At 32.7% G+C, this 288,358-nt stretch overlaps 13 protein-coding genes and 1 long non-coding RNA gene across 18 annotated transcripts; 6 read left to right on the forward strand and 8 right to left on the reverse strand.

Annotated features, from left to right (window-relative positions):
• The first annotated feature begins 239 nt into the window (after nucleotides 1-239).
• LOC139519343 (complement C1q tumor necrosis factor-related protein 3-like) lies at nucleotides 240-9,450 on the forward strand. Its single transcript, XM_071311341.1, has 3 exons — nucleotides 240-376; nucleotides 3,801-3,869; nucleotides 8,956-9,450. Exons 1-3 carry the CDS (start codon nucleotides 307-309, stop codon nucleotides 9,357-9,359), a joined length of 543 nt encoding a protein of 180 aa, XP_071167442.1. The 5' UTR covers nucleotides 240-306; the 3' UTR covers nucleotides 9,360-9,450.
• Nucleotides 9,451-11,955: 2,505 nt separating this feature from the next.
• Nucleotides 11,956-17,272, forward strand: LOC139519345 (complement C1q-like protein 4). Its single transcript, XM_071311344.1, has 2 exons — nucleotides 11,956-12,295; nucleotides 16,761-17,272. Exons 1-2 carry the CDS (start codon nucleotides 12,010-12,012, stop codon nucleotides 17,168-17,170), a joined length of 696 nt encoding a protein of 231 aa, XP_071167445.1. The 5' UTR covers nucleotides 11,956-12,009; the 3' UTR covers nucleotides 17,171-17,272.
• A 2,338-nt stretch (nucleotides 17,273-19,610) lies between these two features.
• Nucleotides 19,611-55,552, reverse strand: LOC139519344 (E3 SUMO-protein ligase ZBED1-like). Of its 2 annotated transcripts, XM_071311343.1 has the most exons (3): nucleotides 55,485-55,547; nucleotides 54,808-55,024; nucleotides 19,611-22,251 (listed from the first exon to the last, which is right to left on the reverse strand). In XM_071311343.1, exon 3 carries the CDS (start codon nucleotides 21,687-21,689, stop codon nucleotides 19,749-19,751), a length of 1,941 nt encoding a protein of 646 aa, XP_071167444.1. In that variant the 5' UTR covers nucleotides 21,690-22,251; nucleotides 54,808-55,024; nucleotides 55,485-55,547; the 3' UTR covers nucleotides 19,611-19,748. The 2 variants fall into 2 exon arrangements, with proteins under 2 accessions (XP_071167444.1, XP_071167443.1); XM_071311342.1 differs by lacking the exon at nucleotides 54,808-55,024 and having other exon boundaries at nucleotides 19,611-22,163; nucleotides 55,485-55,552.
• On the reverse strand, nucleotides 38,933-54,540 carry LOC139519340 (uncharacterized). Its single transcript, XR_011663570.1, has 3 exons — nucleotides 54,337-54,540; nucleotides 53,109-53,216; nucleotides 38,933-39,091 (listed from the first exon to the last, which is right to left on the reverse strand). It is a non-coding gene; the product is annotated as an uncharacterized lncRNA (long non-coding RNA).
• Nucleotides 55,553-60,933: 5,381 nt separating the features above from the next.
• Nucleotides 60,934-85,980, reverse strand: LOC139519346 (nuclear cap-binding protein subunit 1-like). Its single transcript, XM_071311345.1, has 23 exons — nucleotides 85,828-85,980; nucleotides 84,186-84,277; nucleotides 83,533-83,633; nucleotides 80,725-80,809; nucleotides 79,618-79,689; nucleotides 79,187-79,294; nucleotides 78,623-78,670; nucleotides 78,311-78,384; nucleotides 77,453-77,522; nucleotides 75,982-76,197; nucleotides 74,253-74,350; nucleotides 70,843-70,906; nucleotides 68,552-68,662; nucleotides 68,000-68,064; nucleotides 67,457-67,594; nucleotides 66,817-67,043; nucleotides 66,462-66,561; nucleotides 65,790-65,883; nucleotides 65,088-65,191; nucleotides 64,396-64,510; nucleotides 63,897-64,022; nucleotides 63,255-63,368; nucleotides 60,934-62,181 (listed from the first exon to the last, which is right to left on the reverse strand). The coding sequence occupies exons 1-23, from the start codon at nucleotides 85,871-85,873 to the stop codon at nucleotides 62,068-62,070; spliced, it is 2,382 nt and encodes a 793-aa protein (XP_071167446.1). The 5' UTR covers nucleotides 85,874-85,980; the 3' UTR covers nucleotides 60,934-62,067.
• An 8,127-nt stretch (nucleotides 85,981-94,107) lies between these two features.
• Nucleotides 94,108-98,294, reverse strand: LOC139521828 (polyubiquitin-C). The gene is made up of 2 exons (XM_071315472.1): nucleotides 98,162-98,294; nucleotides 94,108-96,026 (listed from the first exon to the last, which is right to left on the reverse strand). The coding sequence occupies exon 2, from the start codon at nucleotides 96,021-96,023 to the stop codon at nucleotides 94,194-94,196; it is 1,830 nt and encodes a 609-aa protein (XP_071171573.1). The 5' UTR covers nucleotides 96,024-96,026; nucleotides 98,162-98,294; the 3' UTR covers nucleotides 94,108-94,193.
• Nucleotides 98,295-108,559: 10,265 nt separating this feature from the next.
• Nucleotides 108,560-126,133, forward strand: LOC139519347 (mortality factor 4-like protein 1). The gene is made up of 13 exons (XM_071311346.1): nucleotides 108,560-108,674; nucleotides 110,561-110,607; nucleotides 112,349-112,416; nucleotides 112,819-112,905; nucleotides 114,231-114,550; nucleotides 115,016-115,128; nucleotides 118,227-118,331; nucleotides 119,057-119,158; nucleotides 120,343-120,428; nucleotides 120,767-120,866; nucleotides 122,338-122,407; nucleotides 123,760-123,844; nucleotides 124,751-126,133. The coding sequence occupies exons 1-13, from the start codon at nucleotides 108,647-108,649 to the stop codon at nucleotides 124,839-124,841; spliced, it is 1,302 nt and encodes a 433-aa protein (XP_071167447.1). The 5' UTR covers nucleotides 108,560-108,646; the 3' UTR covers nucleotides 124,842-126,133.
• Nucleotides 126,134-130,228: 4,095 nt separating this feature from the next.
• On the forward strand, nucleotides 130,229-156,170 carry LOC139519368 (F-box only protein 33-like). The gene is made up of 4 exons (XM_071311379.1): nucleotides 130,229-130,650; nucleotides 142,711-143,399; nucleotides 143,735-143,892; nucleotides 148,150-156,170. Exons 1-4 carry the CDS (start codon nucleotides 130,265-130,267, stop codon nucleotides 148,279-148,281), a joined length of 1,365 nt encoding a protein of 454 aa, XP_071167480.1. The 5' UTR covers nucleotides 130,229-130,264; the 3' UTR covers nucleotides 148,282-156,170.
• A 6,347-nt stretch (nucleotides 156,171-162,517) lies between these two features.
• Nucleotides 162,518-179,349, reverse strand: LOC139519370 (electron transfer flavoprotein subunit alpha, mitochondrial-like). The gene is made up of 10 exons (XM_071311382.1): nucleotides 179,227-179,349; nucleotides 174,214-174,363; nucleotides 172,994-173,075; nucleotides 170,702-170,784; nucleotides 168,560-168,659; nucleotides 168,069-168,179; nucleotides 166,956-167,060; nucleotides 166,222-166,373; nucleotides 164,915-165,061; nucleotides 162,518-162,744 (listed from the first exon to the last, which is right to left on the reverse strand). Exons 1-10 carry the CDS (start codon nucleotides 179,266-179,268, stop codon nucleotides 162,706-162,708), a joined length of 1,011 nt encoding a protein of 336 aa, XP_071167483.1. The 5' UTR covers nucleotides 179,269-179,349; the 3' UTR covers nucleotides 162,518-162,705.
• Nucleotides 179,326-207,521, forward strand: LOC139519369 (non-lysosomal glucosylceramidase-like). Of its 2 annotated transcripts, XM_071311380.1 has the most exons (18): nucleotides 179,326-179,586; nucleotides 180,709-180,797; nucleotides 181,987-182,102; nucleotides 182,917-183,135; nucleotides 184,103-184,342; nucleotides 186,964-187,066; nucleotides 187,983-188,093; nucleotides 191,811-191,964; nucleotides 192,586-192,711; nucleotides 195,884-196,056; nucleotides 196,230-196,334; nucleotides 197,470-197,577; nucleotides 198,622-198,773; nucleotides 200,198-200,304; nucleotides 202,544-202,686; nucleotides 203,107-203,219; nucleotides 204,776-204,967; nucleotides 206,241-207,521. In XM_071311380.1, the coding sequence occupies exons 1-18, from the start codon at nucleotides 179,327-179,329 to the stop codon at nucleotides 206,436-206,438; spliced, it is 2,709 nt and encodes a 902-aa protein (XP_071167481.1). In that variant the 5' UTR covers nucleotide 179,326; the 3' UTR covers nucleotides 206,439-207,521. The 2 variants fall into 2 exon arrangements, with proteins under 2 accessions (XP_071167481.1, XP_071167482.1); XM_071311381.1 differs by lacking the exon at nucleotides 187,983-188,093 and having other exon boundaries at nucleotides 179,337-179,586; nucleotides 206,241-206,567.
• A 30,458-nt stretch (nucleotides 207,522-237,979) lies between these two features.
• Nucleotides 237,980-239,916, reverse strand: LOC139519348 (uncharacterized). The gene is made up of 2 exons (XM_071311347.1): nucleotides 239,797-239,916; nucleotides 237,980-239,352 (listed from the first exon to the last, which is right to left on the reverse strand). The coding sequence occupies exons 1-2, from the start codon at nucleotides 239,845-239,847 to the stop codon at nucleotides 238,672-238,674; spliced, it is 732 nt and encodes a 243-aa protein (XP_071167448.1). The 5' UTR covers nucleotides 239,848-239,916; the 3' UTR covers nucleotides 237,980-238,671.
• An 8,133-nt stretch (nucleotides 239,917-248,049) lies between these two features.
• LOC139519350 (uncharacterized) lies at nucleotides 248,050-262,202 on the reverse strand. Of its 2 annotated transcripts, XM_071311348.1 has the most exons (4): nucleotides 261,376-262,202; nucleotides 257,531-257,612; nucleotides 251,403-251,477; nucleotides 248,050-248,759 (listed from the first exon to the last, which is right to left on the reverse strand). In XM_071311348.1, the coding sequence occupies exons 3-4, from the start codon at nucleotides 251,460-251,462 to the stop codon at nucleotides 248,094-248,096; spliced, it is 726 nt and encodes a 241-aa protein (XP_071167449.1). In that variant the 5' UTR covers nucleotides 251,463-251,477; nucleotides 257,531-257,612; nucleotides 261,376-262,202; the 3' UTR covers nucleotides 248,050-248,093. The 2 variants fall into 2 exon arrangements, with proteins under 2 accessions (XP_071167449.1, XP_071167450.1); XM_071311349.1 differs by lacking the exon at nucleotides 261,376-262,202 and having other exon boundaries at nucleotides 257,531-257,826.
• LOC139521329 (SCAN domain-containing protein 3-like) lies at nucleotides 252,482-253,633 on the forward strand. Its single transcript, XM_071314808.1, has one exon. The coding sequence runs from the start codon at nucleotides 252,482-252,484 to the stop codon at nucleotides 253,631-253,633; it is 1,152 nt and encodes a 383-aa protein (XP_071170909.1).
• Nucleotides 262,203-267,345: 5,143 nt separating the features above from the next.
• Nucleotides 267,346-287,681, reverse strand: LOC139519352 (uncharacterized). Of its 2 annotated transcripts, XM_071311354.1 has the most exons (5): nucleotides 287,630-287,681; nucleotides 281,684-281,774; nucleotides 279,127-279,284; nucleotides 274,724-274,798; nucleotides 267,346-274,267 (listed from the first exon to the last, which is right to left on the reverse strand). In XM_071311354.1, exons 2-5 carry the CDS (start codon nucleotides 281,706-281,708, stop codon nucleotides 273,563-273,565), a joined length of 963 nt encoding a protein of 320 aa, XP_071167455.1. In that variant the 5' UTR covers nucleotides 281,709-281,774; nucleotides 287,630-287,681; the 3' UTR covers nucleotides 267,346-273,562. The 2 variants fall into 2 exon arrangements, with proteins under 2 accessions (XP_071167455.1, XP_071167456.1); XM_071311355.1 differs by lacking the exons at nucleotides 281,684-281,774; nucleotides 287,630-287,681 and adding an exon at nucleotides 275,908-276,000 and having other exon boundaries at nucleotides 279,127-279,263.
• Nucleotides 287,682-288,358: the final 677 nt, after the last annotated feature.

Below are 288,358 nucleotides of genomic sequence, written 5' to 3' on the forward strand. Positions count from 1 at the left end.
ATGATTGTAAGTTGAATATGACTGTCTGACAATTTTCATAACTATTAAGGGCCGATTCAAGCTGTGATGTACATTGATGTATTATCGGAAATTGTAATTCTAATATGAGATAAAAAATAAAAAAAAAGTTACTTTAACATGCATATGCACGTGCATACGCTTATAACTGGATCAATATGATTATCATTTCGATTTGTATTGGCAAATAGTGATCTAACTACGCACATATTATACATATTCATTCAGGAAGTACAAGGTTATAGCCTACCATGGTTTACATAAATTAAGTAGTCTCATAAGGTCACAATGAATATTTTACACTCTACAGTATTTGTTAATCTAGTTTTTGCATGTGCAAATTTTTCTGTGACTTACGGTAAGTCAGTCTTTAATTATTGCATTTATTTACTGGTAGAGTAAATACTTTGTTTATGTATTTTAGGGGGGAAAAGGGGGGGTTGTTCTGTTGGGCGTATGATATTTGCGCCGATTTTTAAAATTGTCAATCTTTTATTTGCGCCGATTTCATTTTTTCATTTGCGCCGATTTTATATTTGCTATTTATTGCACAGTTTGATACAGGTGAGTAAATACCTGTACATGTACTATACCTCTAGTCCTATAATATATGACTTTGGAGTTTCATATCATTTACAAACAATTTAATTTATCATAATTTTTTTTTGCTATCAGGGTTTCAACATTGACAGTAAAAACAACTCCAAAGTCATATTATAGGACTAACTATACCTCATACCACATCTTCTTATATCTACTTAAAAGTATATTTGTAAAATCTGGTTATAAACGGTGATCTATGGAACGCCGTAGCTGCCTTATGTATACTTGTTTTTAGATACGCTTATACTTTTCAATATATGCACATAGTTTTTCTATATATGCACATACTTTTTCTCTATATGCACATAGTTTACTTTATATGCACATAGTTTACTTTATATGCACATACTTTTTCTATATATGCACATAGTTTTTCTATATATGCACATAGTTTTACTATATATGCACATACTTTTTCTCTATACGCACATACTTGTTCTCTATATGCACATAGTTTACTTTATATTCACATAGTTTTTCTCTATATGCACATCTGTTACTTATTCGTTTTTAATGCGCGGAGTATACGGTTGCACTTTGAATTAAATCGTTTTTCAATTGTGTTCATGTCTCTGGTGGTAACAATGAGTTCTTACAGATGAAATGACCCTATAAGCGCGATTGCAACCGTTCCAGTGCTCGGTTAATACCCTGTTACTTATTCACTTATAATACGTTTGTTGTACGTTGCACCTTTTAAAAAAAAAATTCAATTGTGCCCATGTCTCTTGGTGTAACAATGTGTTCTTAGAGATGAAATGACCCTATTAGCGCGCATGTACCCGTTCCAGCGCTCGGTAATTAACCTGTTACCTATTCGTTACATATTCACTGATAATGCGTTTGTTGTACGTTGCACCTTTTAGAAAAGGATTTTCAATTATGTCCGTGTCTTTGATGGTAACAATGTGTTTTAAAAAATGAAATTACCCTATTAGCGCGCATGTACCCGTTCCATCGCTCGGTTAATACCCTGTTACCTATTCACTTATAATACGTTTGTTGTACGTAGAACCTTTTAGAAAAGGATTTTCAATTAAGTTCATATCTCTGGTGGTAATAATGTTTTCTAAGAGATGAAATGACCCTATTAGCGCGCATGCACCAGTTCCAGCGCTCTGTTAATACCATGTTACTTATTCACTTTTAATACGTTTGTTGTACGTTGCACCTTTTAGAAAAGAATTTTCAATTTTGTCCATGTCTCTTGTGGTAACAATGTGTTCTTAGAGATGGAATTACCCTATTAGCACGCATGTACCCGTTCCAGCGCTCGGTAAATAACCTGTTACCTGTTATATAAAATTAAAATATTTACATGTTTCTGCTTTTGCACATATTTTCCTCGGAGAACCCTGACAAATATGGTTGAAAATCAAATATGACGAATAAAAGATAAAAATTTGGTCTTCTTAATGAACATTTATCATTGTCATAGAAAATTGTAGATTAAAGCAATGTCCCTATTTTTTGGTGGCAGCTTTGTGACAAGTACAGCTTTCTCTTAAATGTTAAATTTACTATTCTAATAAATTCAAACTCTGAATGTTTACACTGCCATTACACATGGAATATTTAAACAAAATCATCCAAAACGTACAAACAAAAATAAGTCTGAACAAACTACACTACACATAAAAAGTATTACAAACGTATTATAAGCGAATAAGTAACGAATAGGTAACAGGGTATTAACCGAGCGCTGGAACATACGCAGTAATAGGGTTATTTCATCTCTAAGAACACATTGTTACCACCTGAGACATGGACATAATTGAAAACGGGTACATACGCGCTAATAGGGTCATTCAATCTCTATGATCACATTGTTACCACCAGAGACATGAACACAATTGAAAATCCTTTTCTAAAAGGTGCAACGTACAACAAACGTATTATAAGTGATTAGGTAACGAATAGGTAACAAATAGGTAACAGGGTATTAACCGAGCGCTGGAACGGGTACATAAGCAGTAATAGGGTTATTTCATCTCTAAGAACACATTGTTACCACCTGAGACATGGACATAATTGAAAATCCTTTTCTAAAAGGTGCAATGTACAACAAACGTATTATAAGTGAATAGGTAACGAATAGATAACAGGGTGTCAACCGAGCGCTGGAACGGGTACATGCGCGCTAATAGGGTCATTTCATCTCTAAGAACACATTGTTACACCAAGAGACATGGGCACAATTGATTTTTTTTAAAAGGTGCAACGTACAACAAACGTATTATAAGTGAATAAGTAACAGGGTATTAACCGAGCACTGGAACGGTTGCAATCGCGCTTATAGGGTCATTTCATCTGTAAGAACACATTGTTACCACCAGAGACATGAACACAATTGAAAAACGATTTAATTCAAAGTGCAACCGTATACTCCGCGCATTAAAAACGAATAAGTAACAGATGTGCATATAGAGAAAAACTATGTGCATATAAAGTAAACTATGTGCATATAGAGAACAAGTATGTGCGTATAGAGAAAAAGTATGTGCATATATAGTAAAACTATGTGCATATATAGAAAAACTATGTGCATATATAGAAAAACTATGTGCATATAAAGTAAACTATGTGCATATAAAGTAAACTATGTGCATATAGAGAAAAAGTATGTGCATATATAGAAAAACTATGTGCATATATTGAAAAGTATATGCGTATCTAAAAACAAGTACACATAAGGCAGCTACGGCGTTCCATAGTGATCACTTATGTTTAATTTTATTGTACACTGAAACGAGCCGAGGAGTCAGTTCTTTGATCATCGATGGCCATACATATCGGAAGGTCAGTGTCAAAATCGGCGAAAATGAAATGCTTATCGGTGCAAATGCTAAACACCGGTTCTGTTGAGTTTAGGGTTTTTTGGCGGGGGAGGGGGGATTTAAACAAGATTATAGTTTAGCATGTCGTTTGTCAGGCAGAAAAGCTACTTCCGAGAAAAGGACTTGCTTTATGTAGATATTTTTCTCTCATTGAATTGAGGTATTGTCATCTTCCATTTCTTAAATTGTGTAGTTCTTGGTTTATTTGATTGATATGATACATGGATGAATAGACCGTTTCGAGTCTCAGGCCCTGTCTACTTGTTCATAGTGCATAGACTTTAAATTAATTAGCAATTCTGATATCAACTGAATATAATTCATTTCATTTTCAATAAATAGGAAAGCTGGTATCGATCCAAGATGATGTTCTTCGTGCATTATTGGTGATGAATAGGTCATGTGACACTGGTAATTATTCATATCTAACTTATTGTTTAATAGCAAACAAATCAGACAGACACAAAAAATGATACAACAAAAACGAAAGTGAAAAACATTACAGTAAAAATAGTTTTCGTCTTGTAAATGAGGAGAAATCGGTCTCATTTTAAAGATATTTAATACCTTACAAATTCCAATCATACACTTTTAAAATGATAGATATTATTAGTTACATATATATATATATAGTGTGCTAGTGACCTAATACGGCGGATATCATTGGTATGGGGTCAGTAAATTTCATATGGGGTGAGAGTGATGCCCATCAAAGTGAACAAGTCTACAATATCATTAGTATTAAGAACAATCACAACTTGTTAGTTTCAGGCCGTATGAATGTATTTATCGTTCATCATCAATTTCTTCGTCTGTACCTTTAAGACTCCCCCCTTCCTTTAAGATTTTCCTCAACACCGTGTTGTTTTCATATTAAAATAAACACCAACTACTAACCTAATGTGGAATCCTACTAACCTAATTGGAATAAATACGATCTCCACGCTATGGTTTTTTTTGGAAAAAAAAGTTTGTTTCTTTTGGAGAAAAAAATCTGCCACTATCTGTAATGTTAAAATTGAAAGAAAAATTTGTTTTCGACTTGTCGTGAAAAAAATAGATTGTTTTTCGCCGCAGGGGGAAAAAATGTGTCCAGAAAAAGCCCCCCCCCCCCCCCCAGAAAATCAAATGGTTGCTGCCTTATGGTCCGAGATTCTCTGACGTCTTTTATATGAACTTGCAGTTGTTTGGGCCGTTCTAAATATGAGTTAAAATCAATGGCAATCGTTCTGTATCAGCCATTAGTGATATATAATAACGGGTATATTATATGACTTTTTCAATATCACACAGCTCTTTTTTATATTGGTGTCTTTTGATTTGATTTTTCTAATTTCGCCGTGGCATTGTCAGTTTGTTTTTGGTTTCTGTGTTTGAATATCTATTTGATATCTCTCGACTCTCTTTAGATATGGTTGATATATGAAAAGGCCATATCATATTTTCTTTTTTTATATCTGATAAATTTGAGTTTTTTGGGGGGCGGGAATTATAAAAACAAAGAACATTTGTATAAATCGGTAATTCAATGTCGGACACATTTTATTCCACTTTTTTTAATCTATTCTTATAATGAATAATTTCATAAGACAGATTAATATTTTTTGTACATCTTATTTCTCATATGATCAAAGATATTAACTTTATTCATACTATATAAAGCATTGATATAAACGTTTTGTTAAAACCATTTTTAAAAGATGCTCATAACAGAATTAAAGTTACAAAAATCAAAGGGAGAAAAAAAAAACCTGCATAAAAACCGTCCGTCGTCTTGTAATTTAATCAAAGAACTGAAGTACAGATAATCGGTTGACCGCAAGTTCTGGTGGGTCACAATCAATTATTTTAATGAATATTTGTTGATGAAATTAATATATATTACAAGCGATAAGGAATTATGTTATTTTGCAATCGATAATATCCGCGTAGTTAGCTAAACTGTCTGTGGCAACATAACACCGGAATAACTCTTGAATGGTCATCCGCTGTAAAAAGAAGATGTTTGAATCCATACACAATTGGAGATTACGAGTTGTTACGAGAGAAATATTATGAATCTAATTTTTTGTATGGCTGAGTTTTTTCCTTTTAAGTTCATGTTTGTGTAAAACTTTTAATAGATAACAGATTAATAATCTATATGCTGTTACATGTATAGAAAAATCGAAGTATCTTCAATTCAAGTTTCCGGTTATATCAAAAAAAATATCTTTTGTATGAAAGACAATACGGAAAGAAGTCTTGTCATTTTTACCGGTTACTGATTTTTATATTTAATTAAGGCTACCTGAGGGCATATAGCACATACATGCTATGAATATAAACATATGCAAAAGAAAATATACATTCAATCTAGAGAAAAGACATAAAATGAAAAAAATAAACAGCTGCGCCACAAGCACATGATACGCACGTCGTCTTAAACTAAAAAAAACATTGATTGTTAATTATTCACTTGCAAGTGGATAATTCGACCTCATTGAATCTGTATTCATGTGAACCCAGTGTTTCGCCTACTTTTGCTGTTATTCGAAGGCTTGAAACAAAAATGAGGAAAAAAATCAATAAAAATATTTCTTTTGATTGTAAAAAGCTTCTGTCCAATTTCGTTAAAAATCCAGGATATTTTATGAATCTAAAATAAATGTTCTAACTGTAGATTGTGTGTAATAGTAAATGGAAGAAAAACTAAGTCCATTTATAAGTAAAATACAGATACACAGGTACAAAATTTAAACACAATTTTCTTCTGGATACTAGCTTTTGTCAATTTTGAAACAAAACCAGTATAATTTAGAAAAGTAATTTTAAAATTCAGAAACTTTAACCACAGAGTGAATATTTGTGGACGCCGCCGCCGCCGACGACGACGACGGAATGTAGGATCGCTATGTCTCGCTTTTTCGACTAAATTCGAAGGTTCGACAAAAATGATATAATGTTGACATTGCTGAAGAATCTTACTCGCTCACTGTACTGCTTTATATTCATTGAATATCAAGATTAGTGTGTAGGGTGGTTGAACAGTTGGCTATTTGAAGTCCAGTGGCGCATAACGGTGCACATTCAGGACGAGAACATGCCAATGTGGTATCATAATAAACTGTTTATGTAAATATTAAACGACTCATTGATTTATTTACGTGCTAGTTCAAAAGGTTAACAGGAAGACAAATTCAATATGTCACACTATTAGGACATCTCATTGTGACTCCGAGCCGACCCGTCTTTGCTCATACTCATAAATCATTTGTCGTGTGCTTTTTTACCAATTTGTATAAGTCTTTGTTTTGAACGGATAGTGATCGAACACACAGCCTCCGTACTTGACTTTGAGGATAGCACTTGGTGGTTGAGCGGTTAGTACACTATAGCAGTAAATAGTGGTGTTATGTCCCTTTATAAAAACAATACGACGTTGAAGCAAAATTTGAATCGTTTTGCCCGAACAACAGATGAAGAAATTGAACAATTGAAATAAATGCAACAGTTTACAAGTTGTTATTGCTGGTGATCGTTTTGTATAGACAGATGGATGTAGGTCCTTTTGTGTTGAAGACTTGATCACTTTGACAGGCCACTAGTCTTAGGCAGCAACCATTTGATTTTCTGCGGGGGGGGGGGGGGGCTATGGTTTTTTTTCTGTGCAAACTTTTTTTTTCGCCTGCGGCGAAAAACAATCTATTTTTTTCGCGACAAGTCGAAAACAATTTTTTTCTTTCAATTTCAGCATTACATATAGTGGCAGCTGAGGGTGAAACAAACAATTTTTTTTTCTCAGAATCAAAAACAAATTATTTTTTTCTCAAAAAACTGGAAACAAACAAAAAACAAAAAAAAACATAGCCCCCCCCCCCCCCCCACAGAAAATCAAATGGTTGCTGCCTTAATGCCACATGTTAAGATAGTCGGTAAGATAAATTCGTTACACAATGCGCTAGCGATCTAATATGATAGAATCATTTACATAACAAAGTGGACAAGCCCATTTCTTAGCGCGCTCCGGTTATCAATTGACTGGGTCAGCTTTGGTGCATGAACGTTTGTTCTGATTTAAATGTTCAATACTTTTAAAAACTTCCTTTTTTTTTCTTGTACACTTGCATGTACTTTACTCTTTTATTCTATTAACCTCCCATCTGGAAGACCTCCGACACTGAGTGAGCGAAAATCTATGTTATCGATAGCAGATGACAAACAAGTTTACAACATAACTATGATCAACTATTGCGGATGTCCACGCTGTTATAACAATGATTCTATATATGGAGTCAGTTAATATTAATATTGCTAATGGGGTCATGATTTGCTCTCACCAAACATTATGGAATATGCTGATACCCATAAATATCGTATAAGGCCGCTCGAACCTCATTTAAAATTTACTGACCCCATATACATCGTGTTATGTCGCTCGAACCCATTCTGCAATTTACTGACCCATATATCGTATATGAGATCGCTCGAACCCCATTATAAATTTTCTGATCCCATTTATATCGTATGAGGTCGCTCGAACCCCATATGCAATTTACTGACACCATATACATCGTGTTAGGTCGCTCGAATCCATATTCAATTTACTGACCCATATATACCCTATATGAGGTCGCTCGAACCCATGTATAAATTTTCTGACCCCATTTATATCGTATGAGGTCGCTCGAACCCCATATGCAATTTACTGACTCCATATATATCGTATTTTGGTCGCTCGAACCCTAAATGCAATTTACTGATCCAATAATATCGTATTAGGTCGCTCGAACCCCATATGCAATTTACTGACCCCATATACATCGTGTTAGGTCGCTCGAATCCATATTCAATTTACTGACTCATATATACCCTATATGAGGTCGCTCGTATCCCAGTTTAAATTTTCTGACCCCATTTATATCATATGAGGTTGCTCGAACCCCATATGCAATTTACTGACCCCATATATATCGTATTTTGGTCAATCGAACCCTAAATGTAATTTACTGACCCCATATATATCGTATTAAGTCGCTCGAACACCATATGCAATTTCCCGACCCCATATATATCGTATTAGGTCGCTCGAACCCCATCTACAATTAATGGCCCCATACATATCACATTTGGTCACTAGCACAATCTGTGCTGACTAATAGTATTGTTAGTTTTGTTAGTATTCTTCATTGAGCTCTGAATATCGAAGATCATAATTCATATGATAACAAAGTTGAGTCAGTTCCTTCAACAAGCATAGTAAAACAATGGATTTTATCAGACGGTTAATAAATTCAGTCAAAATTAGGTAAAAAATGCACCGTAGTGTTAAGTATGTTGAAATTTTTATCTTTCAGTCATCTTCGCTAGCCAAGGGTTCCGATCCACTTCCCTCTAATCCTTGGCTAGCGCAGATGTCTTTAAGTCTAAACAATGACAAAAAAATATCGAATTCCTAAATCCAATCTCTTGTTAACATTACAAATGTCACAAATTATTTATCAATGAATATTTTCAGGAGCCAGTAGTTCTCATTATGCATTTTATGCGTATTTGTCACATGACTTACCAGAGCCTGGAGGGAATCGTCATTTCATTTACGACGCTGTCAAGACAAATATTGGAAACGCATATAACAACATCACAGGAACATTTACAGTCCCTCGTAATGGAATCTACTCTTTTACCTGGTCCACCCGAGTCGAGTGTTCCAAGGCACATACAACAGAGCTTGTTCTCAATACGAGAGTTCTTGGGAGTACTTATATCTGGTGTGGTTATAATACAGTGACTGGTCATGTCGTCACTTATGCTTCACAAGGCGAGGCTGTGTTTGTTCGAACCCACTCTTCGCCAGGTAAAGGGGCAATAAAGAGTAATAACTCAGGCCGGTCTGCATTTTCAGGATTTTTGATTGGGTAATTTTTTACCCTAAATTTCGATTAGCGATATATTTTTTTTATACATATTATATATATTATTCATTTCAAATAAACGAATGCACACGTCGAAATATCTCTCCTGCTTTACTTATCATGATTAAATTTGTGTTGAAATTTTGTAATATAAAGTTTTACACTAATTTTCAAAAAGAATTAGAATTATCAATTATCATTGTAAATGAGGTCAGGGTCTATTAGTCTTAGACCCCGACTGACAAACATGTACACCTTACACCAAATATAGGTTGCTTATGGTATCCCAGAAACATACCAAAATTAAACATTGATCAATGAACCATAAAACTGAAGCCAATGTCAGATGAACCCTGCCAGACAACATATACACCATGCAATCATTCCATAACCAAATAAGCTGACCTATTGCTTACAGTATCCGGAGAAAAAACACCAGACATAACCGTGAAAGTTTACATTCACTAATGAATCATGAAAATGAGATCAGGGTCAGATTAACCCTGTCAGTCTGACAAGTACACATCACAATCGTTCCAAATACCAAATATTTTTGAAATATTGCGTATAACAAGGATGTGTATAGTACTATACAAATCCTTGCTTATAGTATTTATATAGTAAATAGACAAAACCACGAAAACAAAACATAGACCAATGAATCATGAAAATGATATTAGGGTCAGATTAACACTGTCAGGCTGACAAGTACACATCACAATCGTTCCATACATCAAACCTATTTGAAATATTGCTGATAGTTTTTGGTAAATTACAGAAAAAAACATAAAATCATTACGTAGACCAATGAACCATGAAATGAGATCAAGGTTAGATGAATCCTGCAAGACGGACAAATGTACACATTGCTTCAAAATAGACCAAACAATAGTCGGTTTTACACAAGTATTTCTTATGAAGTTAAATACAGAAAGGTGCTTTGGTCGCAATTGCATTATAGTGTTGTTTTCACAATTTTAATCAGAATTCAGTAAAGTGACTGTTTATAAAATAAGCATTGGAATATTCATATACATATATTGTCCCATTACTCTGAAACATCAGTCCAGACTGATATTGCAAAATCGAAAGGGAGCCAACATTCACCAATTCAAACAACAGTGTAAAGTTTGTAGTTGTTTAGACAAACTCAATGAAATTACTGATCCGACGAATATTATATTATGTAGAGATCAAAGGCTATGTGTCGCTGGTAAGTTGAAACAGACTTATCGTGACTGTCAACCAATTCGTGATGGTAACACTTTTGTAGTGTCGATATAAGCCGACCTTCCTCGTAAATATGTTGGAGCAGTTTTCGTTTAGATAGCACACCGCTTTGTTTAATAAAGTATATCAATAATACCCAACTCCAAGAAAAATTAAAAAGGTGAAATTTATAAAAAGAAAATGACAAAATTAAACGCTTTAAATAAAAAATAAACTGACATATTCATGCCTTGGAGCAGAAAATATGAAGTTTGTATAGTTTTAATAACGCGATCGCAATGTATCAAAAAAGATATGTTGGCGCAAAACGAAGGGGCAGATGGTTCATCCAAACATACTGGAGCTATTTTACTTGACGTGTGATTTATAAAAAAAAACATAAATCTTAAATTTGAAGGTTAAAGTCCTATAACTCTGGAATAAAATAAATTCCAATGAGCTAGTAAAGTTTAGAGAAAACTTATAGTATGCATACTCTAAAAAAGTGCAATACGCGAAAACTAGTCTTACAGAATAGAATAGAATAGATTCTGAATATTGTTATTTCCCGAAATTGCAGGGCCCACGAAGGGCATACATAAATCAGTTACAATTAAAAACATCACAGTATACATCAGGGCTACATATATGACGGCTAACGTCGCATTACTCTGGAACGGTATTCAAAATAAGTTTTAGAAAATCAAGATAGTGTCTATCAACCCCAACAAATAGCACACAGTCTAAGTAAATAGATCAGAGCAAACACACGTTAGTTTGGGATCTGAGAAAAAAATCGTCTTTCTTATCTATTAACACAATTTTCAAAATCGAATGGGAACTTTCTTCTGTCAACCGTCCAAAGATAATTGTTGACAACTAAAGCCAATGATAAATAGAAAATGAAACAATTCATAAAAAAATTTAGTCACTTCAACCTATGTTTACAAAACTTTCAAAAAAAATCTGTTCGTAAATTTTACATTTAACATAATATAGAATACTTATCTTTGAGACACTTGAGGAAAATTAAGTTTTAATTTTAACTATTGTTTCCCTATATAATGTATATATAGGCTCCATCCACCACTCAAGGGTGTAATTTGTTGCTGTTTTATATATTTGTTTTTCGTTCATTATTTTGTATATTAGTTAGGCCGTTAGTTCTCTTGTTTGAATGGTTTTACATTTGACATTTCAGGGCCTTTTATTGGCTGTGCTCATTGTTGAAGGCCACCTTACGGTGACCTATAATTGTTAAATTCTGTGTCATTAGGTATCCTGTGAAGAGTTTTCTAAGTGGTGATCATAATTTGAAATACAATTGCAAGATCCCATATGAAGCTTGGATGTTTTCCAATCTCGAGTCGAAGATAAGATTTGTCAAATATTACGTGTTTTATCTTGAATGCACTAAGAATCTTACATATTCAAAACTATCTATAGAAATGGACACTTCGTATGTGTATTATAAGCTTTTTCTTCTAACTTTGATATTACATGCGACTTACTCAGACACCATAGTGGCTAGGCTGCAGAAACTAGAACAATATGCAGTTTCTCAAAACGAAAAGACCACTTCATTGGAAAATATCATCAGACACCTAGGAAATACCGTCAGACACCTTGAAAAAGAAAACAGTGAATTGCAGTCGGTCCAAAACACGCACCTATTAACTAAAAGAAGGGCTCGGGATCAGTTAAATGTGAAAGATGCACGGAGACTCTTGTTAGGTAAGTTGGAATTCTCTGTCGGTGATATAATAGAAAAGTGAGAATACAACTTAAATTTCATGACATTTAATAACACATAAACACTAAAACATAAACAAAAAAACACAAAATATTGAAAACCGGTACAAACAAAATTAACGCTATTATTGTAACAAGAAGAGGATATACACCAGGATCAGTTCGACGTTAAACGCGCAGACTCTTGTAATGCAATATTCCGCTTTAATTATTTATACACCCCAAAAGAAAAAGACGACGTGCAGATCTGAGAGTACTCGTAGCTACTGACAGCTAGCACACGCAAAAAAAAAATACTAATATGCACGGCCGACACTCGGCTAACCGAGAGATTGGTCGGTTAATCTATATTGAGTATGCGGCTATATGGGAGATTGGTCTGTTAATCGGGTTGGCTATACGTCTGTTAAGAGTAAAACGCACAATTTAATGTTAATTTCTATCAAATATACAGATTTTTGGCATATTATAAGAATCAAATCAAAAAAAGAAAAGTGTCTGACAAAATGATATCTATCATAGAACATTTTCCACCTTTAAAAACATTTCATAGTCTACGCAGTTTTTAGTAAAAGTAAAAGGCGTCGCGCAAGTATGTAGTATTAATGACTACACGCATAGCAATTTTTTTGATAAAAGGCGAAACAAACAATTTTAGATATCATTTAAAAGACACAAACTACTACTTTGGTTCTTGCATATAAATTGACATTAGTAAATATTTCATAATTGTAATATAACGTGAGTAATACCACGTTTTAGTGAAAATTATGGGTTATAAAGTCTGTTAATGGGTTGGACAATTGAAATTGTGTCAGTTAAGAGTTATTTAGCCACGAAAATAGTTTTGCTACCTTTATATTTTCTCATTGAAAAAGTTAAGAATGAGAGATTCTTGAGTAAAAAAAAATGATAACACGGTGCAGCACTATCCTTCCAGTAAACGCATTTTTGTTTTGACTTTCTTTGAATTTTATTGAAGAGTGTGTCACTTCAATATAGCGTGATCTGGGTTGGCCGCTGGAATATGCATGAATTTATTATTAACGATTTCAATCAGCCTTAATTTTTGTGTCTGCAAAAAGTAGCATGTTCTCAAATCCGACTGAACGTGTCTTCCTAATACAACACAGGGTACTTATAACGTGTTGTCGTTCTCATATGCACATGCTATTTGTCACTGGACGTTTAACCCAAATTCGTCAGTATCATCCAATATTGGTTCTTTTCTTCTATTACTTAATCATCTGTTGTTTATAAATCATTCTAAAGAAGTAAATGGAAAGGAGCGAATGCAGCTACATTTGGTTGTATTAAGTTTAAATTCATGTTATTCCGTTTAGTTCCTTTTCAACATATGTGCAGTGGAGAACTGCAGTTGTCCACATGTAAACTTCAAGCATTTGTTACCAATATGAGTACATCGCAATCCGTTACTGTTTCAACACCCAGGGTGGTTTTATGTCTTTATTCTTAAACAATTATTGTTTTTTTTTCTCTCTTTTTTAGCAATGCATCACTCTCTACTGTCCTTATCTTTTATTTATATTCTGTATCTCCATCCAGATTCTCGTGTATACAAGGTTGGGTGGTAAATACCACCCCCGGTATTTACCAGTGGTATTTACCGGTATTTACCGCCCCGGACAATACTCCCCAAGTGGTCAATACTGGCAAATACTGGTCAATTGAAATTTTTATGGTTGTTTTTACTATTAATTGAAGTAAAAACTTGACAAAAAGTAAAATATACTTCAACTTTAATCTTTATGAATGTGTCAGCTTAAAAAATTAATGAATTTGATGTTTTATTCATTTAAAACACTTGTTCCTACTGATTTAAAATTTAGTTATTATGAATTATGATATTGCATACTTCAGATATATATATAAAATTACATTTTATTTCAACATTTATAAATCAATATATTTTTTATTCAAAATGTATGATTTTACAGGTAGTTAGAATTAAAGGTAAATAAAACGAATGTAGGACAGAAAGTCACAGGACAAAAAGTCACAGACAAAAAGTCACGGACAAAAAGTCACAGGACAAAAAGTCACAATTCATTTTTTCTGATTATTTTCTTTGAATAAAAAACGCTTATTTCTACAAAAATATTTTTGTATTTATCTTAAACTATTGTATATAAACCAACTTTTTAAACAAAATGTATCCAAAAAATATCAAAGATTATCAAATAATTGTTAAAAAAAACAAAATGTCAAAGTGACTTGGCACTTAAATGGCTTCATGGTGCCAAGAAAAACATCTTATGCATGATTAAAATTAAATAAATCTTCATTTTTCAAGTATACTGACACTTTTCCTAAACTTTAATATGAATATATGTATTTAAACGTAAATATTTCAAGATTTATTCTTATATATTAAAATAATGGTCAATAAATTATTTGTGACTTTTTGTCCTATCAAATTTGTGACTTTATGTCCTGTGACTTTTTGTCCTGTGACTTTCTGTCCGTTTACCAATAAAACTACAGGTAAATGAAGTTACATGGGTCTTTTTACCCATCACCTGGCATTGCTAGGTGTGAAAATTTAATTACTAAAACAACAGCCCCCAATAAAAGTTGACAGTACATGGGTTGAAAGTAATAAAATTGATACATGAAGACTCCCTTAAACAATAAATTATTTCCTGTCTATTTAGCTGTGAGATAAAAACCTTCTTCATGCTGGAAATGGAAATATTGAAGCAGGGACAAAAAGTTTTGATCTTTTACTATAATATTATATACACATTAATCAATGTAGATCCATGTTTGAATTTACAATAGAAATTGAAATGAAAGCATTAAAAATGATTTGAACACTTTCTAGATAAATTAATTATTAATAGTAATTATAATTGACCAAGAAGATAGTGGTTTTTATAGGAATGACCACTAAAAAATTCAATCGACCAGTATTTGCCGGTATTTGCCAGTATTTCCCGGTATTTACCGGTATTTACCACTGGCATGGTCTAGACCACTTTTTTGCCAACCATGCGTGTATACCATGAGGGTCCGGATTGGGGTGTTGATTATTTCTGTATTCTTTAAATTGTTATGTTACTTTTCTATACATTTTATTTATCTTACTCATTAATTATTCTTTCTCTATTCTATATATTTAGGCATCCCAATATATTTTACTTACTTATGTTTAGTTACATTACGACGTTAATCTCTGATTTATATACTAGTCACCAATGTAGATGACAAATTGGTGTCATTCATGACAATAAAACAGAATCCACACAATATATGCGACCATTCTCGGATAAAATTAATTTTACTCTAATTTAATACTTTTTGAAACCACTTTTATCAATTTTCAATATTCATTGCCTAAATTGTTAATTGTTCATGTGTTTTGTTTCCGTATATTTTATATTCCATTGCTCATGTTTTGTTTCCGTATATATTTTATGTTCCATTGCTCAAGTGTTGTTTCCGTATATTTTAGCCGCTCGTCTTGAGCCTACCAAATTAACACCCTATATAGTAATAAAATTATACTTTTATTGTCATTCATAACTCTTAACAGACCAATTAACAGACCGGGTTTTATACATCCGACCCATTAACAGACCAGGTTTTAAAAAAAGATTGATTTATGTCACCAAAATACGGATTTTCGTGTAGATTTTTCACACAATGATATCAATTTGGTTAACACACATAATGCCTGTCTTTTTTTCGATGTTCAAAATATTGCATGCAAGTAAATTCAACACAGGTGTCATTTTGTGTACATTTTGTGTGTGTAAAATGTGTATAAATTTATTGATGAGTAACTTGCCTTTTCATTTTATAGGTCGTACATAGAAGCTAGAAAAATAATAATTACACCACTGGATTCAGTACATTGAATATTTTTGTTAGACATAAATATTTTTTATGATAAACATATATTTAAAAGGTTATACAATGAAACATGCTGAGTTTTCAATGATTTTCTCGATAACACCTGATTAACAGACTTTAGCCAACCCGATTAACAGACCAACCGCCGATATAGCCGCATACTCAATATAGATTAACCGACCAATCTCTCGGTTAGCCGAGTGTCGGCCGTGATATGTAAAGCATGCATCTAAGACTTATTCATACAACAAACTATTGATTCAGCGTAATCAATGACCCTTTATGCTTTTTTTCCCTCTGATAGATTGGTACAGAAACTATCTTGTAAAATCATAACAAAATTTCAAATGAGTTACAGAAAAATTATGAATTTCCAAAGAAAAATAATAAATGTAGTAATGGTAAGATAAAGCAGTGAAAGCACTGTGCTTTAGGGTTTCTGTGCAATTTTGAAATTTTATGTGTCATGAATTATCCCGTATTCTAGCTTTCCGTTAAAAAGTTCAAGATATTTTAACATTCGAACAGACATTTGACTCACTTGTATCTATTTACTTTTTATATGTTGCAGATGGACAATCAAATGGACAGTATGCTTTCTATGCGTTTATGTCACGTGACGAACCGGAACCTGGAGGACACCATCTTCTCGTATACGACACTGTCAAGACTAATGTAGGAAATGCGTATAACAATTTTACTGGTATATTCACAGTTCCTCGTTCAGGTCTCTACTCGTTTACCTGGTCTACTAGAGTCGCATGTCATAAGGCACACACAACTGAATTAGTTATCAACACGAGGATTCTTGGCAGTACATACGTTTACTGTGGCTACAATACCGTGACTGGACATGCAGTCATCTCTGCTACCCAAGGTGAAGCTGTTTTCATTCGGACTCATCTGACTTCACCTGGACAAGGTGCGATAAAAAGTGATGAATTCGGTAGATCAGCATTTTCTGGATTTATGATTGTCTAAAGAAGCTAAGACATTTCAATAACTAACTTTATCCTGTATAGTTACGATAAAATGGAAGAAAGGGTGTAAACTTATTCGGGAAAAATAAAGTATTAAAATGTATATATTTTTTTTTTTATCTTTTGTATACAATTCCTAGAAGAATAATGGAAACAAATTACCTATATGCCAGCCCAATCTTTGTGAGCCAAATTAATAACATATTTTAAAGGAGCGCAAGTGATACCCATAAAAATGCCTAGAGGAAAAAACAAAATGTAAAGGAGCTGTTCTAATTTGGACGTCACAGTGATACCTTCAATACCAAACATATTATCTTACCTCATTGTGTGTTCAAGACGGCCCCAGCACTGTGCGGGACTATTTGACAAATATTAGGATACAACTGTGAATTCCAGTTCACAGATCACTGCGTGTTAATTGGTATTATTTTCATGGTTTGATTTGCTGTTTTTCTGATACTATAAAATGTACGTCAACAATCTGTGTGTTTCTTCTTTGTATCGAGCATCTAATGAGCTAAGCCCTTTTCGACTGATTTTTATAGTTTGTTCTTATGGTGTACTGCTAAACCACTGTTCCAGGTTAGGGGAGGGTAGGCGCCTTCAAATTATTTTAACCCCATCACAATCTATGTGTGCCTGTTCAAATAAGGAGTCTGTAGTTGGATGGTTGTCGAGTTTTTGCTGTTTCTAATATTTGTTTTTCTTTTATTGTTCTGCATAGTTTGTTTTTATGTTGAACCGTTACACCACTGTTCCAGATAATATGGAGGTTTTCGAGCCACCACATTCGGTTTGCCACTGTCCCAAGTCAGGGGCCTGTAATTCAATAGTTGTCGTTTGTTGCCGTGTAACCTATTTGTTTTTCGATCATTATTTTGAACATAGATTGGGCCATTAGTTTTCTTGAATTGTCACAAGTTTAACATTGGTCATTACAGGGTCCTTTCATCTTTGTAGCCCATATCATAACTGTATGATATGGGCTTTGCTCATTGTTGAATGCTGTATGGTGACCTACAGTTGTTAATGTCTGTGTCATTTTGGTCTCTTGTGGACAGTTGTCTCATTGGCAATCATACCACATCTTCTTTTTTATATATAGTTGAAAATTTCTGTGTCATTTGGTCTCTTGTGGAGAGTTGTCTCATTGGTAATTATACCACATCTTATTATTATTGTATGTCTGGTGTATTGACTTATACAAGCAAGTCGTGGCAGCTTTTTTTTAAATAGCGAGATATTGAAAGCAGCAAAATTAATTGACAAGATAGATCTATACAAATAAGTCAAAATTGTTTAACTTAAAACGCTAGTACTAAACGGGTGAAATAACAATTTTAGGTATAGGTCAATATTTACTGCAAAGATTCGACTAACAATTTTTATCATGTTGATTGTTTGCAGATGCCTCGATCTACATGATCTAGTATAGTTTTTTTAAAAGAAATCATTTGATTCTTTGTAGATGCAAGAAAATACCAATCAACAAAAATATTTCTAACCTTGTAATTCAAAGGCAATAACTCCTTTCAGAATTCGTTTGACAATCTTGATTACCGTTATGTTGACTTGTGTGCTGCTTACCGTTTCCCATATTATGCATATCAATTCTTCGTTTCAACATTATTCCCTCCTCGCAATGAAATTGGTAAATTTCTTTATTCAGTGACGATAGCTACTATCATGACTATAAGAGTCGACTGAACATTTTGGTCGTCGTAGATCGTTTCTTGATGATATTTGTCTTTCTTTTTTTTTTTATAGTTTCCTCCTATCTTTGATAATCAAACAAAATTAGATTAACCTTTATCAGGGAAGCTCAAACCACAACATTTGAAAGCCATGAATATAATATAAAACTAAAACACATGCGCTATATAACCTAAAGGGACCATAATAAAGCCAATTTATCCAAGGTAAACAAAAATGAAAACAACACGTTAAAGTCTAAACATCGGCGTTTAGAAGCAACAATGAGTCGTCCGATACTAATTATGTAGTTAGATCTCGACATTCGGATCATAGTGTTATCTTCTATGGTTTCCAATTCATAAGCCTAATACATGTTATCCATATGAACTATTTTTAGCCATGGGGCCATTTTGTTTGCTTTAAGTGCAGGAACAAAAATCAAAAACATTTTATTTCAAATATCTGAATACTCATCCCGTTCAAGTTTAACTTAAATTTGTCCATTGGTTCCCGAGATATTAGAGAAAAGAATTTATGACGGACGATGACGACAGACACCAAATAATGTCAATAGCTCACCTGGTCCTTAAAAATTATTTTCGACCGAGCAACACTTATATATACATTGTATTACCGGACACGTATGTATTTCTTGACATGAAATAATCTGATTAGATTTATACACAATTAAATTATGTTCGAACACTACATGCATTTTGACATGGGAAAATTCAACATAAATGTGTGATTCTTAGATTTTTTTTTATAACGTGAATAATAAATGCATAATCAACATATAACAATTCAAACTCATAAACCGAACCCAAACGTTGCGTACTGAGAGTCAAATTCAACTGCTGTAAGGAACTTCTTAAACATGATTACCGGCCGTAATAATTGTGATGGAGAAACAATAGTTTATCGACCGTTTCTGGAGATAATTTGGCATTTTTTACTGTATTGTTTTCACTAACACTGAAATTGTTCATGCAGAGATAACGTCGGGCTAAGCGGGATAATGTTGGATATAAATTTTCTCTGCTTGACCACCACTGTAGAGGAGTTGTAGAGACTTGTTGTGTGGATATGTAATGGTCTATTTCAACCAAAACTTTCTCTTCTTTGTCGCTGCCTTTCTCTGCCGGATTGTCTTTGCAGACGACATCAGCTAGCCAATCATCTGTTCCATTCCTGATTTCCTGATGGTCCAGCTTTTGCCTCTTTTCCATCGGTTCGATCCGGATCACATCACCAGATTCTTCCACGACGATGATTTCGCCGTCATAAGAACCATTTGTCCGATTTCTTTCGCGATACATTTCTGTTGCTACCGTGCCGAGTAGCTCTCTTGCCTGTGTCTTCTCAGTTGTTTCTACAAATTGTAAGTCCTTATAGCGGGGATCTAACAAAGAGCTAATAAGGAGGAATTTTCTGACAGCTGTCGAATTAAAAGGTGTTGAAACAGATGACCACGTTGCTTTCTTTAAAACTTTGATGAACTCTGAATCTGATTTCTTTGAAGCAAGTGCCATTTCTAACTTTCTTAATATTGGTAAGATCATTGAAGATATAACGCTCGAATTGTCACTAAGCAAGTTGTATGCTTTCTGTATCGGCAACAAAACGGCTTCCATGTCAGAAATCTCTTGCCACCTCTCATCTGTAAGGTTCAATTTTGAGTCCATATCTGTTGTCTTAAACGATTGTTTATTTTCGATGATGCATGATATTACGGAATTAAATGCTGTCCAAGAGAAGGTTTTTGCTTCAATTTCCTTATAATCCTTGATTATCTCGAACATTTTCCCATACAAATCAGCGGGAGATTTATCTTGTAAAATTTGACCTATTATCAAGATAACCTGCTCGATGACAGATTTGGTCACGGTTTGGTTTTTCATTAAATTTTCACCAGCTGTTAGGAGACCAGTAGTACAACTCGGCATGTTGACCAGACGTAACGATGTAATAGCTTTCTGTATTACGTTTGACCCATCATTTAGTAATGTTGTGGAACTTTTAATCTCCCATTCCTCACACGTAGCCTTAAATAGTCTCAGAAACACATCTTCGTTAATGACACTGTTCAATGAGACTGTTTTCAAAAGGAAAGTTTTCATTTGCCATTGCGTGTTAATGAGTTGAACTGATATCGAGACAAACTTCTCACCGGTAATCGATTCCCAGACTTCTGCTACCGTAATCACTTCATTCCCTGATATTTCCGAGGCGATCGATTTCTTTGTTTCAATGTAAAACTGATGAATTAAATTGCCAAATAAATATTCCTTATCTGGGACCACATACATTGGATCTGCTACTGCTATCATGGAATAAAATGAAGTGCTTTCTACCACCGAGAGAGGCAATAAATGTTCAATAAAAAAGTTAACAATGGTATCATTTAGTTGTTGATGTTTTGATCGCTGACCTGATTTATTATCATCGGTAGTACTAGAAGTAGTTTGAATATTACCTGCAGCTTTAATATCCTCCACAGTAGACTGAACAACGGAATCCACATACTTAAATTTAAAGTCTGGTGAAGCGTGCATCCAACTTTCATCTAAATCTTCAAATAATCCAGTATTTTCACGACGATGTTTGGTTAAATGACAATGAAGGTTCGTTGTATTACCTGAGTATCTGATCCCCTGTCGACATATTTTACATACGGCTCGAGATTTATCTAATTCTCCGTCACTGCCTTTCTGAAATCCAAAATGATTCCACACTGAGCTTTTGGATCGTCCAGGAAACTTATATATTTGTGGATCTAATGTCAGGATATCGACTTCTTGTTCTTGTTTCATCGACATCATTCTTTGAAAATGGCATGAACATGCGCAGATGACGATATATCGGAAATACACGTCTGCACAAACAAACCCTTATCGATTCGCCTGTATGACTTATCTCACAACAAACACGCTTTGCACTGAAAGTAGATCGGCATTTAATCACACAGTTCGATATGTGTACGATTACCTGAGGCTTATTGTGTCATTGATTTATCACATGTGTACATGACCTTTATATTATCAACAAGTGTGTATGAAGAAAGCCGATTACAAAATGATAGTAATCGCCCTAAATCAAGTTGACATTTTAAAATTATTTTTGTTGTATAAAAGTTTTGTTAAAAACACCTGCGCGTCTTTCTTCAATGATCGATTAGACGTGAATAGGTAAACTACATGTAAATGATAGGTATCGACTTTTTTGTTATTTTTCTTCGACCAACTTTCCAAACGATCTTCTGACTGTCAAAATGTCTGTAGGGCGTTGTATTATACCTATAAATATCAAGGTTATAATATAACTTTCTGTAACAAAATCAAGCACTAATCGGTAAATTAGCTTTCGATGATCTTTGTTATTGCTCTTCATTCATAGATGGTAGGCACTTAAAGTTAACCATCGAGGGACGTTAACTACCGAGGGTAGTAATGAATATTCATCTTTACCGGATGATTGACAGCGATGTAAATAAAAACATGAGAGTGATTACCGTGTGTCAACGTCAAATTAATTCAATTTAATTGTTAGAAATACTGTTTTCGGCTGAAAATTAAAAAATAAATAAAATTGAATGGAATGGAATGGAATTGAGCTATGTACAATACAGTAAATATTAGCAATTAGAATTAGACGGTAGACAAGCATATTTTGCCTATTGATTCTTTTTTGCATGCCTATTTGGTTATATTATAATGCACTAATTGTTTTGATACTGTTTAATGTTTAAATAAGACCCATATGTGAACCATTTATGCACTTTTAATATAAAGATCAGATTCACACAGGATCATACATGATACAGTTCGAGCTAACTATTTTATGTACGAGAGCTATTACTAATGTAACGGTGATGCTGAGATAATCTCCCTTTGCTAGAATATGGGATGACGCAAAATGAACTATATCACTGTGCAAGAACGGAATAGCAAAGTGAATATATAAATCAAACTGTATTGGGATGATTTGGTAAACGTTTATCCAACTTACTGGATATTTTATGAAAGATTTTGCCATTTGTATAGAGGAATTATACCTTTTCAAATAAACTTGGGAGAATAATACAATAATTATAGAATTTTTGGCAACTTAAACTAACAAATCTTGTCAAATATACATCAAATTCATAGTCTTAGAATGTAAATTTGTTGCGTGCAATTGTTAAATATTAAATGCGATGAGTGTCATTATAGCCTGAAATGAGATTTTGATTACAACGATTAAGAAAAAATGCCGATTAATTCAAACGCAATACTTCAAAATGCGAGTCTTAATTATTGTCGCAATAATAAAAACCTCGCATTAATTTCTGAATTTACAGACATCTGTACCGTCAGCGTACCGTGATCTGTTAAAGGTTTTTTTTTAATAGTTAATTCCGGTGTCACTTTGTCTCTTTTAGAGAGTTGTCTCATTGGCAATCATGCCATATCTTCTTTTTTTATATAATAAAACAAAAACCTGAACGACTTTTCATTATAAATTAAAATGCATCCTAGTCGTGATGAAAACAGAGTCAAATGAACAAATGGACTAGATGAAACTGAACGAAAAAAAGAAAGAAAACACCAATTTGATCTGATAGGGGTGAATTCTATTCTTTATTCAAACTCGAGTTTGGTTTGGAACCGCATCTATTGCGATTATTACTCAAGGACAGATATTACATATCTAAACTTCGATGCTCGAATTTGAAGTTACCTATTGAGACGGGTAGATGGGCGGGAATCGCGAGGGAAAATAGAATATGTACATTATGTAATGAGGGATGAAGGAATAGGAGATGAGTTTCATATATTGTTTACCTGTAAAAGTGCTGATGTTTCTGCTCTTAGATCAAAGTTTGTACCAAATTACTATGTAATGAATCCAAGCAAGAAGAAATTCACTGGCTTGTCTATGTGTAACGTACAAGTTCAAAGGAAATTATCCATTTTCGTGAAGAAAATCATAAAATACTTAATCTAATTATACCAATTGTCTTTTAAAATATACTATGTATTTGTGTTTCGTTTGTCCTGTCTCGCTATGTATTATCTTAATATGGTTGTATATATTATTGTCCTCTTGTACACAAGTATGTGTCTAAGGTTATGAATAAAATCTTGAAATCTTGATACGAGAAAAGATTATATTTGCTTCGGCTTTTTCCATTTGCGCCAATCTGCACTTAATTAGCGCCTATTTTTTTTTTATTTCTTTGCGCCAAATTTATTTTCTTCATTTGCACAAATTAACAGGTAAACACAAGTCATGAGGCATATAAGATGTATAGAATTTATTTATATAATAACAAAAATATTCCTTCTGGCCTTTTGTCACCTGCCACTTGCTCACACGTGACGGGGAGGAGGAGGGGGATTGAAAGCAGGATAAGTTTATTGCAAGTGTACATCACACTTGAAGTAGCACTTTATAAAATAAGACTGTAACAGTTTGACATAAAAAGCACATTTGCATATGCACAAATCTTTTTTAACTGAGTATTGTCATGCAACACTTCTGTTGAACTGCAACCTTGTGATATCTTCCCTACAATAAAGCATCCCCTTTTTTATCAAAATTTTTATAAGTTAATAATAAAAGCCTGTTTTTTTCTTTATGGCATCGGTTCCATATATGAAAGTAAATGTTCGGGTACCGGAAGTGTGATTAAATGATGATACCCATGAGCTCAACATGTGTCTATACACACATTTATCTATATTGTAGCTTGTGTTCATTGAATTGCTGCGTTTGGTTAAACAAGTTTAATTTTATCATCTAAATTTATCAGACCTAACCTTTCGAATCAATTTTGCGCAAATGAAAAAAAATATGCTTTTTCAAAATTGGCGTAATTGTCATACGTACATTCACCGATCACATATTACTGGTTAGATTAAAAAATAATATATTATTTAGATTAAGAAGTACTTTAAGAAATTGATTGATTGTTGTTTGCCATCAGTACAGCCGCAAATATTTCAGACAAGTTCAGAGAGAAAACTAAATAATGAATACAATAGGGAATGTTACTGTTCAAATAAATGTCATCGGTCATTCAGAGTGAAGTATAGATACGAAACTTTGGACTGTCGATTGAAAATAGTTTGTTTTGATAACAACCGCCGGTAGGTATAGACAAATACGGTTGATAGACGGTATATAGGAGCACTAAATTCTATGTTAACCACCGACAGTAGGTATAAAGAAATACTATTGAAAGACGGTATATAAAGGAGCACTATATTTTACGTTAACCACCGACGGTAGGTATAAAGAAATACTGTTAATAGACGGTATATAGGAGCACTATATTGTATGTTAACCACCGACGGTAGGTAAATTCAGATACTTTTGACAGACGGTATATATGAGCACTATATACGGACTATATAATATGTTATATTGACCATCGACGGTAGGTATAACTGAAAACTGTTGATAGACGGTTTATAGGAGCACTTTATTGTATGTTAACCACCGACAGTATGTATAGACACATAATTTTAATAGATAGCACTATATTTTACGTTAACCACCGACGGTAGGTATAGACAAATACTTTTGATATACGGTATATAGGAGTACTGTATTGTTTGTTAACCACCAATGGTAGGTATAAACAGGTACTGTTGATATACGGTATATAGGAGTACTATATGTCATGTTAACCACCGACGGTAGGTATAGACTAAATACTGTTGATAGACAGTATATAGGAGGACTATATTGCATGTTAACCACCGACGATAGGTATAGACAATGTCTATACCTATCGTCGGTGGTTAGTCACAAATACTGTTGATATACGGTATATAGGTGCACTGTATTGCATGTTAACCACCGACGGTGGGTATAGAAACAGGTTAGAAACATAGTGTTGATAGACGGTATATAGGAGCACTATATTGCATGTTAACCACAGATGGTAGGTTTAGAAAAATACTGATAATAGACGGTATAGAGGTGCACTGTATTATATGTTAACCACCGACGGTAGGTAGAGAAAAATAGTATTGATAGACGGTATATAGGAGTACTGTAATGCTTGTTAACCACCGATGGTAGGTATAGACAGGTACTGTTGATATACGGTATATAGGAGTACTGTATGGCATGTTAACCACCGACGGTAGGTACAGACAAATACGGTTGATAGACGATATATAGGAGAACTGTATGGCATGTTAACCACCAACGGTAGGTATAAACAAATACTGTTGATAGACAGTATATAGGAGGACTATGTTGCATGTTAACCACCGACGGTAGGTATAGACAAATACTGTTGATAGACGGTATCTAGGAGCTCTATATTGTATGTTAACTACCAACAGTAGGTATAAACTAAAACTCTTGATAGACTATATATAGGAGCACTATATTGTATGTTAACTACCAACAGTAGGTATAGACTAAAACTCTTGATAGACGGTATATAGGAGCACTATATTGTATGTTAACCACCGACGGTAGGTATAGACAAATACTGTTGATAGACGGTATATACACATGTAGGAGCACTATATTGTATGTTAACTACCGACAGTAGGTATAGACAAATACTGTTGATAGAAGGTATATAGGAGCACTAAATTGTGTGATAACTACCAACAGTAGGTAAAGACTAAAACTCTTGATAGACGGTATATGTAATAGCACTATATCGTATGATAATCACCGACGGTAGGTATAGACAAATACTGGTGATAGACGGTATATAGGAGCACTATATTGAATGTTAACTACCGACAGTAGGTATAGACAAATACTGGTGATAGACGGTATATAGGAGCACTATATTGTATGTTAACCACCGACGGTAGGTATAGACAAATACTGCTGATAGACGGTATATAGGAGCACTATATTGTATGTTAACCACCGACGGTAGGTATAGACAAATACTGTTGATAGACGGTATATAGGGCACTATATTGTATGTTACCTTCCGACAGTAGGTATAGACAAATACTGTTGATAGACGGTATATAGGAACACTATATTGTATGTTAACTACCGACAGTAGGTATAGACAAATACTGGTGATAGACAGTATATAGGAGCACTATATTGTATGTTAACTACCGACACAAGGTATAGACAAATACTGTTAATAGACTGTATATAAGAGCACTATATTGTACGTTAACTACCGACAGTAGGTATCGACAAATACTGTTGATAGACGGTATATAGGAGCACTATATTGTATGTTAACCACCGACGGTAGGTATAGACAAATACTGTTGATAGACGGTATATAGGAGCACTATATTGTATGTTAACTACAGACAGTAGGTATAGACTAATACTGTTGATAGACGGTATATAGGAGCACTAAATTGTACGTTAACTACCAACAGTAGGTATAGACTAAAACTCTTGATAAACGGTATATAGGAGCACTATATTGTATGTTAACCACCGACGGTAGGTATAAACAAATACTGTTGATATACGGTATATAGGAGCACTATATTGTACGTTAACTACCGACAGTAGGTATAGACACATACTGTTGATAGACGGTATATAGGAGCACTATATTGTATGTTAACTACCAACAGTAGGTATAGACTAAAACTCTTGATAGACGGTATATGTAATAGCACTATATCGTATGTTAATCATCGACGGTAGGTATAGACAAATACTGTTGATAGACGGTATATAGGAGCACTATATCGCATGTTAACTACCGACGGTAGGTTTAGAAAAAAAACATAATAATAGACGGTATATAGGAGCATTTTATTGCATGTTAATCACCGACGGTAGGTATAGATAGATTATGTTGATAGACGGTATATAGGAGCACTACATTGCATGTTAATCATCGACGGTAGGTATAGACAACTGTCAATAGACTGTGTAATGGAGCACTGTATTGTATGTTAACCACCGACGGTAGGCACATACAAATACTGTTGATATACGGTGTATAGGAGCACTATACTGTATGTTAACTACCGACAGTAGGTATAGACAAATACTGTTGATAGACGGTATATAGGAGCTCTATATTGTATGTTAACTACCGACGGTAGGTATAGACACATACTGTTGATAGACGGTATATAGGAGCACTGTATTGTATGTTAACTACCAACAGTAGGTATTAGACTAATACTGTTGATAGACGGTATATAGGAGCACTATATTGTATGTTAATTACCGACAGTAGGTATAGACAAATACTGCTGATAGACGGTATATAGGAGCACTATATTGTATGTTAACCACCGACGGTAGGTATAGCCAAATACTGTTGATAGACGGTATATAGGAGCACTATATTGTATGTTAACTACCAACAGTAGGTAAAGACTAAAACTCTTGATAGACGGTATATGTAATAGCACTATATCGTAGGTTAATCACCGACGGTAGGTATAGACAAATACTGGTGATAGACGGTATATAGGAGCACTATATTGTATGTTAACTACCGACAGTAGGTATTAGACAAATACTGTTGATAGACGGTATATAGGAGCACTATATTGTATGTTAACTACCGACAGTAGGTATAGACAAATACTGTTGATAGACGGTATATAGGAGCACTATATTGTATGTTAACCACCGACGGTAGGTATAGCCAAATACTGTTGATATACGGTAAATAGGAGTACTGTATTGCATGTTAACCACCGACGGTAAGTATAGATAAATACTGTTGGTAGACGGTATATAGGAGCACTATATCGCATGTTAACTACCGACGGTAGGTTTAGAAAGATACTGTTAATAGACGGTATATAGGAGCATTATATTGCATGTTAACCACCAACGGTAGGTATAGACAAATACTGTTGATAGACGGTGTACAGGAGTACTAATTCGTATGTTAACCACCGACGGTAGGTATAGACAAATACTGTTGATATACGGTGAATAGGAGTACTGTATTGCATGTTAACCACCGACGGTAGGTATAAATAGAATGAAATTCAAAACAGTGTGGCTGTGGCCATTGATTGACACATTAAATTCATCCATTGACTGGGACAATATACATGAACGTTTGTCTGTAACGACCACTGTTCACGACGTACCTACGATAGACATTTAAACTGTGGGGTCACCAAAGGTTTCTTAACGCCTTTAATTATAAAATAATTCAAAGAATTAATCAGGAATAACCTTTATGTTTTGATTTATATAATTGATATAAATCAAAACATCGTGTTATTTCTGATTAGTTTTTCGAATTACTTTATTAAGTTGTTGAGAACCTTTGGTGACCCCATAGTTTAAAAGTCTTTAAAAAGTACATAGTGAGCAGTGGTAGTTACATACAAACGTTCACCTTAATTGTCCCAGTCAATGGCTGAATTTAATGTGTCAATCAATGGCCACAGCCACACTATTTTGAATTTCATTATAAATACTGTTGGTAGACGGTATATAGGAGCACTATATCGCATGTTAACTACCGACAGTAGGTTTAGAAAAATACTGATAATAGACGGTATATAGGAGCATTATATTGCATGTTAACTACCGACAGTAGGTATAGACAAATAATGTTGATAGACGGTATATAGGAGCACTATATTGTATGTTAACTACCAACAGTAGGTATAGATTAAACTCTTGATAGACGGTATATATAATAGCACTATATCGTATGTTAATCACCGACGGTAGGTATAGACAAATACTGGTGATAGACGGTATATAGGAGCACTATATTGTATGTTAACCACCGACGGTAGGTACAGACAAATACTGTTGATATACGGTGTATAGGAGCACTATACTGTATGTTAACTACCGACAGTAGGTATAGACAAATACTGTTGATAGACGGTATATAGGAGCACTATATTGTATGTTAACCACCGACGGTAGGTATAGACAAATACTGTTGATATACGGTAAATTGGAGTACTGTATTGCATGTTAACCACCGACGGTAGGTATAGATAAATACTGTTGGTAGACGATATATAGGAGCACTGTATTGTTATTGGTTGCTGTCTTTGATATTGATTTTACGTTTATCGTTTCAGCATTAATCGGGCTGTTAGTTTTCGTTTTTCGTCACATCTAGTCAGGAATGGGTTTTAATAGCATTTTACATGAATACATATGTGTAACTCATGGCTGATTCACATTCGTTTGTCTTTGGTGGATAAGTTTCCCATTGGCAATATTACCACATATCTTCTGAATTTTCATTGCATCATCTAAACATGTAAAATTCGTATATAGAAAATATATACGTATAGATAATATATATATAATATAAAAAAGTAGATGTTGTATGATTGCCAATGAGACAACAGTAGTGTTTGTGGGACAGAATGACCCCCATTAAGGTGGACGTCGGACGCTGACGCCATATTCGAAAGTTGGCGCAGACGCCGACGCCATATTTAGGCCTTAAAGCGGACGCCATAGTCGACCCTGAAATCAAGACGCAAACATCGGGTTGGACCATGTTACTCGGACATCGAGACGCCGACGCCATATTTGGGCTTAAATCCTGGACGCTATATCTTAATGGTTGACCAGGCTACCCTCCAGGGTGGATACTTTTAGTGACCCTAGAAAGAGTTTTTCAAGACTTGAGACCTGCTATACATCCATGTAGGTGTTTTAAGATTTTTTTTTCTTTTCTTCTGTTTTTTTTTCTTTCTTTTTTCATTATTTTTTTTTTGTATCATTATTTTTCATTTAACCAAATAAAACTACGAGTTTACTGTCATTCTGAATCGTGTCAGTGGATGAAAAGTTGTTGATAATGTCCTTCATCTCGAGTCCCGACATCTCAATTTGACGTAATAAATGCAATACAGGCCACATGTATCTGAATCATTGGGTTGGATTTGATTGCAAACCACACAGTATTTCGGTCCATTGACGATGAGTACATTTCTGAAATAGCGTTGGTACTTTTCCGGTTATCGTCCTAAGGAGTCGAAAAATTCTGATGGACCCGATGCGGGGAAATGAAATGCAACCCAATGACTCCCCTTTTGATCACAGTTGTCCCTATTGACCACAAACCTTCTACGCCTGTCGCTCACATATCTAGGCAAGTCTTCTGCACAGCAAACGGTCACGGGCAATCCACTCAAAGCATCCTCTACATCTGTCCCGGTCATCGTTAAGGGCATTGCCGTTTTTATTTTATTCATCTTCTGACGAACTATGTGTTGTCTCGTCGGCAATATCTTCGTCTGATGAGACCGAACTATCGTCTTCAAAAGTATTCGAGAGACGGTCGTCATCCCTCTGTCCGTCTGGTGTCTCTCCTTGACCGACCTGTAAGACCTCTGTGTGCAATCTGGAGGCTTCTGGGGTTCTAGCTTTTAGGTCAACAAGAAAGTACCCGAAAGGTGTCCTCTTTGCCTCTTCAAATTTCCGGAGAAAGAAGTCCCCTCGAGAAGGATACATCTGTCGGCCAAGAGTCACGATGGGCTGTCGATCAATGGGGTTATTAAAGAGAATGAGATAATGACAGTTTCGTCTCTGGGTGGGGTCTTTGCCAAAGTATAAATTCTGATGAAAAACGACGACCGACAAATTCCTATGGTGACACCCTACCGTAAACAAATCATTTATTCTGGAGTCTTTGTCCGATGTCGACATGAGGTCATCTAATAGGATCATGTTTCGAATGTTGGGATCGAAAAAATCGTCCCTTTCGAGATCAAAAGGAATTCCACGAATGAATTCAACGCGTGGAAGCACTGCATGTTCGTTGTATTTCCTCGTAAAGAGGTTGCCACCTTTTATACAACCAAACGATCCTGTCTGGACTAGGACTTCACAGTTTTTTTATGTGTTGGAACAAATAAAATAAAATAAGTTTATCGCAGGAGGTTGGACCGGACACAATCATGGTGAAAGGGTGTCTAAACACGAAAGCCTTCTGCTGCTGCTTTTGCTGCTGCTGCTTCTTTTTCTGCTGCTGCTGTTGCTGCTTTTGCTGCTGCTAGGTAACACCTGGGTGGTATAGTGGCTCATCGGAAGAATGCTTACTTCTTATATGTCTTTGAAGATCGTGCGGCCACACATACACTTAACAGCAAATATTGCAATTAAACATACTCGTAATTTCCTAAATGACAGTGAGTAGTTTCCTCTTATAGATTTACTTCACTTCCTTCGAAAATATAGCAAGAGAAATACATCGTCATCTTTTAGACGACATATTTGAAGATGATCGTATCTCAAAACAAATTCGATGTGATACAATTCATTCCTGGTTACCGTGAAATAGACTGGTTTCCCAAACGTCACGTCCGGGATATCTTCATTTAATCGTATCGACTGGAGAATATGGAGAGATTTTCCCTAACGTACGACTGGTGCACGAAATCGGAACAGAAGTACATACGTCTCGTTTAGGCTTCTAATTCCTGTATGAACGACACCTTCAATGAACATTCCCACGATCCATCCAACGTATAGCGTTTTGCAAGGCGCACTTTGAAATTGCCACGTACGTTATTTTCAAACGATGGATGAAAGCGAGTTTTCGCTATTAATAAATAAACAAAACTCGTCCATAGTGTTAATCCAGTGAAACCTTTAGTATCTCTCTTACAGCTTTGTTATACTCAAAGCCGTATTTAAGGAAATAAACGGAAATAGTAATTGATTGCTTAACGTCCAGTGGCAAATCATTCATGAATGTTTAGAACACGTTACCATAAATACAATAGGTATGGGTCTTGTAAAAGAGGCCACCCCGCGGGATAAAGGGTATATTGGATAGGAACATAAATTTTGCCTTGCAATAGGCTAAAATGTGTTGTGTATAACTATATAAGTACAGTAGACTAATTTATCTTCTATACGGTTGAAATAATTATTATAGTCAATACAATTTTTTGTGTTTCTGTTCTGGTATTGAACTTTTAACTCTTGAAAATTCCGATATACAGTTTCTTTTATCTACAAGTTTTTCAAATATAGAACAACAACTGTAAAATATTTTGGTTTCTTCGTTCCATATGTCTTTGATATATTTTATGTTACTTTTTAGAAAGGAAGAAAAAAACAATGGTTTATTTTGAAAAGAAATTTTTGAATTACCAAATAGTCTCATATTAAGAACCTCGTTCTTAGTTTTGGGATTATCTCCCATTTTTAGAAAATTAGACCATGTATAAATCATTTTCTGACAGTAACATTTATATTCCTTTTTCTTAATTTAAAGTCTTCTTAGACAGGCGATTTCCTTCGTGTGTATCGCCAATTAATATATTTTACACAGAAGCAAAAGAATTAGTTTCGGCAACATGGTTAATCGAAGTGTAAAACCTAAGATTTTCATCCCTAGGTTTACATTTCTATAAACCAGGTTGGCGAAACTATTTCCGTTGCATCTGTGTAAAATGTATCCAGGTACACACACTAATGATATTCACCGCTTAAAAAAACTTTGGTAGAAACTAAAAAATAAAAATATTTCGGTCAAGAAATATGAGAATTAGACATATTTCCCCCCGGAGAGTTTCGGTGTGTAAACTGGGTCGCTGGCTAATAAACCCACCCATTTACATGACAAAAATTTCTAGGTATAGTGTAAAATGCGTTAAAACTAAATTGATTGCGGTCAAGTTTGTTTCACTTTGTCAAAAAGGTTTTAATGAAGAAGATTTTTGTAAAAGTAATAAACAGCGATGGGTGCAGAGTGAGGAAGAAAGCTCTCTTAATTCTGTGTGCCATGTGAGCTAAAAATCTGTGATAATGAATTTTAATCTGAAATTACCAATTACAATAAAAACTGTGATAACGAATTCCACAAATTCGTTATCACAAATTTAATCAGTTTAAACAAATTCTACAATTCGTTATAACGATAAAATCGTTATAACGAATTTATCGTTATCACAAATTACAAAAAATTGTGATAAGGAATTTAATTCTTAATAACGAATTACAAGATCTGTTATAACGATTTTCACCAATTCATTATCACAAATTTAATCTGTTAAAACGAATTATAAAATTCGAGATAACAATTTAAATTCGTGATTTCGAATTCAAATAATTTTATACTTTTGGGAGGTCCTAAATGGGCTTCCGTAGAAAGCAATAATACTGAATGTTTCACGATTGTCATGTTAATAAGATAAGAAATCCAAAAATTAAAAAGATAAAGACAAATATTTTATGTATTGATATCAAACATTTTAATCCAATTCTCTTTACACGGGAATAGTTCCGCCTACTGCATTGATTGACAGTTTTTCTGATTAATATAAATAGTATTTCTTGGAGAATTCTTACAGTTGTTATAAACATGTATCAGTAGTTAATTATTTAAGAGGTAGAAGATTCTTTTCAGAATTATCACAGACTTATTACCTAGGGGTTGGGTAAGCGTTTATCAAAGACAAATTCTCGTCCATTTTCGAGAATATACCGTCCACTTTTAAGGGTATGACTTCACTTTAAAGGGTAGTCTGATGCAACATTAAGGTATAGCGTCCAAGTTTAAAGCCCAAATATGGCGTCGGTGTCTCGATGTCCGAATCATACGGTCCAACCTCAAATTCGCGTCCCGATTTCATGGTCGACCATGGCGTCCGCGTTAAGGCCCAAATATGGCGTCGGCATTCACACCCAGGTCCAAATATAGCGTCAGCGTCCGACGTCCACCTTTATGGGTTCATTCTGTCCCACAAACACTACTGATAACTCTCCACAAGAGACCAAAATGGCACAGAAATTAACAACTATAGGTCACCGTACGGCCTTCAACAATGAGCACAGCCCATACCGCATAGTCACCTATAACAAGTCCCGAAATGACAATGTGAAACAATTTAAACGAAAAATCTAACGACCTAATTTATATACAAAAAATGAACGAAAAACAAATATGTAACATATAAACAAACGACAACCACTGAATTACAGTCTCCTAACTTGGGACAGGCACATACATAGAGAATGTGGCGGGGTTAAACATGTTAGCGGGATCCCAAACCTCCAATAACCTGGGACTTTGGTGTAACAGTACAACATAAGAACGAACTATAAAAATCAGTTGAAAATGGCTTACTCATCAGATGGAAAAAAATACAAATATATAAGATCCATACAATACATACAGACCATATATCGAAACCAATATATACTAAGCATTCAGCCAATCAAACAAAATGCATCTTAGAACCAAAGATCATTTTCACACTGTATATGGGTTAGAGATCTTAAAACAGAGTTTTTTTGGACACTGTATATGGGTCAGAGATACAGTTTGTATACAGACTGTATCTAAAAATTAGACCCATAGATAAAGCATACAGAAAATGCATACAGACTGTATATAAGAGCCACAGGCAGTGCACACACTTTATCTTGCAGTAACAGGCAAAACATACAGACTTTTATTTCAACTTGGAACAACTTACAATGCATACATACTGTGTCTCTGATCCATAGACAGTGTTAACCGACTAAATCTAAGATATACCGACAATAGAAGTATCTTAGACTCATAGTCAAAGCATATAAACAATGTATAAAGACTAAGAACGACGTACAATACATAAATTTAATTTAAAACAAAGAAAATGCATACAGACTGTATCTGGGAAGCACAGACAATGCATTGACTGTGTGTAATCAAAGAACCTTTGTGAGCACGCTCACATACTTCACAGCCCGACATTGTCACTAAGCAAACAAAATTTCAACAGATTATTTAGTTCAAACACGCATGAAATTCTGTTGTGTAATTTCAGAAGAGAAGTACATTTAGGCCGAAATTCTAAGTTCAGAAGGCATAGTTCCTAATTCCTAACAAGAGTACACACGTTGAAATTTCTCGCCTTATTTATGTTGATAGACCTAAATATAAAGTTTTACTACAATTATCACATAAACTTATTAATAACATGACCAAAGAAAATGAGATCAAGGTCATATGACCAAAATGAGGAATACATTTACACCTTACAATCATTCAATACAAATCAGGTCAAGGTCAGATGACACTTGGCACAAAAACTAAACACTGAACAATGAACCTCGAAAATGAGGTCAAGGTCAAATGAGACTTGCGAGACTGACATCATAAGATATTTCCAGACACCAAATAAAGTTGACCTATTGCATATAGTATTAGAAAAAACGAACAAAACTCAAAAGCTTAACTTTGACCATTGAACCAAGGAAATGAGGTCAAGATCAGATGACACCTGCCAGTTGGACATGTACACCTTACAATCCTTCCATACACCAAATATACGTATACAAGACATATTTCATATAGTTTCTGAGATATAGACTTGACCACCAAAAACTTAACCCTTTTCACTGATCCATGAAATGATGGCGAGGTCAAGTGAAAACTGTCTGATGGGCATGCTGACCAAGGTACGCAAATACTAAACATAGTTACCCATAATATGAGAGAAATTACAAAAACTCTTAACTTTTTTTCAAGTAGTCACTGAACCATGAAAATGAGTTCAAGGACAATGGACATGTGACAGACGGAAACTTCCAAACTTAAGGCATCTGTATTTAAAGTATGGAGCATCGAGGTCGTTCGCCGTCTAAAATATCAAGCTTTTAAGAAGTGAACTAACGCTGTCGCCGTCGCCGCCGGATCACCATTTCTATGTCGAGCTTTCTGCGACAAAAGTCGCAGGCTCGACAAAAACAAGAATGTGTCCATCGTACACCGTTCCCCACTTGCCCTATCATTTTCTTTGTTCAGTGGACCGTGAAATAGGGGGGAAAAAAACCTTCTTTGGCATTAAGCTTAGAAAAAAACATATTATTGGAAACATATGTACTAAGTTTCAAGTTTATTGGACCTGCCTTCAACAAAAACTACCTTGACCAAAACATTTAACCTGAAGCGAGAAAACGGACGAAGGAGCAGACGCATAGACCGGAAAACTAATGCCCATTTACTATCGTAGGTGGGGCATAAAAAAATTAATCATGATTTTCTGCCAATATGCACATTTACATAGCATGTCCTAACTATCTAAAAAATTCATGAAACTCTGTTGTGGTCTTTAGACAGATTTTATGACAAACTGTTGTAGGAGTATATAGAAAATCAATGAATTGAAAATTTCATAATTTCCTCATTATCTACAAAGATTTATAAAACTCTGTTATGTGGTTTCAGAGGAGTTGCAATAACGAGAACAGGACTGACAGACCGATGGATCAAAAACATTGTACCATAAAGAACTTTGTTTGGTTTGGTATAATAAAGGCTCTGCTAAATAATGTAAGGCTGAGATAAATTAGTCATTTGGTCACACCAGTTTTTTGGCGAGGTTCGTTTTGTTCAGTCTGTGATGTTCTTTGTTGTGTTTTGCATTCTGTTGTTTGTTTTTTAATCTTTTTCTTTTTTTTTGCCGTGGTTTTGTCAGTTTATTATTGACTTATGTGTTTGAATAAGCCTTTAGTATCTTTCGCCTCTCTCTTCGGTCAATTTGATTATGTGGGACATACAGATTTAGACCCAAACTTGTCTCTGATTGTTTCGTGATTATTGCAGATGTAAATCATACTATAAAATTGAGTATGTAAATGGGGAATGTGTCAAGGAGACAACAACCCGACCATAGAGCAGACAATAGCCGAAGGCCACCGATAGATCTTCAATGTAGCGAGAAACTCCCACACACGGAGGTGTCCGTCAGCTGGCCCCTAAACAAATATGTATACTAGTTCAGTGATAATGGACGTCATACTAAGCTCCGAATTATACACAAGAAACTAAAATTATAAATCATACAAGACTAACAAAGGTCAGAGGCTCCTAACTTGGGACAGGCGCAAAATTGCGGCGGGATTAAACATGTTTTTGAGATCTCAACCCTCCCCTATACCTGTAGCCAATGTAGAAAAAACAAACGCGAAACAATACGCACAGTAAAACTCAGTTTAAGAGAACTCCGAGTCCGATGTCAGAATATGAAACAAAAGAAAATAAACAAAATGACAATAATACATAAATAACAACAGACAGTTATTGACATGCCAGAACCAGACCTTAATTAAACTGATTGAAAGATTATGTCTTCATCATATGAATATCAGGCACAATCCCTCCTGTTAGGAGTTTAGTATTATACCGTCATGAAATATACAACCCTCTTATTTACAATATCATTTGGTCAACACCTATTTACAAGGGTCTATTTGATATGATTTTTCTCATTGTTGAAGGCTGTATGGTTGCATATAACTGCTTACGTCCACTTTATTTGAACTTGAGTGGATACATGTAGGTGTCTCATTGGCAATCATACCACATCTCCGTATTTTTACAGTATTATATCAGTACTGTTACCTAATAACAGGACAAAACAAGACAGCAATTTGACAAAACTAAAGACATACATACTTGATTTTACTTCTCTAAAGATATAAACAAAATTTTCATAGTTCGTATCTGAACATGTACACAGCCATGGGAATTTTAAGGGACTATATTTCAGTGTGCATATATTTAGTAGCTAATCTGTGACAATATATCCAATCTTTTCATAAACCAAAGACTAACGTCACTAGGAGCAGCAGTTAGTTGTCATAGATACTCTAGATAGAAAGATAATCTGACACTTTTATAAAAGGGACTACACATAGTTTTTGAAAGAGTATAATCGGTTTGTGCCGAAATTACTCTCTTTAGTCCAGAAACTCATTTGTGCTAAATGGTAATCTCCACCCACATTTAGGACTGGCAGTTATTTGTAGTTTTTATCAACAGCTTGCACTTTTTCTAAATTATATTTGCTTCTTTTAAGACTGACCAAAACTGTTTTTTTACCATTGTGGTTTGATTAAGGTAGTGTATATCAAACAGCTGTTGGAAATATTTTGGACAACCCTCTTATTTACAATATCATTTGATCAACACCTAGTGGTCTTTGGTGGTATCTCGCATAACATTAATAAGGTCTTTTTTAAAAGTCAACTTGAAATTATTGGTCCCATATTTATGTGCTATAGCAAATGTATGGGCTGCTGATCTGCATATATGATAGCAATATATTCTTATGTTTTGAATGACCCCTTATTTCTTCACTCCACTTTATAAGATAGAAATAAATGTTATTCCATATTTTATTGGTTTTTTTAAAGGTATCATAATTTAGACATAAAGACAAAACTAAGCACAGTGAAAAAAGTCTACTCTGTCCTGTAAAGTTTGAGATGTTTTTGTTGTTCAATCTTTGTCACTTGTATGGAAACACTAAATCTTGATAACCTACAACAGAAATATTATCACTTTTATTTCAATTCAATTGTTGCAGTTATCATGCATGTAATAGAGAAAATGATAAATTAGACCAGATCTCCACATTAATAATATCAAAACTAGAGGCTTCAATGAGCCTGTGTCACTCACATGATACTTTTATTTACAATTGATGCATGATACAGAAATTGTCCATACCAACCGTCAGTGTTTACCATACAATACAGTACTTCTATACACTGTCTGTATACAGTATTTGTCGGATTTTGTCCATACCTATCGTCGATGTTTGACATAAAATACAATACTCCTATATACCGTATATCAACAGTATTTGTCTATACCTACCGTCGGTGGTTAACATACAATACAGTCCTCCTATATACCGTCTATCAACAGTATTTGTCTATACCTACCGTCAGTGGTTAACATACGATATAGTACTCCTTTGCACCATCCATCAACAGTATTTGTCTATACCTACCGTCGGTGGTTAACATGCAATAAAGTGCTCCTATATACCGTCTATCAACAGTATTTGTCTATACCTACCGTCGGTGGTTAACATACAATATAGTGCTCCCATAAACCGTCTATCAACAGTATTTGTCTATACCTACTGTCGGAAGTTAACATACAATATAGTGCTCCTATATACCGTCTATCAACAGTATGTGTCTATACCTACTGTCGGTGGTTAACATACAATATAGTGCTCCTATATACTGTCTATCAACAGTATTTGTCTATACCTACCGTCTGTAGTTAACATACAATATAGTGCTCCTATATACCATCTATCAACAGTATTTGTCTATACCTACCGTCGGTGGTTAACATACAATATAGTGCTCCTATATACCGTCTATCAACAGTATTTGTCTATACCTACTGTCGGTAGTTAACATACAATATAGTGCTCCTATATACCGTTTATCAACAGTATTTGTCTATACCTACCGTCGCTGGTTAACATACAATATAGTGCTCTTTGATACCGTCTATCAACAGTATCTGTCTATACCTACTGTCGGTAGTTGCTCCTATATACCGTCTATCACCAGTATTTGTCTATACCTACTGTCGGTAGTTAACATACAATATAGTGCTCCTATATACCGTCTATCACCAGTATTTGTCTATACCTACTGTCGGTAGTTAACATACAATATAGTGCTCCTATATACCGTTTATCAACAGTATTTGTCTATACCTACCGTCGCTGGTTAACATACAATATAGTGCTCTTTGATACCGTCTATCAACAGTATTTGTCTATACCTACTGTCGGTAGTTAACATACAATATAGTGCTTCTAAATACCGTCTATCAACAGTATTTGTCTATACCTACCGTCAGTGGTTAACATACAATAAAGTGCTCCTATATACCGTCTATCAACAGTATATGTCTATACCTACCGTCGGTGGTTAACATACAATATAGTGCTCCCATAAACCGTCTATCAACAGTATTTGTCTATACCTAATGTCGGTAGTTAACATACAATATAGTGCTTCTATATACCGTCTATCAACAGTATTAGTATTTGTCTATACCTGCCGTCGGTTGTTAACATACAATATAGTGCTCCTATATACCGTCTATCAACAGTATTTGTCTATACCTACCATCGGTGGTTAACATACAATATAGTGCTCCCATAAACCGTCTATCAACAGTATTTGTCTATACCTACTGTCGGAAGTTAACATACAATATAGTACTTCTATACACTGTCTGTATACAGTATTTGTCGGATTTTGTCCATACCTATCGTCGATGTTTGACATAAAATACAATACTCCTATATACCGTATATCAACAGTATTTGTCTATACCTACCGTCGGTGGTTAACATACAATACAGTCCTCCTATATACCGTCTATCAATAGTATTTGTCTATACCTACCGTCAGTGGTTAACATACGATATAGTACTCCTTTGCACCATCCATCAACAGTATTTGTCTATACCTACCGTCGGTGGTTAACATGCAATAAAGTGCTCCTATATACCGTCTATCAACAGTATTTGTCTATACCTACCGTCGGTGGTTAACATACAATATAGTGCTCCTATATACCGTCTATCAACAGTATTTGTCTATACCTACCGTCGGTGGTTAACATACAATATAGTGCTCCCATAAACCGTCTATCAACAGTATTTGTCTATACCTACTGTCGGAAGTTAACATACAATATAGTGCTCCTATATACCATCTATCAACAGTATATGTCTATACCTACCGTCGGTGGTTAACATACAATATAGTGCTTCCATATACCGTCTATCAACAGTATTTGTCTATACCTACCGTCGGTAGTTAACATACAATATAGTGCTCCTATATACCGTGTATCAACAGTATGTGTCTATAGCTACTGTCGGTGGTTAACATACAATATAGTGCTCCTATATACTGTCTATCAACAGTATTTGTCTATACCTACCGTCTGTAGTTAACATACAATATAGTGCTCCTATATACGGTACCACGATTTCCCGAGAACTACGAGAACAACATAATATCCCGAAAACAAGATTATATATCCCGAGAACAAGATTTTTAATTGTGTTATAGGTGTTTTTATTGTGTTTTTACTACTTTTTACAATAATAAAGAATATTAATAAGAGATAATACTCGTTTTTATTCAATAAAAATGCAATTTCAGGTCAAAAAATCATTTTCTATGTCTTGTATGCAAAATCCTTGTTGACACAATATGGCGGACATTCTAAAGGTAGACAACTTAAGAAAATCAAAGTATTAGAAGATCTTAGAAGAACTGACAGAAAAGAAAAGTATCAAATGTACTGAAAGAATAGATTTTATTAAAAAAAAATGTTAAACATTCATATAAAACTGATTGTTGTTAATTAATTATATGTCTCTATTGTTAATAAATTTTATTTATATCGTTATTGTTATTGTTAATAAAATGAAATAAATTATGATTCGTCAAAGTTTTTACTAAAATAACATGTTTTCAAAATGATCCAAAATCTTAGTAATTATATTGTTTTCTTATTAAATGCTGTAATTACTGGACAATTTTCTCCAAATATCTCCTTTTAAACTAAAGCTTGGTGTTGTTTTAATACAAAGTACAAAAATTTCAATTTTCTCAAATTTTGTTCATCAAAGAAATATGAAGACAACGGCTTGGTATTATTTTAGTAACATTTTGCATATAAAAAGTAATTTACGATTTTGGTGCTTATTCTTCCAAAATGTCAGAGGAAATGAAATATCCGTGTATAAAATGTACTGAATGTACTGATGATTGTGTCATTGATGCAATTCAGTGCACTGGCTGTGAGAAATGGGTCCATACCAAATGTGTACCCATGAGTGATGTATTGTTAAAGAAATGGTCTGATGCTAACCTGTCTTTTCTATGTGAGAATTGTTGTTTCACTAATGAAGAGTTCGACGGGGTAAAATCATTGAAAAGGTAGGCATTTTTTTTTTACATATATTTCGATAATGGCATTTAATGTGTCCTTTGTGTTATTGGTGCTGATTTGTATCTATTTTAGGAGTAATATTTTATGTGTAAGTAATCTGTGATATATTTATTATGACCTATGATCTTTCCAATTAACAACGATTACAGGCACGTGTCCACCAACTTTTACAATAACTTGTTAATTAGTATATCCACTTATGACATGTATATTCAAAACCTAGAGATAAGATTATTAATTTATTACCAATTCAGGTCTATAACATTTTAATACTATTAGTTACAGTCGGCATTACAAAAAATCACAAGACATGAGTTTCAAGGTTCAAGCAAAGACAAAAAAATAAATTTATAAATATACATTAATCAAACAGTAAATACAACGCTACACAGTGCAATACATTAAACAAACAAACGCTACACAATGCAATACAATTCTACTTTTTATTACCCAACAATAATAATAATTAAACTCTTACGATATAAATAAATAATACAAAAAAATTAAAAGCGTATTTACAGCATATATAACATATTCACATCCTACTGACTGTCATTTGAACGTCGCTTTAAAAAGATCAATCAATTCGCTTACTAACACGGTTAATAAACCAACTGAGTGATTTTTTCAGAGCGAGAAGAAAGGCCCGGTACCCTTTCTCCGTGAAGTGCACTCCGTCTAACGCCTCGTACTCCTTTCGATATACATTAACCGGTTTGAAATAGAAAACTAAAGGATTTTGAACAGCTTTGTTCAACATCATTCGATTAACTACGTCTCTTCTGGCATTGTATATTTCGGGAGTGAGTCGGACGCGAAATCTAGACCGCTGCAAAACGGACATGAATACAATTGCAACTCCCCTCGAAAGGCAAGCTCCAATAAAAGTATTTAAGTCCTTTTCGAAAGCAGTCTCATCAAATTGTAAATTACTGCAATCGTTTGAGCCAATTTGACATATGACAACATGAGGCGCATAATGTACAAATAAGCCTGATTCAATTTCAGTAATTAACCTTTTGATAGTAGCACCCGGATAGCCATGCATCTGCACCGAAACTTTTCCACGAGCATTGGAAGGGTATTCCCACTTGTGGGGTTTCCCTTTATCCTCGCACAAACGCCTCAAATGTTCAACATAGCTATGACCGAGTACTAAAACGTTCAACATATTAGCGGATATGAAGAACTTAATATATTTTTGCTCAATTTACTGACAATTAAATAAAATAAAATATATATTTTTAAAGAGGAATTTGAAATATAGTTGTTTAAAAAATTTATCTGAACTATTTCATAAAATGTAAAATATAATCTCTATAAAATGGTAATTTGTAATTCAATTAAACACTTCAAAAAAAGAATGAAACAAAAATAATTTTCAAAAACGGAACTCACTTATTCAAATATATACTTATATATTTTTTTTCTCAAATAGATGTAAATAAATTTATAAATATCGATACTTTCTTTCCAAAACGGCAACTGAACTCTTTTAGGGTATTATAAAAAAAATTACAAAAATTTACGAAATTGCTTCCAAAATTCAACTATTTAAGATAAGCGACCGAAGACCATAAATAGTTGAATGACACTCTTAGGTTTTACAGTCATTTATATACGCATCAGAGAGTATTGCAAGCTGACTTTGACACATGTTTATTTGAAATTGTCTAATGGTTTATGACACTGATTATAGGGCACACTTCCATAATCATTTGAGATTAATTCAGATTTATTGTAATCCCGGTTTAATTAATTACAGTTAGTAGATAGATTAGTTAATAATGTTTTGATGAATGATAAACATCTGAACAGTATTTACAATTCATAAATTAATTGTAAATTTTACAAATAGTATAAATAGAGTCCGAACTAGTTACAATGTTATTGACCGAGATTTCTTCAGAAGTACAAAACGTTTAGAAATACAAACCAAGAATGATTACTTACGTAAAAGGGAAAACAGACGTTCTATCCAATTTCTACCCTGTTCTCTTGAATAATAATGGTATAACTTTCAAATCTGCCGAACATATGTACCAAAGTCAAAAAGCCATTTTCCATGAAGAATACGAGTTAAATGCTAAAATCATAATAGCACATAACGCCCAAAATGCAAAAAAACTGTCAAAATCTATTAAAACATGTGTTGAATGGGAACAAATGAAGCCAATTGTCCAAGCCGAAATTTTGAAAATAAAGTTTGTACAGTTTGAAGAATTCCGTGATATACTAATGGCATCGGAAGGTTACATTGCGCATAATGTTTGTGATACTTTCTGGGGCACAGGTTTCGATGGGAAAGGACATAATGTATTTGGACTACTTTTAGCTGCATTAAGGCTTGGTGTTAAATAAATATTAAAATGTATTATGTATACTTTGTGATAATTAAATATGTGTATTAACAACATAATGTCATACTTACGTGCCATCATATTATATATGAGTGTATATAAAAAAGAATTTCACACTTCCATCACAAAAAACATGTATGAACAGTGATTTATCTATTGTGTATTTACTTGTTATAGATGCTCTCAATTATAAAATTCACCTCCATTCACTGATTGTTGTATAATAAAAAAAAAAAGACATGGAACGATAGTTTAGAGTTATTCAGTTATTAAAAAAAAGTTACGCCAAAATTGTCCAAAAAAGTAAGATATTTATATAGGTATATATATTCATATCTGGGTATTTATATATATATTTAATACTTGTAGGTTACAAGCAGTAGTTGGTCAGCCCCACCGCATTACCCGCAATGTAACAAAGTCTGAAGCACTACTACTTCAAACATATTCTATAGAAGTTCCGACAGCAAATGAAACGCAGATTGAACACACTGCTGATCGTGTATCCTCGTCCATATTAGCCAAATTTCATCCGGCAATATTGTCTGAATTCTACCCTGCTGAAACATATGGTGACGGGAATTGTCTATATAGAGCTGTCTCCCGGGCGATCACTGGGTCGGAAAGTATGTACATTGTCTTAAGAGTCTTGACACTCATTGAAATACTTTCATATCCCATGTTTTACGATCCCAATCACACCAGATTTACTGACCTAATACAGGATACATATCTCCAATTAGCAAAAGATGTCGGAATGCTTGGAACATATGCAGATATGATGCACATGTTTGCCCTCAGTGCTGTTCTAAAGATACCCATAAGATCATACTTCCCACCACAAATGAACATGGAATTTGTATCAGAGCCATATTCGAGAAAGGTCTGCGGTCGAAACGTCAACATTTCTGAGGCTCCAGCTTGTACAATCATGTGGACCTCAGCTGTTATACCTACGGGACATACCCTTATTACAAATCACTTTGTTCCATTGTTTAAGAGGAAAAGAACGGAGACTTTAGAAACAGTTTACACCATCGACGAAGATGACCATGATAGAAAGATCGAGATGTTATTTTGGACTCAATCTTTGGAAACTCAGGACTTTTAACCGCTGATGATGTAATTTGCTTTGAAGCCAAAAGTGATGAAATAAGTAAGAAGACCATGGAATCAACAAACACCTTCAACAGATACTTTGAAAACCGGTTAAAAAATAACATTCAACAGCTATGGGAGACCGATCTCCCAGAAGGACACTTTGATAAGCCATGGACCAACAACAATAGTGAGTCGTTAAACCATGTCCTCAAAAGGTCCATAGCATGGGAATCTAAACCACTCTTAGACTTAGTACAGATCATTGAGGATGCTATTAAAACACAATATAAGGACCTTCTCCGATCAATTGTCAGCACAGGGCAGTACAGATTGGCTAGTACACACCAACATTTTACCATTTCCAAAACTATTTGGATTAACAAAACAAGCGAGGAGCGCCAACGACTGTTCAACAGATTTAGGAGGTTTGTCCCTAAAGACAACAAAGTGTCAATTTCCAGCGATGGGAAAATGACAGTAATTAAACCCAGGTCACTTGGAAAGAAAATTGGTCAGAGAAAACGAAAGATCAATGAAAGAACAACATCATTCAAAAGAACAAAGACCAGTTCAGAACCATAAGAACAATTTTGATTATTTAAATATGTATCTGTATTGTCATAAACTTTATACCATGTATTAGCTTACTGATTTTGTTTCCTTGTCAGAAAAATAACTTAATGGGAATAGAAAATAACCTAATGGGAATAGAACAACCTCATTTTTTTCTATAACTGCATCAGGTTTTTTCTTAAATAAAATAAATTATTTTCGCGGACTTCATAAGGTATGCCCGTGCCTTGTGCAGGGTACCTTTAAAGTTTTAAAATTTCTTAAATAAAATGAATAATTGTCGCGGACTTCATAAGGTATGCCCGTGCCTTGTGCAGGGTACCTTTGTAGTTTTAACATTTTCTTAAATAAAATAAATAATTTTCGCGGACTTCATACGGTATGCCCGTGCCTTGTGCAGGGTACCTTTGTAGTTTTAACATTTTCTTAAATAAAATAAATAATTTTCGCGGACTTCATACGGTATGCCCGTGCCTTGTGCAGGGTACCTTTGTAGTTTTAACATTTTCTTAAATAAAATAAAATATTTTCGCGGACTTCATAAGGTATGCCCGTGCCTTGTGCAGGGTACCTTTAAAGTTTTAAAATTTCTTAAATAAAATAAATAATTGTCGCGGACTTCATAAGGTATGCCCGTGCCTTGTGCAGGGTACCTTTGTAGTTTTAACATTTTCTTAAATAAAATAAATAATTTTCGCGGACTTCATACGGTATGCCCGTGCCTTGTGCAGGGTACCTTTGTAGTTTTAACATTTTCTTAAATAAAATAAATTATTTTCGCGGACTTCATAAGGTATGCCCGTGCCTTGTGCAGGGTACCTTTAAAGTTTTAAAATTTCTTAAATAAAATGAATAATTGTCGCGGACTTCATAAGGTATGCCCGTGCCTTGTGCAGGGTACCTTTGTAGTTTTAACATTTTCTTAAATAAAATAAATAATTTTCGCGGACTTCATACGGTATGCCCGTGCCTTGTGCAGGGTACCTTTGTAGTTTTAACATTTTCTTAAATAAAATAAATAATTTTCGCGGACTTCATACGGTATGCCCGTGCCTTGTGCAGGGTACCTTTGTAGTTTTAACATTTTCTTAAATAAAATAAAATATTTTCGCGGACTTCATAAGGTATGCCCGTGCCTTGTGCAGGGTACCTTTAAAGTTTTAAAATTTCTTAAATAAAATAAATAATTGTCGCGGACTTCATAAGGTATGCCCGTGCCTTGTGCAGGGTACCTTTGTAGTTTTAACATTTTCTTAAATAAAATAAATAATTTTCGCGGACTTCATACGGTATGCCCGTGCCTTGTGCAGGGTACCTTTGTAGTTTTAACATTTTCTTAAATAAAATAAAATATTTTCGCGGACTTCATCAGGTATGCCCGTGCCTTGTGCAGGGTACCTTTAAAGTTTTAAAATTTCTTAAATAAAATAAATAATTGTCGCGGACTTCATAAGGTATGCCCGTGCCTTGTGCAGGGTACCTTTGTAGTTTTAACATTTTCTTAAATAAAATAAATTATTTTCGCAAAAGATAGGAATCAAACTCATGGATGTAAATAATTCTATATTTAAAATAAAAGTATAACACAATTATATAATAAATACATTTATAATATATTATAATGTTAAAGAGTTGCGTATTACATCATAATACAATATTGTTATTTAGATTTAGATATATTCAGTTGGATGTGTATAATACAGCCCTAAAATAAAAGATAATACACACGATTATAAGAATACACAAGACTTTTATTTCCTTCTGTACATAGACATACTTTTCAGTTCTTTAACATTCTTTGTAAATAACATTATTGTTTATATTTATGGAATCCATATATATAAGAACACTTTGTATTGAGATTTCTATTTATTAACGAATCAAACATGTTTTACTAGTATACAAATGTAGGTTGGCTGACCAGAGGTAACAAAAACCTTTTTTTTTTCTCTTTTGACAATTATAAGAAAACAAAACTACTGGTTTCTATTGTATATATTTCTGAAGACTATGTACAGTACTGCTATGTAATATTTATATATGTTTATGTTTATTATACAGAAAGGTGCTGATATTTAGGGAAAAAATAATAGAGAACACATATAAAATTTTAAGAAAAAAAAATAAAATGGCAAATTTTGAATATCTTATTTTGGAATTTTGATAATTGAATGGTTTGTTTGATATGTTACTTTTATAATTTCAAGATTTCTTAAACAAATTATGTTACTATGATTGAAAAGACCATGTAATTATATGTTGTACCACTTTTTTTTTAAACATTAAATTTCTTGTATTTTATACCATTGTATACATTGGATTTGTACTTCAAATAAATAATCTGATCTCTATATTTCTTATTTTATATATCCAAAGAGAAGCATACGTTATTTATTGTGTTACTATGTCAATGAGTCAATCATAAATTCATTCATTAGAATTAATGAAATAGCATCAACACAGTTCAAATGCAGAATGATCACAATTAGATATTGCAAATGCACCAGATCACAAATAACGAAATTCTACAACACAAAATCCTCAGTGAGCAAACAGTACTACAGTACTTTGCTTTCAAGTCGAGTTATCTACCTTACAAAATATAACGTCCGCCATATTGTTTTCAACAAGGAATTTGCATATAAGTAACAAGACATAAAAATCTATTTTCTGAAGATTGCGTGTACTTTTATTAATTATGAACGCCATAAACCTTAATTATTGTATGCTGTTACACTTATTTAAGCAAAAAAACACATATAAAACCATAAAAAATCTTGTTCTCGGGATATATAATCTTGTTTTCGGGATATTATGTTGTTCTCGTAGTTCTCGGGAAATCGTGGTACCCCTCCTATATACCATCTATCAACAGTATTTGTCTATACCTACCGCCGGTGGTTAACATACAATATAGTGTTCCTATATACCGTCTATCAACAGTATTTCTCTATACCTACTGTCGGTGGTTAACATACAATATAGTGCTCCTATATACCGTTTATCAACAGTATTTGTCTATACCTACCGTCGCTGGTTAACATACAATATAGTGCTCTTTGATACCGTCTATCAACAGTATCTGTCTATACCTACTGTCTGTAGTTGCTCCTATATACCGTCTATCACCAGTATTTGTCTATACCTACCGTCGGTGGTAAACATACAATATAGTGCTCCTACATACCGTCTATCAACAGTATTAGTCTATACCTACCGTCAGTGGTTAACATACAATATAGTGCTCCTATATACCGTCTATCACCAGTATTTGTCTATACCTACCGTCGGTGGTTAACATACAATATAGTGCTCCCATATACCGTATATCAACAGTATTTGTCTATACCTACTGTCGGTAGTTAACATACAATATAGTGCTCCTATATACCGTCTATCAACAGTTTGTCTATACCTACCGTCGGTAGTTATCATACAATATAGTGCTCCTATATACCGTTTATCAACAGTATTTGTCTATACCTACCGTCGCTGGTTAACATACAATATAGTGCTCTTTGATACCGTCTACCAATAGTATCTGTCTATACCTACTGTCGGTAGTTGCTCCTATATACCGTCTATCACCAGTATTTGTCTATACCTACCGTCGGTGGTTAACATAAGATATAGTGCTCCTATTTACCGTCTATAAAAAGTATTTGGCTATACCTACCGTCAGTTGTTAACATACAATATAGTGCTCCTATATACCGTCTATCACCAGTATTTGTCTATACCTACCGTCGGTGGTTAACATACAATATAGTGCTCCCATATACCGTCTATCAACAGTATTTGTCTATACCTACCGTCGGTGGTTAACATACAATATAGTGCTCCCATATACCGTCTATCAACAGTACTTGTCTATACCTACTGTCGGTAGTTAACATACAATATAGTGCTTCTATATACCGTCTATCAACAGTATTTGTCTATACCTACCGTCGGTGGTTAACATACAATATAGTGCTCCTACAATGTATATACCGTCTATCAACAGTATTTGTCTATACCTACCGTCGGTGGTTAACATAAAATATAGTGCTCCCATATACCGTCTATCAACAGTATTTGTCTATACCTACTGTCGGTAGTTAACATACAATATAGTGCTCCTATATACCATCTATCAACAGTATATGTCTATACCTACCGTCGGTGGTTAACATACAATATAATGCTCCCATATACCGTCTATCAACAGTATTTGTCTATACCTACCGTCGGTAGTTAATATACAATATAGTGCTCCTATATACCGTCTATCAACAGTATTTGTCTATACCTACCGTTGGTAGTTAACATACAATATAGTGCTCCTATATACCGTCTATCAACAGTATTTGTCTATACCTAACGTTGGTGGTTAACATACAATATAGTGCTCCTATATACCGTCTATCAACAGTATTTGTCTATACCTACCGTCGGTGGTTAACATACAATATAGTGCTCCCATAAACCGTTGATGTCTATCAACAGTATTTGTCTATACCTACTGTCGGTAGTTAACATACAATATAGTGCTCCTATATACCATCTATCAACAGTATATGTCTATACCTACCGTCGGTGGTTAACATACAATATAGTGCTCCCATATACCGTCTATCAACAGTATTTGTCTATACCTACCGTCGGTGGTTAACATACAATATAGTGCTCCTATATACCGTCTATCAACAGTATGTGTCTATACCTACTGTCGGTAGTTAACATACAATATAGTGCTCCTATATACCGTCTATCAACAGTATTTGTCTATACCTACCGTCGGTAGTTAACATACAATATAGTGCTCCTATATACCATCTATCAACAGTATTTGTCTATACCTACCGTCGGTGGTTAACATACAATATAGTGCTCCTTTTTACCATCTAGCAACAGTATTTGTCTATACCTACCGTAGGTTGTTAACATACAATATAGTGCTCCTATATACCATCTATCAACAGTATTTGTCTATACCTACCGTCGGTGGTTAACATACAATATAGTGCTCCTATATACCGTCTATCAACAGTATCTGTCTATACCTACTGTCGGTAGTTAACATACAATATAGTGCTTCTATATACCGTCTATGAACAGTATTTGTCTATACCTACTGTCGGTAGTTAACATACAATATAGTGCTCCTATATATATACCGTCTATCAACAGTATTTGTCTATACCTACCGTCGGTGGTTAAGATAAGATATAGTGCTCCTATATACCGTCTATCAACAGTATTTGTCTATACCTACCGTCGGTGGTTAACATACAATATAGTGCTCCTATATACCGTCTATCAACAGTATCTGTCTATACCTACCGTCGGTGGTTAACATGGAATATAGTGCTTCTATATACCGTCTATCAACAGTATTTGTTTATACCTACTGTCGGAGGTTAACATAGAATATAGTGCTCCTATATACCAAGAGGGATAACGGATCTGCATCTAGAATTTATCATGCTGCCCTTTTTTTGGATTTTTAAAATTCTTGTTATCCCTCAATTTTTACATTCATCCTAAATAATACAACAGTAGTCAATTAGGGGCAGAACACCCATTGTATTATGTTTTCTTGCAGATATAAAAAAAAATGTATTTAAGAAAGATGGTATATTCTGGATGATATATTAGCACAACCTTGGTCAATTTGATTTCTCCAGTTACTTAGTGGGCTGTCAATTTTGAAACTAATATTTTTTCACATGAAGAATTTTGTAATACTTTAATTTATTATCAAGTTTGGTTGAAAAGTCTGAATAGTTTCTGCTTTGTTCCAGTAATCAAAAATTTTGTTTCATTTGCATCTATGAACATGTTATTCATTTTACACCACTCTTCAACCCTGTATAAATCTTCTTGAACATCATCATTTATATTTTCTAGATGTTTCCCCCTGATTTATGAATAGTGGTGTCATCAGCATATACAACGATATAGGTCTGTTTCACAATTTTTAATGCATAAGGGAAGGTCATTTATAAATAGCACAAACAATAGAGGACAAGGTATAGAACATTGGGGAACACCAAATTTTACATGTTGTTGTTCAGAGTTAACATTACAGATGTATACCTTTTGTTATTCAGGTACGACTTAAACTAAAAAAACTTAGACAGTAGTCTCACTAAATCCATACATGTCGAGCTTTAAACAAAGAAAGTCATATTCTACCAAATCAAAAGCTTTTTTTTAAATCTTAATAAAATTGCTAGGTTTAAATTACCATCTTTCATTTCTTGCAACCATGTGTCAATGATATTAAATAAATATCAAGCTCAATCCAGTATATATTCCAAGTTATGGACAAATGATAATGCTATTAAAAATACCAAATCATAACCGGTGCTTTTCTCTTTTCCTATTTACAGTATATGACTAGGTAATAATGATTACTTTTTTCAACTATTTTCATACTTTTTTGTTTCCTCTGCTTTTGTATCAAGGGCATAATTGTTTATGGCAACTAAGCATCTGCATAATCAAAACTATTCCTAACTATACTCTACCTCAAATTCTGGAAACTGCAGAATTTTTGTCATAGCAGTCTTATGGTAGCTGAACTATTTCTATTTTTTGTAAATCTGGATTAATAAGTCTTTTGTCACATTCTGGGGCTATAGAAAAAAAAACATTACAGAATTATCAAAATTATGTGTGTATAATGTTTGTGTACAGTCATTCAACTAAAAAAGGACAAAAATTATTTTTTTGTGTATAAATAAATAATTGTGATTTTAATGTCTTAATATTATAAAAAAAAATTCAAAAGATTAAATTTAAATTATAATCTAAACATGAAAGAGCACATATAAATCAACCTTTTACTCAGGTTTATATCTAAAACCAGTTATAACTAGCTATAATATCTTTGACTTCACAAATATCATCATCTAATTTTACAACTCAGTATTTATTTGGTGGCACTTCCTGCACACTAAGTATGTTATGCCTTAGGTTTAATTTTGATGCAATCACATTTCAGAAGGTGCATGTCTTGAACTGTTTTAATGAATAAATTACAGTTTTAAAATCAGTTTAGGCTGACCTGAGGTCAATAGTCTTAAACAATGTCATCAAACTATCAGTTTTACTGTAATATATTGATATTGTGACATTTATGGGAAAGAGCATATGAGTTAGTCATATTGGTCAATACAATGGAAAGTTTATAGCTGAGACTACTATAACACTATGTGTTATACTAGTAGTCTCAGTTTATAACTATGTTAATGTTAATTATATACATGACATAATAATTAAATCATTTAAAAAACTATTCCAAAGATTTCTCTCAAATCATGTTTACATTTTTTTTAGAGAAGAGTCTGTCTGAAATATATTCAGGGGTAGTCCAAATAATTATGACTTCTTAAAAAGCTATATTATGGGGAAAAAGGGGGGGGGTCTATTATGTTTTTTTCATACAGGAGGAAGACGTCAAAGCAAAAAAAAAACCCAACAAAACAAAATAAAATAATAGCCTGTCAAGACGTCCTTATATCATAATAATTTGGTCTAATTTTGGGATAATACATTTAACTTCCTTTGATGTCGGGGAGGGGATAAGTTTTGACGATTAATTATTCTTGAAACTAACAATAATTATTTCTTATTGTTACTTTGTTAAGCGAGCGCGATGTGTGGTTCTTTAAATTAAAAAACAAAAGGGGGGGGGGGGGTTGTTACTATATCAAATTTACCCAGTTTGGAGACAATAAATATTTAAAATCTAACCATAAACTCCAATGTTCCTGCTTTTTTTAGCAGAACAAACACGATGGCATTCTCGTCTCTGTTATAATCAATAGTTAACTCATTTCTTCTTCCAGGTTATTTCTTAATCAATTATGATTATCAGCTGTCTATCTATTTACCATGTTTATGTTAAACTGGTCCGTAATTCCATCGTAGTGTATCGATAAGTGAACACAACAGTGATCCAGTTTATTAAACGTATGAAACCGAGGTATATAATATACAAGGTTCCTGAGTCAGTAACCGTAACTATCCCCGTGCTTTGTGCGCATGCGCAAGAAACACCAACAATAAGGATAAAACAGGGTACACAGTTCCGTAATTTCGTATATTTTTCTTATCTTCATACTAAAGAGCTCCAAAAGTAGGCGTGCTTAGGTGCACTGGGCGGGTGCTAAAAACCGACTCTCGGTGGTTAACGTCTCTCGATGGTTAACTTTAAGTGCCTACCTTCATAGATGCTCATAGATGAGCGTTATAAATACTATTTTAAATATTTACGTTAGTTGTATATGTCTCTGTTTTGGACATGATAGATGATATCTTTGTTAGAACATCAATAGTTATAACCATGGTATAGACAATTACACATGGATTTAAAATATATAATACTGATATATCATACTCAGTCTGAAACAACCATCATGATCAATCACGGTATAATTTCCTAAAAAAAAAACCAAACACATTAATTAAATAGATGAATTTATACAATAATATTACACTAATACTTTATTATTAAAAGCTTTTACTGAAGCCAAATTTTATGCAATTATCCCTCTATTTGATAAAAATAGACAACCAGAAAATACAGCAACAAAAAGCAAATATACAACGATATTCATCATATTTGCATCCCAGGAGAAAATCGGCTAAAATGGCGCCCAATGAGAGTCTGAGATGACAACAATTTTTATAAAATATATTAGTATTCAAAATCGTGAAAATGAATGGCTAAAATGATTCCCAAATGACGAACAGGATTTTCGAAAATATGTAACAAACCTTTTTTTAGGTCAGTTTCTATTTATTTTTGCTACAAAGGATTCCCCCGTCTGAACATGAGATGCGGGGGTTATAAAAAAGTGTTTTTTTTAACAAATAAATAACCAAAAACTGATACTTACTGAACTAAACTTTGTGAACATCTTCTTGATGTTGTTCGTTAAAAAAACACGATGACGTCATCGGATTGACCACGACGTTTCGCGGAAAAAATGCAAAATATAGTGTCCTGTTTGTGGATAGTTTGCGCATCTATATATATGTGCCTATTTATACAGGGACGTATATATAGTGATCCATGCATACCGTCTGTCTGTCCAAGTAACCCGATATCTATTACCACAGGAACATCAATCCCTTTTTTTTCTTTTTTTCGGGGGGGGGGGGGGGGGGCATCGTTTATATGCGTATGTTGTCTTGTTGATGAGTCTCTTTTTCAAAATCATATCTTGAGTATAGTTCCACATATTTTAGATTGACAAGGAGTTGTGTTGACAACCAACTTGAAATTATTGCACTATCTGTAAGACACAAATGATGTCCCCACCCTGACCATAGGAAATCATAAATTAAATACTATGAAACCCTCTGCATTTTTTCGTTTGTTGATGTGGTTCATATGTTTCTCATTTTTTATATAGGCTAGCTCGTTGGTTTTCCCATTTGACTGGTTTAACACTAGCCATTTTAGGAGCCCTTTATAGCTTGATGTTCGGTGACCGTGTGAGCCGTGTTGAAGACCCTACTTTGACCTATAATGATTTCTTTTACAAATTGTGATTTGGATGGAGAGTTGTCTCATTGACACTCGTACAATATCTTCTTATATCTATGATGTGGTAACTGTAGGAGGAGATAGCCAGACAAATCATATAAATCTCTTTAAGCAGCGAGAACCAAAAAAGTAATGACCAAGTCCAACTAACTGCTATTTTCTGAATATTTGAAAACAAGAATGTGTCCCAAGTACACAGACGGCCTACTCGCACTATCATTGTCTATACTCAATTTTTTGCTTTTGTGCAATACACTGCTGTTGCGAAATCCCCCCCCCCCCCTGACCGAAAAATAACAAAAAACTACACCCCACTTTTAATTTTTGTTCCCTACCCGAAAAAAGAAAATTGTATCCCCCTTTGTTTTGCAAAAAAAAAAATATATGAAGAAATTGTCTTTTTAATTTCTGGAAAAAAATCTTTTATATTTTTTTACTTTGACGCCTTACGCAGGAAGGCGTAAGGCGTCAATGCAAAAATTTAAAATAGCCTTCCAAGATATCATATAGTAATTTGGACTATAACTCGCTCCACTCCAAATTGACCAACTTTAAAAAAAAATCACCCCACTCATAATAAAGGGTTAAAATTTAACCGGTTAACCGTTTGAACGACCGAATAATCGGACTTTTTTTCAATTTTGATAGACTTGATAATCATTAAATAGTTAGGTTTTCTTTACAAATTGTCGTCGTGGTAATTACTCAAAAGTTGTGAAATGCAAACCAATGTATATTGATAGTATTGTCATAGAGTAAATATATGTAAATAAAGGGTATGTAATACAAAGTTTCCCATCGAAACAGGAAGATGGAGAAAATTTACCACGAAATGAGAGAATTTGTCCACTTTGTAAAGCTGGTCTTGGGGACGTATACCACTATATATGTAAATGTACCAATTGTGAAGTTAAGGATTTAAGTGGGAAGTTCATACCTCCATATTATTTAAAATATCCAAATGTTAAAAAAGCACTGGGCATGCTTAAATATTGTAATAGTTACAGTGGTGGATCCAGGGTTGGAACCCCCCTTTTTTGGACGATCAATGCATTTGAATGGGGACATGTAGTTAGAAGCCCCCTTTGTTCTGGGTTAGGAACCCCCTTTTTAAAATGGCTGGATCCGCCACTGAGTTATGTGCTGTCTAAGCTGTCAATTTTTATTCAAAAGGTAGAAAAGATGCTTGTCGGATTAAATTGCAATAAACAAAGATTTATTTCTGAAGATGTATAATTTAAAAATGTATACTGTATGTATTATGAATAATGTATACTGTATGTATTATGAACTATGTATACTGTATATATTATGAACTATGGATACTGTATGTATTATGAACTATGTTGTAATTTATATTGTGTATAATATGCTCCTATTACGCAGTCTTCTTCGCCTGAGTTTTCTTTAATACACTATGAAACTATAGTACGAGTAACAGGCTTAATTATTTCAATTTGAAACACTCCACATTATTTTTGGAGACAACAAGAGAAAATGAAAAAAATGGTTTCAGATATATTAAATTCTACGAGATCAAGGAGGTTTTTTTTTCAATCTGAAGTTAGTACAAACGCCATAGCTGATACGGTGTATTTGATTATTAAAAGTCAAATTTCGCAAGGAATCTTCCACAGGCACTTGTCTCAATTGTTTCCCCCTATATACCTATAAGTGATATATTAAGGTATATAGGAATTTTTTTTTTGAGACAAGTGCCTGTGGAATCTTCACAGACAAGCCTTATAATACTAAAAGACACACTTCAATTCATCGTATCATAAAAACGTAAATGTAAGACTTGGATGGAAGGTTGTCACATTGACACTCATACCACATCTTCTTATATCTATATGTAGGGTACTATAGTAAGGCATTCCAATCAATTTAAACTACCGGTTAACCGGTTAATCGGTCGAACGATTATCCGAGTAACCGGTTAGGCAAAAGTGTACGATTTGACAACACTAATTTAAACACAAGTTTTGCCTGAAAACTAGAAAAATGCCTTTTTGGGCCTCTTTTTTGTCCCTTATTCCTAAACTGTTAGAACCATAACCAGTGGCGGATCCAGTGGTTGGAACTCCCCCTTTTTTGAACGATCAATGCATTTGAAAGGGGACATGTAGTTGCAACACCCCCCCCCCCCCCCCCTTTTGTCCTAGGTTAAGGAAACCCCCTTTTTAAAATGGCTGGATCAGCCCCGATAACCCCCAAAATTAATCCCAACCTTCCTTTTGTGGTTTATATAAACCTTGTATTTAAATTTCATACATTTCTATTTACTTATACTAAAGTTATTTCCCGGAAACAAACTGTCTTCTCACGACACAGACGACGTCGACATGATACCAATATACGACCACAATTTTTTATGCGGTCGTATAAAAACTTAACTATGACTACTGAGCCATGAAAAGTAGGTCACGGACAGATGAAGCCTGCCAGATGGACATGACTTGTACCCCTCATAATCATTCCATACTTCAAATATAGTAAACCTATTGTGTATAGTATCTTAGATATAGGCTTAACCAAAAAACTTAACCTTATTCACTGATCCATGAATTGAGGTCAAAGTCAAGTGAAAACTGTATTACTAGCACGAAGACCTAGCACGAAGCTTATTTCAGCATTTCAATTTGGTGTTGGTGATGTGTTTGTAGATCTCACTTTACTGAAAAATCTTGCTGCTTACAATTATCTCCATCTGTAATGAAATTGGCCCAGAATGTGACAGTGGAAAATATTTTCTATAAATTTACAAAAATTTCAAAAATTTATGAAAATTGTAAAAAAATGACTATAAAGGGCAATTACTCCTCAAGGGGTCAATAGACCACTTGGTCATGTTGACTTATTTGTAGCTCTTACTTTGCTGTACATTATTTCTGTTTAAAGTTTATCTCTATCTATGATAATGTTCAAGATAATAACCAAAAGCTGCGAAATTTTCTTAAAATTTTATCAACACCATCTGCTTTAAATGCTTTGGTTTTAGAGAAATGAGCCAAAAACTGCATTTTATCCTATGGACTATTTTTAGCCATGTCGGCCGTCTTGATTCGCGAGCTGGGTCATCAGACAAATTTTTTAAACTAGATTGTGGACAAGTTTGGATAAATTTGTCTTTGTAGTTTCAGAGGAGAAGATTTTTTTAGAAGATAACAGAAATTTACAAAAAATCGTTAAACATTGACCATAAAGGGCAATTACTCCTTAAGGGGTCAACTGACAATTTTGGTCATGTTGACTTATTTGTATATCTTACTTTGCTGAACTTAAATGCTGTTTACAGTTTATCTCTATCTATAATAATATTCAAGATAATAAACACAAATGGCAAAATTTCCTTAAAATTACCAATTTAGGGGCAGCAACCCAACAACGGGTTCTCCGATTCATCTGAAAATTGCAGGTCAAATAGATCTTGACCTAATAAACAATTGTACTACATGTCAGATTTGCTCTAAATGCTTTGGTTTCAGAGATATAAGCCAAAATCTACATTTTACCCCTATGTTCTATTTTTAAACATGGCGGCCATCTTGGTTGGTTGGCCGGGTCACCAGACTCATTTTTTGAACTAGAAACACCAATAATGATTGTGGCCAAGTTTGGTTTAATTTGGCCCAGTAGTTTCAGAAGAGAAGATTTTAGTAAAAGTTAACGACGACGGACGACCGATTCCAAGTAATGAGAAAAGCTCACTTAATTCGCCAATGCAGCTTTGCAGTAGAGGCAGTTGCTGCGTTCTCCATATGAACTTGACGCCCAACTCGCCTACGTGGCATTAAGTCTATTTCAATGGCTAAACAATCTCCATGTAAATGAGATGTGCCAATGCTTATACAACTGCATACCAAATACCATCATGACCATTGACTTATCATAAGTTGTTCCCATATCTAAATACAAACATTAACTAGTAAACTATAGAAAAGTTTCAAAGTCAATAAGAAGGGTTGGGGCTATATAATCTCCATAGAAACGATACTTGCAAACGCCAATAAATTTGCATACCAAATATCATTGACTTAACATTAGCAGTTCATTTTAAACTGATCTAATCACAAACTAATACATGTAAACTAAGATAAGTTTCAGTCATTAGACTGTGACTGAGGGGTGAGGTTAAAAATTCTCCATGGAAATGAGATGTGCCAATGCTTATACAAATGAATACCAATTAACATTGGCCTACCACTAATGGATCCCCTTGAATTGACCTAATCACTAACTAATACATGATAACTCAGAAAAATTTTTGAAGTCAATAGACCATGACTAAGGGGGCGGAGCTAAATTATCTCCATGGAAATGAGGTATGCCGATGCTTACACAATTGCATACCAAATATGATTGACCTACCACTTGTGGTTCACCATAAACTAGACCTAATCACAAACTAATACATTGTTGACTCCGCCGTCGCCGACAACAGCATACCTATGATGACTAAAATGCTAGGTGACTTTGACTTCTGTGCCATTAGATCTATGAGATTCTATATAATAACATGAGGATTATTATATATCCCAATCTCTTATTGCCATGAGAAGACAAACAGATAGAAAGGCGGACCTTTATTTCTATAAATGCTAAAACCAAGAATTAAAGCTTATCTCATGTCACCCATTGTTCATAGCTATATGGTATATCCCATTTTTTTTTCTAGTTTAGAGAAGACACTATACACACATTTCAATAAGGAGGATATTCCTTAAGAATAATAGAACATTTCATATCACCTATCTAAAACAATGTCCTCACAGTGTTGACAAATTAACACAAAATTCACATTTGATATTTTAATTTACAATTTTATCAAATTCAGTAACAATGAAATGGTGTACAAACTGAATATTCTTCATAAAAAATAGTTTTTTGAAAGTATACATAACTTGAAGTTGCATGGATTCAATAAATGAGCACTGCAACTTTCTGAATCACTTAATATCTTTGATATATTATGCTTCAGAAATAAGGTAGTTGTTTTACTTACTTTTCATTCAGAATGTTTTAATACTAAACCAGATGCTCCCCAGGGCACAGCTTAATACGACCGCAGAGGTCAAACCCTGAACAGTTGGGGCAAGTATGGACACAACATTCAAGCTTGATACAGCTCTGAATTTGGATTGTGATTAAATAGTTGACACAGAATAGGTTTCTGACACAGAATGAATGTTGATTTATACTTATACTACAGTTATTATCTGGAAATCATTCCGTCTTTGGACAAGGCTGACGATGACGACGACGTGATACCAATTTACAACCAAATTCTTTTTTAATTTTGCAGTCGTATAAAAAGCTCTCAGTAAAATTAAAATATATTTGACAATTGGTACTTGCGAGAAAATCAGTAAAATGTTGAAGCCATATGAATCTAGTTCTAATTTTCCTTATGTTTTGCCTATCTTCTATATCTGTGACTATAACCATTAGCAAGGTAACATCAATGACTACATACATACTGTAAACCAACTTATTTTCGTGGGTACTTTATCTTGCATTTAGCTCTATCTAGCCCAATTTGTGGCGATTTAATTTTGCACCTCAAAAACTAACGTGATGGAGATAAAAAGGGAAAAATCTAAGTTTTACATATATGTGACGGTTTATATTTGCGCTATTTTTTCTGATCGTGAAATTCGTGAAAATAAATTGTTTGCGAAAATAAGTTGTTATACAGTAACTGTATCTTTGCATTCCCTATTTAAAAAAAAAAGATTTTTTTTCTAAATGAAATATGTACAGTCTTCATACTATTTCATTTGTTCTCATAATAACATGGTCATACATTTATTTCATCATGTATTACAACAACACATTACCTCAAGTTTAAACAAAATTAATGATGACAGAAAAAAATTCTATGACTCAATGACTTGTCTATAACAATGATGATAATGAGAACATAAATTTCAGGATCGTAATGCACAGAACTGTTGGAATATTTCCAAGATATGGAAATCAATGTCACTTGTGAATAACAATGTCTCTAATGTACTGATGTATCTGTATACCAATTCATGGTGCTGAAATAGAACAAAATAATGCTAATTATAGACAGAAAAAATATGTTGCATAAATTTTAGTATAAACCAACCAATGATATATCTACATATAAAAAATAAACATTGACTTTCTTGAAACAGTGAATTAATTCCATTTTGTGGATTAAAATAAAAAAAATCTTTGAATCGTAAAAATTGATAAACATTTCTTAAGCCACATTAAGCTGTATAAACAAATAAAAGTTTAATATATATATATATATGCCATTAGCCACATTATGGGTGTCACTGTAGAAACAGAACTTGTTTACCCTTCACAAAAAATAACCCTCAGTTTGCAGTGGTGGATCCAGAACTTTTCCTAAGGGGGGGGGCTCCAGTCATGCTTCAATGATTCCCTATATAATCAACCAAATTTTTCCCATAAAAGGGGCCCCCCTGGATTCGCCTATGGTTTGAGTGGAGTTTGTTAAGTTAAATTGCTAGTTTTCATTGGAAATTTTGACAGTTAATATTTGTCTTTTTTTTGGTCAAGGAAACAACAATGTGTATGGTTTGTTTCACATATTTTCTTCTCATCTTTTTCACAATACCAAGATATAGCATGACTGTCAAGAAAACAATGGTAAATCTCAATTCCCCTTCAGCCGTGGCAGCTGCAGCATAAAAATATGATTTTCTACTGGTAAATAGTAATAGATCAGTATGGTTTTATTAACAATTGGCATATCATTTCAGGTTATTACAAGGTTACCTATCTGGCACATATATATGGCATGACCTTGAAAGAAACTATATATGACCTTAGAGATAATTTCCTAATGCATGCAGAGCAAAACTTTGGTTAACTTGCTTGCTTTGTTTGTATATTTTACTTTTGTAATTGAGATAAATGTCCAATCAAATTTAATTATAATAAATACAGGTTTAACTATGCCTATATATATTATTTGAAGATGTCAATCTTAATTACAAAGCATGAGTAAACATTTATACAAACAAATCAAGCAAGCCAACCACAATTTTACTCTACAAGCATTAGGAAATTATCTCTAGCAGTACAAGTCATATGATCATTGATTTTAATGACTTACTAAAAGGAATATTTGCTGTAATCTTTCTATACACCATTTATACCAGGGTGTGCTGTAATCAATGCCATTCGATTCACAGTTGGCAAGATGGTCAGATAAAACCATAATAAATCTCTGCAACATAAAAAGTCATAGTTGGCAATGTTATCATATATATAAATAAAGGATAACCCTGTTATGAAAATTATAGCTGGCCAAAAAGTTGGAAAAAATATTAAACCTCAATTCACAAATATATATGTTAAAATCAACTGCCCACCTACACGGTGCTACACCTCTTAGAAAACTCAACATATCTAAGAACCAAATATATAATCTTACATGACTTTGATTTATATAAATTAAGTTACCGTAGATTAACTATGCATTCATTACATTTATAGTCGAAAAATGAAAATGATGTTTGTGTATTCATACATATTTTGGAAACATGATTTGCTGGGGTATCAATGGGGTAAAATGAATGAACTTTACACCCAAACAATATTTAAACTTATGAAGAGCATTTTGGTTCAGTTTATTACGATATTGATATGATATGGACAAACAATACATCTTTACAATTAAACCAATGGTGTTCAGATATTATTGTCAGACAAATTATAACTGGACTTAGGAAGGACAAACCTTCATAGACATTACCTGAAATATGATAAGAAAAAGTCTCTTTTGTTGATTTTGTGCCAGATCTAATCTTTCCTCCATTCTCTCTATCAGAGATTCTGTGGGTACTTCGTCATCATCATCATCTTCTAAGCCATCATTTATCTACAAATACAAGTTACATACCAATTAACGGGGGAGGTATATAGTCATTCAGTTTATTGTTGTAATACTTTAAACCTCAACACCCATATACTTCAGCAATTTCTGTGTGCATTTATTATTGATTATCAATGGATGAAAGTGAGATTAATTCTTACAATTTCAGGAAATACTGAATAAAATAATGATATCGAAATATAAAATATGTGATTTATTCTTAAATCATAATTGTTCCCTCTAATTTACAGTAATCCTAGTCACATATCATTCAGCAACAGCAGACATATTGACAATTCAATATTTACAGGCTAAAGTATCCCATTTGTAGTCCTTTAACTGAAGAAAAAATATTATTATATGCCTTAAAACAACCTACCCTTCTTTTGTAAGCATCCAATTTGTCTTTAGCGTCATCGACTTCTTTCTGTAGTTTATCAACGTGTTTACTCATCTTTGTTATTGTACTGTGCATTATCTCCCAAACATAAAATCTGTAAACAAATTGTTTATTTTATTTACAACTTATTATTGTCTTCCATTAGTAGTCAATTCTATTTATAGTTTTATGAAATAGCAGATGCTGAAATTAAAACTGGTTGATCTATGTCCGTCACAGTTAAAGACCAGTATAATTTAGATATTATAAACAGAGTAGAATATGTGAAAAGAGCTGTAGGATATCCTTTCAACATATATTACAATACCAGCAGTGTATCTTATATGCTCAATGAATTAATTGGGACAACTTTAAAGGAATTGATACATCAAATGTTCAATAAATAATACATCAAGAAATTTCCATACCAACACAAGACACACTTACTAAAAGCCAGTTGAAAACATGATCAACAAATATATGTTACAGTTTAGTGTAATGAAATTTATGTAAATATGGAATGCCTACATTTTTTTACAATCTCACACAAACATCAGCCAGAAAGTAGTAGTCTAAAACTTGACTGATTTCCCCCTACCAAGTGAAGTTAGATGAACACATACCAATTACAACAAAACATCAAAATGCCACATACAAATGCCCTGAGACTAGGTTATTTCCCAAGTACTTACTTAGTAAATTCTGGTTGCATTTCACTTGAGAACAACCAGTTAGCCACAGCTGATGGTTCAATGATTTGTGTCTTTAATAATTTATCCACTAAAACTACCATCATCTGAAATAAATAAAACTGCATGTCATTCAAACTCACAAAATATGTTTCAAATTATTCACTTTTTTCCCTCTGTTAAAAGTAGTTAGACCATGCAGAGAGATGAAAATACTTTAAAAGTCTTCTGACAAGAGATTTTATGTTTAAAATTATGCATTGTAGAAATTTTGAATATGAAATATATATTAAGAGATATACAATCGAATCTGATTAAAGTACGAGTCCTGTGTTCAAGCTTTGCTTACAGGGATTTGAAAACGCTGAGTTCCACTTTCTGTTTTGAAAGACCTTACAGGATCCTCTGGTTTTATCAAATTAATTTACACCTTCAAAAATTAGATGGCTGAAATTTCATTGGCTGATTACCTTAACAGAAAGTATATCAAAGTATTGTGAGATCTTTCATCATCTTTGTAAGCAAAGCTTGGACACAAGATCTGCTGCATCTAAATCAGATTTTATACAACCAAGCACATAGTTCCAAGCCTTTTAAAGCATCCTATATTTACTAGGAGACATGTTTAACTAGAATTAAAATAATCTGAAATATTTATCCCTAACATCCAATTTATCTTTACTTCTAAATCTGACAGTTGCTTACTTGTTGGTGAGATCTCCAAACTTCAAACATTGTCCGTAACACCCAAATCTGTCCTTCTTCTGTGTCTGCTAGTAACTTTAAAATGTGGTGGAATCTATAAACAAAATTGATTAATTTGAGTTATTTAAGCCTGTAAATTCATCAACAAAATTTCAAAAACCCTTATGATGTATTTCCTGAGAAAGATGTGACGTAAAATATTCATAGGACAGACAACCAGAGGTAAAACAGTATAACCCCATCTTTTTAAAGCAGGGATATAAATATTATCACTTCATTATTTAATCTTCTCAGCTAAGACAATCACCAATTCTGGTGTAAAATTGAAACTATTTATCAAAATACTTATAACCAGATGTTCTGCAGGGCGCAGCTTTATACAACTGCAGAGGTCGAACCCTGAACAGTTGGGGCAAGTATGGACACAACATTCAAGCTTGATACAGCTCTGAAATTGGATTGTGATTAAATAGTTGACACAGCAAAGGTTTCCGACACAGAATGAATGTGGTCTAATGAACTTAATTTGTTTTTGCTTTTGAGCAATACACTAGTTTACTGACTATGTTATACATGTACATTTATGTGAAATTGTCCGCACCAGAGATCTTAATACACACATGGCTATTAACAGGGTAAATCTTTCATGGCAATTAACAGAATAATACATACTTGGCAATAGCTGCAAAAGAGTGACTGAATGATTTATTTCCTAAATGTAGCAATGTAGACACAAAGACATCAATTCTCAAAGGATGGTATGTTGGATCAGCTGAAAAAAGATGTTACATAAATTTTAAATAAAACATGAGCTTATTGTTTTCAAATCTTTCTTCCTCTTTTGTATGGGTTAAAAATACATTTGGTCTTGATAAAATAAAACAGATGAGTTATAACAAATACAACATTTATCATTGACAAAAATGTTTGAAAAAAGGATTGTATTGACTGTCAGAACAAAAGATATATAGAAGAATACCGTTAATAAACCTTGGGATAGGATAAGCTGACAACACATTATACTTACTTTCATCATCTTCTTTCAGGGGGTTGGGTAAATCTTTTAATATCCCCATGGTTTCCTCTGGAGTACATTTTGATTTGATGGCTTGGATCAGCTGATGAGCTGTCATAGTCCCTGGTAATGACCCTGACCCTTCCTTCTCATATTTAAAATGAGACAGTGGTTTCTCTGGTATCAATGGTGCAAAATCTTCAGTACAAGTCTCCACAATTCTTTGATGGTAGGATAACCTGAAATTGTACAGTATAATAACAACTTGTATTTTATAACAACATCAAACAATAGGGTGGGGTTTTTGTTGCTCAGTTTTTAGTTTTCTATGTTGTGTTTCGTGTACTGCTATTTGTTATCTTTTAAGTATAATGGCATTGTCAGTATCTTTAGCCGCTCTTTCATATCTGTTCAGTCTTAAATATAAAGGTGTTGTACATGTATTTCTAAAATTCCAAGAACATTTCTTTTCAAACATCATCACGTTTGAGTTGTTCTTTTCATATTCCTTCATTATATATACACTTGAAATTACCTTCAATAAATTCTGTTTTGTTATAACATAACCTTTTAATTCCAAAATTAAGGGCTGGTCGATTTCACTATTAACCTGGAAAGAAGTTGATAACAATAAATTTATTTGTATACATACCTCATACATTTGATGAGAACTTCTTTAATAAACTTTGGTTTGGGTAATTCTGGATCCATTTGTAAACATGAACTCCAATCATCCCAACTCCATCGAAACTGGAAATTACTCAAGTGATAGGCAAACCAGTTGGTTAATCTGTGTTACAAAAAAACAATGCAATATTATGGTAAATCTGTATAACAAATGTGTAACAAGCGAAAACACATAGAATCATACAAAATTAAATTCTTTACTTTAACGCCATTTGTAATATTTAAAATTTAGAATTGTTTTCTCATGAGAAATAATTTCCTGATACAATTTATATATACCTACATAGAGAAGATATGATTAAATGCTGTTTTTTTTAACTAGAAACATTGTTTAACAGTCTAAATGAATACTATATAATTCCCATGAAACATTTATCTAACACAAAAAACTGAATACAATGAAGCATTGTGCAATCCTAATCTGTGGCTAAACTATTTCTTCTTTCACATACAAAAACCAAATAGTAATTTAACTTGAGCTATTTTTTTCATATTGTTTACTTCTTACCTTTCAATACAGGAAAGATTCATTGAATCAAGTCTTTCAAATAAAAGTTCTGTGGCTTGAGCTAACTGATCAATGTTAAGGTTCAATAAAAAGTACAAATACAGCTACTATTCAATACATTAAAAACAAAGCCAACAACTAAAGAAGCTATGGGTATTTGATACATATGTTATAATTTAGAAGAAATATCAATTTAATTTTAACTCAAAGAAATTATGACTTTTTACCTTATTTCTTGAGATCTTAGTGTATATGAAGAGTTTATTTGCTAAATGAGCATTCTAGACCTACTGCTTTACTTTCCCCCTAGTTACTCAATTATAACAAGTTTTCTTTATATAAAAATGAGAGGACATGGTATGATTGCCAAATAGAGAACTCTCTACCAGAAATAAAAGGACCTAGAAGTTACCAATTTTAAGAAGCTATAAATTGAATATTTTCATTTTTTAAATAGCCTTTTATAATCATATCATAATGCCAGACAAAAAGGACTGGCATAAAATATCAGGCTTAAAAACATGATGATGATCATCGAGACAATAAGGATACAACTTGGGGCATTGATCCAGGCTGTAATTTACATAACTCTATAAATGTAGAACCATAATAGATCTCTAGTCTCGGACACCGTGGTAACAAAAACAACTCTCCAAACATCACCTGAAATGTACAATGTTAGTAATTAAAGAACCTTAGTGAGCACGCTCACATACCCCACGTCCCCACATTGTCATTGGAGAAATTAAATAAGTGTAAGAAAAAAAAATCGTATAAGAAAAAATATTGAATAATAATTTCCTGTCAATATGCACATCAACATAGTATGTCCTTATTATCTACAAAATTTCATGAAATTATGTTGTGTGGTTTCAGAGGAGTTGAGATGACAAACTGTTGCAGAAGTACATTGAAGCAAATAAGTTCAAAGGGGCGTAACTCCTAGAAAAAAAAATTGAATCGTAATTTCCTGTCGATATGCACATCTACATAGTATGTCCTTATTATCTACGAATGTTCATGAAATTCTGTTGTGTGGTTTCAGAGGAGTTGAGATGACAAACTGTTGAAGTAGTACCTTAAAGCAAATAAGTTCAAAGAGATGTAACTCCTAGAAAAAAAACTGAATCGTAATTTCCTGTCGATATGCACATCTACATCGTATGTCCTTATTATCTAAAAAGGTTTCGTGAAATTCTGTTGTGTAGTTTCAGAGGAGTTGCGATGACAAACTGTTGCAGTAGTACATTAAGCAAATAAGTTCAAAGGGGCGCAACTCTTATAAAAAAAATTTAATCACAATTTCTTGTCGATATGCACAACTACATAGTATGTTCTTTTCATCTGAAAAGGTTTCGTGAAATTCTGTTGTGTGGTTTGAGAGGAGTTGCGATGACAAGAAACAGGACTGACGGACGGACGGACTGACGGACGGACGGACTGACAAACAGACGGGTCAAAACATTATACCCTCCGCAACTTCGTTGCATGGGGTATAATAAAATAATGAAAATAAACATCATTTAAAGTGGTAGGGATAGGTTATAAAATATAATTCCAAGTTTAAAATTATCCTTCAATACATCTCTTTAAATACTGCTTTCAGGTTTTTCATTCAAATAATTCAAGGGTGATTCTGGACTCATCACTTTATTCAGTGGGAAATCCTGGCTGATTCTTGTAAGTCCTTAATACATTTACTAGTAATATTCTAATTTAAATTCTCTAATGGCTTTTAATTCCTTACTCAAATGCAGTTATCATAGACTGTAAAATTTAGCTACTAAGATTCATCAGGTTAATAGTCTGTCAGACCAATACAGGGTCTAGATCTGCTTTCTTGTGCATCATTGAAATCGTAAACCATTCCCAAACAGGAGGGAAGATCTTAAAATTACTTTCAAGCTTCAACTAAACATTATCAAGCTGCAGATCAAATATAAAATTATTCCTTTTTATAGAAGCCAAGAAAACTTTGGCAAACGTTTTCTACCAAAGGTCAATCAGATGGATGGTGTCAAGGAGTGACATTTGCGATACAAGTACAGTAGTTACACATAAAACAGTAAATCTTTTGAACACCTCCTAATTTAAAGTCAAAACTGAATATGATCAGTAAAATTCCAACTAATGGTTACATGAGAAACAAATGCTTGATCATTATTTTTTTTCAATTGTAATGTTTTTTGGACATTTGATATGTCAGAATATGTAGAGAGAAGAAGGGAATAAATTAATGAGGTAGTATTCCAACAACACAAAAAAATAAAAAAAATGGCATGCCAACATAGTCTTCTTCAATAGTGTGCCTATACATTATGTCATGTTCTCTATTGACTTGTATTATACCCATCACATCACGGTCACATGACAATATTTTGTCCAGGAGCTCATTAACAAAATTCTTTCAGCCAACCAGAAGACATGTCACATTCAAAATTTATTTTTTTAAACAGAGATCTGACATACCACTACTTTTATAATCAAAGATGTAACAAGCGCATAACATAGTAATAAGTTTTAAACAAAAGAACACAGTAATAAGTTTAAAACACAAGAACTTTGTAATAAGTTGAAATACAAGACATAGTAAAAACACAAGAACATAGCAATAATTACAAGGAACATAGTAATAAGCACAAGAACATAGTAATAAGTTTAAAACAAAATAACACAGTAATAAATTAAAAACACAAGAACTTAGTAATAAGTTGAAATACAAGACATAGTAAAACAAGAATGTGTCCATAGTACACAGATGCCCCACTCGCACTATCATTTTCCATAATCACAAGAATATAGTAATAAGCACAAGAACATAGTGATTTATATATTACACTAACCTCTACAATCATATAATTGAGTGGCACTTTGTTCTTCATTGGATAACTCAGTAATGAAGCAGCACTGTAATAAGAGCATCAAACATTTACTTTAAAAATCAACCCTTGATGTCTCACTATTCAATAATATTGATATTGTGCTTTGAGGAATAGTATCTACATGTAAGGGCCCCTTGTGTATAAATCACTGGGTTATACAAGGTAAATTATATTCAAGTGATTTTCAGTAAAAGTATTTCAGGTCTTTATATCACTGATTACAATTGACTATAGTCGCAGTCACGTAAAATTGGCACCATGATTTTAGTCAATTTAAAAAATAATATCAGTAGCATTCACTAGAGATGATGTTTTTTTCAAATAGCAGAAGAAAATCCATTCCAAAAATCCACAAATGTCCTCCCTTTTATTGTGTTTGCACTATATAATCCTGACCTTCACATAATTCAAGATTAGTTTGAATGGCGGAATTCGACATTGTTATTACCGAAAGTGTTGCGTTGGAGTTCCATGTGCCGTCTATTTTCTCGTGTCTCTCGGAGCTGTTCATCTTCTTCACGCAAAAAAGCGCAGGAAAATGTATAATCAATGACAAGGATATTACCGGAGAGTAACGAATGTTATGAAATAAGAGATCCTCATAGAAACCAAGATGGTGGTTTTACAATGTAAATAATCTTGAAAAATGTGAAGGTCAGGATTATACAGTGCAAACACAATAAAAGGTAGGACAGTAGTGGATATTTGGATAGGATTTTTTTTCCACTAATTGAAAAACATTATCTCGAGTAAATGCAACTGATAGTAAATTTTTTTTTTGGTGCCAATTTTACGTGGCCGCGACTATAATTCTAAATTTTTTGGATCAAAATCCACAAAGTACAAAAATAAAAATGAGTTTCCACTACCGATTATTCTAAAATCAAATTGAGTATTTTATAACTTGGTTCTCAATAGTCATGTTTGCTGTGTATCCTTTTAACTGTGTGTGAAGTGTTTGTTCATGACATAATTTTTCATTGTAGAATAGAATAGTAAATACTATTTCTTCATATTTCATTTTACGCAACTTTATTTTTATGTAAATAGTAGTCCATCCATTCAAATTTCCAATTGAAACACTTTTTTGGTCTCAAGACGGTATGCTTGTCTCTAGAACAGTGGATCATAAGCTAAATCCACAGCAAGGTTAATCCAAAGACTTTAAAATCCAGTCAGTCATTTACCAAGTAGGGTTAATATTTAGATCATATTAACATGTTCTCAGGCCACAATTAAAAATATTTCAGTTTGCCCAAACCCGACCCATGATGACTGGGTGTGGGTAGGTAGGTAGGCAAATTTTTTTTTTTTTTTATCCGAATTTGCATGAAAATATTAAAAGATCTTAAAACAGTATATCTTTTTTTTCTCTGTCAAACCTTTGTAGAGACAACCAAAAGCCATGAATTTAAAACCTCTATAAATAAATTAGTCTACTATATGATTTGTATCCTGAGATGTTTATAACCCTGACAATTGCTAACTGTGTGAAAGGGCTGTTGGATTTGTGAAGTGATTTTCAACAGTTCCATCAACACGATGTTTGTGTAAAAAAATATCAGCTGATTATGTAATGATTAAATTTGTTTGCAGTTTTTAAATCCTATTTCTATTAAAATAGATTAAATGTCCTAAAATATTTATATGAATTATTATCTACCATCCTTAGTTTGTGTCTTTTTTATGTTTTGAAAACAAATTTATATTTTACATTATCACACAGGTAAACTAATTTGGCTATAAATAGCATGTTCTGTAGAATCTCCAAACTAAAAACGTATTTGTTATAATTTTATTTCTTTAAATAATCAAGTTTAAATTTTGAAAATAATCATTATTGATCAAATGTAATTGCATAAATTTAACGTTTTCTGAAGACTTTATTTTTAGGTCATGGTTCTAGGGGCTTCCTTAAACTGGTCCGCCGTTCTATCTATAGCTTCGCACCGAAGGAACGGGTTGGAGCTATTGTCACATTGGCATTAATTGGACGAGTCGTACAAATTCAACGATTCGCTAATAAAATTGGCCAATTAAAGTGATAGGAAATTGACCTCAAATGTTACTACTGCCATGCCGCAAAATAAACAAGTATCTGTTAATTAACCCCATGGTGGTACTCGCAGATAAATGACCAACGAGCGTGTTAACATGTTCTTGACAAACTGAGCCGGTATCTTTCATTCCCTAAAGAACTCAGTAGGGTTATAAATGTGCTAATTTCTCTTTGATTTGCTATCAGTACAATACATAATCAAACATAGCACATGATGTACTAGTCTCGTCAAATTATTAAATCCCGTGGTCAGAATTCTGACCACGGGATTTAGGCCATACCTGTTGTCAGTGTAGCGATAAGTGAACACAACAGGGGTCCAATTTAGGGGCTTCCTTACAAATTGTATAAAAATCCAATATGGCGTCCATAACATGTTTTTACTTTTGCACATGTGAAAAAATATTTCTGACAAAAGTCAGATTTCTCTTGTCAAAAGGGATTTATATTTATATTGCGATAAATTATTCAGAAGGAGTTACATTCAGTTAAGATTATATTTCTGATTCTGTGAGCAATTATAGTTTTATCAAATTCTCCCAAACAGCAACGTACTGACTGTCTAATGAGACTTGTAAATTTGAACAATTTGAATAAAAGGGCATCTAATTTACATGATAAAGGAAGATTATAATTAAAGACAACAATTTATCAAGAAATAATTCCTTTTTATTCAGTAAAAACAAAATCTTCTTGCAAGATTGTAAATTCGCAACTTCCGGATCCATTTCCTGTCAGAATAACATTGAAAATATTCGATTGCACATGGTTTTGAAAAAATCTACCTGAATATTCTTATCAGATATTCGAAAACACGATGAAATTAACATTGAGCATATAGGTAAGGGTTTGGTAGTACAAACAACTACAGCGTAAAAAAACTGTGCCACTTCACTTGTTTTACTTCTTTACTTTCGTTAAATCAGAAGATAAAAACAGAGAACATCAAATATCGATTAACTGCGTCTCTTATACGCTTTCTTTTAATCTTATTCACAATTACTTTCAAACGCAAAGACGACAAACATTAAGTTTTGTACGATGACGGAGCGGACCCAAAATAAATCAAAAAAAAAAAATTCTTCCAAAAAACGTCAAAAAAAGAATTTGAGTCGGCGGGTTTATTTTGGGTCGGTCGCGTTTGGGCAAACATACAATCTTTTTATTTTGGCCTCATCCTAAAATATCAACTTTCAAAAAAAGAAAACAATATGAATGTCAAAGAGCGGGACAGCAACTCAGTAACAGTGAAATATCTGTCTTCAATATTGAAAGCTTATTTCAGTCAATAACTTCTATGTAAATTACATACCAGTCTTTACGATCAAATGCATGTTTGAATATGATTCTTCTCAGTTGTTCTTCTATAAGGTATCTTTCAATTGCATGACTTCCTGGTAAAACTGGTCCCTAAAATCAGTAAATCTTTCTGTAACAACTTCAGTTTAAATGACTGTGTATTCTAAAATTCCCTTGTCAACTTTAGAATTTAGGGTCTTAACTTTAAATACTTGATTTGTCTGTTAAATCATGAGTTGTAGTCTCTGAATTTATTCATGTCTTTTCACACTCGGAGCAATTTTTAATTTAACTTCAAATGCATTGTATATTGACCTTTAACTTGTTGATTTGCTGTCCCATTGATGCTAAATCCACATCTCCTTTTACTTATCTATTACAAGTTTTGTTACCGATAAAAAAAATCTTCAGAACAAGAGGCTGTCAAAACGACAGCAAACCGGATTTATTAACATTTATTTCTGTCCTGGCAATATCACAAGAACCATAACTGATGAAAGGTGAAAGTGAAAATCTTCAATATCGAATTTGACCTACATTTTGTCATCAGTATCAACATATTAAAATTTGAAAAGCTTAGATTGAATGGTTAATAAGTAAATGCAACAACATGAAAGGAAACGCCATTTTTCGATCATTCAAGAACCATAACTCCTAAACAGTAAAAGTAAAAATCGACATTATTGAACTTGACCTCCATTTTGTCATCCGTAACAACATATTAAAATTTGAAAAGCTTTAGTTGAACAGTTCATGAGTAAATGCACGGACACGAATGGAAATGCCATTTTTCAATCTTTCAAGAACCATAACTCCTGAACGGTAAAAGTCAAAATCGTCATTATTCAACTTCACCTCCATTTTGTCATCAGTAACAACATATTAAAATTTGGAAAGCTTTGGTCGAACAGTTCATGTGTAAATGCATGGACACGACTGGAAACACCATTTTTCAATTTTTCAAGAACCATAACTCCTGAACGGTCAAAATCTTCATTATTAAACTTGACCTTTATTTTGTTGTCAGTAACAACATATTAAAATTTTAAAAGCTTTGGTTGAACGGTTCATGAGTAAATGAACGGACATCATTTGGTTGCCGCCCATCTGACCGACCGCCCGACTGCCCAGTCGCCCGCCGTACATCCCCAAATCAATAACCAACATTTTTGTCACAAAAATCCGGTTAAAAATATATATATTTCAACTACAATAATAGAATGTGTCACTTGATTGGTAGCAGATCTTGAAGTGTACACCAACTTTACTTGTGAGCTAACATTCAATACTTAAAACTCAGCTTCGTTTGTCTGTATATTACTGGGATATTATCTCATTTACATTTATTCCTCTTTACAAATATTTTAAGTGACAACTATATTCAAGTATGTAAAATACTTTCTTAACAACTTTTATAGAGATGATGAACAAAAACCGCTTGAATCTTGTTCTGAGGAATTAAGATATTTTACACCACTTTCTGTTGTCAATCTATGATGAATCATTATAAGATTTATCGTTAAGAAAAAACTATTAAGTAATATTGAAGTATTACATTTACATCATTTGGTCTTTGGTAAATAGTTGACACATTAACATTTAAACCAAATCTTCTTAGTGTTATATTAAAACAAAAATCCTATTTCATTTCCTTTGTATACAAAATTAAATTTTGCCATTAAATCTTTTTGAGTTAATCTTTGAGTTCAGCTGTTTGACTATATCTGTTATAAATCACATACCTCTGGTACATCAGTATAATCAAACATTCTAAAAATAACTCTTGGCAATGGATAGCTCATTTCATCATTGTGTGATGGTGGTATAATCTGTGGTAAGGTATGTTGTAATGCTTCACATAAAACACCATCAAAAGCCAGGTAGGGTCTCGTTATCTGTTTCTCTGCCCATTTATTGGCTCGGAGATTCTTTATCTGTGACCACAAACAGTCCAAATACTGAAAATATTTTATGATTGAAAATATAAAATATCTGTAACAAAACCAATAACGATATTCATAAGAATCAGACATTATGTGAATTAAAACATTTCATATTCAGTAAAATATGCGTGAAATTACAACATGTTTGTAAGAAGTTTCCATGGGCGGGTTAATTATTTTTTCTTTCAAAAAAAGTCTTTATTTAAAAGAATAAAGTTTTAGGTTATCTCCCCATGAAAACTTATCAATAACATATTGTTATTTCACACATATTTTACTGAATATATGATGTTTTAATTCAAATGATATCTGATTCTTATGAATATAGAAGACTTATCAAAAGAAAAACTGTATGAAAGCTTAGTTAGGACATTTTTATAGCAATTCAAAATTACAACAGTTCACCCTTAGCATGACAATGACTATTAAATATCTATACAAACTGTTAGACTGAATTTCATGTAAAAGTGGACGAAAATCATATAGGATTGTAGGTATGTTTTATTTTATACCACCTTGCACTTTCCCATTTTGATTCAACAGTTTGTTTAAAATTCTGACCAGTTGAACAGTTTGGTTTGATTAAACAAATTGCAATACGGTCAGAATTTTGAATGGTTTGCAATAGTTGGAGAGCAACACTAACAGTCAAGTCACATGTATTAATCAAAGTTGTACAAAATTGAACATGTAAAATGTTGTTTAAAGTCATTCGAGCATTGCAGTCAAAGTGTACAGTAGCATTTTGCCAAATAAATAATATTATTAATTATATTATTTATTTTCAGATTTGTGGACCACAAGTATAAAGAAACCAGTACAAGCTGCTTAATACCTGTGTATTTATATAAACTTTCCACAATATTATACTCATATTTATAATAAAATGTGCGCTTGTCTCTGCAAGTGGCGTCTCCCATGTAAGAGTTTGTGGTTATTTGATAAATATTTTATGTTCGTTTGAGTTTAAGAATTAGAATTTAATGTTAATTAACTTCAGTAATAATTCTAGGTTATATTAATTTATTGTAATACTTTAAATACAGAAAAAATACCATCAAGATATAAAAAAAATATCAAAGTGAGAATAGTAATCAATTTTCATTATGAATGATTAAAACTTTTTGAAGCTTCATTAAAAAAAAAGCCCATTTACTAAATTTCATGTTATGCAAAAACACATATTAAATCTAGATCTGCTTTTTGTTGATGCATTAACATTTTTTAGCAACCTTTGTTGCTATCTGCATTCTGAGATGAAAGCTATTACCTCTTCTTGTGGATGAGGATCATCTGAAGTCCATACTCTCAGTGTAGGGGCATGAATTTTCTGTCTCTTGCTACAAAGATAACATTCAAATTATTATAAGTATTTAAAAAAAATTCAAGTAACATAAAAAAAAAATTCAAACATGAATCTTCTAATTTGAATTAAACAATAAATTTTCAAAATAGGACTGTTGGCACAGAGATATGTCTCGTCTATATGTTATTTTGATAGTAAAATGCCAATTCTAGATTCTGAGATGACAATAATTCAAATGAAACCTATGCAAAACATTAAAAGGTAATTAGCCATGACAGAAGGAATTAGACCAAATACTCTCCATGTCAATAGGATGTGCCAATGCTAATACAACTGCATATTAAATTTATATTGACTTGCCATCTTACCATAATTGGTTCTTATTAAACTGACTCAATCAAATCTCAAACTTCACAACATTGTTGACATTGCTGCCTGTAACAGCATGCTAAAGTCTCTTATTTAGGCAAATCAAAAATGGTATATAAATGATTACTGTAAATTCAGAATTATTGCAGGTATTTATTACTGCAATTTTGTCATTTTAGATAAATTTTTGTGAGATTTAGGAAAATCCTGTTGAATTCATATACCAAAATTCAAAATGAGACTTTAAATTATTGCAATTATAAACATGTCACATTTTTTGCAATAATAAAAACATCGCAAAAATTTCTGATTTTACAATATCCAAAACTACTGCTGTGTCTGAAATTGTCCCAAATTAATGTCAACTGATCTATTGTCATCATTGAATATAGCTTGAACAAACATGATTTGCTCAGTTTTCACTTCAACCCATCAATAGAAAAGTAAATCTACCTTATATAATTATCTATTGACATCAATAGCTTATTAAATTCCTGCTCTTTCTTTTCTTGGAGTTCCTTACCAACCTAAAACAAAACAAAGAAAAGGTCAACATTGGAATTGTAAAGTTTCATAGAAATGGAGGATGAAAACACACTTAATTCTAATATAATTATATAACAACTAATTTATTCATTTGAATGAAGCCATAACCACATATATATAGAAATAAAATAGTAAAAAATCGCAAGTAATTATGCCATTAGATGCAGTAATTTATTCAGCATTCATTTTTTTATTGTAATAATCTTTATTGCTACTTACCCACGGTAATGACGCCATGACAGCATATACATAAAAATCTGACCTAACCTGTAACGAGCAATTAACATTTTACATGTGGTATGAACAAACTAACATTTTTCATTTGGTATGAACATGGGATAATTCAGATCATTACTACTAAAAACTTCAAAAATTTTCACATGAAATATATAAGTTGATGCATTAAAACAGTTTCCTCAGATTTTCCTATCTAAAATTAATAGCTTTTCTGACAATGAATCACGGTTTTCCAATATGCTCTAGATTGCATATAGTTGGTAGCACAATCACTTAAAAAAAATAAGATCTTTTTGCAGTTTTATCCCGATTTTATTGGGTCTTTTTCCAATGTTACTCCTCTTGTAAAAGGCAAAGAACAAATTTGTTATTGGTATTTGGTTACAAGTTAATATAGCTCTGCCAAGTATTACATTTTAAGTGTTTCAAAACCTTTGTTTTTGACACATGTTTTATGAGTTATTTGTACACTTTACATCATGTTAACTAACTATTACAGAACAGATCCCACATAATAGCCACACCCATTTTTTCCTGTTAAAGTACCTGAGGTATGTTGTCTTCCAATGTCACTTCTATAAAGTTATCAAACATTGCAATCAGTGAACCAGCAACAATCACATGACAGTTGACTAGGTCAGATAAAAATCGTACCTGAAAAAATTAAAAGACAATAAAAGTCACAACTTCACAGCTAAAACAACAAAAAAAAACCTCAAAAAAATACAAGAGACATCAAAAGAACAATATTTTTATGTATTTATTTTTATTTTGTATACTTTTTTAGTTAACTACTGTAAATTTCAGACCAGTACATGTATGTGTACGGTCAAAATACTTGTGTGGTCTGGAACATATACGAACTTAATAGTGAAATTCTACAGTATTATCAATAAAAGTCATTTATTCAGAAAACATCATAAAATGAAAGAGAATATCCAAACACATTACTACCTTGGTATGTTTATTTTACTCACAATTAACAAAGCATTATCAAATTCTCCTGTCTTCAGAGCTTCTTTTAAATGTCTTACTAATAGTTCGGTGAACTGAAAGACAAAAACATAACTTTGTTTATTTATATTTTCAAGAAACAACACCCAACACATTGCATTTCATGCATACATAAATTGTTACTAATCACTTCTCCTGCCAAATTCAATAAGCAATGCAAAAAGTGGACAAAAGTTCTGGCAAAAAAATCCAGATTTTTGTTTTTGTTGCATAAAAAATGGATAAGAGACTCAATTTATTCAAAATCATTAATATCTCCATATTTCTTATACTTTACCATAATTAAACTATTCTGCATTGTTTTAAATATGTACTTTTTTTGGTACGATCTTTTTTACCAGCCCCAAGTTAATGGCGTTAACCCTTACAAAGTCTACTCAAATTATTTAACTTATACACAAATTTGTTCCTGCCAAGTTATCTAACACATATCTCAATACCCAGCATGGTTGTTGTAATGTTTGTATTGTTTTTCAATGTGCTTATCTGGCTATATTATGACAGTAAATGTTTAATAATTTCTTTTATTGATATTAATCTATGGCTTTGTTCTTTAATTCACAGTCATGGCATGATCACCAGTTTGCAAAGAATTTGGTTCAAACCAATGATAGGAGTAATCTTAAACTTGTATTGAGTAGAGAGGTTTTACTCAGTGTTAAAGGCCTAACTGTGACTTGATATGATGAACAGCAATACATGCACTATTCTTTTGCTTTTTTTGTGTGCTGTGCATGTACTGATTTCGTGGCATGGATGAATGCCCTATATCCTATCTGTTCTAGTAGATTTTTAACTGATTTTTTTTATTAATCAAGTGTTCTTCCCAGGCCATTGAAGAAACGTGCTGTATAAAAAAAATTTGTGTGGTACTATCAGTCTTACCGCAATGTATAATTTTTGACAGTGGTGCTAAAATTTTCATTAAAAAAATCCTAAATTGGTGAAGTTTGAAAAGACTTGTTAGATCTTTTCTGTGCGGTTTTTTATTCTAGGCCAAATTTAACCAGTTCAACCCATTAATTGGTAATAACTTATGTCATTTTTATATGATAAAAATTTAAATGTACCTCTCCTCCACAGTTGTAGTTTTTGGCATTAAGAAGACCCACTAATGTGGTATACACAGCCATCTTCTCTGGTAATGCTGCTACACTGAAAATGTTATCACATAATTAATATCAAAATAAAAAGATGTCTGATGATTGCTAATGAAACCTATATTAAGGACAAGAATGACAACAACTAGAGTAACAACAAATGGATGTTTCTTGATTGCCAAAAAGACAATAACCATTTAAACACAAAAGGAAAAGGATGTTAACAAATACAGAAAACAAGAGTGCACACGCTGAAATGTCTCGCCGTCTTTACTAATCATTGATATTATGTTGATAGTCCTAAATATAAAGTTTTATAACAACTGTCATATAAACTTAACATTAACCAAGAAAACTAAACATTGACCAATGAACCATGAAAAAAGTAAAAACACAAAAATACTGAACTCCGAGGAAAATTCAAAAAGGAAAATCAAAAATCAAAAGGCAAAATCAAAAGTCCAAGCACATCAAACGAATGGATAACAACTGTCATATTCCTGACTTGGTACAGAAAAATGAGGTCAAGGTAAGATGAACCATGCCAGGCAGGTATGTACAGCTAACAATTCTTCCATACAACAAATAAAGTTGACCTATTGCTTATAGTTTAAGAAAAACAGACCCAAACACAAACACTTAACACTGAGCAATGAACCATGAAAATGAGGTCAAGGTCAAATAAAACCCTCAGGTCTGACATATAGGTCATAAAATTTTCCATACACCAAATATGGTTGACCTATTGCATATAGTTTAAAAAAAAAGACCAAAACTCAAAAACTTAACTTTGATCACTGAACCATGAAAATGAGGTCAAGGTCAGATAACACCTGCTAGCTAGACATGTACACCTTACATTCATTCCATACACCAAATATAGTAGACCTTTTGTATACAGTATAAGAAAAACAGACCAAAACACAAAAACTTAACTATAACCACTGAACCATGAAAATGAGGTCAAGGCCAGATGACACCTGCCAGTTGGACATGTTTACATACCTTACAGTCCTTCCATACACCGAATATACTAGACCTATTGCTTATAGTATCTGAGATATGGACTTGACCACCAAAACTTAACCTTGTTCACTGATCCATGAAGTGAGGTCGAGGTCAAGTGAAAACTGTCTGAAGGGCATGAGGACCTTGCAAGGTACGCACATACCAAATATAGTTATCCTATTTCTTATAATAGGAGAGAATTTAACATTACAATAATCTTAACTTTTTTTTCAAGTAGTCACTGAACAATGAAAATGAGGTCAAGGACATTGGACATGTGACTGATGGAAAACTTCATAACATGAGGCATCCATATACAAAGTATTAAGCATACAGGTCTTCCACCTTCTAAACTATAAAGCTTTTAAGAAGTAAGCTAACACCGCCTGATCACTATCCCTTTCTGCGACAAAAACTGACATGTTAGCACTGGCTCTGATTGTTGATTTTTGTGTAAGACAGAAAACCTGATGTATAATAAGCAAATTCTTAGAATTCTTTGTCATTTTCATGAATTTGGACACCAAAAATGCATTCAGGATGTGCAGAACTCTAAATAACTACAAAGTTTTGTTTAAATCATACCACTTGGTATTTAGCTGGGCATTTCTTAAATTGGAGGCTATCAATTCTCATTGAAATCCAACAAGTAATAAAACAAATTGTTTTTTATCACAATTTTTGTCTTAATTCAGGCATCAGTATATGTATTATATTCAATTCAAGTTGGTGTAACACCAGGGTTAGAATAGTGTGGATCCAAGTCCAGTCCCTATCTTTTACTGGGAGGTAAAATGGCATTTCCAAATTTACCAAATTGATTGTTTTACACTTATGCTTTAAACAGGACATTTCCTTTAAAATTCAAATCGACTTTCTTATTTAATGTAAAAAAATAAAACCTAGTTCCAAAACATATTTTCTAAAAAACTTTATCAGTTGTCTAGAATACAGATATTTATTAAAATCTATTGCTTTTATTTTTCAATGAAATTATGCAAGTTTTGCAAGCAGAATGTAAAAACTCATTACAGCTCTTCTATAAAAGCATGCAAGGCAAACCTTTGATCAACTTGCTTGCTATGTTTGTTTGGATGTTTGTAAACAACAGGTAGGTAGTTTGTTTCAGTCTGTTTACTATATACTGAAATTTAATAGGACAACAAACATTAACTTTATTTCATGTCAATTTTTATTGTCCAATCAAATCCAAGTAAAATGTATATATTAAGCAGATTGAAACTACGCCTACCTATTGTTTGCTAACATCCAAGCAAACATAATGAAACAACCAAGTTGATCAAAGGTTAGCTTTTGCAAGCTTTTATAGAAGAGCTTTAAGAAATCAGGTGCTTTATCATGTTTATAAGATATGAATATTTTACATTCATTAATTTAGTTCTATAATAATGTCCCACTGGTATATTCCAGGGGCGGATGCAGGAATTTTCGAAAGGGGGGGTGCTAACCCAGGTAACCCAGGGCAAAGGGGGGGGTGCAAAACATATGTCCCGATACAAATGCATTGATCGGCAAAAATAAAGGGGGGGTGCGCACCCCCGGATCCGCCACTGTATTCCTATCCAAACAGAATCCTGTAAGTGAAAACACATCGTTTATTACTAATAAAGAATTCTGCTTGTGTTTGTCAAGATCCTTTTCAATAACTTACATTTTTAAGTATTTTTTACAAGGAATCTATCTAATTTTATAAATACACAATTATACAGAGTTGCATCAAACATGATCAAACTTAACTTCATCACTTACCATTCTACTAAAATTTTAAGGATTTTTGTCTTGTAATTCTGCAAGTCTGCCTCCAGGACACTAGCTAAGCCTTCAAGGTTACTTTCTAAAGAGGATGTACTCTGCAAGACAAAAGTATTGAATATTATTCAAAAGATAATATTATAAACATGATAAAGTTTTAAGTTTAGTAAACATTTTAGCTAGAGCATGGAAGTTTTTTTTTGTGTGTTTCCGTAAGACATTTGGGTAAAGTTTGCAAGCAAATTACACCACCACATTTTACATTTGAACCAAGTCTGACTACCTGGACCATGTGTTATTGGTTTTTTTGTCTATTAGTTGTATAACTGAATTTTGAATGAGTCAAATGTTGATGTGGCCTATTATCATGATTATGCTGTTCTATGTTTATGGTAGTTACATGGTTAACTTATCCATTTTATAACTTAGTATAAACATCGCCATGATTCTATTCCTCTGCTATAGTTTCATGAAAATAAACCAAATTAGAATAACACTCAATGTAAATATTTACAAATAAAATGAATCAAGGACATGCATGAAAAGAATTATTTCTCAGTTATTACTTTCTATTAATCTACCATGATTTAAATATTTAAATAGATTTAAATTGTGCTTTTTGATTTATTTTTTGTTTTATTCTTGTTTACCTTTTCTCCAACTCTAGTTATAAGTGATTCAAGTCTGTCTTCAATGTCAACATTTTCTGATACTCGTCTTCTCTTTCTTACTGAGGAAGGACCTAAACATAAAATCACATAACTTTATTTTTTACACAAAAACAAATTTCTGAACTCTTATCATAACTTGTCAACATGGGCAAGTACTATGTACACCTGCAGATTGAAAAGTACAGTAGCTTTAACCAAAGATGATAAAAGTTGAGATACAGACTTCAGAAAGCTAATTTCCAGAAAGTAAATTATCAATCAAATTAATCTTGTCCCACAAATAATGATTGCCATTGCTTTTCATTAGCAATTTTCTGTATTTCTTCATAGCCTTTCAATTTGGGGGAAAAATACAATGTTTGGCATGCCCTTTTTGAATTATCAATCAGCATGCTTAAGTACCCTTTTCATGATTGGATCCCTGCCCTTTTGAAATCCTCGCTTGAACACTGTAGTGTAGTAGTCTTATTTTTGAGCCACTACATTTTAACAAAAAAACATTTAAAATAAATGGAGAATGATGCCCCAGCTAGCATATAACATTATAAAGGGACATAACTCAAAAACTGTAAAAGTAATGCTTCCAAAATTTGAACCTAAACTGAGATAAGTGGTAATAAGCATTATAAATATATAAACATTTCATTCAATTGAGTTTAGACAAACTTAAGAAAGAGAATGGAAACAAAATATCATGTAAGGTTATAAAGGGACAAAACTGAACAACATTATTCAAAGTGCTTGTAAGCACCGAAGGTAAAGATTGTTTTTATTTTTTTTAATGAACATTGCATTGTATATTAAGCATTGCCATTGGTTATAGTTGATGTAATTGGTAAAATAAATTTTGCAAATTGGAGTTATTTCCTGTGTCCGTAATTGTAGTTGGTTAAAATCAAATTCCTATTTTTCCATTTGTAAAGGAGCATGAATCTAGAACGGATGAAGTGACACCGCAAAACTTGATCTGTATTTTGGAATTCTTATCATTATATATGTTTATGTTTAATAACATTTGGTTGAGGCAAACTACAGTTAGAGAACGGAAACAAAAAAAATCAGTATTTTTTTCATTTGTAAATGGGCATAACTCAACAAAGGTAAATGTGACACCACCAAACTTAATCTTTGTTTTGTGTTAATAAGCATTTTGTATAAGTTTCATAACATTTGGTTGAAGCAAATTAAAGGTAGAGAACAGAAACCAACTTTGGGAGGGACAGACATACAGACGGACTGACGTACAGACGAACAAGGGTAAAACTTAATGCCCTCTCTGCTGCAAAAGGGGGAGGGGGTGTAACAAGTACGAACAAATAATTTGAGAGCAGAGTGGTTTGTATTTAAAAACATTCATTTCAACCAAAAGGTGCACTGTATAAATCTGATTTCACAATATTAAATCCCGAAAGTGCAGATAACAATTTTCCTAATTCTTATTCTAATTGATAAATAAATTTCAATTTGCACCATAACCCGTTCTTTATGCGAAGCAGGGCTGGATAATTTAATATAAATAAAAACCGCTCTGCTCTCACTGACACATTATTTGGTCGTATTTGTTGTAAGTTTTATTTCGTGCACGTAAAGACAACTACTAATGGAAAGATATATTACTCACCATCTTCTTCGTCACTATAAGAGTCGTGTCGTCTACGACTTGACATTTTAAACGTCGATTTTTGAAACGCAAGATTTTCACGCTACTTTTTGTTTCCCCGGAAGTTGATCTTGCGCTTACTTCCGCCTTGCAGCTTAGAACCGAAAAATAGAGGATACTAACGTACTAAAAGTTTACGTGAACCATAAAACCATCATAAATCGGACCAATTTGATACACCTCAAACTTACAATAATTTCAAACCCGAAATGAATATTTCGGTATATCTTAGCGAATAAAAAGTTTGATTTAAGGAAGATAATAATATATGCGCGTGACTATAAAAAAATCAAACTGAATAAAACATGTATAAATAAAAGTGGCCCATTCATTAATAAATCTACATCCTACAAACATTTCATAAACAAAATATAGTAGACCTATTGCATACAATATAAGATCAAATGCTTCGACGAGCGCAGCCTGATACGACCACAGAGGTCGAACAATGAACAATGGGGCAAATTTGGACACACTATTCAAGCTTGATACTGTCTAAACTTAAATTGACAATTTGTGATACCTTTTTGACATAATACCGGTATCTATATATAGGTGTCTGACACAAGATAAACGTGGTCAAGGATCTTACAAATTTGTTGTGCAATATTGTGCAATTGAAGATATCTTCTTGAAACTTTCCGAAAAAAAATAATTTGAAAAACTTGAAATATCGGAACCCCTCAATAAAAACAACGTTTTGAATCCCCCCATGGAGCAATTACTCCCAAAATTCATTTCAGCTTTTCCTTTGTAATACGGAACCTTGTATTACAATCTTAGAGAGATCCATACACTAAAGCACAATTAAGTTACTCTCTGGACTAGAAATTTGCTTGTTTTTCACCCTTTTTCCTGCGTGTTTGGGTAAACAACCCCGAAATCAATTAAAATCTTCCTTTTAAGATATGAAACCTTGTGGTACAATGTCAGAGAGATCCAAACACTGACAAAAAAATTAGTCTGGAAACTAAATAACAAGGGGGCATTTTTCGGGTGTTTTTGATCTTGGGATTTTCGGGATCGACCCTTTCGGGATCCGGGATTTTTTTTTAAATTCGGGACCTCGGGTTTTCATGGTTTTAAGCCGGGATTTCGGGATCAGGACCCCTCCTACCCCCCTCAGCCCCCCCCCCCCCCAAAAAAAAATATGCTTGTATTTGGCCCTTTAAAATTCCTAATAACCCCAAAATAAATCCAAACCTTCTTCTTGTGGTATTATTTATCATTTTTTACCTGGGAGGGGGTCTTGTCATTTGAAATTAAACATACGAATTTTTTTGATCCCCCCATAATGTTTCACTATTTTTATTTGATCCCCTCAGTAAAATCATTAAAAAAAATCGATCCCCCCACTATCAAACAAAATTTTCTCCTTTCAAACACTTCACGAAAATATTGAAAATGAAATGTTCTCAGTGGATTTAGTTCAAAATCATAATTAAGAGAAAATTATCTTGGAATATTGTTTTTCCATGACGCCTCTTAATTCCATAAATATAAGTACCTGAAGTAGGTAGAAGCCAGTGCTCTGAGTAGTTTTTCTGACTTTTTTCTAATTTCCTATATCATTGTATTTTGTGCTAATCTATTGACCCTACGTAACTGTAAAAAATAACTTTTTGAAACAGTAACAACGCATTTTTACTGAGAGGAATCCATTATATGTCCCTCTCTTGAACGCTTCTTAAACTAAAGTTTTACGCAAAGTCTTATTGAAATCTCAATTGAGTCGCTAAACTTTTATATAAATATGGATAGTTCATGCTTTCAGCTTGAACAATTTATTTACTCATTTATTGTCACATTTCATTTATAAATGTGTGAAAGTACCATTAAAATTTTGATTTATTAGCCTAAAAGTACACATTTTCAGGAAGTTAGAGGTAAAATTGACCCCAAGAGATCTTATAATGAAAACAAAAAGATACACAAAGTATTTTTGTGATTTTACTTTTTACTGGTGTTCATCATTTCAGAAACATCTTGCTTATCAATATTCAAATGCAAAGTAGATGAATATTTAATAATTTATTGGAGAATTTATTTCTCCACTCATGATGCTGTATGGTTTGTATTTTGGGAAAAAAATTGCATAAATCGCTGTAGATTTCGTTTCGTTTATACTAAATTTCTTTCCAACTATTAAGCTGATTAAAAATAAACTTGGCAGTAACGCTTGTTAATTTAGTGATCAAAGTGAGTGAAATACATGTATAACGACTTGATTATTCGGATTATGAAGCACCTATGCAGCTTCCTACATCACTAAAGTCTTTATGAATGATGTTAAAAATATGTTTTGATTTGATTGTTGTAATGTTCATCTTTAAATTTTATCTCTTGAAGTATGTGAAATGCTGATTTCTATGTTTAAAAAAATGACCCCCCACTTTGAATTTATAAAAAAATTGAACCCCCCTTTTCCACATACAGAAAAAAACTTGATCCCCCCTGTATTTTGACCAGCCCCCCTCCCAGATAAAAAAAAAAGTCCCTAAACATTGTGGTACAATTTCAGAGCAATCAAAATACTTTACACAAGTTATTAGCCTGAAACAAGAGAAATGCTTGTTTTGGACCCTCAATTCCTAAAAAGTTGGACCGTCATCTCCAACCTACCCTTTGTGGAATTGAACTTTCTTTTTAAAAAAATGCTTCGGTGAGCGCAGCCTGATACGACAGCAGAGGTCGAACTCTGAACAGTTGTGGCAAATTGGATAAAATATTCAAGCTCGATACTGTCTGAATTTTGATTGTGATCAATTTTTTTGACATAATATAGGTTTCTGAAACAAAATAAATGTGGCCAAAGATCTTACAAATCTATTGTGCAATCGAAGATTTCTTATTGAAACTTTTCCAAAATTTGAAATTGTTTAAAAAAAATATGAATTCCTTAAAAAAAATGAAAAAAAATCCCCCCTCCAACTTTTGGAATACCCTTGGAGCAATACTCTAGGACTCAATCCAATTCTTTCCTTTGTGGTATGGAACCTTATAGTACAATTTCAGAGAGATCCCATACACTTAAACACAAGCAATTGTTTGGAAACTAGAAGAAAAAAATGCTTGTTTTTGGCTTCTAATTCCTACATGATTAGAGCAATTACCACCCAACTCAATCCCAGCCTACCCTTTGTGAATGGAACCTTGTGGTACAATTACAGAGAGATCAATACACTTTCACAGAAGTTATTGTCCGGAAAAAAAATGTTATTTTGGCCCCTTTTAGGCCATTATTTCCTTAACTGTTAGCCCCCTAACCCCTTATGTGAATCCCAACCTTCTACTTGTTGTATTAAACATTGTGGTACAATTTCAGAGAAATCGTAATACTTATACAGTAATCCCAACCTTCCTTTGTGGTATTGAACCTTCTTTTAAAATCATAGAGATCCATTCACCGTTTAATAAAATAAAGTTATTGCTAATAACTCCTTAAGGGGTCAACTGACCATTTTGGCCATGTTGACTTCTTTGGAGATCTTACTTTGCTGAACATTATTGCTGTTTACAGTTTATCTCTATCTATAATAAAATTCAAAATACTAACCAAAAACGGCTAAATTTCCTTAAAAATTACCAATTGAAGGGCAGCAACGCAACAATCGGTTGTCTAATTCATCTGAAAATTTCAGGGCAGATAGATGTTGACTTGATAAACAACAAAACAACATGTCAGATTTGCTCTAAATGCTTTGGTTTCATAGTTATAAGCCAAAATCTACATTTTACCCCTATGTTCTATTTTTAGCCATGGCGGCCATCTTGGTTGGTTGTCTGGGTCACCGCACACATTTATTAAACTAGATACCACAATGCTTATTGTTGCCAAGTATGGTTAAATTTGGCACAGTAGTATCAGAGGAGAAGATTTTTGTAAAAGATAACAAAAATTTACTAAAAATTGGTAAAAAATGACTATAAAGGGCAATAACTCCTTAAGGGTCAACTGACCATTTTGGTCACATGACTAATTTGTAGATCTGGCTTTGCTGAACATTATTGCTTTTTACAGTTTATCTATATCTTTGATAACCAAACATGGCAAATTTCCTCAAAAATTGACAATCCAGGGGCATCACCCAACAACCGGTTGTCTGATTCGTCTCAGGGCAGATAGATCTTGACTTGATTCACAATTCAACCTCCTGTCAAATTTGCTCTAAATGCTTCAGTTTTAGGGTTATAAGTCAAAATCTACATTTTACCCCTATGTTCTATTTTTAGCCACGGCAGCCATCACGGTTGGTTGACCGGGTCACCGGACACATTTTTTAAACTAGATACCCCAATGAAGATTGTGGCCAAGTTTGGTTAAATTTGGCCCTGTAGTTTCAGAGGAGAAGATTTTTGTAAAAGTTAACGACAACAGACGCCAAGTGATGAGGCCTTTTAGGCCAGGTGAGCTAAAAAGTGCTTGCCCCGCCCCATCTATCTGATAAATATTGAACAGTCCCTTAGCTAACGCTGCCACCGGATCACTATCGTTATGTCGAGCTTTCTGAGCCAAAATTTGCAGACTCAACAAAAATCTAAATACATGCTTAGAATCAGCATTTCAATGAACCTCAATCATTTTGGACCCTTTGGCCCTAAATGTAGACCAATTTGAAAACAGGACCAAAATTTAAAATCTAGATACACGGTTAGGCAGCAACCATTTGATTTTCTGGGGGGGGCTATGGTTTTTTTTTCTGGACAAATTTTTTAACGGCAAGTCGAAAACAATTTTTTTCTTTCAATTTTAGCATTACATATAGTGGCAGCTGAGGGTGAAACAAACAATTTTTTTTTCTCAGAATCAAAAACAAATTATTTTTTTCTCCAAAAACTGGAAACAAACTTTTTTTTCCAAAAAAAACCATAGCCCCCCCCCCCCCCCCCCCCCCCCCGAAAATCAAATGGTTGCTGCCTTAGATTCAGCATATCAAAGAACACAAATAATTCAATTTTTGATGAATAAGACCCCATTGAAATTGGTCAAGAAATGAGCAATTTATACAGATTATTAGAAAAGAATGGTTTTTAGCCCCTTATTCCTAAACATTTTGGGCCATAACCTAAACTAGAGGCTCTCAAGAGCCTGTGTCGCTCACCTTGGTCTATGTTCATATTAAACAATGGACACAGATAAATTCATGACAAAATTGTGTTTTGGTGATCATGATGTGTTTGTAGATTTTACTTTACTGGACATTCTTCTTGCTACAATTATCCCCATCTATAATGAACTTGGCCCAGTAATTACAGTGGAAAATATATTCTAAAAATTTACAAAAATTTATGAAAATTGTTAAAAATGACTATTAAGGGCAATAACTCCTTAAGGGGGTAAACTGACAATTTTGGTCATGTTGACTTATTTGTAGATCTTACTTTGCTGAACATTATTGCTGTTTACAGTTTATCTCTATCTATTATAATATTCAAGATAATAAGCAAGCAGATGCTCCGCAGGGCGCAGCGTTATACGACCGCAGAGGTTGAACCCTGAACGGTTGGGGCAAGTATGGACACAACATTCAAGCTGGATTCAGCTCTAAATTTGGATTGTGAATAAATAGTTGACACAGTAAAGGTTTCGAACACAGAATGAGTGTGGTCTAATTAACTTAAAATATTTTTTTTGCCTTTGAGCAATTCACTATGCTGTTGAATATTAATCCTCTCAAAAAAACGTTTGAAGAAATTTTCTTTTTATTTATGAAATATGAAATGAGAAAAATTTAACCACCCCTCCCTCATTTTTTTTTCACATCCCCCTTTCCCTTTTTCCAAAACTGATCTCAATTCAAATTTCTAATGGAGTTTGCAACAATAACTACTCATTTAAATACATCATAAAATATTAAAAAAAAGTGCTTGTTATCACTGAATGGTAAAGATTGTTTTAATTTATCAGTTGGTAGTAAAAGTGAATATACATTTTATATTGTATAAAACATTGATTTAAGTTGATTCAACTACTATTCTGGACGAAGAAAGATAACTCCAATTGAAAATTTCTTGCTATTGCACAATATTGTGCAAATAGATATTTCTTGCTATTGCGCAATATTGTGCAATTGAAAATATTTGCTATTGCACAATACTGTGCAATTGAAGATTTCTTGCTATTGCGCAATACTTTGCAATTGAAAAACTCTTGCTATTGCACAATACTGTGCAATTGAAGATTTCTTGCTATTGCTGAATACTGTGTAATTGAAAATTTCTTGCTATTGCACAATACTTAATATAATAATTGTGGATCCTGATTTGAACCAACTTGAAAACTGGGCCCATAATCAAAAATCTAAGTACATGTTTAGATTCAGCATATCAAAAAAGACCAAAAATTCAATTTTGGACCCTTTGGGCCCCTTATTCCTAAACTGTTGTGACCAAAACTCCCAAAATCAAACCCAACCTTCTTTTTGTGGTCATAAACCTAAAAGTATTCAGACTACGACGACGACGACGCCAACGTGATACCAATATACGACCAACAAATTTTCAATTTTTGCGGTCGTATAAAAACAGTAAAAAATCCTTAAAATTACCAATTTAGGGGCAGTAACCCAGCAACAGGTTGTCCGATTCATCTGAAAATTTAGAGCAAATCTGACATGGGGTAAAATTGTTTATCAGGTCAAAATCTGTCTGCCCTGATCAGATAAACACAATTTTGTCATGAATCCATCTGCTTCCTTTGTTTAATATTCACATATACCAAGTTGAGCGACACAGGCTCTTTAGAGCCTCTAGTTTGGTATGGTACCTTAATTGTGGTACAATTTCAAAAAGATTCACACTTACAAGTTATTGACTGGAAACTAGAAAAATACTTATTTTGACCCCTTGTTCCTAAATTGTAGGGACCATAACCGCTTACGCTAAATGCAATTCCAACCATCCTTTTGTGGTTTCAAACCTTGTTTTAAAGGTCATAGAGATCCATTCACTTTAACTACTTAGTCCGGGAACTAAGTGTCTTCGGATGACGCCAACGACGACATGATATCAATGTACAAACGCACAATTTTTTTGGGGTCGTATAAAAACTTAACTGTAATCACTGAACCATGAAAATGAGGTGAAGGTCAGATGACACCTTCCAGTTGACATGTACACCTTATAATCCTTCCCTAAACCAAATTTACAAGACATAGTGTTATAGTATCAGATATATGGACTTATATTTTATAGTTATAATTAATTGTTCGTGGCTTTGGACCAGCTGTCAGTAACAGTAACTGCAAGAACTCTCAGATCTGTACTTAGTGTCCATTTATCGTTGTGATATACAAGTAACTGGCCCAAGTCCATCGTGTTGTATTTCTGTTTGTATTTATCTGATGAGTTGAGCCTTTTACAACTGATTTTTATAGTTCGTTCTTTATTATGTTGTACTGTTACACCTCTTGATCTGTCCAAGGTTAGGATCCTTCTAATATATTTAACCCTGCCACATTAAGTATGTGCCTGTCCCCAAGTTAGGAGTCTGTAATTCAGTGGTGGTCGTGTTTCATATTTGTTTATATATTGAATATAAATTAGGCTGTTAGTTTTCATTGGCGATCATACTGGTCTCTTGTTGAATTCTCATTGGCGATCATGGGTCTTTTTTTATATTGACCACCAAAACTTAATTCATGAAATACGGTTGAGGTCATGTGAAAACTGTCATGAGGACCTTGCAAGGTACGCACATACCAAATATAGTTACTCATTACTAGAAATTAACATTACAAAAAATCTGAACTTTTTCAAGTAGTCACTGAACCATGAAAATGAGGTCAAGGACAATGGACATATGACAGACAGAAACTTAATAACATAAGGCATATATATATACAAAGTATGAAACATCCAGGTATTCTACCTTCCAAAATAGAAAGTTTTAAGAAGGTAGTTATTCCTGCCATTGGATAATCATTAACAGAATTTGGTACATTGCCCTATAGATGTTAATTTATATGTCTTTGGTCTCTTGTGGAGAGTCGTCTCATTGACGATCATACTCCATTGGATAATCATTAACAGAATTTGGTACGCTGCCCTATAGATGTTAATTTATATGTCTTTGGTCTCTTGTGGAGAGTTGTCTCATTGACGATCATACCACATCCTTTTAATATTGGAAAAGCTCTCATCGTCTCTTCCACGAGTGGACAAGTTATATCAAACCAAATGTGTGTTGACAAATTTTTCAGAATACTATTTATTTGTAAATTGCAATAGAGGAAGATTAAGTATAGTGTAGTTAACTTTATTGATCAATTGCACAAAAGTTTCGTTCTTGTAAGTGTTACATTTAAAAGGTAAAATGTTTGTTCAGTTTAATTTCCACCACGTAGACGCAAAACCAGATGGAGTGTGGATTCCTTTTGAATGTTGTAATCTGAAAGAGTCCTGCCATCTTCAAGTTGTTTTCCTGCGAAGATTAATCTCTGTTGATCTGGTGGAATACCTTCCTTGTCTTGGATCTTAGCTTTGACATTCTCAATAGTATCTGATGGTTCAACCTCTAGAGTGATTGTTTTGCCAGTAAGTGTTTTGACAAAGATCTGCATACCTCCTCTCAGACGGAGCACAAGATGGAGTGTTGATTCCTTTTGAATGTTGTAGTCGGATAGTGTTCTGCCATCTTCAAGTTGTTTTCCGGCAAAGATCAATCTCTGTTGATCTGGTGGGATACCTTCCTTGTCTTGGATCTTAGCTTTGACATTCTCAATAGTATCTGATGGTTCAACCTCTAGAGTGATTGTTTTGCCAGTAAGTGTTTTGACAAAGATCTGCATACCTCCTCTCAGACGGAGCACAAGATGGAGTGTTGATTCCTTTTGAATGTTGTAGTCGGATAGTGTTCTGCCATCTTCAAGTTGTTTTCCTGCAAAGATCAATCTCTGTTGATCTGGTGGGATACCTTCTTTGTCTTGGATCTTAGCTTTGACATTCTCAATTGTATCTGATGGTTCAACCTCAAGAGTGATTGTTTTGCCAGTAAGTGTTTTGACAAAGATCTGCATACCACCTCTCAGACGGAGCACAAGATGGAGTGTTGATTCCTTTTGAATGTTGTAGTCCGACAGGGTTCTGCCATCTTCAAGTTGCTTTCCTGCGAATATTAATCTCTGTTGATCTGGTGGAATACCTTCTTTGTCTTGGATCTTAGCTTTAACATTCTCAATGGTATCTGATGGTTCAACCTCTAGGGTGATGGTTTTACCAGTTAATGTTTTGACAAAAATCTGCATACCTCCTCTCAGACGGAGCACAAGATGGAGTGTTGATTCCTTTTGAATGTTGTAGTCTGACAGGGTTCTGCCATCTTCAAGTTGCTTTCCTGCGAAGATTAATCTCTGCTGATCTGGTGGGATACCTTCTTTGTCTTGAATCTTAGCTTTAACATTCTCAATAGTATCTGATGGTTCAACCTCTAGAGTGATTGTTTTGCCAGTTAATGTTTTGACAAAAATCTGCATACCTCCTCTCAGACGGAGCACAAGATGGAGTGTTGATTCCTTTTGAATGTTGTAGTCAGATAGTGTCCTGCCATCTTCAAGTTGTTTTCCTGCAAAGATCAATCTCTGTTGATCTGGTGGGATACCTTCTTTATCTTGGATCTTAGCTTTGACATTCTCAATAGTATCTGATGGTTCAACCTCTAGAGTGATTGTTTTGCCAGTAAGTGTTTTGACAAAGATCTGCATACCTCCTCTCAGACGGAGCACAAGATGGAGTGTTGATTCCTTTTGAATGTTGTAGTCGGATAGTGTTCTGCCATCTTCAAGTTGTTTTCCTGCAAAGATCAATCTCTGTTGATCTGGTGGGATACCTTCTTTATCTTGAATCTTAGCTTTAACATTCTCAATAGTATCTGATGGTTCAACCTCTAGAGTGATTGTTTTGCCAGTTAATGTTTTGACAAAAATCTGCATACCTCCTCTCAGACGGAGCACAAGATGGAGTGTTGATTCCTTTTGAATGTTGTAGTCTGACAGGGTTCTGCCATCTTCAAGTTGCTTTCCTGCGAAGATTAATCTCTGTTGATCTGGTGGGATACCTTCTTTGTCTTGGATCTTAGCTTTGACATTCTCAATGGTATCTGATGGTTCAACCTCTAGGGTGATGGTTTTACCAGTTAGTGTTTTAACGAAGATCTGCATTGTCTGAAAAATAAAACTTAATGATTAAGAAAGTTTCAATTGATAAAGCATCATTAAGGTATAATTTTTAAGTAAGGAACCATCTAAATCAGTGTGTGAAACCTCTGCTCGCCAACTCGCCATACGAGAGTAAGAATCGTATTTAGTAAGTCTAAGTTTAATAGAACTTGCCCTTGCGACGAGTAGCTCTTCTATGGCAACTTTGAATCAAGCCATCAAAAAGATCATTACCAAACCAATTTTCCCGCAAACAAAAAGAAACACTAGACTTCAGTTTAAACAGGGACCAGATGATACATATTATGTTACATGTGTTCTGATTGGCAAGATGACAGTTGAAAGAAAAACTTAAACCAACTAAACTGTGTTTTATAGATAATTTTACTTTCACTTTCCTTTAGGCAATGCAAAATATGTTTTGAAGATTGAAGCAAGAGCAAATTTCTTATAAACTGTAAATAAAAACTAAATTATATTTAATATTCAAATGAGCAGCATCAATGGAACAATAAGACTAATTATTATTAGTTTTTAAATGAAAAGTTAACAAAAAAATCTTTAGGTTGTACATTGCTTATTAATTCAGCTTTTAAATAGCATGAAAGGAAGGGAAAGGTCAGCAAAATAATCTGAACAGTGAACATAGCAGATCAATATTTGTTTTTCTCATAGCATAAGTATTGAAAAATGCATTTATTATGGTAACAGTAGCAACTTTGGAGCTATTTCTAAAAATATTTGATCCATACAATAAAGTCTGAATAAGATGACGAGTTAAAAAATTTAGACATTGGCCAAACTGGCAAGTAGGATAATACTAGGATTTCAATTTGGCGAATTGAAATAAAAATCTGCTCACCAATTTGGCGAGTTCCAAGAAAAAAGGTTTCACATGCTGTAAATGGTCAGAAATATTGTTAACTTTAGATCTTATTACACATTTCTGTACAAACAATATAAACTTCAAGATAATATTGTAAAAATTTTGAATTAGGAAATGAAGTCCAGCAGGATACAGGAAATTACAAAAAATGAGAATTGCTTTCATACATAGTGTAAGTGGAATACAGGCAAAACAGCAAGCAGGATACAGGATCTGAATCCCCAGTATGCTCTTCTATGAAGTTGGATTCAGGAAGTATGATAAAGATCAGAAAAAGCTCTCAAATATACCAACAGTACAGATGCTGATTGCATATGGATTTTCTTATTAAAAATCATGGAAAAGGTATTTTGACAAAATTGTAAGCCAATAAAACAGGTCTGGAAGATTGTCAAATTAGGTCTATTAAGCTAATAGACTTCAGGTAAACTGGTGTACCATAATCATACAAAACAACTTTAAATTGTTGTGTTGGTGGGATATAAAATGCTTCAGTTCAACGTTTCCAGTTTTTTGTAGTGAATAAAGACGCAATAGAAAATTCCTTCAAGTAGTTGTATCTTGTTTTTTTTATAAAATATCCTAGAAATATACCCAGTCAAAATAATAAATAGATTTTCAAGTGACTTGTGATTTTTTGAAATGTAAATACATGTATGATAAAATTGTGTGCCAAATTGACTATGCGTGTGCCAATTTGACTTGTTCCCAAGACAACATTTCCAGGGTGTGTAAATGTATTTTGATTCGTCATAATAATCCTTCCTTCTTGAAGCAGACCAGGAAAGATCTCAACTGGTTAGACACAAACACTTGAGATCCGGTTTAAACACATCAACAGAACCATCATTATTTTACAAAACATTTCCCCTTTCTAACCCGTTTAAAATTGAATGGTTGAAAAATATTTCTTATATATTCTCATTAAATTTCAAAACAAAAAGGGAGTTCCAAGTTCAACAGGTAAACAACGATTGATGACGAAGAAACCATCCTCTAGTTCATCAAAACGAAATGAAATTGTTTGGAACATGAATTAAATGTGACAGGATCCAGGCGAAATTAATGGATTCGGTTTTGTTTAGAGAAAAAAAACCAGAAGAAATGTAAAATTATAAAATATTTTCAATATGGCGACTGAATGAGTTCTGTGAAAATTTCTAAATCAAGAAAACAATTAGGAATAATAATGGTATTGCCTTACGTATACACATCTTTGTTAATAAAGAAATATCTTGTTATAATTTACACTTACCAATCCTTATAATTATAGTTATTTCTTGTGTAATAAGTTCTGCTTTCTCTTGGTCGTTAGTTGCGTCTATGCAGAAAGATGGCGGGTTTTAGTATTTATTGGTATCGGTCATGTGACTATTTTCATCCTTTGTGATTGGAAAGTTCTGGACATTACGTCATAATTATTATAATTATTACTAAAGTTAGACTTCGCGCAATAATATGTTCTATTTTTAAACATAATCTCTTATCTGTCATAATCTGATATAATTTCAAAAAAAGGAATATTGCGTTTAAATCTTTTTTTGAGGTAGAATCTAGAGGATTGTAAAAGCTAGGCGATCGAAGCCCTCCAGATCATTATGATCCTGAGATTATGGGAACTTATAATTAAGGAATAATTAAATGAAATCATAAATTAGACAATTTATTGAAAATAATATGGACGTTTAAAAAAAATAGCGCTATTGTTAAATGGGCATTGACATCATAGTTTTGCCTTTAGCTATAAAATGGACTTATTTAATAAAACCTTGCGTTGATTTTTTTATACTTTAACTGTAAAGCCGATAGCGCATATTTTGTTTTTGGTCCTTAAATTGACTATGAAAAATGCAGGAGAGCGAAATAATCCTCGGTTCTCTAAAATGGACTAATTGTGACTTGGATGGAGAGTTGTGTCATATATATATAGGCACTCGACATACCACATCTTCTTATATATATTCTCAGATCTGCAGTGACATCACAACATGTAACTGACCAATCAATGATTAGCATTTGTGTTATGTAAACAATGTTGAGAGGTGATGCGGATGAGAATCCTCTCGACTTTCCATAGACTTCAATGCAAATTAATTTAATTGATATATATTGACACCAGTTGAGTCTAGTAATTTTACCCACTTAATATTGTTAAAGACACTATATAATATCTCCATTTTGATTTTTATCATACTATATCCTCTGGTTAAAAACTAATCAGCAATATAAATAATCAGATATCACCTTCAAATAGATGAAAAATCTAGAGGAATCCTATCTGCATCACCCCTTGAAAAATTTAAATGCCAGGATGTCCGGTTCTGAGAATAGGCTAATGTCCACTTGTATACTGACTTTCACATTTTTCGCTCAGACCCGTCTTGGTCCTGGAAGTTGACCACGGCTTTATTGAATAGAGATACCATTTCTGTAAATAAAAAAAACATCAAACAAAACAGCAACATATACTTATCTGTTCATCTACTCCCCTATTTCTGCGCAATTTTTTTAGTTGTCATATGAACTAATTGATTTTCAGCCTGAGATATTCAGATGTAACATAAAAATTCAAACCACCGTGATATATCATATCTCAGCGTCTAAATTTATGTATCAAAGAAAACTTCAGTCCAAATAATTTTATTCATCAAACAATCAAAAGGAAAGGGTTGTACACTACAACCATTCCCATTGTGAAGGACAGGTCCAGTCTGGACTGTGAATAAAAGCTACCAGAATTGTATAATTCTCTGCATTTATATATTGTAATGTTAGATCCAAAGAACATGAATTCAAAATCGACAGTCAATAATTAAGGAAAAAAGCCGCCTGAATATATTTGAAGAACATATATATATATAGACAGTAAAAGTACAGCAGTTTCCTGTTTTTGCGTAGATTCAGACTTTGACAAAAATGTGACTTATTACAAGTCATTGAAGAAAGAATTATAAAGATCACGCGCTTTTAATCAACCCAACTTTTGAAAAAAATACCTATATCTATATAGAGATTTGAAAAAAAATAATCTCCTCAATTCATGTAGGCTACATGCATATTCGCCCGGACATAAGCCCGCCATACGCGCTAGACAGAACTTCTTCCAATCGCTTTCTGGAGTATCACTAGTTGTGTATTTTAGTTTACATGAAGCTGTTTGCCCAGGAATAACCGAAAGATAACTCGTACGTCCAATTTTATTTTCCTATTTGAATTCAACCCAAAGGATACATACACGACGCGTTTTCAAAACGACAGTATTGATAGTTAATTGATAGATAAATAAGAAGACGTGGTATCAGAGCCAATTAGACAACTCTCCATCCAAGTTGTAAAGGAAACCAATATAGGTCAAAGTACGGTCTTCAACACGGAGCCTTGGTTCACGCTGAACAGCAAACCATAAAGGGCCCCACAATGACTAGTGTAAAACCATTCAAACAGAAAACCCAACGGTTTAATCTATACAAAAAACGAGAAACGAGAAACACTCACGAACCACATGAACAAACGACAACCACTAAACATCAGGTTCCTGACTTAAGACAGGTGCACTGAAATAAATACAGTGGGTTTAAACGTTTTAGAAGTATCAACCTTCACACTATCCTGAAACGTTACAATAGTGTAATAAATCACGACATACAAATACATTGACTACAAATATCAATTAAAATGGCTTAATTCAATCAAAAGACATATTAAAAAAACAAGTGAACATACACTGCCGGAACGAATAAATTTGATCTCTGACACAATGTAAATACAAAATCAATAAAATAAGGGGTTAAATGTTAAACAATTTTAGAGAGACAACCATAACCTTGATCAAAATGCCGCCAAATAGAATAATGTACACTGTGACAGGTAAATGAAAATATTTTTTTAGGTATACAGTAATGAGGAACGGAAATATGTTTTTACAAAAATAAATAATGTCGTTCTTCATAATTCAAGAACAGAAGTGAAACTTTATAGTCATATCAAACACTTATCAAAGCTGGTATATATATGTAAGACTCAGATCGACGTCCGTTCCTGAAATCGACGTCCAAATCTGACGTCCCAATATAATAAGATTCCAAATCCACGGCCAATTTATTGCCCCTCTTATCGACATCCGATTTTTGGCTTCTCTAATCGACGTCCAATTTTCTTAAGAAATTATATAAAAAAAAATAAGAAGATGTGGTATGATTTTCAATTAGAAAAATATACACCAGAGTTGAAATATGGTGAATGTGAGCAATTATCGACAGCCTTTAACAACGATAAAAAAAACCATATGGTAATAATTTTAATAAAACGCGTCTTCTGATTGGTTTACAGTGTTTCGTCTATCAGCTCATGGACATAATTTTGTCATGTGACCGTGACGTCATCAACGTTTTTTCGTTATTTACTCCGGTTTGAAATGTAATTTAGAATTAAATTATAAGGAATGATTGTAATATGTTTTCTGTCTATTCGAAACAACATAAAAAAATGTGGTGCACACTTTAAAATAATCCGCTACGCGGGTTATTCGGTATGCACCACATTTTTTTTATGTTATTTCTTCATAGACAGAAAAAAATATTACAGTCATTCTTTAATAAGTGTTAGTGGTAAGAAGCAGCTACATGATTAAAAGCCACATGAAAAATGAAAAAATAGTTTAACTAGAAAAGTAAAGGCCTTAATTAGTGTTAGTGCAGCAGTACTATAAATTAAGACTGAATTATTGCGATGTTTTTATTGTTGCGAAAAATGCGACAGGGTTATAATCGCAATAATTTAAACTCGCGTTTTGAATTATTTTATATGAATTAAACAGGATTTTTTTCATGTCGCAAAAATTAAAATCGCATTATAGTCTAAAATGATAAAACCACGATAATAAATGAACCGCAATAATTTCTGAATTTACAGTATTGGACATCGATTGCAGAAGACCACACTAAACCATGCCGTTGTTTTGTCAATGAATGGACGTCGATTAGAGGATCAAAATATTAATTGGACGTCTATATTAAAAAAAAAAAAGAGAAACGAGATATAACACTAAATAATTTTAAAAACAGTAGAAAAAGCATTACAAACTGTCCCAACAGTTCAAATTAACACGAAATTACGATTTAAGAGGATATAGAGCGTTGTATATCATGAAGCTAGTGTAGGAAGCAATTTTGGGAAGATGTCAGTCGAGCAATAAATCTTTATCTTATAAGAAATGACAGAAAATTAAAAAAAAAATATGTTTGAACCATACTTAGAATACGTAAAAAAAACCAACAGCTGATTATTACAAAATCAAGAACAATAGTCGCTGTCATGAATTTCGAAATTAAAAGAGGAAGGTATATTGTTATAAAAGCTGGAGACAGAAAGTTTAAGAACGTAGTTGAAGATAAATTACATTTAAAATTTCATATTCCAAAAAAAAAATCATAGTTATCCAGTGATGAGGTGATGAGATGAAATTTGTTTGGATTCTTTCGTCTGAAGATTTTATAAAAAAAAATGTTGTTGTATGATTGCCAATGAGGCAACTCTCCACAAGAGACCAAATGACAAAGAAATTAACAACAATAGTAACACCCTTCAACAATGAGCAAAACCCATACCGTATAGTCAGCTATAAAAGGTCCCGAAATCTCAATGTAAATCAATTCAAACGAGAAAACTAACGGCCTAATTAATGCACAAAAAAAAATGAACGGAAATTAAAAAGTAACATAGCAAAAAACGACAACCACTGAATTACAGGCTGAGGCTCCTGTCTTGGGACAAGCACATACATACAGAATGTTGCGGAGTTAAACATGTTAGCGGGATCCCAACCCCCTATAAACCAGGGGCAGTGGTGTTTTACAGTACAACATAAGAACGAACTATAAAAATCATGAGTTGGCTCCATGAAAATATATCTTTACATCTTGTCACGGTTAAATGAAATTTCCAAATTTGAAAATTTCAAGACAGTGAACAGTGGAATGAAGTCTTCGAAAAGTTAATAATAAAACTATTAAATAAACTTCTATAGATTCAGTAATATATCAATATTATAATAGTTATATTAATTCAGACCAGTTTATCAATATGGCAATATAATATAAATGCCAATTAGAGTTGGAAAAAGCTAAATAAAGTTTTACGAAAATAGTATTGGTTGTATATAATTATAGGCCTGTATAATAAATACTCCCCTCCACATGGATTATTCATCGGAAAGCAGAGACCTTGTTGTTTATGTTGTGTATATAACATAGAAATAAAAACGCATGTTACAGTACGCAAAGTATCTCTGAAGTTAGGAAATGAAATTATTAAATTATTATGAAATCAGATGTTGATTAGATATTAAATATCTAATCAACATCTGATATCAAACTTAGGTTACTCATGACGTGTGTGTGTGTGTGTTTTTTCCCTCAAATTTTAATCTTGCTTTTGGTTTCCCATGCATATATATTTTACATTATCTGTTATACCAATCCAGGACATCCAGTTTATAATTCTATGATTAAAAAAGAAAGTTGAAGATTCTACAACGGCTTAATTTTTTAACACTTGGAGTACAAAAATTATAGACTCTATATAGTTCTAGTAATTCTACAAGGGACGTTCTTGAAAAGAAGGTGTCACCAGAGTAAAACAGAACATCCACATGTGGTAAAAAAAATTCGTTCAAATATGCTACCGTAACGTTTCTGCATGTCGGGAACAGTCTCATATGCCATTTCAGGACAAACACAGTTTTAAAGAAATGAAATATCTTGTTTCCGCCTGGAATTGTTTGGGATGTTGCTTTCCCGCATGCTTTTAATGCCCATTTCCCATTGCTTGTTATTTTATGCATGGTTTCTACTCTGCATTTCTTTTATATTAACCTGTATGCTCAAGTGTTGAGTGTTCTAGAGAGATGTCCAGGTTGACACATATTCGCTTAGACTCATCATGATGGACTACTGTTAGATTTGTTACAGTCAGTCCTGTCTACGTAATTCTTTATATATAATAAAATTGAGAATGGAAATGGGGAATGTGCCAAAGAGACAACAACCAGACCATTGAAAAAAAACAACAGCAGAAGGTCACCAACAGGTCTTCAATGTAGCTAGTCCAAATAATTATGACGTCTTGAAAGGCTATTATAATTTTTTTCTTTGACGCCTTAGTCGAAGTAATTTTAAAGGCGTCAAAGAAAAAAAATTATAATAGCTTTTCAAGACGTCATAATTATTTGGACTACAATGTAGCGAGAAATTCCCGCACCTAGAGGCGTCCTTCAGCTGGCCCCTAAACAAATATATACTAGTTCAGTGATAATGAACGCCATACTAATTTCCAAATTGTACACAAGAAACTAAAATTAAAATAATACAAGACTATAAACAAAGGCCAGAGGCTCTTGACTTGGGACAGGCGCAAAAATGCGGATGGGTTAAACATGTTTGTGAGATCTCAACCCCCCCCTTTATACCTCTAGCCAATGTAGAAAAGTAAACGCATAACAAATACGCACATTAAAATTCAGTTCAAGAGAAGTCCGAGTCTGATGTCAGAAGATGTAACCAAAGAAAATAAACAAAATGACAATAATACATAAATAACAACAGACTACTAGCAGTTAACTGACATGCCAGCTCCAGACTTCAATTAAACTGAGGCTGAAAGATTATGATTTCATCATATGAACATCAGGCACAATCCTTCCCGTTAGGGGTTTAGTATCATACCATCATAACATATATGAGAAGAACATAACCCGTGTCATGCCAACAACTGGTTTTTTAATAAATGTGTTTAGTTCCGATGCAAAGACCCTATATAAGTGAATCAATATTAACGCCAACATATGCAATCTTTAATGACCTGACAACAGTATCGTAACTATATCCCTTCTTAATAAGTCTATTCAAAGGTTTTGTTAGTTTTTGAGGTGAATACTGACACCTTTGTGCTTTATAAAGAATATTTCCATAAAAAATTGGATGTGAAATACCTGAACGTATAAGAAGTCTGCATGTTGAGCTATATTTACGAATGATGTCCATATACCAATGATAAAATTACTATAGTAAATGTTTTGACTAGTTTGTGATATCGAAAACCCGGGTGTAATAATTTTTCAGTAATACATACATTTCTCTCGTTAAAATCTAAAACATTGTTACATACACGAGCGAATCGTACAAGTTGAGATATATAAACACCGTAAGATGGTGACAAGGGAACGTCACCATCTAAAAATGGATAATTAACGATAGGAAATGAAAAATCATCTCTTTTATCATAAATTTTAGTATTCAGCTTTCCGTTAGTGATATAAATATCAAGATAGAGGAAAGGGCAGTGGTCATTGTTAATATTAGCTTTATTTAAAGTAAGTTCAACAGGATAAATTTCTTTAATATACATACTGAAGTCGTCATTATTGAGAGCCTAAATATCTAAAAGTATTATTAAATCTGTTTATAAGATGTTGTTTCGATGGGTCTTTGCTTATTTTTGTCATGAATTGTAACTCATAGCAATACAAAAACAGGTCCGCAATAAGTGGTGCACAGTTAGTCCCCATTGGAATACCGATAATCTGACGGTATACGGAATCCCAAAAGCGAACAAAAATGTTATCTAGTAAAAATTCAAGGGCATATATAGTATCAAAGCATGTCCAATTGACATAGTTTTTTTTGTTTATTGCTACTAAAAAAATACCTAAAAGAGTTTGAACATATATATTCACATTCTGACTTTTTAAATGCCCATTTAATTAGGTGTGTGAATTTTTCTTAATGAGAATGTGAGGCAATGTGTATACAGGGTAGAAAAATCAAAACTTTGAACAGATTCAAAATCACCAATATAAGCATGCAATTTATCAAGTACTTCCAACGAGTTCTTGACACTCCAAAAGTAATTAATTCCACTATTTTCGAAGGCCTTATTTGAACAATTTATTATCAGGGTTTTAATTGTACCAAGTGTGCTGGTAAGAAGAATAGACAATTTAGTAGTGGAACAATGGGTCAACATTGCTGCAAGTTTTGTTAATCTAAAATCGATTTTACATATATCCATATAGGTAAATCAATTTTTCCCAAATTAAGTTAAGAAGGGGGGTAAGGGGGTTAGCGAAAAAACTATGTGAATTAAGTTTTTTATCCTACATTGAACTTTTGATGTCGTCCCTTACAGATGTCGTTTTCTGAAAATGCTATATAGAAAACTTTTTAAATATATGAGTTGCTACTTTTATAGTGATCATGATTTATATAGCAGCATGTTTGGTCCGCTTTTTTCTATATAAACTTGCCATATTTTCTTCGAGCCAACCTAGCCAGGACAGTATATTGTCAGTTATCCTCTTCCCAGGAGATTACAACACAAAACCCCCAATATGTAGAGTTTTCATCTTGATAAACACGTATGAATATACTACATTTAATGTTCGTAATTGTAGTTGTAGATTTTAACAACCTTTATTTAAGGGCATATTACTGAGCTACGAGATAAAGAAAAAATAAAAAATGATTTTTTTTTTGTTCAGTGATTACAGTTAAAATAAAAAGCATGCGAACCAAGAGTTTGTAAATGCCTTGCTTGCCAACTTTGTTTGGTTGTTTGCTCAGGCATTGTAATTAAGATTGACACCTGAATTCAAAGGAGAGGCGGAGAAACAGTTTGTTTACTATATAAAAAAATAGTTGGTTGGACAATGGATATTACATTGGAAACAATTTTGATATTAATTGACCAATAAAACCTTTGTGTATAGTAAACAGACTGTTATATATACTCCACCTGGCTACCCATTGAATTTAGGTGTTAATCTTAATTACAACTAGAACACACCCGTGATATCGCGGGTCCGTGACTGAATTAAAGTATATAACTATGCGCAAGCCTTATCTTTGTATTAGTACTGGCATCTGATAAAGTCATGCCGATTATAAGATACACAATTTTCTCTGCTTTCAAATCTTTCTGTTTGAACCCGTCGAACTGGAACTTATTAATTATGGGTAATATTAATTATTTGGAAAACAAAAGGTCCTGGTATGGAGTATTTTTTAATCTTCAGCATTGTCCTATATTAGTTATAAATAAAGTTGAACTCTTTGATTCGCTGTTTTACGTCATGCCCGCTAACAAATTGAAACTTATTTTTAGTCCAGATTTTTAGTATTCGTATTGTTATCTTAGAAAGTCTTACGGATTAAAATACTACAATAGGTAACAATTTGACAATTTAGTAGTGTCAACCCTGTGATTATGACCCGTGTATAAAGCATATTAATCCTGAATACACCGTTTGGTGGTGCGCCTGTCAGATGCGTAACGTACAGATAAGGTAATAGGTAACATTTGATTATACTATTGGTATCGGTATCGGAATCGACCCGGAACTTCCTAATTATTGGCAATATTAATTACTTGGAAAACAAAAGGGCCTGGAGTGGCGTAATTTTTAAACTACACATTTGTACTTTATTAGTTGTATATAAAGTTGAATTCTTTGATTCGTCGTTTTTACGTGATGACGGCTGACAAATTGGACCTCGTAATTTTAGTATTATAGATGTCTGAGCAAAAAAAAAAAAAGTTGGCAAGCAAGGCATTTATATTCTTGGTTTGCATGCTCTATTATTTTAACTGTAATGAAAGTGAAATAGCGAGTGATAATTCGCTTTTAGAATTGCAGCCAATTTGGTTCAATTTGGTCAGGCAAAGAAAAGTAGGACTGGATCATATCGCTGATTGATTATTCACGTACAATTTAAGTGATTAATTCGACATCATTGAATCCGTAATTACCGGGTATGTGATCTTTAATCAAACATCTCTGCTAAAGATTGGCAACACTTGTATTCTGAGCTATTGCAAAGGAATAGAATATTGTTAACCATTTTGTTAACATTGAGTGTTAAATAAGGATGAACCATTATACTGACTAATTCAAACCACAAAAAAAACCTCCTCTTATTCAAGTAAAGCGGTGAATGGCATACTTTTTAATCTCCGTATGAAATATAACAGACCGCTAGAAAATCCAATTGCACATGGTCGCTATCTATTTATATTCCTATCAGGTTTTATAACGGCCGTCGGCAGTCTTCGGAGATCATCTCTGTGGTTAATTAGACGACATCTAAAATATGTTGAAACATATCATTGTATCCATGTTTAACCAATGAGAACACTGGGAAAATTTGCAGAATATTTTAAAAGGAGAAAAATACAAAATTGAATAAAAAAAAAGGGAAGATCAAATGAAGAATAGAGAATAATTTGGCGCTAAAATATAAAGAAAATAGACTATGGTCAAAATAAAGCAAGAATAGAGAAAATGTACATAATGACTTAAAGAATACAGATATCAAAGGTCTCAAGACTCTCTTGTATACTTTCTCGTGAAATTGTGTTCAAAGATCTTCAAAGTTGCCGGATATATTTTTTTTAATTTTTAATTGCATTTTGACCAAAACAATTTTTGGTCAAAATGCAATTAAAAATTAAAAAAAATAAATGTTTTAAACTGTAGACCATTCTGTTCAACTTTTTAAATCCGTTTCAATTTTAAATCTATTTTGAGCTATTTTTGAGAAATAACTTAGAATACTGTATCAATTTTTATTTCCGTCTTTTTTTACTTCCGTGTTTTAGACAGTCTCAAATTATTTCACACACAAATTGATGACGTAAACACATGTGCAAACATTTTCCCTAAACTATCTAAGCTTGGATAAACGAAATGCCGCCTAAATATAAGTTCCAAGAAGGTAGTTGATGCAATAATTAAGTAATTATATGAATCTGACATTTATAAATAGACATGCATCCTGTCTTTTCGCTGCGATAGATTTTTGTTTTGTTACAATTCCAAAAATTATACAAACACAACAAATTTATCTCGCTTACACCAAAAAGTCACAGGCACTTGTTTCTATCTATGTGCGGTTTACTTTCCACACCCGTACGAAAAATAACATTGCCAGAAACAAGTGCCTGTGCAAACAATCCAGAAAAATTACCCCCCTTTTCCCCCTTTTACATGTCCTCTAGAATATTTATCTGTTTAGCTATAAATGACTTATTCCAGGAAGATTTTACAAGTGAAAGATGTGGAAGGAACATATATTTTAAAATCCATTTCGACATTTGTAAATTGTGCATTTCACTATTTTAGTATTTGTCTGCTATTACTGGACTTTTCAAAGGTTCCCTTATAATTTTGGCATTATAATAGAAAGTATCTGACACCACAAAGAAAAAATGATTGTTGTATGACATCAATAGTTCAACAGGCACAGGTCTTGGGTTAATCATGTTAATTGGTGCAACAATTAAAGGTGTATTGTACTGTTTTCATTATTCCATTTGGAAATCAGAGATGCACCTTTGCTTGAAACCATATAGGACTTGCACTTGGCTGGGTCTGTCAATAGAACAGGAACAGAGTTATTTGTAATCGAAACCATAAGATTTTATTCTACCGGTTTTGACCCATCCACATTCTTTGTGTGTCTGACCGAAGTCAGGAGCCTTTAGTTCAGCTGTTGTCTTTGTTTTATGTCTGTCATACTTGTTTTTATGCCTCATCTACAAAAGTAGAGGGGCATCATGTTTTTTGGTCTGTGCTTTCGTTCATTGTCCGTCTGTCCCGCTTAAGTTAAAGTTTCTGGTCAAGGTAGTTTTTGATGAAGTTAAGGTTCATCATAACAAGTGGACAAATGTGGCTGTATTTTCACCTCAAAAACTACTCTGTGTACAGACTTACCTGTGCTGTTTGGAAAGTTTTAAGGCCTAGCATCCACTAGATATATAAAAGTTAAATTCATTTTATGTTTAAGAAAGATAACATCTTTCTTGGTTTTTGATGGGCATTTTTTTTCCTTTCTGCAGAAGGTGTAAAAATAAACAAACATCTGAATTACTTTGATACTGTCCACTCACTGACTCAGATAAACTCTTTAACTCACCTGTAGTTGTGAAGATACCTCTTGTCCATGTCAATTAAGGACAATCAAAACAATACAAACCGGTTTTTTACCTGAGGGAGCATCTCAAAGTTGTACCACTTTGAACTTAGTTAATTTTCACACCTTATGCATGAAGGAAAAAAATGCCCATCAAAATCCAAAAGAGATTTTATCTTTCTGCAACATAAAATGCATTTATCTAGTGGATGCTAGGCATTAAAACTTTTCCAACTTCACAGGTAAGTCTGTACTAAGAGTAGTTTTTGGCATGTAAATACAGCCATGTTCGTCTGTTTGTCATGATGAACCTTAAAGTCCAAAAGTCCATTCAACTTGAAACTTAGTACACAAAAAAAAAAAAACAACTTAGTACACAAGCTCACTAAAATATGATCTTTCTTATTTTAATGCCAAATTAGAGTTTTGATCCCAATTTCAGGGTCCACTGAACATAGAAAAAGAGAGTGTGAGTTGGGCATCTTTGTACATGTAGTTCTATCATGACTATGGACACTGTCTTGTTTTCCATTTTTTCAAATTGTTTCTTAAAGAGTCAGAATCTTTTGTAGTTATTTTTATACATAGTAGCCACTTAATGGATCATTAATTTAATATTGAACATGCATGTTGATGATTTGGTGAAATATTAGTAAACATGAAAGTAACAAATATAATATTTTTTACAGGAGAGAAAGTTCTTTGCTTCCATGGACCTTTATTATATGAAGCAAAGGTATGTATCTGTATTTCTCTAATTTTTGTGCTATATTCACATTTCATGTTCGTTGTGAGAAAAGTATTTCTTCTCTGCAAATGATTGGTCGAAATTTAATTGTGAAGTCAAATTTTCTTGGTTTCTTCTGAATTTTCTATTGTGACAACACGAAAAAAGGCAACCATGCTTAATGATGTCACATATAAAGAACACAGTTTTCTGCAAATATTTGAAAAAGGAACAAGTTTAAGCCTCCTGTTAATATTAGAATTTATCAGTTTTTTTTTTTTTTTAAGGTTTACATATTTTATTGAAATCTTTACATTTGTTAGTTTATCAGTTTTTATCAGTTTTGAGGGGAGAAATATCGTAACATACTTGTTACAACAGTGGAATCTATATTTCTCTTCTTATGCTATTTAGTTATGATGCACAAACTAATGTGTATACATTTGCTGTAAGATTTCTGTGATTGGCAGCACATTCAGAGTAATGTGTTCTTATTATTTTAGTATTGGTTCTACACTCTCCCCATGTCACAGAATATAAGTTCTGTCATAACATTTATTCCAAAGATAATTTATTATGTAACAAAAGTTCCAATTGGAATTATTGTTATGTGATATTTATTCAATCAACATAATAAAATGACCGATGCCTCGGAATTTTTATCACATAAAATATATTCCAATAGGAAGTTTTATTACATAATAAATTATCTTTGGAATAAGTATTATGGTGGAATTTTTATCTTATGACTGGTATAACATTTTGACTTTTATCATTTTGACATATCACTCATTAAAATGAAAAAAATGATAAAATCTTATGTTATATTTATTCCGATTGGAAAAAATATTATGTAATATATATTCCGATTAGAAAAAATATTATGTAATATATATTCCGTACGGAAAAAATATTATATAATATCTTTTCCGACCAAAAAATATTACTATATTTTATCCATAACTAATGCCGGATTGGAAAATTGGTATTTACAATTATTATAAGAACAGGTATCGTGAATATGGAAAAGAATTGTCCCAATCTTGAAGATATATTTCTGAATTATCCACAATTACTAGTATGCATATTTTACCTTTGAATGATATTTTTCTCATTAGAATTAACATTTATATTTCACAGCTGAACTTGTTAACATATTTAGTTACCTTCAACATATGTTCCATCATTTAAGAACATAAATATTTTCTCATACTCATCAGCCTCTGTTTCAGTATACATTCAGGTATTGTGTACAGGTGAATATATCCAACTCATTAACACTTTTCATTTTACATAATAATCATATAATTAGTATTGAAACCGGTTTTGATTTAGAATACAATCAACATTTAAAATCTGTTTTGAATTATATAACAATCAATCAGGCATAATAAACTAAACTTAAGCATAATAGGAACATTTCTTATACTCATCAACATATAAGATAAGTTCCTAATATCAGTGGAACAAATATAATACAGATGGAAAAAGTATTCCATGACACAATTTCCGCAGAACAAATATTATTATGATATTGTTTCCCTCAGGAACAAATATTATTGGGAACAAATATACGTTGACACCCTGAAATAGTTTTGGCTTAATTAGACACTAAACATACCATCTTCTGTTGTATTAATAGATTTGTTTTCTGCAAAGGTAACATTTAAAAATGAAATGATAATCATACAAGCTAGTTTTATATTTAAAATTTGAAGTCACTTTTCTTAATTAATTTGCTTTTTTTCAGTGTGTTAAAGCAGAAGTAAAAGACAAAATAGTGAGATACTTCATACACTACAATGGTTGGAATAAAAAGTAAGTACCTTATTTCATTTACAATTTAATCATTATAAACAAACTATAAGACACACAGTAACAAATAAAATTCCTGAGAAGACGACCTTTTAACACAAAAAGGTTATTTTTCTGTAATGAAATGTATGTCATGTATGTATTGAGATTGTAACAGAAAGAAAAAGAATACTACTGGAAGATGAAGAATTCTAATATGTTAGTAAAAGTTGGGCAAAATATATTTAATTGAATTGAAAATGAAGTTAACTTTATAAACAGAAGAGGAATTCAATTAAAATTTGACAAAGGGTAGCATAAGTACTTTATGGAGTTAATGAACAATTTTCATCAACTCATTTGTATTTCATGAAATGAAATTTATTGTTTATTTTTGAAAGCTTTTTAATGCATAATATTTTGTAGTTGGGACGAATGGGTACCAGAAACTAGAGTATTGAAGTGCAATGAAGCTGGACATCAAAAACAGAAGGAACTACAAAAAGCGCACCAGTAGGTTTTATTATAACATTTGAGTTTAAGATAGTATTATACATGTAATCAAAATGTTTTTTTTCTGTAATGCCCTTAAAACTGAAGCTGATTTGGACAGTACATGTAGTATATATACACATGGAAAAATGTATTGCAACAACGAATTGAAATTCAAATTAAAAAACACTCTTTATTTTTTTGTGATATAATTTGTTGAAATAGAACAAGTTAAACATGATTTAAATCTCACCTGAGTTTAATCAATAAATATCAATTCGATAAGTTCTTATCTGCACATGCAGCTACTGTACTCGTAAACAATAAAATAGATGTTTTTTATCCTCATTGTTTTCAACACTTTAAATAACCAAGTTTATAAAGTTATGTGATTGACACCTTGTAATGGGTCCTCCACAACTCTTAACTGCAGCAAGATGGCAGTTTATCAGCATGAGAGAAGCAGGTATGTCGCTGTGAAAATTGCACGTATTGTTGGTCATCACCATTCCACTATAAGTTGTTTTGAGAAAAAAAAATCAGGCAACAAAAGATGTTAAAGACCTTCCGAGATCAAGAAGACCCCCTTTAACATCTGCTAGAGAAAATCAAGCATAATGAAGGTTGGTCAGAAGGAAACCCATGACAAACAATACAATCCTAATAAGAGATTGGTTACCATATAGGAGACTCTAAAACCTCACCAAAAAATAAGTCGACTGGTGGCAGGAATCAGAAGATGTTAAGAGGTGGTTATCAGTTTGAATGGAGGCTGCACCAAGTACAAATTTAGGTGTATAACGATCAACCATGATGTCAACAATCATCCTAAGATTAATTTTGAAATGTCTGACATTGTAAAGTTCGACTACAGTAAAAGTTGTAAAATGCATTTTTTGTAAAAAAAATACTTCATTTTGTTATCAAAATTGTGGTTAGATAAAACAATTTTTTCATACATTTTTTATTCGTTTTAATGCCAATGTTATCATTAACTATGTTTCAATTTAATTTTTTCAAATATTTTATCAAATTCTATCCAAAATAAGAGGTTGATTTTTCAAAGTTTGAAAAATCAAGGTGTTGCAATACTTTTTTCCATGTGTATAGTATAGTCTCTTGAGAGAATCTGAGTTATCTCAAAATATGCTTCCTTTAATTTCAGCCCTAGCCATAATTTTCATAGTTCTTTCTTAAAATTTGTGTATTAAACCTCATCTTGCTTTTATCATCTTGGCTTCTAAGGTATAATTAGTTTCACTATTTTTATGTAAACTCCCACATGTAGGCAAACACTTATAAGTCATTAATTGTAAATTTGAATATGTTTTGGTTTCCTTTTGTAGAAGTCAGAAAAAAGCAAAAGCAGCTGCTAGAAAAGCTGAACGAGAAAAGGAAAAAGCTGATAAACAAGATAAAGACAAGAAAGATAAGGACAAAGATAAAGACAAAGATAAGGACAAGGACAAGGACAAAGACAAGGAAAAAGACAAACCAAAAGAAAAAGAAAAACCGAAAGAAAAAGAAAAAGTTGAGAAAGAAAAGGGAGATAAGGAGAGACCAGCTACACCTACTGTAGAGAAGCTGAAGAAGGAGAAAGCCAAAGAGACACCTAAAGACCAGCTACAAACACCAGACAAAACAAAGAAAGATAAAGAAGAAAAAGGTAAGGGGAGAACAACTACACACACTGTAAATAAGGAGACCCGTTACAGACAATGTAGAATAAGTGGCTAGTAACAAACACTGTGCGCTGTACAAAAAAGGGACCAGTTACACACACTATAAACATGAGACAAGTTACACAAACTGTGGAAAAAGTAGACCAATTACATATACTCTGTAGAAAGAAAATATACACAGAGAACAGTAACATATTCTGTAGAATAAATAGTACATTAAGAGACCAGCAAAACTTAAGCTTACTGTAGAATAGAAAGTACAAAATTTAACCATGCAAGCGAAGCCAGCATTATTGAACTCTATCTTCTATCCACATCTTACTTGGTAATAAACAGTATGAAAAGGTATTTTCAGGGTGATCTTTTGACTCTAAATTGATGGTAGGTGATTGAAAATGAATTCTGACACTACTTGTATAGGATTATATATAATGCTGTTATCATTCCAGGGAAGGAAAGTACTACTTCAACACCAGTTTCCTCACAAGATTCTACTGCAGAAACCAAACGTAAACGAGGGAGGGTAGATACACCAGTAGATACATTATCAGTCTCATCAGTGGTCAGTTTTATATATATTAATAAATTTTATGAATTTCCACTACACTCTAAATAATTTTAAAATATAGAAATAAAAATAAGAAGATGTGGTATGATTGCCAGTAAGACAATTATTCACCAGAGACCAAATGCAGATGATGTTAATAACTTTAGGCAAACTATTGCTTCAACAATGAGCAAACCTATACCATATAGTAAGTTATTAAGGACATTATTTGACAAAATGTGAAACAATTCATAAGAGATAACTGATGGCCTGATATGTGGTAAAAAAAAAAATGTCAAACAGTAGCCAAGGACAACCATCATATTACAGATTCCTGACTTGGGTCTGGCATGTAAAAAATATAATGGGCATAAAAATATACAAAGATTACCCACAAATATCCTAGTTTAAAGGGCCTTCCCTGAAAGGCCACTTTTGTTATGCTTACACAGGTCGGGACCACTACCTTATATGGAAATGCATAAATTAGCATACTTATGTTCTCGCACATGTAATTGTTTATTTACATGTGACGCAATTTATTTTGACCTAGGTTTTTGACCAATCCACTAAATGAATCACAATGCATGATGGACTACTACGTGTTTACAATCAACCAAGAACATGTGTTATTTACTGAAATACAACACATTTTTTCGTGCAATGCGGGATTCACAATTTCGCTTAGTTTTTCATTTTGTGTATCCTCATTTATAGTTCGTGATATAAAGTATTACTTCCATGCTCAGATTAACGAAGAGTTGTTTCTATGCGAAGAAAAAAGGGTTTGAATTACCCGATATATAGCCATTAACATGTTTGATGATGTCACAGAGATTTCATGTGTTTGTCCACCAGAAGCAACGAAATAACAGCGAAAAAACACAATTACCCATGAGACAAACTTACTGGTGTAAAGTAAGCCGTCAATAACAGCCGGTGCTGATATTCAAGAGTACAGCAATGTCCGTATAGATAATTAAAGGCAAATGTGGGATCCTGGAATTTTGTGTTCGTAAAAAAGGCGAAGCAATATTTACATACATGGCAGTGTTAACAAAATCTATAAGTATTTTTGTTGGTCACATTTCAGTATATGGGACTTCCAAACTGTTCCCTTTTTTTTAAGGTAGTGAAGTCAGCAACTGTAGTTTCAGTTTGTTCTTTTTTTAACGGGCTCGGACATTTGCCAAACTGAATAAAATCATTACAGCTGATTTCTTAAACCTGCAAAGTAAAACTTTGGTTGGCTTGCTTGCTTTGTTTGTATAGTTGTTTATGCAAGCTTTGAAAATAAGATTGACATCTTTAAACAATATATATATATAGGCATAGTTTAACTTGTATATTTTATATTTTGTACAATATACAAACAAAGCAAGCAAGCTAACCAAAGTTTTGCTCCACATGCATTAGGAAATAAGCTGTAATGGTTTTATCCATATGTATGTGCGACAAGGTAGAAAATTTGATATATTTTGTGAAAATTGCAGCGTTGGATCTATAATAAAAAAGAAAATGTGGTATGATTGCCAATGAGACAGCTGTCCACAAGAGACCAAACTGACACAGAAATGAACATTTATAGATCACCGTACGGCCTTCAACAATGAGCAAAGCCCATACCACATAGTCAGCTATAAAAGTCCCCGATATGACAATGTAAAACAGTTCAAACGAGAAAACTAACGGCCTTAATTATATAAAAAAAATGAACGAAAAACAAATATGTAACACATAAACAAACGACAACCACTGAAATACAGGCTCCTATACAATGTATTTTTTTGATGGGATAGATTTCTTGTCCTTTTATATATTTAATTGGGCCGTTTTTTTGTTTTGTTTTTTGTGTTTTTTGTGTTTGGATTGTTTTACACAAGTAATTTTTGGGTCATTAATAGCTTACTTTTCAGCATTGGACCTATGACTGCTTACTCTACTAAATTATGTCTTTGTTGGAAAGATGTCTCAATTGGCACTCATACCTCATCTTCTTATTTCTATATACAAAGCACGTTTTAGAAGAAAAAAATAATAAGTAATATGGCACTCACTATGATCCAGAGACTTTGAATATTGGAGATATTTTACATATGTCAACAGGACAGCAGCCGAACGATAAAAAAACCTCTGAGGTATATTTTTTGATAAAATTAGCAACAAACGGATATTATCGATGGATGAATCTATAACAAATGAATTGAGCTATATACCGTACCCGCTCAGCGGCGGATCCAGGGGGGCGGGGGTTCCGGGGGATGGACCCCCTTTTTTGGGACGATCTGTGCATTTGGATGGGGACATGTAGTTGGAACCCCCTCCCCTTTTGTCCAGGGTTAGGACCCCCCTTTTAAAATGGCTGGACCCGCCCCTGCCGCTTTCATAACACTTCTTTTTAGCATACTGAATATTATGATGTTCTTACTATTAGTTCTGGTCCTGATAAAAAAAAAATACACATTCAGTACAGAAAGAAGTGTTTCAATGAAAGTTTCGTGTTTTTCTAGGCAGAAATGATTTTGCAATGACATTATACAGGTTTAAAAGAGCTCAAATGATTTTCTTACTGGACTGTGGTCACTTCATTGGATATTTCACTGTGTCATGTCGTAAAATTAATGCAGGTTCAATTCAAAACAATGCACAAAACCGGTTTAACTACTTTTGCAAGGCGAAAAAGAAAGTCGAATCGTGAAGCCAATAAACAATATTGTTTTAATCTGAGCATGCAAATTGAAGATTACGTTATATATTTTACATTAAATATATTTGCAGAATAAAAACTTTGGTAATGAGAGTCCCAGACAATATATTAATTGACTGTTTTCCCACTAATTCCACGTGTTTTAAGTAGTAGTTTACTCGTAGTAGCCCACAATGCATTGTAGTTCATTGAGTCGATTGGTCAGTTTTTCAAGGCCATATTGGCCTTGTGTTTTGGAAATTACTATGCAAATATATTCTGACGTCAGAAAATCTAGAGTTCTCGACCTGTTACAAGTGACTGATCAAAAGATATTTGACTGTATTTGGCATATAGCTTAAATTTTAGAACAATAAGAGTCGGACAAGTTTCCTTACATAAATTCCTTTGACATATTAAATTATAGGCATCATCACAAGACAGTACAACTAGTCATACTAGTATCACATCAACCCCTACAACTGTAGATCAGAAGAGGAAGAGAGCTAGGGCTGAACCTACTATAGAAACGGTAATTATTGTATACTTGGCTGACATGGAAATTATAGGAAAATCTGCATTGTAGACACTTTCACTCCTACATTTATAGTCAAATTTTTATGAAATTTATATCGGCAATGCCTAGGATGAGATCAATAATCAGCAAATATCAAATAATTTAACTTGAGTTATGACCCTTGGAAATGATAATTTTATTGATAATAACAGTTGTCATGCTCGCTTTGGATTTTATGAAAAATGTTAAAGAACTGTCAATGAAAAATTATGTGAGGTTTGACTAAGACCATCATAAAAATAGGGGCTGCAGCTGTTAGGTCCTGTTCTCATAAGTATCTTGATTCATAAACAAACTGTGCAACTTTGTATTCAAATCAACTTATTTTCAGTGTGAAATTTTGCTGTTTCACTATACTAAGTTTTCATTTTCCTTAAATGAAGTCCATTGTTTTATGCAAAGTTGTGTAAATGAAATCTTCAAATTTGTGTATCATTCACCAGATTTCTTGTAAATTCTTTTACACCATAATTACTTTGTTTTCATGTACTTTTATTAGTATTAAATTAATAACCAAACTCAGAAAGGGAAAACCTGCAACAATTGGCATGTTTTTGTTGATATTTTGATGATATCATTCAAGTTGGGTAAAATTGAAATTAAATTTTTAATTTGAAATGTATAAATATCATGAACAGAATATTTTCAGTGTAAATAAATTGCTTTTTATTTTTTAATAGGAGGAATCTTATATGACAAAAATTGAAGTAAAGATAAAAATGCCAGATGAAATGAAGCCATTACTTGTGGATGATTGGGATTTAATAACAAGACAGAAACAGGTAAATACTGGTATAGTCATAGCAACAGTCTGTTAGACATTAGGGATGTCCTATAGAATTAGGGAGGGCTCAGTATAATCTGGTTAAAGTCCTTTAAGTTGAAAAGTCATAAATTGAAATGGGTATTCTCCGTTATAAGAAATTGTGTGAAGGCCACTTTTTAGCTCACCTGGCCCGAAGGAAATTTTGCTGTTTTTGGTTGTAATCTTGAATATTTTTATAGATAGAGATAAACTGTAAGAAGCAATAGTGTTCAGCAAAGTAAGATCTACAAATAAGTCAACATGACCAAAATCGTCAGTTGACCCCTTAAGGAGTTATTGCCCTTTATAGTCATTTTTTACCAATTTTTTCGTAAATTTTTGTAATCTTTTACAAAAATCTTCTCCTCTGAAACTACTGGGTCAAATTTAACCAAACTTAGCCACAATCATTATTAGGGTATCTTGTTAAAAAAATGTGTGTGGTGACCCAGTCAACCAATCAAGATGGCCGCCATGGCTAAAAATAGAATATAGGGGTAAAGTGTAGATTTTGGCTAATAACTCTGAAACCAAAGCATTTCGGGGGAAATCTGACACTGTGTTAAATTGTTTATAAAGTCAATATCTATCTGCCCTGAAATTTCAGATGAATTGGACAACTGGTTGTTGGGTTACAAATAGTATTTGATTGACAGGTTACCGGAAGTCAAACTCAGGGGCACGATATGGGTTTTCGAGGACTGATAACCAACCTTGACTTCCAGCTATTATTGGCCATGCAAAAACGTACATATCAGTACTATATATGTGATAATAAGGTTCACAGCTCTTTTCATAATGCTAGCAAGACAAAGGTTTGTTCGACTTCTTGCTTTGTTTGTACATGTATCAATGTTTGCTCAAGCATTGTAACTAAGATTGACATCTGAAAACAACATAAAAAGGCAGATCTAAACTTGAAAACATTACCGTATATATAAATTTGATTGGACATTATCAAATAATCAAATTTACCTGTACACAGGTTAAACTGCCTACTTATACTGTTTGCCGATGTCAATGCTTGAGCAAACATTTATACAAACAAAACAATCAAGTCCATCAAACATTTGTCTTGCTAGCATTATGAAAAGAGCTGTAACCATCAGTGGGAACATTCAATACCAGCTGTATGTCAATTCAATCATGTTTTAATTGTAGCTTGTCTCCTTACCATGTAAAACAACAGTTGATGATATCCTTGATGAGTATGTCAAGACAAAGACAAAGGGAAATAATCCAAACAAGTAAGTACCAAACAGACCTCAATACACTTTCCACAATCAATATATATCTAATGTATTAAAGAAGATTTTCAAAAGGCTAAATCACAAATTTATGCAACATTTTAACAATGAAATAGTTCTATTGTTATGAATGTATTGTACTGGGATATTTTTGAGATTTATATTATTTGAAAACAAATATAGCACGGGTATTTAACACACAAAGACATAAAAATAATTCTAGTTTAATTAATTTTATCTTTCTCTTCTCCAGAGATGCCATAATATAGATTACACAAGGTATCAGAGAATATTTCAATATTGATATCATTAGTTAGGTTTATTTTTCTCTTCTCCAGAGATGCCATAATAGAGATCACACAAGGTATCAGAGAATATTTCAATATCATGCTAGGAACACAGTTATTATACAAATTTGAAAGACCACAGTATGGAGAGGTAAGCAATGCTTAATTTATGACCTTAGTTTAGAAAAAAGAAAATAAACGTGTTTTAATTCAATTTTTTGTGAAAAGACATCAATGCAGAGATATAAAGTTTCTTCAGTTATTCATTTTGGGTGTTTATGAAAATTAAAGTTTGTGATTTGTAAATGTCATGTTTACATATAGAATAACTGTACATAGTCTTGAAATATAAATTTTATTTGCACAAGGCTTAGAAACTGGTAGAAAACGAGGCTTTGCAGAGCATTTCTACCTGTTTTGAGTTTAGTACAAATAAAATTTATATTTCGAGACAATGTATGGTTTTAAGTCCCCTATGGATGAAGTTCTGCAGATTTGCACTTCTGGACTGGTGATTTTGTGCAGAGTTATGGTCCTTGGTTTTAGAAAATTCAGTTAAATAATCAGTTTTCAACACTTTTTTTCGTAATGCTTGACGATATTGACTTGATATTTGTTATATAGTTAAAATCATAACATGTTAGAGATCAAGTTAGAATTTTGTTCCTTTAGCACAGTTGCGGCATATTTTAACATACACAGTGGCAGATAGTTGTTTATGTCCTTGTCCTATCATAACTCCTTTGGTGTCTGATGGACAATAGTTGTCTCACTGGTAATCACTTCATTATTTTTTTTATACAAATTTTTAGTGACTGCATTTTTATGCCACATTTAAAGCATCCCTTTACTTGGGACACATTCTTGTTATTCTAAGTTAAGATTAGATACAAAAGAACTCACACAATCTGATTTAAGGAGGCTCAAGGGTATAAAAAATTCAGAAAAAAATCAAACATTTGTTTTTCATTACAAATTTTATTTATTTCCTTTTGTAGTTGTTATGGTACAAAAATGATTCAAAACAATCAATTCGTGTTGGCCCCAGATGACTTTCAAAATGTATACATCATTGAAAAAGTTCCAAATTATCTCCCTTTGGTGGAAAAATGCCATTTTTGGGCTAAATTGAAATATCTTTTACAACTCATCGGTGACCTATCTTTTTTAATATAATTTCCATATAAGCTGTACTTAAACTAAATTTGTACAATTTTAGCGATTTCTGTAATAAATTTCTTTTTTTTATTTCGATATTACCTTAATTTCTCCTATTACTTCAACAGAAAAAAAACGCCTTTACAAAAATGTATGCTTCTTTCGAAAGCAAATTGTGAGCGCAAATGAACGGTAACCCCACTTTTTTATTTTATTTTTCTATTAACTATAAGATAAAGTTCATTTATAGAAAAATATAGAAAAATCCTATATAAATGATTTAGACCCGCGAACCCCCTTAATTAATAAAAAAGATATTTGTATGGAGATCACCAGTACTCCTCCCATGCTAAAAGTGAAGACATTTTTATTAAAGTCCCAGATAGATAGGACTGGCACAGTATTTACCTTTACTGATGTAATAAAAATATAATATAATGACGAGTTATTCCTTCTGTTTTCAGATACTCAAAGATCATGTAGACACGCCCATGTCAAGTATATATGGATCCATACACTTGTTACGACTTTTTGGTAAGTGATGTTGCTGTTTATTAATAAGTACAAAGAACAACAGTTGCATAAACAGTATTTGACCTCTACAGAATATAGGCACAGTATAAGAATCAGCTCCGATCATAAGGTCTATTTTTTATTCAGATTGTAATAGTGCAAAAGAACAGTGTAGATAAATAAAACAAAATATAAATGCTTGTTCAAATATCATTTTTAAACACCTGTTTATGGGACGTATTATGGTATACTGTTGTCTGTTTGTCCATCATCAACATGTCGGACAATAACTCAAAATGGCTTTAACAAACTTGCATGAAACTTTGGTGAAATGTTTATACCTATTGACAAGAGCTCCTTTTCGATTTTTATAAATGTTAGATTTTACTTTTCCAAGTCATTTTGGTTTTATTCTTTAAAAAAGGGTGATTTTTCTGTTTGAACTTTATTTGAAAAAAACAATGGGCATATCATTTGCTCATTGCGTAGCTCACTGCTGTTTATTGATTTTACAGCATTAAATTTGTTGCCAATAGAACATAACTATATACAGAATACAAAGTATAAAGGAATATATCTTTTTAATCTTATAATCTTTTTAATAGTCTGAGAGTAATCTGTTATTAAACATCATTTTTGTTATCAAAGGTAAATGTATGTAAATGATTATTTTCATACTGTAATAAATCCTCTAATTTCACTGCTCTGATGTCATACAACATAAGCCTCTGTTAATATCCTGTCAATGATGTTGCATCAGGAAGACATGAGAACCTGTAGAAATAGAATGTGGTCCCTTGAAATATCTACTTTATTTACATTAAACATCAATCATTGAATTGGAAATATTAGAGCTAATTTCCTCAAGCTTGTAGAGTAAAACTTTGGTTGGCTTACTTGCTTTGTTTGTATAAATGTTGACTCAAGCTTTAGAATTAAGATTGCAATCTTCACACAAAATATATAGATATATATAAGAAGATGTGCATAGTTTAACCTGTATATATTATATCTCAATTTGATTGGACATTATCCCAATTACAATTGCACAATATACTAACAAAGCAAGCAAGGTAACCAAAGTCTTGATTTACATGCAGTAGGAAATTAGCTCTAACTATAAATCCAAAAATTCAAATATTGAAAAATATTTAACAAGCAATTAATCTGTGATGATTAACTCTTGGTTACTCACATTCAAATGTCTTGTTGTCAATCCTTTGTTGAAAATTCTCATATTAAAATTCCTCAATTGATTATTTCAAATTATTACTACCAGACCTACAATATTCTAAGTTATTACATTTGTGGTGTAGCAGTATTATATGTCACTTTTTCAGCTTAATTTCATGTTATTTCTGTTATCATTTTAGTAAATCTGGGTGGATCATTAGCATATACAGCATTAGATGAAAAAAGTATCCAACTTTTACTGACTCACATACAGGACTTCCTCAAGTAAGATAATAAAGTTGTTCACATACCTAAGATCTAAAGTTCTAACTAACAACAAAAACACATGGCCAGTGTTAATGTTCACATACCAACTCCTATCCTTTTGGAATTGCTAGGCTAATTTGAATAGATTTATTCACAATCATTCTTTGATATCTACTTTCAATATTATACACGAATCTGATGTTCCTGTTGACCAGCAAACATAAACACTAGTGATACATAAGGGTAGAAAAATCAATGAATGATCATTTTATTTTGAGATAAGGAAACAGTCACGTTCATTATTAGATATACTAGTTTCTTTAATCAAAATATGCCACTTGAATTGTGTTGTCAACCAGTGAAATAAAGCCTGTTCAAATCAGTGTAAATTACCCAGTGGGCTAAGTCCTCAGAGTACTAAAGTTGACAAACAAATTACACAAAAACCTCATTAGATCATACTGACCTAGTATCAAAGACAACCTTGTAGAATATTAAAAAAATACCAATCTGGCAATAATCTGTTTTATTGAGAACAATAGCATACTGCAGTAGTAAACATTTTGATGACCCCACCATCACCAGAGGTGGCAGTAAGTGTAATTCTTGTCTGTTTGTACATCCCAAGAACTTTGTTTCCATTTTGTTTGCTCAACCAAATGTTTTGAAACTTATACACAATGCTTATTACCACAAAACAAATATCAATATTGAATTGTGACGGCATCACTTTCACAGTTCTTGCCCCTTCATAAAGTTATATGCAAGCAGGGAATCGTCGGTGTCCCTATGGACACATTCACAATTTATTTAAGGTATATTTGCCATGTTGACAGTACATGTAATACAATAATGCATCAAATTAAGCAGTCATGTAAGAGATACATGAAGTTGCCTTACTTAAAATAATTTTCTGTTTTTCAGATATATGCATAGAAATACATCATCATTATTCAATCAGGTTGACTATTACACTGTGGCGCCACCAGATTATCATCGGAAAGCTCTAATATGAGGACTATTGTCATTCTTATTTCATCAGATATTCTGCAGGCTAAAATGAGGACACATTCAATATATTGTTGATGTTACTTCCTGTATCAAGAGTTGCTATGCATGCAGGAAAGATACCTACCTGTGCTTGAACAGATCTTTATTTTAAGTTGTATGAGAGCTTAAAAATCCTTTATTTTATACATATCTTGTATGTACATCTCCCTTATTAGCATATGTCAGATATCCTTGACATCATTTTCATGGTTCCTCTACTTTAGAAAAGAAATCAGTATTACTGTTTTTTTCTGGCCTCATTGTCACAATGTCTACCCACAATTCTATTTCCTCAGCCACTTCCTTACCTTGGGAAGCCATTTTGGATGTTGATTTTCAGGTAGAATAGATAATTGGTTGACTTTAAAATAATCATGTTATTGTCTGTCTGACAAAGATTTATGTTAACATTGCCTGAATTTTAATGATTTATTGATGCTTTTAAATTTTTCTGAAAAAGGTTTATCAGTTTTAGTTAATGGGTAAACTATTGTTGATCTATACACCTGCTGTGGGGTCTAACTTGACCTTTAACTCAATTTCAGAATACTGCAGAAAAATTGATTAACTACACTTTATAGGTCTGTGAAATCCATTAAGTATCACCTGACCTTCACCTAATTTTTCATGGTTCTTTTTATAAGTTAGGTCTGTGAAAACCATAAAGTGTCACCTGACCTTGGCTTGATTTGTTGGTGACTATGTCAGTTTTTCAATTACTTTTGATAGTAATTTACTGACTAGTCTATATTTCGTGTACAGATTTTTGTTGTTGAGTTGTACATGACTGTCACTGATTCAAATTGTTTTTATTAGGTTAGATTTTCGGCTTCGTTAAGATGTAAGTTTTTTATGTATGCAACTTTATTTAAACTGTTTATGTTTAATGAACCACATTAAGTTCTTTTGAATTTACAATAAGCCAGTTATTTCTCATGCTAGATCTGATATTATATGTCTATTCTGTGAGTCTAATTGCACTAGAAGCTCAGTTTGCAATCAGCAAAGAAGGCAATACCTTTCTGCATGTTCAATTATTCTAAAATATTAGTTTAGTAGGAAAAACCAATCGTGTTTATGATTTATTTTTTACATAGTGATGAAAGATCATCTGTCTTATCTTCAGTTTGATAGACTAGTTGATGTAAATGTTTATTAGAGAGTGATATTTTTTATACAAGAGATTTTATATGGAAAATGTATGAGTGAAAACACAAAATGTGTTGATTGATTTGAATAAATGACATAATATGTAAAGTTTGTTTTGATTTATTTATAATTGATTGCATTTAGTTTTCAGTATTCTTGGAAAAGTATGAGATTTTCAGCTAGTCTCATTACCTTGTATCACCAAATATTCTGATACTTATCATCCATTCTTATTCAAGCCATCTTATGACCTTTAATATTGGCCAGACATTTATATCTACTTCCTAAGACTTCAATGTCAACTATTTTGTGCCTTAAACTATGAAACAGCTACAATTTTTATACGACCGCAACATTTTGCTTTCGTATATTGGTATCACATTGTTGTTGGCGTCGTCCGAAGACACTTAGTTTCTAGATAATAAATTTAGTTTAAGTGAATGGATCTCTGTGAAACCACAAAAGGAAGGTTGGGATTGATTTTGGGGGTGATGGTCCCAATAGTTTAGGAACAAGGGGCCCAAAAGTGGTCAAAATAAGTATTTTTTTAGTTTCCAGACAATAACTTGTGTTTAAATGTATGGATCTTTCAAAAACAATATATATATATACTTTTCTAATACTTTGAATAAATTGCTTAGTCCTTGACCAATTTCAATGGGGTTTTATTCTTAAATTCTTGGGGTTCCTTTTATATGCTGAATCTAATTGTGTATTATGTTTTTGAAATTTGGGCCCCTTTTTTTAATTGGTCAACATGAGGTCCAAAGGGTCCAAAATTAAACTTTTTGTTTGATTTCATCAAAAATTGAATAATTGGGGTTCTTTGATATGTTGAATCTAACTGTGTATGTAGATTCTTAATTTTTGGTCCCGTTTTCAAATTGGTCTACATTAAGGTCCAAAGGGTCCAAAATTAAACTTAGTTTGATTTTAACAAAAATAGAATTCTAGGGGTTCATTGATATGCTGAATCTAAACATGTATTTAGATTTTTAAGCAGTTAAGCTGCTTTATGTGAGCGCCCTAGATTTGTGTTCTACTCAATAAATGCTGAAATATGTGCCACTGTTATTATCTGGCTGGCTACAATGTTATTTATAACTAATTGAACACTTTTTTCATACTTTTTATTCTGGAATACACAAAATATTACCAGAAAAACCTTAAATGAGTGTCAAATCGCCCAAAAGTATTGAAGTTGCACATAGAAAGTAGTCCTTGATAGAAATCCCTATGTAGATTAGTATCCCTGTGCTGTTGGTTGAGATGTCAAAAAACAATTGTATGAAATATTTAATCGCAGACGAGTCGTTTACATTTCACAAATGGCAAAAGTTGTAGTAATATTGTTTGTCGTCGATACATATTAAATACGTCAGTAGTCTATTAATAAGCAGCTGATAAGTTGGCCAGTCGAACGGCAAACGCCTGAATCTGACAGATTGTTTACACCCACAAACAGCGCCACCTATATTTTTTTCTTTGGCTTCCTTCATAACAATGTTCTGTTCTGTAGTAAATTAAAACATTAGATTAACTAAAAGATAGATAAGTAAGTGTATAAAACAAATTAAAAGATATATTTGCACATGACTGGTTATGCATGATACGATGGCAATGTCCGCAATGTCCTTTAATCCAAGATTGAAAATTTGTTTGTTTCCTACGTCAAAATGGCAGGTTCCAATGTTTACATTTTTCCATCAATTTGAGAGCTGACACAATTGCGTATCCAATATTTAATTTGCATATTATATAATTGTGTGAGGTAGCTCATCCAATAGGATTTACTATAAAGTGGCTGTACGTTACCATCCATTGTTACAAAATAGCCATGTGTTTTGTTGGGATACCTCAGGATTTTGTGTATTTTAAATTTACAGCAAAAAATCAATGTTATCTTCATTATATTTCCATGCATACACAAGTCATAATAGCAAATGTATTATTTTTATAGAACTTTTAAGGTAAACAGCAGAGGCGGATTTAGAGGGGGGGGCCAGGGGGCCTGGGCCCCCCCTTTTCGGGAAAAAATTTGGTTGCTTATATAGGGAATCATTGAAGCGTGACTGGAGCGGGACCCTCTTAGGTCAGTCAGTGGGCCCCCACTTATGAAAATTTCTGGATCCCCCACTGAACAGACCTGTTTAACTGTCTGCTTTAGCAAAAATTCGTGTAAATAAACCTGATGGATCGTTTACAGACAAACACATGGTAGATGTTGATGTTTGTTTGAATGTAGGAAAAAAGTCACGGAAAAAAAGTCACAGGAAAAAAAGTCACTATATGTTTGTATGAAAAACAAGTAGTTATTATGGTTTGCCCATTCATGTATTTATTGGAAAAAAATTCCAAATATATATTTTTTATGAAAATGGTCATGTATCTCAACTTGTACGATTTGCTCGTGTATGTAACAACGTATTAGATTTTAGCGAGAGAAATTAATGTATTACTTTAAAATTATTACACCAGGGTTTTAGATATCACAAACTAGTCAAAACATTTACTATATTTTATCATCGGTATAGACATTTTATACGTTCAGGTATTTCACATCCAATCTTTTATGATAATATTCTTTACAAAGCACCAAAATGTCAGTATTCACCTCAAAAGCTTACAAAACCTTTAAACAGACTTATTAAGAAGGGATATATAATACGATACTGTTGTCAGGTCATTAAAGATTACATATTTTGGCTTTAATATTGATTCACTTATAGGGTCTTTGCATCGGAACTAATACATTTATTTAAAAAAAAAAAACAGTTGTTGGCATGACACGGGTTATGATCTTCTCCTATATATTTTATGATAGTATGATACTGAACCCCTAACAGGAGGGATTGTGCCTGATATTCGTATGATGAAGAAATAATCTTTCAATCAGTTTAATTGAGGTCTGGAGCTGGCATGTCAGTTAACTGCTAGTAGTCTGTTGTTATTTATGTATTATTGTCATTTTATTTATTTTCTTTTGTTACATCTTCTGACATCGTAATCGGACTTCTCCTGAACTGAATTTCAATGTGCGGATTGTTATGCGTTTACTTTTCTACATTGGCTAGAGGTAAAGGAGGAGGGTTGAGATCTCATAAACACAAAAAGTTTTGCCAATGATCCAGCTATCTCTTTCAGCAGCCTAGGGTGTAGTCCAAATAATTACGACGTCTTAGTAGGCTATTTTAAATTTTTGCTTTCCTGCGTCGATGTAAGGCGTCAGAGAAAAAAAATAATAGCCTTTCAAGATGTCATAATTATATGGACTACCTAGGGTGTAGTTTGTCCATACCTGGAGATTTATCTATTTTTAATGCAGTTATTTGTTATTTGCATATGTTTTTATATTCGGTGAAAATCTCATTAAAGCTTATGTTTGTACTGTTTGTCAATATGACGAATCCAATAAAGTTTTACTTAGTTACTTACTGGGGGTCTCATTGGGGGTTTCTGATCCCGGATCCCGCTTACTGATTTGCCAGATTGTTGTATCCCGCTTACAATGTGTACGTAAGCAATTCTCACTTTTTTGCAATTTCCCGTGTCCCGCTAGACTTCATTTCCCGTTTTCACAGCACAATAATTTGACTTTCACGTGTCACCCTTTCAAAAAATAGGCAATTCCGCGTCATGCTTAGGCAGCAACCATTTGATTTTCTGGGGGGGGCTATGGGTTTTTTTTCTGGACAAATTTTTTTTTTCGCCTGCGGCGAAAAACAATCTATTTTTTTTGCGACAAGTCAAAAACAATTTTTTTCTTTCAATTTTAGCATTACATATAGTGGCAGCTGAGGGTGAAACAAACAATTTTTTTTTCTCAGAATCAAAAACAAATTATTTTTTTCTCCAAAAACTGGAAACAAACTTTTTTTTCCAAAAAAAACCATAGCCCCCCCCCCGAAAATCAAATGGTTGCTGCCTTAGACTCCAATGAGACCCACCTTACTTACTTTTCTTATAAATTGACATCCTTGGTTTTTTTTGCAAAGTGTCTAATGCTTTTTTTCTCTCACTCAAAACTCCTGTCCTGCCTTTTCAAATTTCATTCTAAATACCCCCCACCAAAAATTCAATGGTAGCTACCACTAATAGGTAAAATGTCAGTGCTCAGTAAATTTTTCATATTTTCGCGGTATTTTTTTTAAGTGAATTTATTTTGATAAAACCCGAATACTTCCGAATGTAACCTAAACATAATATCACGTGATCTGACGTATTTTGCAAGTTTCGAAGATGGCAGCGAGACCAAACTGGAGCTCGTTGCCCAGTGTCCTTATTGTGGATATTTTATCCTACCTTTCGCATAAAGATAGACTGAACGCTTCATCAAGTTGTAAAAGATGGAGGAACTGTCTATTTCATCCATTATTTTGGCAGAAGATTAATTTTAGAACAAGTTATTCAGACAGACAGAGGACGAAGTTTTTGACAGACAGATGTGGGAGATTCGTCAGACAAGTGGTTATAAATTTTGACTCCCACAACCACAAAGAAGTTCGTGAATGCTCACAGATCTTAGATGTACTCTGTGGTAATAAGAATCTCACAAGTTTTTCGTTGTTGCCTTCAAGTTGTCATATTGAATGGCCTGATACGCAATCGACGTATTTTATTGACAGGTAAGCGCCATGACGTAAATATTTACAAATACCAGCTGTGACCTTTAAATAGTAATCCATCCAATCAAATGTATTTTAAGTTTAGATCATAACTGTAAACAAAAGCATGTGCTTGGACATATGTTGATAAACTTTTTGAAATTGTGACACTTTAATGACTTAAATTCATTTTTTAAAACATTTTTAGCATTAAATTTAATGGGAATTGTCGTGAATATAGGCCAAGAGACTTTAGATCGTTTTCTTATGTAATTGTTTCCCGTACTTTCGCGCACACTATTGTTAATGTAACGTAACGTTATTGTTACGTATATCTTTTATCTTACGATCATAAAGCATCTAAACTAGCAAGACGTTATTTTTCTTCCACAACAAAAGTGAATAACCCTCAAGATATTGGTGCCGTGACGAAAAACCACAACTAGAGATGAGTTCGAAACTCAAAACAGTACGAGCCGCACATAGACGAGCAGTAATAAAACTACTGAAAAAAGCAGACCCGACAGAAGAACCGCAACAAGATGTTGTCAACCTCAGATCCATGATGGAGCTTATTAAAACCAAGAAGAAGACATTGTCTGACCTCAATGAGAAGATTCTAGAATCTATTGAAGAAGAAGAAGACCTCGACGAAGAAATTGAAGAAGTTGACAGATACGAGTTAGAGATTCAAATTGGAATAACGAAAATTGAAAAGTTCATAAAAGAAGTAAGTGTTAGTCAGTCTAAAAATCAATCAGCTCTTAACCCTAATGCATCAGATTTTATATGCAATAACCCCAGCGTGCAAGATCATTCTAACCAGATAATTTTCAACTCGGAGCAAACAAGCCTAAGCCAGTCAAGCATGCCTACCTCCACAGTGTCAAGTCATTATAACAAATTGCCTAAACTCAACTTGCCAACTTTCGGCGGAAATCTATTGGAATGGTCAGCCTTTTGGGATTCCTATAATAATTCCGTACATGAAAATCCTTCATTGAGTGACGTGCAACGATTTAATTATTTAAAATCGCAACTTTATGGAGAAGCTAGCCAGTGTATTTCGGGAATGCAAATGACTAATACAAACTATAATCAAGCAATACAAATTCTACACGAGAGATTTGGCCAACAACACAAAATAGTAAACGCATACATGCAAAATTTGCTAAATTTGCCTGCACCAACGCCCGGAATTAGGGGACTGAAATCGTTCAGTGACACAATAGAAAGTAATATACGTGAACTAGAAGGAATGGGTCGACATCAGGAATCGTACGGAAGCCTATTAATACCACTAATACTCAACAAGCTTCCATGTTTTGTCAGACAAAACATTACTCGAGACCACGGTAATGATGATTGGGATATTTCAAGTTTACGCAAAGCAATAAAGAAAGAAATTTGTATCCAAGAGGCCGCTAACGCCAATCCTATTGAAACCGATATTATCCCCACCGCATCGTTCGTGACAGAAACTACAAATAAAAGATGGAAGTCAACAGGGTCTAAAGATAGTAACAACAATAGTTCCGTTAAGACTAAAAGGCCGTGTTTGTTTTGTCAAAACCCGCATCACCCAAATGAATGTACAAAGATCACCGATATAAACGCCCGCACCCAAATCGTAAAGGAAAAACGAGTTTGCTTTAACTGTTTCGGTAATCACAAGGTTTCGGAATGCATGTCAAAATACAGTTGCCGAAATTGCAGTAAGAAACATCACAGTAGCATCTGCCGTAATAATTTACTAAATGAAAATAAAGCCGTAACAAAACCTGTCAACGAAGAGCTCCAAAGTACTACAGAAACAAAGAGCGCCGCTATGCATTCTGCAGTTACAGCACATACCGAAATTCTATTGAAAACCGCCGTAGCGCCCGTATGGTACCATGATGAAAGTGTTATGACTAACATTCTACTCGATGAAGGCGCCCAGAATTCATTTATTTCTCAAGAACTAGTAGAGAAACTCCATATCAAACCAACTGGTATAGTAAGCATGCAAATTTCTGCATTTGGCGGGAAAGAAGGTGATGTACGCAACCTGGAGAAAGCAACATTATCCATTGAGACCGAAAGAAAAGAAAGAATTCCAATGGAAGTAATTATTGTTCCAAAAATTGCCGCACCGATACATATGAAGAAACGGGTAAACATTAACAGCTTGTCCTATTTACGAGGATTACAACTTGCCCACCCAGTCACGCAGGATGAAAAGTTTTCCATTTCACTTCTCGTTGGAGCAGACTACTACTGGTCTTTAGTACAAGATGAAATTATTCGAGGTGACGGACCAACAGCTGTTAAATCTAAAATAGGCTATTTGCTATCAGGACCACTGAACACAGATATCAACACTCAACAATGGAACTCTACGATGATGAATGTCTTAGTTGCGCACAAACCCGAGGAGTGCGATTTACAGAAATTTTGGGAAATTGAGTCGAGCGGATTAGAGGCGGATTCTGATGAAAACACAAAAAATGTACAAAACCTAATGCTTGAGTACCAAAACTCTAGCATAACATTTAAGGAAAATAAATATGTCGCAAAACTACCATGGAAACCAGATCATCCCGAGTTACCCACTAATGAATATATAGCAAGAAGGAGGACCCAGAATATTATAGATAGGTTGGCTAAAGATCCGGATATGTTAAATCTATACGACAAGATTATCAAAGAACAGGAGATGAAAGACTTCATAGAAAAGGTACCCATTACAGAAATAGATCGCGAGCATGGAAGAATCCACTACATACCACACCATCCCGTTAAGAAAGATTCAAACACGACCCCTATTAGGATTGTATATGACTGCAGTTGCCATGGAAATCCAGATTTACCCAGCCTTAATGACTGCCTATCTTCAGCACCACCCATTTTAAATAAGTTGACAAGCATTCTTACAAGATTTAGATTAGGAAAATATGGCATCACAACGGACATAGAAAAAGCATTTTTACAAGTAAGACTTGACAATGAAGACCGAGACGCCACACGTTTCTTTTGGTTGTCCGATTCAAATGACCCAACAAGTGAGTTGATTATGTACAGATTCAAAGTTGTTCTTTTTGGAGCAACGTGTTCGCCGTTTATTTTAAACGCAACATTACTGAAACATTTATCCATGAATCCGAGCAAAGTAGCTTCAATTCTACAAGAAGATCTATATGTTGACAATATACTATCTAGCATGGACTCAGAAGAAGCCGCAATTAAATACTTCAATGAATCCAGAGAATTGCTAAAACAGGGAGGCTTCAATTTACGGTCATGGATGTCCAACAGCGACAAACTCAGAGATTTAGCCCTATCAGAAAAAGTATTGGATTCAGACAAGGAGACAAAAATATTGGGAATGCGCTGGGATGCAGAATCAGATACAATCAGCTTTGCCGAAACAAAACAATTAAAGATGGACACACAGTTGACAAAACGTGAACTTTTGAGACAGTCTTCCGCTATATATGACCCGTTAGGACTACTCGGACCGATAACAATTAGAGCAAAAACACTTATTCAAGACCTTTGGAAAAAAGGATATGCATGGGACGAGACACTACCAAAAGAAATTGAAAACGAATGGACCGATGTGAAGAATGACATCTTACAGATAACTACGAAACTTCAAATACAGAGATACTATTTTGCAAACGAGGACGAAGAAACTAGCGAGTCTACTCTACACATTTTTGTTGATGCAAGTCAGAAAGCATACGGAGCTTCCGTTTACTTGAGTAAAGGCACAGGGTCGACACTTGTTATCGCGAAGAACCGTGTTGCACCGTTAAAATTAATAACTCTACCAAAATTAGAATTAATGGCTGCAGTGATTGGAGCACGACTCTCAAAAGATGTAATCAAAAACTTAGGAATCAAAAGAGCAGTATTTTGGAGCGATAGCCAAATAGTTCTACATTGGCTCACCTCATCGAAATCATTAAACAAGTTTGTAAAAAATCGTGTTAGTGAAATTAAAGAACTAACTGAAACTCATGAATGGAAATATGTACCCACAGAAATGAACCCAGCTGACTTACAAACACGTGGATTGACTGCATCGCAATTTGAAGATTCGAGATTATGGATGAATGGACCCCAGTGGTTAACGGACGAGTGTAAATGGCCTACGTGGACACGACATGTGGAAATAAGCACTCAGCTATCTAATATCACCGGACCAAAGACACACAGAAGTGACGATAATATACCAAGTGATCCGCAGCGAATATCACAAATCATAGACATGAACAGGTATTCTGATCTAAATAGACTTTTAAGTGTAACTGGATACGTCTTGAAATTCGTTAAGAACTGCCAGAAAAAACGTCCATATCGACTACGGAGTTCACAAGGTGACAGGAACCTAAGAACAAGTCTAACAAAAGAGGAAATTTCATTAGCTATGAATTTATGGATCAAAGATACACAGCAAGACAGGTTCGTGAAAGAGTTAGAACATATTTCGTTAAACCCGAAAGTTAAATCACTATCGCTTGTACAACAATTACGTTTATATTTGGATGAAAATGTAATCATACGATGTAAAGGCAGAATACAAAATTCATATATAGAAGAAAACGCGAAGTTTCCTATTTTACTACCAAAGAACCACAAACTTACAGATTTTGTCATTATGGACGCACATCTAAGAAATCTACATACAGGAGTCGGTCAGACAATAACACATATAAGGCAATCTTACTGGATACCAGCAATTCGACAAAGTGTGAACAGTGTCTTACGTAAATGCATACAGTGCCAAAAAATAATTGGTAAACCGTATAACAGCCCGGAACCACCACCACTACCAAAAGATCGAGTAAAAGACACCATACCATTTTGCACAACTGGGATAGATTTTGCCGGACCTCTACACATCAAAGATACATCAACACAACCGCGAAAGGTATATATATGTTTATTCACATGTGCATGTATACGAGCTATACATTTGGAACTTGTACCTGATTTGTCATTGAACACTTTTATCCTAGCATTTAGACGTTTTATCAGTCGAAAAGGAACACCACAAACTATTTATTCTGATAACGCGCCTACATTTGTAGCCGCATCAAATGCACTTCAAAGTCAGCTGAATTTACATATCAACTGGAAATTCATTCCGAAAGGAGCGCCGTGGTATGGCGGATGGTGGGAACGTCTAATTGGCTTAACGAAAATGACATTAAAGAAAGTATTTGGTAAAGCACTCGTCAGCGAACAATCTTTGACAACAATACTCACTGAAATTGAAACTATTATAAACAATCGCCCACTTACATATATATCTTCAGATATAAGAGATCCCGAACCCTTGACGCCGTCTCATCTTTTACACGGGAGGATTATTACGACCACAGAGATGCACAACGACAAACACAACGCGAATATTCAAGAACTTGATACGATCACAGCCAACAAACTATTTGAGAGAAAAGGACTCTTATTAGACCATTTCGCAAAACGCTGGTCTAATGAATATCTTACCGGATTACGTGAATATCACCGAGCCTCTGGAAAACATACTGGACAAGTAAACATCGGTGATGTAGTTCAACTAGGAAGTGAATCGCCACGACTTTTATGGAGATTAGGAACAATAGAAGACGTCATCAAAGGAGGAGATGGTTTTATTCGAGCAGCAAAAGTACGGACTTCTAGAGGACTAGTTACAACACGACCAATTGTGAAGTTATATCCATTAGAACTATAGTAACTGTTATAGGATTTTTGTGAAGGACAGTTAACGTAACGTGAAATTACAAAAAAACTTTCAATGTGATCCATTTATAGAACTTTAAAGTTTTAATTATTTATCATTTAACATAATTTTATTTCTTATGCATTTTGAGGCCCCCAGAATGTCGTGAATATAGGCCAAGAGACTTTAGATCGTTTTCTTATGTAATTGTTTCCCGTACTTTCGCGCACACTATTGTTAATGTAACGTAACGTTATTGTTACGTATATCTTTTATCTTACGATCATAAAGCATCTAAACTAGCAAGACGTTATTTTTCTTCCACAACAAAAGTGAATAACCCTCAAGATAGGAATAATGCCAACTGCCAGTAATGGCCATAATTTCCACATATTCCTCCTTTCTAGGAGAACCACCACCAGACCATAAAAATATGTTGGATTGAATTGGTACATGTAGTAATAGTCCGAAATGTATCTACCCAGTCCACAGACATGGCTAGCCATCTCTAAAAATTAGTTAGTTAACTTTTCTCAAAACATCCCTTATTTACATTTGGGGTTCTGATCCCGGATCACGCTTACTGTTTTGAGGGGGGGTAGGACCTTTATCGGGACTACGGGATTGTCACTTTTTAAGTTCGGGATTTCGGGAAAGAGCTTTTTTAACTTCGGGATTTAGTTTAATCGAGATATGGGATTTACGGGTATTTACGTCCGGGAATTCGGGATTTTCATCTATCGGGACTCTTATTTAAAGACACCACCAAAAAACATAGTATGCAAGTATCTATTTAACATTCTTCAGGTTTTTACTTTTAACAAGTATGATCAACCCTTTTTGATTACAAAATAGTAAATCTGGACACGATTACACAAGAACAAAACAAGAATCGGATTAAACTAGGTGTGTTAGCATAAGATTAGTATTCAAAGATCTATGTTTTTGAATACTAATCTTAAACAAAAAGTGTCTGATTTTGACTACCCCAAAAATTGTTTAATTTGGTGTTTCACAATCTTAAATTTCGAAGCACTACAAAGTTATTTACAGAATAATGTCAGCAACTGCGGTAAAGATCATAATGTACCACATGCAGAGCAAAAGAGGTTCCATATTGAATTCATGTCAGAAATTTTAAACGGAAAGACACAAATAAAGAATTACCAAAACAAACACCGAAAAAAAACATTGAATTCATTGTATACACGCAACTACTTGATACTGCGGATGGAACACAAAAAGGCTGCAGAGTAAAGTAGAGTAATAACATATTCTATCATACTTCAATTAGGTAACTGACTAAATTATCTTACCGGTATTTAAACTCAAACTAGCCTATCTATATTAATCATTGTGAAAGTGTCTTCTAATTTTTTGAATGTGTCAGTCTCCATATAAAATATATTAATTGTTTTAAACTAGACTCACTAGTTTAATATGTTAATAATATGTAAGATACAGGAAATCTACACAACAAACTGAATGATTGGTTTAATTGAACAGTATAGTTCAGTATACAATCATTTATCAATGTTTTTGCCAAAAAAGCATGTCATTTTATCAGGATTTCGGGATATGGTCAAATTAGGCCCGGGAAATCGGGATTAAGCAAAAATAAGCTCGGGATTTCGGGATTGGACCCCCTCCTACCCCCCCTCTGTTTTGTCAGATTCCCGTATCCCACTAACACTATGTATGAAAGCAATTCTCATTTTTTTGGTAAGTTTCTTACGTGTAAGTCATCGGCCTCTAACCGGAAGTGACAGGTTATCTTACTTTAGGAAGTGTGTCCTACTCCTAGATAATGTAGAACTGGTGTTTGAAAACTAATAATAGAAAGATGCTTATGAAATTTTGAGCTTTCCTATTTTGATGGCATACTGCAGCTTGAATTAAAATATACTGAATTTTTATCGATAAATCAAATAACTCAACTTCATTTTGAAAATGGCGAACAAATAATACTTGGCAGATCTGCGCTTCGCGGAAAGTATAATCAATACACACATGAGACAGCAGTTTCTACATTATGCTTTTATCGGTATTCTCCAGACGTGTCAGATCCATATATGTGTGCCTCCAGACGGGAGTACTATAATCCTGTTTTCAAAGGTCTCCTACCTTCCTCCGGTTGAAAAGAAAATTAATACCGTGTTTAAAATATTTCATGAATGAACATTTAAATTTTCGACGCTGACTACGATTTTTGCAAATGTTTATTCAATACGTAAAAGCCAAAGAGTATCGAAATTATCATGGTATCTCACCTAATCTCGGCCCAAAACAACCTCGGACTATAATAAACTCGGTCTTTTACATATTCGGCATTACAAAATGGGATTATAACAAATTTCGTAATTGGCTAAGTATTCAGTAAAGTGCTGTTTCAATGGGTGTCCCAGAAAAATGCATTTTTTTCATATTTTAAATTATTTTGAGTTTTAATGCAGGTAGCTAATCAATTCACTGCATGATGAAGAGATAAAATAAACAGTCTCATATGAAAAGTTTATTGTTGAATAAAGTATTTTATAAATGAAGTGTTGAATTCCCTATTTTTTGCATGCTTATTTTGTGACATGGTCGAATGACCCAAAATCAAAATTGTTTTATTAACCTTTTTGTATGAATGGCAACTAGGTAAAAAGGATTTTCAGGTAAAGCAATAGGGTTGGCAAGGTTAAGGACACTAAAACATGAAAAATCATCGAAAAATAAGGATTAAAAACAATTTTAAATGGTCATGTTGTTGGACTAACATTTTCTGTCTTCTTCCTATGTGAAACTGAAATATAAGTTATGTAACAATAGAGGGCAATTAAATGCACAAAATATCTTGAGGCTTGAGCTTATTAACTAAAATGTGATAATTCATCATGAAGTTACAGCAGAAAGTTTTATTTTTTTCAGGAATTGTCATTAAAGTTTACTCTTGAAAAATCTGTCCAACCGTTACGGGCGAACATTTCAATTTTCATTTGCAAGTTGCCAACTCAGTTTAAGTTTTTTTTAATGTTTATGACAACAAATTTTACTACAATCACGATGTGCATACGGTATTGCTGTCAACTGTTCCTTTTTACTTGAGGTCAACGACATTGAAGGGGTGAACACTCTTTCTGTCCAACCAAGAGATGGAAGTTACATCCAACATTTGTCCAAAAAAATGTTACGTCCAACATCCAAGATATTCTCTAAAATGGCTACCACAAGTCACAGAATCAATTTCGCTTCTACTTTGACAATTACTTAACCTTAAATACTACCATATAAATGAAAAATAAAGAGGTTTTAAACTGTTGACAGTCTAAATTTGACATAATTTTGAAAATTAGGACGTAACAAGAGTCCATTAATTTTCTGTTGGACGAACCGTAGGACAAAATCTTCTAATGTCGGACGTAACAGCTTTTTAAAAGTAAAAAGAACCTTGTTAACAACTAACAAGTCCACATAAACTAAAAAATAGTTCTCAGACCCTTCCTAGTCTCTTCTTAAGAGGTGCCCATTTTTAAATTCCCATTAGGATCAGTAAATTAATGAATTCTGTCCTATGTTTGTCCGACAGGGAATATAATCTGTCCTATGTTTGTCCTACAGTTTTTTATGGTTTTGTTTTATCCATTTATTTAATAATGAACCATTTTACCTCTTGCTGAGGAACACCAGCTGTAGATATTAGTATAAACAGCATAGTTTTGATTTTGTTTTTGACTTTCAATGATGCAAATGGAACAAATTCTCATCCAAAAATGTCCCCGTTTGTCCGACATATTTTAAGATTTTTCCAACTTATAAGTTAGTTTTTGAAAAATTTAACAAAATGATATACTTTAATTGAAGATCTTATGAACTGTCAAGAGAAAAATTGATATATTTATTAACTAGGCCTTCATATAAAAGGAAAATATTCAATTTTTCAATGTCCTGTTACGTCCAACATAACCTCTGTCCAACATGCTATTTAGGTCTAATTTTATGTTTTCTGACTAAATAACTATCTTTTTACATGTAAAACCCTAAACTAGAATCATTCTCCTTTCAGAAAATCATGTTATTAAGATTGAAACAGCTACTTTTAAAATCATACATGTTGTCACACACTAACAACACTATACTGAATACTTAGCCAATTATACTACTTGCTATATAGACTCATAAAAAAAGTTTTTGCTCAGTTCTTATTATTTTTCTTCTTTGGGTCTATTTAGGTGTATTTTGAGGGGCCAACAGAAGGGAGTAAATTACTGTAGAATCCTATGGGACTTTTTTTTTAATTTTCAAATGACTATAACTTGAAAACAGTAAGTGACGGACACACATGGTTTTCAGTAATGATCACAGGACCATAAAATAAATCAAATTAAATTTAGGTTGAGTCCATGGGGTCACCCAACCCAGCCCCTCATGTTTGAGAAATTCAAAACAGTCATGATCCCCACCCCTAAACCATATATATATCATAAAAAAAAAAAAAATTATATATATTCTTATACCGTACAATAAAACAAATCAAATGAAATAAAAGGTGAGTCCCCTGGGGTCACACCCACCCCCTTGTTGTTTGAGAACTTGTAAACAGTCAAAATCCCCACCCCTAAACCATATATATTTTTGTATGGGACAACAAAACAAATCAAATGTAATAAATTGGAAGTCCTGTTGGGTCAGCCCCACCCCCTTGTTGTTTGAGAACTTTTAAACGGTTGAGATCCCCACCCATAAACCATATATATTTTTGTATGGAACAACGAAACAAATAAAATGAAATATAAGGAGACTCCTTCAGTGTCACCCCACCCCATCTTGTTTTGAGAACTTGTAAATAGTCAAGATCCACCCCCAGGCCCCTTCTTTTCGAAAACTGAAAACTGTTGAAATCCCCACACTGAAACCACATATATTCTTGTACGGAATAATAAAACAAATCAGATGAAATAAAAGGCTGGTCCCTTAGGGTCACTCTTACCCCTACCTCCTGCCTGTTTGAGAACTTGTAAACTGTCTAGATCCCCACCCATAAATCATGAATATTACTGTACATGATTTCAAGAAGATTTGAATGACATACATCACTTGTGCATATTAACACTTTACTAGACCAGACCAATTTGTAATGGACTTTGTCAAATGTCAGGCGACCGTTGGAATTACTAATTTTGAGAGCTTTGTTTGGGAGACTTCCAAGCAGCATCGATATCCTGTTACAATTATTTCTTGATAAAGTTTTTTTTTCCAAAAGGTTAACCATGCAATCTACACATTTACAATCTAAATGTACCATTGCAAACTTTCCACAGGTGCTATCCAGCACTTTGATTGTAATTTCCTGTGTCCCGCTAGACTTCACACAACAATTTGACTTTCACATGTCACGCTTACAAAAAAATTGCACCCTAATTAGACCCCATTGAGACCCATTACATTGTATACCAGGCTATGAAAACTTTAATAAGAATAAAAACATGGTTCTTAAATAAACATGATAAAAGTTGTTTCACTTTCCTTAAGTTTGTGTGATCATTTTAAATCAAAAGAATCTTGTTTATAGCACTACCGACAGCTAGCTGCTGAATATAGCGCATCTTAAATACATGTAATGACATGGTGATAGGGAAAGTGGAAAGAAACCATCAATTCATTAGGGGAAAAACTAAAAACTCTATAACACCACCAGGAAGCTTCATAAAGGAGGGGGGAATCCTCTTTGGCCCTCCCCCTGTATTAGCTTTCACTCTTTATAGTTTTCTAAAGAATCCAACATGAAGAGTATCATGTACATTATTAGTCCCTTTCCATATAGTACAAATGTAGACTCCATCTGTCAGTCCGGCAAATCAGTTTTCCACACTTTTTTTCATGCTTGAAGATTTATTGATTTGATAATTGGTATAAAGTTTTATCGTTACAAGTTATAGATCAAGTTAAAATTTTGTGCCAATCTAATGATTTTGTGTAGAGTTATGGACCTTGGACATAGAAAAATCACTCTAATAATCAGTTTTCCCAACTTTTTGTCATGCTTAAAATTGACTTGAAATTTGTAATATAGTTTACACCATGACAAATGATGCATGTAGATCAGGTTAGCATTTTATTCTAGTACAATGAATTTTAACCAGGAGGGGTCTCAGAATGCTTGTTTTGTTCATTGTATATCAGTCAGAGAAAAAACAGCAACTTGATACATTGATTTTCATACCTAATGACAACAGGAGAAACAGTGGAATATTATATCATTTGCCAGTTATTTTAAATTGTGCTTATTTTTGACCATTTTGATGAAGTAAAGATAAAGCAAAGCTTAAGTCATGTAAGTCAATTAAAAAATTCTACAAATATGATATACTTTTGTTTGTTTTCAGGTTTTTAGACTGCATTGAAAGTATTATAAAGAACAGCAGAAAACTTAAACACTTTTCCATGGGATTCGCAGAAGAGTTACTAGAACATTCCAGTATTATCCTTGACTTACTTGGAAGAAACTGCTCACGTATGTTAGAAAGTCTGCACATTGCCAGCATTAAAGAAGATTCAGAGAACTATGGTATTATTGATCTCAGTGCCTCACAATTCCTTACATTCACAGCCTTGAGACATCTCAGTGTTGACTATGATCATATGAGTAATGAACTCCTCTCAGCATTTAGTTCAGGCTGTAAAAACAAACTAGAGACCTTAGTTGTCAACGTTCATGGAATTGACTCAGAGCATGAGAAAGTAACAAACTACTCATGGATAGCAGTCAGGAAGAACTGCCCAAAGCTGGAGGTGACTGTCAACTTGATTCATTCCTATGATGGCGTACAAGGCCTTCTAGACATCCTACAGCCAGCCTTACCTCTAACATGTTTTAGACAAATGTTCTGTACAGATCTCAATCCATCAGCCATCAATTATTTTTCATCCCATTACAAAGACACCCTGAGATCTATTTACATCATTGATGGTTTGAATGATGGCTTTCCTATTCCATACTTTAGTCACATGGAAGAAGACACATTTGTTATGTTGGCATGGAGATGTACCAAACTTGAAGAATTTACCTTGCTTGGTTTGTTTTCAATTAAGATATTAGATTTTACCTTTTTAACTTCATTGTCACTTTTAAAGATTTATGCAAGACAAGACAATCTATTAAAACTTTAGCAAACACAACTAAAGTAACTTTAGATTAAAATTTCTTTCACCAGTCACTTGTTTCATATGACTTTAACTAGATTCACTACTTTGACACATGTTTGAAAGATTATTGTTCTGTTAAACATTTTTGTTACACATATTAATTCCTGAATGTTTGATCAAACTGTGTTGAAAATTTCAACTTGAAATCTCTTGAGTCTTTCTAGTAGATAAATTGAATTTATAACTTTATATTCTGTATTGTAGGGTATGAGATTTTGGATGACGATATAATGGCTATTGCCAGACTACGCGGTGAGCAGTTGAAGAAATTTGATATTCCTCTGTCATGTATTGCCACTTTGGATGAAGATGAAGAAACACCTGCTCGATATGCTTATGTGGATGATGATTTTGTACTCAGTGTATGTATCAATTTTATATAGATTTCATGTTCACATGGAGCATATCCAAGATCATCTTTTGATCAGTACACAATTAAGGTTTAAATAGGAATTGATGTGAATAAAATCACGAGCAGTTGTACAAAAAATTCTTTTATTATACAAATACATGTATGTAGTGGCCTTGGTAAGTTTTTTTTTGTAAAGGTACTTACAAAATTAAACTAATTGACAGTGTTCAACTGTGCACATGTATGTACAATGTACAAACAAATGATGTGATAAATCAGTAGAAGATGTTAAAAAAGTATTGTTCTATTGACCAAAATAAAAGACTCAGTTATACATGTATAATGGACAGTTTTATGTCCATTATTTTAAAGTCGTCAGTGTTCTCCCCAGGCCGTTTTAGCGTCGCGGTACCGCGACGCTATATTTTTCCACCGTGATGCTATAATAATTCCCGCGACGCTATAATTATTCCCGCGACGCTATAATTATTTTGAAGATGCTATTTTACTTGTCTTCAATTTTGAACTTTCATCTATTATCTATTATGATCATAAAAATTATATCACCTTTAATTGTAATCCCTTTAAGTCGGACACTAAAGGCAATTAAAAGATTAAATAGCTAGGTGTTAATTGCCCTCAGGGTGATAACTGTTTGGATGCGAATATCCCAAGCTGACACTTGTGACATGACTAATACCACGTCACGTGTCTCCAATCACCAATTTCGACATGGAAAAATGCAATCACAAAACAATTCGAAATCTACGTTTTGTATTACGAAATTTTAAAGATTGAAACGATTATTTTTTTTAAAAGGTCGTTTATTTGTGCAACTCTCCAAAAATTACTTTCTTTCTCTTCCGTTTTCGAGAGCGAGAATTTTGGTTTAGAGCTAAAATAAGTTTAATAAATCTTTAAAAAGTTATCATAATTGGCTTAAGTTTATGTTTAATCAATTTAATGCATTAAAAGCGTCTTATTCATTCACAATCTCTTGTCAAACAATGTTTATTCTCAGACTCATTTTCGTAAATTTTTCTACGGCCGCCATTGCACATTTTTGTGCAAACTACGGATAGGAACCGGACCAGATATGACAAAAATCCGCATATTCACGATAATGACAACAGATGAACAGTAGACAGAAAAAATATACCAAGAGAGAAAACTACGTATTAACAGACTATTTGTTAGATAACTTTGTTAAAAATACATATCATTTTGATGTAAAGATAAACAACTGGGACTAATTCATTGAGTGCCATGAAACAATGAATTTCATAAACATGATAAAAAAAAGTTTTAAAATTGATTTTTTTTTTGCTACTTTATCTTTACTTAATATAATATAAAAAATAGTTAATTTTGTGTACTAGATATTTAGTTTTGTATATATATACAGGTTGCACTATAATGAACCATTCATTCATTTGACTTATTGTTGGGTAACTGAAACCACATATTTATTTTTATTTGGCACAAAAGGAAAAAAATAATTCTGTAACTATAAATGAATAAAGAAAACATAAACTGAAACAACTGTTTTTGTGGTTATAGTTTAATTGTATTCTCAGTTATGAATTGAACAATATAAACTAAAACATATAAAGGAAATAGAGCATCAACGCGACGCGACAAATGACATTAAAAACTAGAGGCTCTAAAGAGCCTGTGTCGCTCACCTTGGTCTATGTGCATATTAAACAAAGGACCCAAATGGATTCATGACAAAATTGTATTTTGGTGATGGTGATGTGTTTGAAGTTCTTTCTTTACTGAACGATTTTGCTTCTTACAATCATATCTATAATGAACTTTGCCCATTAGTAACAGAGAACTATATTTGGTAAAAATTTACATAAATTTACCAAATTAATGAAAATTGTTAAAAATTGACTATAAAGGGCAATAACTCCTTAAGGGGTCAACTGACCATTTTGGTCATGTTGACTTATTTGTAGATCTTACTTTGCTGAACATTATTGCTGTTTCAATTTATCTCTATCTATAATAATATTCAAGATAATAACCAAAAACAGCAAAATTTCCTCAAAATTACCAACTCAGGGGCAGCAACCCAACAACCGATTGACCGATTCATCTGAAAATTTCAGGGCAGATAGATCTTGACCTGATAAACATTTTTATTCCATGTCAGATTTCCTCAAAATGCTTTGGTTTTTGAGTTATAAGCCAAAAACTGCATTTTACCCCTATGTTCTATTTTTAGCGGTGGCGGCCATCTTGGTTGGTTGACCAGGTCATGCCACACATTTTTTAAACTAGATACCCCAAAGATGATTGTGGCCAAGTTTGGATTAATTTGGCCCAGTAGTTTCAGAGGAGAAGATTTTTGTAAAAGATTACTTTAATTAACGAAAAATGGTTAAAAATTGACTATAAAGGGCAATAACTCCTAAACGGGTCAACTGACCATTTTGGTCATGTTGACTTATTTGTAGATCTTACTTTGCTGAACATTATTGCTGTTTACAGTTTATCTCTATCTATAATAATATTCAAGATAATAACCAAAAACAGCAAAATTTCCTCAAAATTACCAATTCAGGGGCAGCAACCCAACAACCGATTGACCGATTCATCTGAAAATTTCAGGGCAGATAGATCTTGACCTGATAAACATTTTTATCCCTGTCAGATTTCCTCAAAATGCTTTGGTTTTTGAGTTATAAGCCAAAAACTGCATTTTACCCATTTGTTCTATTTTTAGCCGTGGCGGCCATCTTGGTTGGTTGACCAATTCATGCCACACATTTTTTAAACTAGATACCCCAAAGATGATTGTGGCCAAGTTTGGATTAATTTGGCCCAGTAGTTTCAGAGGAGAAGATTTTTGTAAAAGATTACTTTAATTAACGAAAAATGGTTAAAAATTGACTATAAAGGGCAATAACTCCTAAACGGGTCAACTGACCATTTTGGTCATGTTGACTTATTTGTAGATCTTACTTTGCTGAACATTATTGCTGTTTACAGTTTACCTCTATCTATAATAATATTCAAGATAATAACCAAAAACAGCAAAATTTCCTCAAAATTACCAATTCAGGGGCAGCAACCCAACAACCGATTGACCGATTCATCTGAAAATTTCAGGGCAGATAGATCTTGACCTGATAAACATTTTTACCCCATGTCAGATTTGCTCTAAATGCTTTGGTTTTTGAGTTATAAGCCAAAAACTGCATTTTACCCCTATGTTCTATTTTTAGCTGTGGCGGCCATCTTGGTTGGTTGACCGGGTCACGCCACACATTTTTTAAACTAGATACCCCAATGATGATTGTGGCCAAGTTTGGTTTGATTTGGCCCAGTAGTTTCAGAGGAGAAGATTTTTGTAAAAGTTAACGACGACGGACGACGGACGACGACGGACGACGACGGACGCCGGACGCAAAGTGATGGGAATAGCTCACTTGGCCCTTCGGGCCAGGTGAGCTAAAAATACAGTTATTTTTTTTTACGCAAAATGTGATGCTATCCAAAATTTCTGGGGAGAACACTGGTCGTATGAAACCTCAAATTAAAAAAAATGATGCAGATATGATTTTTATATTTAAATGGATAGTTTTCATTATAAAACTTATGTACTACATATTCTTTTTTCTGAAGAAAATTCGTTAATTTGTCCACATTTAGAAGAAGTTTACTTTATTTTAATTGCTTGCTTTTAGGAAGCAATTCGACAACATATTTTCTGTATATGCAGGTGACCTTAGCATGACTCTTATTGTCAAACTCCAGTGATAGCAATACACGTGGATCTGTCATTAAAATAAACTATTATCTGATTGTATATGTTATACACGTGTTCAATATCCATACTCTTTTCTTGATTGTTTACTATAAGGTGACACTCTTTAAACTTCGGCTTCAAAACATGGCAATTAATGAGCTGCCATATTTGCTAAATCATAACAGACAGAGAAAAAAAATTGACGATTAAACGATATCTTTGCGTAAAAAATGATAAAATTGTGCACAGAAGACTAAGTTTATGATATATACATGCATTGGTTCAAGAATTTGATAAATATTATTTTTCACCAGTCACTTGTTTCATATGACTTTAAGGTTAAAAAATTATTTTATACAGTTAAAAATGTGATGGCCAAAAAAGAGGATGATTTGTTCGATAAGACCTCCAAAGTAGTAACAAACAAATGTATGAACACTGAAAAAAAACATGAAGAAATATAATTTATATATTTGTTTTAATTAAAATATCTTGTCTTTTGCACAGGTGTCCAACAGCTTACAATGGCCTTGGTATCCAAAAGACGATAGTGAACTACCATTAGCAGTATTTGATGCTCAAGCAGACGCTGAACTGGCCTACATTGAGATCTTACTGTCTGACCAGCAACAAAAGTGACCACCAACAGCAAGCACTTAAAGAAAATATCATTGAAATGGCTGAATTTGGAAAATTTCTCTTTATCTGTATAACATGAAATATTTTTTTCCCATTTTGAATATTTAAGTCTGCCTATTGTAACAGTATATAAAACTATGTCTTCTTTTTAATTGATATGTTTTTCATTGATATTTTTCAGATAAAAAGTTATCTTTTAGATGTCAAATAAGCTCATTGCTTGTCTGTTGAATTATTGATGTTTGAAGTATTGCATCAAAGTAATATTTAAGTTACTCAAATGGAAAAGATTGTGATTTAAAATTTAGATAAACTTAATGAATAATAATATAATATTAAATAATAGTTCTGACAAAAGTTAAACATACACTGATTTTTCGTAGAAAAGGTTTACCAAAGCTATAAGAAATATGACAATCTTGAAATTAATGATGCCTGTAACGATATCATTGGTGGTAAATTATATAACACTGTTGAGTAGAGTTTTATACCATCACACTGAAGTCTGATTAAGGAAAGCGATGTTTAATCAAAGCAAAATAGGAATTATATTATCGTTTCTATGTTGTCAAATCTATTGATACCTCTCAGTTTAGCCTTTTAATGTCAGAAATGGTTTATAAAATTGCATGTTTAAACTTATAGCTGTTCTCACTTTGGTCAGTGTTTATTGATTGTATGAAAATCATATATAAGGACACCATCAGAATCAAAAAGTATTTTGCTAACCATCTATTATAGTGCTTATACGTTTAATGTAGTTCTAGTCAATTCTTGCCGTATTTATTGTACTAAAAGATCATTCCAGTAGTCTTTATAAAAGTGTTGACTCAAAGAACTTTTGATATTTATACTATTTTGTTTAATTTTTATCAGTATGAAGAATGTTAGAATATGGCAAAGGTTTTTAAATTATATTTAAACGACATATTATCAAAATAATGTGATAGACATTTTGTGATCTTTAAGTATGAGGTCATGTGATATAGAACCATACGTGCCAATTATAGAAATAGATCTGAGTGCAATATATTGTGATACATCTTAAGACCACAAGAAATGGTGGGATAAAGACACAAACGATTATTTTTATTTTATAATCTAAGATTCTGATGTTTTACTCCTATATATCCTGTTGTTGTGAATTTTGTGCTATATTTTATGTGCTTGAAGAATTTTACAACTTTAAACACCATCAAAGTGCATTTTAATTACATTGTTGTGTAGCATTAATTGATATTCTTTGATGAAACAAATGAAGGACTTTATATTTATGTTTAATTCAAGAACTAGGTCAATGTATTTTTTATCGTCCGTTTGATTTTTTTCAAGGAGAAAAAATATCAAATCATGGTAGCTCACACATTTTTATGTTGCAAATAATCCAAAGGATTAACATATAAATTTAAATTGACTTCTCATGTTAGCTCTCAAGCAGCTTTTTGAATAATTAGGTGATTTCTACACGTAATAATGTATATTTCTAATATATGTGAGGGAAATTGCAATTAGAGTTGTAAGAAGTCCATCCCTTGTTAACATAGGTGCAGTTAACTTAAAAAAGTTGTCTTCTACATTATTTGTTTGTGAATTGCTGCTCAAGTGACATATATTTTCATTCATTTCTTTCATCAACAATTTAGGTGAACATGAAAAAGTAGCTAAATCAGCAAGTTAAGAACTAGCTACGTTTTCCCTTGGACAAGTGCAATCAAAAATAAAAATTTAGAAAAACCAAGATCTAAGTTTTTAACTCAATGTTGTTATTTAATTTGTTATTTATTTAAACATCTTTGTTAACTTTGGTCCATGTTATATACTAAGAGACCAAATATTGTTGATTTTTACAAAAAGTTCCAACACATTCATATAGCAAGCCTTTGGTATAATTATAAAAGTGGGCATTTTTAAAGGCGTAAAAATATCAGGTTTTTAATCTACAGAGGTATTTTCTTCTGATTTCTTATTCACATTACTGACAGGGTTCATTTCTTGAGAATATACAATTGCAAGTTTGAATATACGAGCATCAAGTAATGTTTCATGTTAGTAGTTGGATTTAAGACTATTTCATTGTAAACGTCTATATATAGAGAGAATTTTTAGACAGCAGTGTATTTAAAACATATGGCAGAGCTAGGCAAAGCTTAAAGAATAAATATTGATATATACACTTGTTGAAAGAGTGCAACAATTTTGGGGAAAATATTTAATCTAACAGTTTTGAAAACCTGATATGAAAAGTACTGCTATATGTTGTTTTAACAACTTGATGTAAATATGTAAATACGTTTATTTTTTATTAAGTTTGTTGTTTTATTTTTATTGTTCTATATTATAGAGAATTACCTGTGTATTCTAAAATTTTCATTATTTTAACAAATATTGTGTATTCAAGATAGAAATTACAAGCTTGAAACCTCTTGGATGTTGACTTGAAATTCTCATATTAGGTGTTTTTTCTTCTCCATCATGAAACATTTTTTATTTAAAGAAAGGTTTAAAGAGCTACTTTAGTTCTAGTGTAATTTCATTTTAAGAATGAAAAATATGACTTTCTCTTTTCTTTTATATTTTGATTTATTTGGAAAGTTAAAGTTAAGGTTATGATGTGAGTGAAGTGTTACAGTAATTTACCTCAATTTTTGTTATAATAATGAATCCACATATGTTATATATGAATCCACATGTGTTACATATGAATCCACACATGTTATATGAATCACAAAGTCAGTTGAATTTTACCACAGTCTTTCTTTATACATGTATAACATTGTCAAAGAACTTTGTGTGGGACTCATCCTTAAATGATCTCAAATATTCAACAGTCCCATTTAAACATGTATGTACAAAAGTTTTACTGAAGAAGGATGAAGAACATATCAAATGAAGTTCATATGTGTTCGTAAAATCTTTTCAGAATAACACGTAATGTGAATATATATAAGCCATAGTAACACCAAAATTTTGAGGGGAATATAATGGTAATCTTAGGTCTGTGAAATATGTAATGAAGGAATGATGTGAAAGATATTTGAAATTTAATCTGATACAATTATTTAAATCACATGGATTGGAAAATGTGAAAATGATGTTAAATACCAAAAATATAACAAATTTGGTATTTTTCTATTTTCTATCAGTATGAAAATTGTTTCTATTTTTTTTTAATAATGACAAGATTTGAAAAATATTCCATTGAAAATCCGATTATTTGATATGGCACTCATGATCATAAGTATGTTGGTTACTAACTTATAAGAATCTCATATATGTTTACAATTACCATAGTAACATTTATTGTTGTCATTAATATCGTGACAGTGAGTCATAGCTTTTGTTATAGATGTGTAAAATACATAATAAATAATGTCAAAATAAGATCATTATAAATACGGGTAACAAACTTGATACGATGTGATGTCATACACGGGTGATATATAGAAATTTATATAAATGTTATAAACATGCCTTGGTCAATCATGCAATTTGCTGATGTTTGTAATAAAAATTGTGATTAAGATCCTGAAGAAACTTGACTGTAAAAGGTTTATTCTTAAGTATTATATTACATTGAGAGTGTATGTAATAAGTACACTTTCTTACTAAAATATTGGTGTTGTCCAAAAGAAATGGAAGTAAAGATGGATGAAAGAATAATTTTAAATGGCCATGTGAATCAAACTAGCAGTTCTTTCTTCACGGTATGATTTTTCCATTGATGTAGACATTTTTTTATTTTTTGAACCTTTTTGATGCTCAATTTTTGTAGTCAAAATGCTAATTTGTTTGAAAAAAAACTAAAAATTAGAAAAAAAAAGCTACAATAGTTCTGAGGAAGAAAACTAACTTATTGATACATTAAAAAAAATCTTTAAGTTCATGAAAAATAAATTTTTGATGCATTATGATACAAAGTGCTGTAAGTTTTGTTTGTTCTATAGTTTGCCTTGTGCTATAATGAGTGGAAATGATTAACTGCTATCTTATACAAATTCAATGTATACCGAGAACCTTGTGCTATAATGAGTGGAAATGATTAACTGCTATCTTATACAAATTCAATGTATACCAAGGACAAACCTTGTGCTATAATGAGTGGAAATGATTAACTGCTATCTTATACAAATTCAATGTATACCAAGGACAAACCTTGTGCTATAATGAGTGGAAATGATTAACTGCTATCTTATACAAATTCAATGTATACCAAGGACAAACCTTGTGCTATAATGAGTGGAAATGATTAACTGCTATCTTATACAAATTCAATGTATACCGAGAACCTTGTGCTATAATGAGTGGAAATGATTAACTGCTATCTTATACAAATTCAATGTATACCAAGGACAAACCTTGTGCTATAATGAGTGGAAATGATTAACTGCTATCTTATACAAATTCAATGTATACCAAGGACAAACCTTGTGCTATAATGAGTGGAAATGATTAACTGCTATCTTATACAAATTCAATGTATACCAAGGACAAACCTTGTGCTATAATGAGTGGAAATGATTAACTGCTATCTTATACAAATTCAATGTATACCGAGAACCTTGTGCTATAATGAGTGGAAATGATTAACTGCTATCTTATACAAATTCAATGTATACCAAGGACAAACCTTGTGCTATAATGAGTGGAAATGATTAACTGCTATCTTATACAAATTCAATGTATACCAAGGACAAACCTTGTGCTATAATGAGTGGAAATGATTAACTGCTATCTTATACAAATTCAATGTATACCGAGAACCTTGTGCTATAATGAGTGGAAATGATTAACTGCTATCTTATACAAATTCAATGTATACCAAGGACAAACCTTGTGCTATAATGAGTGGAAATGATTAACTGCTATCTTATACAAATTCAATGTATACCGAGAACCTTGTGCTATAATGAGTGGAAATGATTAACTGCTATCTTATACAAATTCAATGTATACCAATGACAAACCTTGAACAGTCGAGTTTCTGATGATTTGATAAATAAGGAAATATTCATGAAGCCTTAAGAAGATGTTGTGTGAGAGGTTGTAAAAACAAACTTACTAATGTGGTGGAAATTTAGACAAAACTTTATAATGTGAACAACTAATTATGTGGAATGTATGTTATTTAATGTTGTGTAAATAGTGTGTATACATATTTGTTATTATCTTTAAATCAACCATTCAATTAATGTAGTATCTATGAGCCTATCTCAGCTCATATGAACAAAAATAGGATCAAAATAAACTTTAAATAGTCACTTGACATCATTTAATTTATAAAAAGACCTGTAAACAATATAGTATTGCCTTTTATTATACTTATTTTTAATTGATTGCAAAAGATCTTTTTTTTCACACAATTTTTTTCAAGAAAAAGATGAGGTCAAATTTTAGGTCAAACTCATTGTTTTCATCTGTGAAAAACACCATTAGTTTGGATCATGCATTTGTCTAACATATTTGTCTTAGTTTTATTATACCAAGTCAAGAGTATTTAAAATGAAAACTTTTTTTGTCTCTATAGCTATGTAGTATTGCTATGCTTGTTTCTCATATTTATGACCTGATTATGGTTACTGTGATCTTGTCCTTCATATGCATGAACTATTTGGCTCTGTTATCACTGTAGTATGTTTGTTAACAAGATTTCCTTAATCAATGTATAACAGAATTTTAACGATATATCTTTCATTTTAGATTGGTTATTACCTGTATTAACATATATATACATGATATTTGCCAAACTTGATTTTCTTCCACCACAAATGTATGTATCAGCATAAAAGTGAAAATGAGAATGTCATTTGAAGGTCATGTTTTTGCTCAGAACCTGAAGAGTTCACTTTAAATATTTATTTATTTGGAAGAGAAATAGTGAAACTTATACTTGTTGGAATTAAAAGACTGTGTATGTGCATTTTAAAAACATTTTGTTTACTTCGTAAAAGATTATGTGAATTAATGAATGATATATTATCTTTGTCATCTGATAAGAATTATCCAATATCAGATAAGGGCATTTGAAATCAATCTTATAAAAAATGTACAGGGAAACTATTATATCAGGAATATACCATTTTTATCAAACAAATCCCTTCCTGGATGTTATATGCTTATGTGTCATGATGTTGTATATATAGTTGTTTTATTTATGCTTTAATTGTTTGATGTATCCAATATGCTCTAGAAAGGAGCACAAGGTGCTGAGAACATCAATGGGAGACAACCCATGAATCAACAAAATATAGGCTTGTCCATCAATATAGTATGATTATTCTTAAAATTATTTTTATGGGAGATTTGATGCAAACATCTCAAGACGGAAAGAGTTTGTAATCTATCATAGTTCATAAAGAGGAGATACATACGTAAAATAATCATTTAACTTTTTTTTTTAAAGACGTCTTTCACAAACTGTCTCTTCAAAGAGAATGCATATACATTAGATATGTTTTGAAGTGTAAAATATGATGTACTGTTATAAAATGAACAAGTGTATTGCAAATTTTTCATATTGAATAATCATACTATATTTTGACAACCAAGTAAGAATGATCATATTGTATAAAATATAATGTCAATTGTGTGATTTTAAGAAAGACCCAAATAACATCAATCATGATGGACTTGTGGTAAAACATTCTAATACCAAAATGTGTTCAAACGAAGTCATCACCGACCCATGTGACAGTCAATCTAATTTACATAAATAACCCAAGTAAGACATGATTTTACATCTAGGAAATTTTTGTTCATTGAAATTTGCCCCTTTGTAGTAATAAAATTTCACATCAATGGATATAGTTTCTTTATACAAGCATTAGAATATAAGTGTTTTGACATCTTTATGCATTTCAAAGGGATGAGAGGAACAAAAGTCAATGAAAAGTTTCTTAATATGTGCATCTTAATCTGGAAATATAATCGTTATAGTGTGGTCTTTATTAATTATACCAATTAAAAAGAATTGTTCTGTAATCATTTGTAGGACAAAGTAAGAATAGGGGACATTTTGGATTTGAACATCATTGCCAATAAAGTTTCAAAAATGTATAAATATATTTATTGTTTTATTTTAAAAACTTGAAAATAAGATAATTGAAAGCTACTTGACATTCCAACATATAAAGCTTGATTGATATGAAGAATTGATATGAAGAAAAAAACATTCCATGATTGACTGTCTCATGATATATAGGTACATATAGTGTATATCTGTTACAGCTAATGTTTATGTGCTTATTAAGGAACCTTGGCAATGGATACCAACTGTCTTTCATTACGTGAGATCCTGTCATATAAACTAGTCATCAGACAAGATACGGCACTGGTGACAGGTGCTATCATTTACACTGGCTAAATAAACCAATTTATATCTCTATACCATCAACCATAGAGGCATTGTTGAGAAACCCAGTACAAATATGTTTTTTTTTTAATTTAATGTTATGGTGGAGGACCCAAAAAAAGAGTACAAATTCTGAACAATTTTTCTATTATCATGATATGGTTATACTATTACAAAACTTGTTTTTGCACATCAAATCAATATATCTTGAGTGATTTTGTGCTGAATAGAATTTTTGGAAATCATAACTCAATAAGAAGTAGTAGGCTATGCCACTTATGAAGAAAAGGTTTTCAAAGAGATTAAATGGTTTATTTAGCTATTGTATCATGTTTTGTTTTAAAAACATACAAGTTAATATCAGTTTAAAATAAAAGTGCCAAAGTCAAGTCCATTAAAGACTCATGCCTTTGAAACAACTTGTTTGTTTTATCTTGTTATAAGTAGAATTGTTACACAAGAAATGTTTTATGATTTTATGTACCGGTATATTATGGAAGTTGATATCTGAAGTACAATAAAGATGAGCATCTGTGCTCCATATTGGTGTTTATAATAACTTACTGCCATGATTGCTACGTATACTGTCAATAACCAGATAAGAGTCCGTGCACAGAAATATATCTCGCCTGTTCTTTTGAATTCAAGTTGAAAGTCTGTAGTATAAAGGTTTAACTACCCCTGGTACAAGTATTACATACATATAATGCTCTGAAAAAAATGAGGTTGATAAGCCAAGCCTGACAGACATGTACATATAATCATTCCATTCACAAAATATAGTTGTCCTGTCGCTAATAGTACTTGAGAAATGGATATAAAAAACTCAACATTAAATAATGAACCATGCCAGACAGACATTTACACAGGGATAGTGATCTTGCAGTGGCGTTAGATAACTTATTTAAGCTTTATAATTCGGAAGGTAGAATACTTGTATCCTTCAGACTTTGTAAATAGATGCCATATGTTATGCAGTTCTGTATGTCATTGTTCTTGACCTCATTATGGTCCGTGACTACTTGAAAAAAAACTAGATATTTTGTGTAATGTTAATTTCTCTATTAATATGAGTAATATGATAAATCTATTTGGTATGTGCGTACACTGCAAGGTCCTCATGCCCACCAAACAGTTTACACTTGACCTCAATCTCATTTCATGGATCAGTGAAAAAGGTTAAAAATTCATGGTCAAGTCCATATATTGGATACTAAATGTATAAGCAATTGGTTTACTATATTCTGTGTATGGAATGGTTATAAGGTGTACATGTCCAATTGGCAGTTGTTATCTGACCTTGTTCTCAATATCATGGTTCAGTGGTTATAGTTGAAGTTTTTTGTGTTTTGATCGGTTTTTGTCGAGCCTGCGACTTTTGTCGCAGAAAGAACAACATAGGGATAGTGATCCGGCAGCTGCAGCGGCGGTAGCTAAATTCTTAAAAGCTTTATGTTTTAGAAGGTGGAAGACCTGGATGCTTCATACTTTGTATAGGGATGCCTCATGTTTCAAAGACTGTCAGTCACATGTCCAATGTCCTTGACCCCCATTTTATGGTTCAGTGACTACTTGAAAAAAAAGTTAGTCATAAGAAACCTCAAATTAAAAAAAATAATGCATATGTTTTTTTATGACTCAATGGATAGTTTTCATTATAAAACTTATGTACATATACTTTTTTTCTGATAAAAATTCTTTAATTTGTTCATATTTAGAAGAAGTTTACTTTATTTTAATTGGAAGGAAGCAATTCCCTGACAAATTTTCCATATGCAAAGTGACCTCAGTGTGACCCATTTCGTAAAAATCCCCTGATTGCAGTACGCATGATGTCCTTAAAATAAACTAATAAATTATCTGATTGTACATGTTAAACACATGCTCAATATCCATACTTTTTTGTTGATTGTTGACAAACAGGTGACAATCGTTAAACTTCGGCTTAAAAAAACGACCTTTAATTACCTGCCATATTTTCACAACAACACTGACCGATTGAAAAAAAAATTATGATTATACAAAATTTATGCAAAAAAAATGATAAAATCATGCACAGAAGACATATGATGTTTGTATGCATTGGTTCAAGAATTGGAATAACATTATTTTTCACCGGTCACTCGTTTCAAATGACAAAGATTTTTTTGTAATGTTAAATTCTTTCTTATTATAAGTAATAGGATAACTATAGGTATGTTCATACCTTGCAAGGCCCTCATGCACGTCAAACAGTTTTCACTTGACCTAGACCTCATTTTATGGATCAGTGAACAAGGTTAAGTTTTGGTGGTCTAGTCCATATCTCAGGTACTATAAGCAATATGTCTAGTATATTTGGTGTATGGAAGGACTAAGGTGTACATGTCCAACTGGCAGGTGTCATCTAACCTTGACCTCATTTTCATGTTCAGTGGTTATAGTTAAGTTTTTGTGTTTTGGTCTGTTTTTCTTATACTGTATGCAATAGGTCTACTATATTCCGTGTATGGGATGATTGTAAGGTGTACATGTCTAGCTGGCAGGTGTCATCTGACCTTGACCTCATTTTCATGGCTCAGTGGTCAAAGTTAAGTTTTTGTCGAGTTAAAGCTTGACAGGAATATTGATCCGGCGTCGGTGTTAGCTAACTTCTTAAAATCTTTATATTTTAGAAGGTGGAAGACCTGGATGCTTCATACTTTGTATATGGATGCCTCATGCTACGAATTTGCTGTCAGTCACATGTCCTTGACCTCATTTTCATGGTTCAGTGACTACTTAAAAAACAAGTTAAGATTTTTTGTAATGTTAAATTCTCTCTTATAAGTAATAAGATATCTATATTTGGTATGTGCATACCTTGCAAGGTCCTCATGCCCGTCAGACAGTTTTCACTTGACCTCGACCTCATTTCATGGATCAGTGAACAAGGTTAAGTTTTGGTGGCCAAGTCCATATCTCAGATACTATAAGCAATAGGTCTAGTATATTTGGTGTATGGAAGGACTGTAAGGTATACATGTCCAACTGGCAGGTGTCATCTAACCTTGACCTCATTTTCATGGTTCAGTGGTTATAGTTAAGTTTTTGTGTTTTGGTCTGTTATTCTTACACTGTATGCAATAGGTCTACTATATTTGGTGCATGGGATGATTGTAAGGTGCACATGTTTAGCTGGCAGGTGTCATCTGACCTTGACCTCATTTTCATGGTTCAGTGGTCAAAGTTAAAATTTTGATTTTTTTGTCTTTTTTCTAATACTATATGCAATAGGTAACTATATATTTGCTGTATGGAAATATTTTAGGATCTATATGTCAGTCACGCAGGTTTTATATTACCTTGATCTCATTTTCACAGTTCATTGCTCTGTTAACTTTTTGTGTTTTGGTCTGTTTTTCTTAAACTACACAATGTATTAGCAATGGGTCAACTATATTTGTTGTATAGAAGAATTTTTAGCTGTACATGCCTGCCTGGCATGGTTCATCTGACCTTGACCTCATTTTCATGGTTCATTGGTCAATGTTTAATCTTCTTGGTTAATGTTAAGTTTATGTGACAGTTGTAATAAGCGTTATATTTAGGACTATCAACATAATATCAATGAATATGATTAGTAAAGAAGGCGAGACATTTCAGCGTGTGCACTCTTGTTGAGTTTTGGTCTTTTTTTCCAATACTACATGCAATAGGTTAAATATATTTGGTGTATGGAAATATTTTATGATCTACATGTACATGTATATGTCTGTAATGTGCAGTTTTATTTGATATTGACCTTATTTTCATGGTTCATTACTCGGTGTTTTTCTTAAACTATACAGCAATAGGTCAACTATATTTGTTGTATGGAAGAATTGTTAGCTGTACATGCCTGCCTGACATGGTTCATCTGACCTTGATCTCATTTTCATGGTTCATTGGTCTATGTTTAGTTTTCTTGGTTAATGTTAAGTTTATGTGACAGTTGTAATAAAGCTTTATATTTAGAACTATCAACATAATATCAATGATTAGTAAAGAAGGCGGGACATTTTAACGTGTGCACTCTTGTTCTTATACTGTATGCAATAGGTCAACTATATTTGTTGAATAGAAGGATTGTAAGCTGTACATTACTGCCTGGCATGGTTCATTGGTCAATGTTTAGTTTTCTTGGTCAAGTCTTTTTTAGAAACTATAAGCAATAGGTCAACTATATTTAGTGTATTGAATGATTGTAAGAAGTCCATGTATTTCTCATTTGGTTTATATAACCTTGACCTTATTTTCTTGGATCATGTTTATTTATAGTGGATTGGGAAACAAGTTTTGCAACTTACTAGTATATATAATCCCTTTCCACTTTGCGGGTGTGAGCGGTGCCTTGTAGCAGCATTAGCCTGCTCCTTCTAGAAATGTACAAGGATGTTTTTAACGTGCAAGAGATATGGCTCTCTCTTAACACGGAATCATGTTAAGTTCATGTGTTGTAGTAAAGCTTTATATTTAGGATTATCAACATAATAGCAATGGTTATTAGAGAAGGCGAGACATTTCAGGGTGTGAACTCTTGTTGGTATGTAAATTAATTTCAAGGTCTACATGTCTGTTATACCGGCGTCTCACATCAGCGTATAACTCCGACATACACCGGGCGTGATAAAAAATCATGTACGCTGCCAATACGCTAGTAATTTTGGATGCATTCAAATTGTCAATCATATCTGTATAGTGTGTACAACGAGCTTTAAGCGTGTATTGGGCGTTCGAGAAGCATACATAAGCGTGTATCGGACATTCAAGCAACGTATGTTGGTGTATGTATGGTGTTTGTCTAAATGGAATGCATGCTACGAAGGAAAATACGTCCCCAGAACGTATTTGAGGCATGTCCTGGTCGTATTTGGGATGATAATCCGTGCTTTCAGCGTGTCTGGGATGTTTAATTATGGGTTGTTTTTTACAAACACTCCCGCATACTTTTAAGTCGAACGATCTTGCAACGTGTACAACATGCCCTTAACGTGTCTCAAACTTATCTGTAGCGTTTTCAGCGTGCTTGTAGCGTATGTATTGCGTGCGTGTAGTGTACAGGTGTACACTTGGCAAACGCTTGAGCTAGATGAAAATTTTTAAGTTGCATAAAAATTCCCAGGAGTTATAGCATCACCAAGCGTATACCTTTGAATTTCGACGTACTTCAAACTTATGTAACGTGCGTTTAACGATTGCTTAGCGTTCCTCTGGCTTGCAACTAACGTATACAGACTTTGTCAATTTTCTCTGTACGTCTGGTTTACGCTGGTCTACATGCCAATGTGTGATGCCAGCATTAGGCAGGGTTGATATGACCTTGATCTAATTTAATGTTTTATTGATCATAGTCAAGTTTTTGTGGATAGAGGTATCTCTCAGATAGTAAAAGCAACAAGTCAACTATATTTGGTGATTGGAATGATTGTAAGTTGTAGATATCAGTCTGCCAGGGTTAATATGATGTTACTCATTTTTATTGTTCATTGGTCATCATAAAAAAATTCTTAGCTATGTACATTTCTCTGATACTATAAGCAGTAACTTTATTTGGTGAATGAAGTTAATATGAGCTGTAAATATCAATCTGCTGGAGTATATCTGGCCTCTTTTTCATGCATGGTTAATTGTGCCACCTTTTTTGCTTCTCATATTCTGTAAGGGGCCTTGATGGCAGAGTGGTGTAAGTAGTTTAACAACTGTAATTAAATGCCAGTCAACACTAATGTAATGAATTCTTAGCCTGCTAAATCTGGTGCATTCATCTCCAGCCTGAGTAGAGTAGGAGTCAGTTTTCCTATTTAAGATCTGTGTTTTTTCTCTGGGACTCCTGCTTCCTGTACAAATAAAAACTGACCACCAGGAAACAACACAATAGGGTTGAATGTGGCAATAAACACCAGTCAATCATAATATACTATAAGCAAATGTCAAATATATTTGGTGTATGGCATGATTGTAAGATGTACATGTCTGTATGGCAGGATTCATCTTGCCGTGACCTCATTTTTAAGGATCAGTGTTCATAGTTAAGTTATTGTGGTAAGGTCTGATTGACAATACCGGTACTGTAAATTCAGAAATTATTGCGTTCATTTATTATTGCGATTTTGTCAATTTTAAATTAAATGCGATTTTAATTATTACGATTTTGAGAAAAGTCATGCTTAATTTAGTTCAGATATTACAAAATGCGAGTTTTAATTATTGCGTTTACAACTCTGTCGCATTATTCGCAATAATAAAAACCTCGCAATAATTTCTGAATTTACAGTATACACTTCTTAAGATGTGTTAAAAAAAATCAACATAACAAAAACCCTCTGACTGGAAAACTATTCTGAGACTAGTATACAAGCATAGCACTCTATATACCATATATAATTTTTTTTTTTTTTTTAAAGAAGTTTATCTATTAAAGCAATTTTGTATTTATGTTAAAAAAAAAAGAATTTGCCCCAACCTGATTAACTTACACAACCTTAACTTAAAGGTTTTTTTTTGGGTTTTTTTCTTTATATCATTTGATATTTCAAACTTTCAGTATGTGCTTCAATATTCTGAAAATAAAACTGTTTTATCTAAATAATAAAATAAAAAACAAGGAGAAATTAAGGGCCTTTCCTGATTTTGAAGTAATGGGATGCTGTACACTACTTCAATGTGATGTTATCTGAAAGGATTTTCGTTTCGTTTCGTTTTCTTTTGTGTTCTGGGTGTAATGCTATAATTTTTTAAACTTGGCATAGATTTAAAATACAATTGGTAATAAATGACCAACAGCTTTGCAACAAAATTATCATTTTCTCTAGTATTCTAAGAATAAATGTTTTAGCCATAAAAATTATATCACAATCCACAATTAGGAACAACTGAAAAAGACAAACAGACAACACAAATTTTATTTATGTAATGCATTCAATAGTCAATAGTAATACAAATATGTTACACACATCACATTTTTGTCTGTTTATAAAGTTTTATGCTCAATATTTTACTATCATCTTAGTATATCACAAATTAACAATAATTTTGACAGGTTCAGACTGGTCCAATTGTTTTCAAAAGCCTCTCTTTCATTTCTTTCCAACAATGTCTGTCATTTCAGGTACAGCCTGTAATTAAGAACATACAAACGATTCATTATACTGCAATCAGCTATTTTACTATACAGATAAAGCTATACGTATAAACGTTAGCTTTATACGTCAATGACCCCAACTCACCTATAAGCCCCGCCTACTTACAACGTCACGTCACAACCATGACAACGTGTAGTAACAATGGTCAAACTTTTATGAATTTAAACCTGTTATGTCTTCAAATTGGTAATTTTTATACCATGTTTATCAAATGTTATCAATTAAATTCATTTTCCCTTTCTAATTCCTTAAATTGTCAATGCTTACCGCCTAGACTACGCTCATAGGGAAATATCCCAAAATGGTACCCCAAGGGGGAAATTCCAAACACTTTTTTTTTAATAATATTTGTTTCATATTTTTATTATTTTTTTATTATTTTTATCGATTTCAGTATAAAAACAATATACATATAGTGTCTTAAAATATGAAATTTATTTGTATTCGGCACGAAACGGGAAAATGCTCGGTAGAACCTCGCATTTTCCCGTTTCTAAGCCTCATACAAATAAATTTCATATTTCAAGACACTATACGTATATTGTCTAATTATATGAATAAAATCTGCCTTGAGCTAAGGTTCCAACTGGGATTTTATGAAACAATTTTAACTATTGAAATTTACTTATATACGTGTATAACACTAACAGTTTAACTTAATTCGCATTAAGTGAAAGGATAGGTATTGATTCAAAATATTCAGCAGACTGGAAGAAGATAAATGTAAAACACTGTCAATCTTGCTATTTTAATGGTATTAATAGGAGTACAGGTAATAAACAAACAAACCATGTATATGTCAAAATTTATCAAAATTGAAAAATATTTTGTGGACCGTTCTTTCGTCTGTAACACAGGCACTCGTCTCAGAAAAAAAAATCCTATATACCTTTATATAACACAAGGTACTTAACGCACGATTTAGAAAAATGTCAGGCGGTTACGAAATTCCGTTTAATCTGTCAACCCCACTAAAACTGGTTGTGTCGTAAATCTAAATTGATTTATCTTCACAATGGTGTATAACACACCTACATTTGTTGTCGGAATCATCCATAGCAGTCCTATCCAAGTTTGTCAATCGTAATTATTTCGTCTACCAAAGATGGATTGGCAATAAACACGTCACGTCTCTTAAATATCTCGGTTTCCGATTGGTTAATTTTATGGGAAAGTCTAAATGATTCTCGGAGTTATATGATCTTGTTTCATTTCATACGTAAAGTCAAGAGAGAATCTGAATGACATTGATGTCATGGGAAAATTTGTAACTTATTAGACCTACCACAAATAACACTTGTTAGATTTTTTCACAGTATCTTATACAATTTAACTTACTGGATGATAAGTTTTATTCATACGAAAACTAACAGTTTTTTCTGAAACAATTTTTATAATTAATTATTTACTGCGAGACGTGTATTGCTAATTTTGTGTAGGTAGACAAAATAATTAAGATTGACATACTTTGGTAGGATTGCTACTGATGATTCCGACAACAAAAGTAGGCGTGTTATACACCATTGTGAAGATAAATCAATTTAGATTTATGACATAACAAGTTTTAGTGTGGTTGACATCCAAGAAATCCATTTTAAAGGAATTTCGTCACCGCCTGTCATTTTTCTAAATTGAGAGTTAAGTACCTTGTGTTATATAAAGGTATATAGGATTTTTTTTCCTAAGACGAGTGCCTGTGGTCTGTAAGTCTTTTTTTTTACAATGGACTCGTCAGTTTTTTTTGACTTGTGAGTTTAAATGTTTCTTTGGTATCTTTTGCCTCTTTCATCCAGCTTTGAAAATGACTAATGAAGCAAAAATCTTCTAGATAAAGTTTGTTACCAAATACTAATGTGCGTGCTAGAAAAAACTTATTTAAACAAGAGTGCATATTCTGATATGTCTCGCCTTGTTTTCTTACCATTTATTTTATGTTGATAGTCTGAAATATACAGCTTTATTACAACTACATGTATCACATTAACTTAACATGATCCAAATAAATGAGGTCAAGTTCAGATGAATAAAAGTTGAAAGTGAAAAATATATGTTTTTCCTAAAATATGTTCACACACCAAATATAGTTGACCTATTGCATACAGTATAAGAAAAACAAACCAAAACAGAAAAAAACTTAAATTACCTTAAATAAGTCCTGAACTAATCCATAATCAGCTACTTGAAATATTGGTGCTTCTGGGTCTTTGTTGATAGCTACAATAACTTTACTGTCCTTCATACCAGCTAAGTGTTGTATGGCACCCGATATTCCTACTGCTACATACAGATCCTGTAAACAAACAGAGATGGAGTGTCCCACTGATAAGGTAATAATGATATCACATTGCATGTAGCAAGTAAGGTCAACGTAACTTGGGTTCTTTGCAACATAATCAAATTTGTGAGCTGTAGGTTCTAAATTTGAGTAAAACAGTTTGGTAATTTTGAGATGACTTGAAAGTTAAGGTTCTTTTTTTAAACTTAAATTCATACTAGAATTATCTCATCAAAGAACATGGATAGGAATTGCAGTGAAACTATTTCATGAATGCAACAGTTTAAAATTGAAAGATTTTTTATGACTTAAAATTGTAAATTGTTCGAGAATTGCCAACACTACTTCTGGTTTTTGAGAAATGAAATAACCAGAACCTTCAACTTATCATAACTTACAAGTGATTCCGGATATTCACCTACAGGGTTCATTATTAATCAAATGGCAGGAAATCGTTTTATTTTTATTATCATTAACTGTAAAAGAGTTTCACAAATCATTTAGCATTTTATGATTTAGGGTCTGATTTGTCAATTTCAATTGTCTTTGCAGCAAAGTTAACGTGTCATAGATTAGATATCTTTATAATATAAGTTCTGAGCTTGATCACGTCTGTCAGGTGTCATTGGCGGATCCAGGGGGGTTCTGGGGGTTGGACCCCCCCTTTTTGGGGGCTGATCAATGAATTTGAATATGACCTTTTCCTTTGGGTTATATAAAAAAAAGTAATTCAGAATCCTATTCCATGTCAGTATTTTATATCCCCTGAGCCATCAGTTCTTTATTTCAACATAATCATTCTGATCTTTGTTCAAGGAATATGAAATCTTATCTGGCTATCAAGGTAACATATCAAACTGCACTATTAACCATGATATTTCACTCTAGTATAATATTAATAGATTATCGTTGGTCATCTCAACCAGATTGATTATCTCGCCTGAGCCAGTACAGAGAGAGTGAGAAAAGCAATTGAGTTGAGGTGACCAATTATAATCTGTTTATTGCTATTTTACCTTAAAGGACGGTGTTAATTTCATTGACAAGGGCATGAGGGTCCTTTGTTCCTAGCGATAATTTTTCATATCACTCTACTGTGTTGAGAAAGGAAATTATCAGTCATTAAGATCAAAGGAGAATTTCGTAAATAAGTGATATGTTATATTCACACTTACTGGAGCAACAATTTTCCCTGTTTGTCCGACTTGCATATCATTAGGAACAAAGCCTGCATCCACCGCTGCTCTGGAGGCACCTACAGCAGCTCCCATCTTATCGGCTAAATCATACAACATCTTAAAGTTATCCCCATTCTTCATTCCTCGACCTGAAAAAAATATATAGTATAATCAATAGGGACACACTTTGTCTGAGTAAATCTAACATTAGCATGTTTTATGTTCCATTCAGCTTAAATCAAAATTGTAACAAATATAAACTAAGTTGTAAATTTTTGAAATCATCTCTGACATTTTAATAGTGATTTGATTTTAAATGCTGTTCCATGAATTTCAACAGTTTTCAAGATAACAAAAAATAGTAAAAAATTTTCACACACAAGAATATTTATCTCCCAGTTTTTCTACAGTTCCAGTAACAAAAGGCAGTTTTAAAGAAAAACTGATCAGAATGATACAACACATTTGATCTAACATGTTTTTCTTCAGTCAATGCAAACTGTAGATTTTGTTGACATCATGCAAAAGTGGATCCAGGGGTACTTGGCCCCTTTATGATATAAAATTCATGTTTTTTTTATTTTTTTCAGGACATTTTCTTTTTTTTAAACTTTTATTTTCATTTTTTTTATGGAAGGACCTTTCCCTCATTTAAATGTCTATGTGATGCATCTTACAAATACAATATGGGTAATCTGTTATTCGACTGAACAATGATTACATAATTTTACCTCCAGATATTACTGTTTTTGCTGCAGTGAGTTCTGGGCGATCACTTTTACTTAGTTCTTGGGATACATACTCTGACACATCATTTTTTACATCTGCATCTGGTGCTAATGAAAAACAAGAATTTTGTTCTATAATTCTATGATGAAATGATATCTAACAGTTTAAAAGCAACTGTGTCAAATCATCAAATTGTTTTCTGTTTGAATTATTAAGATGAATTTTGAGATGTTGCCCACTAATCAAACTCCTGATTTAAATGTTGTTCAAAACATTTGATGAAACTTTACAGCTCTTTTCATAATGCTAGCAATGTAAAGGTTTGTTCAGCTTGCATGCTTTGTTTGTATTAATGTATGAAAACAATATTAAAAGGCGGATTTAAACTTGTATACATTTTATTCAAATTTGATTGGACTCTATCAAATAATCAAATTTACCTATACACAGGTTTAACTCTACCTACTTATATTGTTTGCAGATTTCAATCTTAATTACAATGCTTGAGCAAACTTTTATACAAACAAAGCAATCAAATCAAACAAGCCTTTAAACTTGCTAGCATTATGAAAAGAGCTCTAATATATATGTGTATAACAAATGTTTTTTCGCAAATAGGAAGTAAAACATTGGAGGAACTGGAAGTATATCACATTATATGGCATTTGCTTAGAAAAATGCTACAGAAATAAGTTATTGGCAGAGGGATTCAGGTACAGACCCATACCGGCAAACTAGTACACATGTATAAACCCTCCTTTTAGAGCTATAATAAAAATTAATGTTCAGTTCAAAGGATTTACTTATAAAATTTTCAGTTTTACCAACTATTTTTTGACATGATTTGTTGTACATTTGGTAGCAATTAGCATATTTTACTATATTACCATTACAGAATTGTATTTGTGAATATGATATAACACAATTCTTGTTTATTCATCAAATCAAAATTCTCAATTGAAAAATAAATCTATTCAATCAATTTATGAAGCCGTCTTAAAGATATTCAAATGCATGAGGTATATGTTGAACAGCTGTTACATAAAAAACTCTGAAGTTCAAATTTTAGAATTTCACATACATCTTGCAGACCTTAAATAATCCACTATACTTACCATTTTCTGAGGCAGCATTTCCCCCCTCTAAAGCAGCAGCTTCAAATGCAGTCCCTCTGACAGATATTATCTTTAAACTGTCTTTAGATTTCAGTGTTTGGATGGCATTACCTACAGAACATTGAAAAATATATAATATTAATGATATGAGCAAAAATATTACAGATAAATCAGCAATTGCAATACTGATTACGTTACCCTGTCGACATAAACCAAGAGTTAATATTGCTTTTATGACAGGGCCAATATGGAAATTACTTCTGATAATGTTGACAAAATATACCCTCATGTTTGTGAAAAGACAAGTTCAAATATGAATTTCTGCCTCTTTTTCATGGGAAGTTTCTTGTTTTAATTCCAATGTAATATGTTAAGTCATATTTCATTTGTGAACATCAGGGAAGCCAAGACATTCGCACATCTATACACCAGTTTCATGCCTCATGCTTTCCATGATGGTCAGGTTGCTAGAAAAAAGAGAATAAATTTACCTGCATAAATAGTTCTTATAAATGTGTCTTTGTCTTTTATACCAATGATATCAGAGATAGGAGATACATCAAGTTTGGCAGCTAACCGAGGTAACAGGCCCTATAAAAGTAGAATAGTTATACTAATTTATAATCAGATATGTGCAATGTAATACATATATAATAAAATCAAATTAGTAAATGGTATCATTTGATCTACAAACCATATTTGTAGATACAAAAGGTGGTTCTGTGTTCAGATCCTCATACTAGTCATATTCTCTCTTAATAATTCATGCTGTTTTCTAGTCTACTACATATTTTCTCTAAATAATTCAAACATGGCAAATTACAGAAGAAATGTATCATCCTACACTTTTCATTTTATTTAATCAATGTAGTCTAGAACTCAATATTTTTTCATTAATTATAAAATATATCCATTGTCCCTAATATGGATAAAAAATTTGACCCTTGTGATGTCATTAGGCAAACAATATTCAATACCCAGTACTAAATGTACTATATGCACCTGTTTTCAGTGAAATTTAAAACTTCAAAAGCAGCTTAGTAAAATAGGGCTTGACAACAATATTTGCAAATGCATGTCTTTCTTCGTGCCATCATATAAGAACAGCAAAGATCATTCAATTCATATCAAAGTGCATCACATTTGTATATAAAAAAGTTAACAAGGAAACATACAAATCAATAACTAGAGGCTCTAAAGAGTCTGTGTCACTCACCTTGGTCTATGTGCATATTAAACAAAGGACACAGATAGATTCATGACAAAATTGTGTTTTGGTAATAGTGATGTGTTTGTAGATCTTACTTTACTGAACATTCTTGCTACTAACAATTATCTCTATCTATAATGAACTTAGCCCATTAGTTATAGAGGAAAATATTTTTCATAAATTTACTAAAAATTTACAAAATTTATGAAAATTGGTAAAAATTGACCGTTAAGGGCAATAGTTCCTTAAGGGGCCAACTGACCATTTTGGTCATGTTGACTTATTTGTAGATCTTACTTTGTTGAACATTATTGCTGTCTACAGTTTATCTCTATCTATAATAATATTCAAGATAATAACAAAAATCGGCAAAATTTCCTTAAAAATTACCAATTCAAGCAAGGGCAGCATCCCAACCACCAGTCGTTCGATTCATCTGAAACTTTCAGGGCAGATAGATCTTGACTTGATAACCAATTTAACTCCTGTCAGAATTGCACTATATGCTTTGGTTTCAGAGTTATAAGCCCAAATCTACATTTTACCCTATGTTCTATTTTTAGCCTTGGTGGCCATCTTGGTTTGTTGGCTGTGTCAACGCACACATTTTTCAAACTAGATACCCCAATGATGATTATGGTCAAGTTTGGTTAAATTTGGCCCAGTAGTTTCAGCGGAGAAGATTTTTATAAAAGATTACAAAAATTAACGAAAATTGGTAAAAAATGACTATAAAGGGCAATAACTCCTTAAGGGGTCAACTAACCATTTGGTCATGCTGACTTATTTGTAGATCTTACTTTGCTGAACATTATTGCTGTTTATACAGTTAATCTCTATCTATAATAATATTCTAAGATAATGACCAAAAACAGCAAAATTCCTTAAAATTACCAATTCAGGGGCAGCAACCCATCAACCAGCTGTCCAGTTCATCTGAAAATGTCAAAGCAGATAGATCTTGACTTGATAAACACTTTAACCCAATGTCAGATTTGCTCTAAATGCTTTGGTTTCAGAGTTATAAGCCAAAATCGACATTTTACCCTATGTTCTCTTTTTAGCCATGGTGGCCATCTTGGTTGGTTGGCCAGGTCACCACACTCATTTTTCAAACTAGATACGCTAATGATGATTGTGGCCAAGTTTGGTTAAATTTCGCCCAGTAGTTTCAGAGGATAAGATTTTTGTAAAAGTTAACGACGACAGACGCCAAGTGATGAAAAAAGCTCACATGGCCCTTTCGGCCAGGTCAGCTAAAAAATAAAGGAAAAAATATGACACATTTTATTACACAGATGAGTTATTGTTAAGGGGTAAACTTCTACCATTAAAATTAGGCTTAAGTAAACAATATAGATAACTCTTAAAGACAGTGGATTGTGTATCTGGTCATATTCTAGGACAAAAAAAGTGTTGTTACCTTTCCCATTGCTGTTGCTCCAGCTAATATATGACTAAAGTTGAACTGTTTCTGTGTGGCCAACAATAAAGGGGTTAATGACTCTGTAGAAAAGAAGCATATGATAAATGCTGTATAAACATTAATTTTTGTGGGGTTAGAATTTCATGGTTTTTAAGTTAAAACCAGGTGCTCCGCAGGGCGCAGCTTTATACGACCGCAGAGGTCGAACCCTGAACAGTTGGAGCAAGTATGGACAAAACATTCAAGCGTGATACAGCTCTGAATTTGGATTGTGATCAAATTTTTGACATTACATGTTTTTTTTTTACACAAAACAAATGTCAAGATTTTACAAATCAATTAAACATTTCTTCTTCAAACTTTTTAAATCTAAAATTAAATAGTTGACACAGCATAGGTTTCTGACACAGAATGAATGTGGTCTAATGAACTTTAAAGTTTTTTTTTGCCTTTGAGCAATTCACTATGCTGTTGAATATTAATCCTCTCAAAAAAATGTTTGAAGAAATTTTCTTTTTATTTATGAAATCTGAAATGAGAAAAAATTAACCCCCCCCCTTTTTTTTCACATCCCTGTTTCACTTTTTCCAAAACTGATATCAATTCAAATTTCTAATGGAGTTTGCAACAATAACTACTCTTTTAAATACATCATAAAATATTAAAATGTAAAATAAAGTGCTTGTTATCACTGAATGGTTAAGATTGGTTGGTAGTAAAAGTGAATATACATTGTTTATTGTATTAAACAATAAAAAAAAAACTTCATCAGCAACATTTAATATTGGCTAATTTCCAATGAAGTTATTTACATAAAGTTATTGGCAAATAAAAATAGAAAATGACATCATAGTCCTGTCTGGCAAATGTCCAACATACATTATCTAAAAACATTTTAGATAAGATAAGGAAAAAAAGCTTCATCAGCAACATTTTATATTGGCAAATTTCCAATGAAGTTATTTCAATAAAGTTATTTGCAAATAAAAATAGAAAATGACATCATAGTCATGTCTGGCAAATTTCCAACATATATTATCAACTACTATTCTATACAAAGAAAGATAACTCCAATTGAAAATTAATTGCTATTGCACAATATTGTGCAATTAGATATTTCTTGCTATTGTGCAATACTGTGCAATTGAAAAATTTCTTGCTATTGCACAATACTTGATATGGAATCCTCATTTGGACCAACTTGAAAACTGGGCCCATAATCAAAAATCAAAGTACATGTTTAGATAAAGCATATCAAATAAGCCCAAGAATTTAATTTTTGTTAAAATCAAACTTAGTTTAATTTTGGACCCTTTGGACCTTAATGTAGACCAATTTGAAAACTGGACCAAAAATTAAGAATCTACATACACAGTTAGATTTGGCATATCAAAGAACCCATTTATTCAATTTTTGATGAAATCACACAAAGTTCAATTTTGGACCCTTTGGGCCCCTTATTCCTAAACTGTTAGGACCAAAACTCCCAAAATCAAACCCAACCTTCCTTTTATGGTCATAAACCTTGTGTTTAAATTTCATAGATTTCTATTTACTTATACTAAAGTTATTGTGCGAAAACCAAGAATAATGCTTATTTGGGCACTTTTTTGGCCCTTAATTCCTAAACTCTTGGAACCTAAACTCTTGGAACCAAAACTCCCAAAATCAATCCCAACCTTCCTTTTGTGGTCATAAACCTTGTGTCAAAATTTCATAGATTTCTATTCACTTAAACTAAAGTTATAGTGCGAAAACCAAGAAAATGCTTATTTGGGCCCTTTTTGGCCCCTAATTCCTAAAATGTTGGGACCAAAACTCCCAAAATCAATACCAACCTTCCTTTTGTGGTCATAAACCTTATGTTAAAATTTCATTGATTTCTATTCACTTTCACTAAAGTTAGAGTGCGAAAACTAAAAGTATTCAGACGACAACGACGACGCCAACGTGATAGCAATATACGACCAAAAAATTAAAATTTTTGCGGTCGTATAAAAACCAATTATGTAAATGTCACTTTATAATTGACAATAGTCAATAAAACTATATGAATGAGTTTATGAATTCAATTCAGTATCATATTTGTAATTATTAATTAACAGATTTTACTTCAAAGAAGTGTATTTCTTTAATCAATATATTGTGTTTTCAATAGAAGACATTTAACTAGTCAAAGTCAGTTAATTTTAAATTTGTTTAAACTATTTCTTTACTTTTATATTGAATCCCCTGAGAATTACAAAATGAAGATGACTTTTGGCTTCAAATCATTAAGCTAATATTTACCCGGAAGAAATCCTTTAAATGCCTCATTGTCTGCCAATAATACCTTACTGACACCTGGAATTTTACTGACTTCTTCTGCAACCTGTTTATATAAAATGTGTAGAATAAATAAATGGAAACCCCTATCATATTTCTATAACATAAATTATGACCTCTCAGGCTCTCAATACCATTCACCTAAAATGCTATAATTAGAATTCATCAATACAAAAGTGTACCTTATTGTGATATATAGTTTATCAATTTTAATTTTCATATGAATTGCCAAAAAGAGGAGAATAGTGGTAGAACACACATCCTATGTGCATCATAACACAACTTCACAAGGACTGTGCTCAGCTGGGCTTGGTCAATGATGCAAATTGTGATTTTTCTATTTCATCTGGCAAAAAAATATGGTTGCTGGCAAAATTTCAGGCGCTAACATTTTTCTATGTAAAATTTTCATTTCATTAAATGACTGTAAAGGAAAAAAATATTAATTGTCATTTAAGTTGGTAAAAGTGAGAAAAAAAATTGTACAAAATTCTATCTTGCTACAAGCTTATGACTTTGTTCACGACCCCAAGTTAATCCACAGTTACAATAGGTATTGTAAACTGGAGTTATAGGTAATCTGCTTATCTGATGGGTCATTTATAATCATCAACATTAATTAATTCAAATAGAATTAGTCAGTCAGCATTTGTCATTTGGTATTGAAGAAAATTTTCATATGGCAACATGATTTGCATCATACAGCAACATGATTTGCATCATACGGCAACATGATTTGCATCATAAGGCAACATGATTTGCATCATACGGCAACATGATTTGCATCATACGGCAACATGATTTGCATCATATGGCAACATGATTTACATCTTTTACTGTAGTTTCATGATGAAAACGAAATTGAAAGAAAGACTTAAGCCAAAATAAACTGGTTAAAAAGCTATTTTATTTGTATTCCACCAGCCAAAGATTAAACAATGAAAATAATGCAATCATTGAACAGATCTAAGTCCAAATTTCATCATTATGATTCTCCCTTATCAATATATTCAAACAAATTTATCAATGAAAACAAATTGGTTATCTTTTTGTTATTACCGGTATTTAAAATACAAATAAACAACATATCGCGCAATCGTCTACCCATTGCATTGATAAAGGATTGAGAGTGTGGGATCTTATTTTTTCATAATAACAGTTGAACAGAAAGTATAAAAACATACCTTTGAACATTGTGTACCAGCAACCAGACATGTTATATCTCCTCCTATTTTATTGGCAGCTGTTATTGTATTCAGGGTGATAGGTATAAGTTTTTGATTGTCATGCTCAGCAATAACCAATGTACTCTGATACCGGCTAAACAAATAGACCTTTAAGAACAAATCACATATATATCATTTACATGTTACAGTAAAAATATTCATTTAAAATTAGCAAGTCTATGTATATTATATATGTTGCAGTTACTTACAATTTTCAGGATTTTAATCGTATTGGTAAATGGTAGACTAGAATAATTTTATTATTCATGATAAAATCTCCTTTTTGTTGATCATATCTTTATGATCTTGCATTGCTGGTCATCATTTTACAGTTTCTCTCTATCTTTTGTAATTTTTGCCTTAAATGCAATAGGGTATAAAAAAATCGTCACTAAGGGCAATATTAACTCCTGAAAGGTGTCAGTAGTCAATTTCTGCTTCATTTATGTTGACCTACATGTGTAGGTCTACATAAAGTATTTGTAAATTTTGTCCAGTTGTTCATTTTACTAGCTACAGAATTATCTACCAAAAAAGCTTGCTGGGTTTTCACCTGTTATCTGTTGCATATATATATGAGGGATGGTCATTGTGACATTACTAATTTATCATATGACTACTGATGTAACATAAGAATAAAAAAGCTCTTCTCTGAAAAGCAATAATCAACAATAAGAGCTTATGCATGGCTTCTCATGTAGCCTACATTGAGGTTTATGACCCTTTTATAGCCATGTGAATTAGGAAATTTTTGAACTACAATAGTATCATAACAGCAAAGATAAAGAATAATAGAGATTGGCCATATTGTTCATATTACTTCGTGATACTTCAGGCAAAGCATTTTTATTTATTGTTTTAAGCGTTTAGTAGAAAAGGGAATTTTGTGGCAAATATAACCATGAATTTTGTAGAAAATCCACAGACTTTAATACAGACATGACAGAGATTTTTGTTATAAAATTGTAAAGATTGTTTTGCTATGATGTGCTAGCATACAATGTTTTCAAAAAGTTCTTAACAACCTATAAATTCCAAAAAAACCTCATGCTGAGTCACAAAATTGAAGGTGTACATGAGTTGGTCCATAATTATTTGTTTAATTAAAATCTAATAAGATGGTCACCCTCCCTCAGTTGTACAGGAATCAAGATTAGGTACTTACGGAACATAAATTATTTCTATACATGTACCATTTCATGTACATGTATACAACCCTACAGAATGACGATTATGAAGATGCTTGAAACTTTTAATAGAGCAGGGATATAGACGTGCCTTTTATCTCGGACATGATGTCTTAAAGACTGACAAATTGATGATCTTTTTTTGGTGAAAGACATGATTCCAGAAATGACCTATAAATCAACACAAGCGTATAGTCCGTCCGCCCTGATTTCGGTTCGCCCTAGTTACTGTTCGCCCTTGTTCCGTTTCGCCCTGAGACCGTTTGCCCTGATTTTTATTTTTTATTATAGTGTTGTGTTGTGTGTATTTAATTTTATATGTTGAAGTCAGTCTACAATTTTGCCGAATATTTACGAACTATTGAGAACTAAGTTAGTATCTGTATGTAATTACATTACTAGAAAATCACTATCACACATCCTTTTACTTTACATTTCCACACATGATTTGATCAATAAAAATGATACATTAGGAGCACTAAAGTTATACATAAGAAAGTGTTCAAAGTTCAAAGTGTTAATTGATCTAAAATTCTTTACTGCAGCGGCTGAACGTTGTCTAGTGGGTTGTCGGACGGCTTGTCACAGTTTGGCAATAACTTTGTAAAAAATTTATTTGAGAAAAAAGTTATTTTCATTATTAATCCATCAAAGACAATTCATATAACAATCAGTGATATCAAAGATTTCAAATTATCAGCAATCAAAATTCAATCAACAGTAATTAAAAGTAATTATAAAATAAAGTGTAACAATGCAGCCAAGAATTTTATTTCATTAATATTCTGTATTTAACTTTTAATAGATATACATGTACATAAATTTTAAGGGTTACACTAAAGACCTGAAAGTGGACCTGAAAAGACCTGAAAAGACCTGAAAAGACCTGAAAATATACGACTAAAATTATTCAAATTGCAATAACTTTTTTATTATTGGATGGAATTTCTTCAAGTTGGAATTTTATTAATTGTAAATATTCAGATTTCATTCAAATTAAAAAAAAATTAAATAAAAAACAATTTTTTGATGCCAAAAGTTGGACCTGAACGGAGAAATGAAAAGACCTGAAGGGACCTGAAAATCTATGTCGGACTAATTCTAACTACAATAACTTTTTTAATATTCAATGGATATCTTTCAACTTTTGATTTTATGACACAAAAAGTTCAATATAATGATAATATGAAAAAAAATATGTGAAAAATATTGTTGGGGTGTCAAAATTCGGACCTGAACGAAAAATTCAAAATCTGAATGAGCCTAAAATTCCACATTATTTTAAAACGAAAATAATAAACATAGACGAAAAATATGATTGATAACTTTTCATGTTCGATGTCATTTGGTCTCTTGTAGAGATCTGTCTCATTGGTATCACACCACATCTCCCTATTTTTTATTGACAGGAGATACTAACATGATAAAGATTGAAGATACCAAGGAATAATCAAAACTCGGATGTCAAAACTTATAAGTCAAAGAGATATACCATAGAAATAAATAATTGAGAAAAAGGTTTGGTGTCTTTAAACTACAATAACCCCGTCACAATTTTTGTGGTGTCCCAAGTCTGGAACCTGCACTTTGTGACAAACGTCGGACCTGTTGAATGAAAAATGAAGTCCTGAATGAACCTGGATATATATAGCGTCTCGATCGGTATGATGTTAGTCTGGTGTGTTCAGTTAGCAAAGGTAATGGCAATGCAGGAGACATGCTGATATATAATAACGTTGGAAACTATACTTGTACGCACTTTGTTGAATATTTTTATTCTGACTAAAAACGATTCAAAGTTGACTATAATTTATAAAAAGTAAGAGCGTTGATCTGAATTCACTGATTAGTTTGATATATGCTTATATTTTTAATTTGTAAAGTTTATACTTGAATGAATGAATCTTTATTGCAAAGCATAGACAGGCTATGGCAAAATTAACAACATATATTACATAATATAAAACATGAATAGACAACAGAGAACAATAGTAAAATACAATGACATATAAATTGAGTTATGAGACTATATAAGATCGAATATTCAATGCAGCTTTTACATAATTACATAATTTGATCGTGAGAGACTTACTAGAAGCTTGTAGTAAATTTAATAGTTTGATATTATTAGGCCAATGACAATAGTACTTTGGTAAAAATTGTGTTCGTACAGATCTATACTATACTTTAATTGGTGACCGAGCAATGTTTAGTTCGTGTAACAAGATAAAGTGATAATCCAATTAGAAGATTAAAGTGAAATGTTTATTTAGACTAATGATCCAATTATCACCTAATATCAAAACAAGGTGTGAATTACAACCGGCACACGTTCGTGTAATTAAAACATTCCAATCGACGAACTCTTTAAATGACATATGGTTTATGGGGAAGCAATACTAATACTTTCATTTTATAAATAAAGCAGTTTACGACCAGCTTTAATATAGAATAAGAATAAAATATATATTAATGTAGTTTAAACAAGTTGTATTAGTTTGAATAATTTCAACGTACAATCTTCCTCTTTTTTCCCCTTAGGTTCAGGATTCATCAATAACAATGTACTTTGTTTTCAAATATGTTCCTGTATAAATATAAAGTCATTCGTTCTCTTCAATAGACTTTTGTCTAAAATAGAAACAAATAGGAAAACAATGTTTTGCGAGTTTAAATACAACTACCCCTATAATCCATTCATGTCTTTTATTTCACCGACAAGGTCCGAATTTTGTAACTAAATAATTATATTTTCGATAAAATTCTTTATAATTTCATTGATATATTATACCTTTCCTATAACAAAATTCATATTTCAAGGAGAATGATTGAAAACAGTTAAAGATATTGAATAAATCTGACCGCAGTCTTTTCAAGCAAATTTATGTTCCTTAATTTTCCGTTCAGTTCCGAGTTTTCACACCCAAATGGTATTTTTCATATTTTTTTTTTAATTTTATCATTATATTGAACTTTTTGTGTCACAAAAACAAAAGTTGAAAGATATCCATTGAATATTAAAAAAGTTATTGTAGTTAGAATTAGTCCGACATAGATTTTCAGGTCCCTTCAGGTCTTTTCATTTCTCCGTTCAGGTCCAACTTTTGGCATCAAAAAATTGTTTTTTATTTAATTTTTTTTAATTTGAATGAAATCTGAATATTTACAATTAATAAAATTCCAACTTGAAGAAATTCCATCCAATAATAAAAAAGTTATTGCAATTTGAATAATTTTAGTCGTATATTTTCAGGTCTTTTCAGGTCTTTTCAGGTCCACTTTCAGGTCTTTAGTGTAACCCAAATTTTAATATATATATTTTATTTCATCATTAATGTAACGTATCCATTGTACATATATATCATAAATGAAAATAGGGCGAAAGAACCCAGGGCGAACAAACTCAGTGCGAACGAACCTAGGGCAAACATGTAATCAGAGCGAACGATCCCGATACCCAAGCGTACATAATCCTTATAATCATGATACTAACACCAACACTGTACATGCTGTTCTTGCTGTATATGCATACATGTATATATTTTTTTATTTCTAAGTTTATGTTATGTAAAAATTAAATGAAAACTGTTGTTTGTAAACTGTCCTTGTGGGACATTGACTGGTTAAATGGAATATTTCATTTATATAATCTGATAATTTTACAAAAATCAAAGGTCAAAGTTGCAAAGTGACGCATTATCAATCTTTATAAAAACATATATACACAAATAATAAAGATAACTCTTTAAAATGATATGCAAAAAAAGTATTATCGTTAGTTTACCGTCTGATTAGCTAATTTTGTTCTGCAGCACCTCGAAAACATTTTTATGCAACAATATTTTTACCCCGGAAGTAATCGGACTGTTGAAATATTAAAACAAATGCGGGCAGAAACGACATTCGTATTGGTCAAGACTGACTTGCTTCCCTGCTTGCTTCAAGGCTTCAAGTGCAAGATGCCAAAACCTCAACATATAGACCATTCCCCCGAAGCTAGCATAACTACACCAAAAGAGGACATTGCCAATGTCCCCAAATTTGGTTGGAGAGTAAACTTCGAACATGAATGCAAGGACAAATGTGATCCATTTGTAAAACCCAGACTCACCCACATTCCTGAATTAATTGGTCTTAGCTATAGGTAAACGTTTTACATTGTGACCAGACATTGTACATTATGCCACATATTAAACATGGTTATAGGTACGAATTTACTAGGGTGTTTCAAGTTTTTAAACATGCATAAAGACTGGCAAGGTACTTTGTGGAAAGGTGCTGTTGCACATGCATCAAAATTGCATGCTCCTTCTAGACAAATCAAGAAAGATTTATGTTTGTTTCTTTAAAAATTTGTTGGCTAAATTGTACCGTTCTTTTGCCTCATTGCACATGTTGCAAAAATAGACTGATTAGTCCAGGATGCACAACATTTCCTATAACTGGAAATCATGGAATCTTTGCTTGTATATGATAACATTTTATTTGAATGAACAAGATTAAGAAAGAAATTTGTGTCAGGGATTTGAATTGGATGAAAAAACTTCTGAAATTTGTTATTTGTTTACGTTGCAGCCATCTATATTCCAAGGCACATATCACATAATTTCTTTTTCTATATTATTACAGCATCTGGTCTGTTTCTAACATACATGTATGTGGATGACATTACTTTTGCCAGAAAATGTTCCTTTTTATCACAAAATTGTGTTTCTACAAAACCTTTCCTACAATAATTTTGTATTTTTTTACACTTGGCAAGTCAGATGACTTATATAGAGAGATACCGTTTAACAGAAATACACCAGGAAATTTTCAAGCAATTTCTTTAATATGATTCCAATATGGCCTTTATATGAGCCTTGATGCAAATGCTCTATTCATTGAATGTTGAACTTCAGGCGCGGATTCAGAGGGGGGGTTCTGGGGGTTGGAACCCCCCCTTTTTTTTGGACGATCAATGCATTTGAATCGGGACATGTAATTGGAACCCCCCCTTTGTCCTGGGTTAGGAACCCCCCCTTTTTAAAAGGACTGGATCCGCCCCTGAACTTGGATAGTGTATTTTCCATAAGTTTAGTTCTAAAATGCTTACGGTAAATGTCAAAGGTTAAAAGAATTCTTATGTGTCTGTTGGTGGCATGATGCAAGACAAAATCGTAACATCATGAAATATTTTCCACTGCAAACAACAATTAATCTATTTATCAGAAAAATGTTATTGAATGTCGGAAAGTCTAAAACTTTGTACTGTTGGTTGTTACAGATATATGAAAGTATGGATAAAGCACAAAAGACAGGGAAGAATAATGTTTATAGATCATCTCAATCAAGTTACTCACAAGCCTATTTATGGTAAGAATTAACAGAAGACATAGTTTGTGTTTAACTGAATCCCCAAATTGAGTGGACCACTGCATCAAGTCTTGGTATCTGAGTCGTCTAAGGAGTTTATCTACTGTTTCACTAGTCTGTCCACAATGTGGTATCAGGTTTCCTACTGAAACTTGCCTCAGTGGTTCTGCTCAGAGACCTGGGCTTCAAAACTAATAAAAACTGACCACCATAGTATTGACAATAGTTTTGAAGGGTGATTTATATACCAAAAAATTCTGACAGGATTTTTTTCCTATTTTGAGACTCGTCAATCAATTTTAATATCTAGAATTGGAGACGCATTGTATTGCTCAAAATTTTTCTTGATGATCTGCTTTTATGTCGACAAACATGGTAACTTTTTTGTGACGTTTCAATAACATGTTAAATATCTGTCAATGAGACAGTAAACAAATGATAAAAAAAAAAAACCCCAAAAAGATAGCTTGTCAGAGAAAATTTGACAGGTCAGGTTTTAACAATAAACCTGAAATAAAGGTCACAGGTCATATTAAATGGGTAAAACTGATACATACTAAATTCAGGTCCCGTAACTTAGAATGAGTTCGACATGTTAGATATGATGAAATAATACAATATTTGTAGGACTTTTTTCTAGTGAGAATTCTTTAAATATACTTGTACATATTTTGCAGGTGGTCTTATAAGGGATATAGATTGTGGAATGGTTTAATCTTGTTTATTTTGCATGATTTCTGTATGGCAATGTAAGTTGTGGGCCAATTGACTGTTTCTGCCTGGGAAAGTTGTGTTGGTTTACTGTCAATTCAGAAATTATTGTGAGGTTTTTATTATTGCGAAAAATGCAACAAAGTTGTAAACGCAATAATTTAAACTAGCATTTTGAAATATTTTATATAATTTTTTTCTCAATATCCTAAAAATTGAAATCACATTTAAGTCTAAAATGACAAAATCACAATAGTAAATGCCGGCAATAATTTCTGAATTTACAGTAACTATATCATTTATGTATATTTATTACAAGTGCATGGTTGAGGATTTTTTTAATAATTTTGTAGATATTTCATAATATGTTTAGTGGTTGTCTTATTAGTGGTATGGATTGTGGTGTCAAGAAATAGAAGTTCCTTTAATCTTGTATTGTAAGAAGAATTCTTAAGATAAACTGTTACATATTTTACAGGCTGTCCAATAGGTGGTATAGGGTGTGGGACCATTGGTCGTGGTTACCGAGGTGAATTTTGTAGATTTCAGATGGTGCCAGGGATATATGAACATACTATTGTACCAGCAAATTCTGTAAGTACAATAATAACTGCAATCTTCATGACCTACCATTGTCAAACCTAATGAGAGTGGTATAATGCTATTCTGGTGTATGCCATCTGTTTGTCCATCTGTTCATTCCATAAAAGTTCTGCCACATTTTTCTACGGTATTACATTTACATATCAAAACTTCCTTAAATTCAGATTTTGAACTTTTTGTTAACTGAATACCTATAATATATTGTTACAAATTCTGACCATGTATGAAATTTAGTGTTCAGGAACTATAAATAAGAATTTTCTGAAATGTGGCATCAATATTGTTGGAAAGGTATTTTACTGTGGAGCACATGGAAAAATTATAATTTCACCATAAAATACATGACAATGTCAATCTATGATAAATTGTTGATGAGAAGTCAGTTTTATGCTTATATGATCATGGTTGAATTTTTTATCAAGTAGTATTTTCACCATGCATTTGTACAAGATACAGGAGAAAGAAACTATCGAAAATATAAGATGCAAAGAATGGGGCAACTTTAATTTCCTGGTTAAGTAACTATAGTGAGTTCTAGCATAAGGAAGATTTGTAGATACCAACCACATCAGACAGACACTGGTTATTTTTTTTGTGAAAGCAAAGTGTATAAATGGATAACTTTTTCTATCCTTTAGCCTTTTTTTAGTTTTAAAGCATAGGGTATTGATTTTGCTCATTGTTGATGGCTGTATAGTTGTCTAATGGTGTTTACATCTATGTCCTTTGTAGATAATTGTCTCATTGTCTCATCATCTTATTTTTATATTATAGTTTGTTTCATGTTTCTATCTTTGTTTTGTAGTTCATCTTGTGTATACGAAAGAACAATAAAACTGTTTACCAAAAAGTCTTAACAGGAGGAAAAGGGAAGCACTTAAAATCCTGGGAATGGGGATTTCCCAGACAGAATGCTACATATCATGCACTTTATCCCCGATCATGGACTGTATATGATATACCTGAGTTTAATCTTAAACTTACCTGTCGTCAAATATCACCCATCTTCCCTAATGATTACAAGGTAGGTTGTAAACACATTTCCCTAACTGATGTAATAGGCAAAATTGTATATATTTTCTGTATCATTTGTTATTATGCGCATGATGAGAGGATTAAATTAGCAAGCAACAATTACTCAATATAGGGCCAGGTTACATAAATAAGGTGTAATACCACAAAATCATAGTACATCACATCTGGTTGCATACGATAAAAGGATTGAAAAAGTATTCCCTTGAATTTGACAGTTGTAGGAAATTTATCCTACATTTATTGCAGTAAACAAATCTGTGTCATAGACTTATATCTTGGGTGTTTCAAAGTACCATTATGTTTTTTAATTGATTTTTTCTATAGAATATTTTGGAAACTTGAGGTTTCCTGGTTTCTTAAGCTTGTACACAGGAAGAAAAAGGTTGAAAATTTGATTGGTTAACTTCCAGTGATGGTTATTTTTTTTATATGCAATAAACATCATGGGAATTTTTTCTATAGTGCTCGACATGACGAAACTTTACTCATGCCAAGTATTTCTTTATTTGAAACAAAGATAATTTTTGCCCAATATTTTAAAAAGTGCAAATTTAACAAAGACCAATAGGGGAAAATCAATGGTGGAATTACACCATATACATTTGCAAATCTTATTTTTTTATGGTTAAAACAAATCAGTAAAACTTTACACAATGCTATGATTACAAAATATAATCATATAACATGTATAATTGCAATCATTCTTCTTTTCTTTAATTCTTGATGGTTTAAAGCTTGGATTTCACCATCGTTGAGATAAATGTCAAATTCATATCAATTTGAACTTAGACCCACCCCTGATGCATATAAAAGGGATAAAAAAAAGTATATAAAAACACAACTGCCTACACATGAGGTAAAAATGTTACTTACTACCAGAGCACTAATGGAAAATAATACTGAATATAAAGAAATACTGTTTGAAACATTTATAATTTATTTATATTGTATTTTAGGATACTAGTTTTCCAATGGCAGTATTTGTATGGTCTGTAGAAAATATGGGACAAGACTCATTAGATGTCAGTATAACATTTACCTTTAAAAATGGAAGAGGTGTGAAGGAAGATTGTAACCCTGGTAACTGGACTGAACCATTTGAAAGTGAGGCTGAGGGGCAGAAGGTTGCAGGAATGATGATCAGACAGAACATACGCGACATGAAATGTACCTATGGAATAGCTGGAGCTTTCAAGGTGTAAATTTAGGATATTGAATACTGTTCATTCTGACAATAAGATGAAAGTACATATGCTATTAGGCCTTCACATACATTTATTTTGTTTATATGAAGTTGAAAAGAATAATGTTTAAAGGTGTGTGTATTCATATCCAAATTCTGTATATGTGACAAGGTTAAACCTTTTTTTTACCAGGGATTTTTTGCTTACCATGATGTGCTAACTGTCAGAATTGTTTGTGGCATTTTTCCTTTCTTTGGAATTCTCTCATAATCTTTTGATAATATAATACTTTGATTAGTTTTTATACGACCGCAAAAGTTTTAATTTTTTGGTCGTATATTGCTATCACGTTGGCGTCGTCGTCGTCCGAATACTTTTAGTTTTCGCACTCTAACTTTAGTAAAAGTGAATAGAAATCAATGAAATTTTAGCACAAGGTTTATGACCACAAAAGGAAGATTGGGATTGATTTTGGGAGTTTTGGTCCCAATATTTTAGGAATTAGGGGCAACAAAGGGCCCAAATAAGCATTTTCTTGGTTTTCGCACTATAACTTTAGTTTAAGTGAATAGAAATCTATGAAATTTTGACACAAGGTTTATGACCACAAAAGGACAGTTGGGATTGATTTTGGGAGTTTTGGTTCCAACAGTTTAGGAATTAAGGGCCAAAAAAGGGCCCAAATAAGCATTGTTCTTGGTTTTCGCACAATAACTTTAGTATAAGTAAATAGAAATCAATGAAATTTAAACACAAGGTTTATGACCACAAAAGAAAGGTTGGGATTGATTTTTGGAGTTGAGGTCACAACAGTTTATGAATTAGGGGCCAAAAAGGGGCCCAAATAAGCATTATTTTTGGTTTTTGCACCATAACTTTAGTATAAGTAAATATAAATCTATGAAATTTAAACACAAGGTTTATGACCATAAAAGGAAGGTTGGGTTTGATTTTGGGAGTTTTGGTCCCAACAGTTTAGGAATAAGGGGCCCAAAGGGTCCAAAATTGAACTTTGTGTGATTTCATCAAAAATTGAATAATTGGGGTTCTTTGATATGCCGAATCTAACTATGTATGTATATTCTTAATTTTTGGTCCCGTTTTCAAATTGGTCTACATTAAGGTCCAAAGGGTCCAAAATTAAACTTAGTTTGATTTTAACAAAAATTGAATCTTTGGGGTTCTTTGATATGCTGAATTTAAAAATGTACTTCGATTTTTAATTATTGGCCTAGTTTTCAAGTTGGTCCAAATAGGGGTCCAAAATTAAACTTTGTTTGATTTCATAAAAAATTGAATAAATGGGTTCTTTGATATGCCAAATCTAACTGTGTATGTAGATTCTTAATTTTTGGTCCAGTTTTCAAATTGGTCTACATTAAGGTCCAAAGGGTCCAAAATTAAACTAAGTTTGATTTTAACAAAAATTAAATTCTTGGGCTTATTTGATATGCTTTATCTAAACATGTACTTTGATTTTTGATTATGGGCCCAGTTTTCAAGTTGGTCCAAATGAGGATTCCATATCAAGTATTGTGCAATAGCAAGAAATTTTTCAATTGCACAGTATTGCACAATAGCAAGAAATATCTAATTGCACAATATTGTGCAATAGCAATTAATTTTCAATTGGAGTTATCTTTCTTTGTATAGAATAGTAGTTGATAATATATGTTGGAAATTTGCCAGACATGACTATGATGTCATTTTCTATTTTTATTTGCCAATAACTTTATTGAAATACCTTCATTGGAAATTTGCCAATATAAAATGTTGCTGATGAAGCTTTTTTTCCTTATCTTATCTAAAATGTTTTTAGATAATGTATGTTGGACATTTGCCAGACATGACTATGATGTCATTTTCTATTTTTATTTGCCAATAACTTTATGTAAATAACTTCATTGGAAATTAGCCAATATTAAATGTTGCTGATGAAGTTTTTTTTTATTGTTTAATACAATAAACAATGTATATTCACTTTTACTACCAACCAATCTTAACCATTCAGTGATAACAAGCACTTTATTTTACATTTTAATATTTTATGATGTATTTAAAAGAGTAGTTATTGTTGCAAACTCCATTAGAAATTTGAATTGATATCAGTTTTGGAAAAAGTGAAACAGGGATGTGAAAAAAAAATGGGGGGTGGGGGGTTGGGGGGGGGGGGGGGGGGGGTGTTCAATTTTTCTCATTTCAGATTTCATAAATAAAAAGAAAATTTCTTCAAAATTTTTTTTAGAGGATTAATATTCAACAGCATAGTGAATTGCTCAAAGGCAAAAAAAAAATTTTAAGTTCATTAGACCACATTCATTCTGTGTCAGGAACCTATGCTGTGTCAACTATTTAATTTTAGATTTAAATAAGTTTGAAGAAGAAATCTTTAATTGATTTGTAAAATCTTGACATTTGTTTTGTGTAAAAAAAAACCATGTAATGTCAAAAATTTGATCACAATCCAAATTCAGAGCTGTATCACGCTTGAATGTTTTGTTCATACTTGCCCCAACTGTTCAGGGTTCGACCTCTGCGGTCGTATAAAGCTATGCCCTGCGGAGCACCTGGTTATATTATTATTTGCACAATTCCTAGCAGCTTTTAACTTTTATTTGTTCTTCTGTTTATAGGATGATGTAGATGTAAGTACAAAATCACAGTTCAATCCTAAAGGATCAGGACAAGATTTATGGGAAGATCTCACTGATGATGGAAAATTGAAATCATCGACAGGTATTCAATATTAACCAAATGTTCTACAAAAAAAAAAGGATTAGTACTGCTAGTTTTATAACTGAGATACAAAGTCATAATTCTTTGGACATCAATTTACATAGTTTTATTGGTAATTTCATTTTTTCTTATTCAGAATGGGAAATTGTCATGAGTATCAGTAAATGTCAGAATATTTGAGTTTTTTTCTTCAATTTTATTCAGTCAATCTTCTGAATGTATTTGATAAATAGATTCAGAAGTTGTTTTTTGTCTCTAAATTTTAATTTTATGTTTCTTAAAAATAAGAGATTCTTAGTAACCACCACCATCATTTAATTCATACAAAAATGTCCTCAATCAATGAAAAGAAATTATGTTCAAAAGGGGAGATAACTTCTGCTTAACTTAATAAGTTTCCTGGTAGATTATGAATCATTTGCTCAGTAAGTTGCAAAATCTGATACTGTAGATGCATTATTATTCGTTGGGAAACCAATTTTCGAGGATTTCATGGGTACAAGTGAACCACGAAATTAAATGTCAAATGAATGACAAATGTTATATAGTCTTATTCTTAGACTTCAACAAAAGCATGGAATTACATGTCCATGAATGTGTATAAATTTTTCCTTAATCCACAAAAATTGGTACCCATGAAAATAAATGAATCCACAGTAGTTATTGATAATGACATGGATAATGAATATGGGTCCTGATGCAATAATTTATTTAGCATTGCTAAGAAAACATTTAAACTAAAACAAAATGTTTAAAAAAACATAAATAACTAGATATAAAGTTCACTTGGTTGACATGTAAGAGTTTGTCATTTTATCATATCATGGAAACATACTTCAAAAATTGTTAATTGGAAGAGTGCAACACATGTATTTCATACTAGACTTACATCACACATTTTTAATTTTAATTGTAGATCAAAATAAAGATCAGCCCATAGTCAATTGTAAGACACTTTGCTCTGTCATGTTGAAAGTCTTACTGAATATAATACAGTTTCTACTAAATCTTGCCCTACCGTCTAAAGGTAAGGACATGTATCACAGAACAGTACTTTACACTGTATTGTTAATGTTTTCTGTCAGTGTCATTTGTCCCCCAAATCACTGTTCACATGTAACAATGTATAAAACTAACTTAGTGTCTGCAGTTTTAATGCCATGTCCATCACAATTCACATTCCTGTCCTCTTTGATTAAATCATTAAAAATTTAAATGCAAATATTTTGTATCAATGTTTCTGATTGGATAAGCTAAATTCCCTTTCTTCCTGTCTGTAACTAAGGAATCTGACATTTTGAAAACTAAAATGTATTGACATGTTAATTCTCAAAAAATTATCTAGTTTTATTACATTCTTAAGCAGACAAGAAGCCAGTGTTTATGTTTCATGTGGCAAGCCTACTAACTTATGATGTCACCTAGTCTAGGCACCAAAGAATATTACATCATTATTTTGAATTTTTCGTTTATTCAAAATTTTAAACTGTAATTATGACTAAAAACTAGATAATTTCTTTATTTTGCTGTAGAATAGAGATGACTATCATGTTTAAAGCTTTTGGGACATCCATCAGTAGTTTTTACTGTTGAAAATATCTCTTAACCTGCCTCCACTAGGCATATCCAGGGAAACTAAATTTTTGACTGTAAAGCTACCGATGGACGTCAGCAAAGCTTCAAATACAATATACATTTATCTCTAAAGGTGGTATGAGAGTCTAAAATAAAAATGATAGAATTTGTTCATACTTTGCCAAAACGTAGTATCTATTGATATATGTTCAAAAATATAATAAGAATGATAGGTCACTGTGCATTTTCTCAAGCTACAGGTTGGGACAAAATGACACATTTTGTATGGATTATACAGGAAAAAACACCATTTTGTAATAAGAATCTAAACAAAATGATAGAAGTGTAAAATAAATTAGGAAAGATAGCTTTCAGACAATGCTTTCAGAATATCAAGAGAAAAGATAGGTTCACCGTACACTTTTCCAGCTAGAATACCAATAGGAAAATTTTATGTAGATTCCTTCAGAAAATGCACTGATTTAGAAATACCTCCCCTTAAAATGCCAATTTAAAAAGATTTGAAAACAACCAAAAATAATCTGCAATTGTAAAAACATTTATATTTATAAGTTATTTTCTTATAAATTAGTTCTTTTGAATGAAAATTCACAATAAATATCTGCATTTCTTCATCAAATTTTGCTAACTTGATAGAAAATCTTAACCTTAGGTTTTCTGTTTTTTACAATCCAAGATGGCGAAAGACACCCACCTTTAACCTTAAGGAGGCTCGAGGTATCAAAATTTCAGAAAAAAAATATTCTTCACTACAAATTTTATTTTTTACCTTTAGTAGTTGTTACTTTATCATATAGTACATGAATCATTAAAAAAAATCAAGTCGTGTTGGCCCTAGATGACTTTTAAAATGTAGATACCTTGAAAAAGCTCCAAATTATCTCCCTTTGGTGCAAAATTACCTTTTTTGGGGATTAAAATTGAAATATTTTTTTTAACTCATCGGTGACCTATATTTTTTATTATAATTTTTAAATAAGGTGTACTTAAACTTAACTATTGTAAAATTTGAGCGATATCTGTAATTAATTTCTTTTTTTATTTCGATATTACCTATTTCTCCTATTAGTTCAACAGAAAAAAAGTACCTTTACAAAAATGTATGCTTCTTTTGTAGGCAGATTGTTAGCCTAAATGAAAGGTGACCCCATTTTTTTATTTCATTTTTCTATTAAGTATAAGATAAAGTTCATTTATGGAAAAATATAGCAAAATCCTATATTAATTAAAAAAATTGATTTAGACATGCGAGCCCCCTTAAATGGTTAATCAGTATTTGAGGTGATGTAAAGATATTTTTTTTTATATTACTCACTTCTTTAGATAGTAATTCCACTTCAAAGATTTGGGAATGAATTTTAGTCAGTGCTATTATTTACTATGTAAAGTACTGTTCTTGCATGCCTTTGCAAGTGGTTCCCTTTATTTATATTCTTTTTTAAGGATATTAGAAATAATACTGCATGAAACTTTACAGGCGAGTTTGCATGGCTAGGATTAATTGCATAACTTACAGTTTATATCGTAGAGCTTTATTATTGTTTAAAAGTGAAGTTACACTGTTAACAGTTAAAAAAAGTGGAAATATAATACAGAGATGTGGTATGATTGCGGCTGAGATAACTATCCAACAATGTTTAAATGGAGTAGATGTAAGCAACATTAGGCAACATACTGCCTTCAATAATGAGAAAACTCCAGACTGTGTAGTCTGTTTTTAAAGGCCATAACATAAAAATATGAAACAATTTTAATTGAAAAAAACTTCATATATTTTCCATGAAATTAACTCTCAATACATTGAGTGGCACATGCACTTATATTTTATACAGAAAAGCATACATTTGTTTAAAGTTTTTGTTTGTTCATTTTGCCTTTGTGTTGTTATTCAACAAGAGGGTATAACTACAGAAAATTTTATGGGACTGGCTGTGCATGTTTAGTGTTTTGTTTACCTTTATTTGGTGATTGTACCATATGCATTTAAATTTGCTCTTAAATAATTAATAAAACTAGAACACACCCATGATATCACGGGTCCGTGACTGAATTAAAGTATATAACTATACGCAAGCCTTATTTTAGTATTAGTATTGTCATCTGATAAAGTCATGCCGATTATAAGACACACAGTTTTTCTCTGCTTTCAAGTCTTTCTGTTTGAACCTGTCGAACTGAAACAATAATATTAATTATTTGGAAAACAAAAGGTCCTGGAATGGAATATTTTTTAATCAACAGCATTGTCCTATATAAGTTATAAATAAAGTTGAATTCTTTGCTTCGCTGTTTTACGTCATGCCCACTAACAAATTGAAAACTGTACCTATACGTCTTATTTTTAGTCCAGATTTTTAGTATTCACATTGTTATCTTAGAAAGTCTTACTGATTAAAATACTACAATAGGTAACAATTTGACAATTTAGTAGTGTCAACCCTGTGGTTAATACCCGTGTATATAGCATATTAATCCTGAATACAACATTTGGTGGTGCGCCTGTCAGATGCGGAACGTACAGATAAGGTAATAGGTAACAGGTGAATATACTATTGGTATCGGTAGCAGACTCGACCCGGAACTTCTTAATTATTGGCAATATTAATTACGTGGAAAACAAAAGGGCCTGGAGTGGTGTAATTTTTAATCTACACCTTTGTACTATATTAGTTATATATAAAGTTGAATTCTGTGATTCGTCGTTTTTACGTGATGACGGCTGACAAATTGGACCTCGTAATTTTAGTATTATAGATGTATATTTAAATTTTTCTAATAAGCTAAATTAGCTGTTCAAAATACAAGTTTTTTTGTGATATACAACCCTGAAATTACATTATTTCAATGAAATAACACCAAAATAATATTCATATAAAATATGTATTTTGAGTTTAATTTACTTCTTGGAAAAATTATTTTTGAGGATGCTTGAGCTTTATATTTTTTCATAAAATTGTTTCAGAAATAAGTGTTTTTTGAGGTTTGATTTTTCTGAAAATTCTCATTCTCCAAAATCTGATATTTGACACTGCTGTGTCTTATAACGACCAAATCAATGCTATTAAACTAGATAAATTTGATGTTGTTAAATTAAGTATGATTCAAGCGTATTACATTGAATTTTTTTTTTTTTTATTTTCTGTTACAGAAAGAAGTGGTTCAACAGGTAAAGGATCTGAAATAGGAACAGCGGTATGTCTATTTACCACAGTAAAGCCAGGGGACAAAAAAGATCTAGAATTTACACTCACATGGGACATGCCTGTTATACATTTCAAAGCTAGAAAACATAAGTATCTAAGGTAAGGCATTAGTTTGAATCAGATTTCCATGTTAAATCTTGTTTTCATATGACTTAAATTTTGTTTTCATTTTCTAAAGGTCACTGCTTTCTTGTTATTTCCAATGAAAATAAGTACTTATGATTAACCATTCATATTTGTTACCCTATTTTATTAGTATTGTATTGTATTTGTCCTATTGCTTTAGTGATAGGAATTCCTACATTTTCTGATTTAAAGTTCTCTGATCAGATGTGGAAACTTCCTAGCAGTAGACCATTGATGTTTTGTATGATGTTGCTGTGAAATTTGAATATCTCCAAGGTAATTGAGAGGCCAGACTCCTACGTAATACTCCATTGAAGTCACTGTAATGTTATCTTTTATTGTTTTAGTTGAAAATTTAAGAACCACAGTCATACAATTATATTGTTACGATGCAAAAATGTTTTGAAAACTTCGTATTTGTTATGATATGATTTTTTTTGGTTATGTTTACACAGAAGAAGAATATTGTACAAATTTCATATGCTTTAAAATATCATTTAAACATAATTTCTGAAACAAAAAGTATTATAAAAGATCATAAAACCTATGTATAAATTACAATTCCTGTTATTACAACTGTTTTTGATTTTGCAGGCGATATGCTCGTTGGTTTGGCAGTTGTGGCGATGCATGCCCACAATTGTGCAGTTATGCCCTGAAAAACTATCCTATGTGGGAAACAAAGATTGAAGAATGGCAGAATCCTATTTTATCGAATAAGTAAGTAGCACTTGATATATTTTAATGTATAAAGAATATTGTATGGAAGAGTAGAATAATACAACTTTGCATTGGTGAAATGCTTGTTTCATGTATTTTATAAAGACAAATGAAGAAAACCAGGTTAATGTGATCAGTGAACACCATTTAAACATATTTGTAAAGAATTGACTGATTTTCAGACACTGAACTGATTTTTTTCATACCAACAGTACTGTATACCTTTTATCCATCAAAAATGTATCATCTTGCTACTTCAGCTTTATTTGTTAGTTATACTTTTATCTTACAGAAGTTTACCATCCTGGTACAAGTCAGCTTTATTTAATGAGTTATACTTTTATCTTACAGAAGTTTACCATCCTGGTACAAGTCAGCTTTATTTAATGAGTTATACTTTTACCTTACAGACGTTTACCATCCTGGTACAAGTCAGCTTTATTTAATGAGTTATACTTTTATCTTACAGAAGTTTACCATCCTGGTTCAAGTCAGCTTTATTTAATGAGTTATACTTTTATCTTACAGAAGTTTACCATCCTGGTTCAAGTCAGCTTTATTTAATGAGTTATACTTTTATCTTACAGAAGTTTACCATCCTGGTTCAAGTCAGCTTTATTTAATGAGTTATACTTTTATCTTACAGAAGTTTACCATCCTGGTTCAAGTCAGCTTTATTTAATGAGTTATACTTTTATCTTACAGAAGTTTACCATCCTGGTACAAGTCAGCTTTATTTAATGAGTTATACTTTTATCTTACAGAAGTTTACTGTCCTGGTACAAGTCAGCTTTATTTAATGAGTTATACTTTTATCTTACAGAAGTTTACCATCCTGGTACAAGTCAGCTTTATTTAATGAGTTATACTTTTATCTTACAGAAGTTTACCATCCTGGTACAAGTCAGCTTTATTTAATGAGTTATACTTTTATCTTACTGAAGTTTACCATTCTGGTACAAGTCAGCTTTATTTAATGAGTTATACTTTTATCTTACAGAAGTTTACCATCCTGGTACAAGTCAGCTTTATTAAATGAGTTATACTTTTTATCTTACAGAAGTTTACCATCCTGGTACAAGTCAGCTTTATTTAATGAGTTATACTTTTATCTTGCAGAAGTTTACCATCCTGGTACAAGTCAGCTTTATTTAATGAGTTATACTTTTATCTTACAGAAGTTTACCATCCTGGTACAAGTCAGCTTTATTTAATGAGTTATACTTTTATCTTACAGAAGTTTACCATCCTGGTACTAGCTTTATTTAATGAGTTATACTTTTATCTTACAGAAGTTTACCATCCTGGTACAAGTCAGCTTTATTTAATGAGTTATACTTTTATCTTACAGAAGTTTACCATCCTGGTGCAAAGCAGCTTTATTTAATGAGTTATACTTTTATCTTACAGAAGTTTACCATCCTGGTACTAGCTTTATTTAATGAGTTATACTTTTATCTTACAGAAGTTTACCATCCTGGTACAAGTCAGCTTTATTTAATGAGTTATACTTTTATCTTACAGAAGTTTACCATCCTGGTACAAGTCAGCTTTATTTCATGAGTTATACTTTTATCTTACAGAAGTTTACCATCCTGGTACAAGTCAGCTTTATTTAATGAGTTATACTTTTATCTTACAGAAGTTTACCATCCTGGTACAAGTCAGCTTTATTTCATGAGTTATACTTTTATCTTACAGAAGTTTACCATCCTGGTACAAGTCAGCTTTATTTAATGAGTTATACTTTTATCTTACAGAAGTTTACCATCCTGGTACAAGTCAGCTTTATTTCATGAGTTATACTTTTATCTTACAGAAGTTTACCATCCTGGTACAAGTCAGCTTTATTTAATGAGTTATACTTTTATCTTACAGAAGTTTACCATCCTGGTACAAGTCAGCTTTATTTAATGAGTTATACTTTTATCTTACAGAAGTTTACCATCCTGGTGCAAAGCAGCTTTATTTAATGAGTTATACTTTTATCTTACAGAAGTTTACCATCCTGGTACTAGCTTTATTTAATGAGTTATACTTTTATCTTACAGAAGTTTACCATCCTGGTACAAGTCAGCTTTATTTAATGAGTTATACTTTTATCTTACAGAAGTTTACCATCCTGGTACAAGTCAGCTTTATTTCATGAGTTATACTTTTATCTTACAGAAGTTTACCATCCTGGTACAAGTCAGCTTTATTTAATGAGTTATACTTTTATCTTACAGAAGTTTACCATCCTGGTACAAGTCAGCTTTATTTCATGAGTTATACTTTTATCTTACAGAAGTTTACCATCCTGGTACAAGTCAGCTTTATTTAATGAGTTATACTTTTATCTTACAGAAGTTTACCATCCTGGTACAAGTCAGCTTTATTTCATGAGTTATACTTTTATCTTACAGAAGTTTACCATCCTGGTACAAGTCAGCTTTATTTAATGAGTTATACTTTTATCTTACAGAAGTTTACCATCCTGGTACAAGTCAGCTTTATTTAATGAGTTATGCTTTTATCTTACAGAAGTTTACCATCCTGGTACAAGTCAGCTTTATTTAATGAGTTATACTTTTATCTTACAGAAGTTTACCATCCTGGTACAAGTCAGCTTTATTTCATGAGTTATACTTTTATCTTACAGAAGTTTACCATCCTGGTACAAGTCAGCTTTCTTTCATGAGTTATACTTTTATCTTACAGAAGTTTACCATCCTGGTACAAGTCAGCTTTATTTAATGAGTTATACTTTTATCTTACAGAAGTTTACCATCCTGGTACAAGTCAGCTTTATTTCATGAGTTATACTTTTATCTTACAGAAGTTTACCATCCTGGTACAAGTCAGCTTTATTTCATGAGTTATACTTTTATCTTACAGAAGTTTACCATCCTGGTACAAGTCAGCTTTATTTCATGAGTTATACTTTTATCTTACAGAAGTTTACCATCCTGGTACAAGTCAGCTTTATTTCATGAGTTATACTTTTATCTTACAGAAGTTTACCATCCTGGTACAAGTCAGCTTTATTTAATGAGTTATACTTTTATCTTACAGAAGTTTACCATCCTGGTACAAGTCAGCTTTATTTCATGAGTTATACTTTTATCTTACAGAAGTTTACCATCCTGGTACAAGTCAGCTTTATTTAATGAGTTATACTTTTATCTTACAGAAGTTTACCATCCTGGTACAAGTCAGCTTTATTTAATGAGTTATACTTTGTCAGTGATGGTGGCTCTCTATGGTTAGATATGGCTGAAGAGAAAGACGGGCAAATTCAGAGAAAGATCAGTCCAACAGAACCAGAGGTTATAACAGAATATGGAAAATTTGGCTATCTAGAAGGTACATAAGATGAAAACCTGTTCATGTTAGAATGTAAGCAATATGTACCGGTATACCAAAACTGGCAAGCATTAAGCCAACTGATGGCATAAATCTAGAAAATAAGATAATCTGTAAATCAATCTTAATGTTTATTATTTCACAAATACTTATAGTAAGATATTTATTTACAGGACATGAGTATAGAATGATTAACACCTACGATGTCCACCATTATGCTTCCTTTGCCTTCATCATGCTATGGCCTAAGATACAACTATCTATACAGTATGATATGGGTGAGTTATAGTATAATTATGGTAAGTTGTACTACTTATAAAGTACATTTAGTGTATGATATTTGAGCCAAATATTTTTCTATCTTTTCTGTACACTAAGCTTAGTCTTAACCCTTACCATGCAGGCGGCTAAATATTACGGCCGTACCCAAACCACTGTTATTTGGCACCAATAGCGCTCCATACATTTTGAGGTCAACACAATGCCATTTAATTGGAAGTGTAAGCATGTTTCCTCAATCTGACACTATTATTTGTCATCTTTTCACTTTTAATGTTCACTTTGAGCTCAAATATGAACTTGGAAAATTGAAATCGAACAAAATTGTTGTTTTTGGAGGCCCTGGGGTGGGCTTACCTTTGAGGTCTGAAACATGAAGTAATAAGGCTTAAAACTTGGACAAATAGTGTAAACCTGAAGGCATATAACTACTGATCTTGTTTATTATCAACACGACTACTTCAGGTTGCAGATCCAATTTAATCAAAAAAATCGAAAAATTTGATTTTTAAATTTTGGTGCAAATGACCTTCTTAAGACTGGTGTACCCAGATCAGTTTCACTCTGGCCTAACAACTGTTGTAATTCATGAGTTCACTAGGGTCCACTCTACATACAAACTATTAGCATCCCTCGGACTTCCAGGTCGAGAAAAAGAATGTAAAAACGTCAAATTTGACCCTTTTTGCACATGAGGGAAATTTGGGGCAAATTCCAGCCCACCCTTCCCTGTCTCCTTACTCCTACCACCCTAACCCACCCCACCACATGCTTCAAGTACAACTCATTTGCATATAATTTGCATATTTTTGCAAATGATCGAAAATTAGACAATTTCTGAAATCAATTCAGCATGGTAAGGGTTAATATTTAGAACTTTTTATGGATTTCAAACTACTATTAAGTAAATATTGTGTGGTCTTAATGGATAAAGATACCGTATTGGTAGCTTACTTGACTGTTAAGGAAAGGTTTTGCATTTATAGCCTCTAGAGGTTTTCCACAAAGTTCTATTATATATGTTATCCATAACATAAAGATATATCATATATCATTTTTATAAAACCAATATATTTTGTATGAATTTAGATTAAGATTGATACATAATATCATGCTATATCATTTATCATTTAGCCACAGCTGTTGCATCAGAAGACACAACTCCTATAGTATTTTGTATGGAAGGAAATCGAGGGATCTTTAAAACAAAAAATGCAGTTCCACATGATCTAGGAGATCCAGGTAAGATACTCCTTTTATAGGAGTCCAATAGTATAATGTAAGGAAATCAAGACATGTAGTAAATGAATTACCCCTGTAGTACAGAAAAATGCCTTGAGTGTGTAAGTAATGGTAATATCTTTGGTTAGTTTGCTTGCTAGCCGAACGATGAAATCATTATTAGGTAAGGTATTCTACCCTCTTTAAGGAGTAATGTAGTCCTACAGACAGATAGATTGGTTCTCTGTCCGACTAGTCTACTGTTAAAGGAGGGTAATCTATCTAATTTAATAATGACTTTACGGTTCAGCTACTAAGCAAGCTAACCAATGATATTACCTTTACCTCCCCACTCAAGGCATTTTGCTGTAAATTGTTGGGAAGAAAATTGAAGAAAATGTAAAAGCTATATTTCTTATTTATTTAAATTTTGAAATTTATGTTACTTAATTATTTATCATTATCGTAGCAGTGTGAGCATTAATTTTTAGTTTTTAACCCGTGTCCATCTATCCTGATATTGGTGTCTGTTCTCTAACTTTAGAACACCCGAATCAAATGTTGTGAAACTTCTAAACAATGCTTATTACCACTAAACACAGATCAAGTTTGAATTTGGTGGAGTCACTTTTTTTAACCTTTTTTTTTTTACCTTTGTAGACCTTTCCAGAGTTAAGCTTCTTGACAAATTGAAAATATGCTGAATGTTTTGTTTCTGTTTTCTAAGTTTGCCTCAAACAAATGTAATGCATATTATACACAATGCTTATTACCACAAAACACACTTTTATGGTTCTTGAGTTGTATCTCTTTGGAACATTATATGCAAGCAGGTGCATTATCTGTGTCCAATGGAAAACATTCCCCAAGTTTAGGGATAGCTAGTAATCTCATGAAGGAACTAAAACAATCTTTAAATAGCAAATTGTTTTTATAATACTTTGAATTCCTTTTTATGGATAAGCATTGTCCATTACAGAAGATGAAAAAATACATTCTTTTAATAGCAAATTGTTTCTATAATACTTTGAATTTCCTTTCATGGCAAACCATTGTCCATTACAGAAGATGAGCCCTGGGATAAAGTGAATGCCTATATTGTACATCCTACACATGACTGGAAGGATTTAAATCTAAAGTTTATCCTACAGACTTACAGGGATTATAGTCAAACACAAGATGTAGATTATCTTAAAGATATGTACCCTGTGTGTCAGGTAAGATATGTTCCCTGTGTGTCAAGTTAGATATGTACCCTGTGTGTCAAGTAGGTTATATACCCTGTGTGTCAAGTAAGATACGTACCCTGTGTGTTAAGTAAGATATGTTCCCTGTGTGTCAAGTATGTTATATACCCTGTGTGTCAAGTAAGATACATACCCTGTGTGTTAAGTAAGATATGTACCCTGTATGTCAAGTAAGATATGTACCCTGCATGTCAAGTAAGATATGTACCCTGTGTGTCAAGTAAGATATCCTATATGTCAAATAAGATATGTACCCTGTGTGTGAAGTAAGATTTGTACCCTGTGTGTCAAGTAAGATTTGTACCCTGTATGTCAAGTAAGATATGTACCCTGTATGTCAAGTAAGATACATACCCTGTATGTTAAGTAAGATATGTACTCTGTGTGTCAAGTAAGATATGTTCCCTGTGTGTTAAGTATGTTTTCATTTAGTTTAAACAATATTTATTCAATATTGTTAGACTAAATGAACGTACTTGACACACAGGGAACATATCTTACTTGTACGTTCTCATTTTATTTGGATACTGTAAATTAATTATTATCGATTACTGCAATTTTCGTTTGTTTCATGGGTACAGGCTAACACAAATTAAAATGTTCAACGATTAGCATATTTTCAATAGACTTTGTATGCAGAGATTGGCAAAACCACGAACCCAACAAGTTTTCAGCCATCCACAAAAATTGATATCCACGAGAATAAATGAATCCACAGTAGCTGATAATTTTTTACAAATAAGAAGTAATAATTTCAAGAAAAATAAGTATGTTAATTGTTCAGAAAATTGCCTTGAACAATTTTTAATTATTTAAATTACACATAATGGTCTGATTTTTCTTGAGCAGAAAAGATAAGTAGAGCACTATTGAATTTCTCTTGAAATTATACTATGACATCACATGTCTTATACGTGGATATATATGTATGATATCACATGTCTTGTCAGTGGATATCTTTTGATACCTATGTATGGTATCACATGTCTTGTCTGGATATCTATGTATGCTATCACATGTCTTGTCAGTGGATATCTAGGTATGATATCACACATCTTATAATTGGATATCTATAAATATCACATGTCTTGTCAGTGGATATCTATGTATAATATCACATGTCTTGTTAGTGAATATCTATGTATGATATCACATGTCTTGTCAGTGGATATCTATGTATGCTATCACATGTCTTGTCAGTGGATATCTATGTATGATATTTGGGCTTGGAATAATTTTTGCAACTGTTTTTTTTTGTTTTATCTTTATATTTATTAAACTTCTGTACTATTAACAACAACTAATTTGTTACAGTACTTATCATCTTGAACCATTATCTAAGTTGATCAGTATACAGTATGAATAAAATCCAATTGTATTTTTAATATGTATAGGCTGTGATGGAGCATGCTAGACAATGGGATACAGATGGTGATGGTCTGATAGAAAATGGAGGTTATGCTGACCAAACATTTGATGCTTGGACAATGACTGGTGTCAGGTACATTCAGTAACAAAAATATCTTTCTTATATAGTTGTCATGATTGGGTGATTTCATTGGTGGGCGTCATGACAAACACAAAGTTTATAAATGTATGATTTTTTTTCATGATGTCATAAGTACTAATTCCTACACTGGTCAAGTTGTCCTGTAAATGAAACATTTGATAATGACAAAGTACTCTTTTAATGACATTGGTATATGAAGTAATAAAGTTACATTAAATAGTTTATTTATATGGTAAACATGACTACGTTTGTGAGTGAAATGATCAAGGTTACACACAATAAACTCCTTCAAATCAACCATTATTACAACATTGAATTTTACTATGGACAATCAATGAATCAAGTTTCTCTGATTTTTGTACTATTTTCACATTTCCTGACCAGTGTGAGAAAAATTTTTCTCCTCACTAGTGAAAAATCTGTTCTCGGCAAATGATTAGTCGAAATTTGATTATGACGTTTAAATGTTTTGTTTTCTTCTAAATTTTCCTATTGTGATGTCATGAAAAAAGCGACAATGCATAATGACGTCGCATATAAAGAGCACAAGTTTTTGAAAGTCTATGAAAAAGACCGATAAAAAAGCATTAGAGAAACAGATTCCGACACTATAACTCGTGTATTACAATATTTCTCCACTCTCGACAGTTAAATTTTATTATTTAAAGAGCTCGGCAAGCCTCGCGCTTTAAATAAAAAATTTAACTGTCTCAAGTGGAGAAATATCGTAATACACTTGTTGCAGTGTAAGAATCTATATTTCTCTAGATTAGGATGATTTTCATTGTTTGAATTTAATAAATCATGATTTTTTTATTTCTTAAATTTTCTGAAATTAATTTTTCATGATTTTTGATTTCTTACATTATCTGAATTTAATTTCTCTTGAATTTTGATTTCTTTCATTGTTTGAATTTAATTTTCTCTGGATCTTTGATTTTACACATTGTCTTAATTTGTTGCCTCATTAAATTTAAATATGGTGACAAAAAGGTGTTATTAAAGGAGTAGGTTCAGTAAGACCCCTTTTTGGCCCCAAAATTAAGCAGTTTTGCAAAATTGTGAAAATGTAATCTTTTAGCTATTTTTTAGAAAGTCGAATGCTTCTGCTACATAAATATGTGCTGTTTTTGACAATACAATGCACATATATCGTGTACTAGCATCATTAAGTCGTGCTAAATTACTGAAATCTTCACAATTATAGCATTTTAGTTAAATTTTAGACGGTTTCCGTCTTAAATGAAAGTGGCCGCATTCGTGTTTATTCATAATATTGAAATGTAAGTTGTATTTGATGATAATACATAACATATATAAAGGTTGAGGATGAAGACCAATGCGGCCACTTTCATTTTTGACGAAAACCATCTGAAAAGTGACGTTTTTTGGCATATTTGATAGATTTTTCATATTTTAGCTTCAATCGGAGCGTTTTTAATGACTGAATCAGTTAAAATCTTTAACATAAACTAATCGAATCAATTGAAATAGACACTTAAGTGTTTAAAAAGTGTCCTAAATATCTCGTAAGATGAAACTAAAATTTAGGGCCAAAATCGGCCCTTACCGGACCTACTCCTTTATTTATCTGACAGTTATTAGATAAGGTATTATATGTCTACAAAAATGTATCATTGATAGTTTCATCATATAAATGAAAAATAATGTCAGTTATTTCCTGCATCTTAAAAAAGGAACAATCAATAATAATTTCTTTTGAACACTATGATGACCATTCAGGTCTTACAGAAGCTGGCAAAACTCTGAGAGTTAAATAAAGTGTTATCTAATTATTAGCAATAAATGAAATGCCAACGTTTGATTTATTCAAAGTTATTTCTGCAACAAATTATGTATATGCACGAACTATCCAATGATAAAAAAATCACACTAATAATCCTTTCACATAAATTGTCCTAAATATGGACTGGCATCACCTGACCTAATACATCATCAAAGGGTGTAAAGGGGAAGGGGTATCTGCACAGAAGAAAGGGAAAATGCCATTTCACAATGAACTAACAATTAAAAATTTCTTGCAAGTTGATCTTTTTACTGATTTCACGAAACACGATAAATAACGAACCTTTTGTACGGCTGCACTTGAAATAAAAATGGCAAAACATGTTGCACGAAAATAACCCTTTACCACCCTCATCATCTCATGGGATACTTCAGCAGCATTAATTTTGTAAAATTTACATTGTAACAATAACTGATATTGTAGTGCTTACTGTGGAGGTCTATGGCTAGCGGCCCTGAAGATGTATATTGAAATCAGTAGGATTGTGGGTAATACAGAGGAAGTGAAGAAATATACAGAAATATTAGATAAAGGCAAAGAAGCATTTGATAAAAAATTGTGGAATGGTAAGTTTAATTACCAATTTGGATTTTCTTTATTTTGCATATTTGACATCTGAGCACTTGAAGACCCATTGGTGTTTTTTGGGTTGTTCTCTCTTTGACACATTCTCCATTTCCATTCTTAATTTTTACTTATTTTACAGACAGTATAAGTTATTTTTCCATTCTTCTGTTTAGAGAAATTTTAATCATTTGTTTAAGTTGTTTATAACCTGAAGATAATCTTTACAAGATACATGTCTATAAACTATTTCTTGTCTTATTAGTAAATCTGATAACCTTAGGTTAAACGTGGGTGTACTTATGTAAATTTTCCAATGTTTGTTATCCATTTCTTTATGTTATTATTTTGTATGAAGTTACTTTAAGTATGATTTTAGTACATCTAGTGGACATGATGATAGTTTTATTTTTATTTTGTAGGGAGTTATTATAATTATGATTCCAGTACAACCAGTGGACATGATGATAGTGTGATGGCTGACCAGCTAGCTGGACATTGGTTTCTTAGGGCCTCAGGCTTGGAGGATGCAACCGTAAGAATATATTAATATATAAGATATAACATATGTATCATATATCATATATGAATAAAGGAATAATAAATGCAGAAAAAAAATATGGTTTGTGTGCTTTTTTTTCGAGATATAAGTAGCATGTTAATCTATTGTAATAAAAATTAATAATATCTATTAAATTTGATTTAGCTAACAAAGTCCTTATATTTGTATAAAGTAACATTTGTTTAAGGTGGAAAATTGTTTTAACGTTAATTAAGCTACAATTGAAATTTGCTTGCTAGTCCCCCTCTGTGATTTATACTAGTTAAATTTGGTTAATTTTCCAATCAATCTATCTTGAAGGGGAGATATATAATTCTGCTTTCATTTATAGTCTTTTTCAAAAATTATGAATGATTCTTTATATTGGTATGTAATCATTTTAAACGTTTCAAATTTATGAACTTATATTCATACACCAATGTCTTTGATATACCAAAAACAAAAACTGAAATATATTGAATTGATACATTTTGTAATTATTCAAAATTAAATCAGAAACCTGTACTTAATTATAAAATAATGAACCTTTTAAAGGGAGACAATACTTGCATAACCTTTTTTTGAATCAGCACATAATACAAAGGAATGTCACTCTTGCATACAAATGTCACATCAATATAATTAATTAACTGTGCATTCCTGCTCCACCTTCAATGAAGATTCTAAATTATAAATATAACCAATAGAAAACTGTTGTTAATCTATAGGATAGTGAAGACTAATGAAAGCTAACCCACTGTAAAAAATATTTCTTTGAAATTTTTTGAAACTTACTCAGAATAATGCTGGAGCCACTTGACTTTCATATCTCATAACGTTTTTACACAATATTTTAATAAAGTAGTTAAAGATTATTTGCTTCTCAAAGTGTAAATCGCAATACAAATCGTATGCTTGCATCATCTTACCCAAATACAGATTTAATTAAGTCCTGAACATTTTGACATTTGTTTGTTTATTTTTATCAAAACCGGTTTGTAAACAAATCACAAGTGCATGTTAAGATCCGACTAAATACCTATATCCCCGATATCGTCAGGTAAATATGCTAATATAAGCCATTCAAAATTTGGTGGGAAATGATTCTCTCTAGATTTTTACTAAATTTAACAATTGCACCTTTTTTCTTTCCAAAAAAACCCCCAAAAAACCAAGGATTTGATAAAATTTTCATAGATGGCATATGTAAACAAGTTATGAAAAGAAAAAAATCTGTTAAATTTACTGATATTAATAAAATTGAGAATGGAAATGGGGAATATGTCAGAGAGACAACAACCCAACCATAAAGCAGACAAGAGCTGAAGGCCACCAATGGATTTTCAACGCAGTGCGAAAAACCAGCATCTGTAGGTGGATTAAGTACCAAGAGGTGGTCTTCAACAGTTGATTCATCTTCTAATTGAGCTTCAGATTAACTAGATTTTATGTATCAAAACAGATGCAAATTTTTACACTTGATACTAAAAACAATACCATTATTTAGAAAGTATTTTTCCCCAATAAGGAAGTCCTCATTTATCTCACAGATTTTCCCACCAACACATGTAAAGACAGCCTTGAAGACTATATTCAAAAATAATGTAATGGGATTTGAGAATGGTAACATGGGAGCTATTAATGGAACAAGGCCTGATGGGAAGATGGATATGAGTAGTGTTCAAAGTGAGGAATTCTGGGTAGGAGTCACATATGCCCTGGCTGCAAATATGATTCAGGAGGTATGTCATAGTCTTAAGTACATTTGCACTCAAACTTATAGTGTAATGTTATTGAATATATTTATGATATAAATGATGTTGAGAGTTAATAATTTTAAACGAAGGAATTTATGGGAGATGTAGATTTGTTAGAAATTTACACATGGCCTGGTCGGTGATATTAGAATTTTATCCTGAGCGTTATATTAGAAAGTTGAATAATTATTTCATATAGGACATTATCATGGAGTGGGTGGAGCACTGCAATTGCATTGTCTTTCAATCTGCCTGAAATATTCCTCAAATTCCCAGCTTTTCTGTAAAATTTTGTAGTTAAAGTCATAAGAAACGAGTGACCGGTGAAAAATAATGTTCTTCCAATTCTTGAACTAATGCATACAAACATCCTAAACTTCGTCTTCTGTGCTCGAATTTATCATTTTTTTCGTGTAAATTTCGTATAATTGTCAATTTTTTTTCTCAATCGGTCAGTGTTGTGGTGAAAATATGGCAGGTAATTAAAGTTCGTGTTTTGAAGCCGAAGTTTAACGATTGTCACCTGTTTGTCAACAATTGACGAAAAATAAACAAAAAAGCATGGAAATTGAGCACGTGTTTAACATGTAAATTCAGATAATAGTTTATTTTAAGGACATCCATGCGTATTGTGGTCACCGGATTTTTACGAGATGGGTCACACTGAGGTCACCTTGCATACGGAAAATATGTCGGGGGAATAGCTTGCTGGAAGGAAGCTATTCAAATAAAGTAAACTTCTTCTAAATATGAATAAATTAAAGAATTTTCTTCAGAAAAAAGTATATGTACATAAGTTTTATAATAAAAACTATCCATTGAGTTATAAAAATCATATGCATTAATTTTTTTTGATTTGAGGTTTCTTATGACTTTAAAAGCTCTTGATGAATTTTGTATTAGTGAATTCCAATTCAGAAGAAACTGGTCTAACAGTCTTTGCTTTATTAAAGTTTTTAACCAATCTTTATTTATGAAATTTTATGTTTCCAATTTATATGAGAAGCCACAACCTTGAAATATTTTGCCTAAGAGGGGGCCAGCTCCAGTCATACTTCAGTGATTCCCTATGAAAATCAACCAATTTTTTTCCAGAAAAGAGGGGGGCCTGGGCCCCCTGAAAATCAGTCTTAATCCGCCTCTAGGCAACATAGTTCCCTGTAAACCATATAATTTGGTGTAGAGGATTTTAGATTTGAAAGTAATTTACAGAACTTTAAATGTATATTTTCTAATATCTCATTGATATATGTTACAGGGTATGTTAGATGAAGCCTTCCAAACAGCATGGGGAGCTTACCATACATGCTGGGAAACATATGGTCTACAATTCCAGACACCAGAGGCCTACATGCTTGACAGAAATTACAGATCCCTGGGATATATGAGACCACTATGTGTTTGGGCCATGCAATGGGCTTTAGAAAAGTTTCATCCACAGTTAATGAAGTCTTGAATGTGTGCAATATGGACTTAGTGATGCTATAAGTTTTTTGTGTTCATATTGCTCAAATTTTACACGTTTTATTTTCAAAGCCACAAGTTTTTTTTTGTTAGATCTTGTTTTATACAGCTGAAACTAATACATTTGTAGATGTCATTGGATTCTCTGGTGGATAATTGTCTCATTGGCAATTATACCACATCTCTTTATTTTATACACTCAATCATTTCACATCTGAAACACATGGCAAAAATGAAGTTTTCAAGTAAATTTATCATGAAATACATACTCGTAGCCAGGGGGCTTGAGGGGTTCATATAAACCCTCCTTGAAAACAAATAAGCAGTGTTAAAGTTGACATTCTGTTTGAATTGTTACAATTTAAGTTTAGTATAATTGTATCGAACCCCCACTACCTACCTCCCACTTGGAAATTCCTGGCTACAGACCTGAAATATATAAGATTAATCAGTTACCAGATTTCATCACCAGATTTTTTTACATAATTTCTATGGATCAAATTGTCTTGAGATTCATTTTAAGATTATTTTTTTTTAAATCTATAGTCTGCATATTAATCACTATCATATAAAAAATATGAAAATTTCAAAAGACTAATGGCATGACAAAAATCTCAATATGTTCACATGAAATTGTAGGCAGGTATTTAATACTGTATGTCAGGTAATTGCTTGTAATTTGTTATTAATAATTATGTTATTTTTTTTTACAATTATTTATTTAATAGTTAAAATGATTAAGCTTCCATATATACACAAGTGCAATTATTAGAAATGGTATATGTTAGAGAAATTGTTGTTTGTATTGTTATAGTGTTTTTGAAATATATATCTTTTTTGTTTAATTTTTGTTTTAAATCGAAATTGCTTTAAAGAATGATTTTACATTATGTCCCACGGGTCTATGCTTTAAATGTCAGGTGGTATTTTTGATGACAGTGGCAGGACAGGAATTAAACCAAAATATTGTAGTTTCAAAGCATATAATATACAATTTTTACTTGCCAGATTTTTATATTCATTAGAGTAATCAAATTTCTTAAACTTATTTACTGACAAGGATTTGAAAGAAAAAGTGTAATTGAAAAGGTTATTTTTAAATGATATGAATAATTCCCCGTTGCAGAATCTAATGCATTCTGGGTAATATTTTTAAAAACGTACACCAAAGTGTTGTGATTGGTTAAAAACATGCTAAACAATTGAAATTCAACCAGTAACATAACATTATTTTCATTTTGGTGTACGAATAATGAGAATACCCATAGTCCTTTAGATTCTGAAAATGCGAACAGATTTTAGATGTTGATAAATTTGAAAGCTTTGAAGTAGTGAGGAAATGAACTCATGTATGTTTATTTATTTACATGTTTCAATGTAAAAGTATAAATTGTCTGGGTTATCTCTACCTGATCATACTTGGGTTGGGTTGTTGTCTCTTTGACACATTACCTGTTTCCATTCTCAATTTTATCGACATCATACTATCATAAGAAATTGCCTTTTTCTTAAAACAATTTAAGATATAACTTAACCATGTTTACTGTAAAGTACAAATATTCAGTACCCAATTGATAGAAGCAAATACATATTTTTATACGACCGCAAAAATTTTAATTTTTTGGTCGTATATTGCTATCACGTTGGCGTCGTCGTCGTCTGCGTCGTCGTCGTCGTCGTCATCCAAATACTTTTAGTTTTCGCACTCTAACTTTAGTAAAAGTGAATAGAAGGCTTATGACCACAAAAGGAAGGTTGGGATTGATTTTGGGAGTTTTGGTCCCAACATTTTAGGAATTAGGGGCCAAAAAGGGCCCAAATAAGCATTTTCTTGGTTTTCGAACTATAACTTTAGTTTAAGTGAATAGAAATCTATGAAATTTTGACACAAGGTTTATGACCACAAAAGGAAGGTTGGGATTGATTTTGGGAGTTTTGGTTCCAACAGGTTAGGAATTAAGGAGGCTCGAGGGTATAAAAATTTCAGAAAAAAATTAAACATTTGTTTTTCATTACAAATTTTATTTATTACCTTTTGCAGTTGTTACTTTATCATATGATACAAAAAACATTCAAAACAATAAATTCGTGTTGGCCACAGATGACTTTTAAAATGTAAACATCATTGAAAAAGTTCCAAATTATCTCCCTTTAGTGGAAAAATGCCATTGTTTTGGCTTTAACATTGAAATATCTCTTTTAACTCGTCGGTGACCTATATTTTTTAATATAATTTTTATATATGCTGTACTTAAACTAAATTATTGTAAAATTTGAGCGATTTCTGTAATAAATTTCTTTTTTTATTTCGATATTACCTTTATTTCTCCTATTAATTCAACAGAAAAACACCACTTTTATGCTTCTTTCGAGGGCAGATTGTGAGCGCAAATGAACGGTGACCCCATTTTTTTATTTAATTTTTCTAATAACGATAAGATAAAGTTCATTTATAGAAAAATATAGAGAAATCCTATATAAATGATTTAGACCCGCGAACCCCCTTAAGGGCCAAAAAAGGGCCCAAATAAGCATTATTCTTGGTTTTTGCACCATAACTTTAGTATAAGTGAATAGAAATCTATGAAATTTAAACACAAGGTTTATGACCATAAAAGGAAGGTTGGGTTTGATTTTGGGAGTTTTGGTCCTAACAGTTTAGGAATAAGGGGCCCAAAGGGTCCAAAATTGAACTTTGTGTGATTTCATCAAAAATTGAATAATTAGGGTTCTTTGATATGCCGAATCTAAATATGTATGTAGATTCTTAATTTTTGGTCCCGTTTTCAAATTGGTCTACATTAAGGTCCAAAGGGTCCAAAATTAAACTTAGTTTGATTTTAACAAAAATTAAATCCTTGGGGTTCTTTGATATGCTGAATTCAAAAATGTACTCAAATTTTTAATTATTGGCCTAGTTTTCAAGTTAGTCCAAATTGGGGTCCAAAATTAAACTTTGTTTGTTTTCATCAAAAATTGAATAATTGGGGTTCTTTGATATGCCAAATCTAACTGTGTATGTAGATTCTTAATTTTTGGTCCAGTTTTCAAATTGGTCTACATTAAGGTCCAAAGGGTCCAAAATTAAACTAAGTTTGATTTTAACAAAAATTAAATTCTTGGGCTTATTTGATATGCTTTATCTAAATATGTACTTTGATTTTTGATTATGGGCCCAGTTTTCAAGTTGGTCCAAATCAGGATTCCATATCAAGTATTGTGCAATAGCAAGAAATTTTCAATTACACAGTATTGCACAATAGCAAGAAATATCTAATTGCACAATATTGTGCAATAGCAATTAATTTTCAATTGGAGTTATCTTTCTTTGTATAGAATAGTAGTTGATAATATATGTTGGAAATTTGCCAGACATGACTATGATGTCATTTTCTATTTTTATTTGCCAATAACTTTATGTAAATAACTTCATTGGAAATTTGCCAGTTTGGAAATTTGCCAGTATAAAATGTTGCTGATGAAGCTTTTTTTCCTTATCTTATCTAAAATGTTTTTAGATAATGTATGTTGGACATTTGCCAGACATGACTATGATGTCATTTTCTATTTTTATTTGCCAATAACTTTATGTAAATAACTTCATTGGAAATTTGCCAATATAAAATGTTGCTGATGAAGTTTTTGTTATTGTTTTATACAATAAACAATGTATATTCACTTTTACTACCAACCAATCTTTACCATTCAGTGATAACAAACACTTTATTTTACATTTTAATATTTAATGATGTATTTAAAAGAGTAGTTATTGTTGCAAACTCCATTAGAAATTTGAATGGATATCAGTTTTGGAAAAAGGGAAGCGGGGATGTGAAAAAAAGGGGGGGGGGGGTTAAATTTTTCTCATTTCAGATTTCATAAATAAAAAGAAAATTTCTTCAAACATTTTTTTGAGAGGATTAATATTCAACAGCATAGTGAATTGCTCAAAGGCAAAAAAAAAACTTTTAAGTTCATTAGACCACATTCATTCTGTGTCAGAAACCTATGCTGTGTCAACTATTTAATTTTAGATTTAAAAAGTTTGAAGAAGAAATCTTTAATTGATTTGTAAAATCTTGACATTTGTTTTGTGTAAAAAAAAACCATGTAATGTCAAAAATTTGATCACAATCCAAATTCAGAGCTGTATCACGCTTGAATGTTTTGTCCATACTTGCCTCAACTGTTCAGGGTTCGATCTCTGTGGTCGTATAAAGCTGCGCCCTGCGGAGCACCTGGTTTATTTCTGTAACCCAAAAATACTTATTTCATTTTTACATCAGTCAATTGTTTACAGTTGAATAATACCTTGTCAAATCGAGCCATTAGAGTATAATTACCTAAAATCATTAAACTGTATGATTGAGGTTATGTTTGTTGCATTAGTTTTATATAAAATGTTACGGGTTGACATTGATATTGAAATATGAATACATGCATTAGTCTTTGCAAGGTACTGCATCATTTTGATTCTTACATTGTCAACTAGATACAAAATCAAATTACGTAATTTATAGTGATAGCTGAATAATCCATATCCTATAAATGAAACAATGCATGGTCTGTGGTTGTATTCATCTTTTCATGATGTTGCTAGTCAAGCGTTCCATTTATTTCTCATTACAGCAGAATCCATTGAGTGTGTGGGTAAAGGTAATATCTTTGGCTAGCTTGATGTGACGTCATTATAAGGTAAGGTATACTACCCTCCTTTAAGGGAAGACTAGTCCGACCTATCTGACTGTAGGACTGGACCACTCTTAAAGGAGGGTAGAATATCTAACCTAATACAGACTTCACGGTTCAGCTAACAAGCAAGCTGACCAAAGACATTACCTTTACCATTACACTCAATGCATTCTGCTGTAATATCTCATTAACATTAAATTCTTATTGTTCTTTTTCTTTGTTTATATACAATTTATTATATATCTTATTGTAGTTAATATATGTTTAGATTTTTAATTTTGTTACATTGCCTGGTTGTGTTATATTTTCAAGTCCTGCACCTTATTTTTGTGTATTGTAGATCTACAAAATGTCTTTCGTTTCTGAAAGTAAGGACCATTTGATTAATCCCACGATGAGGCAGCAATACTCCACCAATACAAAATATATAAATGGATAATCATAAGTGGAGATTGTTGAGTTGTCACAAATCAAGTGTATCACCTTGTTTCAAGTAGGGAGCATTTTCAGTGGTTTTTTTTTCATTTTTGGGCATTAAGTTTTTCGATCTTGTGCAACTGTCCTTTGGTTGGCCTGTCTGGCTTCAGGTCAAAGATTTTGGTCAAGGTCATTTTTTGATGAAGTTGAAGTTCAATCATCTTGAATGTTAGTTTACATGTTGCCTATGATATGATCTTTTGTATTTTACTGCCAAATTAGAGTTTTGACACCAATTTCACAGTCCACTGAACATAGAAAATGATAGCAAGAGTGGGGCATCCGTTTACTATGGACACATTCTTGTTAACCATATATTTTTCAGTGGTAGTACAATGGACAGGCTGCTCCATTTGTTTGCAGTAAAAAACAATGCATTGTCAGTTAACAGAACTACCAATGTAAGAGTTACCATAAGTTCTCTCAATCTATATCGAAGTATCAAATTTTTGTATTCAGGTTAATCATTATCCTTGATGCCCAAATAATAATTACTTGATTGCCTTTTGTTACAAAGTTTTAAAAGATTAAAATTGGATTTAAAGATTTCCAGCTACCTTTTAAAATATTTTTGGAGCCCTGATCCTAACCAGTTGTAAATGGTTTTCTCTTTGAAACCTAGTGTTATGTAGACGAAACGCGCATCTGGCGTACTAAATTATAATCCTGGTACCTTTGATAACTAATTAGCCAGAAACATGAGATACCGCTGTTGTTCAATTGAAATTATATTTTTATGTGATCTTGAAAAATTACACCTGATCAATTATTGTAATTTTTATGTATAACAATTGAGTATAAATAAAATGTGATTTTTCATATTTTCCAAAATAAATAACAAAATAGTTTCTGTTTCATGTTGTGCATACTGTACCTCATATACACAAAGGGTTTGTGTGCATACTTTACCTCACATATACAAAGGGTTTGTGTGCATACTTTACCTCACATACACAAAGGGTTTTTTGCATACTTTATCTCATATACACAAAGGGTTTGTTTGCATACTGTACCTCACATACACAAAGGGTTTGTTTTGTTGATGATTTTGAACTTTTCTCATCACATGATATTTGTCATCTGTCATCTTACATTAACTTTTACAAAAATCTTCTCTGAAACTTATCAGTCAAATTTATCAGACCACAATCATCACCGGATATCTAGTGTAAAAATTGTGTCCAATGACCCTGCCTGTCAACAAAAATATATCATAGGGATAAAGATGAAAAAAATCATTATCTTGAAAACTGCCATTAATAAGGAAAATCTGACAAAATGAAAGAGTTCAAAATGATGAGATCTACCTATTGTCTGTAAAACTCTTGTTTACACCAAAACTGTCAGACAACTCCTTATTAGAGTTATATCCCTTTAATGTAACTTGACCATTTGTTTTCTTCTTCTTTTTGCCATCCAAAATATAATAAAAGAGAGAAACTTGAAAAGCAAAATTAGATCTACATTTAGCCAATATGGCTAAAATCATCTGAAGACTTTTTTTTGGAGTTATGTCCTTTATTGATAGTTTTACTAAATACTAATATCAGCAGTACTAGATCAACAGAACATTTTTTTTATGAGTTCTATTCTAGTCCACAATTTTGGAGAGTTCTTATTGTTGAAGATGCACATAGGCTAGGTGAGAGAAACATGCTCTTTAAAGCCTTTTTTCTTAATTTAGAAATAACTGTTTTGCTTGAATCAAGTTCATTTACTTTTTGTGTTTATTGATTGTTTTTCTCTCGTTGCGTTGGTCAATCCAAATAGATATGGTTCATTGATTGTTGTTTTGGCTTTGATCCTTCCAAATAGATATGGTTTATTGATTGTTGTTTTGGCTTTGAATTGATCAATCCAAATAGATATGGTTCATTGATTGTTGTTTTGGCTTTGATCCATCCAATTCGATATGGTTCATTGATTGTTGTTTTGGCTTTGATCCATACAAATAGATATAGTTCATTGGTTTTTGTTTTGGCTTGGATCCATCCAAATAGATATGGTTCATTGATTGTTGTTTTGGCTTGGATCCATCCAATTCGATATGGTTCATTGATTGTTGTTTTGGCTTTGATCCATACAATTAGATATGGTTCATTGATTGTTGTTTTGGCTTTGATCCATCCAAATAGATATGGTTCATTGATTGTTGTTTTGGCTTGGATCCATCCAATTAGATATGGTTCATTGATTGTTGTTTTGGCTTGGATCCATCCAATTCGATATGGTTCATTGATTGTTGTTTTGGCTTTGATCCATACAATTAGATATGGTTCATTGATTGTTGTTTTGGCTTTGATCCATCCAAATAGATATGGTTCATTGATTGTTGTTTTGGCTTTGATCCATCCAATTAGATATGGTTCATTGATTGTTGTTTTGGCTTGGATCCATCCAATTAGATATGGTTCATTGATTGTTGTTTTGGCTTGGATCCATCCAAATAGACATAGTTCATTGATTGTTGCTTTCATTTGGATCAATCCAAATAGTTTTAAATTGATTGTAATTTTCTCTTTGAACAATCCAAATTCATATAGTTCAATGACTTTTGTTTTTCTGCTTGGATCAATCAACACTAATTTAAGTTCAATTCTTGTTTTTATTGTTTGGATTAATCAACACTAATTTTAGTTCAATTCTTGTTTTTATTGCTTGAATCCATTCACATAAAGTTAGTTTACTGACTGATATTTTTCACTTGAATCTTTCCAAATAGATATCGTTCATTGATTGTTGTTGTCTTAATGTTAGTTGTTTGAGTTTGCTTACAAAAGTATGTGCTTTTCTTGATTGTAAATACTACTTTGTCCGATGGTTACGATCATTATTCAACTACCCCTTTTACCAATATTTCTTCTTATTCTATGAATGAATTTGTTGAAATGTTGAAGAATATTTATTTCCACAATTAAAAAAGATTGGGTGTTTAAGTGGCTGCAGACTCTTTTTGTTTTATTTAGTACCTTGATATTCTTGATTTTGTTTTATATCATTGTCTCATTGATGTATACCCAAAATATAATTTTATTCATATGTCCTAAGTTTAGGTTGATGGCTCATACTCCTCATATTTAACAATTAAAACACACCAAATGCTTAATTAGAATATTTACACGGAATAAACAGAGTGTACTGCAGTAAACTAATGGCGGTTTTCCTTTATTATTCTGTGGTTTACATGTTGTAATGTACTATAATATTATTTATTAGTGTATTTCTCTATTCTAAGTGTTCTCTCGTTTATTTTTACTGTATTTCTGTCATATTCTGTTGTCATTTTAGCGTTTTTTTTTAACATTGCTTTATAACCGGGAGGTTTGGCTAGCCACAAAACCAGGTTCAACTGAACTATTTGTTTTTAAAATTGCTTGTACTAAGTCAGGAATATGACCATTTCTATCAAATAGTCCGTTTCTATGAACGTTGGCGTATGTTTCTGTAGCAGTTCAGTGTTTCTATTGTTCCGTTGTTTTCCTCTAATAAATGAAATGTTTGCCTCGGTTTTCGTTTGTGACCTGGATTTGTTTTTCGCTTAATTAATCTATGACTATTGAACAGCAGTATACTAATGTTGCCTTTATTTATAGACAGACACATACACACGGTTTTAAAAAGATGGACAAAAGATACCAGAGCGAAAGTCAAACTCACAAATCGAAAATAAACTGACAACGTCATGGCTAAAAATGAAAATGACAAACAAACAATAGTATACATGACACAACATAGAAAACTAAAAAATAAGCTATACGAACCGCACCAAAAATGGGGATGATCTCATGTGCTCTGGAAGGGTAAGCAGATCCTGCTCCACATGTGGCAACCGTCGTGTGGTAGCAATACACAGATTTTTAGTTTCGCATTATGGCCATGGTGAATTTTTTAAATATGAAAGTTTTTGTACAAAAAAATTGATTTTGTGATAATTGAACAATAATATAGCCTTCTTTGTGGGTTTATATGAACATTTAGATTGTTTTTCGCATGTTTTATTGGCCATTTTTCTGTTTGACAGTCTGTATTTTTCTATCCGTACCGCCCATAGGTCCATACATTATTGTAGTGTTTATCAACAAAGATTTTGCGCTCGATCTTTTCAATTCAATTGGAAAAACGACCTCTTGATAGATATGTCTATGGTTTAAGGAAAGGTTTCACTGTAATTGATTGAAATTTTCCTTTGGACCAAATTTTGGTGACTTTTGTGACATGTTCACCCCCTTTTTTTGCAATATTTTTTATCAAAGAAATGCAGATTGTTGCCATGGTTACACCCAAAAGAAATTATTTTTCACCCTAATAACCATAAGAAATCAAATCTATGGAAGATTCTCATTCTATAAATATGCACATACATAACACAAATATTAAGCCTTATTTGTTAGAAAGGAAGGGAAAGAGGGTGTTTAAAAATTAAAAGCGTCAATTTTAAGTTATTTTCCTAACTGTGTATTGCTACCTGTTGCTCATGTTATAACAAATCCAGGTAAATAGTCTAATTTAGTAGATCACATTCATGAAAGGGAAGGGGATTCTAGTTACGACGTAAGGAACATATCCGATATCATCTATGAAACGGTTAATACATAACGGTCAACCAACTCGTGATGGCGTCCGTAAAATTTACGAAGGGATGATTTCAACTTCACCATTTGGAACTCTTGGTTTAATATCTTCCTTTTGAACAGCAACCCTCTATCAAGAAAATCATGATAGGAAATACAAGCACGGGAATTTCGTATCAGTTGGGAGACATATACCCTGTATGCAGGTGCTGTTTGAATGTTGCTACTTAGAAATGGAAAGTTCACAATTGGAAAGCTGAAATCATCTCTTTTGTGGTAAAGTTTTGTTTTCAACCGACCGTCATTGTCAATTTCTAGATGTAAGTCAAGATATGTGACCGCCTTAACTGTATCTGTTGTACGATTTATCTCTAGTTCAATTGAATAGATGCATTCAACATAGTAAAAAAAAATTGAATAATTTAGTGAGAGAACATCTATATAGCGGAAAGTAAAGTTAAAGGATATTGCTAACTTCTTATCTTTCTTCCTAAGAAGTTCCCGTATGAAGTCAGTCTCATAATAATAAAGAATCAAGTCGGCAAGAAGAGGGGCACAATTGGTTACCATTGGAATGCCGACAGTCTTGAAAAACACGTCCCCCGAACGTAACAAATATGTTGTCAATCAAGAAATCAACCATCTTGATAGTGTCAGATTCGGAGATTTTATTTTGTTTGAATCAGAGTGATCCTTTACAAGGGAGGATTTATCCCTTCCTAAGATAAGATACTTCTATCTTCGTTAGCCATTCATTTTTATGAAACAAAGCAATACCAGCATTTTCAATTTGTCTTTTGATTTAAAATGTGGAATACTTCTGTAAAGTGTAGAAAAGTCAAATGTTTTAATACTATCGCAAGATGAAAGAGAGTTAGATTGTATGTACTCCAAAAGATCTTTTGAATGTTTTAGTATCCACATCTGATTCACGCCACCTCTAGAATAGGCAGTTTCACAATAACTTTGAAGCCCTGCTTTGATATCTGATAAAATAGATGTTGATAATTTAGAAAGAGGTTTCGTGGAGCACTTGGAAGACCTAGCAATATACTGTTGTCTGTAATGACACTTATGTAGTTTAAGTATCCAATACAGTGATGGAAGATCAAGTTCTTCATCTTTGGTTGAAATTCCAAAGGAACATAGAACATACCTATGATTATCCAGGGTTTGCTCTTTGGTAAGTGTCGTGAGGGTATATGTTTAGTTTGAAAGGCATGATATCAAATTCTATAACCTGGATATTGAAAACACGATATCCTTAAAATGACCGACATCACATAATACTTCCATATATTCTAAATACAGGAAATCATAAAAAAAAAATAAAAAAAAATATAAATTTATTGCACATAAAATTATCAAATTCTATAATGTTACAATGAGTTTTAAATTTTCTTATCCCAGGCATAGATTACCTTAGCCGTATTTGGCACAACTTTTTGGAATTTTGGATCCTCAATGCTCTTCAACTTTGAACTTGTTTGGCTTTATAAATATTTTGATATGAGCGTCACTGATGAGTCTTATGTAGACGAAACGCGCGTCTGGCGTACTAAATTATAATCCTGGTACCTTTGATAACTAATTAAATAACTTTATCTAAAAATTACATGTCATGCTTTACTAAAAATAACCTCAACAACATTCATTAATTTGAACTCGGGCTAAAATAACTTGGCTATCATGGAATAGATACAGTCAAAATGTATTATAAGGGCATCAATAGATACAGGCAAAAGATATTATAAGGGCATGAATAGATACATGCATAACACCTATTGAGACCCAGATATAATAATGTTCATATAATGATCTAGAACACTTAACATATGCTTTGATATGCCAAATGTTTTAAATAGTAGATATATTCATTTTTAATCCACACTGCTGCATGGTAATTTGAACTTTGTATGTAGCTATAGTAGTTTAGAAAAAAGGAATTTTCATATGTAGTATGAATAAACTCATCATAGATACAAGGATTGAAATTGATAAAGATATCTAAAAATAATCTCTTTATAAATAGTAAGACTATCAGTAAAAAAGAGAAACAATGATATTCAGTGATCTGAATAAGAAATAACAGTTTTTTTTTTACATATATAGATAGAAGTTTATGCGGTCGAGAATATGACGAATTTTCTTATGTCACATACTAATTTCAAAAAAGGAGAATTAACCGTTGAAGAGTGTATGCATGAAAAACAACATGCGTAGCTTCCTTTACCAAAAAGAATAATTCTTAGTGTAGCTATCCAAAAATTGAAAATTTGATTTTACGTAGTCATAGCAAAGAAAGAAAGAATTTCTCTAATTAAGAATGTACCTAACATAAAAAAAAACTTATACAAAAAACATTCTTTGAAAGTAGTCAGCAACATCAGTGTTGTAAAAATGTTGCAATGTAAGGAACACTTCATAAGAACTAACTTTGTTATCTTAGTGCAATCAGGGGTGTATGGACTTCAACATCAGTATTAAAGTCTGTACAACCATAGTTACACCAAGATTACTAATTATATTATGTATAAATATAATTTTACATTATATGAATATCTACAGACTTATACAAAAAAAGAGTTTCCCTGTGTATAACTCCAGATCATTACAGTTAGATTGAAATTTCTCCTAATCGGTTTATGATTTTTCAACACCGTTATACTAGTGTTGCCTTTATTTAGTGAAATTGTTTTATGGCACCAAAATTAAAGGAGCATTATTTTAATTGCATTAACAGAGAAAGTAATTCATTTGCTAATCTCACTGACAATGACAAAGTTATATATATACTTAACCCATCAACACCAACACAAGTGAATAAACTAGGATCCTTTATAAAAAAAGTCAATGGAACTGAGGACAGGGGACCCTTTAATATTTACCTGAATTTGTGTATATATATTGAGTTTCTTAGTTATTGTCTTTATTATGGCACCCTCAACGGAGTTGGGGTGACATATTTATGGCACCCTCAACGGAGTTGGGGTGACATATTGTTATTCTACGTTTCTTTTTTTTCTTATTATTTTTCTTCTTGCAACAAATTTTGTCCAGGGGATTTCTTGAAATCAAATGGACCAATGTCGATGGAACTCTACTATAATAAGGACCCCCACGTGTAGAGTTGCAGTAAGCATGGAATGGTTCAAGATGGCTACCGTTTCCATGGAAACAGAACAAATGTGAAAAAATCTAGTTATTGGTTTTGGTGAACTGTTTCAATATGCTTACACTCAGAATCACCATATTTTAATACAATGTAGGTGCCCACTATATACAGGTGTTGGATGATTTTGGCACTCATTGGACCTACTATGTTGCCATGGAAACTACACCAAAAATTTCAAAAATATCAAAAGGCTCCAAACTTCATGAAACTTCACAGTAACGATGAGCAACATTGGAAGATGTGGCATTTGGCGTTGGAATTTCCAAAATATCTGTAGTTACCATGGAAACAATGCAAAAAGGTCAAAACTTTGAATTTTCACAGAACATTCCAGAACATCAATGTTAAATTTACTCTAGAGACATTAAATGGTATATATGATTATGGAGGGAAAAAATTGCAGCGGGGGACAATATATGGATAGTTCAAAATGGCCGCCGTTGTCATGGAAACTGGGGCCAAGTTTTGCATTGACCCTATGGAAAAATGCATAAAATCAGCATTTTCTCAGAGAGTAGTGAACCAAAGTAAATGAAACTGTATTGATATATAACATGACATGTGGCAATGAGATGTCTGCTTTTAGAATTTTGGAATTATCTACTGTAACCATGGTTGCAGCACAAATGTTCAAAATTTCAAAAAAAAGTTAAGTGCTGCAAACTGGATGAAACTTTATAGGAATAGTAACTGGCATCTGCAGAGTTGCATTTTGAAGTTAGAATTTCCAAAATGGCCGCCGTAACCATGGAAACAGCAAAATTGTCCAAAATTTCAAAATGCTTCAAACTTAATGAAATTTAGCAAAAATGATAACTTGCAGGTGTAGATGCACTCTTTGACTTTGGAATTTTCAAAATGGCTGCCGCTCGCCTGGCAATGGGGGGACGAGGGTGCCATCCGTTATTGCTAGCAATTACAAATCTAGTGTTATTCTACGTTCCTTTTTTATGTCACCCTGACGGAGGTCGGGTGACATATTGTTATTGTTCGATTCTTTTTTTATGGCACCCTCAACGGAGTTGGGGTGACATATTGTTATTCTACGTTTCTTTTTTTTCTTATTATGGCACCCTAAACGGAGTTTGGGTGACATATTGTTATTCTACGTTTCTTTTTGTTTTTTTTATTATTTTTCTTCCACACATTTTTGTCCAGTCTGGAACTCTCATATGAATGGCCACAAGAAGATGGAACTATACCATATTGTTAACCACCAAATGAAGATTTGCTTTTTGGGGGTGGCACTTTCAAGATGGCTGCCGTTACCATGGAAACGGAACAAATGTGAAAAAATCCAGTTTTTTGTTTTGGTGAACCTTTTGGATACTATTTAACTCAGAAGCATTATATTTTAATACAATGTAGGTGCCCACTATATACAGGTGTTGGATGATTTTGGCACTCATTGGAACTACTATGTTGCCATGGAAACTACTCCAAAAAATTCAAAAATCTCAAAATGTTCCAAACTTAATGAAACTTCACAGTAACGATGAGCAACATTGGAAGATGTGGAATTTGGCGTTGAAATTTCCAAAATCGCTGTTGTTACCATGGAAACAATGCAAAAAGGTCAAAACTTTGAATTTTCACAGAACATTCTAGAACATCAATGTTTAATTTATTCTAGAGACATTAAATGGTATATGATTGTGGAGGGAAAAAATTGCAGCGGGGGTTTGACTTTGGAAAATTCAAAATGGCCGCCGTTACCATGGAAACAGCAAAAATACAAAAAACTTCAAAATGCTTCAAATTTATTGAAACTTATAACAAATGTTGCTCAGCTAATGTAGACTTGACTTTTGAGTTTGGAATTTCCAAAATGGCTGCCGTTACCATGGCTACCGCTCACCTGGCAATAGGGGAAGGGTGCCATCCGCTATTGCTTGCAATCGCAAATCTAGTGTTATTGTTCGTTTCTTTTTTTCTTATTATATTTATTCTTCCACACTTTTTTGTCCATGCTATTTCTCGGAATTGGCTTGAACAATATTGATGAATCTATGCCATAATGTAGTCCACTATATGAAATTGTGCAAACGGGGTATGGCATCATCAAGATGGCTGACGTTGCCATGGAAACGAAACAAATGTAAAAAAATCCAGGTTTTTGTTTAGGTGAACTATTGGGATAAAATTTAACTCAGAATCATTACATTTTAATACAATGTAGGTGCCCACTATATACAGGTGTTGGATGATTTTGGCACTCATTGGAACTACTATGTTGCCATGGAAACTACTCCAAAAAATTCAAAAATCTCAAAATGTTCCAAACTTAATGAAACTTCACAGTAACGATGAGCAACATTGGAAGATGTGGAATTTGGCGTTGGAATTTCCAAAATCGCTCTTGTTACCATGGAAACAATGCAAAAAGGTCAAAACTTTGAATTTTCACAGAACATTCTAGAACATCAATGTTTAATTTATTCTAGAGACATTAAATGGTATATGATTATGGAGGGAAAAAATTGCAGCGGGGGTTTGACTTTGGAATATTCAAAATGGCCGCCGTTACCATGGAAACACCAAAAATACAAAAAACTTCAAAATGCTTCAAATTTATTGAAACTTATAACAAATGTTGCTCAGCTAATGTAGACTTGACTTTTGAGTTTGGAATTTCCAAAATGGCCGCCGTTACCATGGCTACCGCTCACCTGGCAATAGGGGAAGGGTGCCATCCGCTATTGCTTGCAATCGCAAATCTAGTTATGTCACCCGATCGACAATGTCGGGTGACATATTGCTTTTCCTCCGTTTCTTTGTTATTATTATGTCACCCGATCGACAATGTCGGGTGACATATTGCTTTTCCTCTGTTTCTTTACTATTATTATTCTTATTCTTCCAATGATTTTGTCCGGCAGTTTTCTTGGAGATAATGGAACCAATCTTAATGATAGTTAACTATAATGAGGAACACAAAATTCCGGGTTGCAGTAGGTCATAAGACCATTAAAAATGGCTGCCGTTACCATGGAAACGGAACAAATGTGAAAAATTAAATTTTTGGGTATTGGTGAATAATTTGGAGATTCTTAAACTCAGAATCATTATATTTTGATACAATGTAGGTGCCGGCCATATACTGGTTTTGGATGATTTTTGGCAATAATTGGAACTACTATGTTGTCATGGAAACTACACCAAAAATTTCCAAAATATGAAAATGCTTCAAATTTTTTGAAACTTTAGCATAACGATGAGCAACTTTGGTAGATGTGGAATTTGGCGTTAGAATTTCGAAAATGTCTTGTGTTACCATGGAAACAAGGCAAAAATGGTCAAAACGCTTTAAAAACCTTAAGAGTGGCATTTACTCCCTTAAAATGGTAGGTCAAATCCATTGAAACTCTTATGGTATGTTCCCTCCCATGTACCAATTTGGTATCTGCCATTAGAAAATTTGGAATGGTCTGTGTTACCATAGAAACCAGCCAAAATGTCAAAAATTTCAAAAATTTCAAAATGCTCAAAAAGTATTGATACTTAGTATCATTGTTGACTGTCAAGTCTGCATGAGACTTTTGGAGTTGGAATTTCCAAAATGGCCACCGTTGCCATGGGAACTGCAGAAATGTCAAATATTTTCAAAATGCTCGAAACTTAATGAAACTTAATATTATTGTTAACTGGCATGTATAGATGAGACTTTTGACTTTGGAATTTTCAAAATGGCTGCCGTTGCCATGGAAACAGCAGAAATATAAAACTTTTGACAATGCTCTTATGGTATTGAAAATTTACAGAAAGATGTATTGCAATTCAAATATCTGCATTCACTGTTAAGTTGTTTTGAAATGGCTACCGCTTAGTGGCAAAGGGGGGAAGGGTGACATCCGCTATTGCTTGCAATGGCAATTCTAGTTATTATGTCACCCGATCGACAATGTCGGGTGACATATTGCTATTCCTCTGTTTCTTTTTCACTATTATTATTATTATTATTATTCTTCCACCTAGTTTTGTCCGGCAGTTTTCTCAGAGCCAAAGGAACCAATCTGAATGATGGTGCACTATAACAAGGAACCCTGACTTTCCAGTTGCAGTGCAACTTTGGAACTAAAAAATGGCTGCCATCACCATGGAAACCGAAAAATAATGGAAAATTCCAGTTTTTGGTTTTGATGAATTATTTGGAAATGCTTTAACTTAGAATCATTATATTTTGATACAATGTAGGTGCCGGGCATATACTGGTTTTGGATGATTTTGGCACTCATTGGAACTGCTATGTTGCCATGGATACTACACCAAAAATTTCAAAAATATGGAAATGCTCCAAATTTTATAAAACTTCACAGTAATGATGAGCAACATTGGTAGATGTGGAATTTGGTGTTGCAATTTCGAAAATGTCTGCCGTTACCATGGAAACAATGCAAAACAGGTCAAAATGGTCTAAAAACCTTCAAGTGGCATTTACTTTCTTAAAATGGTAGGTCAAATTGATTGAAACTTTGATGGTATGGTCCCTGCCATGTACCAATGTGGTATATGCCATTCAATTTTGGGAACGGTCTCTGTTGCCATAGGAACCATCCCAAATGTCAAAAATTTCAAAAATTTCAAAATGCTCCAAAATTGATGAAACTTAATAGGATTGTACACTGACAAGTCTGAATGAGACTTTTGAAGTTGGAATTTCCAAAATGGCCACCGTTGCCATGGAAACTGCGGAAATGTCAAATATTTTCGAAATGCTCCAAACTAAATGAAACTTAATGTTATTGTAAACTGGCATGTATAGATGAGACTTTTGACTTTGAAATTTTCAAAATGGCTGCCGTTGCCATGGAAACGGTATAAATATGAAATACTTTAAAATGCTCTGAATATACTGAAAATTTACAAAAAGATGAATGGCCATACATATTTGTGCATTTACTGTTAAACAAGTTTGAAATGGCTGCCGCTTAGTGGCAATTGGGGGAAGGGTGACATCCGCTATTGCTTGCAATGGCAATTCTAGTTCTTCTTATTCTTCCAATGATTTTTGTCCGGCAGATTTTTTGAAGGCAATGGAACCAATCTTAGTGATAGTCAACTATAATGAGGAACAAAAAATTTCGGGTTGCAGTAGGTCTAAAGACCAATAAAAATGGCTGCCGTTACCATGGAAACGGAACAATTGTGAAAAATTCCACTTTTTGGTTTTAGGGAATTATTTGGAGACGCTTTAACTTAGAATCATTATATTTTGATACAATGTAGGTGCCCACTATATACTTGTTTTGGAGGATTTTTGGCATTCATTGGAACTACTATGTTGCCATGGATACTACACCAAAAATTTCCAAAATATCAAAATGCTCCAAATTTAATGAAACTTCACAGTAACGATGAGCAACATTGGTAGATGTGCAATTTGGCGTTGGAATTTCGAAAATGTCTTGTGTTACCATGGAAACAAGGCAAAAATGGTCAAAACGCTTTAAAAAACCTTCAAAAGTGGCCTTTACTTCCTTAAAATGGTAGGTCAAATCCATTGAAACTCTGATGGTATGTTCCCTCCCATGTACTAATGGAGTATCTGCCATTAAAAATTTGGAATGGTCTGTGTTACCATAGAAACCAGTCAAAATGTCAAAAATTTCAAAAATTTCAAAATGCTCCAAAAGTAATGAAACTTAATATGATTGTTGACTGTTAAGTCTGCATGAGATTTTTGGAGTTGGAATTTCCAAAATGGCCACCGTTGCCATGGAAACTGCAGAAATGTCAAATATTTTCAAAATGCTCCAAACTTAATCAAACTTAATATTATTGTCAAATGGCATGTATAGATGAGACTTTTGACTTTGGAATTTTCAAAATGGCCGCCGTTGCCATGGAAACAGCAGAAATGTGTAACTTTTCACAATGCTCTTATTGTACTGAAAATTTACAGAAAGATATATCGCAATCATTAGATCTGCATTCACTGTTAAGTTGTTTTGAAATGGCTGCCGCTTAGTGGCAATGGGGGGAAGGGTGACATCCGCTATTGCTTGCAATGGCAATTCTAGTTATTATTATTTTTCTTCCACCTAATTTTGTCCGGCAGTTTTCTCAGAGCCAAAGGAACCAATCTGAATGATGGTGCACTATAACAAGGAACCCTGACTTTCCAGTTGCAGTGCAACTTTGGAACTAAAAAATGGCTGCCATCACCATGGAAACGGAAAAATGGTGTAAAAATATAATTTTGGAGTTAGGTGAATTCTTTGAGAATGCTTAAGCTTAAAATCTTTAGATTTTGATACAATGTAGGTGCCCACTGTATACTGCTTTGGGATGATTTTGGCAATCATTGGAACTACTATGTTGCCATGGAAACTACACCAAAAATTTCAAAAATATGAAAATGCTCCAATTTTTTTGAAACTCTAGCATAACGATGAGCAACTTTGGTAGATGCGGAATTTGGCGTTGGAATTTCCAAAATGTCTGCCGTTTCCATGGAAACAATGCAAAAAGGTAAAAATGCTCCAAAAACTTCCGGGTTTGGTGAATAACTTTGGTATGCTTGAACTTAAAATCATCAAATTTTTATACAATATAGTTGTCCACTATATACAGGTTTTGAATGATTATGACAATCATTGGAACTACTCTGTTACCATGGATACAGGATCAAATATTTCAAAAATTTCAAAATGCTCCAAAATTGATGAAACTTAATATTATTGTTGACTGCCAAGTCTGGATGAGACTTTTGACTTTGGAATTTCCAAAATGGCCACCGTTGCCATGGAAACTGCAAAAAAGTCAAAAATTTTCAAAATGCTTTAAACTTAATAAAACTTGATATTATTGTTAACTGACAAGTAATGATGAGGCTTTTGACTTTGAAATTTTCAAAATGGCTGCCGTTGCCATGGAAACGGCAGAAATGTGAAATTTTTAAAATGCTGTGAATGTACTGAAAATTTACAGAAAGATGTATTGCCATGCATATATGTGCATTCACTGTTAAACGATTCTGAAATGGCTGCAACTTAGTGGCAATTGGGGGAAGGGTGACATCCGCTATTGCTTGCAATGGCAATTCTAGTTATTATTATTATTCTTCCACCTAATTTTGTCCGGCAGTTTTCTCAGAGCCAAAGGAACCAATCTAAATGATGGTACACTATAACAAGGAACCCTGACTTTCCAGTTGCAGTGCAACTTTGGAACTAAAAAATGGCTGCCATCACCATGGAAACCGAAAAATAATGGAAAATTCCAGTTTTTGGTTTTGATGAATTATTTGGAAATGCTTTAACTTAGAATCATTATATTTTGATACAATGTAGGTGCCGGGCATATACTGGTTTTGGATGATTTTGGCAATCATTGGAACTGCTATGTTGCCATGGATACTACACCAAAAATTTCCAAAATATGGAAATGCTCCAAATTTTATAAAACTTCACAGTAATGATGAGCAACATTGGTAGAGGTGGAATTTGGTGTTGCAATTTCGAAAATGTCTGCCGTTACCATGGAAACAATGCAAAACAGGTCAAAATGGTCAAAAAACCTTTAAGTGGCATTTATTTTCTTAAAATGGTAGGTCAAATTGATTGAAACTTTGATGGTATGGTCCCTCCCATGTACCAATGTGGTATATGCCATTTAATTTTGGGAACGGTCTCTGTTACCATAGGAACCATCCCAAATGTCAAAAATTTCAAAAATTTCAAAATGCTTCAAAATTGATGAAACTTAATATGGTTGTACACTGACAAGTCTGAATGAGACTTTTGAAGTTGGAATTTCACAAATGGCCACCGTTGCCATGGAAACTGCAGAAATGTCAAATATTTTCAAAATGCTCCAAACTTAATGAAACTTAATATTATTGTTAACTGGCATGTATAGATGAGACTTTTGACTTTGGAATTTTCAAAATGGCTGCCGTTGCCATGGAAACAGCAAAAATGTGAAATTTTCTAAAATGCTCTCGATGTACTGAAAATTTACAGAAAGATGTACTGCAATGCATATATATATATATGTGCATTCACTGTTAAACAATTTTGAAATGGCTGCCGCTTAGTGGCCATTGGGGGAAGGGTGACATCCGCTATTGCTTGCAATGGCAATTCTAGTTATGGCACCCTCAACGGAGTTGGGGTGACATATTGTTATTCTACGTTTCTTTTTTTTCTTATTATTATTATTTTTCTTGCAACAAATTTTGTCCAGGTGATTTCTCGAAATCCAATGGACCAATGTTGATGGAACTCTACTATAGTAAGGACCCCCAGGTGCAGAGTTGCAGGAAGCATAGAATGGTTCAAGATGGCTACTGTTTCCATGGAAACAGAACAAATGTGAAAAAATCCAGTTTTTTATTTTGGTGAACTGTTTGGATATGCTTTATCTCAGAATCATTATATTTTAATACAATGTAGGTGCCCACTATATACAGGTGTTGGATGATTTTGGTGATCATTAGAACTACTATGTTGCCATGGAAACTACACCAAAAATTTCGAAATTCTCAAAATGCTCCAAACTTCAGGAAACTTCACAGTAACGATGAGCAACATTGGAAGATGTGGAATTTGGCGTTGGAATTTCCAAAATATCTGTTGTTACCTTGGAAACAATGCAAAAAGGTCAAAACTTTGAATTTTCACAGAATATTCCAGAACATCAATGTTAAATTTATTCCAGAGACATTAAATGGTATATGATTATGGAGGGAAAAAATTGCAGCGGGGGTTTGACTTTGGAATATTAAAAATGGCCGCCGTTACCATGGAAACAGCAAAAATATGAAAAACTTCAAAATGCTTTAAATTTAATGAAACTTATAACAAATGTTGCCTAGCTTATGAAGACTTGACTTTTGAGTTTGGAATTTTCAAAATGGCCGCCGTTACCATGGAAACAGCAAAAATATCCAAAATTTCAAAATGCTTCAAACTTAATGAAACTTTGCAAAAATGTTACTAGACATCTGTAGATGCACTATTTGACTAAGGAATTTTCAAACTGGCTGCCGCTCACCTGGCAATGGGGGAAGGGTGCCATCCGTTATTGCTAGCAATTACAAATCTAGTTATGGCACCCTCAACGGAGTTGGGGTGACGTATTGTTATTCTACGTTTCTTTTTTTTTTCTTATTATTATGGCACCCTCAACGGAGTTGGGGTGACATATTGTTATTCTACGTTTCTTTTTTTTCTTATTATTTTTATTAATCTTCTTCCACACTTTTTGTCCACGCTAGTTCTCAGAATCTAATGGGTCAATGATGACGGAACTCTACTATAGTAAGGACCCCCATGTGAAGTTGTGCATCCTGGTATGGAATGGTCCAAGATGGCCGCCGTTTCCATGGAAACGGCAAAAATGTAAAAAAAAATCAAAATTCCAACTTTTTCATTGTAAGACCCACCTGGATGAAACTTTATGGAAATGTTCCTTGGTATGCCCTGATAAACCGACAATATTTAAAAATTCCAAAATGGCCGCCATTGTCATGGAAACAAGGCGAAAGTTTAACATAGAACATTCCAGAACATCAATGTTAAATTTAGTTCCAGAGACATTTTATGTTAAATGATGGTATATAATTATGGTGAGAACAAATTGCAGCGGGGGTTTGACTTTGGAATTTTCAAAATGGCCGCCGTTACCATGGGAACAGCAAAAATGTCCAAAATTTCAAAATGCTTCAAATTTATTGAAACTTATAACAAATGTTGCTCAGCTAATGAAGACTTGACTTTTGAGTTTGGAATTTCCAAAATGGCCGCCGTTACCATGGCTACCGTTCACCTGGCAATAGGGGAAGGGTGCCATCCGCTATTGCTTGCAATCGCAAATCTAGTTTTTATTATTTTTCTTCCACACATTTTGTCCAGGAGTTTTATGGAAATCCATTGGACCAAAGTTGATAGAACTCTTTTATATTGAGGACCCTTAGGTTAAGAGTTGCAGGCACCATGGAATGGTTCAAGATGGCTGCCGTTTCCATGGAAACAGAACAAATGTGAAAAAATCCAGTTTTTTGTTTTGGTGAACTGTTTGGATATGCTTTATCTCAGAATCATTATATTTTAATACAATGTAGGTGCCCACTATATACAGGTGTTGGATTATTTTGGTGATCATTGGAACTACTATGTTGCCATGGAAACTACACCAAAAATTTCGAAATTCTCAAAATGCTCCAAACTTCAGGAAACTTCACAGTAACGATGAGCAACATTGGAAGATGTGGAATTTGGCGTTGGAATTTCCAAAATATCTGTTGTTACCTTGGAAACAATGCAAAAAGGTCAAAACTTTGAATTTTCACAGAACATTCCAGAACATCAATGTTAAATTTATTCTAGAGACATTAAATGGTATATATGATTATGGAGGGCAAAACATTGCAGCGGGGGTTTGACTTTGGAATATTCAAAATGGCCGCCGTTACCATGGAAACAGCAAAAATATGAAAAACTTCAAAATGCTTCAAATTTAAGGAAACTTATAACAAATGTTGCCTAGCTTATGTAGACTTGACTTTTGAGTTTGGAATTTTCAAAATGGCCGCCGTTACCATGGAAACAGCTAAATTATCCAAAATTTCAAAATGCTTCAAACTTAATGAAACTTTGCAAAAATGTTACTAGACGTCTGTAGATGCACTATTTGACTTTGAAATTTTCAAAATGGCTGCCGCTCACCTGGCAATGGGGGAAGGGTGCCATCCGTTATTGCTAGCAATTACAAATCTAGTTATTTTTATTTTTCTTCCACACATTTTGTCCGCGCGAGTTCTCAGAATTGAACCTACCAATGTTTATGGAACTCAACTATAATGAAGAACCCCACTTGAAGTTGTGCACCTTGCTATGGAATGGTAAAAGATGGCCGCCGTTTCCATGGAAACAGCACAAATGCGAAAAAAATCAAAGTGGTCCAAACTGGAAGAAACTCCACAGGAATGTTAACTGGCATGTGCTGATTTCCAGTTTGACTTTGGAATTTTCAAAATGGCTGCTGTTACCATGGAAACAGCTAAAATATCAAAAATTCTAACTCTTTCGTTATAACATCCAACTGGATGAAACTTTACGAAAATGTTCTCTAGTATGCCAAGATGTCAAGACAATATTTGGATAGTTCAAAATGGCCGCCGTTGTCATGGAAACTGGGGCCAAGTTTTGCATTGACCCTATGGAAAAATGCATAAAATCAGCATTTTCTCAGAGAGGAGTGCACCAAAGTTAATGAAACTGTATTGATATATAACATGACATGTGGCAAAGAGATGTACGCTTTTAGAATTTTGGAATTATCTACTGTAACCATGGTTGCAGCACAAATGTTCAAAATTTCCAAAAAAATTAAAATGCTGCAAATTGGATGAAACTTTACAGGAATAGTAACTGACATGTGCGGAGTTGCATTTTGAAGTTGGAATTTCCAAAATGGCTGCCGTAACCATGGAAACAGCAAAATTGTCCAAAATTTCAAAATGCTCCAAACTTAATGAAACTTTACAAAAATGATGACCTGCATGTTTAGATGCACTCTTTGACTTTGAAATTTTCAAAATGGCTGCCGCTCGCCTGGCAATGGGGGGACGAGGGTGCCATCCGTTATTGCTAGCAATTACAAATCTAGTTATGTCACCCGATCGACAATGTCGGGTGACATATTGCTATTCCTCTGTTTCTTTTTCACTATTATTATTATTATTATTATTATTATTCTTCCACCTAGTTTTGTCCGGCAGTTTTCTCAGAGCCAAAGGAACCAATCTGAATGATGGTGCACTATAACAAGGAACCCTGACTTTCCAGTTGCAGTGCAACTTTGGAACTAAAAAATGGCTGCCATCACCATGGAAACCGAAAAATAGTGGAAAATTCCAGTTTTTGGTTTTGATGAATTATTTGGAAATTCTTTAACTTAGAATCATTATATTTTGATACAATGTAGGTGCCGGGCATATACTGGTTTTGGATGATTTTGGCAATCATTGGAACTGCTATGTTGCCATGGATACTACACCAAAAATTTCAAAAATATGGAAATGCTCCAAATTTTATAAAACTTCACAGTAATGATGAGCAACATTGGTAGATGTGGAATTTGGTGTTGCAATTTCGAAAATGTCTGCCGTTACCATGGAAACAATGCAAAACAGGTCAAAATGGTCTAAAAACCTTCAAGTGGCATTTACTTTCTTAAAATGGTAGGTCAAATTGATTGAAACTTTGATGGTATGGTCCCTCCCATGTACCAATGTGGTATATGCCATTAAATTTTGGGAATTGTCTCTGTTGCCATAGGAACCATCCCAAATGTCAAAAATTTCAAAAATTTCAAAATGCTCCAAAATTGATGAAACTTAATAGGATTGTACACTGACAAGCCTGAATGAGACTTTTGAAGTTGGAATTTCCAAAATGGCCACCGTTGCCATGGAAACTGCGGAAATGTCTAATATTTTCAAAATGCTCCAAACTTTATGAAACTTAATATTATTGTTAACTTGCATGTATAGATGAGACTTTTGACTTTGGAATTTTCAAAATGGCTGCCGTTGCCATGGAAACAGCAAAAATGTGAAATTTTCTAAAATCCTCTCAATGTACTGAAAATTTACAGAATGATGTACTGCAATACATATATGTGCATTCACTGTTAAACAATTTTGAAATGGCTGCCGCTTAGTGGCAATTGGGGGAAGGGTGACATCCGCTATTGCTTGCAATGGCAATTCTAGTTTATTATTCTTATTCCACACTTTTTTGTCCAGCTTAGTTCTCGGAATATAATGGACCAATTTTGAAGGAACTATACCATAATGTTCACCACCATGTGTAGTTGTGCACCTTACTTTGGAATTTAAAAAATGGCTGCCATTGCCATGGAAACTGCAAAAATGTGAAAATGTAATGGAACATTCCAGAACATTAGTGGTAAATTAATACTACTGTCATTGAATGTTATATGATGGACTAATATTATGGGGAGCACAATATGAAGCGGCAGTATGACTTTGGAATTTTCAAATGTTGCCATGGAAACTGTTCAAAAATAGCAAAATTTTGAAAATTCTTCAAAAATGTATGAAACGTTACAGAAATGTTAACTTGTAAATCTAGATGCGGCATTCAACTTTGGAATTTCCAAAATGGCTGCCGTTACCATGGCTGCTGTTTAGTGGCAATTGGTGGACCAGGGTGACATCCGCTATTGCTTGCAATGGCAATTCTAGTTATGGCACCCTCAACGGAGTTGGGGTGACATATTGTTATTCTACGTTTCTTTTTTTTCTTATTATGGCACCCTAAACGGAGTTTGGGTGACATATTGTTATTCTACGTTTCTTTTTTTCTTATTATTTTATTTATTCTTCCACACATTTTGTCCATGCTATTTCTCAGAATTGGCTTGAACAATATTGATGGAACTATACCATAATGTAGACCACTATATGAAATTGTGCAATCGGGATATGGCATCATCAAGATGGCTGCCGTTGTCATGGAAACTGACAAAATGTGAAAAAAAATGCAATTTCTAAATCTTTCATTATAAGACCTAGCTGGATGAAATTTTATGGTAATGTTCCTTGGTATGCCTAGATGTTGTGACAATATTAGGAAATTCCAAAATGGCCGCCATTGTCATGGAAACAGGGCGAAAGTTTAACATTGGCCCAATGGGAAACCATATTGAAGCTGCATTTCCTGCAAGAATATTTGATCAAACCTTCTACAACTTAATGAATATGTTACACGGCATGTCCCAAAGTGGCACCTATCTTTGGAATTTTGGAAATGGTACCCGTTACTATGGAAATTGCAAAAATTTCAAAAATTTCAAAATGCTCCAAAATTGACGAAACTTTACAAAAATGTTTATTGGCATGTGTATATGTTATCTTTGACTTTGGATTTTTCAAAATGGCTGCCGCTCACCTGGCAATTGGGGAAGGGTGCCATCCGTTATTGCTAGCAATTACAAATCTAGTTATATTTATTCTTCCACACTTTTTTGTCCATACTATTTCTCAGAATTGGCTTAAACAATATTGATGGAACTATACCATAATGTAGACCACCACATTCTATAGTGCAGTGGGGTATGGCACCATCAAGATGGCTGCCGTTCCCATGGAAACGAAACAAATGTGAAAAATTTCTGTTTTTTGTTTTGGTGAACTGTTTGAATATGCTTACACTCAGAATCATCATATTTTAATACAATGTAGGTGCCCACTATATACAGGTGTTGGATGATTTTGGCACACATTGGACCTACTATGTTGCCATGGAAACTACACCAAAAATTTCAAAAATATCAAAATGCTAAAAACTTATTGAAACTTCACAGTAACGATGAGCAACATTGGAAGATGTGGAATTTGGCTTTGGAATTTCCAAAATATCTGTTGTTACCATGAAAACAATGCAAAAAGGTCAAAACTTTGAATTTTCACAGAACATTCCAGAACATCAATGTTAAATTTATTCTAGAGACATTAAATGGTATATGACGGTATATATGATTATGGAGGGAAAAAATTGCAGCGGGGGTTTGACTTTGGAATATTCAAAATGGCCGCCGTTACCATGGGAACAGCAAAATTATGAAAAACTTCAAAATGCTTTAAATTTAATGAAACTTATAACAAATGTTGCCTAGCTTATGTAGACTTAACTTTTGAGTTTCGAATTTTCAAAATGGACGCCGTTGCCATGGAAATAGCAAACATTTTCTAAATGGCTGCCGCTGGCCTGGCAATGGGGAAAGGGTGCCATCCGCTATTGCTTGCAATGGCAAATCTAGTTATTATTATTATTTTTTTTCTTGCAACAAATTTTGTCCGGGTGATTTCTCAAAATCTAATGGACCAATGTTGATGGAACTCTACTATAGTAAGGACCCCCATGTGCAGAGTTGCAGTAAGCATGGAATGGTTCAAGATGGCTACCGTTTCCATGGAAACAGAACAAATGTGAAAAAATCCAGTTTTTTGTTTTGGTGAACTGTTTGGATATGCTTGAACTCAGAAACATTATATTTTAATACAATGTAGGTGCCCACTATATACAGGTGTTGGATGATTTTGGTGATCATTGGAACTACTATGTTGCCATGGAAACTACACCAAAAATTTCGAAATTCTCAAAATGCTCCAAACTTCAGGAAACTTCACAGTAACGATGAGCAACATAGGAAGATGTGGCATTTGGCGTTGGAATTTCCAAAATAGCTGTTGTTACCATGGAAACAATGCAAAAAGGTCAAAACTTTGAATTTTCACAGAACATTCCAGAACATCAATGTTAAATTTATTCTAGAGACATTCAATGGTATATGATTATGGAGGGAAAAGATTGCAGCGGGAGTGTGACTTTGGAATAATCAAAATGGCCGCCGTTACCATGGAAACAGCAAAAATATGAAAAACTTCAAAATGCTTTAAATTTAATGAAACTTATAACAAATGTTGCCTAGCTTATGTAGACTTGACATCTGTAGATGCACTATTTGACTTTGGAATTTTCAAAATGGCTGCCGCTCACCTGGCAATGGGGGAAGGGTGCCATCCGTTATTGCTAGCAATTACAAATCTAGTTATGGCACCCTCAACGGAGTTGGGGTGACGTATTGTTATTCTACGTTTCTTTTTTTTTTCTTATTATTTTTATTATTTTTCTTCCACACATTTTGTCCAGGAGTTTTATGGAAATCCATTGGACCAAAGTTGATAGAACTCTTTTATATTGAGGACCCTTAGGTTAAGAGTTGCAGGCACCATGGAATGGTTCAAGATGGCTGCCGTTTCCATGGAAACAGAACAAATGTGAAAAAATCCAGTTTTTTGTTTTGGTGAACTGTTTGGATATGCTTTATCTCAGAATCATTATATTTTAATACAATGTAGGTGCCCACTATATACAGGTGTTGGATTATTTTGGTGATCATTGGAACTACTATGTTGCCATGGAAACTACACCAAAAATTTCGAAATTCTCAAAATGCTCCAAACTTCAGGAAACTTCACAGTAACGATGAGCAACATTGGAAGATGTGGAATTTGGCGTTGGAATTTCCAAAATATCTGTTGTTACCTTGGAAACAATGCAAAAAGGTCAAAACTTTGAATTTTCACAGAACATTCCAGAACATCAATGTTAAATTTATTCTAGAGACATTAAATGGTATATATGATTATGGAGGGCAAAACATTGCAGCGGGGGTTTGACTTTGGAATATTCAAAATGGCCGCCGTTACCATGGAAACAGCAAAAATATGAAAAACTTCAAAATGCTTCAAATTTAAGGAAACTTATAACAAATGTTGCCTAGCTTATGTAGACTTGACTTTTGAGTTTGGAATTTTCAAAATGGCCGCCGTTACCATGGAAACAGCTAAATTATCCAAAATTTCAAAATGCTTCAAACTTAATGAAACTTTGCAAAAATGTTACTAGACGTCTGTAGATGCACTATTTGACTTTGAAATTTTCAAAATGGCTGCCGCTCACCTGGCAATGGGGGAAGGGTGCCATCCGTTATTGCTAGCAATTACAAATCTAGTTTTTCTTATTTTTCTTCTTGCAACAAATTTTGTCCAGGGGATTTCTTGAAATCCAATGGACCAATGTCGATGGAACTCTACTATAATAAGGACCCCCACGTGCAGAGTTGCAGTAAGCATGGAATGGTTCAAGATGGCTACCGTTTCCATGGAAACAGAACAAATGTGAAAAAATCTAGTTTTTGGTTTTTGTGAACTGTTTGGATATGCTTTAACTCAGAATCATTATATTTAAATAGAATGTAGGTGCCCACTATATACAGGTTTTGGATGATTTTGGCCCTCATTGGAACTACTATGTTGCCATGGAAACTGCACCAAAAATATCAAAATGCTCAAAACTTAATGAAACTTCACAGTAACGATGAGCAACATTGGAAGATGTGGAATTTGGCGTTGGAATTTCCAAAATATCTGTTGTTTCCATGGAAACAATGCAAAAAGGTCAAAACGTTCAATTTTCACAGAACATTCCAGAACATCAATGTTAAATTTATTCTAGAGACATTAAATGGTATATGATGGTATATATGATTATGGAGGGAAAAAATTGCAGCGGGGGTTTCACTTTGGAATATTCAAAATGGCCGCCGTTACCATGGAAACTGGGGCCAAGTTTTGCATTGACCCTATGGAAAAATGCATAAAATCAGCATTTTCTCAAAGAGTAGTGCACCAAAGTAAATGAAACTGTATTGATATATAACATGACATGTGGCAATGAGATGTACGCTTTTAGAATTTTGGAATTATCTACTGTAACCATGGTTGCAGCACAAATGTTCAAAATTTCCAAAAAAAATAAAGTGCTGCAAACTGGATGAAACTTAATAGGAATAGTAACTGGCATGTGCAGAGTTGCATTTTGAAGTTGGAATTTCCAAAATGGCCGCTGTAACCATGGAAACAGCAAAATTGTCCAAAATTTCAAAATGCTCCAAACTTAATGAAATTTTGCAAAAATGATAACTTGCAGGTGTAGATGCACTCTTTGACTTTGGAATTTCCAAAATGGCTGCCGCTTGCCTGGCAATAGGGGGGACGAGGGTGCCATCCGTTATTGCTAGCAATTACAAATCTAGTTTGTTTTTGCTGTTGTTATATGTCACAAAGTGTATAGTTTATATGGCAATAAAACTTTGAATTGAAAAAAAATTAACTTCCAGATTCATTTCCACTGAGATTTCTCAAGCTCTTAAATTCGATTTATAACATATAAACACATTTGAGATTTACAAACTTGAATTTAAGACAATAAACAATGTATTAATCGTAAAAATAATCAATATTTTGGGACTGTTACGTATGACATATCTTTTGACAATCAATTTGACCCCTGAGGATAGCACTTAATGACATTTAATTGACAATCAACTTGACCCCTGAGGATAGCACTTAATGACATCTAGTTAACTTTGAACTTGACCTCTGAAGATAGCAGTAAATTGTCAATATCATGTAATAAGAAATGAATGTTTAAAAAATTCAATAGCACGTTATTGGTGACATACTGAATAACATGATTCAATATTGGTGACGTACATTCTAATAATAAGATACTTAATAACATGATTCATCATTGGTGACATACAAGCTAATGATAACATACCATATAGCATGATTCATATTTAGTGACATACAAGCCAAAAATAGCATACAAAAAAAAATTGTTCACTATAGACTATAGTAGAGGGGGGATAGGACCTTTATCGGGACTCCGGGATCGGGTGTTTTTAAGCTCGGGATTTCGGGATTGACCCTTTCGGGATCGGGGAATTCTTTTTTCGAATTTCGGGACCTCGGGATTTCGTGTTTTTAAGCCCGGGATTTCGGGATCAGGTGTTTTTTAGTCCGTGATTTCGGGATCAGGACCCCTCCTACCCCCTCTCATAGTACAGTTGACATTCAAGCTTATAATAACATACTTAATAACATGATTTATTATTGGTGACATAAATTCTTGTAATTTCATACTAAGTTATATAATATATTTTTATCCATGGAAATAATATTTGTGATTTATTCACTGAAGTCAGATTAATAATATTCCTCCATGATATATATATCACTGAAATAAGATTCATGGTATTACCCGCTTAAATAAGGTTAATGTAAATTTCCACAAAAAATAGTTTTATGGCATTTCTGACTGGAATAAGGATAATGATATTTCCCACTAAAATATAGTTCATGGCATTTTTCAAGGCATAAAATTTATATTTTTTCGTACTAAAAGATGGGTTTGATATTTTCACTGTTATTAGGTTAATTGTGTTTTTCACAGACATATGATATATGATATTTTAACAGATGTAAGATTTGTGGTATTCCTCACTGAAATAATGTTTATGGTATTTCTCACTAAAATATGGTTTATATCTTTTTTTTATTGAAATAACGCTGGTCATTCTCACTGAAACGGGAGTAATTGTATTTTTCACTCAATCAAGTTAATTTCCCTTTGAACATTTCTCTGAAATAAAATTGATTATATCTCTAATTGTTCAAAGATTTAGGTTAATTTTCATTGAAACAAGGTTGATGGTATTTCTCACCGAATAAAGGTTTATTATATATTTAATTGAAATAAGGTTTATAATATTTCTTAAAAATAAGCTTTAATTGAAAATCCATTGGAAACTTTTTTAACTTTAAAATCACTCCAGCGTTCTTAAGCTTATACCAAAAGTGATTTCTTATACGCATTATCAAATACAACACTTACATGTTAACAAACTAAAGACGGTCATGTTGTGTCTCAATGTTTAGTGAGACTTTCATAAGATGGTGGAGGAGCAGATGGCTCTTCTGGTGGCTGATTCAAATCAATTTTAACATCTGATGGTGATGAATAAGGAGCTGATGGTGCTGGATATGGTCCAGGAAATTGCTGCTTAGGAGGAGAAATACCTGGTCCCATTGAATAACCTGTGATTGGACCCTTTGAATCGCCTGATATTGGTCCAATGGGATAACTTGTTGTTGGACCAATGGGATATCCTTCAGTAGGGCCCATAGGATAGCCAGATGGGTTAGGTCCCATTGGATAGGCAGGCCCAGCATAAGGGCTTGTTCCCATTATAACACCAGAATAGTTTTGATCAACTTGATATCCTGCCTCCTCTTGCGCTGCCATGTTTTCTCCTAACATCTGTCGAAAGGTCCTTCTGCCACTAGGGAAGTTTTCCCTACCAAATCTATATTGATTTTTACATACATAGTAAACTGTATAAATGTTCAAACCTAAACAAAGAAGCACAAACACTAATACAGGTATAGCAACACTTCTATACTTTCCTATATCCGCATCACATGCTATGTTAGAATTTGAAAACACGCTTGTTCGACAACTTGAAAAAGCTCCCGATACAGAGGTAAGTACGATCCCAACAATGCAGGCCGTGAAACCAATCATCATTATAGGATAACTGTAACGTAACTGAAAAAAAGTAATTACACTTGTACTACAACAATATAACTACTGATTTTAACGTGGATTTTATCAATAAATCTTTTAGTGAATCTTTAAACTGTCCTATTGACATTTGCCACGTGCATTTATTATAATTGAAGATAAATAATAATAATACAAACAAACAAAAATCACAGTCATGAGATCTTTGTTATTAATTGAATTCAATTTTAATGTCGAAAACTTAATATCAGAAGCATGAGGAGGAGAATGCAGCTGTAGACACTATAATTGCTATACATTTTATCATTAATCTAATTACACCCGACTGTCAATAGCTTTATGTTTTTTTCTGCCTTTTCTAAACATGTGCTATAAAGCAAATTAAAATCTTGCAGCTGTATATAGACAGTTAAAGAAATATTGTTGAGTTCTTGTCCACACCATATCTCCCATTAGTATAGTACATACCAGTTGTGAAAGGACCACATTGTCATCTGTTTTACTTGATATTCCTTTCATGTAAAAGTTGATGAAATATATTCCTTTATGAAGAAACTGAAAATAAAACAAAAAAAAAATTAGGTTAAAGAGTTCTTTATCAGGTTTCATGACAAATAAGCAGAACTGAGGGTATTATCAGTGACAAAACTGCAGAAATGAGTGTACTTTTTCATGACTCAAAGTAAAATCACAAAAGGAGACAATTTTAGAAATGTCCTCTTCTTATCGGACATTAAACAAGAACATATGTTGTTTTTTACTTTTCTGGAAGTGCGAAATGTAGTACAGCCAAAAGCGAAATAAAAATCACAAAACTACAGAGATTCAATGAGAATAAAGCAGTAATACGTAGTAATGTTGGTAATTTCCCAAATCTTCTAGACTTGGCGTTCATAAAGTGTTTCGATTCTTCTATTGCAATGTAATAGGAACTGACAATCATTAAAAAGCATTTTTTTTTAACTAACAGAACAGAACAACAGTAGCTTTTATAACAAAAATGAAAATTTAAGTGCATATGTCTATTTTTACAAAACAACCCGAAAAAAATGCGTTACTATAGACAAATGTCTAGACAATGTAAAACGGTTATAAAAGTAAAATAGCAACAACAAAAAAACGAACACCAAAAATTCAAAATGGAAAGTCCTTTATCAAATGACAAAATCAATACTTAAAACAAATCAAACGAATGGAAACAACCGTCATATTATAAGAGTTAAGACTTAAATAACAAAGGAAAATACATACGTATACCACATGCAACAAAAAATGGTCGAAATCTACTCTTATTGACACGAGAACGAGAATTGTCATTGAAATGGTCATAATTATAAATTAAGTGTTTACAAAACTTTGAATTTTTTAAATGCAAAGGTTTCTTCCTCAGGCATAGATTACCTTAGCTGTATTTGGCAAAACTTTTAGGAATTTTTGGTCCTCAATGCTCTTCAACCTCGTACTTTATTTGGCCTTAACGTTTATGGATTCGAACGTCAATAATGAATCTTTTGAAAATGAAACGCGCGTCTGGCGCAAATCTAAAGTTGCAATCCTTGTATCTATGATGAATTAATTTAGTTCAAAATCAATAAAAACATTCTACTGAATAAATGGTTCCAACAGGAAGTCAATTTAACTTCAATTTCACTGTTTTTTCTTCTTTCTTACAAATCTCTCTACCACCACTGCATAATTTATAGATTTAAATCTATCCTTTTTCGCAGTTGTCTTAACAGTCTTGATAATGAGTGAGATACCTATCATGACACAAAAAAATGTACATTTCCTTCAAGCAGTATCTAAAACATGAGGTCAGAGACAACAAACACATGACAGACACAAATTTCGTTATATAAGATTATTCAGTGAGTATGGAGTAAAACATGTTTTACACATCTAGCATGACTTAGTGAATACATTTTTTATAGTAACTTTGACTTCGTGAATACACTTTTTAAAGTCATTTTGACTTCGTGAATACACTTTTTATAGTCATTTTGACTTCGTGAATACATTTTTTATAGTCATTTTGACTTCGTGAATACACTTTTTATAGTCATTTTGACTTCGTGAATACACTTTTTATAGTTGTTTTGTCCACTTTTTTTATAAGCTGTATGATATGATAACTTCTTAATTATATATATTAGAGATTTGTGGTCTTTTGATTAAGATCTATGATCTTTGATTTTAAATTGACCCCAATATTTTGACCTTTGCTTGTTATAAATATAACATTTTAACTGAAAGAATTAAAAAAGAAAAAAACTAGCAAAATGTTTCGGACATTATTTAAAGCAAAGATTTGATACATTCAGTGTAAACCAATCTGATGACAATTTAAAAAGTTATTGCCCTTTTGAAAAGTTGGCAAATATAAGAAAAGATAACTCCAGATTTGTTTTCGCTGAATCTATTTATGACTATTGAACATCGGTATACTACTGTTGCATTTTCTATTGGCTCTGGTATCCACCCCAACCACCCCCCCCCCCCCCCAATAAAAAACACAAACAAACATAGAAGAAAAACGTAAAAAAACGAAAAAATATCGAACTCCGAGGAAAATTCAAAACGGAAAGTACGTATAAATCTAAAGGCATAATCAAAAACCTCAATCACATCAAACGAATGTGTTTTATAATTGAACTACTTTTTGTAAAAAACATGGCCAAAAATAGAACAAGTACCTAAAATGTTAAGATGAGCATAACGTATTAAATATAAGAAGTATTTCTTACATAAAGGAACTACTTACAAAGCCACCAGCAATAAATGCTCCTGCATAATAATCACTTTTACCATATACAGCACCTGATATACCACAAATCAGTAAGGAAATGGAAAATATAACTTCTAAACAACCAATTATAATGAAACTCTTGAATACTTGCTTTCTCTCCTTTCTCTCTGCCTCAATCACTGGAAAACAAGAAAAAAATCAGAATTACACTAATTTCACATCGTTCCCTGTAATACAATATACAAAAAAAAAAAATTTTAAAATAATTACACCTATTTCCCATTGTTGTCTGGATTTTTAGCAAATTGTAAATATCAACTGTAAGATAACAATTTTAACTTAATTGACCTTTTTTAATATACATGTTTTAATTTCCATTGCAGCAAATACTATATCAATATGTTTCTCAAAACTTGTAATTAAATAAAAAGATAAAAGTATTTCACTGTAATTCCCCTCCAAACCATCCTTGTTATCCTTAAAATCATTTTTTTTCATTAGGAATCAACTTAGAGTTTCTAAAGTATATCTTAACTAGCATGTCAAATTTAATTGAAAAAGTTTTCAAAAAATTCATATTTTATTTTTATGACAAAACTTTGTTGTTTAACCTCAATTTTTGTCGAAACGAACTTCCCTTTTTAGGTATCAACATCATGCCTTAAAATTAAAATAATGGTGTAAAGTAACCTACATTTATTTTTATCATATAATAAGAAGTGTTGAATGGCAAATAGATCAACAGACGAAACAGACAACTTGATTACTATAGGCCACCATGGACTAGTCAGGTACCCTTATAAAGAAGCAGGATACTCACTGTGAAGGTTTCATAAAACAAATATATCATAAACTTTGTAAATACGTTTCAGTATTTTAGTATATAATTGGAAGTTTATAACATGTCCCAATACAGGAACCTATAGTTGTTGTCGTTTTTTATGTCTGTCGTATTATGTTCCGTAAATTGTTTCGTTTTAAATTAGACCTTAAGTTTTCTTTTAAGAATTGTTTCATTTATTTATGTCAGGGCATGGTATGGGGTTTTCTCATCGTTGAAGGCCGTGTTGTTGACTTTAATGGTTACATACAATTTATTTTAACTTTACTTGATAGTTGTCTTTTTCGAAATCATACCACATCTTCTTATGTTTTAAGTTTGATTTATGTAGGAAAACATGAAAACCCATGATAAAGCGGTGTAATGGAACAAAATCTCACGCGCTGGTCAACATGCCTCGCCTACTTTGACTTATGACTGAAGTCATGCTAATAGTCTGTAAAATGAAGGTTGCAAAACAAGTATCATATGTTTACTAGTAAACTAACATTATGATCAAATACTCCATGTAAATGAGTTCAAGATCATATGAAACCTGCCAGACAGATATGTACAGTTAATTATATTATATCATACGTAACATATAGCTAATTGAGAAACAGACCTAATGTATTATCCTGAACATTTACCAACGAACCATCAACATGAGGTTTAGGTAAGATTTCAACAAATACAGTATGCAATAATTCCGTAGACCTAATAAAGTTGAGCTGTTGCTTGTTGTATCTGATCCAACGGACATAACCAGGAAAACATAAAAGTGATCAAGGAATAATAAATATGAGGTCCACGACAAATAAATACTGGCAGACAAACGTGTGCATTTAACAATTATTCATTAGACACGAAAGAGATAACGTTAGCTCTTTTTTGATGTAGTGTCATGTTTATCAGATAAATTAACAAAATCATGAAAACTTAACATTGAATAGTGAACCATAAAAATAAGTTGAAGGTCAGATAAAATATGCTAGGCAGTGATCCTATGCTAAAAGTAAGTGAAAATAGACAAAACCACATGAAGTTACAAGAAGACATTGAAAAAATAAGGTCAATGTCAGGTGACAATGTCTGCCTGTCAAAATCTCTTCATGAACAATTTCCATTCTAGTTGTTGTCATAGCAAGTAAAAGTTGGGATATCGAGGTTATATTTTTTACAATTTCTAATACAGCTGTCACAGTCTAAGAAAAAGATGAACATGCCACATTTTAATTAGTTGTACATACCTTCTTGCGTAGGACTATTAACCATTTTATATTTATCAATACATCTCAGCTCTTGTAATAATCAGGTATAAATCTTTTCTACAAAATAATAGAAGAACTTTGTCATATAATTCATAGGAGTAGCTATTGATCTTAAGATTAAAATGACGGTTGATATCTTCTGAAAATGTAGGTACCAATTAAGTCAGAAATAAAACAGTTGTTATCTTCGGATAATGCCTGTTCAAAGTAAGAAATATGCAAATTGTTTTCCAGTCGTTTTGGTCGGACTTTGCACTTTTGAAGTCACCTTGGAGTCTTGTATTTTTGTTATTATTTTTTTGACTTATTAGTAGAACTGGTCTGGTTGGTGATCTTTTATGCTATTTTAAAGATTCCCTTTTTGTAATTCGCTTACAGTTTTGATGTTGATTGACAGTAGATAACACATAATTGACATTTTTTAATAAAAACAGTATCAGCATATCAGCATATCCTTAAATCAAATTGTGGAGGTTCGGAAATACTGATCGAACCAATCAGTATTAAAGGATATCTTAAAATATATAATTACGAAGCTCTATCATTGTTCAGAGTATCCGGAAATTTATAAAAGCTCTTGAAATAAAGCAATTTTAACATAAGGAAATGCCTGTAACAATTCAAGATTATGACAGTTGTTATATATTTGATAGATGTGTTTGAGCTTTTGATTTTGCCTTTGTCTTTATTTTTGTTATTTTATTTTTAACAAAGAACAAGCAACAATAATTATTTTTTTTACCGAATTGCGAGGAAAATTCACATCGGAAAGTTCCTAATCAAAGCCAAATCAAAAGCTCAAACACATCAATCGAATGAATAACAACTGTCATATTCCTGAGCTGGTACAGATATTATATTATGTATAAAATATATAATAAAACTTTGTTTTATAGCTAGGTGTACTCTCATCTGTATGACGGTCCCATAAAATTTCATTATATTGACAACGATGTGTGACCAACACAAACAGGCGTAAAAGATAAAAATGCCAAAAATAGGGGTACAGTGGTTAATCATTATAAAAGCAAAGTTAAAAATCTAAAAGTAATATAGACAAAGCACATTAACATAGACGGAAGGCAAGAATACCAAAAAAAAAAATACCATATCACTATAACACAATGACGGGATATATAAGTAACGAACAGCGTCAAATTGGGATTACCAAAAATAGACTAAACAGTAAAAGTAATATTTTGCACAGAAAAGTAAAAGATTACTATGACACGTCATTTAGATGATAAACAACAACAGTACACAGAATATATACTTTAAGACCCTCGTGTATTATTTGTAAAGTTGATACGGAAAATTTATCAACAAGGTATTGATATCTACCAAAAACTTTGAAAATGGATGAGACGTTCTTTGACATATCCCTGGTTCATCAACTTTCTTCTCAGAGACTGGTGACGTTTAACAACGTTTAGTAGCAGCTGGAAGATCTTGAATCCCTAACGAGTTGGGAAATGTATATCCCATATGCAGTTGAAGTTGGTTAATTGCTACTAAGGTGGGGCAAATTGATAATTTCAATATTAACAGCTGTGCGTATGTGAGCTTAATTTGTTCTTGTAATTATTTCACATTTATATATTTTTAAGGTAAAAATTTACTGTGATATAAATGTCACGCTGGAACATTTTTTTTGTTACACATTCCTATTATAGTTTACTATACAGTAAGAGTTTTACGCATTGTTAAAGTTTGTACGTTAATATACAGATGATTTTATTTATTTCCTATTGTCTTCAGTGGATATTCTAAATGGGAATACTACAATTACTTGATAAAGTTACCAACCAGGTGATGTTGCCTGTATTTTACCGGTCTGGATATTCACATTTCATTTCCATTTTAGGCACTATATATAATAGCATAACATGTAAGACATGTAAGATAAGAAATATACCAGAATGAATCGCAATAAACCATACTTACCTTAGATCCGGGGATCAGATCAATAGCAGCAAGTAACACGAATAAAGAGGTCAATAAACTTCAGTCTGAATCTGAAATCGCACTATGAAAAATACTCTCTACTTACTATCATGACTAAACTATGATTTGTGCTCCTCCGAGGTGCTCTAACTGGAAAGATCGTTTATGTGTCTGAATAGATAGGCTTGTGTGTTTAATAAATTCTAAATAACAACTTGCACTGACTTGGTAGAGCGCAATTCGATAAAATGAAACGAAGGGTCAAGGTTGACGCAGAACAGGTAATACAGTTGTTTATTTGTTAAATAGTTTTAGAAATAACTAAAAATAAATAAGGTGGATTTTAAATTTCTAAAAAATAAATAAGCTGGGTTCACTCACCGCTGTAGAAGACTATAAAAAGAATTGACTTGCTTACAGTTACTAAAAACTGATATTTATTGGTCACAAAACGATTAACGTTAACAACCTCTTCATTTAAAAAAAAACAATTTGTTCAGCGTTGAACAAGTTTAAGATTCTTTGTTTGTTAAAAGTATGAGTGTTTGGAAAATAGTACAGTTTGCGAATTTTGATACTGTTATAATCTTATAAATCTGAAAGGACAAAGGCTCATTTATTCAAAACTTTCAAGGAAGAAGGCAAAATTAATACAAACTTAATCATAATATATAAATTAATTATTTTTCAAAATGAATGAAATGTTTATTAAAGTTTGAAATAAAGGCTATTGTTTGATTTTTTTTTGGATTTTTTTTAAATGCAATATGAAAATCGCGGCAAATTATTAGTAGATTGCAAGAAACATAAAAGTGAAATATCTTTTTGACCATAAAAAGCTGACATGATATGTTCAGTTTATTGTAAAGTAAAAATATCAGCATAAATGGGTTGTGATGTGTATTCACACAACACGTGAATCCCTTTGTCTCAATGACCTTTCACTTATTTTTTACCTGTGTTTTAGGGTAAAACATTTTCCTGTGTAACAGATTGAGACCTGTTCGACCAATGCGTTTCAAATCTTAAAATGTTGTTACTGTTTGTTTTAAAAAAAATCAGGGCAATATAAAGAAGATAAAAATCACATACCTTTTATTAAATATTCTTGATAATAGGGTGCTCTTTTTTTAATGAAAAAAATTGACGTCAATCAGTCTTATATGTTATGACATGTAACTCCGTGATACATAAAGGCAACAGTAGTATACTGCTGTTCAAAACTCGTAAATCTATAGACAAAAACAAAATCGGGGTAACAAACTAAAACTGAGGGAAACGCATTAAATATAAGAGGAGAATAACGACACAACATTAAAATGTAACACACACACACAGAAACGGACTAAGCATTAGACAAAATCCGATGAGAATAAGAAATATATCATCAAAACCAAATACATGAATTTGGGATAAAAAAAAATACCGTGACACGTCTTATAGTAATGTGCATTCACACTCAAATATAAGAGAAAATAAACGACACAACGGAAACACAACGTTAATATGTAACACACAGAGAAACGAACTATAATATAACAATGGCCATATTCCTGACTTGTTACAGGACATTTTTAAAGAAAAAAAATGGTGGGTTGAACCTGGTTTTGTGGCATGCCAAACCTCGCATTTTAATGGCAATGTTAAATATAACATTAAAATGACAACATAATATGTGGAAATAACTGTCAAACATAGTTTCGAGACACCAAAAAAAGTTAAACCTGTCTTAAAAGACTACCTGTCTTATGAGACCATTTGTTTGCTCCCAATTGAGCTGTAACTTTAAACAGTTTGCACTACATATACAAAATAAGTGACGTGTTAAAACCCAGTACATTTCATGTAATAGACAATTCAAATTTGGCACAAAAGTTCTCCATACATCCAATAAACAAAGACGCAATATGTGCATAGTATTAATAATATATCGTTAACACAAAAAAATGATGTATTTCAAGCATGCAAACGTTCCTGTATTATCTCACTGTTTAGTGACACTTTCATAAGATGGCGGAGGAGCAGATGGCTCTTCTGGTGGCTGATTCAAATCAATTTTAACATCTGATGATAGTCCAGTTGGTCCTGATGGGTATGAAGCTTTTGGTTTTGGATTAGATTCAGGAAACTGCTGCTCAGGAGGAGAAATACCTGGTCCCATTGAATAACTTGAAGTTGAACCCATTAGATAGCCTACAGCAAGATCCCTGGAATATGACGAAAGTCTACATCCAGTTAGATCAGCAGGCCGAGAATTAGAGCTTGATTCCATATGAACACCAGAATAGTTTTGACCAGCTAGATAACCAGTTTGTTGATCTGTTATTAGTTGCATTAAATTCTGGTTATGTATTATTGCCATTTGGTTATTCCTGGATCCCTGTTGCGTGGTTATATTAACCATACGAGATTGTTCAAGTTGTTGACGTTTTTTGCATAAAAACAAACCCGTATAAATGTTCAAAATTGCACAAAGAATCACAAGAATCATTATAGGAATAGCGACACTTCTATACTTTCCTATATTGGAACTACATGCTAAGTCACTGTGATGATACCATCTTGAATAAACTCCGGAAATAGATGAAAGGACAATCCCAGCAAAACACATCATGAAACCAAACATGAGTATAACTGGACTGCAAGATACCTGGAAGAAAATTAATGAGTGTCCATCAACAATAGAAAATACTGTAATAAATCCCGATCTGTATCCTTTAAAATATATCAAATACTTAGTATACATGTTAGTATTTAGTTTTATGTTAATCGTTGACTGTTTTTAAACCATTGGCATTTACTACATGTATCTATATACGGCAAGCAAACGAAACCACTCAAAAAGAAAAACAAAGGTGTTAGGAACATGGTTTCACCATATTTTCATTTTATAAACATCTAATATTTCTGTTAAAAAGATAATTTCAGCGTTTAATCTTGTTATCACGTCTGACTGTATATAGCTTTATGTCTTACCCGCTTTCTCTAAACATGTAAAGTCGAACATCTTTAAAAAAAAATTCCATCATGTGTAGCTACCAGTCCTTGTCTTAATAACCAGAATTTTTTTTTTAAGATAAATTGAAATGAAAGAACTTTGTATAAGTATATAACATCTCATATCACCCCTTGTATATAAAATACACTTTCTCTTTAGTATATTATGTACCACATCTCCCATTAATATATCACATACAAGACCATCCATTAGTATATCACACACAGACCTTCCATTGGTACATCACACACAGACCATGGATTAGTAACACACACACACATACACACACACACTCTCTCTCTCACACACACACAAACAAACTCACACAAACACATATATCATCTATTAGTATATCACATACAGACCAATTATTAGTATATCACACACAGACCTCCCATTGGTATATCCCACACAGACCATCAATTAGTGTATTACACACATACCTTCTATTAGGACTAGTATATCACTTACAGATTTTTCATTAGTATATCACACACAGACCTTCCATTGGTGTATCACTAACAGACCTTCCATTAGTATACCAAACCCATACCTACCATTAGTATATCACCCATTGACTTATATAATAGTTCTTGAAAAACTGGTCATTATCGTGATACATGGACTGCCCACAGGACAGTGGTATTGACTTAGATAGTGATAATGACTGAGCCATACTGACCATCCATTAGTATATTACACATAGACCTAACATTAGTATATCACCCATTGACCATCCATTAGTATATCACACACAGACTTACCATTGGTATATCACCCATTGACCATCTATTAGTATTTCACACAAAGACAATCTATTAGTATATCACACACACACCATCCATTAGTATATCATCTTGTAAATAATTGCGCTAATATTAACGTACCTTTTTGCGGTACGTCCGCTATATTTGTGATGTCGTGATATTGGGTTACTTTTTTGTTGTTTGAATAAAAACTTATAATGGCAGACTTAGTTATATCTTTAACGCCTAAGTTAAATTTACGATTAAAATACACCACGCAACGCAATAATCTACACACCCATATACCTTCCATTAGTACATCACACACAGACCATCCATAAGTATATCACACACAGACAATTCATTTGTATTTCACACACATACCCTCAATTAGTATATAACACACATACATTAGATTAGTATATCACACAGAACTTCCATTACTATTTCATCCATAGAACTTCCACTAGTATATTACACAGACCTTCCATTTGTAATTCAAATCATATCTGCCATTAGTTTGTTACATATATACCATATCTGTCATTAGCATGTTACATGTATACCCTATCTGCCATTAGTTTGTTACATATATATCATATCTGTCATTTGATTGTTACATATATACCATATCTGTCATTAATTTTTTACATATATACCATATCTGTCATTAAATTGTTACATATATACCATATCTGTCATTAGTTTGTTACATATATACCTTATCTGCCATTACTTTGTCACATATATACCATATCTGCCATTAGTTTTTTACATACCAGATCTTCATTAGTATATTGCATACCAGGTCTCTCATTAGTGTATGACATATGAAGTCAAATAACAAAAATATCGAACTCGGAGGAAATTTAGAACGAAATGTCCGTAAGCAAATGTCAAAATCAAAAGCTCTTACAGAAGAATTGATAACAACTGTCATATTCCCGACTTATTACAGGCATATTTCCTTTGTAGATCTATTATTATATTACATACCAGATCTCTGATTCGTATATCAAACAATGGATCTCCCATTTTTATATGACATACACGATCTCAATTCCGTGTGTTACATATAGATTCCACAACTGCAACTAGTGTATTACGATTTTTTTCCAATCGAGACAGTTAAATTTTAATATTTAAAGCGCGAGGCTTGCCGAGCTTTTTAAATAATTAAAATTTAACTGTTGAGAGTAGAGAAATATCGTAATACACGAATTACAGTGGTTGAATCCGTTTCTCTTTATGATTTGTATCCTTCCTTTTTAAAGATTTGAGGAAACTTGTGTACTTTTGATGTGAAGTCATCAGGCATGGTCGCCTTTTATCATGACATCACAATAAGAAAATTCAGAAGAAAACAAGTAAAATTTAAAGTCACAATTAAATTTCAACCAATCATTTGCCGATAACAGATTTTTCACAAGTAAGGAGAAATATTTTCTAACACCGGTCAGGAAATGTGAAAATAGCAAAAAATTAGAGAAACAATACTCCAATAAGTATATTGATTAAACGGCGAATCTCTCATTAATATATTACATACCAGTTTATCTACAGAGGGTCCAACAAATGTTTGTTTCTTGTATAACTTCATGTACAACATTCCTTTCAGACGAAACTGTAAAAGTAAAAAGATTAAAAAAAATATTTGTGTACTTTAAGAAATTGAAATTTAAAAGAAACATAGGAGTACATACATTCAGTAGAGTTTCAATTGATTTGCTGAAGACAGAGACATCTTATATATGAGATTGGTAAAGTCATATGTAAAATTTTGTTACACACAACGAAGCACTTATGATTTCATCGGTTATGCTTAAGTACGAATTAAAAAACTTATTTTATCAGAAATCAATAAGGGCAGCAGCAGTTTACCACTGTTCAATAGTCATATATCAAATAACGGAAAACAAATCGAGATTATAATAGAAAAACATTGGAACAAAAGAAACACTGAACTGCAACAAAAGCAAACGCCAACATACATATAAATGGGTTATATGATTACAACTGCCATATCCCTGACTTTGTATTGGAAATTTGAAGAAGAACAAAATGGTTGGTTGAACTTGGTTTTATGGTCAGCTAAACCACCCACTTACCTAAATAAGCATATGACAGTTGTTATTCATTCGTTCGATGTGTTTGAGGTTTTAATTTTGCAATTTGATAAGGGACTTTCCATTTTGAATTTTCCTCGGAGTTCAGTTTTACTTTTCTCGATACAGTTATAAACGGCTTCCGGAAATTAGGACAAGTTACCCAAAAATATATAAATGATAGACAAAGAACTTACAAAAACACCAGTTATAAATGATCCATAAAAATATGGAAGACCTCTATAATCATCATCATCATTGCCATATATAGCTGCTACTATCCCACAAATCAGCAAGGAACAGGCAAATATAATATCAAAAACGCCTATAATCATTAACCTCTGAAATACTTGCTTTGCCACCATGTTCTCCGCCTCAACCACTTGAAAAAAATATCAAATATGCATTAACCTGACATTGAAATTATCTAATAAGTTGGAAATGTGTTTTGTAAATTCACAATTGAGATTTTCTTTTGTTTCCCTTTTAAAATTGAGTTTTTTTTCTGTAGGAATCTAGAAGAATGGGAATTCTCGCCAATTGGAAAAAGGTTGTTACAGTTGATAAGATATTTGAAGTACTTAAGTCTGTACACGAGGGAGCTAGGGCTCATACAGGATACCATAAATTGTACAAGGACGTTGAACAAACGTATTATGGGATTCCCAGAGAAACTTGCATGGAATTCATCAAAGGATGTGTTCAGTGTGCATGTAAAAAGCCACAAAGAAACGTTGCACCACTTACGCCTATCACATCCAAATATTTTATGCACAGGGGGCAGTTAGACTTAGTTGACAAGCGTTCTGACCCAGACGGGCAATACTGTTGGATCGGTCACTACATTGACCATTATACAAAATTTAATTTCTTCTGGCCTCAGATGAATAAGTCTGCAGATGAAGTAGCACACAATTTACCAGTGCATGTGTTTTCTGTTGTTGGTCTTCCGTCTATTCTACAACATGACAACGGGAGAGAGTTTTGCAACGCAGTAATAAGAGAAACTTTAAAACTGTGGCCCGGCGACGGAGATGTTAAGATAATAACAGGAAGACCTAGGCATCCAAGACAGAGGGGTTTAGTGGAACAGGTTCATGACTCACTTCATAAACTGTTGGCATCAAAACGAGCAGACAAACCTGGCACAGGATGGCTTGAGTTTTTGTATGAGATACAGTATTCACTGAACACACAGTGTCATTCTAGTATTAAAATGACGCCTTTTGAAGCTGTATTTGGTCAAAAAGCTAATGATGGTATTTGTGTAGGTTCGCAAGAGACTGATGAGTTCATTGACAAAGAGAATATTGAGTACATGATTGAAGCAGAAGGAGACGTAATAACTGACGGACAGACGGAAAACGAGACTGACTCACAGACAGAAAACGAGACTGACTCACAAACGGAAAACAAGACTGACTCACAGACGGAAAAGAGACCGACTCACAGACTGAAGCTGAGACCGACTCACACACTGAAGCTGAGACCGACTCACAGACAGATGCTGAGACCGACTCACATCCGGATGCTGAGACCGACTTACAAACAGAAACTGTTCAACCTGCCCGAAAACGACGACGAACTGAAACGTCAGAAATATCTTCAGAGAAATACGATAGTACAGACTACAGACCAACACAGGACGAACTCATGGCAGTTGATGATTTTATGATTTTGAATGACATTATAACTGACCCTCCTGAGGAAAACAACTGTACCGGCATAGCAACGGACGACGGAAAAATTACTACTCACGACAGAATACGAAAGATACTTGACAAAAATTATAAAAAATCTGTCGAAAATACAATGAGAAAATATAATAAAAAAGTGTCAAAAACTAATGCAAAAATTGAAAAAGGTAGCTTTGTCACTGTGCGAATACCAGTTGTTGATAGGGCATCGGGAGATCTTCCCAGATTATTATGTAGGGTTGATGATATCATCGGTAAAGATGAAAGTTTGTACAAGCTATCATGTGAATTTGGTATACTGAACTCATGTTATGATATGGGTGATATTGAACTTTTGACAAGGAAAATTGAAACTGAACATTGGAGTACAAACGGAATTTCCTTGCATGCGGCCGCAAAACAAGCAAGTTTTTCTCTTGCAAGTAAGAGATGCAAATGTAAAGGAACATGCACGAACAAGACATGCAAATGTAAGAAACCAGACGTTCCTTGTGGTAGCAAGTGTCACCCGGGCCGAGAGTGCCAAAACAGGATTTCGATAGACAATTAATTTCAGAACTATTCAATTCAATTTAAAAGAGGGACGAAAGATACCAAAGGGACAGTCAAACTCATAAATCTAAAACAAACTGACAACGCCATGGCTAAAAATGTTCACTTATTCACTTTATTTATCTACTTGTAATAAATTAATGTTAATTTGTAAAACTCAATTAAAGTTTTTTGATAAATGTTTGTCTAAAGTAAACCCATACGGTCCAAATACCGGTATGGTCCAGCTCGTACTAGACCGTATGAGTATATTCGTACGGTCGGACCGTACGAGTATATGCATACGGTCCGGACCGTACGCGTACGGTCCAAATACTCGTATGATCTGGAACACATATATTGGTGATTTTGAATCTGTTCAAAGTTTTGATTTTTCGACCTTATATACCACTTTGCCTCATATTTTATTAAGAAAAAATTCACATCCCTAATTAACTGGGCATTTAAAAAGTCAGAATGCGAGTACATATGTTCAAACTCATTTAGGTCATTTTTTGGTAGCAATTAACAAAAGAACTATGTCAATTGGACATTTTTACCTGATAACATCTCTGTTCGCTTTGGAGATTCCGTATATCGTCAAGTTATTGGAATTCCAATGGGGACTAGCTGTGCACCACTTATTGCGGACCTGTTTTTGTATTGTTATGAGTTACAATTTATGACTAAAATTAGCAAAGACCCATCGAAACAATATTTGATACAAAAGTTTAACAATACTTTTAGATGTTTGGATGAGATATTGGCTCTCAATAATGACAACTTCAGTATGTATACTAAAGAAATTTATCCTGTTGAACTTGAACGGGAAGCTTAATACAAAAATTTATGATAAAAGAGATGATTTTTCATTTCCTATCGTTAATTATCCATTTTTAGATGGTGACGTTCCCTTGTCACCATCTTATGGTGTTTATATATCTCAACTTGTACGATTCGCTCGTGTATGTAACAACGTATTAGATTTTAGCGAGAGAAATTTATGTATTACTGTAAAATTATTACACCAGGGTTTTCGATATCACAAACTAGTCAAAACATTTACTAAATTTTATCATCGGTATAAGGAAATAATTCGTAAATATAACACAACATGCAGACATCTTATACGTTTAGGTATTTCACATCCAATCTTTTATGGTAGTATTCTTTACAAAGCACAAAGATGTCAATATTTACCACAAAACCTTACAAAACCTTTAAACAGACTTATTAAGAAGAGATATAGTTACGATACCGTTGTCAGGTCATTAAAGATTGCATATTTTGGCTTTAATATTGATTCACTTATAGGGTCTTTGCATCGGAACTAAACACATTTATTTAAAAAAATAAATTGTTGGCATGACACGGATTATGTTCTTCTCATGTATTTTATGATAGTATGATACTAAACCCCTAACGGGAGGGATTGTGCCTGATATTCATATGATGTAAACATAATCTTTCAATCAGTTTAATTGAGGTCTGGAGGTAGCATGTCAGTTAACTGCTAGTAGTCTGTTGTTATTTATGTATATTGTCATTTTATTCATTTTCTTTTGTTGCATCTTCTGACATCGGACATGGACTTCTCTTGAACTGAATTTTAATGTGCGTATTGTTATGAGTTTACTTTTCCACATTGGCTAGAGGTATAGGGGGAGGGTTGAGATCTCATAAATATGTTTAACCCCGCCACAATTTTGTGCCTGTCCCAAGTCAGGAGCCTCTGGCCTTTGTTAGTCTTGTATGATTTTTAATTTTAGTTTCTTGTGTATAACTCGGAGTTTAGTATGACGTCCATTATTACTGAACTAATATACATATTTTTAAGGGGCCAGCTGAAGGACGCCTACGGGTGCGGTAGTTTTTCGCTACATTGAAGACCCATTGGTGGCCTTCGGCTGTTGTCTGCTCTATGGTCGGGTTGTTGTAGCTTTGACACATTCACCATTTCCTCTCTCAATTTTATTGAAAAGCAATAGAGGTCAGTGAAGGAATTTAGTTCGAATCTACAGTGTTTGTAAACAAGGCCATTTGATTGCCCAAAATACCGCATGACACTATGTTTTATTGTTGCAAAAGATAGGGCAACATTTGCACTTTCATGAATGATAAATGAATTTTTTGTTTTCTTAAGGTAAATCAGTTATAAATTTAATTTAAGACATAGATTAGCATAAAAGTCAATGGGAGATTTTTTTACTGAATTTACCCCCTCTAGTTTCTGAGATATGAAGAGGAAATAGTTAAAGTTCATTAGGTTCAACAAACCGTAGGTTGATAGCTAAACAATCAAAACAGCTCATACGTTACAACACATCACTATTTGGCAGCAGAGAATACATGTAGTCATTCAGTTTCGGATTCTGTTTTGCATTTGATAAAACAGGGTCAATTAAATGTTTGTAGGACGAACGGACTAGGTGAATACAATATAACTAACTTTTTTTAGAGTGGCATTATATAAACATGAGTTTTGCTTAATGCGTGAAATTTAAAATGCTACATTTTGTTTTCTATTGAGCAACAAAACTTTGTGTGATCTCAGGTGTTTCGAAATGATAAGGATATCATACTTCATATGTGTCAACCGTTGTGTTATCCATGTTAGTACTTACCGTGGATACATTATTATACGTTGTATACCGATTTTCGTGGGTTTCGTGGGTGCAGGTTAACCACGAAATCAAATGTTCAACGAAAAACATATTTTTAATAGGCTTCGTAAACAGAGATTGTCAGAACCACTATGTCAAATATCCACGAATATGCAAGTTTTCAGCAATTCACGAAAATTGATACCCATGAAAATAAATGAATCCACAGTATTCGGTCTATTTGGTAGGCTACATTCAAGGAAAACAAGACGGGATTATTGTTACGACAATTGAAACATATGTGTCGTCATTTGTAAATAAGATATTCCATAATAACAATCAAATTCATTGACTATGGTATGGATTATGACTCTTTTTGAATGATCTAGATGATTTTAAATTACACTCATGTATAATGATCTGACGAATGTTGCTTAAATATTTCTTGATATTGATCAATTATCTGCTTATTTAAAGATATACGTTTCAATACGTCGGTAGCCCCAGCGTTATTGTATGATTTTACCCTCTATACCTTTTTTTCATAAAAATTGCACCCTTGTGATGTTATGTCACTTGGTATTTTTATCTTTGTTTTATATACTTTACAAATTACAAAATATTTTATTTTAAAGAGAGGTTATAATTAGAGTCCAGATCAGTTGACAAAGCCTTGCTTGTTTCATTATAAACATTTTCCATACAGGATTTTTCATCCTATTTATAATAAACAGTACTAACTCCGTTGTGTAGAACTGTAATCCATTCTATTTAAATCAGCTTATTTGTTTTTCAATATTAGGTTATTTAGATATCTTATAAACTGAAAATTAATTTCTATAATTTAAGTCAAAGATCAAATAATTTGTGTATTTATTGCGACCCCAATCATCCTTTTCCACAGATTCACCTGATAGTTACCTGTCCATTTAAACTTTTGACAGTTTTTTTGTTGAACAAACACAACATGTATTGATCTCTGTAGATTATTCACTGGGACCTTTGAATTTCTTTTAAGAGAAATCAATCACTCATTGAATAATCTACCCGAGTAAAAAATGTATCTTCTAAATTGATAGAAATAACATGTCTAACCTTAAAAACTGCATACAGAGAACAATACCTGTTGTATTTGTTCAATGGGACAAATGAACTGCCAAAAGTTTAGATTGAAAGGTAAAAAAGTAAATATTATTAATTGCCTTTAAATCAATAATAAAGTTGACATTTTGTGCGAAAATGGCAGACATTTTAAATTTATGTTATTTCAATATTTTTCCAAGTGCATAAAAAGTCAAGACAATTTGGAAAATTCTGTGCTTAAGTTGTGTCACAACACAACAAACAAAATTATAACGAAGGCATTTGTGTGTTGTTAGAACCGATAGCGCCAAGAACTTTTTTTTTCCTTAAACATTTGTATTGATCATTCTTCCATGTTTTAGTCTCCTTGTTTCCACTGAAGACGAACACTGCAACAGAGCATGCAAACTTCATCTTTCAAACATTTGATTTCCAATAATTAATTTCGTGATAAAAGCTCTTTTTGGTGAAACCATGATTGCAAAAATATCCATTTATTTTCTACGAATATTTCAATAAGGGGAGGGTTAAATGATACTTGCGATTATCTGAAGGAGAAAGAGAATTTTCTTAAAAATTTAACAAATAACAAGAACAGCAGGAAATTAGCTTAGTCCACAAGTCTCGATAATGTGACAAAATTCTTCAACCAAATTCCATATAAGCATGTGGTCAACCCCATTATTTGCCACCTTTCTGTGAAGTTTTAGGGATCTTTACTAATAAAAGTAAAGGTTTAACACTGTTACTCTTACAAATTGTGATGAAATTGTTTTAATGTCTGAAAAAAATGAGAAAAATAATTCGACTTACTCTAATGTAAGTGCAATTTTTTTGTGACATTTCACGGATCTTGGTTAAAGTTAATTACATGAATTAGGTTCCAAATCCCCCCCCTTTTCTGGAAGCAGAGGCGCACCGAAAAGCAGACATAATTCATGTTGAAAATTCGAAACATTTTTGAAAAAAGCCTACCCTTAACAATTGTTAGTCACCAGAACTTTGCTCTAAGACACAGAATCCTAAAACAGCAAATGAAATATAACACAATAAACTCCCTTTTTCATCAGATCATTGGCAAATACACTTCAGCCTAGACTGACATCACACTGTGATAGTAGTGTCAGTTTATACTTACTGCTTCTGTAACTTGCTTGTAAATTATTAATATAGTGGGGAACGAAACGAAGTTATTATTTTGTTTCATTGTTATACCAGTAAATACACATTTCATGACCGCATGATATCTGCACTAGGGATGTGGTATGGTTGTCAATCACAATCCTTCACATCCTTCATAATGACGTGAGTGTAAACAACTACAAATGACATCTAATTATCAGGAAATAACAAATACATTGCAGTTTTACCTATTATTAACAAATTTTTCGTGTTTGTTAATTAATTCAATATATCTCATTCTAGTAAATATTTTGTTTGTTAATTTCATGTTTACCTGAAATAAGTGTATTATTTTGCATTATTTTGTAATATTGTGTCATTGATAATTACAACATGTACAAGACAACAAGTTATTCATATTCATTCATGATTTTATCGTGTGTTTTTCTATGTTGTGATGTTATGCTATTGTTTTAGAAAAAGGGAGAAGGTTTGGTACCATTAAAACGTTTAATCCCGCTGCATGTGTTTGCACCTGTCCTAAGTCAGGAATCTGATTTACAGTAGTTGTTGTTTGTTTATGTAATTTATACGTGTTTCTTGTTTCTCGTTTTTTATATAGATTAGACCGTTGGTTTTCCCGTTTGAATGGTTTTACACTAGTAATGTTGGGGCCCTTTATAGCTTGTTGTTCGGTGTGAGTCAAGGCTATATGTTAATGGCCGTACATTTACCTATAATGGTTTACTTTCATGAATTGTTATTTTGATGGAGAGTTGTCTCATTGGCACTCACACCACATGAATGTGTATACATCATATATATCAACATCATTTATTATCCATTAAAAATGTGAAAACAAAAACGTTTTTGCTTAGTGTGGATTTGTATATCGTGTTGGTCATGCAAATTAGGGACGGTGCAATATTTATCAAGCAGGGGGACCGGTGCAAATCGCAAAACCTGTTTGGAAAAAAGTATTGTCCCATGCTGATGTGATAGGAAAAAAAGTTATGTCCCATGACCTCTATTCATTAAAAAAAGTATGTGTCCCATGAATATCATGGATATATTGAGTGAATAAAAACACAATCTGTACCTTAAATAATGTAAAGCAACAATATGTATTGTGATATAAATGTTTTTGACAATCATTTTAACATTCTGAGTATTCAAATTTCATTCATTCATGCAGTCAAAGACATATAATAAAAGGCATAAAATGCACTATTTACGATTACACAGATATATGTAACAATAAGAAAAAGTCATTGTTACACATTAAGTGTAAGAAAAACTTTTTGTTACACAAACTAGAGGCTCCCAGGTGAATAAATGATCACTTAGGCAAAATTGGCAAATGAGAAACATTTTAAATGACAAAATTTTCATAATAGGTACATCAATTTTTACAAAATTTCATATGCAGCAAGTAAAGATCTTCAGTATTACTGGTTTTGATTTTTACAATAATTAAATTGTTTTGAAAACATACTATCTCAAAATTGAAAATGAAAAAAAATGACATTTCAGCATGTTCAAACGACCAAAACATCAAACTATCAAAGATAAAAAATCATGGTAATTAGCAAAATAAACATGATTGATAATCTTTACTCATACATATGAAACCTTGTAAAAATTAAAGTACCTATTACATGAAAATATTCAGAGTCTTTGCCGTCACCGTTAAATCTGACAGGTTATTCCAATACTATAATTGAAAAAGTATTTAGTCTATGTGTGGTCTAACACCGTTTTTTTTTAAGTTTTAATGAGTGACCTCTAGTATTATTAGATGGTGCTAAAGTAAATAGGCTCATCCAGTCGATGTCATCTATACCATGCAACGCTTTGTAGACTTGTATCATATAATTCCTATCCCTACGATATTCAAAATACAAACATTATTTTTTTATCACTATAAATTTATCCACAATTTTGGGTATACCTGTAAAAATAAATGGGGATAATACCCATTTATGAGGATTTCCCCCAACCTGCTGTTTTTTTATGTCAATAGTTCAAGGTTTACAAAATGTCATTGTAAATATTGCAGATTCCCAAATATATGCAAATAGCTGTATGGGCACAAATTTTATTAAGAACACTTCAAGAAGAAAATAAGGTTATACCTCACTTGGTCTATCTCAATAAAGCTCAAATAGTTAATCATACATAATTGAGTAAAATGCACCATTATAATATAGATGGTTATTTTCTGTCTGGCTTTTTTTACCAGTGGCAGTGGTCAGGAAACGAAAAATAGAAAATTCTTGCCCCCAGCCATATGATTTGAGCAAAATATGCTAAATTTTCAGGGACAAGGTTAGAAAATAACGCTAACAAAATGACATAGTTAAACAAACATGCCCTCATACCCTTTCCAAATCTATACAGTCCATTTTAGTTTGTTTTGATTTTGTTGATCACCCGCCAAATTGTCTAAATGCAGAGTCAAGCTGGTAAAATTCCGTCTATGAAATATATCTTAAAATTACCTGCATGGGCCGGTAGTTAGTTTTAGAACCTTTTTGTTTTTGTTTTCAAAAGTTCTACATAAAGTAAGCCTTTCATAAAAATTATTTTTATGCACAAAATATGAATGTGTCATAGCAGTAGGATATCATGCTAGTTTAACTAAACTTAACTTCTTGGGCCGTTAAGTCATTATTAAAAAATGAATGCTTGATTTAATCTCTCATTCAGATATTTGCTTATATGTCTTGCTCATTTAGTTGTTTTGTTTAGGTGAAAACAGTCTTTTATTGAAGTTTGATATTGTAATATATATATAATCACTGAAAAGATTGTTGACAAGGACATTGTCTCATTGTTATTTTGCAGAACTTGCTTGGGCTGGTACTGTATTGCAACTTATTTATAGGTTTTTCAAATATTCTTAATCACATTCAGTATTTTCACTGTTAGATACAAACATAGATTGAGCTTGAACTAATATAGCTAATATGAGAAATTGAACATCTTGTGAAGGCATAAATAACTTTTTGAACATCAAATATGACGAACAGTTCTGAATTTTGCCAAGTGCTTGGCCTTTGTGGGGTAGGAAAGATTTATTTTATTGCATCTTTCCTGGTGGCTTGGTTGACCCCTTCCTAGGCCAAGCTATTGTATTCTGTATTATTTTATTATCGTTTTATGTTTTGCATTCATTATTATCAGAAACATATAATGTATTATATGTCTCTGTTATTATCTTGTTGGAAAATGTATATGTATATATTATATATTGTTTATTTTTGTATGAGAAACATTTTTACTCTGAATAAGTAAAAATATTGCAATTCAACTTCTTGTTTCTCTTGTTTTTTCCAAAAAGTTGTACCAAATGCGGTTAAGCTAACCTAATCCTGGGATAAGAACATCCAAAGTTTTTCGAAAAATTCAAAGTTTAGTAAACAGGAAATTTGTAAAAATGACCATATAATTGATATTCATGTCAACAACGAAGTGTTGACTACTGAGCTGGTGATACCCTCGGGGATGAAACTTCCACCAGCAGTGGCATCGACTCAGTTGTGAAAGTCAAAGGAACCAGGATTATATTTTAATACGCCAGACGCGCGTTTCGTCTACATAAGACTCGTCAGTGACGCTAAGATCAATATAGTTATCAAATCAAACAAGTACCAAGTTGAAGAGTATTAAGGATCAGAAATTCCAAAAAGTTGTGCCAAATAAGTAATTCATTTCTGGATAAAAAAATCCTTAGTTTTTCGAAAAATTCAAAATTTAGTAAACAGGAAATTTATAAAAAAAAAAATGACCATATAATTGATATTCATGTCAACACTGAAGTTTAACATCGGTAAACTATTGTTGTTTAGATATGTCTTTGTTATGCAATATAAAATATTGAAATTTAATAAATCATTAAAAATTGTTATTCGATTGAGGACTTTTAAAATTAAAAAAGCGATATATTACTATTGATCACTGTTGTCTTTTTTTTTATTATTGAAATCCATTCATGAATATGCAAGACTTACAATTTCTGTCCGAAAGACTTACTGATTTATATATATATATATATAAATTCAGACTTACTTTAACAAAATGAGCATTTTAAATCTGAAGTGGGCTTTTAAAATAAAAGCTTTTACAGCCAACATCACGCATGCAAGGCTTGATTCGCTCGCTATCAATTCGTTTGTCTGCTCAGTACCGAATATTTCGAAATAAGACTGTTTTGCCGAGTGCAGATTTGCATTGCTATACGACGTGTCTCGGTTTTTCTGCTTTTATGCATTCATGCTTGTTTCTTTGAAAGTACGCTTGTATCTTGTGTTCGTCTGTTTGTTTGTACTGTATTCTTGACAGGTAGATATTGTTAACATTGCTTAAAGGACGGAGGTTTAGCTATCCATAAAAGTAGGTTCAACCCATCATGTTTTTTTTCTAAAATAGCTTGTACCATGTCAGGAATATGGCAGTTGTTATCAAATAGTCAGTTTCTGTGTATATTTTAAATAAACTCATCATAGATACCAGGACTAAAGTTTATTTTCTTTTAAACAAATTGACGATTTTTTTAACTCGGTGTACAACTGTTGCCTTTATCTATCAACTATTCAAGCAGCAATTCAGAGTTATTATTGAACAACCCACTCTATGTGCTGTGTGAATCAATGGTATAAATATTAAACGATTCCAAGTACACGTACATATGATAAGAAACTTTCCCCTGGCAATAGTATAAAACAGTTGAACTATACCCAGTACACAAGTATTTCCTATTCTAAACCTTCAAACTTGTTAAAAGAATAAGTTAAGGATTTGTTGTCTTCATATTTTCTTGGCCATATTGTCTCTTTAATTTTGATTTGACAATTGTTATTCATTTTTTGCAGTTCACCAGACTGTGTTTTCATAGCTTTATAGCTCACCTGGCCCGAAGTGCCAAGTTAGTTTTTCTCATCATTGGCGTCCGTCGTCGTTAACTTTTACAAAAATCTTCTCCCCTAAAACTATTGGGCCAAATTTAACCAAACTTGGCCACAATCATCATTGGGATATTTACCTATAACAAATCTGTCCAATGACCCGACAAACTAAGCAAGATGGCCACCATGGCTAAAAATAGAACATAGGGGTAAAATGTAGATTTTGGCTTATATCTCTGATACCAAAGCATTTAGAGCAAATCTGACATGGATTAAAATTGTTTATCAAGACAAGTTCTATTTGTCCTAAAATTTTCAGATGAATCGGACAACTCGTTATGAGGTTGCTGCCCCTGAATTGTAATTTTAAGAAAAATTTTGCCGTTTTTTTGGTAATTGACTTGAATATCATTATAGATAAGAGATAAACTGTAAACAGCATTTATGTGCAGCAAATATTTACAAATAAGTCATAATGACCAAAATAGTCAATTGACCCCTTAAGGATTATTGCCTTTTATAGCAAATTTTTAACAATTTTTCGTAAATTTTTGTAATCTTCTCTGAAATTATTCTGACAAATTTATCCAAAATTGTCCAAAATCATCATTTGGGTATTTAGTTTTTTTAAATTGTGTCCGATGACCCCCACCCACGAATCCAGATGGCCGACATTGCTAAAAATAGTACATAGGGTAAAATGCCGTTTTTGGCTCATATCTCGAAAAACAAAGAATTTAGAGCAAAATTGACGATGGAAATTGTTCAGTAGGTTTCAAAATGGTCAGTTAAGGAGTTATTGCCCTTTATATTCAACTTTTTAACCATTTTTATAAATTTTGTAAATTTTTACAAATTATTTTCCACTGTAACTACTCACTGGGACAAGTTCATCATAGATAGAGATAATTGTAAGCAGCAAGAATGTTTAGTAAAGTAAGATCTACAAACACATCACCATCACCAAAACACAATTTTGTCATGAATCCATCCAGGTCCTTTGTTTAATATGCACAGAGACCAAGGTGAGCGATACAGGCTCTTTAGAGCCTCTAGTTATGTAGTTTTCAGACTTTACCACTTCATTTTTTTTATAGGGGCACCCTGACCCCCTTGGCAACAGACATTGGATGTAACTTAAAAAATTCATACTTCCGAACAACAAAATCAATTAAAGTTCAATTCTTCTTGAATAATTGATAGGTCTTTCCTTCCATTTTTTTTTAATTATACTGTCATAAATAAATATATCATATATATATTGATTGATAAATTTATTGATTAGTTGGTTGGTTGGTTGGTTGGTTTATTAGTTAAACACTTGATACAGGGTCTCTTGCAACAAGCGGAAAAAAGAGACCTTGGATTCCGTATTAAACACATGAAACGGAAACATGTATTGAATGATTGATTGATTGATTGGTTGGTTGGTTAAACACGTCGGTTAAATATGCTGGTTAAACACGTTGGTTGGTTAAACACGTTTAATAGGCTCAATTAAAACAAGCAAAAAAAACCCCACCTTGGATCCCTTATGAAACACATTAAACGGAAACATTGATTGATTGATTGATTGATTGATTAATTGATTAAATGATTGATTGGTTGGTTGGTTGGTTGGTTGGTTTGGATTCGAACACACATAAAACTGTTTAAATAGTGCCAAAAACCACATAATTTGATGACCTTGACCTTTGACCTTGTGACCTTCGTCAAGGTCATTGCTCCACAAGGTCATTGCAAAAGACCCTATGGGTTAAGGACCTTTTGTTTAAGAGTTTTGCCTAAAAATGGCTTTTTAAAAACCATTAGTGGGAGTTATGTCCCTTACATGATGGTAAAATCAATATAGTTATAATGTAAAAAAGTTGCCCCTTAAAGTACCAATCATTTTTCACTGCTTAAATTTTCTGTATCTATAACCGTTCAATAGTTATAGGGAAATGAAAAACTTTTGAAAATCTAAAATATGACCTTGACCTTTGACCTTGACCTATATTTTTAAGTTTTGGTCCAATGAACTCAAATCTGAAGACCCGCAGTCTTTACGACTTACGGTTCATGAGATTTATATGCATATCGAAAATTAAAATATTCAAGGGGAAATAACTCCTATAATAAGTCACTGGATCGCTTCGGTTAAAATTATTTGAACTTGTATCATTTGGCAAGGAACATTTGCCGCTAAGTCTTATAGTTCATGAGTTATAGCGATAACAGTGTGTTTTGTAATTGGGGAGATAACTCCTATAACGTAAATAGTACACTTCGGTGCCCTTAATACAAGATAGCTTTTATTGACCCGATACTTGGTACTAAAGATTATTTTGATATCTTGCGTACTTTTCTTGGGGATTGACTTTGAAAACGGCGGAAGAAAAAGAATAATAATAATAATAAACAAACGAAATACAGTAAGGTCTTTCCATTTAAGAAAGGAAAGACCTTAATTATTATATCTAATTTTACCTGTAAATTGTTTTATTAAACGCCATTTTATATTATTATATTATTATAGATCAAACTGACTCGTTCAGTGTTCGTTGAACTTTTTTTGTTTATACGTCATTTTGATCACGTAGAGCTACTTCAAATGATATTTTATAGTGTCTTTATATTATGTAATTTTACACTACTATTTCATGATAAGGCGAAGATTGGCACCTCTTAAAACGATTAACGAGCTGATTTGCATGCACCTGTCCTAAGTCAGAGCTTGTTGTTTAATAGTTGTCGTTTGTTTTTGTGGTTCATAAGTGTTTGTCGTATTGTATATAGATTAGATCGTTGGTTTTCCTGTTTAAATTGTCTTACACTAGTCATTTAGGGGTCCTTTGAACCTTGCTGTTCGGTGTGAGTGAAAGAATTTGTGTTGAAAGTCGTACTGTTACCTATAATTGTTAACTTTTGTGACATGGATGGAGAGTTGTCTCCATGGCACTCATACTACATATTTGGTTTTTTTTTGGTAAAAACTTTTTGCGACTGTCATACAATAGAGAATTTTGGCTAAAGGTTTAATCTCAACATAAGTTGTTATTCATTTGTTTGATGTATTTGAGCTTTTGATTTTGCCATTTCAAGGGACTTTCCTATTTGAATTTTCCTTGGAGTTTTGTATTTTTGTGATTTTACTTTTGACATCTTACGTAGTTGACATTACAACACCATAATTTTGATTTGAATATTCTTGTTGGATTTACTAAGGTAATCTAGTTCAAAATACCAAATTTGCCTTTGTCATCACTTAGAGTTCACACCGTGATCGGTGTCTATCAAAAAAAAAATCCAAAGAACTCCTCCTCTGAAACATCTGAACTAATTTCAACGAAACGTTTGAGATTATCAAACGCATTAGTACAAAAAATGGGGAAAAGACCAAATGACAAACATCAATGTACAAAATGTTTACACGGCTCGTTTTAATGATGATGATTACAATAATAATACTAATAATTTTTTTTAATAATAATAGAATAAACACAGTTAATTTTAATATAATAATCTTCCTTGAGGTTCTCACACACAAATAACTATATAATTACATATAAATAGTTCAATGTAACATTATAAAAAATACAACTGCTATAGAAGTAAATGTTGACAAAAAAGTTTGATATGCAAATCAAAATAATCAGGAACAAATAGTTATATCTATCATAGTTGTTCATAGTTGTTCATAAACCGATACAAGATTATTGTGGTTTTGAGGTACACGTGTTAATGGGATTTATAGATAGGTCTGTACTTAAAAGGGGCGAAAGTTACCAGAGGGACAGTCAAACTCAGAAACTGTCAACGACAATGCTAAAAAATAAAAAGACAAACAGACAAATAATAGTACACACGACACAATATATTAAAAAGAATACGGATATAATTTCATGTACGGGTAGTTTGGTAGTAATGAGGTCACGAAAATAATTGCAGTCAAGACATTTTTCATTGAGATAAAATGAATTCGTGTATCAATTATCTAAATATAATAGTACTTATCTTTTGCAAGTGGCTACTCCCATTTCATGATTTGAGTGTTGTATTAATTGATTAATGCTTTATGTTAATTTGCGTGTACCAATAAAAACATAAGGAGTTTAAGAGACGATTTCTTAAACAGCTCAGCTTTTATCTAAGGAACTAGTCTATCAATTTTCCATATAATCAATATTTCCAAAGGACATAAATTGATCGTCACTGATTTACAATTTTGTCAAAGATACTTCTAAATAAATCTATGACAAAAAAATCTGACAAGAAATAAACACATGAGAGCGCTAACAACACATTTTTTTACATATAATAATTGTTTCAAAAGGGCATTACTCTTTTAAAATAATTGATCAGAATTGATTTTCAAACTGGTGCAAGACATCGCTAATATAAACCTATCACACGAGTTTCATATCCTGATAGAAGTTTCATATAAATCTGGAAAGAACTAAACACATTAGAGCGTTAACGATGCAGTTGTGACTTGTCCATATGATTAATGGTTCGGGGGGGGGGGGGGGGGCAATAATTGTGGTTTATTATTTTATCTTCAATAATTTTTCATTAAAGTTCTTTTTATAAAGGTTATATAGATATAGGAAGATGTGGTATGAGTGCCAATGAGATAACCCTGTATCTAAATCACAATTTATAAATAAAGGCAACAGTAGTATACCGCTGTTCAAACTCATAAATCCATGGACAAAAAACAAAATCGGGGTATCAAACTAAAACTGAGGGAAACGCATTAAATATAAGATGAGAACAACGACACAACACTACAATGTAACACACACAGAAACGGACCAAGCATCAGACAAAATCGCACGAGAATAACAAATATAACAAATATAACATCAAAACCAAATACATGAATTTGGGATAGACAAGTACCGTGACACGTCTTATCGCAATGTGAATTTACCCCAAAAAATAAGAGAAAACAAACGACGCAACGTTAAAATGTAACACACATAGAAACGAACTATAATATAACAATGGCCATATTCCTGACTTTATAAAACAGTAAAAGTAAACCTGTATAGGTCAAGATACGGTCTCCATAACGGAGCCTAGGCTCATGCAGGTGTTAAGAGTTTGTCCTTAACTTTCTGTTCTCTATTTTACCCCCAACTCAGAGAGTAAATAGTTATCAAAAGTACCAGGATTATAATTTTATACGCCAGACGCGCGTTTCGTCTACATAAGACTCATCAGTGACGCTCAGATCAAAATAGTTAAAAAGCCAAATCAATACAAAGTTGAAGAGCATTGAGGATCCAAAATTCCAAAAAGTTGTGCCAAATACGGCTCAGGTAATCTACTCCTGGGGTAAGAAAATCCTTAGTTTTTCGAAAATTCGAGGTTTTGTAAACAGAAAATTTATAAAAATGACCATATAATTGATATTCATGTCAACACCGAAGTGCTGACTACTGGGCTGGTGATACCATCGGGGACGAAACGTCCACCAGCAGTGGCATCGACCCAGTGGTGTAAATAGTTATCAAAAGTACAAGGATTATAATTTTATACGCCAGACGCGCGTTTCGTCTACATAAGACTCATCAGTGACGCTCAGATCAAAATAGTTAAAAAGCCAAATCAATACAAAGTTGAAGAGCATTGAGGATCCAAAATTCCAAAAAGTTGTGCCAAATACGGCTAAGGTAATCTACTCCTGGGGTAAGAAAATCCTTAGTTTTTCGAAAAATTCGAGGTTTTGTAAACAGAAAATTTATAAAAATGACCATATAATTGATATTCATGTCAACACCAAAGTGCTGACTACTGGGCTGGTGATACCCTCGGGGACGAAACGTCCACCAGCAGTGGCATCGACCCAGTGGTGTAAATAGTTACCAAAAGTACCAGGATTACAATTATTCATAGGTATCTGTTAATGATTTTTTACTTTTCATTGTATTGTAATCGCTGTGGCTTACTAATGTGGTGTTTTTGTATCATTTGGGTTCAGACTGTGAAAACATTTTATATACTGTGAAAACTTTTTTCCTACTGTGAAAACATTTTTCATAAAGTTGTAGTTTCATTTGAGTTTTTAACCATATTTGTGTTATAATTCTTTTTCTTATATATATATATGGTTTGTTGTAGTTTATCTTCTAGAATAGTTCTTTTTATCATAGTACATGTATATAGAACATGTACGAATTGAGCAATAAATTAATACAAATCTACCGCATCAAGAATTTCTTTCGTCTGTTCATTGTTATAATTTTTCATTTATAAATACCGTTTAAACGAAACTAAAGATTGTTTACACCACTCAGTCTAACATGGTTGTGCTACTTTGTGGTGGTCAGTTTCGTGGAGCAGGAGTGCCCGGAGAGATAGTCTTACAGATGGCTATCAAAGATGGGTTGTAGCATGAATTTTTAAATCAAATTGATACAATTTGTCATATTTAACTTAAAACAGTATAAATACAGCAACTGTTATAGTGATTAGGTTTCCTATTAATGCAAGCTGATTTGTATAGATAACTTCCAAAAGTATATTCTAAATTTTGAAAGTCTAGTCTAAGTAAATATAAAACAAAATTTTTACAACAAATGAGATTCATTTAAAAAAAAAGCCAAGTGGATTATTTTCCACTATCAATATGACATAATAAAAATACTGATCCTAATGGACAGTATAATGCAGTATAGTCACAACATATCTGCTTATGTGCTTAAAAATAAATCATCATAAAACATCAAATTGGTATACACTTGAAACACAATAGCCATTTCAAGTTAAAAAAATACTTAAAAACCTGAAATTTGGTATATGTTGTATAAGTATAATATCATATTATATGTGCAGTATATACAGCTGATACTTGTATTGGATGAGTGACGAAATCATGTATTAATGTGTCTATTTGTAAATTAAAAGTAAAAAGTGAAAAATTCAACTGCATTCTTCAAAATTATTTTTTTGTGTATGTAAATGCAATTAAAAACTCATTATTGCACTGTAAATATATAGACTAGAGGCTCTCAAGAGCCTGTATCGCTCACTTGATTCTACTTGGGTTTTTGAAATCATATAAAAAAATATAAAATTTGGCTAAAAGTAACAACAATTGGCCAGAACCTCATAAGAAAAGGAACATTCATGCTATGTTTGATTTCATTCAATTCAGTGGTTCTTTAGAAGAAGACTTTTGTATGCATTTTCCATAGGGTCCTATGTTAAACTAAATCCCCCCACTGGCGGCCATCTTGGGCGTTGGAATGGCGACAAAGTAACAACACTTGGTCAGAACCTCACAAGGAACATTCATGCCAGGTTTGGTTTCATTCCATTAAGTGTTTCACTAAAAGAAGACATTTGTATGTATTTCCCATAGGGTCCTATGTTAAACTAAGTCCCCCGCTGGCAGCCATCTTGGATGATGGATCAGCTACAAAGTAACAACACTTGGTCAGCATCTCATAAGGAACATTTATGCTATGTTTGGTTTCATTCCATTCAGTGGTTCTCTATAAGAGGAAACTTGTATGTATTTCCCATAGGATCCTATGTTAAACTAAGTCCCCCACTGGCGGCCATTTTCGACGTTGGAATGGCGAAAAAGTAACAACAACTTGGTCAGAACCTCATAAGGAACATTCATGCCATGTTTGGTTTCAGTCCATTCAGTGGTTCACTAAAAGAAGACATTTGTATGATTTTCCTATAGGATCCTATGTTAAACTAAGTCCTCCGCTGGCGGCCATCTTGGATGATGGATCGACTACAAAGTAACAACACTTGGTCAGCACCTCATGAGGAACATTCATGCCATGTTTGGTTTCATTCCATTCAGTGGTTCTCTAAAAGAAGACATTTGTATATATTTCCCATAGGGTCCTATTTGAAACTAAGTCCACCGCTGGCAGCCCTCTTGGATGATGGATCGGCTACAAATTAACAACACTTAGTCAGCACCTCATAAGTAACATTCATAGCATGTTTGGTTTCTTTCCATTGTGTGGTTCTCTAAAAGAAGTCATTTGTAAGCATTTCCCATAGGGTCTTTTCTTAAACTAAGTCCCCCGCTGGCGGCCATCTTGGATAATGGATCGGCTACAAAGCAACAACACTCGGTCAGCACCTCATAAGGAACATGCCATGTTTGGTTTCATTCCATTCAGTGGTTCTCTAAAAGAAGTCATTTGTATGCATTTCCCATAGGGTCCTTTGTTAAACTAAGTCCCCGCTGGCAGCCATCTTGGATGATGGATCGGCTACAAAGTAACAACACTTGGTCAGCTCCTCATAAGGAACATTCATGCCATGTTTGGTTTCATTCCATTCAGTGGTTCTCTTAAAGAAGTCATTTGTATGCATTTCCTATAGGGTCCTATGTTTAACTAAGTCCCCCGCTGGCAGCCATCTTGAATGATGGATCGGCTACAAAGTAACAACACTTGGTCAGCTCCTCATAAGGAACATTCATGCCATATTTGGTTTCATTCCATTTAGTGGTTCTCTAGAAGAATTTCAAAATGTAAAAACTTAACGACGACGACGACGACGGACGACGACGGATGCCAAGTGATGAGAAAAGCTCACTTGGCCCTTCGGGCCAGGTGAGCTAAAATTAATATATAACACTAAATATAATAACTAATTGCCATTAAAATAATTAATCATTAGCATGCATTTTATATATCAAAGTTTATATAAAATTTAACATGTAATTGAGAAACTAAAACAAATCCTAAAAACGTCAGACACAAATATTTTAGATTCTAGATTTAGTTGACTATGAAGATAAGGTCTAACTTAATTTCAAGAACCAAACTTACATAGGTTCCTTTCACTTCATGTAAACCTGGTTCTATCATGCATATATCCTTTCAGAAGGTTTTTTTTTCATGTACGTAGTGGTTTGATTTTTCTTCTTCTATTGCATAGTATCTTTAAGCCTGTACCAAGTCATGAATATGGTAGTTGTTATCCATTTGTTTGAATTGTTTGAGCTTTTGATTTTGATATTTGTTTGGTGACTTTCCATTTTGAGTTTTCCTCAGAGTTCGTTTTTTAGGTTAATTTACTTTTTTTTCGTGTAAACTTTACTTGTGTAAGGTATTAATCAGTCTCTTACATAAGACAGAGATTCAAGCATATATTGTGATATACATTTAAATGATTACATGCCAAGTATTATTTTAATATTTAAATAGTAATAGGACTTTCAATAGAAGAATGGCATCTCTAGGTGTTTTCATTCTAAGTCTACAGCTTACAGTTATCAAAAATAAGTGAATTATCAATAATAAAACTATGTTAATTTCAACTTTCACATTTCGATAACTGAAATGTCTTCATTGGAATAAGATTATGATTTATGTCTTTAGAAAAGATATATTGTATTTGTCGCTGAACTAATTTTTGAGGTATTCCCAATTGAAATGTTTATGGTATCTCTCACTGAAATAATATTAGTTTAATTCATATTTCAAGTATTTTAAGGTGTTTCTCTAGAATAAGGTTGATGGTGTTTCTTACTGAGGTTTATAATTACCCTGACTGCTAATTCTAATTGCATTTAGTGCTTATTTTCACTTTAAATTCTTTGAAACGCTACAGTGTTTTATAACAAAGTGATTTCTTATTTACATTATCAAATACAACAGCTACATTTTAACAATGAAGATGTTCATGTTGTATCTCACTGTTTAGTGACACTCTCATAAGAAGGTGGAGGGTCTGAATAAAGCCCTGTTGGTCCTGATGGGTATGAAGTTTCTGGTTGTGGATAAGGTCCAGGAAACTGCTGCTCAGATTGAGGGATACCTGGTCCAGTAGGATAACCTGTTGCTGGACCAATTGGATAACCTGAAGTTGGAACCATTTGATAGCCTGTTGTTGGACCCATCGTAAAACCTGTGGCTGAACCCATTGGATAGCCTGCAGCAGGACCCATGGGGAAACCAGGATTAGTTACCATTGGATATGTAGATCCAGCATAAGGGCGTGTTCCAATATGAGCACCAGGATAGTTTTGACCAGCTATATGTCTACCTTGTCCTTGAGCTGCCATTTGTTGCATTAACATCTGCGTCATTATGACTCGGTTGTTCCGTGCCATTTGTTGAGTTGTCATTTTACCCATACAAAAGTTTACACCAAATTTACTTTGATTTGAGGATAGATAAAAAAATGTATAAATGTTCAAAACTGCACAAAGAATCAAAAGAATCAATATAGGTATAGCAACACTTCTATACTTTCCTATATTAGAATCACATGCTATGTCTGAATCTGAGAACCAGCTTCTATCACAACTTGAATATACTCCCGAGACAGATGAAAGGACAATACCAATTAGACAGGCCATGAAACCAATTATGATTATAGCTGCACTACAAGATAACTGAAAAGAAACCAGATAAAACGCTTGTACATCAACCATTGAAAAAACTGTTTTAACAGAAAATTTTCTTCAGTTTTATGTTCATCATTACCTCTTATAAACCATTGACATTTACTACATGTATCTTTACTGATCACTCATATGACAAACAAATAAGAATCACTAAAATAAGAAATATGAAGTCATATGATTAAACGAAGTAATTAAAAATTTGTTGTTAAAAAGGTAAAATCTTATAAATAATAAACAGCTAAATGCTTTTTCTTAAAATGTGCTATTAAGCAGAAACTTATTTATTAGGTGTTGTCCTTGTCTTAGTTTTAATAACAATTATATGGGTAGTCAAATGGTCATTTATAGGCTAAACCATTGTTTTCAATGTTTTATGGACTCAAAAAAGTTGAGCGCAAAACACTGTGTTCTGTCTCACTTTTAAACCATAAGTAAATTACATACCAATTGAGATAGAGCTGTTGAACCTGATGTTCCTCTCTTGTATAAGTAAATGAAAAAGATTCCTTTCAGAAGAAACTGAAAATAAAACAAAAATCGTTTTGCCCTTTAGAAACTGAAATCAAAGCAACAGAACTGTATTGCCGGTATATAATGTATTTTTAGAGTTTCAATTGAGTTGCTTTACACAGAGACAATATTTTATATATATGATTGGCAACTATGCAAAATCTCGTTACATTTTGATTTAGACCCTCAATGGCAATGCGTACAAATATAAAAAAAAAATCACAAAAAAACTAATAAAAAATCATTTAACAACTAAATGGTTGATGAAAAAACATGTATACTTTCACCACAAACATTGTCAATGCCTGTACCAAGTCAGGCATATGACAGTTCTTGCCCATTCGTTTTTTATGTGTTTTGTCATTTGATTTTGCTATGTGATTACGGACTTTCCGATTGGTTTTTCATCTGAGTTCGGTATTTTGTGATTTTACTTTTTCCTTATATGTTTAAAAATTGAACCATGTGTGTTTAGAGGAATAGAACCTTAAGAAAGGGAAGATTGCGGTATGTTTTATTCCATTTAGCCTTATAATTTTAGAGCAGATTCTTTTTTTTTAGACAAGTGATTATTAAACATTGGCCTCTTTTAAAGTGTATCTTCTTTTCATCGTTTTTTAAATATTTGAGAAAACGCTTCTACTACGACAATATCACGTTAATGCTGCGCTGTTCAAGACCAACGTACGATTTAACCACGATCATGCCATCCTTATCACGCTCGTCTTACGACCTGACGATGTTCATAATACGACAATTTAGAGTTCTAGTCATGCTCATTGTAACATAAAATATATAAAAGCTCTAAAGGTTTTGTTTGAATTTATGTTATTTGACTTCATGTCTCTAAATTCCGACAACTCAACAATGCTTGACACATCTGTATCATTCTCACTATTGCTCATTTGATCTTGATGGATCAGCAATACGTTGTAAATCAGGTGGGATTGGTTGATCCGACAACTCTACTGGATCAGAATACGTATCAAGGACCCACTGACTCTACATCTACCCTACCACAAAACCCACGAGTTCTGGTAGATTTTGGTGGCATGTCTGTGTTGTTTTCGAGAATTTTATGTATAAATGACAATGAGAATGAATGGAAAAGTACTTACATGGAACATGATGTTGAGGTTATTGCTGAAAGCGTATAGTTAGATCACTATATTAACGTGGTAAGATCGTAGACTGATCCTGGTAAGAGCGTGCTATAATTGAGGAAGAAGCGTGGTAAGATCGTGTTGCTATCGGATAAATAGTAATATGAGTAATATTAGATCGTGATAATCGTAGTGAGGTCGTAGAATAATCGTGGAGAAAACGTGGTATAATCGAAACGGGACCGTTGTAGAAGCATAATACGGACGTTAAGCATCGTGAAAACATCGAAAATCTTCATACAGCGACCTCACCACGATCTGAATTTATTTCGGAGCGCTGTGAGCGTGTTACGATCGTGGTCGTGTGACTGGGGCCTAAGAGCTCAATTTAAAAAAAACCCCAATAACTAATAAGAAATGGCAGGCCAAAATTCCTCTATCACCAAATTAAGGATATTTTACTAATCAAAGAGCTGAAAGCTCTGAAGAAAAATGACGCCACTGTCTCTAATATTGGGATATTTTTTTATGCAAGTCTTGATTTTTACATACCGTAATTAGTTTAACAATGCAACATGTCTCGTAAGCATATAATTGATATTCGTATACATGTATGTGTGTGTGTGTGAAGTGAAGATGACCACTGGCTGATTTTTTTAAAGACAAATGAATAGGTCAAGACTACCTGACTTGTACAAATAAATACCATAGAAAGGTTTGTACATGTTGTATATTTCTCACTGGTACATAGTCCGAATCCCATTCTCGCACAAAATTTTAGGGAAATAATCTTTTTGTTACTGTTATCAAAGTTCTAATGAAACTCAGGTAATTTCAAAGAATTCTAGTCAAACCAGCACCTGGTCAAATCGGCATCCTGTATAGTAAAATCGGCACCTGGTTAAATCGACACCTGATAAAGTCAATTCGTCGCCCATGTTAAATATTTATTTTTAACAGTATTCTTAGCAAAAAGAGTAAAAATAAACTAGAGACTCTAAACAGCCTGTGTCGCTCACCTAGGTCTATGTGAATATTCAACAAAGGAAGCAGATGGATTCATGACAAAATTGGGTTTTGGTGATGGTGATGTCTTTGTACGTCTTACTTTACTGAACATTCTTGCTGCTTACAGTTATTTCTATCTATAATGAACTTGGCCCAGTAGTTTCAGTGGAAAATGTTAGTAAAAATTTACAAATTTTATAAAAATTGTTAAAAATTGACTATAAAGGACAATAACTCCTTTGGGGGTCAATTGACCATTTCAGTCATGTTGACTTATTTGTAAATCTTACTTTGCTGTACATTATTGCTGTTTAAAGTTTATCTCTATCTATAATAATATTCAAGATAATACACCCAAAACAGTAAAATTTCCTTAAAATTACCAATTTAGGGGCAGCAACCCAACAACAGATTGTCCGATTTATCTGAAAATTTCAGGGCAGATAGATTTTGACCTGATAAACAATTTTACCCATTGTCAGATTTGCTCTAAATGCTTTGGTTTTTGAGTTATAAGCCAAAAACAGCATTTTACCCATATGTTCTATTTTAGCCATTGCGGCCATCTTGGTTGGATGGCCGGGTCATAGGACACATTTTTTAAACAAGATACCCCAAAGGTGATTGTGGCCAAGTTTGGATTAATTTGGCCCAGTAGTTTCAGAGGAGAAGATTTTTGTAAAAGTTAACGACGACGGAAGACGACGACGGACGACGGACGCCGGACGCAAAGTGATGAGCTAAAAAGGTGTTGCCAGAATTTTTTTTCAGCATTTAAGCAAAAAGAGTTAAATACCTAAGGAAGGGGGTTCATGTACATTTTGTATATATTTACTTTTCTCAACTTAATGTGTATTTATAAGGTATATTTAGGTATTAAAGGTATTGGATATTTTTTTATGCATTTTTTAACCAGTTGAGCATTTTACAGGATTGTTGGTTTAATGCTGTTTAAACTTTCCTGAAAAAAAACACCTTAAATTTGCTAATTATTTTGCATGAGAACGTTTTATTTATGGAAAGGGGCTCATAGTTTTCCATTTTATTTTTCTAATTGTCTCATTGTTAAAACAACAGCTTGGGTAAGGGCTTCGTTGTTTACCCTTATACACAAACAACATATTAACTATGTACTTGGTAAAAGTTATTAATTAATATAAAATATTATTACAAATATTATTGGATGCCGAATTTAATTCAAATATGTGCCGATTTGACTACAGTAGATGCCGATTTAACCAGGTGCCGAGTTGACTTGTACATTTCAAATCCTCTGCGATCGTTTGCGGTATTTTCTTGAGAAACCCTGTTTTCGATCATCAAACAGAAGTAGAAACTGCTTGAAAATGATTCTAGAACGCTTCATGATTGTTAAAATAAGTTTAATTCACTTACAAAACAATTTTGAAACTTGCGATGTTTCAACAGGAAGTTTAAAAGGCACGCGTAAAGAAGAAACTAACCGGTGAGAGTCGAAATCCGCACATGACAAATTTTCACTTTAATACGACTTTGAAAATGAAACAGTTCCTTCCTTTTGTAGAACAGTCTTTAATATACCTATCACATTAATGTTTGAAGGGTCTTAAGCTTATACAAACCATTTAAGTCGACATGAAACACCAAAACGGAATGAACAATAACCGATTACGTTTTGTAGTTTACAAATTCTAAATGCATTGAAAAGAAACGAGAAATTTTGTAACAAAAGGTTTAGTTTTATATTTATCACTTTTAATTTGATATTAAATAGAAATAACTTATTAATATGGATGAGTTAAAATTATTAGTTTGAAAAATGATGAAAGCGCCCTCTACAATATCAATAACAAAGATGGCGGAACGTAAACAAACCACCTCGCCGCGAATATTGAACTTGTTCTCTTATTTCTTGCTTATTGTACTCTATAGTCCGCACCCCTACTGGAAGGTCCAATTTTGGAGAATAAAACCGCGGACTATACAAGCCTTTCTATGGACAGGTCAACAGGTTGTAAATAAAATAAAGTATGTAAACTGGTTCCCGTCCGACTACAACACTTTGTTCGAGTGTATCGATATACAAGCAGATACCAGTTAGTTTGTAAAATAGTAAATATGAAACCGAGTGCGGTAGGCGGAGGCAATAATCGACTTCCTGTTGTTCTGGTCAATGGTATTGGAACAATGCCGCTGACGCGTCATTTTCCAAAAAATCAAATAGGATATTTTTTAAAAAGTACTTACATAGACACCTGTAATAAATGATCCAGAATAATATGGAACCCCAAAATATCCTCCATATACAACACCTACTATTCCACAAATCAGTAAGGAACTGCCAAATATAATTTCTAAAATACCAATTATCTTAAACCTCTGAAATACTTCCTTGCTATCTGAACCTGCAAGACAAAAATAAAAGCTACATTGACCTGACATTGTTTGCTGAAATTATCTAATAACTTGAAATACCTATTTTAATAACAAATCACTTTTGAGTTTTTGAGAAATTATCATGTACATGTATACAATTATCATGAATTGTCAACGGATTCATTACGAATAAATGAGATTTCTATTCATGCCGTGTCAATGACAAAGTTAACAAGTTCGGTGTGAGCCAAGGCTCCGTTATAGTTATTCCATGAGGACGCGGTGTGTCAGTGTAAGATCACCCCGATGGCCGGCGGACAGAAGGTGATCTAACTCTGACACACCAAGTCCGAATGGGATAACTATTTTACATTCCAGCTGTTTTGGATTAGACGAAAAACCATTTACAATTTATAAAATCTAGTTTAGAATGCCACACAACCATTATAGTATACATTATATATTACTATATAATATATACCCTTTATGACCCCCAAACACGATGTTTAAATATCAAACTATGTCAACTCGCCCCACTGGCCAATCGACACCAAATCGCCACATTCTAAAAACTGGCCCACTCGTGTTTACCAACTCGTCCCACTTATGAAAAAGGGTAAATTCCCACTGAACAATCAGTCTGACAACTCGCCTAATTTATGAAAAGCGTTAAAATCCCACTGGATAAAGTCTGCCAACTCGCCCCACTTAGGAAAATATCTTGCTTCCTTTCAATATGTTAAATTACTGACAGTTGGTACCCAGTCGTCCTGGTTTAGGGGAATGTGTCGTGGGTTGATATGCTAAAGGACTTGAGTTCGAATCCCAGCATAAACAATGGAATTTTTCTACATAAATTTTGAAAGTGTGTCTTTTCTCAATAAATAATTCAGTTTTTAGGCAATCCCGCCAAAATGTTTCAAAACAATGGAAAGCATGCAAAAACAAAGAACCCAAGCTGGGGTGATCTGTTAGGGATGATCCGGCTCAGATCGCCCCTGGTAAAGCAAAGGAGCTGGGATGTAAGTGTTGAAGGCCGTTCCTTGACCTATAATGGTTTACTTTTATCAATTATTACTTGGATGGAGAGTTGTCTCATTGGCACTCATACCACATCTTCCTATATCTAAGAATGTTTATGATGATCAGCAAAGCATATCCCCACTCGTAAATTGACTATTCGAAACATAAAGGACTATTGGTAATCTCTTTATTTGAACATCAAAACAAAATTAATGTATTGGCATTGTTTGAATTTCCATTGTTTATAACTTTTTAAACCAATCCCAACGTTTGGTGTACGGTTATGAAATATTACCCAGAATCATTAGATTCTGAAACGGCGAATTCAATGTATAAGTTACATTGAGTAGCCATCTGACAACTTCTTGTTATTGAGCTGCTGACCAAATACAAAGTCATTTTTGTTTAGAACCTTCTGAGATATAATTTTTTTAACATATTGAAAACTGAAAGTATCAGCAAATAGGAAGTTGGCAGATACCAAAAGAGCTACATGTAACAACTCATGACTGTCAAACAACAGACCTAATATAGAGTCATTTTTTTGTATATAAGTATAACGTGTATTTACAATTGCATTTTGTAAAAATCATTTACATGTAATACACGAATTGTATTTGACCCTTGGTGTTTTTTTTAATTTGTTTTGTGTATGTTATTTGTTTGTATTCACATATCACAGGCTGCTAATTTATGTACCTTCAATTCCTAAAATTTGCTGTTTTTGATGTGGATCCCAAACGGTTGATAACACTATAATTTTGGTAAAATACAAGCTCTAAATGGGTAAAATAGTTATGATAATATCATATATTAGGTTTCATGATCAATCCACGAGACAGATCTTCTTTGTACATTGTTGATATGATTATGAGGTGCCTCGGTGGATGTTCTACTACTACAATCTCTAGCCAGTCAACACTGAGGTTGTGAGTTTGAACCCGGCTCGTGTGGGTGCACTCAACTCTAATCTTAATTGACTAGGATTGTCAGTTTATATATCGAAGTTCAGTGGGTTTTTTCCTGGCACTCCGGCTCCCTTCACCAATGAAAATTGCCGCCACGAAGTAGTCCAAATGGCACTTAAAAGTGGAGTTTAAACACTAACAATCAATTAATCAATGTTGTTGATATGTTTATCTCATTCTAAATTGAACAGAAGAGTAACCAAGGCTTTAATATTGAGGAAAGGAACTCATCCTGAAAAGTTGACCAAAATGGGTTCAAGATCGGGTGACTATATCTGACTGTCAAGGTCTATTATAAACATTCTCCATACAGGTTATATTTTATCCCCTAGAAAATCAGATGAAATTTAGAAATGAAATTCAGGTTGCTTTTATAAAAAAAAAACACAGCTGTGGCTGTCTGTGAAAAAAATATTTGGATACTTAATAGTACTTACCCTCTTGGGTGGAACTGTCTGCCATTTTAACCAAATCAGCTTATATATGTTTTTCAATATCAACTTGTGTAATATTCAGTTATCTTTTATACTGAAAAATGAAATTCTGTTATGTAATTCCCAGCACTGGTGTCTCATCTTAGATCATCTTATATAGAAAAAATCATATATATTCAGAAAAATAGTTCTATGCAGCATTTTAAAATGTTATAAATTACTTTAAGTTCATCAATACAAATAGACAAAAATGGCTATATGTGTCACATCTGAAAACTACTGTGAGTAAAGACTTACCTATCCAGTTTGAAAAGTTTTAATGTCTGGCATCAACTAGATATTACATAAACGTTAAATGCAATTTATATTTTAAAATGACAAAATCTTTCTTGAATTTTAATTGGCATTTATTTTCGATGTAAAAATGAATTAATTTTGGTACAACTTTGAGATGTTCCCTCTCAGGTAACTACTGTTTTGTATTGTATTGATTGTACTTGATTGGCATGGACAATAGACAGACAATAGATATCTACACAACTATAAGTGAGCTAAAGGGTATAACTGAGTGGACAGTATCAAATGCAATTCAGGTGTTTGTATAATTTTACACCTTCTGCAGGAACAGAAAAAATGAATGCCCATTCAAATCCACAAAACACTTTATCTTTCTGAAATGCAAAATGTGTTTAACTTTTATAAATATATCTAGTGGATGCCAGGGTCTTAAAACTTTCCAAACTGCACAGGTAAGGTTGTACACGAGTAGTTTTTGAGGCATAAATATAGCTATATTTGTCCATTTGTTAAATGAACCTTATTTCCTGTCAAAGAACATGTAAATAAAGTAAACAGTAGTATACTGCTGTTCAAAATTCAGAAATCAATTGAGAGAAAAACAAACCCAGGTTACAAACTGAAACCAAGTGAAACACATCAACTATAAGAGAAAAATAACAGAAACAAAAGAAATACTGAAGTGCAACAAAATAAACGACAATGCAACATACACAAAGAAATTATTACATGTAGGTAACATCTGTCATATTCCTGATTGGGTACAAAACATTTGAAGAACAATGATGGGTTGAACCAGGTTTTGAGGCTAGCCAAACCTCACACTTTTGAAAGACAAGAATAGAAATAAAGTAAAATACTTGCATACAAATATAATGTAGGTCTTACGATACATCACACTTAAACAATATGAAAATAAATACTTTCAAAGCTATTTGAAGCAATGATGCTGTCCATTCGTTTTAAGTGTTTGAGCTTTTGATTTTGCCATTCAATTTGGGACTTTCCGTTATGAATTTTCCTTTGATTTTAAGTATTATTGTGATTTTACTTTTTATAATACGTACACATGCATATAATTATCAGAAAACAAAACTAGCTTAACTTTTTTATCAGTTGGAAATCTATAATGAAATGCACATTTGGTCACTTATATAACTGAATATAAACATTTCGGTTTTCCTGTTGTTTCATTGTTCTCTTATAGTTGATGGGTTTCCCTCAGATTTTGTTTGTAACCCGGATTTGTTTTCTTTCAATCGATTTATGACTTTCAAAATTAAATGAGTTATTTTTAATGCAAATTTTTCAAGAACTTGCGTGACTTTAAGCAATGGCAAACAAATTTTCATTCAAGTGTAAACATATCTGTTGCACAATAAATTCCACAATCAGAAATATACACTGGGACCTAAAATGTAACTCTACTAAATGTTAAACTTTTATTTCTATTTCTCAAAAATTCCTGCTGGCTGTAATATTTAAACCTCTTGTTTATAAAATTTAAAACAGCATGTAGGACCATGTTTCTTGATAAAAACATTGCATTCCTTGAATCATTGTACATGTACCTTGATGTTTAAATGGCCAAATCATTTAATTTGTATTATTTTTCTTCAATTGGTGCCCACAGCAATGTCATTAGAGGTGTGACGTCAATTGTCAAGTGATGTCATTGTTGAACATCAAAAACTTAAAGCTGTTGTATTTTGTGGCATACAAATGCAACGATATAAAATTATCAGCAGTAAGATGGTTAAGAATGAACCCATTTCCACTTTTGATATTTAGCTATATTCTTCCCATAATGACCCTTGATTTTTCTCCAATTACCTCCTGGTGTCATGGGCAACTTGTGTGGTTTAAAAGATTGGCCCACATATTTGCATACAAGTGTAAATACTTCTAAAGTTATAGTCAGTGAATGACCAAATCAAAACATTGAGAGATTGAAACACAGAAGGGAATCAGAGATCTATTTTGATATTGATAATTTTTTTACATAATGAAATGTTTCCTTGTTTGAACTCATCTAAATGTTATAACGTCTTAATCCCTGCAACAGAGAATTTGCAGATCTACGCAATACTGCTACTGGTAACAGGGTAGACAAAAGGTAAAAGTAGAGGACTTACTATGGTTATATACTATTAACATTTGTTCCTGACTTCCTGTTACCAATAAACTAAAGACAAAAGTAAACGAACTACAATGTACCCAGGGAATTACTTGATGTCAGCTTTAGTCTTTATTAGAAAGAAAGAAAAATGCTAAATATCATGAATTGCTATCTAATACCCCGTTCACACTATGCCCTTTTAAACCGGAATCGACCCGAATTAATTAATGCGGGTAAAATTTAGGTAGTGTGAACGCCTTAACCCGGATCTAAATTACCCCTCATTTAAGGTGGAGTAAATTGGGGTTGAACCTGGGTTAACTACCTCACTTCTAAATGTGAACGCAAAATGAAGTTAATGTGAGGTTGTTGCTATAGTGACGTCTGCTTAAATACGCCTTCAATGTGACGTAATTATTTCGTGACGTGATATATCGAAGGATCTCATATTTTGACAGACGTCCAGTTACCGTATTTACTAGGTAACGAATTATATAAACCATATTAAATTAGCGACAGCAAGAGCGATATATAAGTGTATAAATCTTTGTTAAAAAAACTGCATGTTGACTAACGATGAAACCTATACCATCTCTTCCAAGTCTATCGCTTTTTTGTGCGAAAATGGGTTCGATTTGGATAATGTGACGATATTCGAAAACACGGAAAGTGGTTGATGAATTTTGATGGTGATCGAACTCCCCAAAGCGGCCAGGAGTGCAGCAAAAAAAAAGCTTTAAATTTTATCAAAATACATGACATTATCAAGATTGCAACTTTAAATATATCTTCTATATTTTTCTCTATAAGTACTGTTTGTTTTGATTTGCTTATGACAAATGCATGAGCAGGGGTTATTTGAATTCATCATAATTTTGCAATTTCCAAATAAGACAGTTTTTGAAATTGACCCAAATATAAACTATGGGCAATTTTAAGGGAGGACCTTTAGTCCGAATACTTATGATTTCTTTAAAGGCTATTATTATTATAATAATAGCCTTTAAAGACGTCATAATTATTTGGACACAATAACACATGTAATAATAGCCTTCAAGACATCATAATTATTTGATCTGGAGGACCTTATGCTTCTTTTTTTTTTATACACCTTATTGCTATAAGAGACATATAATACATGTATTATATGTCTCTGTTGCTATTTATCAACCATTACTGGACATCACAAATATGACAAAGGTTACCATCAAATTTTGACGTCATAATACAAATCTGAAGCCACACTGGAAAAGTGATTGTTGTATGACGTCAATAGTTCATGCGGAACAAATTCTCAGATTTCCAAATAGTGATAAGGTGTATTGTCAAATGTGTTCTTATCTACTACTGCATTGGTTATGATATATGTGTGCTTTAATATTTTAACTGTTTAACTCTTTTGAATGCCGGTTTAAATCAAGGTTTTAAGTTAATAGTACTACGGCTTGTATGGGTTGTACGAGGATAGTGACCGTCATTGAGAATAAAACCTCATCGGACCCACAAAACAAACCCTGTGATGCCATGGGGGATAACCCCCTAAATAGGGATTAGCAGGTGACGGGCCACGTCTGAGACTGAGGATCCAATAATATATAAAGAATTCTAGTCAATTCATTCCAAGTCCGATTCGTTCCAAACCAGTTCATTCCAGATTTGGACAATTCGTACCACCTGATTTGGTTTATTATTAATCAGACTTAACAACTTGTTCCAACTGATTTAGTTCATTATTAATCAGAATCATTCAACAATTTTTTCCAACTTTTTATAAATGTATATGTCGGTAAATCACAGTATTTGTGTAAATCAACCCACATTGCACGGCAAGAATCATCAATTTCTTGTAAATTTTTTATGTATATTTCATTTAAAAGATCGTTTTTCCATCAGACTTAACAATTTGTTCCAACTTTCTTATACTGTATATGTCCGTATATCACTGTATTTGTGTAAATCGACCTACAGTGCACGGCAAAAATCATCAATTTCTTGTAAACGTTTTTCAGTAATATCTTTGAAGATTTTTGTAGAAATGTTACTCTTGTAACATAATATAACATGATATTGGTTTCATAATCAATTGAATGCATGCAAAATATGCTAAATACTTTTAGCTGGTTATACTGACATATGACTGAGATATGGGGTCTTTCGGTTATCACATACAATTGTATTATAAAATCATGCTTCAAAGATTTTTTTAAAATGTATTTATGTACATTATATATATAAGTACAGCATTATATATTAAAATAATAAGGCCATTTAAATGGTTAATATTGTTTAATACTGTTCTTGAATAAGTTGGAACGACTGACCAGTTTTTGAAAAAGTTGGAACGATGTGTCCAAGCAACTTGGGACGAATTTGTATAGACGAATCTGAGTTGGATCGAATTATCTAGCAAATTTACCTGACCATATCGGGAAATGAGTATTCAGTCGGATCTTAACACGTACTTGTGATTTGTTTAAAACCGGTTTTGATAAAAAAAAAAAAACAAAAAAAAACAAAAAAAACGAAGAAATTAATGTCGAAATGTTCAGGAATTAATTAAATCCGTATTTCGGTAAGATGGTGCAAGCATACGATTTTTATTGCGCCTTTCACTTTGAGAAGCGAATAATATTTAACTACTTTATTCAAATATTGTGTAAAAACGTTAATTATGAGCTATGAAAGTCAAGTGGCTCGAGCATTTTTCTGAGGAAATTTTAAAAAATTGCAATGAAATATTTTAACAGTGGGTTAGCTTTCACTAGTCTTTAATATCTATAGATTAACAACTTTTGGTTATATTTATAATTTAGAATCATTATTAAAGGTGGAGCACGATTGCACAGTTAATTAATTATATTGATGTGCCATTTGTATGCAAGAGTGACATTCCGTTGTATTATGTGCCAATTCGAAAAAGTTATGCGAGTATTGTCCCCCTTTAACAGGTTCATTATTTTATAATTAAATTTAGGTTTCTGATATAATTTTGAATAATTACAAAATGTATCAATTCAATATATTTCAGTTTTTTGTTATTGGTGTATCAAAAACATTGATGTACGAATATAATTTCATAAATTTGAAACGTTTAAAATGATTACATACCAATATACAGAAACGTTCATCATTTTTGACAAAGACTATGAATGAAAATCGAATTATTTATCTTCCCTTGGTGATAGATTGATTGGGAAATGAACCAGAGTTATCTAATAGTAATAGGGATTAGCAAGCAATTTTTAATTGTAGCTTATTCCAAGTTAAAACAACTTTGTTAGCTAAATCTACACATTTTCTTAGATATTATGATTTTTTATTGCAATAGATTAATATATGCTAAATCATCCAGATACCTACATGACCTATATATAAACAAACTTACTTCACAAATAAATTTCATTCTAGTCTAAAATCTCACTGTTAGTAAAGACTCAATGTCTACTAACTTCTTCTTTTACTTATTCTATCGGTGTACGTATTTAATAACATGATACAAATAAACAGTTGATAAATGTAAACAAACTATCTACCTGATTACTATTTCCGAAGTTAGATTATTTTGGTAGTGGGGAGTGAAACGATTTGTTATGGTTCATTCATATGCTTGTCATCATATATTTAGGAGCACCGCACTATCAATATAAAAAGTATATGAAGATGTAACCTTAAAAACACATATTTCATTTGTCTAAATATTTTTATCAATTATGGACTTTTGACGAGGTCAATACGTTATATACGGAACTGTAAATAGATTATATTAACAGAGGATGAAGTGGATGGATGTGATTGCAAAGTAGTCTCCTCCCAGCAGGCACAGCAACGTTGATTCATTATTGAATAAACGTAAGATTTCAACGTTGAATCAATGTTGAAAAGTAGTGTTGGATTGAAAATTGATATGACGTTGATTCAACGTCAGCGTCCAACGTTGAAATTAGGTTGAATTTTGGTCTAAATTTGGTCGATGTATGTTGAAAACAAGTCGATTGCTGGTTGTAATGTGGTCAATATAAGTTGAAAACAAGTCGAATGTTGGTTGACTTGTGGTTGTTGCATGTTAAAATCAGGTCGAATGTTGGTTGAACTGTTGTCAGTATATGTTGAAAATATGTGGAAATTGTGGCCAAGTAGACTGTTAATGAGGTAAATGTTAAGAATAGGATGTTGAACATTGGTTGAATTGAGGTTTGTTAACAACTGAAATCATTGCCCTTTATTATATCCATAAATGCCATTTAATGTGTAATAAAAGTTTC

Source organism: Mytilus edulis, chromosome 4 (assembly GCF_963676685.1).
Source record: "Mytilus edulis chromosome 4, xbMytEdul2.2, whole genome shotgun sequence".
Classification (NCBI taxonomy): domain Eukaryota; kingdom Metazoa; phylum Mollusca; class Bivalvia; order Mytilida; family Mytilidae; genus Mytilus; species Mytilus edulis.

What these genes read in the sequence shown, in the direction of transcription:
- LOC139519347 (XM_071311346.1), top strand. Translation starts at nt 108,647, where the DNA reads ATGCCGCCTAAATATAAGTTCCAAGAAG. An exon ending in TAATAACAAGACAGAAACAG is followed by an intron (nt 119,159 to 120,342) that starts GTAAATACTGGT and finishes TTTTAATTGTAG; the next exon opens with CTTGTCTCCTTACCATGTAA. An exon ending in AAAGACCACAGTATGGAGAG is followed by an intron (nt 120,867 to 122,337) that starts GTAAGCAATGCT and finishes TTCTGTTTTCAG; the next exon opens with ATACTCAAAGATCATGTAGA.
- LOC139519370 (XM_071311382.1), bottom strand. Translation starts at nt 179,268, where the DNA reads ATGTTTTCGAGGTGCTGCAGAACAAAATTAGCTAATCAGACG. An exon ending in ATTTAAAGGATTTCTTCCGG is followed by an intron (nt 170,785 to 172,993) that starts GTAAATATTAGC and finishes TCTTTTCTACAG; the next exon opens with AGTCATTAACCCCTTTATTG. An exon ending in TAGTTCAGGACTTATTTAAG is followed by an intron (nt 162,745 to 164,914) that starts GTAATTTAAGTT and finishes TCTTAATTACAG; the next exon opens with GCTGTACCTGAAATGACAGA.
- LOC139519350 (XM_071311348.1), bottom strand. Translation starts at nt 251,462, where the DNA reads ATGTTGTACATGAAGTTATACAAGAAACAAACATTTGTTGGACCCTCT. An exon ending in GACCCTCTGTAGATAAACTG is followed by an intron (nt 248,760 to 251,402) that starts GTATGTAATATA and finishes ATTTTCTTCCAG; the next exon opens with GTATCTTGCAGTCCAGTTAT.
- LOC139519345 (XM_071311344.1), top strand. Translation starts at nt 12,010, where the DNA reads ATGGACACTTCGTATGTGTATTATAAGCTTTTTCTTCTAACTTTGATA. An exon ending in TGCACGGAGACTCTTGTTAG is followed by an intron (nt 12,296 to 16,760) that starts GTAAGTTGGAAT and finishes TATATGTTGCAG; the next exon opens with ATGGACAATCAAATGGACAG.
- LOC139519369 (XM_071311380.1), top strand. Translation starts at nt 179,327, where the DNA reads ATGCGGGCAGAAACGACATTCGTATTGGTCAAGACTGACTTGCTTCCC. An exon ending in ATCTATACAGTATGATATGG is followed by an intron (nt 196,335 to 197,469) that starts GTGAGTTATAGT and finishes TTTATCATTTAG; the next exon opens with CCACAGCTGTTGCATCAGAA. An exon ending in CTGCAAATATGATTCAGGAG is followed by an intron (nt 204,968 to 206,240) that starts GTATGTCATAGT and finishes TATATGTTACAG; the next exon opens with GGTATGTTAGATGAAGCCTT.
- LOC139519344 (XM_071311342.1), bottom strand. Translation starts at nt 21,689, where the DNA reads ATGATGTCGATGAAACAAGAACAAGAAGTCGATATCCTGACATTAGAT.
- LOC139519368 (XM_071311379.1), top strand. Translation starts at nt 130,265, where the DNA reads ATGGCAGCGAGACCAAACTGGAGCTCGTTGCCCAGTGTCCTTATTGTG. An exon ending in TCGACGTATTTTATTGACAG is followed by an intron (nt 130,651 to 142,710) that starts GTAAGCGCCATG and finishes GTTTGTTTTCAG; the next exon opens with GTTTTTAGACTGCATTGAAA. An exon ending in ATGATGATTTTGTACTCAGT is followed by an intron (nt 143,893 to 148,149) that starts GTATGTATCAAT and finishes TCTTTTGCACAG; the next exon opens with GTGTCCAACAGCTTACAATG.
- LOC139519352 (XM_071311354.1), bottom strand. Translation starts at nt 281,708, where the DNA reads ATGGCAGACAGTTCCACCCAAGAGG. An exon ending in CATTTATTACAGGTGTCTAT is followed by an intron (nt 274,799 to 279,126) that starts GTAAGTACTTTT and finishes TTTTATTTTCAG; the next exon opens with TTTCTTCTGAAAGGAATCTT. An exon ending in CAACAGCTCTATCTCAATTG is followed by an intron (nt 274,268 to 274,723) that starts GTATGTAATTTA and finishes GTTTCTTTTCAG; the next exon opens with TTATCTTGTAGTGCAGCTAT.
- LOC139521828 (XM_071315472.1), bottom strand. Translation starts at nt 96,023, where the DNA reads ATGCAGATCTTCGTTAAAACACTAACTGGTAAAACCATCACCCTAGAG.
- LOC139519348 (XM_071311347.1), bottom strand. Translation starts at nt 239,847, where the DNA reads ATGAAAGGAATATCAAGTAAAACAGATGACAATGTGGTCCTTTCACAA. An exon ending in ATGTGGTCCTTTCACAACTG is followed by an intron (nt 239,353 to 239,796) that starts GTATGTACTATA and finishes ACTTTTTTTCAG; the next exon opens with TTACGTTACAGTTATCCTAT.
- LOC139521329 (XM_071314808.1), top strand. Translation starts at nt 252,482, where the DNA reads ATGGGAATTCTCGCCAATTGGAAAAAGGTTGTTACAGTTGATAAGATA.
- LOC139519346 (XM_071311345.1), bottom strand. Translation starts at nt 85,873, where the DNA reads ATGTCAAGTCGTAGACGACACGACTCTTATAGTGACGAAGAAGATG. An exon ending in AATCTTTCCTGTATTGAAAG is followed by an intron (nt 67,595 to 67,999) that starts GTAAGAAGTAAA and finishes TTTGTAACACAG; the next exon opens with ATTAACCAACTGGTTTGCCT. An exon ending in TCTTTTGCAGCTATTGCCAA is followed by an intron (nt 65,884 to 66,461) that starts GTATGTATTATT and finishes TTTTGTTTATAG; the next exon opens with ATTCCACCACATTTTAAAGT.
- LOC139519343 (XM_071311341.1), top strand. Translation starts at nt 307, where the DNA reads ATGAATATTTTACACTCTACAGTATTTGTTAATCTAGTTTTTGCATGT. An exon ending in AAATTTTTCTGTGACTTACG is followed by an intron (nt 377 to 3,800) that starts GTAAGTCAGTCT and finishes TTCAATAAATAG; the next exon opens with GAAAGCTGGTATCGATCCAA. An exon ending in GAATAGGTCATGTGACACTG is followed by an intron (nt 3,870 to 8,955) that starts GTAATTATTCAT and finishes GAATATTTTCAG; the next exon opens with GAGCCAGTAGTTCTCATTAT.